This window comes from Carassius carassius, chromosome 10, assembly GCF_963082965.1.
Source record: "Carassius carassius chromosome 10, fCarCar2.1, whole genome shotgun sequence".
NCBI lineage: Eukaryota > Metazoa > Chordata > Actinopteri > Cypriniformes > Cyprinidae > Carassius > Carassius carassius.
In genome coordinates, this window is record NC_081764.1 from 15727305 (window position 1) to 16015662 (window position 288358).

The following is a 288358-nucleotide window of genomic DNA, read 5'->3' on the forward strand; positions in this document are numbered from 1 at the left end:
TTCTTCTATCACCATGTTGATTTAGGAGCTTTATAGTAGAAGGATAAGTAAGCCGCCTACTACAGAGACAATAATAAGTATTTGTGTAAGTGGATTAGAAACAAAATTGTTTTATCACTATTATACCTGTTGCATACTACTGTGAAAATGAGATCCTTTTACAAGATTATATTCAGTGCAAAATCCTTGTCAAAACAGTGTTTCAAGACCAGTTTCCTCACAGACTCATAACATCATATCACTCAACCAAATGCATTGATATACTTAGAAGAGTAACAGCGATCAGCAGTAGAGCTTTCTGAGCTGATTTTGATGATAGAGTCACATTTAATGTTGTATTGGGACTCACATGTGTCCATTAAGTCCCATGCTTTATGGGAAGACATAGGAACATTGGAGTTACATATGAGCAAGCTTCCAGCTAATGAATTATAATGGAGCATTAATGACTCTAAACTGTTATGTGGTTCCCTCATTGGTAGGTAATTTATAAAGTAAAACTGGCGCTTTAGTGGTGTACAACATTGGCCAAGCAGACATCACAGAATGGTTATAAGTGTCTCATCACTAAGTGGAAAATGCAGTAATCATTGCCAAGCCATGAGAAACACAGGACATGGATTATTTTAGTGATGCAAAACTCAGTTTTCTTTTAAAGGGAAGCTGAGGGAAACCTGTGTTTTAGCACAGTATTAAGCATCCTTTAGATTTCAGTATAAAAACGTAATGAATCAGCAGTAGAGCAAATGTGTTGATTTCTCTGCATGCCTTTTACTTTCATGGTTTACACAATTCTCTGCTGAGCACAACCTCTAAAGGTAACCCAGTCCCAGAGAGGACTTTCAAAAACAACTCGCTTCCCTAAAGACAAACAAACAGTGGAGCAGAGGCCTGTTGACCCAGCAGCATAACACTCTGTGTGTGGGTAGATTATACACACCAGGTCAGACATATACACACCTGCAGTGCCTCTGTTCTCACAAAAACACAATAAAGATCTGGTGCCAGGGTTGACAAATAAAATAATCAGTGTCTTTGAGGATATTTGTAGTGAAATTATGAATTTGGGGTTATTTGGATTTGTTCTCTTATTTGGACAAAATTTATATTTGTATTCAGCAAGGACACAAACAGTTGATCAAAAGTGACATTATTATTAACATTTTAAAGACATTTATAACATTAAAAAAAGCTATTTCAAATAAATGCCATTCTTTTGAACATTCAGTTCATCACAGAATAAAAAAAAGTATTATATATATATATATATATATATACATTGATACCAGATATATACCATATATATATATATATATATATATTGCTTATAATAGTGCTTATTAATGCTCTTGCCTGCCAAAATAAACTAATCGAAGCATAAAACAGGTAACTATATCATATACATATGACTTTGACCACATGACCGTGTTACAAGGTAAATTCTTTTAAAATCTTAAATAATTTAACATTTTTAATAGTGAACTATGAATAATATATATTTAAATAAAGCACTTGACCAGAAAAGTGTGCATCTAATAATACTTAACTTGATTAACTTTAAAGACTTGTCAAGATCTGCAGAAATATGCCCTTTTCATTTTAAACTGATGTACTATATGTCATACTTATGCTTCAGGAATGCTGTAAACCAGTGTGGGTTTTGTCTTAACATGTATCTCTGCACATGAAAGGAGTTAAGACATGTCAACACACAAGAGGTCCTCAGGGACTGAGCCTTTGTGTGGACGCAACTGTCACGATGAAAGATTCTCTCCCAAGATTTAAACATCACAGCAACCTATGAAGGCAGAATTAAATGTAAGGAAATGTTTGCTATTTTTACACATAGTCCAATTAGAATGCACTCATGGAGAATAAAGTGTGCAGTGCCGCTATTTCCAGTGATCGGGTCAGATGCCACCCTGCCCAGCTTCCCAGAATGCTTCCTGTTCACATTAATTCATCTTCAAGACTGACTGACCTCACCTCATACAAACCAGAAATTACATCTACTGAAGTATCAAAGGCCTGCATTGCTTAATGACCTTTACTTGAACCATGGACAAATAAAGCCAAACTCTCTGAGCTTCAGGTGCCGGCAACACTGTATGGCGCATCTCTATTTGATGTCTGCTAAACTTAAGTATGGGAATAGAGAAGGGTCACCTGTCTGTGATAAGACTGACTGTCTAACTTCCGAAACACTTGATAGCAACTGTAGCAGGACGTCCTGGGGCAGAAGCAAATAGTAACCTTGCCAGCTTTCTATTTAAAGGGCTCTGACAACATCTAGTGGTGAGATGTATAATATCCCTCATTCTGCCATATGATGTGATGCCATTGAACTATGAAAACTGTGAAATCTGATACATCAGTGAGATGTGGAAAAGGCCATTAGGATCCATTAACCTCAACACAACCCCCTAAACACCACTCAACCAGGAAGTTGCTCCTCTCAGCACATCGCCAGCACTTTTTTGCTCTGGTTAACAAAAGGGAGTTCAGCTGAGTTTACTTTGCTGACCAGAGCACCTTTTTCTCCCTAATTGTCTTGTCTTGCTTAATTTATTACCATTGTGATGTGACCACTGAAGTAAAATCTCAAACGCGGTCAAGAAGTGCAATAATCAGTTTTATGGGCTTTCCGGAGCACAGTATGAAAGAGTTTACTGATTATTTATAATTATTTTTGTGTTATATTGAATTTAAATGTATTTATATGTACTTACTATTTTTAAATATATATGTGTGTGTTGTATAATCTATGTATGTAAAGTGAGAGTATAGACATTTAGTTACCAAAAAAATCTATTTTCGATAAGAAACAAAAAAATTCTTTTTTTTAATAAATGTTATTTTCTATTATTTTCTTCTTTTTTTCAATTCATCAAAGGATCTTGAAAGAAATATATTACACTTTATATAAAAACATAAAGCAGCACAACTGTTTTCAACATTTATGAAAAAAAAATGTTTCTTGAGCACCAAATCAGGCTGATTTTAGATTTTATTTTAGATTTGTTTTAAAAAAAAAATACATGACCATTCAGTTGGATTTTGTTTAATTATTTATTGATTTTTTTTATGAATAAAACTGAAAAATAAATAAATAAATAAATAAATAAGCAAATTCAAATAATAAGTAGAACAACTATTATTAACATTGATAATAATAATATTAGATGTTTCCTGAGCACCAAATCATTTCTGAAGGATCATGTGACACTGAAGACTGGAGTAACAGATGCTGAAAATTCAGCTTTGACATCATAAGAATAAATCACATTTAAAAATATATTAAAATAAAACTGTTATCTTAAATTGCAATAATCCATCCATCCATCCATCTTCTTCCGCTTATCCGGGGCCGGGTCGCGGGGGCAGCAGTCTAAGCAGAGAACCCCAGACTTCCCTCTCCCTAGACACTTCCTCCAGCTCTTCTGGGGGGACACCGAGGCGTTCCCAGGCCAGCCGGGAGACATAGTCTCTCCAGCGTGTCCTAGGTCTTCCCCGGGGTCTCCTCCCAGTGGGACGCGCCCGGAACACCTTCCCGGGAAGGCGTCCAGGAGGCATCCGGAACAGATGCCCGAGCCACCTCAGCTGACCCCTCTCGATGTGGAGGAGCAGCGGCTCTACTCTGAGCTCCTCCCGGGTGACTGAGCTTCTCACCCTATCTCTAAGGGATCGCCCAGCCACCCTGCGGAGAAAGCTCATTTCGGCCGCCTGTATCCGGGATCTTGTCCTTTCGATCATTACCCAAAGCTCATGACCATAGGTGAGAGTAGGAACGTAGATTGACCGGTCTTCACCACGACAAACCGGTATATCGACCGCATTACTGCAGAAGCTGCACCGATCCGTCTGTCAATCTCCCGTTCCATCCTTCCCTCACTCGTGAACAAGACCCCAAGATACTTAAACTCCTCCACTTGAGGCAGGAACTCTCCACCAACCTGAAGTGGGCAAGCCACCCTTTTCCGACTGATTGCAATAATATTTAACATTATTATTATTTTGGTTTTGGTCATACACACACACACACACACACGTTTGTTTTTGTGAAAAGTGGGGACATCCCATAGGCGTAATGGTTTTTATACTGTACAAACTGTATATTCTATGGCCCTACACCAACCCTACACCTAACCCTAACCCTCACATGAAATTTTGTGCATTTTTACTTTCTCAAAATAAAAAAAACTCATTCTTTATGGTTTATAAGCGTTTTGAAAAATGGGGACATGGGTTATATCCTCATAAGTCACCCTCTCCTTGTAATACCTGTGTCATTCCCATGTCATTATACAGAGTTGTGTCCTGATATGTCACAAAAACAAGAGCACACATACACACTCTCACACACACACACACACACACACACACATATACATACACACAGTAATAATTGCCTTAAGAATCATGTCATTCTCAAAATCAATGTCATCTTTGTTCTCATAGAACATTTAATGTGTAGGGGAAGTCCACTGATCATATATATAGATCAGTGGGGAAGTACAAATGCATGAAACATCAGAACTATATTAATAATTCATATACCAAATGGTGTCCACAGCTGTGCCACTACCATAATCTGACATAAATACTGAAAGGTTTGCTTTAACTATTCATTCAGTTCTATAAAATGACATGCAAAATTTACATTGTGTGTTACTGATACATGTTAACATAATACATAACAGAATAGCCTACCTTTGCGTAAAACACAAAGCTGATACAGAAACTAAAATTAAAAGTCAATTACACTTTAATCTAATCACCAAAATGTGATGGATTGTGCTGATGGTCAAAAGGCCATTTACAATAAGAAAACAACTAATTGACCCATTCCAAATGTTCCATTTCAACTTAAGAAACTGAATAAAGGTGTACTTATGCAATATATAAATGTTTATGTCATTACAGATATAAGTAGTGTAAATTTAGTCTCCATTTGAATTGTTATGTAGGCTAATAGATTTTTAGCATAACGATACCTCTTCAGTTAAGTACCTTGCCTATACAATGTAAATTAAGAGTTGGAAGAAACCGAAGTTACTTGCTGCCATCTAGTGGACACTTTTATAAAAGGCATTGGGTATTTCCTGGATACTTGAAACTAAAATGATTTTCCAAATCCATGAAGTGCTCTATCCCTAATTATGTGACAGAAACCGTGTGATCATAAATAAAATGAGATGTAATAATATCTTAAGATATCATAATAAAATAATATAATAGTTACAGAACACTGATTAACAAACCATTGAGGCACATTTGGAAAATGTTTTGTAATACTGCTGCTCTGAAGAAGCACTGAAACTTGTCCAGATACTATTTTTAGTGGAACTGTACATGCCAAATATAGTCTATGTAGATTAGTTTTCATAATAATATATGAAGACATTTTTAAGGCTGAGATGTTTTGCAGCAATGCAGATTTAGATTTTGTAATGTCAGTTATTTTTGGCTATATAAATTAATTTCTGTGTAAGGTGCTATTGCATAGAATAATCTTAATGAGACAAGTTATTAAGCCAATCAAATTGTTCCAACCGGGAAAAAATAAACAGTATAAATAAGTTAACAAAATAATAATAATGTTATAAAATAGCATACAAGAACCGCTTTAATCCTGGACAAAAACTTACCATGCAGCACCAGTATATCACAGGAAATTGTTAGCCTACTGCTGTTAAATACAAATGCAACCTTCAAACAGTGTAAAGGACTTCTTTTGCCATTTCTTTTGCCATTTTGTTAATTCCTTTCTTTGATGAAAGTGGTGGTTAACAGGTTGTGAGAAGTAGTAACCTATGGTGATAATTTAGCAGACACTACACGTTGGCTAAAAAAACGCATTGAAAAAGCATTCCTTCTTGGTCATTTTTATTTTAGCGTAATTCGTGTAGATAGCCTAACTACTGATAAAAACAACATATGAATCAAATAGATTATAATTATATTTAAACATAATAGGCTAATATATTATTATAAAAATATAAATACATATAAAAAGATAATATATCCATATTTCTATTGTTAATAACATATTTATATTATGAAAGAGAAAATAAAAAATAAAATAAAATAAAAAAACCCTGAAAGCAATGTAGCAGCAGGCGCAACTTCGACATAATAGTCGCTAAACTTGTATTAGTAACCCATATACTCTCATTATTGCAGAAGGACTCAGTTCCACCATGACATGGTAAGCGAAAATCTCGATTATGTGAAATGGCGGCAAGAGGAGGAGGCGAGGACGGAAACATGATACAGTACAGAGAAGCTGTATGAGTGAGACAAAAACCAGGAACGGATTTCATATATCAGTCGGAATCACCTAGACTGCAAGAGCCACAAACGACTAAACCGCTCCATTATCATCAAGTGTGCGTGCTACACTGCAGCTCAAACAGTCGAGTGGAAACATGCTGTGAGCCCGTGTGCCAGTCCTGACAGCAAGGCTGATATTACATTCATTTATTTATCTAGAATGTCACTCTCTCAGACGTTGCATTAGATAACATTTTTTAACCTTTAAATGTAAACCAAAATATTTAAATAATATTATTTAAATATAAACGAACTACTAGATGTTATAATAACTGTGGAAACAGGTCTTCAATTTGTGAAAAGGGTCAACAACTAGGATATGCAGTGTGCAGGAGCTCAGGACAATCTGCTTGAACTAACCTGCTTAAACCAAAAAAAAGGAATGCATTGCATTGCCATTATACATGTTCTTGCAAGTAATTTGTGAAGAAATGTACTGCATTTATTACCTCTGTCGAAAAATTGGACTTTTTAGTGAATGATCAACTATGCCCGAATACAAATATACTTTAGTTTAGGCTACCTCTCAGAGTTTGGCTTAGTATGTTATTTACAGTAGGTATCTTCAGATTTGCACTATAAATGTATCCCCATGGCTACTACATACACCATGTTGCCATTTTCCTTTAACTTGTGTGTTTTTTGGTCATTAAACACAAATTTAACAATGCTAGTGTTATAATACTTACAGTTCAAAATGTCTCACAGCTCTATGTCTTTAGTTTCTAGTGCATCATCTGAATATCTTATAAGTTTTTGGACATCCTTATAAGGTTGCTATCACAACAATATAGTCTGGCTGACCCATTTGTTCAGAGTGCAAGTCTATGAGTCTTAAATATTACTGTGCCCTCACTGTTTTTCATTCTTTTCTAGCTCTGATTATGCTGGTCCTCAAAATAAATACTTTTTCTCAAGTTAATTTTACCACTGGGGCCTTGACTGTTCCCAGCGGTCCCTCCTCCCTTCCACTCTTGAAATGGTTCCTGACCATACATGGTCTTAGTTGAAGAAAGCAGCAGGCCAAGAGAGCAGAAGTGATCTGCCACTCAAACAAGCCTGTGTGTGAAAGGGAGGACCCTGTAACACAGACTCAGTAGTGCTGGCCATGTTACTCCTCCACCACAAAAATGTACACTGTAACAGTGCAGAGCTAAACATGGGTGAGGAACTAACAACTAAGAAGCAGAAACTTTGGCTAGACTTTGTTTCACTCAGCTTGTAACAACTTGAATTGACATTCAGTTAAAGACACCAATAGGTGTTTCTGGGTGTGGAAGTTGAAGTACTCTTTCTGTTACAGGTGCCAATGAGTCATGTTGTATCACAAGGTTCATAAACAATTCTAAACTCTCTTTCTATAACACGTCAGCGAGGTGGGCTGAGGTGAGTCTATGACATTTACATGAATTACAGGTATTTATCAGCGATAATTTAATATAGCCTGGGTATAAAATTGTGATCATGCTGGTTCACACATGTACGAACTGATTCTTCAAATATTGGATGATATCTAGGCATTTTAAAAACAGAAAAAAGTGTAAATCCGAGCGTAAGGATCCATAGCAATTAAAAAGAACTGTGTCTGATTCATACATGTTTTTTATGACATTTGTTTGTAGTGGGGGATAATATGACATAATTCCTGTTATGTTATGTTAATGAATTGAGAGACAGCCTTACATTCTACACAGACACTGCATGGTATTTAACACCCCTGACTCTTAAAGACTCCATGAAATTGCTTTACGAAAAAAGCAGCAACCAGTGTTTGTGTATTTTTTGAAACGTTTTATATATATATATATATATATATATATATAGTTTGTTTTATAGTGTATGATAATTTTAGCGGTTAACATAGTGTGTGACAGAAGTGGAACATATTTCTGCTTTCACATTCATATGCACCCCCCACCCCACTCAAAAAAAGGAATTTACAGTTTGCAAGTTTCAGTTTTGTCCTTTCATAGTGAAATTAAATTCCACCAAATACCCACAACAGATTAGTAGTTATATGAAGAAATGCTGAATAAAATTATTAGTTTACATATTACAGAAAAAAAATTGTCTGAAAACTTGAAATTTAACATCAAATTTAAATTCTTTAAATTTAAAAAAAATAATAATTCATCTTAAACATTTAAAGGGGCATGTCATGGCCTCATGGTTAGAGAGTTGGCCTTGTTACCCAAAGGTCACGGGTTCAAGTCTTGGTACTGGCAGGAATTATAGGTGGGGGCAATGTATGACCAGTGCTCTCTTCAGTACCACGACTGAGGTGAGACCCTTGAGCAAGGCACTGAACCCCCAACTGCTCCACATGGCTGCCCATTGCTCTGGGTGTGTATTCACTACTTACAGTACTGTTGTGTGTGTGCACTGGGATGGGTTAAATGTAGATCACATATTCAGAGAATGGGACACCCTACTTGGCTACAGGTAACTTCACTTTAAAAATCATAAGCATTTCAACTTTAAGAAACCAAATCAAGATGTTGGCTCTGACTGTGTATTGTGTTATGTCTTATTGCCTTATAATGTAAACTGAATAACCATGAACAACCACAAATATAACACTAATACTGATAAAATGATTCTTATCAACCCACTTCCTGTTTTTCTGTCTATTGCAGCACTTTCTCTGTCTCTTTTGATCTCTCCAGCTATTCCTCGTGGATTTTCTCAGTCCCATACGACTGATTTAATATGGCTTGTATCATCCCAGCATCCCTGATTCTCTGTCTATTTGAGTAAAATTAAAGGGATAGTTCATCCAAAAATTAAAATTCCGAGATCATTTTGTCACTCACCCATTTTAAACCATTAAGATTTTATTTCTGTTTAAGAAAAAGGAGAAATTTAACAGAAAGTTGATACTGGTCTTTTTCATACAAGGAGTGAATGGTTATCAGAGACTATCAAACTCTGAAAAGAACAATACAAGTTGTATTTTTCATTTTTATAGCATGGCAGCCTTTAGTCACCATTCACATTCACAAAGTAAACCAACAACGTGAAGGTGAGTAAATGATAAGAAACTTTATTTTTGAGTGAATGATTCCTTAAATGATGAGCAAAATGTCAAATGGTTAACTGACAAGATTTCTCTATACAGTAGCATCCTACAAGTAAAACACCCCTGAGTCAGAAAGCCTACTCATTCTTGACATTACTCATGCTCTGAAAATTTTTTACGCATTTTCTGAGAGAGCACCAGTTCAACAAAAGAAGCACGATAGTATACGGGACAAAAGATTGTCACAGCAACACTGCATGCACTTTCCTTGATAAATCACAGTAGATCTGATTGACACCAACAATACGGCAGATTAAATATTTTTCCTCTTGCCATCAATAAGACATTCTTATGCAGAGTCATCACTTTATCTTTTTCATTATATGACAAAACTAACCAAAAAATCATTCAGTATGTTTTAAATACCTATAAACACTGATTACCTTTCACAATAAAGTCTTTACTTATAATTAATAAATAATAAAATTAAATAATTTACTAATAAAATAATTATTTATTTCTGATGGTTAGTTAATGGCCAAAAAAAAAAAAAAAAATTCCAAGGGGGTGTTTATGGGCTTGCATGTACTCACTGCATTAATCATTTTATTGGGTGCATTGCAGAAGTAAGTAATAATTCAGCAGAGCAGCTGAGGTCATCAACATTTTTTTTAAAAGGTGAAACCACTCTAACTTGCTTTCTAATCAGCCAAATACCTCAGGTGTTATCATTTACTTCACAATTCTCACTCCTTTCTCATGACTTTCAGCCTCGCCCCACTCATCACATACCCCCATCGCCCCCAAAAGCCAGGGGGTACTCACAAGAAAGCACTCTACACCCCACACCCCACTCCCCCCTCAGGGCGGAGCCATTCACGGGGGCCATGGCGTACCTGGGGGTAAGCACAGACAAGGCAAGAGAAAAGGAGATGGAAGGATGAGGAGAGACAGGGATGAAAGAGAGAACAGATGAAAAGAAAAGAAAAAAAAATTATTGGTTCGGTTCCCGGACACACTGCTGCTTTGTTAACAAGCAGATAGCTTTTTGGTATAGCTGAACCATGACATGCAGGGGGCCAAGGCTGTTGATGGCCTTGCAGCCCAACAACAGCATTGTGAATCTGGTTTGGGTATGAGAAGCTAATGCGAGCCAAAATAGGGGAACACCATTATGGATGCACCCAAGGGGTAATGACAGCAGACCGATGAGGAATGAGTAGCTATAATCTAGTCAAGAGATAATTCAAAACCTGAATGATTGTGGCCTATGAATGCAGCAAAATGAAGCTACATACAGATGGTGAAATAAAGATAATGCTGAAGAGCAGAAAGAGAGCCACTTATCACTTATGCCTTTTAGTGCAGAAATTTGATTAACATTCATTTATAACCTAAAATCCACCTTAATAAGTACATCAATAGGATCTAAGACTTGAAATTTCTAAATAACATCCATCATGAAATACATGTATCATTTAAGGTGTCAAGACATTAGAAAACAACATTGAAATCCACATCCCATTTATTACAGCAGCAAATCATCAGAAGCCACATTAGCTGGAAAACATCTCAGTTAAGTATGTAACCCTTGATCCCTGAAGGAGGGAACTGAGACGTAACATCAACACTGGCATTAGGGTTCTCATTTGGGAGCCCCAATCACTTCTGAACATTGCAAGAAATGGCCATTGACAACTGGAATTTGCAGGCAAAGCCACTCCCTGTACATATGGGTATATAAGATGGCGGCAAGCATCCATTCATTTGGGTTTGTGCTGAGGAGCCGAGAAAGCTTCCCAGCATTCAGCATAGTTCACGGTTGAGGCACGAGGGCAAAGTTTGCTCCTTCTGGTAATGAGGGTTACATATGTAACTGAGACATCAGTCATGTTTTAAGTTGACACTGACGTAAGGGGTCCCTATGGAAAGCACCGCAATTAGAACTGTGTTATAAGAATTGAAAGTGAAAATGCTGACGAGCAAGCGTGCCAGGACAGACAAGATCCTTGTAAAATTCATTCTTGTATGGCACTCCTACCTCACTGAAGAATCTATTAGAACATATAACACAGGCCCATCCAATCTCATATGACCCCATTAAAATTCTTTTGTTCTGACTGAGACTTTGTTCTGGCTAAAGATGTCTGTCTGCACAGTCACACGTTCAACAGAGGTGAAGCATGGAACGTGTAGAAATTCCCCTACAGAAATCCACTGATAGATATGTAAAAGCTCAAACTGAGACAACGCCCCCCTTTAAAGACAAATCTGCACAAGAATAATGTTCAGTTTAACATGGACTTTAGAACTTGGGGTATGTGGATAATGACAAACTTCAACTTTGAACAAAACATTTATCAGAATGAGCTTTATTAGTTTACTCTCTCCATCCAGAAACAAATGAGCTCAATATTTTCAGATTGACAGAGGGCCTGATATCATACCTACCTGTTCTGTACAGTATGTGTTGGTAGGTACAGATATAAACCCTGGCAAATGAGAAGGAGAGATAAAAATGGTGAGGAAGATTAAAGAGAAATGGCAGAAAATGGGAAAATTTTACAGGGAGAAGGGAAAAAGAGGGAGGGTGCAGAGAGGGCAAGTGCAAACAGTGAATAAATATTCATGTTCACAGACAGAAAGGTTGCTCTGTGCAATATTTCCAGCCCTTTGCAATGTGAGTGCAGATACCAATGCAGAACAGAGAGGGGAGGAATGAGAACACTTACAAGCCTGAAGAATAATTCCACTGATCAGGAGGTCCTCAGAAAAATCTACCTGCAAATTGAAATTTTGTTTGTTCAAGTGTCACAAACGAGCAACTCTTAAATATTGAATCTTTCCAGTCTGCACTTATTGTAGGGTACAAAGATTGTGGGGTACAAAGTCAGTAGAACCAGAAGGTGAAAATCTGAACCACATCTGCTGCCGTTGTGCATGAGTTGCTTGACAGAAGAACTTGATTTTAAATATTTTTGTCCTCACCAATTGAGAGATATATCTTCTATATTTACCCTGCCTAAAGTATTTAGGGCTTTAGAAACTAGTCAGTGTCCCTGTGGCATTTTCCAGACATATTCAGCACTATGTCAAATGGCTTTGTAACAATGTAAGACTGATCACACACACTTGGTACTGTTTTGCGGCAGACTGGATCATTCTTCTGTCAACAGCAATGTAAGATTTACAGACATGCACAGACCGTTCCTGCAGATACTGTCCAAATTTTTTCACACTGATTACAAATGATCAGAAACAACAGCAACAAAAATCTTCTAAGAATTCATGTTCTTTTGCCATCAATTAATGTCATATTTTTTCTTTCGCTTTTGAAACCTTGCATGAATTACCAAATTGCAAAGGGAACAACATTGTATCTTTTTATTTCAAAACAAGACGATATATTATTCATAACAAAATTACATGTAAAATTAAATTAAATATTTTTCCCAAAAATTATGTATTTTTATGCATCTCCAATATGTCCACTTTTGCACTAAAAGGTTTGCAAAAGATGTCAAATGTATAAAGTCGGAGCAATAAAATAGTAGATTAAAAATACTTGGATACGACCAGTGTTATTTTATTATTATTTATATAGTAGTATATATTAATATTTTAAATTAACCGAAAAAATAGAACATTGAATTATTATTATTATTATTATTTTAATTTGAGTATAAGTAATTTGGTTATGTGATTATAACTTTTTTTCAATTTTATTTTTAAAAATTATATTTTTATTTCAGTTTTAGTAATTCTAGTAACTTCTACGTACAGTTATTTATTTCAGTTGACAAAGTAACATTCAAGTTTTTCAAGTTTTCATCTAATATATATTTTATTTTATTTATTATTATTTTATTATTTACTTTATTTCAAATACTAAAAACAATTTTAAATAGCCCTATTTTTAGTTACAGTAACAACAGGCTAAGGCTGACATCATAGGTAACATGACAATGCCAGCATAGATGTATTATCTGCAGATTGTATTCCTACAAAATTATGGATTTTATATTAAAGCCTTTTTATGAGTACACTTTTTGGTGCCTGATTAAATCATAAAACTGCTATTACAGTGTATTAATCAATAACCATGAAAATGTTCTTTAATGTACTTTAAATACATATCACATAAAAAGACACCTCATACATAAAAAATAATATTCAAAAGTGTGATTGAGAAAAGCCAGTGGAAAGGCTGAACGAGTGAGTTCTGCTGATAACTGTGGGCACGTTAGAGCTGATGCTAAAGGAGAGCCGCACCTCCTCCAGACAGCATGATTAATGATCACACTGATGTGAACCTCTGAATATGACAAGCTGCTTAAATTAAACCAATTCTCATGGGAAAAAAGTTTAGAGACAAGCACAACAGACAAGACCTGACCTAAAAACTCTTGTATCCACTGAAAAATATTTACTGTCACCATCCCGTATACGGGACACCTAAGTTTACTTCACTAAATATATATTTAACCTATTTATTTTGTTACAAATTATGTAGGAACAGTTATGAATTAATTTATGACAAGAGTGCAACAAGAGTCTATTGCAAATCTACATCATAACAGGAGTTCTGACCTTTGTCACAAAAAGTATTATTTTTTTGTTGCCTTTTTCCCTATCTCATGTTTTAGTAATCATAATAATTCATATACCATTTGGAAGCTTAAAATCTCAACATTTATCCTATGAAAACCATTTTGAAATTGGACATTGTGTTACCATAAAAATGGTATTTCAAAATCTTTTAGCGGTCTCCTCCCGCTTAGCAGGAGTGTCATATTACAACATATATTACGGTCTTTTAGAATAAAAACGTTTTATAATCTTGACAAAATACATATTGTTGGAAAGGACTGAGTCTCAAGATTCCATATATGGTAATTTTGTGATAGACCTAATATTGAGAGAAAAATTGATAGATATGTGACAGAAATGCATAAAAGAAATTCAATGGAGTTTAGGTGGCATCCGATGACTGTTTTTGGTATAACGCCTAAACAAAACTGCATATGTCCCTAAGTACCTAATTTTTTTAATATCAACTTGAAATTTGGAAAACAGCTTATGTAGACATAAGGCACTATAACAATTTTGTATTTTTAACTGTTTTTTTTATATTTATTTTATATATAATGAAAGAAAAATAATACAATAAATTTTCTTTACAGTAAATGTAAACTTCTATAACTTGTTAATACTTAAATTTTCTTAAATAATTTAACTTCTGTAATAATCTGCTAATCGTCTTCTTTAGAAACAGATCAACCTTAGGTCTGTATTCAAAAGAGTTAATGAATTACATTTACATTTATATTTACATTTACATTTATGCATTTAGCAGACGCTTTTATCCAAAGCGACTTACAGTGCATTCAGGATATACATTAGTATTATAATTTTTTATAACAGGATTATAATTATTTAAGTTTGGATCGTGTAGATATATAGATATCTATAGATGCACCAAATGGTTGTGTGGATGAAAATATGTGTAGTTGTAAGGAAAGTATGAGACCAATTTTGAAAGAATGACTAGTGGTCTAACAAGTGTGATTGGTTTAGATTTTTGTACTTAGAGTTTTTATACACCTTACTTGTGAAAATAGAACCAAAGTAAAAAAAAAAAAAAAAATAAATAATAATAAATTAAAAAAAAATTGAAAAAAAAAATGTGATGTGTAGTGTTGAAAACAAAACCCTCCCTTAGGTACAATGAAGGGGCCATCAGGGTGAAAGGGAGAAATGGGCTGGAAATGAAGTGACAGGGTAAACAACATACTGGCTCTGCAGCAGGTCACCTGAGTTCTACTTCCTCACCCCCGCCACAGGAAGACAGACCACATAAAAACAGGAAACTCCACTGCTCTAATACATCAAACAAGTAGACTGTGCATAGATAAAGTCTTTAAAATAGTCTTGCCAAACTGAAGGCAGATGGAGGACTTTTTGTGTACAGAGGGTTATAAGTGATACATTTGAAAGTCATATTTATAAATTATAATATATATAAACTGGAATTAAAAAGGTTTTATTTTTAAGTTTATTTTTAGAACGCTGTGTCAAGAGTGAGATGATGCAAAAAAACACTGTCAAACATCTAGTACAGTGGTTCTCAATTCCAGTCCTCGCGTACCACCGCTCTGCATATTTGGTCTCTCTTGGTTAACACACCTGATTGAGATAACCAGCTCATCAGAAGAGAGCTCCATGGATGAACTGTGTGCCGATTGACACGGTCCCTACACAGTGTTCATTGCTCCCTACTCCTTGAGCACGGGAAATTCACTGAAGTCTAGTTCACTTGGGAACATTCATTCACGGATTTGTGATACAACAGCCTGCAAACAAGTCCTTGCGGGGCCCATGCTGGCTTTTTGCAGGCACAGTGGGCTAGGACCAGCCCACACCAAACCTAAACAGGCACAATGTGGGCTTGTCCAGGAGAGGCCGACAGCTTTGGGCTCACCGCAGGCTCTCTGTGAGCAGCCTACACTATGGGACTGCCCACATTAATCTAGTGATGACCCAGTGTGGGCCAGACATGAGCCTGTTAATAAGAATTTTGTGGGCAGTTTTCTTCCTTACCACTAGGGAGGCTAGATGGTTTTAGGTTTCCTTAAGTAAAGCCATGTGGTGGAGAGAGTTAACAATAGCAAGCAGCAGTAGCCAGCAAGGCTCACCTGAAAACATCGTGCTGTGTCTTGGTTGGGAAATAAAGGACTCTTTATTGGTGAGGTAACCACATCATGGTCCAGTTTGAATACGGATTTAAAGGGATAGTTCAACCAAAAATTTAAATTTTATGATTATCTGCTTACTCCCAGGGCATCCAAGATGTAGGTGACTTTGTTTCTTCAGCAGAACACAAACCAAGATTTTTAGCTCAAACTGTTGCAGTCTATCAGTCTTATAATGTAAGTTGATGGGAATCATGGCTAAAACATACAATAATTTTTTTTTAAACCCTTCCCAAAACCAAATTAAACCCTTTTTTTATGTTTTAACTGTGAGTCCCATCCACTTGCATTATAAAACTGACAGACTGCAATGGTTTGAGCTAAAAATCTTGCCTTGTGTTCTATGGAAGAAACAGTCACCTACATTTTGGATGCCTTGGGGGTAAGCAGAAATACATCAGTTTTTACTTTTTTGGGGTGAACTATCTCTTTAAAGTTATTTTCTACATGAGACCATAGTATGGACAATTTTTTAACTTTTCCTAGTTAGGAAGAGTCTGTTGTTTCAGAGCTGTGATGTGTTTCCATTACAAGTGGTTGGATTATTCATTTGCTATCAGCCAACAGGACATTGTTTGGACATTGATGTACAAGACTTTCACGTGACAAACTTACATTGCTTTGTTTGTTTTCTTTAATTTTTTTTTCTAGTTTTGTGTATTTGGATTTTCAGCTATACAGGGTTGCCAACTCTCACGCATCTGACGTGATACTCATGCTTTCAGCTTCGATCTCACGCTGAAGTCCAAGCGTGAGTGTCACGCCATATGCGTGAGAGTTGGCAACCCTGGCTATATGTAGCTGCATTTCCATGAATTGGATGTTTTCTCATTTGCATTTAATAGATCCATTTATTTGAAATCCCTTTGACTACAGTATGTTTTTTGACAAAATAGACATTAGTTATGTGGTGACTGCATCCATTTCAGATGTGTGTAACTGTTTTTCCCAACGACTTAAGTTATAGTATCTGAAAAGTATTTAAAGTGAAACCGATGTATTGTTGTAGATCGGTCTGCCCAACCCTGTTCCTGAAGATCGGCCTTCCTTCAGAGTTCAGCTCCAAACCTGATCAAACACAGCTGAATCAACTAATTAGGATCTGAAGGAGCACTTGATAATTGCAGACAGGTGTGTTTGATCAGGGTTGGAACTGAACTCTGCAGGAAGGTAGATCTCCAGGACCAGGACCCCTGTTGTAGATTAATAGTGTGGGCTAAGTGAGGGCTGCCTGTGCAGTGCCAGCACTTAGGGGCCAACGTTTTGCCAATGAGCAAAATCTCAGAGGCCCTGCACTGGCAGACTGATTGGGGCCCTTGGGCTAGCCCTAAGTGGGCCTGTAAAGGGCCAGTGCAGGCTTATTTGCAGGACATGGCCTGGAGCATCTTCACACACAGACTAAACATGCTAGACATTTTTGATCAGTTGCACTTTGTCTTTTTTAGACATGTTTGTATTAGTATGTAGCCTTATGTATGCACAAAACATCCTGCATTTACTAGTGTGAGAAAGGAAAATTTTACTGCAAAACCGAAAACAGACCTTTAGCACTTAGTCATTTTTCCTACACAAGTGTCAAAGATAACTAGCAATATGGTCAACAACATTACATACATGGAAACAAATACTTACAATTGAGATCAGATTCATCAAATAAGGGTTGTTTCGGTTTCGTTTTTTTTCTTTCTATTTTGTAAGTTTGGATTTCCTTCATGCACTGGTCTAAGCTGGACCCAGCGGTGTTCATTATCAGCTTCATTATCAAACTGAAGGGCATCAGATGATGTGCGCAGACTGTTTTACACATGATTTATGTCAGACTAGGACACAATTCCCCAATGTCACTTAGCACTTTAAAGACTACAGAGAAGGAGAGGGGGAAGGTTAGTTTATGTGCTTGGTAAAATATTGTCATAAAGCACTCCTGACTCTTCATGCGCTCCCACATGACTCACTTTACAGATGTGATTTTTGTTGAACTCTAACAGGAGCTGAACAAATCAGGATGAAAAATGACAGACAGTGGATCTAGAGTAACTGGCACTCAAAATACAAATAAATCTCAACTGTATCAGAGAACAAGGCTCACTGGTGAGTACACACAATAAAGAAGGAGGGAGGAGTAAAGTGAGAGTAAAAGGGGGAAGGGTGAAAAGGAAAAAAAAGAAAGAAAAGGGAGGGGAGAAGGAAGCTGGATGGAGCTGTTATGGGGGCCCTTGTTCACATTTATCACCCATGATGAAGATGGGTGAGGGGCCTTTGCAGTTCCCAACACCTCTGCCATGGGGGACCCTACACACACCTTTAATGAGCCAAGAGACGCCGAACAAGCCTGAGCTGTCCGAAAGAAACAGCAAACACACATACACTTTCAGGGTATGCCAGTCAATACCATAAAATTATCATAATTCAGTTTGTGGTGTGATGCAAGTGCAATTAGTAGTAAGATGCATTTAAAAAAAAGAGGGATCAAAATGGAATGCAAATTGTGTCGATGCGTTCATTCAGACACGGGAATTAGTTAACCCAGAGCGCCATCTTTAGATTAAATATGTCGTTCAGACTTCTTCATTTGTCCTTGAAAGCCATGACTTACTCAAAGACACCAAACACATAAATACATGTTCTAATGAGAAGGATTTTTTTTATAAAGGCGAAAGATAGTCTGTGCTTAAAGATAGTGAGGAAAATCATTAAAATGTTGAATGAAAAAAAGAAGAAAAAAAAGGTGCTTGATGTCGCAGATCCAAAGGCAGAATCGTACAGTATTGCATAAAACAGCAGCAGAACAAAGGAATAAGCATCACGAATGGAAATGGGACATTGTAGCTCTGTTGCCTGTTGGCTCCAGACATCACACAGAAATAGCTGCTGTGCCAGTAGGTGTGGTGCCATGGCAACTGGGGCTAAGGTTTGATGTCACAATGACTTACCATAGCAACCAGTCCAGACTGCCTGTCACAGCATGAGGTCAGTGTTGCCATGGAGACACACCGACTGAGCAATGGGCTTGCATCTTTTTTTGCGCATGTGTTAGTGTGAGGAAGGGAGGGTGCAAACAAGCCATGTTAAAAAAAAATGCACCACCGCAGCCAGCTCATTCCCTCTATTAACATTCAGCTTACTCACGTGGGCGTTACATGTTTGTTGTTATTGGACTTTGAAGACTGGAGCTTTGGGGAGGGCTGTGTTTGTGTTTAACTCACAGACACCTGACCTTCAGTCCACCTTTATGAAGGAGTATGGGGCACAAACAGAGCTTTTCACTATAGAGGGACATTGTGAAGGGGCGCATTAAGGATGAATACAAGCTTTAAAGCCTGAAGCGACATGCATGTGGCGTCACGCTTCACCCAGCAGTATGTTATGAAAACGACAGAAGCTCAAGCGTTTGTAGTTTTATTTAGCAGACAATCTCAACAGTTGAATGCTATGTGAGACCGTGTAGGGCGGTATTGGGTGTTGAGTGCCACCTAGTGGGGCCCTTTAGCAAGTCTGAAATCCCCACACGCACACAATGGGCTTAATATGATCTAATTATACTGAGACGGCACAGAGCCATATAAGAGCTTTAACACAACCCCTGATTATCTAATGAAACATGCAGGCAGTCAGCGACTTCTCAGTTTTCATCTGCTTATCATGTGTACTTGCAAAAATCTTTTTCTGAGGTCAGGTAAAACTGTGTATGAAAATTAAAAAGATATAATAAAAACCTTTATTTCTTTATAATAAATTGTCTTTTAAACAAAAAGAGCAGTGTTCGTTAACATTTAGAGAACTGGCATATATAATGCCAATAAGTATTATATAACATCGTTTCATGTAATAAATCAATGCTTCACACACAATTAAATTGAATCACTTATTTTAGAATTCATACACACCAGATCCTGACATAAATATAAATAATAGGAAAATTATTTGTTTATAAAGGGATTTAAACAAATGAACAGGGCTGCAGTTTTTTGGTCTAGTTTTTCTGTCATTATTAATGGAATCTTTGTGCCCGCAACACCCTAGCAATTATATAATAATTACTTCAATAAAGCTAAATTGCAGTGCTCAAACCCACTGCACTTTGATCAGGCTGCATTTATTGACACTCTAATCTGTCCCAATGTCTTGGATTACGTAGACATCCTCATCCTACTGCGTCCCGCTAAATAAGGTCTTAAATGTTTCACACTATGTGCATTCACCCAATAATTCACCACACGGATCCAGGCTATATTCTTCTGGAGAAATTATACAGATCATCTGAACACCTGGAACCTTATTTTTAGGCACTTTAATATGTAATCATCAAACACACCTCCATAGTGTAGCAACAATTTCCATCCGGCCACTGTGTGGCTGCTTTTATGTCGTTTTTGTCATGATTCCTTTCTGATATTACCTACTGAAAACTGTGTTGGTACCTGCATTTTTCTTTTAAGCCAAATTGAATGCATTAATCTTAGCTTTATCATTTTTAAATGTGCACAATGTATGTATTTTATAGTTCAATCTAATTATAGGTTTGAATATAAAGTTTTGAGTTTCAGATGTGTCTTAGACAAACTACTTAACAAGACAGGCATATTTCAGCTGTTCTTAAGAGATCCAGCAACTGTGAAGGCAAAAAAAATGTCTTGATAACCAGCAAATCCTGGAGTCAAATTTTATTGACGAACCGGGACACTACACCATTAGATATTTAATGAGTCTTCCCCGGACTGACATATAAATTTGTGATTCAATCAGAAAATGCCATCTCAAAGGACACGCATACAGTTACTTGTAATAGAACTTTTGAGAATGAGAGTGCCTTCTGAATGGGTTACTTCTTTCCGAGAGACAAACTGCAATGCAAAAAGAAGATTGTGTCAACATCAACTATATTTTTACACAATGTAATTAAGCCAGACTTCTCTTTTTGAGAAGTCATGAATATTTAAGGTATAAAACGATACGGTTCTTACTTGTTAAAAGAGTCGTCCTGTAGATTCAGAACCAAACTATCTGCGCTCAGGTAAACCTTGTTCTGTGAAGCCGCCACCTGGAAAACAACCTTCATCTGGTTAGGGCTTTAAGAAAGGTCATTAAAACATTCAGCTTTTTCCAATAAGACTTGAATAAATGTTAAGCCAAAAAATGTAATAAAAAAGCCATCCAAGACCAGCTGAACCTTGGCAGAACTGCTAGTGAACATCAAATATTTACATGGCTGAAAAACACACCTTTTCCCAAAGTGTACCGTTTACATCAGGAAAACTCATAAAAGTGACAAATAAATAAAACGGAGTGAATAATGACACCAAGTACCGTTTTGGCAATGCTCTGCGCTGCTCTGATTCTTCTGAGTTTAAGATATCCAGGGTTTTTTGTGACGGCCTCCCCTAACTGTGAATTAGATCAGACCAAACCAAAAATAAATTTCTCACAGAATATTTTTCTAAAAAAGACACACGAATAATATTTCTATCATAAAATAATACTGGAATACAATACAATACAATAATATAACATAAAAGTAAAGTAAATCATTTTAGATAAGAGGATCATACCATTTTGGCCGCCTGGGCCTCTCCTTCAGCCTGGATGATTTTATGCCTCTGTTCCTGTTTTGCTTTCTCCACATAGAAGTAAGCTCTTTGCGCCTCCTGCTGGGCTGGAAGACCATAAGCACGTTTTATTAGTTATTAAGAGCACATATGTTATGCTACAACACACAAGAACCTAATTTTACCTACCAACTTGTTTGGCCTCCACAGCTGCTGTGTACTCCTTGCTGAAGCTCAACTCAGTGATAGCCACATCATCGAGAATAATATTGAAGTCCTTAGCACGTTCAAAGAGCTCCCGTCGGATGAGTAGAGAGACCTGTATGAAATCAGTGGCAAAGAAAGATTAAGAATATAATCATTTTGACAATGTAATTTGGAGATTTTCTTCCTTTGAACATGGAATCCTGGAAATTAGGTTCATTTGAAGAATGTGTGGAAGACTTTTAAAACTGAGTAACAGATTGTGAAAAAATACAAACCTGGGCTCTTTGCGTAATTAGTTGGGACGCATTAAATTTGGCAACCACGCTCTTCAGAACTTCATTTACAATAGATGGCAGCACACGCTCATCGTAGTCCTTCCCCAGCTGTTGGTATAAGACAGGAAGGTTGGAAGCCACAGGTCGTGACAGCACACGCAATCCGATGTTCACCATCTGCAGGTCTGACCACATTACATCGCCATGTGAGAAAATGACAACTAAAGACTTACAGATTTAAATGAACTATAATCAAGGTTAACAAATTAGGACTATGTCGAAATGGAAGTAAACAAAGCATGATCATGACAATGAAATAGAATTCAGAAAGTTACCTTTGCTTCCTGTTAAGGATGATATTTTTCTTGGTTTGGCTCTGATATCATATATGATTGGATACTGAAACCATGGTATCCTAGAAGAACAATGTTGGTTTCATTTTTTTGTTTAATTTTTTTAAAGTTACAGCATTCCTTTTTTATTATGGTGAGATTAAACATGCTTTCACACAGAACAAGTATATAAGACTTCAACAAGTCATTAAAAATGACCTGAAGTGAAGACCCTCAGAGAGGACTGTGTCCATCTGCATCCCTCCAATTCTATTAAAGACAATTGCTCGCTGACCACCCTCCACTAAAGACAAGAAAATTAGGGTTAGTGATGACATTACTAGTCCTCTTTGTTTAATAATAATGTCAAAAAAGTGTATAGCACAGATAGACTACTGTTCAAAAGTTTAACATTCAAAAACATTTTATCCAGAAATCTCTAATGCTCACCAAGGCTGCATTTACAGGATCAAAAAAAAAAAAAAAAAAAAAAAAAACGGGGATATTGAGAGGCATTATTACAATTTAAAATACGTTTTCTTTTTATGTAATTTATTCCTGTAAAGGCAAAGCTGAATTTTAGCAGCCGGTATTATTATAATTAAATAATGATTTATTTTTATTCTAATTAAAGTTTAAAAAAAGTTGTGCAGCTAAATATATGATTAAAACCATTTCTTTTTTCAGGATTCTTTGATAAATTACAAAAGAACAGCATTTATTTAAAATAAATCTTTTGTAACATTGTAAATGTCTTAACCATCACTTTTAATTGATTTAATGCATCCTTGCTGAATAAAAGTATGAATTTCTTTCAAAAACTAAATCTTGATCCCAAGCTGAATAGTAGTGCCCTGAATAGTTCCTTGCACTAGACATCGGAGCTCTACTTCTAATACTTTTTTTCTTAATGTAAAACTGCATGTACCTGTATATGTGGCCTCTTTGACTCCATAAGCGAGTGCACCGGCTCCAAATAATAACTTCAGTCCGAGTCCAGCACCCTTTGAGCCAGAGGACATGCGTCCAGCGAGATCTCTCAGGTTCTGGAGCAACCTCTGCAAGATTACAAAATGACAATTTTCACTTTTAGTGGAAATTACACCAACAATATGACCGTTACATCAATAGTATAATCTTTACAGTTGCCCTGTTCATGTGTTAATAATAACCACTGTCTGGGAAATGACGTTATTCGCTGACATTCTGATACAGATCATGTTAGAGCAGGTACTGTGATAAACAAATTAGGCAACATTTTAGGAAAAACATTACATTTTATGTGAGTCTACAGATGTATCACGCTAACTTGAGACCTAACGTTACAAGAATGTGTTACAGGTGATATTTAACATCAAAGGCCCAACAAGCTTTAAGAGCAGACCGTGTTCTCAGATTTTTCTACCTCCCATAAAAACAGTAGGTAGTACAATTCGACAACGAAAAATTCTACCTGTAAACTTATAATTTATTAACTTCTACACCTACCACAAACCTAAACCTACCCTTACAGCAATTCAAATACAGTAATTATGTGTTATAGCTTCTGTCATGAAAACAAATTCCTCGTATGTGTAAACATACCGGGCAATAAAGCTAATTCTGATTCGGATTATATTTGCGGTTGTAGCTAGAAGGGATACAGCTACAGGAAACAACAATAAATACATTTTCCTACCTATTAGATTGTGTTTTATTAAAGTCTACACCTAGCCCAACCCTAAACCTACCCTTACAGTAATGCAGATACATTAAATATTGTTGTTCAGCGGGAGAAAAAGGACGCAATATTAATGTGTGCTGCATGCGCAGTAACCCCAGTTAGGACAATCTGACGCTAGGATAAAATGTCAGGACACCTGGTATCAGGACAGTACAGGAATTCAAAGGCAAAGCATGCTATTCAAAAATGATTAATAATATTTAAATTCCTACTAAAACGTCTACATTTTGTATAGCTCTCTGTTGAGGGGTCTGACAGCACGTTTTATCTTAAAATGTGCTTTAGTCTATGAGCAGACCAGGGTTACAGATCATGCGCTGTGTAACATTCTTTTTCTATTCCAATTTCTGTTGCCAAACTGATTATGACTGCTTATTAATGAGCATTTTTAATTCTAATGTAACAAATAACATTTTTTAAGAATTAAGATACTCACGTTAGGCTCTTTATTCGCCATGCTTGCAGCAGCTTCCCAAGGTCGTCACGAACAACTTCCGCTCCAACCGGAAGAATCTTCTGGGTAATGTAGTACTCTGTTATTTCCACGTTTTGGACATTACTATATTGAGAACGCCCAATCTTTATAGTCATTATACGCTAGGTCATATCCAAGACTATATATTAAAATTAAACCGTCGAACTATATACTATAGATTAGAACTGTAGACTATATTAAAACAAATTTGATGTGACAACCATTAAGAGATTTTAACTGAAGAAAGATATGTGCCCATAGTTTATTCAATGGGTTTAATACATAGAGCGAATACGCAGTTTTAAAACCTCTGTGCTTTTTTTGATTTGTTATTTGTCCACTTATTTTATGTCATGTAAAAGCTGCCATATTTCTGTACATGCAATGTGTGACATAAACATTGGACAAAAATATCAAATATGAAATCAACTCAATCCGCTGAAAAATACTTAAGGGAGAAATGCAAGAGACAAAATATTAATATTTTAATCCATTTTTACATAATGTATTTTAAAACAAAGCCTATCTTACGGTTTAACTAAAAAAAAAGACCATGAATAAACACACAGACTGGGAGAAAACATTTTAAAAACAGTTGATAAGGAAGCAGTGTACATTGCAGGATTGAATTACAGAAAAAGAAAAATATACAAACAGGTAATTTACACAACCAGGTGGTCATGAGCATGATAGCTCTTATGTACAAGTCATTATCTGCCATAAAACTGGTGTGACCATTTGTTTGTTGAAACTGGGTTTTACTGAAATGTTCCCTTTAAAGCGCCTCAGAAGAAATACTCAGTACGCAGAGTGTCTAAAGTGATGGGTCCATCCTCTGAAGTGACAGTAAAAAAAAAAATGTCTCCGTCTCAGACGTAGAAGAGTCGTACCCGGGATGTGCTGACATGAACGTCGTCATCATAAAACTTGGTCTCTATAACAACATTACCACTACAAGAGAAGAAATTTGATCCATGATTAATCCAGCTTTTATGGATAACCAATAGGTAGAAAGAAGAAGATCTTACGTTAAGACATTTGCAGGCATCATCTGTGACTCAGGTGCAGCTTCTATCAAAGACTGCCATGTGTTTGTAGAATTAGGAATCACAAAGCCAAACTCAAAAAACCACTCTGAAAAAAAATACAAGGTACATGTGTAAGCATTTTGTGATTTAAATAGTCCTTACACACTTTAACTATGCCAAGCTAATAAGATGAACACATATTCACTAACAAGCTTTCAAATGTCTTTTATAAGTTATATAGTTAATCGTGTCTCAAAGAGCATTGTTTGTGCACACACATTTAATATTAGGCATAGTATATATGTATAAATGTTCAAATGTTTCACAAGTTACCTGTACCTGTGGATGTAATGAATGAATGCTATTCAATTATGATCACGTTTATATTTGACAAATTTTAGCTTAGTTAAAATGTTTTTTTTTTTTTTTTTAAACCTCTGAAGCTAATATGAGAATGTATGGTTAGTATTCAGTGTTGATGTCTTTGTCCAAATTTACTTAAGTAATAAATGTGGTGTACTAATCATTTTTACCAATACAGTTTTACGACATTCAGTTCTAATAGGATTTCAAATGGATAAATTGATTTAAAATTGATAATGTCCTTTATTGATAATGGTTAATGAATAAAGTCATTTGTATGGAGCCCTTGCTCGAGAAAACATCTCTGTTTTAAATTTACATTTATCCATTTAGCTGACTCTTTTATCCAAAGCGACTTACAATTGCTATATATGTCAGAGTTTGCACGCCTCTGGAGCAACTAGGGGTTAAGCGTCTTGCTCAGGGACACATTGGTGTCTCACAGTGGATTCGAACCCGGGTCTCCCACACCAAAGACGTGTGTCTTATCCACTGCGCCAACACCACCCCATCATTTTAAAGATATTTCAGAACCAAACATTTTATAAAAGGGAGCTCTAATTTTGCTTCCATCATCATTGCTATTTCTTATCACAAAAGTGAAATGTGCATGTAATAATTAGAACAACCTTCTAGGCACTGGCCTTTAAAGAAAACTTTTTGCTCCAGTCGGAATTTTTCCAGTTTTTCTACGGAAGAGAAATTCAGCTCTCTGGAGACAGCTTTACATTTCAGGATCTTCTTTGGAACCCGGGCTAGAAAACCAAAACAGATCTGTTAGTTACCAGACATGGCACATTCTGTACTAAATTCAAAACTCAAGACTGATCTTGACCTCTCACTGACATCACTAAAAGGAGCAGTGAGGTAGTGGACATAAGAGAAGACTTGGCGTAGCTTAATCGAGTCAATAGTTTAAATCTTTAATGCAAGGTAATGCTGAGAACCACAAACCTTCATGTTCTACCCCAGGAAGGGAGAGATCTTCATTTCCCTGCCAGAGAACCTTCCCTGTCTCTGCATCTCTAAGATTCATCCAGTTTCTGAAGACAAGTTAAGGCATGCTGAACGGACTGACAATGAAAATGTCTTCTGAAATCAGGGCCAACTTTCCAGGAAATGACATTTGACAAGACGATAAGCTCAAACAATGTCAACAGAAGATAATACTTTTCCAAATCAATAATTGGAGTTTTGTGTTAGGCTCATTGAGCCTCAGGTAACAGTTCACATAAACATCATCAATTACCTCATGCAATTTCAAACCTAAATAACTTTTTCACTAAAAGAGATGTTCAGCAGCCATCAAACTCCAAAAAGAACAAACAAGCACTATAAAAGCAGTCCATAAGACATTTGCACTGTATTCCAAATCTTCTAAAGCCATATAATACAGTAGATGTGTGAGGAACACACTTTAAGTTTAAAATCACTAAATATCTTGCTCGGAACATAAAGGTAGTATTTTTCAAAACACGTGATGGGTGAACTATTCCTTGAAATGATGTTTAAATTCGAGAGTTTCTATCTAATTATTACACTGAGCAGCAATTTGTTATAAATCTCAAATGCAAACATAACCAGCAAAGCTAATGGAAATAGACCACATTTGAAGTCTAAAAACAGCCTGATCTGTCTGCTAAAGAATGGTTTGTGACAGTGTCCTGTACTCTGTGTCAATGACATCTGACCTCTTCATCTTCAGACCACCTGTATGAGCCTTTCAGGCTGCTAAAGCACACTTAGACAAGGCTGCAAGTTTCCTTACAAGTGCACAGCACAGGCCCTAGTTACCAACCTACGAGACCTCAGTCAGGGCTGCATAAGTGTGCTACATGTATCACTAATCCTAATCTACCTTTCAGGCATTAATAGTGACACATAAATGCTCCTTAACAGATGCAAATCCCTAAATCATTCCTGTAGGAATAAAAAGGGCTCATCATAAAGGTCCTTCATCAAAAAAGTAAATATCACTGACACTGTAGCCATAATAAGATGATTTATTTATATAAATTATATAAATTATATCAATGTATTATTTTGATTGTATATTCTTATTTATTATTTAGTTCTTCTCTCATGGAGACTCAGTTTTATATGGAACTATTCTGAAGCATTAAAATACTTGAAATGAATCCCAAGACACAAATAACCAGAAGCATGACCCAGGATCATTCTCAGTCAATATATATATAACTTTTTTTCCCCTTTTACAAAATGACCAAACTGAACCGAATTAAATTATTCAATGTTAACTTTGCTGAAGAGATCCCATATCTTCATGCACAATGTATACACTACAAAAATAACTACATTTTAGATGTTTCCCACTCATGTTAATGTGCTTAAACTTTCAATTAAGCAAATTCCAGACTTATTTCCAATCAATTTTATATGCTTCATGATATCCTGTGATACTAGATATTATTTAGGGTGATACTAAAAATGAGTAACTACTCCCTTAAAGTGTCAGGCTCCATATCTGATGAACCAGGCGACTGCATTAGAGATTATCGGTGACAGATGTCTGTGGGATCTCACCTGCTGGGCACACAGAGAGAGTCGCAGGGGAGAGACCCTTTAACTCACAAACACTGTCGAGGTAATTAGTCCCTTCGGCACCAATGTTTTCACGGAAGCCACATTCATTTTTAAAAGTCATCCATTGTTGCATACTGTTGCCATTTCCAGTCTGTTGTTACTGGTGCAAAAGAACTACAGTAACTGTGTAGTTTAATACTACTACTAATAATTTTAAAAAATCAAACGCATCACATTTTGCCTTATTTAAAAGGCTGGAGGTAAAGCCTATGTTAGTTCTAACGATTTACCAAAAAATACACACACAGTACTGTATTCCTGGAAGAGGAACAGAAAACTAGCTTTGAAAGACATGGCGAGCACACAAAATTCACACACCTTCAAAATCTCTAAATGTTTCTAGCAAACATAGTTTGGCACACAATACAATATCTGTCTTTTTCGTCATTTAAGTCAGTGTTTTTTTTGTTTTAGTCACTCAAGGGTATGGTGCTGTGCACACAGTAGTAACCTCTGGGGCACACTGGGATTAAAAAATAAAAAAATAAATAACCCGGCCAAATAAGATAAAGCCTGTAAATAAAATTGCACTGACCAGCCTTTGAAAATCCATTTGTGCTGCGTAACTACATTGTACCAGATTCATGCTGCTATAAAGAGCTGTGCTATACTAAGATGACACAAATTTAGTGAAAAACAAAATCCTGAGGCTCTAAAATTATGTTCAGGTCCAATGCAATAATAGACATTATGAAAAAAAGCCTGTTTCTAAATAGTTAGTTTTATCTATGGCATATCAGCCCATGCTCCAGTTTACTCTGAACAACTACAGTACAAAGTTTAAATATTCTACCTAAAACAAAACCTCAATGTTTTATCCATAAACTCTACCATAGACTACCGTTCAAAAGTTTGGGGCTGTTTTTGAAAGACGTATCTTCTGCTCAACAAGGCTGCATTTATTTAAACAAAAATATAGTAAAAACAGTAATGTTGTGAAATATTATTATAAATAAATTTATTTCTGTGATGGCAAAGCTGAATTTTGAGCAGCCATTACTCCAGTCTTCAGTATCACGTGATCCTTCAGAGATCTTTCTAATATGCTGATTTGGTGCTAAAGAACAGTTATACTGCTTAATAAATAAATAAATAAATAAATAAAATTATATATTTTTGTAGAAAGCAAAATACATTTCTTTGGGATTCTTTGAAAAACTGTGAGTTAAAAATAGTTTTTTTTTTGAGAAATGTAATACTTTGCTTTGTAATTTGTATCTCTACTGAATAAAAGTATTAACTTATTTAGAAATAATAATAATAATAATAATAATAATAATAATAACTTCATGACCCCAAACTTTTTTGAACAATAGTGTAAATCCTAAATATTTCCTTACAGACTTTCAACACCATCATTCACAAACCTTTCATTAAAAGACAAACATTTACATACAGTAAGTTTTAATCATTTTCCACAGCTTTGCCTTTAAAGAAGTTGGATGTGAGGAGCATAAGGCAGCAAATCCCTGTCCTTTTTAAATCAAGGATTTAAGAATTACCAGCCTGTAAGACAAACCCTTGCTTTCCCAGAGAAGGTCACACAGGGTAGACCCATGTCTACCTGAAGAAATATTTTTAAAACAATGTACATCAGGACTTACAAGGCAATCCAAATGTTCCAGACTTGACCATTTTCACCCCATCAAAGGGTTCTGGTGCTAGTGTGATTATTCTTGTCAGATTTACAGAGCCTATTATAGAAACACTAGCCAATGTTATATAATCGTGATGGCAGGCACAAACTGTGTGAGGAGATTTCACCTGTCTAATGTACCTGATCCCAAGAATCAGATGCCTGATAGTCACATAGTATCCCGAAGCCCATGTGAACATTAGCCAAACTTTCATCTGAAGGAAAGAACAACATCCCACAGTTAGTTACTGATGCTGATATGCTCAAATAAATGTAAAACTTAGTGTGAATTTTACCTGAAAGTGTCTAGAATCTAATATGCACCACCAAACTGCTTTGAAATGACTTACTTCAATATACTTAACTGCACTAGTCAATTACAATTCATATGCCAGTAACTCATTAATCAAGGTGTGCACATTAAAACATGCATATGTATACAATTTATAGAATAACACAGACTTAATCTGGATTAGAGAAATTACACCATCTATTCGTTCACATACTTACGTTACATAGCAAATAAACTTTTCATATATACCGCAAAAACTTAAGAAAACCAGTTTAAAAACTCAACTGGATGTTTAAAAGTGTTAATACATCAAAAATTTGTTTACTGACAGTCTGCCACCACAGACGCAAAAATAGCCTGTATTTTGTTTGTTGAAATACAAAGCATCATAATTCGATCATAATAACCTAAAAAGCATAACATAATATGAAACTAGTTCACCTCCCACTTTGTCCTGCTAACGTTAACTGTAACCAGCATCTCATACAGCATCAATTAATACTGAAGTCCTGGTTTCATAACCGTTTAATTACTTTAATTATTAATCAATCAATCAATCAATCCAGATCTACACCTGAATAAATACGCAAAGTTGTGTGAGTTTGAGGTTTGTAGTTAGCAGGCTAATCTGTCCCATCATCACTTAAGGATACAGTTTAAACCCCTTCAGAATCTCCTTCGCTCTGTCTTCATCCGAAGACATCTTTTCCCTCGATCTTCAGCTTCAGCAGATGAATACAGACGAATTAATACGTTCCGTCGAGGAATAACTAATATATATTGGACAAAACAGCTTGTAAACTACACAAAATCCACCTCGAAAGGCTTTTAGTTAGAGTTATATCCAGCTTTAATCTAAACGGGTACACTTGATCCGCTCACAACCTACTGTAAATAGATTTTTGTGGGAGACTGACAGCTGGTTCGACCAATCATTTTACGAGTTTTCGAAGGCCTGGATTAAATGCACTAATCAGAGCGGAGATGCAAGAGCCAGGGCGGGGTTCGGTTGCGTAGGGACGCGTCACCGATGGCAACCCCTCAAACGTCCTTCGAACGCGGCAGAACGGAAGCGCGTGTGTGACAAAAAGTTATCTGTACTATAATGTGCTATGGAATAAATAAGGCGCTTTAGGTGGAACTTACAGATGATAACATATAAAAACTGTTCAGATTAATAACGCTCATTTTATGGATAGTGGACTACGTGAGGCCAGTGTACGTTCAGATTGTTCTCTTTTATGTCAAACATTTTGAATTTATGCGGCTAGTTCCGACAAAAAGATTCTGGAGCACATAGACTAATAAACCCTTCAATGAATTATCCATTTCTGTATGTACTCCATTTTATACTTTAGCATATATTTTAAAACAAAATATATATTCTCTACAATTTATAAGACAGGCTCATCTTAATATGAACTGCGTGCTTGTAATGTTGTGCAAAGCAGGGCAGAGATGTAGGCCTATACTGTATATCATCATCATCATTGTTGTTGTTGTAAAACATATGCCATATATCAACAGAGCCAAGCTGTGTTAATAGCAGAATTTGCAAAGGAGTTTCTCTTCACAACACATGTAGTCTATAAAAGCAGTTAGCAGTTTACTATATAATGAAAGCTCTGTGCAAATTATATGTCTAAAAGAAGCACTGTGGCTAAACAAAAACCAGCACAGGAAATAATGATGGCTATATCTACGCAATTTATGAACAAGTCTTAAAATGCTCTCCCTGTGACTGAAGAGAGTGGTCATGTAAAACCTTAGAGATCTGTACATAATGTAGGCTACTCGACGTCTCTGCTGTTCTCAGTATTACACTACACTACAAGCACTTTATATTATATTATATTGTATTATATTATATTATGTTATATTATATTATGCAGAGAGGACCTGTAATGGCTAAGTGTGACCAGGGGATGGTGCGGTAACATAAGCAATGTTCAGTGCAATAGTTTGCGGTATCCTTCATCAAACAGCTCTGCTATTTCAGATATATCACAGTCAAGAGTGAAAGGATGAGAAACTGGGAGAAGAGTTTATATTAACAGTAAGTTTTATGTTTCTGCAGTGGTCTGCAAAATCCCATGCTATCCATCAAATAAATTGCTGCCTCTGCTTCTCCCAACAATGTGAAATATACTTATGCATGGTTGTAATTTTTTTCCCCTTACAAATACTAAATTTGACTGCATCTTTCAGTCAGACTGCTTGACCACAAATAACTGTACACTGCATTTAAAAGAAAAGATCTATGCATGATCTTAGACTTGCAAACTGGTACAAATATTACACAAACACTATGAAGTTTACAAGTCCTGGATTCAAAGGTAAAACAAACAAACTACAACAACTAAATGTAATGGTAAAAAAATCTTGTTAAATGAATCAGGAAAACTCCTCAAATTAGACATTCTGCCAGAAAGTTTATTAGTTTTCAAGCAGCTGAACTTTACATGGAGGCCAAATGTACTCTACTGAAATTCTGTCAAGTGTCAAATGTTGTTCTGGTCAGTGTCAGTTGAATCGAGAATGGATATCATATGAACGACAGAAGCAGAGATCCTCTACGCCACAAACTCATCACTTCAAATTACTCTTCCAGAGAGGAGACAAACGTCTCCTGAGCTGTTCAATTAATAATTACACCTTTCACCTCCTCTTTAATGCATGATTAGGCCTCATATCAAAGGTGGTGTGATTAGAATTGCACCCAAAAATTTAGACATACCTGAGATATACCCCATAGCTACATTTTTTAACAGTTCTCCAACTGAAAAGGCCCTGGAGGAGCACATCATCCTCTATACACTTAATATAAAAACAAGCAGGGCATGTTTTGCTACACATTTACAATGACTACTGATCTATTTTTAAGCAATACATTTAAGAACCTTTAAGAATTACATTCAGTAAATGTCATAATCTTCTGTTTTCAGTAAATACGTTTCATGTTATTCCAGTTCTTTGAACTGAGAGTTGTTTTTGTGGTTTTTATCATGACAGTTCAGAGCACTGAGGACATGACATAAAAGACAGTGCTGAATCCAGCCTCACACATGTAATGCTGTTTTATGATGTCAGAGCTGCAGCTGTTCAGATTTATTATTATTATTTTTTTTGAAAAACAACGTAAAGGTAGACAAAAGACAAAATTCACATTACCAGTTCCCAGGAAACTGTAAAATTTTGCACCCTGTTATTCAGTGTGGCAATCTCTTTAACATTATATCACGTCAAAAAATGTATGTTGGGATATTTTTAGTCATGCAAGATTGAAGAGAATCTATCTTTCTGCAACTACCTAGCAACCACCCAGGACACCCTAGCAACAGCCTAGCTCCCATTTAGAACACCATAGCAACCACCCAGAACTTTCTAGCAATTGCATAGCAACACCCTCGTAACCACCCAGAACATACTGAAAATGTCCAAGTAACTACAAAGCAATGCCCTAGCAACTGTCAAGCAACCATTCAGAATGCCCTAGTAACTTCATAGCAACACTCTAACATCTGCCTAGTAACCACCCTGAACACCCTAGCAACTTCCTAGCAAGCACCTAATAAACATCTACCCTAATAACCCAGCGTCCACCCAGAAGAACCTCTAGCAATGCCCTCTCAACCACAAAAAACACCCTAACAACCACCCCGAAACCCCAGTTAAACAAAACTGCTCTGCTCTTTGACTGCTATAACTGGATTTCAGATAAACACCAAAGAAATATGGAGATTTTAATGAGAAATCAGCCATCAATTGCACTCAGGCCAAACGTTTGCCTTTTTGCTGTTCACCCCATGAAATAATTTAATCTTTGACCGAATGGAGGATAAAGACTATTCACACTGTTTGAGTCAATACTATAGCTGAACAACTCACACAGCCAGTTTGAGACCGTTGTGACTTCGAATCCTGAGCAGAAGGTCTGGGTCTGACTTGAACAATTAAAAGATTTTTCTTGTATGAATTTTTTGCACACAACTTAAATCAATTTGATTTATCGCTGACAAAATGACCAAAGTATCCAACATCATTTAAACTTCTCTCTTCCAGGGATAAAGGATGCTTGAATGAGCTCTAATGTTAACTGGAAATGGAGCTGAACAGGAAATATAGTGTTTGAAAAGGGCTTGCAGTGGCTAAATGGGAGAGCATATAAAAAAGCAGGAAATTAGGTAAAGCTCATTAAAAGTGAGTGTTGCAGCTGGAAGATAAACAGACTGTGACTTCTCTATTAGACAGTTCGTTACCTGGAGTTATCGAGCAGCAAAGACCAATCATATTGCATGCAACTATAGTCTAAAGAGAAGATAGATTAGTGTCCACAGAGACTTGTGAAACAGAGAAACTATTAAAGCTTTTAAACATATACACACTTTCAGCATATCACATTATTTACCCACATTTTGATCATGACATTTAGCTAGTTTGAAGCATTTCATCTGATCTGTGAAACTCTGAAATGTTATTTGCTGATATACATTTGGATCTGACCACTGTGATAACAGTTAAACTGATAAAACTCCCATTTGTCAGGCAGCTAACCGTTACTAATCAGAACAGAAAGCTTTTTCATCAAAACAGGTACATTGATTTTTCATCAGAACTATTTTTGTCCTCTTTTCCCGTGCAAGTCTATCCACTGGAACAGTTATAATTATTGTCTTGTTTCCAGTAGCTCAGACGACATTAGCTGATTCTGCAAGTGGAAAGAAATTCTTAGTTCAGTTTTCACTTAACATTACAGTAACATTGAGTCCTCAAGCAAACTGCTCTTAAATCCTTTCAATGTTCTGCCTTTCTTCACTTGTAGCGTTTTTCTTTAAAAACAAAAAGTCAACAAAAATTAAAACAAAAATTAAACATAACAAATATTTCCTCGCTTTACTGCCATTGGCTAATTTACTGACACAATAATTAGGTTTTGAATCATGAAATAAATGTTACATTTTCTGTGTATGTATATTACATATTAAAGTGGAAGTTTAAAAAGTGACACGCAATAGAGTTGTGAATGATGTCCCATAAAACCAGACTTACAGTTAACAATGTTAAGAAATGCTAAGAAAAATAAGATAAAGCAAATGAGAAAAACTGTAATATCAGCCATTTACTGGCCAAAAAAATCAGCTTAGATATTAGCAAAATTATTAATATCAGTGCACCCATAGCAATAACAGTGTGTCAGGCTTTGCCTTTAAGTTTTAACAGCCTTTAAAAGTGACAGATAAATCGACTGTAGATGCTGTTACAGTCAGAAATCAATGGGATTTTAAGGGTATTTGATGACAGGAAATTGTTATGCAGACCTTTTAGAAAAGAAAAAGTATACCGAGTCAGAACAATTTGAAAGACAGGGTCGAATGCATGAAATGTAGCTTGAATGCTCCAAGTTTGAGTTAGTGTTAGAAATTGTAGTCTGGAAATGATAAATGTTAGGTTACTTTTATCATGCAAGTATAATAAGTCTGTGTGTTTTGTTTCACGAAGGGGATGGCTTTAAAAATCCAAAGAACCCAGTGATCCACATTTAGCGTCCGCTTCTGATGTTAGCTCTTAAAGGAGAGAGAGAAGTCTCAATAGGCCTCCAGGAAGTTGTCAAAATGGAAACACATTTCTGTATGAGAGATGACTAGAATATAAATAGATAATGTGAACACATTCCATTGTTGAACATTCATTGTTTTATCATAATGCAACATTTTTCCATAAGAAAACCACTAATGCAAATATAGTGTTCTTAATGGTTGTGTGTACCTACATTTTCTGTGGAAGTGTTGTATGAAAAAAGCATCTGAAAATCTGCTTTACCAGCAAAAATCCAATGCTTTATGTTCAAATTCCGGCAGCTGCTGGTCCTCTATCCGATCCTGGTGGGAAATAACAGAAACAGATGCGTGGGCCTGGTGTGAATTACAGATATAGCTCTGGATCACATCAACAGCATTTAGACGTTTTTGTTTGTGTGTGTTTCACATCCTCTAAGCCTTGCAATATAATCACCCAGATTGCTTTTGAAGCCTTTATACTTCAAATGCAGCCATGGTTATTTATCAGCAGTGAATGAGAATTATGGCTCTGAACATTACTTTGACAGCCTAAGAACAGAGAGCACTGCTTGCCAGACAGCCTCACATCTGGGTTAATTTGATCATACATACGATCAAGGACAGTATTTCCTTGTCAAAGCTATTGTTAAATACGGGTGAACCGGCCATTTAGAAATGAGTGCTGGAGGGTTTTCAAACACATTCTTATTAAAAGGTCAGCAGAGCCAGGACTGAGCTTGAAGAACTGCTGTATTTAACATATGTCTTCAGACTCTCGGCAGTAGCTTTGATAAAGGTCACTGAAAAGCTTCTTTGAAAATGTAATGGGCAAAGGATGAAGAGGAAGTTGGTTGAGTTTAATGATTTTTCATACATCACAGTCACATACACACACAAATACTTTTGCTACTTGCTCGGTTTTACGAAATTAAAATGAGTTATTGTAATACATTTGGTCCCAACTTAATTACATTGGCAATTATTAAACAGGGGAGTTTAATGTTTTGTTGAATTGGGGTTTATAAAGGCCAGTTCATACTGCACTGACAGATGCAGACCAGTGCTGACAGTCACCAGATTACAGTTGACTACTCCATTTTTCGGACATTCCAAGAACCGACAAATACAGATTCAACATGTTCAATCGGCAAAAACAAGTGCTGGCCAAAGCCACAAAGGTAACAGGTACACCAGATGAATGTGTCTTTTGCCGTTTGTCTGTGTCTGTTGATGCAGTGTGAATTGGCCTTTATAAACCCCAATTCAACAAAACATTAAACTCTCCTGTTTAATAATTGCCAATGTAATTAGCTATTTAACAGCAAGAGATTAATTTCACAAATCAATTTTAATTGGGGTTTTTACTGAATTTTGTTACAGTACACTAAAAATGCTTCTTTCTTTCATCAGCATTGAGTAGTTTTTGTGTTACTCAGTGGCTGTTCAAATGCACCCCAATAACGGGTATTTAGCCCCTGGAATGTGAATTTCACCAGGGAAACCCTGCCATTTTTTTATTTTCTTTCTTTGAAAGTCTTTAAATCACCATCATTGAGTATTTATTTTGTTTTGAGCAAATGGTAAAAACAAAAACTACAATTCTGGTAGTTTTCCATTCACTGCTTTAGAAGTTTACCCAACTATGACGACCTGCTGAGTAACCTGGAAATTTGAAAAGGGTCCATTGGGCGGGTTTTACTGTTAAAACCTAGCAACCCTGCTCTGTGCTGGCTTTTCATCCTCTTCAGGAGGGAGCCGCCAAATAACGGTTTGCATTTGTTTTACTTCATCTTCATCTATAAAATCGTACTGTATTGTAACTATTTATTTTATGCCACGCAACATACAGGGTCACATCATTCTTCTCGAGTGGTAGAAATGTCTGATGCACTGCATAAAATAATTTTATTTCTAAAATACTTAATCTCTTTACTTTGGATGTTAAAATTTGTTCTCAGAGGTGTGCTCTGTTTGTTCATGGGCTGGTTTTGGAGCCAGTCACAGCTATGAGTGAAACTCAGGGTGATGGTCTGTGATTCACAGTTCTCCCCCTGAAAACGAGCCCAGCCCCGGCATGAGATCCATGCGGTGGTGTTAGCGCAGTGGATAAGACACATGCCTTTGGTGTGAGAGACCTGGGTTCAAATCCACTGTGAGACACCAATGTGTCCCTGAGCAAGACACTTAACCCTTATTTGCTCCAGAGGCGTGTGACCTCTGATATAAAGTGAAGTGAAAGTGACATTCAGCCAAGTATGGTGACCCATACTCAGAATTTGTGCTCTGCATTTAACCCATCCGAAGTGCACACACACAGAGCAGTGAACACACACACACCCGGAGCAGTGGGCAGCCATTTATGCTGCGGCGCCCCAGGGAGCAGTTGGGGGTTCAATGCCTTGCTCAAGGGCACCTAAGTCGTGGTATTGAAGGTGGAGAGAGAACTGTACATGCACTCCCCCTACCCACAATTCCTGCTGGCCCGGGACTCACAACCTTTCGATTGGGAGTCCGACTCTCTAACCATTAGGCCACGACTTCCCTCAAATATATATATATATATATAGCAATTGTAAGTTGCTTTAGATAAAAGCGTCAGCTAAATGAATTAATGTAAATGTAGATCCAGCACCATAACGGTGGAAACGGGATAACAGAGACCGGTTGATGATTGCTTGTGCATGTTTATATTTACTTCTAAAATGTTAGTTAAACAAGTTCAAAGTAGGTTTCCACTATACAAGGTATTCAAGATGAGGGGTTTTAGTGTAGTCTAGTTTAAAACATCAATTTGATCATTCCAACTGATTAAAGAGTTCATCCAAACATGAAAATTGTGTCATCATTATTTCACTTGCATGTTTTTTTTTTCTTCAGTTGAACATAAAAAATGAGAAATGTCTCAGTATTATTTTGATGAAAGTCAGTGGTAACCAAAACTGTTTGTTTATCAGCATACCTCAAAATATCTTTTATTTATGGTCAACAGAAAAAAGGAACAACATGAGGATTAAAAAAGGATGACATCAGATTTTTGGGAGAACTATCATGTGGGATCATTAAATCCTTTTGGAAGTATCACACTGAAATTAATTATAACACAGCAACCTTTGTCATTCTCACCACAGCAATAGCATGAAATCATGCAATCATGTAGAACAACCCTGGAATATGAAGAGATTTTCTCATCACTGGTCCGAATGGGATAATGCAATCCATTTCTGAGTGTTTTACATCCATTATGTACCATATGAAGATCAATTTTCACAGTTACATTTGAAATGCAGAGGTAAATGGAAATAATTTTCACTGACAGTCTTTCAGAGAAAAATTCTCTCAAGATGAAACACATTAAACATGCCGTCCAAAAAGTGCAGTTTCTTTATTTTTGCAGGCTTTTACCACTTTCTACAAATTATGGGGTGAATTTATTCAAAAGTAGTGCCATTTTTGCATGTGGTATTTCAGTGCAGTCTTTTTCACGAACCTCCCACAATCCAGCTTAAGCAGGTGCTGATGAATGCACTAAAATATTGATTTGCACAATTATTTAGTGAATTAGGTGCTAAACAACCCAGACAACTATTAAGAGGGTGGAATTCATCCTCTGTATATTGAACAAGAATGCCTTAAAGGGACACTCCCATTGGATGATCTATCTTTAGGGAGTGTTATTCACGGATTTACATTATAATGAGTACCACACTATTGCTCATCTCTAATAAATCTGTTAATATTTTGTGAGGAGCTCCCTGATTTCTGCTTCATTACAGTTTTCGCATCTTTTTCCGTTGTGAACATTGATCTGCCTTCAAAACACCCGGTAAAAAAGGCGCATTATAATGTGCCTCGTCACTGTGACACCCTTTACAGGATTGGCCTGGCTTTTGTTCACACAGGGCTTGTTCCAAGACTGATTCGAGCAATGTTACTAGGTCCCCATTCTGAGACCATTCCCGGGATCAATCTCGGAACATGTTTTGAGAAGGCACTCTGGAATTTTTCTGGAATCAACGAGCAGTGTGAATAGGGCTATTTTCAGTGCAATGGCATGCTTTAAGAGTCATTTACTAAATTGTTACATTATCATTAATCTTTATCCCAGCCAGCAAAAATGCTTGATAAAGGTGCAATCACATGAAGTATGTATAATTTCCTGAAATTGAACAATAATGGAAGTAGTGCTCATTCACTTCAAAGCGTAGGTTATCATTACCTCTCATAATGTGCACAGAGCATTTTTTACTAGAACATATGCTCATACTATGACTATTTAAACACAGCAACTTCGTATAATTGTTTTACAGTTTGACTTAAGATAAAATGTATTGGACCGATTTTAAATTCTATGATCATAGAATGATCATATCATTTCTACAAAGGAATCTAATTATTATTTTATTGTAAAAATGGACAAATTATTTTCCACTTAATACTGAACGCACTGCAGTGAACTCTAAGAAACTGACTCTCTGTGTCATTTGTTAGACTGGTGATACATTCCTGTCATGACAGCAAGAAGAATAATTACAGGTACAATGAGTCACTTTGGAGAACTGCTTGAGCCTCAAGCACATCCACTTGTCTTTTGAGTGGCAGGAGAACATGCTGCAATCTAGATTAAGTAAATGAGAACTGAAGATAACAAATCAATCTTCAACATTCCTGATCCAATACTGTGTAATTCATCAAAAATGTGGCCGCAGCAAAAATGCTAATTTAATTTGAGAAAACAATCATGTTGATTCTTCTCCGCTCATGTAGTGAAACGGGTATCAATTTTAGGTGTAAATAACCTCCCAAAAGTTTTGTAGAATTGTTGATGCTGTGAAATCAGTCTTGAGAGAGATGGGAACAGCAGCAGGGAACAATGACTCACTCCTGCTGAGGTAAAAACTGCAGGAATTGCATGTTAATAAAGGGCCCAATGAGACTTTTCCTTTCACACTCTTCGGCGGCAAACGAGAGTGAACTTCAGGAGGAAGATGCGTTGTCATTAACCCTTTCTGATACTGAAGTTAGTGCTCTGCTGGGTTCTACCCAGAAAGAGCAGGAGATGTCTAAGAGTGGCGAAGAAGCTGAGGCTGAGCCTTCTCAATCCTCCTGCCCTGCATATGGGGAGCTGTTAGAAGCCACGGCAAAATTAGACTTGCCATGGAAGCGTGCCAGAAAGGTAACGTCGCGAGGTCACCTCGATGAGCGTTATTTGTCTGACCATAGCCCTCCAGCCCAGGTGAGCCTTCCATTCTTGCCTGACTTACATGCGGAAGTCGAAAAGGAATGGAAGAGGCCGTTTTCCTCTCGCATCCATCGGTTTCAGCATACGAGTTATGCTAATATCGAAGGCATGCACGAAAATGAGAGGCTATGAGAGGATGCCCCCTGAAGAAGAGACGCTGGCTAGCTATCTCTCTGTGGGGGAAACGTCCTCTCTTAAATCTCCCTCTTTGCCATCTAAGCCCCTCCAGGATTCATCCCGCTTAAATGGTAAATCATACGCAGCAGCAGGTCAGGCTGTGGCTTCGTTGCATACAATGGCAGTGCTTAAGGCTTACCAGACTGACCTGCTGAAGGACCTGGATACAGGCGAGGGCCTTTCAGCTTACCAGGTAGCCAAACTGCGCCGCACCACAGACCTCTCTCTCCGGGCTACCAAGCAGGCCGCCTCCGCCATGGGTAGGTCTATGGCGGCCATGGTGGTAACAGAGAGACATCTGTGGGTGAACCTGGCAGACATCGGGAGGGAAGAAAGGGCGTTGAACCGTCCCAGGGGCGACTCCCGGTGAAATGGTAGAGTTGGTACTTAGTGTTTGCCATGATTCTGGCCTGCACTCCCCTCAGCATGGCGGCGTGGGTATACTGTTCCCCATAGTGTCCCCTCAGAGGACTCAGTTTGAAGTTCCCTTGACAGGGAACGTCTCAGGTTACGAATGTAACCATGGTTCAGACGCAAGCTTCATGAAGAAGATAAGTGACAGGTCCTACAGGCGCGTATTTATAGTCGCGCTGGTAGTGACGTCAGAGGCTGTCGCTGGCTAACACGTTGGCGTTTTTCAAAGTATGCTTCAGACACGGGTCACGACGAGGTGTTCCCCGTAGTGTCCCCTCAGAGGACGCAGTGTCTCGTTCCATCTCAGGGAACCATGGTTACATTCGTAACCTGAGACGTTATATCTTATAAGTTATTTTGTCTAATAATGTATTAATAAAAAATATATTTTTCTTATACGAGTTGTTTATGTCTCAAATCATTTGTGGGAAAAAAATCTTTGTTTTTATGCACAGCACAATACTGTTGACAGAAAAATGCCATAATAGAATGCCATAATGTAACTACTTTCAATTTGCTAGTGATGTGTAAAATGAATTTGGGAATGGTGACCCATACACGGAACTAATGCTCTGAATTTATCCAGAGCAGTGGGCAGCCGTTTTATGCTGCGGTGCCCAGGGAGCAGTTGGGGGTTCGCAGCCTTGCTCGTGCGCACCTAAGTCGTGGTATTTAAGGTGGGAGAGTGTGCTGTACATTCACTCCCCCCATCTACAATCCCTTTGAGTTATGAGTCTGACTCTCTAACCATTAGGCCACGACTTCCCCCAGAGGCACAGGTACTCCCTCAGAGGAAGCAGAGGGAACAGGTGCTCCTTTTGGGGCCCTGGCATGAAGCTGTGGTCCTGGTCCTTCCTCAGGGGACACAGAGAGCACAGGTGCTTCCTCAGGAGACACAGAGAGCACTGGTGCTTCCTCAGGGGACACAGAGAGCACAGGTGCTTCCTCAGGAGACACAGAGAGCACTGGTGCTTCCTCAGGGGACACAGAGAGCACAGGTGCTTCCTTAGGGGACACAGAGAGCACAGGTGCTTCCTCAGGGAAGCAGAGGAAACAGGTGCTCATTTTGGGGACCTGGCAGGAGGTGGTGGTCCTGGTCCCTTTGGAGGTGTTAAGGGGAAAGGTGTTAAAACCCTTGTCAGATACTGCCTCATATTTTTAAGGATCACTAATTTTCTTCTCAGTGCGGTCCTGGCTGGAGAAGGTGCTTCCTCGGATGTTGCAGAACAAACAGGTGCTCCCCTCAGGGGACCTGTCCGGAGCAGGTTCTTGAGGCATACAGCTGGCACAGGTGCTCCCTCCACTATTCCCCACCACTGACCTGAAGGGAGATGCTCACACTCACCTTTTCTAGATGATGAGTGGAAACAATCTCCATTACCGCCCACCATCACCTCATTATGCTCATTAGGGGGGATGAAGGGTTCTGTAGGCATGGCTGACATGCTCAGATTCTTGGATAAGGGATGGTGGTAAGACAGGTTATCCAAAACTTTGAATGGTTGTGTGTAACAGTGAACTGTTCTAATCTGTGAAACTCTGTAAGAGAAAGAAAGAGGGATGAGGTCAGTTGAGTAAACACATGAAAGCCTAAAAGCTGGTAACTTCAGTTTACTAATCTTCATTCAGTCATGTAGGCATTTAGGTCATAAATGTTTAAAAACAAGTACATCCTATTCCCTATTATAAACTATTCCATTCTATATTCAGTGCCATCAAGCTTTGACAGATGGAAGGGGCAAATGTTTATTTGCATTGAGATGTAAAGACTCATTACTACTCTTACTAATTATTAAGAGAGAACAAATTAATTGGTTTAAGTCTTTGTAGTATTGTGCAATGTTTCCCTGTGATTCTTTTTGTTATTTGATATTTCCATGCAAAGGAGCTCCTTAATTTAACTTGAATTTAATATCCAACTTTTCGGCTAGTAGACTTTCTCAAAATACAACAATACCTTGACAAAGGCTACTAGCCAATACATTGGATAATAAATAGCCTATGCTTAAGTTAGTGTGCAGTTGTTCTCTTTTAATTACGAATAATAAAACAAACACTAATGCAGCGTTCCAGGCAGGTTTTTGAGCCCGTAAGTCACGACTTCAAACCACGACTCATGACTTTGTAGCGTTCCAGGCAAGTCATGGCAAACTTCTTGAGCACAAAGAATTGTAGTTATATTATTAATTTTATTGCAACGTTATATTGTCATAAAATAATTTTTTCAACGTGGACCACTTGCATAAACCCTGCATCCATAGGCGATTTTATCAGTAGGGGCTGCCATTGTTGTTTCGCGTGCTGTGTGACGTCAGAGCTCGGAACTGGGAGTACATCGATCTAGTACGAGTTCACGGATGGGAAGTCAAGGGTTTGACTGGTGTTCCAGTGCACTTTCACTGGTAGAAGGTTGGAAAAACATGGGTTACGGGTTGCCTGGAATGTGGTATTAAACTACAAGCATTATTATACATAATTATATAAATAAATTATAAAAAATGAAAGAGCCATGAGATAAATTCAGATATCTTTAGATTTACATTTGAAAGTGACATCCTATGAAATGCAATTTGTCTAAATATAATATGTTGAATATAAGTCCACACTTCCACCACATATATTATGATCACATAGCTTACAGTATGATAGTAAACATGTTTAGAGGGCTATTACTGATTTCTCGTTCAAACAGATAGAGGGAGTGATTTCTTTTGAAAGTCAGTTGCCCTTTTTGACAAATGTGTGTTATAACTTTTTTCATCAAACCCTAACTTGGATGTGATCTGACAGGTTAAGCTATACTCAATTACCAGAGATTTGCTAAATTTCACGGATATGCTCTGCTTTCTTGCAATTTAATTGTATTTCATCAATGCTATTTTTCCAAAGTGCTACAGAGGCAAATGATTAGGTACAGTTGTGAATGTGTTTCTTAGTCTGTACACATTCAGTGCCTGTTGAGGCTGCATTGAATGTATCCAAAGAAGAATGTTAACCCAGGGTTTACAAATGTACATTTAAAAATCTTAAATGCTGTCTGTATGAACAGTGAAATAATATGTCCAGGATTAAGTTTACAGGTTTCAATTGGACCTGGGTCAACAAATTCAATCCTGAAAAGCCCATTACTCAGCATTTTTTGCCAAATGTCTGGATTATTTATTGGACACTTAAGAGAAATGAACATGGGATGTGCTTTAGAGGAAGCACAAAGGCAGTTATAAACCTGTGGAAGAAGAAGGGCTCTCTGCCCTTAAAAATGGATCTCAAGAAGATATGCAGGGTTCAACCTCTCAAGGCATTACACAACAGTTTATGCAATGCAGCTTGCAATTTCTCATCACTCTTCAGCAGGTACAGAACTCATGCAAGATTAAATACAGCCTGTAGTTTGGCAAAAGTCTCATCCCAAATGAATATTGTACTTAGGCTGAATTTTGAACTTAGGGGTCAACATCTGGTCAGAGCTTATGCTGCGTAGGGTTGCTGAGATTGCGTTTTCTTTCTTTCTTTTTTTTTTTTTTTTTGCACAGGCTGTTGGATATTTTATGCTCATTAAACTTGATGTTAAGTTTGAGGTCCCACATATTAGTTAATATTAGTTATTCGTTATTTAAAATCTGAACTGCTATTTCCCCTGGAATTCTTCTGCATATTTTCCTCTGACCTATTTAAGGCCTACTAGACACCTGCTATTTAAGATTTTGCATCTATTGTACCATAAAACAAGACATTCACTATTTTTTTAAGCCGATTAATGTCCAGTAAGTAACGTTGAATATATTTATAGTTGGAGAAATAAGAAAAAGTTAGTAAAATAAAATAAACAACTCAAACTACTAAGAGTATTTTTACTTATTATTAAGAATGTTATCATTTGAAAATGAATACAATACTTAAATTCACAGATAATCTCATAAAATTTGGAAAAGTCAACCAAGGGCCAGGATGTTTCTTTCTAAGTTCAGATACTGATGAAGAATTGTAGTATAATGTATTATAAAAATATAACTGTGTGCTTTGAAAACATTATATTAAAATCACAGCTAGGTCTATTATTATATTTCTTCTCTTTTGACTGGTCGGACAAATTTTTCTTGGCTTGTATATGAAAACGAATGTATATTATGAATGTGATGCTGTTAAAACATTCTCTCACCTGTGACAGAAATGTAGAGTACATAGATGACTGATTCCCCAATGCAAACTCTTCTATTTTTTTTTCTCCAAATGTCCAAAAATTATTCAGCATCACTTCATCATTGTATTATTTATTATTATTATTAACTCATTACTAGCACATTTAAGTAATAAAACAGTAACTGTTTGTAATATTGTTAAGCTTTAACTGGTTGACATTTATCATGTTCATACTTTTCATTTATGTCAAATTGCAATTAAGATGAAGAGTCAACACTGCAGATCATATCCACCTTGATTAAAGGAAATGTGGGGTGCGACCCTGTCTGTCCCCCAGGCAATTCTTTAAAATCCCCATCAGTCTCTAAATATGCTGTTCTGCATGACCACACCAGCCCATTCTTAGCTGAGCTGAACTATTCATTGCTTTACCTCTGAAACGATAAAACATACCAGAGCTTTGCCAGCAAAGTAATGGCAGGTGTTGACCTCAATGCATTTTTACTACCAGAGCACTAACCACACATTCACTGATATCTTTTAAAATCAAAGGTTAAACATTACAACTATCTGTCTAAGTTCAGATGAACAAAAACTGCAACATGATTCATCTATATGAATATAATTCATAAAAAAAGCAACAAGAATCTTGAAGTGACAGTGAAGTATTAACATTGGAATAAAGACACCTGAAGTGCTTATTTGGCTCACCTTCAACTGATGCCACTTTTTTACATGCTAACACCATGTACATTTTTTCAACTTTGCCAAAATGCAAAATAATGGAAGCCTATTTCCACCTGAAAGTAATACAACTTTTAATTGTGATATGCTAAGATAAGTTTAATAAAGAAAAACGTTGGCGCATTGCTATTTTGAGGCAACTGAAATAGACTGCTGCTTTGACCAACAAAAACCTGGTCTAAAGTAAAATGTAGCAATATATATATTTGTTATCTAAAGAGCGCATTAGTAATATGAACCTAAAGGTGGGTGAACAACACACATACACTCTGTTTATTACACACACAGAGGGCCACTCTCCTGCAGAGTTTAGCTCCAACCCTGGAAAAAATACCTGAAGACCTTGATTAGCTGGTTCAGGTGTGTTTGATTAGGGTTGCACTTTAACCTTGCACATGAGCCGATACGTTTACTCTCTGGAGAAGTGTATATGACAATTTTTACTAGTAAGAATTTAATTGTAGAGATCTTTAATTGAATTGTTACTAGCTAAAATGCAGAGGTGGGTAGAGTACCCAAAAACTGTACTCAAGTAAAAGTAAAAGAACTTCTAGAAATATTTACTCAAGTAAAAGTAAAAGTACTAGTCTTGAATAGTTACTTGAGTAAGAGTAAAAGAGTATCGGATAAAAAATCTACTCAAGTAGTTAGTTACTAGTTACTTTGGGTCATATATACTGAGCTTATTTTTATTTAGATATATAGATAAAATGTATGTAATGTATGTGTGTGTGTGTATAAATGTATATATTTCATCAGCCTTTACTCCAATTTATGTAATTTATTATAAAAGCTTGTCTGTTTACTTAAGTAACAGATATAGGTGTCATGCCATAACATATTTTTAATACGACTGACTTTATATTAAATGTGAATTTAACATTGAAAGTTAATGTGATATAAATATTGCTACTAAACTTTCATTTTCAGAAAGAGAGCAAATAACATTTACATTATTAAAGATAATTTTCACTGACAGTCTAGATTTCAATCACTCTCAGAAACTCCCATTAAAATCACTGAAACTGTTAACACTGTGAAATCAATGTCGTATTTACAGATTCGTACACACATCTGCACTTTGTTGTTTCTGACGAGAGAATTCGCCAGAAAGATGTTCCTTTGAACAGAATTGACTTAAAAGAATGAATCATTCGCGAATGAGCATCGCTCATTGCCCAGAAAAAAGTAGACGGCGCGTTTGGAATAAACTGAAGCATTTATAACATTTATTGCATTAAGATAAAGTAACGAGAGCAGCGTCACCCACAGTAACGAAGTAAAAGTACAGATTTTCCCCCCAAAATTTACTCAAGTAAGAGTATAAAGTACCCATCTTTAAATATACTCCGAAAAGTATTAGTTACCCCAAAAAATTACTCAAGTAAATGTAACGAAGTAAATGTAACTCGTTACTACCCACCTCTGCTAAAATGCAATTACGATGAGTAATGCTGGGAATATTTTAAGCTAAAATGTTACTAGTTAAAATGCAATTACGATGAGTAATGCTGAGAATATTTTAAGCTAAAACGACATAACTGTTCATTCTTTGCTCTTGCAAATTCCACCATGTAAATAGCGAATCTGCTATGATGCAAGTGCAACTGGCTTTTAAAGGGAATGGGAGATGTGACTATAATTGATCTATTGCACGTTACGGCCAAAACACACCCATTACTCATTAAGAGAATAGGGACAACGCTTTTAGACCATGCTCTGACCATTTTTCCCATTGTTAAACTAGCAGAAGTGGATATGGACTAAGTGAACTTGTGGCATGCGCTTGAGACCATGTGCTTAGATCATTAAAATAGGGCCCAAAAGTCACAACTGCAAAATATTATGTCATAATTGTAAGAATTAAGTCGTTATTATGAGAAATTTAGTTGGAATTGAAAAATATAAAGTCACATTGTAGGAGCGCAATGACCGTTTCTTAACTATTATATTATTGTTCCATAGGAAACATAGGATTTAGGGCTCTCCTCTTTATTTCATTTTTTAAATGTTTAGATTTCTTCATCTGCCTCTAGTGTTTATTCTTGTAGAATACGCTTGGAAAAATGTACAGAATAAAAAAATTGTGAACAAAGAAATAACACTGGTTCTAGAGAATTATTTTCAATCAAAGTATAAAGCAATTTCCTATGAAGGCCACGTTTGTTTGTTTGTGTCCTGTACTGTGCTATTTTAAGTTCAGTGTTGTCAGGTATAATAATTCATGTACATCCTTGCTGCACTTTGAGATGAAATATTCCGGGGTTGAGTGAAGGAGGTCATTCTTTTTACACCACTAAAGTGACACACAATGCTTTGACAGCACACCTGTGCAAATGTATTTATTTTACTCCTGCTTTCATTTCCTGCTGACATACCAGGTTTTGCATGCAGACATTTTATGGCATTTGTGCTGATAGTGAGTTATAGTGGGATGAAAAAGTAAAGGTGCCACTTTCAAATGGAGAATAAGCCTCTTATTTGCTTAACGTTTCAGTGTTACTTTGTTAGTCCTACTTAAAAATGGTTCCAGTTCAATTTTAACTGTGTACTTCAGCAAAATACATATATAAGTTATTTCAAAGGCATTTAAACTACTGACCAAAGGCATGCCTGGAAATTGAGAAGTTATGATAAAACTGAAAAACAGGTTTTTCTGGAGTAAGCAAAATTATAAACAATGCAAAACGTGCTTTTGGACCCTTAACATATTTGCCTAGACATGAACATTTTAGAGAAAAGAAAGCCTAACATGATTCTTATGTATTTAGCATAAGTTGTTTTCATTTATATGTGATATATACTCTAACAACAGTTATTAACTGAATACATGAATGATAATTGACATTGAACATAAATAAATACATGCTTACTTCCTAAAAGTGTGTTGACAGTCTGTGTCGGGGCTGGACTGGTGTTAAAATTGGGCCCAGGACAAATCCAGCCCTTCCGACCACTGAGTTTAGCTGGGTTATAGGGCCTTAAATAATGGAGTAAATAAATGACTAAATAAAACAGTACAGAAACATTTAATGTTTAACATTTAACATTTATCTCTATATATTACTGAATTCACTGCAAATGCTACAATAATACTAATTTTGCATAGAAATGGACTTTACAGTAAATAAATTGTTTTGAGCTAGAATGCAGAAAAATATAGTTTTAAGTTTAAAAATTTTAAGTTGTTCTTTGCCAAGGTAACTGTTTTAACCTTAGGCCATGAACTTAATCCAAAAGCCATGAGTTTTAGCCGAGGTGAACGGATGAGAGCTGAGAAGTGTATTGGCATAAAAAGACAGTGAAGCAGTCTCCACGACACATTATAAACTCAGGGATGACCCCGCCGAGCAGTATTACTATAAGTGGCAATATAAATGTAAATGGGATCTTCAACTTAGAGACTGCTGTTAAAGATGGGAAACAATTACTCAATCCCATTACATGTGGCAATAAATAACACACAACATAGTTGCCAATATGATTAGTTCAGATTTATGGGTTCTATTATTACATTTAATATCAATGAAATGCTTTGCATATTGATGTGATTATTGTTTTGTATACATAATTTGATCTCCCGACTGAACAGAATTTTTATTATGCACAATAATCTTGAGCCTGCTTCTCCAAATATAATTATAAGTCTTTAGAGAAGGGTCTATTGACAGTGGGTTTATAACCAACTCTTTCTGTTTCCATATTATGGATATTGCTTTTTGATGAATTACAACACTAAAAGTTCAATACAGTCACAGAGAACAGTACCAACCGCAAAAATATTTGAATGCAACCTAAAATTAAATAATTATTTCTATATTAAAAATTCAAAAGGCATTTACAGCACATTAAGCTATTTATATATAATTGTGCGAGCTTCATCCAAGCATCTTTGTGTTGTGTGTACACATTTGTATGAAAACTAGTACACCAGCTGCACAAGAGGCAGAAAAGAAAGACACTGTGTGTTTGAGCTGAGAAAGGAGTATTTTCTGTGCTTACATTATAACTGCCTTAAGAATTAGTATTTGAAAACCTCAAAAATGTAATTTGGTTATTCATAATAAATAGTTAATGTGTGCATAAATGCTTTCTGGCACTTTAGACTCCTTCAGAGAGAGCTGACTTGAAGGAGCATCATATGACACGTACCTCAAATGCTCTCTAGCAGCAGAGAGTGTCTAATACTTGCCTTTTGAGAAATGCAAAGAAGTCTCAGAACAAGAGCCTGAAGATTATTTGTGAACAAACTCTTAGATGAAAATCTAAAGAGATAATGATTAAATTATTTAACCTACATTTAGTAAAAATGGAGTCTGTTCCAGAAAACACAACTTCAAACATTTTGTAGCACTGCAGAGGGATGCAAAATTGCTGTGCCTTCCTTTTTAAGGCTGTAAAACACATTTCTCTGCATATACTGTATCATCAAAGTTCCACTTATTATATAATGGTTAAGACAACAGAGGTACTATCTGCCAGATATGGACTTCTTTTGGGTAATGTTGAGGGGAACCATGAAAAGAAAAATAGCTCTGGTCACAGTTATTTCAGTTTTCCATTTCAGTGCTGTGTCAGTGGTCATTTGTTCTAACTGCATAGTGGCATTGCAAAGATCAGAACTGTGTATCACTGTGTGGTCAAACCTGGGCTTGATGGAATCAATCCTATACATGAGTTGACATCTCTCACAAGAGCTGCTTTCATAGCTGTACAGCTAAAACTGATGGAGTCTAATGAGGTCAGAGGAGTGAAATAACTTAATTACGTTTTATGTTACACTACCATTCAAATGTTTTTTAAAGAAGTTTCTTATGCTCATCAATGCTGCATTTATTTAATAAAAATAAATAAATAAAATAAAACAGTAATATTGTGAAATATTATTACAATTTAAAATAATGGTTTTCTATTTTATTATATTATAAAATATACCATATTCCTGTGATGATGAAGGTGAATTTTAATCAGCTATTATTTTAGTCTTCATTGTCACATTATCCTACAGAAATAATTCTAATGTGCTTATTTATATTATCAATATTATGTTAAAGCTGCAGTCCATAACTTTTTTTTGGTTAAAAATGATCCAAAATCAATATTTGAGCAAGGGAAATTCACAGGAAATTCGAGCATGCCGCTGCGTCATTATATCATGTCTGTAAACAAAAAGAAGCTGTCCCGGCTAGTAGGCTATATCGCACGTGAGGATGCTACATGTGGCGGATCGTTTATAGTTTTTTCTCACAGCAGCAGGAATAATTAAATGTATTATTTTGATGGTGGGGAAAGGATTATTTGTTTATGAAACATGTCAAGTCAAGTCACCTTTATTTATATGGCGCTTTTAACAAAATAGATTGTAACAAAGCAACTGAACAGCATTAAATAAGAAAATATTGTGTCAATAATGCAAAAACGCAGTTCATCATTGAATTCAATGATGTCATCATCCAGCTCAGTTCAGTTTAAATAGTATCTGTGCAATCAAATCAACAAAATCACCGGAAATAAAGTGTCCCCAACTAAGCAAGCCAGAGACGACAGCAGCAAGGAACCAAATCTCCATAGGTGACAGGATGGAGAAACCAGGCTCAGCGATGGAGAAACCAGCGCTCCGTGCATATGGTTAGTTGCAGGTTTTCAAACAGAGATTGCGACAAAGAGGCAAAACTTACAGACTGCAGCTTTAAATTGTGCTGCTTATATACACCTGTGATACTTTTTTCAGGATTCTTTGATGAATAGAAATACAACAGAAATCTTTTGTGACAATATATGTCTTCACTGTCACTTTTTATCAATTTAATATATACTTGATGAATAAAAGTATAAATTGATTTCTTGAAAAAAAAAAAACTTTTGAACGATAATGTACACAAGATTACAAAACATTGTTACAAAAGATTTATATTCTACAAATTGTATTTTTCAAATAATAATTTTATTTTATTTATTTTTTCCTTGTTGAGGATTACAGAATTTAAGGTAGACACTTTGCACTGAAAAATATAATAGTTACTCTAGGGCTTTTAAATCTATTGCTTAAAACCACCAAATGAAGGCAATCAAAATACAACCAGTTGAATCTCTGAGTTATTCTGCAACACCAAGTAAAACCCTCCGCTTGTTCTTAACTTTCCCATTAAAGGGTTCAGAGAGGTCACCTGGAATGGTGACTGATAAGGACTAGAGCAGGGATGTCAAACTCAATTACTGGAAGGCAGGAACCCTGTAGAGTTTAGTTCCAACACATACCATGTAGTTTTCAAATAAGCCTGAACGACATGATTAGTTGGATCAGATGTGTTTAATTAGGGTTGTATCTAAACTTTGCAGAGCTCTGATCCTCCAGGAATTTGCTGTTTGACACCCCTGCACTAGAGAGTTAACAGGCCAACACTTGACCATAATTAGCATGAAGCAGATGCTCATTCACCCCAGTGCAGCATGCTAATTTATGGATTGTGCAATAAAGGATCAACTGGTTGTTTAATATTTCCAATTATGCTCCAATTATGCAATTATGAGTCACTGAAAGAGAAGAATGAGAAACCATCTGCTCACAGAGTACAGTAATGCAGACAGTACATGAGATCATGCAAATTAGGAAGACTTCAATATTTCACTGCTTATTTAATTTGTGGAGGGGTTACCTGGCAGTGCAGGACCCTTCAGTAATGCATGAACACTGCAAAATGACCAAATATTCTTTCAGAGTGAAAAGATATGAAAAGCCCTAAACCACATACAGTACATTAAAGTGTAAGTTCATCGCAAAATGAAAATTCTGTCATTATTTACTCATATATTATTTAAATTCTCAGGACATTCAGAACTTTAATGTTTTGCATTTGCCTGAAAGCTTTTGCAGCTTTATTAGCTTGCTCTTGTTAATTTCTGAGATCTTCTAAATATTAAAAGACTCCTTATGAAACTATAAAGCTCAGTATATTGACATGTTCTAAAAATAGGACAGTTGGGGCAATAGAAACATATTGTATCAACTGTACCTGCAGTATAATCCTGTTGTATCAGATGCTCTCAAGGCCTAGATATTTGGCATGAACTGAATCTGTATTTAAAAAAGTTAGAGAATAAGAGTAAATAAATAAGAGTAACCCGATTAATGAGTATGTTAATGGGTGAGTTTGTTTTGTTTTCACAGTTGTGCAATGAGCTGGGTTTTAATTGTTTGTTAAATATTTTGTTAAATATTTGTTAAATATATTGTTGTTAAATATTTTGGAGATCAAATATTCCTGATATGTCCTTAATTGTAATTGTTCATTGATTTACTGATGAACTTTGCGATATTTAACTCTTATTCTGCTATAGAATAGCAAATGATCAGATGTACATAATAAACAAGTAGACTGGTATATTTTGAGTAGCGCTGACAATTTTATTTTTTAGAATTTAAGGTTTGATAACTTCATCAATTTCTGTATATTTAATTTGCTACTTGCTGAAGGGCACAGGTGTAATGACCCTGGTTTGTAGTCTTCTGTTCGATCGCCACCAGAGTTTGCCTTTGCTTTGCATTGACTCTTGCACCACACAGACTGTCACAGATCACACTGGACTACAGTTCCCACAATGCATCTCACTGATTACATGCACATCTGAGGCCAATACACATGCTCTACAAAAGGCTCTCTCTCTTGCTCATCTGGGCCGAGTGTTGTTAGCGTTTAGCGCTTGAGAGCGTTAGCTACTTTGCAGAGCCATTTACCTTTCTGAGTTTCATTCTGTTTCCTAGCTTTAGTTCTATCATTCTAGATCCTGACTTAGTTCTTAGTTCCTAGTCTTAGTTCTACTATTCTAGTTATCTTGTCTAAGCTTTAGTTTAATCATTCTAGTTTCATCCCGTGCCTCGACCTTCTGCCTGTCTTAGTTTTACCTCCTTAGTTTTGACCCTATTAGAGATTGTCTGCCCCTTGATTGATCGATCATCACCCATGGATGGCTCCATTGGACTACCCAATTGGATATTGCTCGCATATTGCAGATACACGCCTTCCTATGCATCACTCTTTGTCTTGTATCCTCTGTTCCTGTTTTCCAGTGACTGATCTTAGCTCGTATTACCATGTGGTCTAATAAAGCGTTGCATTTGGATCCGCACGTTTCCTGTTCTGTTGGCTCCGTGACAGAACACTCGGCCCAACAAGGATCCAGCGACTATTCCAAAGAACTTTGGCCTTTTGACACAGCGATTCAGTTATTAGCTTTTAAACGGGGAACACGATCACTTGAGGGTTACATTGAGGAATATTTGGCTTTGGCTAATGGCACGGAATTACCAGACTTTATGCTGATAGACTTTTTCTGTGATGGCCTTAACCAGCCTTTAAAGTCAAGAATTATTCATGAGAGTCCTCGTTCGTCACTGAGTAATTTTTTAGATGATGTTTTGTGGACCGTTGGTTCGTTCACTGTCGGTGTCGCAGAGGAACGCAATCCTACTCCCACTCGTGTAATTGTGACTGTATTAGATCAGGCTCACAAGATGTTGGACACAATAGCACCCCTTTGTGTCACAGCCCATCCAGAATCAAGTCAAGACACAGCTGAACGTACAGCTTCACATCACCTTACAATTGATTATCCAGAGTCCGGGCAAGTCCCATGTCTAACTGAATCTATTCACGTCATGTCCACTACTCCTGAGTCTTGTGCTATTACTGTCATCAAACCACAACTCTTCCCTGTCCCATCGAAGGAATCTGTCTTCAGGGGCCAGAGGTTGGCATCCAGCGTGGACGATCCACTGCTGATGTCAGCACGCAATGCTGGAATTCCCAAGTCAATCTAGTCCTCCTGATCATGAACTTATAACCCTATCAACAGTGCTTCCCACTTGGGGGGTTGCTTTGTGTGTTTGGGCTGCATTTACGACCACAGAACTTGCTGAGGAAATGACACCTGTTGCAGTTTCTCCAGAGGTGGAAGCATGCGCTGCAGAATCTCTCAATCCGTGGGTAGCGTCCAGCACTGAACTCCCTCTGTCTCCTGCCGTCACTACTGTAGAACCTCCAGAGGTAGCGGCTATCACTGAGGTGTCAGGGATGTCATCCATTGAAAATTCATCCTGCCCTAAACCTGTCAAGGAGTCATTTTCTGAACTTCCAGTCGGCTCTGTCATGATCCTCAAGGTTGAGCCTGAACTTTCTATCGATCCGGTCACTGTCATCGGGACTAGTTACGAACGATCTGCCTTCCCAATTCATATTAATGAAACCGTCTTTGTGATGCCTGTCCCAGCCCTTGAGGCTGTGTATGCTGTGTCTGCTTCCTCTTTAGTTCCTCTGTCATCCTGGGGGTCTTTGGACTCATCTGCCCTGATCTGGTGGTCTTCAGCTCCGCCGTGGGTGCCTTCAGACTCCTCTGCCCTGATCTGGTGGTCTTCAGCTCCACCGTGGGGGTATTCGAACGCATCTGCCCTGATCTGGTGGTCTTCAGCTCCGCCGTGGGGATCTTCAGACGCATCTTCCCTGATCTGGTGGTCTTCAGCTCCGCCGTGGGGGTCTTCGGAAACATCTGCCCTGATCTGGTGGTCTTCAGCTCCACCGTGGGGGTCTTCGGATGCATCTGCCCTGATCTGGTGGTCTTCAGCTCCGCCGTGGAGGTCTTCGGACGCATCTGCCCTGATCTGGTGGTCTTCAGCCCCTGGTTTCCTGCTCTGCTGGTCCTGTTTCAGGTCCTTGTTGCTGCACTGCCTCATGGACCTGGCCCTCCGTCCCGCCCCCAGTTCTGCCTCCGCTCCACCACCCTCCTGGATCCTGTACTGCGGGGAGTGTCTGGAAGCCGCTCTTTGGGGAGGGGCTTTGTAATGACCCTGGTTTGTAGTCTTCTGTTCGATCGCCACCAGAGTTTGCCTTTGCTTTGCATTGACTCTTGCACCACACAGACTGTCACAGATCACACTGGACTACAGTTCCCACAATGCATCTCACTGATTACATGCACATCTGAGGCCAATACACATGCTCTACAAAAGGCTCTCTCTCTTGCTCCTCTGGGCCGAGTGTTGTTAGCGTTTAGCACTTGAGAGCGTTAGCTACTTTGCAGAGCCATTTACCTTTCTGAGTTTCATTCTGTTTCCTAGCTTTAGTTCTATCATTCTAGATCCTGACTTAGTTCTTAGTTCTACTATTCTAGTTATCTTGTCTAAGCTTTAGTTTAATCATTCTAGTTTCATCCCGTGCCTCGACCTTCTGCCTGTCTTAGGGTCAAAACTAAGGAGGTAAAACTATTAGAGATTGTCTGCCCCTTGATTGATCGATCATCACCCATGGATGGCTCCATTGGACTACCCAATTGGATATTGCTCTCATATTGTAGATACACGCCTTCCTATGCATCACTCTTCGTCTTGTATCCTCTGTTCCTGTTTTCCAGTGACTGATCTTAGCTCGTATTACCATGTGGTCTAATAAAGCGTTGCATTTGGATCCGCACGTTTCCTGTTCTGTTGGCTCCGTAACAACAGGTAAATAAATATGACATTTATTATAATGGGTTTGTGTGAAAATTGTTTTAAGTTCACTTAAATTTAAAATCTAATAAATGTTAAAATGTGTATCTCTTAATTACTGTAAGTTGAATAGCTATGGTCAATTGTTAAATATTGGGAGGAAAACTATTTTCCTGAAGACATCAGTAGTACTGGGATTAGTGAAACTCATGACTTCAGTCATAAAAAAATGTTAAACAAGTTTTAAAAATATACTGCCTTTATGTTGTTTCTCCATTAATTTTAAGATTGAATGTGAAATTATTGCAATATAAAAGTATATTTAAAAACGTTAATGTTAGGTGGGGTTAATCGCGATTAATTGTGATTTTAATTTCAGAAAAAAAAATACAATTTTTTTTTTTTTTTTCTATCGATTGACCGCAGCAATTTCAAAACATTTTAAAATCTTAAATTAGGCTACTTTAGAGCATTAAAGATAAGTGTTTCAACTGTATGCGACATGGGTACAGCTGGAACAAAAGTATTAATTTTTATGAACTAACTTTTGTGTGGTTTTTATTCACTAGTTTGAGTGGTAATGTAAAACAAAAAACGAAAACAATTACAAATGTTTTCAGTCTTATTGTCTTTAATGATACAGAAGTCTTAGGAGTTACAGCAAACTGCCCTCAACTTTTGTTTTTGTCCACTCACTTTGTATTGTTCATCTCTATAGTGAGTGAGTTCCATTGTGTTTTGTTGTATTTATTTAAAAATAACAATACTTTGTTATAAACTATTTCATAATTCAGGCCAATAGTAAAGCAATCTCAAAATTAGGACCTAGTTGAGTTCAAGTGATCATTTAAACTCAAATTGCAAAAATTAATCAAATGTGTTTTTTTTTTTTTTTTGTCTGTTGAGGCCATAATCCAAAAAACAAATCTGCCAAATGTGAGGGGGAACTATGCTATTAGTGCATATAAGTATTATTTTATCAGTATTACTGGATGTTTATTTAGATAATTGTTCGGTGAATCTTGCCAGCCACACATTGTGCAGTCTTTTCCAGATAATGGCAGACCACAGCCATTACTGCAATACTGCAGAAGGCAATAATGTAGCTTCAGTTGGTCAGTTCTCAGGGCCTGATCTACACCAAACAAACAGTCTCTTCGTCAAGGGTATCACATGCCTTTACACTGCGTCACAGTGAGAAAGATGCAATACTTTTGGGAATGCCAAAGCCATGAAAATAAAGGGTAAGGCACTGTCACAGAAACAGTCCAAGATTAAGAGGCAGTCAGACCCGAAGGCTTTGCACAGTTCAAGTGCATAACGATATTTTCTCTCACTTTTGTGTCAATTGTAGATGTTATAACTGAGCCACCTTCTGACCCTCTCTACCTCATCACTAATGAGAACATTCTCTTATTATTTCTGCCGCAAGTCTATGGCGTTGTTGTGTAAAATACTGAACATCTGCATTCAGGCAATAAAACTGAAGCTGATGGAGTAACACTTGAACAAATCTTGTCTTAATTTACATGGACAGCACACAGCTGTTCAGGACAGCTTAGTGTGTGATAATTTAACATGTCCTGATTTTACATCTCCTCACAGGAGGTCAGTTGAATTGAATCACATTGCTTCCACTCCTTATCTGTTTGTTGGAAATGCCTTAAATGTTTGCTCAAAAATACTTTTGTTATCATTTAGTGTACTATACTTGCACTTATGTTATCACAAACTGGAAATGTGAAAATCTTGAATAATGTACTGGTTGCTTTTTTTTAACATGCAGTTACCATGAACGAGGACAAGCTTCAAAAACACCATACAAGAATCATAAAAGTGGTTCATATGACATATGCACATTGCCACAGTTCGTCTGGATTTCTTCATGTTATTCCAGACAGACTGATGATGATGGTGAGATCAGATCTGTGTGGAGCACTGGCTGCTGTCAGACTCTTTGTGCTAACAAAAATCTCACTGGATTATTACAATTAATGGCAAAAAATTATGTTTGGAAATGTAAACTGATATTTACTGCTGACACACTACAGCAAAAGATAGAAATAACTGACTTAAAACCTTTTTATGTTTATTTTATGTATATTTTATTAGAATTTGTATTGTATTCTGGTTTGTTTTTCACCAAAAAAATAAAAATGAAATTTTTATTTTTATAAATATATTTTATTTTTATTTTTTTGGTGAAAAACAAACCAGAATACAATACAAATTCTAATGGATTCTTATGGATTCAAACGTATTCTTAAAGGGATAGTTAGAACCAAACAGATGAAGGTAGTCGTGGACTTCCATTTAATTTTTTCCATACTTTTACCAAGATTCTTCTTCTTCTTCTTCCTCTTCAAAAAAATGTTTTCTTTGTTCTCAATAGAAGAAAGAAACACTTACAACTTGAGGGTGAGTAAATGACGGGTGAACTATCCCTTTAACTCTATGATCTGATCATTAATTCAGTGAGTGAATTGAACTTCAGAACTAGATCAGTCAAATCGATGAATAAATCATTCAAACCAGCGTTGCAAATTAGATGATTTGTTAAAAAGAACCTATTTAATAATAAAACATTCCTGTTGCTCTGAGAGAGCTAAGGCAGAAATCAAGAAGATTTTCTGTGAATTATGAAATCTTAGCTTGTTTCCTTTTTATGGTTTCAGAAGACTTTGGATACAACAGACAAGGGAAAATTTTATGATAGTTTTATGGTACATTTCTGTCATTCTAGAGCTTGATTACCAGTTTTCAATCATATTCATTATATGGAAAAGAGCAACTAGGGTTTTCATTCTTCTAAAATCTCATGTTGAATTGTAGGGAAGAAAGATTATATTCTTTTTAGAAAATTAAACTATTCTTTTGAGCAAGAATGAACATATATCTGTAAATTGTGCTAGAAAAAAAGGAATGCATCACAAATTTTCAGTTCTTTACTGTATATTTCTCATGCAGCCATTGTTAGTAGAAAAATACATTCTATTACTGTTGTATGCTTGTTCTTTATTTCAATTGTGACCATGCACTATGTTTGATTAAGATTATTGCAGAGGTCATGAACATAATGTTATGCTAGCTGTCCACCAGCAAACCTCACTGAGGTTTGAAACCCCCGAAGCCTAATGCAATTACCAGAATTATTAATATGCAACAGATATACAATTCCACGCTGAATTGATACAGGTCTGTAAAAGAGACTGGACAAGATAAAGCAATGATTAGCTGATGATTTCTGTGGACAAGATGCTAAGTGATCATGCCTTTATAAGGAGGAGTTGGGAATGGAGCAAGGTTAGCGCATGGCTGTGCGACAATCAGAATAAGGCAAGTGTGAGAACAGATGAACTTGTATATCTTATTTAATTGTAGTGAGAGGAGTTATAATCAGCTGAGTGTCAGCTAAAATTGGCTGTCACACTATGGTCTGCCTGAACTATGCTTGAGCTCCATTCCTTACTCAAACTACAGGTGGGTTTTTTGTTAAATGATCCAAAATCATCAAAATTAAAAGTGGCAAAGACTTAAGCTACTTTAGTCTGTGTGCATTTCATTTATTTAATACATGAGTTTTACAATTTGAGCTGAATTACTGAAATGAACTTTTCCTCAACATTATAATTTATTGAGAAGCACCTGTACATTTCAGTCAGGCACTCTTATTGATTCCAATTTGCAAGTCAAAGTGTGATCGGGGGAAAATTGTTGGGTAATCAGCGCTTGGCAATCTTTATCTTTGAACTACTCAACGACGCATCAAAGAGGCTTGCTGACATGTTGCTGATGTCACCAAACGAATATCTAGCATGCTATATATAGCCTAAATCACACTACACAACTTGAAAGGTCAACAGATCACTGTGCTGTTCAGACTACATGACTTGCTGTGGTGTTTACCATGTTGAGTCATTGGATGTTGGAAGGAGTTGTTGGCAGCTTGTGTAGTGTGTGACCCTGCAGATCATTTACATAGTGTCATGTAGTGTGAACACCGCAATGTCTTCAAGACTTTCAATGACTTGCACTGCGATCTGCCGACATTTTAAGTTGTGTAGTGTGAATTAGGCTTAAGGCAAGTGAGAGTACAGATGAACATGTATAGCTTATTTAATTGTAGTGGGAGGAGTTACAATCAGTTGAGCATCAGCTAATGATGGCTATCAAGCCGTGTTCTGCCTGAAATATGCTAAGTCCAAAAAACAAAAGATGTCTCTTCTTGAGAACTGAAACTTTTAAATCGCTCCTTTTTTTTGGATTCGCTGAATCTCACTGGAAGATGGTGGAGATAAAGGTTTGGCCCAAGAAAGCAGCTGATCTCCTGTTTTAAAAATCAGGAGATCATGTCCTGTCGCTTCAGTTTACGTGTGGCCCTAGAGAATGGCTATTTTTTTTTTGTCACAATGTTCTGAAAGGTTCCCATGGGCCAATTCGTCTGCCTCTCCTAAAAACAGCTCTGCTTTTGTTGACATAACCTCTATCTTCGGCAACAAACACCTCATCAGAGGCAAAAACCACACAAATGATTTCCCGGAAGTAACTTTTGACAGGACTTTGAAACAAACCGGTAACTAATTTGCTGAAGCATCAGCTCAGTGAAAAGCTTTGTCTCTTGAGGCCTCACCATTGCTTTGTTGCCACCACACTGAAACGGTCTACATCAAACTCTCTGAAATTACATTTGGCAACACACTTCACTTTTAATTTTAGAAACTAGCCACTTGTACTGTCTTGCATTATTCAGTACTATTTGTGATATACTTCATGTAATGGACTACTGTAATCTACTGTAATATCTTACTTTAAGATCCCTTTCAACTCAGCGGTGGGTTTTTGTTCCTCAGCGGCGGTAATAGGGCCTACACTCTTACAAGAGATTGAACCTTTAGGGTTCAAAAAAGAACCTTTAAGTGCAAAAATGAACTTCTAGCTATCAAAAAGGTTCAAAGTTGAACTTAAAGGTTCTATAATGATCCACTGGTTATTTGGCAGTTATTTTAAGAACCTTTGTTGTGGTAAAAGGTTCATATTAGAACCTAGCATATTTAAGGTTCTTTCATGAACCTTTTCTAAGATGTACTGTAAATAAAAAGTGAAAAGTGAAGTGACATTCAGCCAAGTATGGTGACCCATACTCAGAATTTGTGCTCTGCATTTAACCCATCCGAAGTGCACACACACAGAGCAGTGAACACACACACACACTGTGAACACACACCCGGAGCAGTGGGCAGCCATTTATGCTGCGGCGCCCGGGGAGCAGTTGGGGGTTCGATGCCTTGCTCAAGGGCACCTAAGTCGTATTGAGGGAAATGGAGGAGGGTAAAGACTAGACAGTAAAGTTAGAACACAATTTGCTTAACTGTTACATTAGTAAATTATTTATTTACACACTCAGAATTAATGAATTTACTCTTATTCAATTACTAATTGGGATGTCAGATGCAGTTGTGGCAACATTGTTGATACAATGTGTTTCGTCTGTACTCATGACCACCTCACATATCTCTAAATTGCACAATAATCTTTAGTGCACCATGTTGTTGTCCATTTTTAGAACATAAATTAAAAATCACAAAAAAACAAAGTTCAGTTTTATGTTCATAAATGAACCAGAAGCTATTCTGTGTTAAACGGAGAGAGTGAAGTGAAATTCTTACACTAAAAATTAACTTTATGTTCAATAGGCTGTCTTCATATTGTACAGCCGTACATCCTTTAAATTTTCCCCATACCACATTCAACCTTCAAATCTCAGATAGCCTACTAATTCAGCTCAGAACTGTGAAAAAAGTGAATTATTTTAAATGAATCTGGTTGGCAAAACACCTTTTAGACATGATCAGGTTGGGCACATGTTTATATCATTGAGGAACACCATTATGTCATTCTGTAACACTCCTTCAAATGTGAAGCATATCTATATTTGTTGTGTAAGGTTTCGTCAGCAAGATTATTTTTCTTTCTTTCTTTCTTTCTATCTATCTATCTATCTATCTATCTATCTATCTATCTATCTATCTATCTATCTATCTATCTTATTAGTAATTGTTTTATTATTACTATTATTATTTTTATATTGTTATAAATATATATTAATTATAAATATAATTTTATGACTCCTGTTGTTTTAACAGATACTGAAATTGATGGACACACTTTAATGAACCTAACTAAGACCATGAAAGCTTAAATATTCCCAAAAAATGAAGGATTAAGTTAAATTTATAAGATTACAAGGAAACCTAAACACTGAGATGTGTTTAAAAATATGTGGATACCTTTCATAATTATTATTTACTATTATAATTATTAATGGGATGTACGGAAGAGCTAAGTGACTTTGACATTTTCTTATATTTATGCATTTGGTTGTTATTACAAAGCAACTTTATTGCATTCCCATTTTTAATGGGATGCTCAGTTAGGTGTGATGGTCAGGTCAGGTGTCCACATATGTTTAGCTGAACTATATTGTTATCTTTGCAAATCATTGAGCTGTTTTTACCATACTAACATGCACCTTTTTTGTAGGACTTCCTACTGATATTCCACCTGGTTCAATCTCAATACAACATATTGCTTGTTTGTAGCAAAAAATAAAAAAATAAAAATAATTTAGACCAGAGATTTTTTCTTTGACAGGACAAAGCAAACAAGATCAAAAACAATTTAAGGTCTGTTTGATTAAATGCACATATACATGGTAATTTCCATGCAGTAAGTTTATAATTTTAGAGAATGATGAGGGTAAAAATGTTTTTCTCTATTTTCAGGTATGCAACAGGTGAACACAAGTTGTCTTCAGCCCTTGTTACCAAATACCAGTTCTTGAGAGAAAAGACTGGCGGAGGATGTGCTTAAAAAGCAAATTCAAAAAAGAAACATCACCTTTGATTAATGTTGAAGAAAAAATTAAGAAAACAGATAATTTTACCAGGAGTCCATCAAAAATATCGCAATCATTGTAGAGGTAGGTTTGCTAAAAATAAAGTGACACTTCAAGACTTACATTTCTATTATCCTGTGAGAATGTTTCATGTATATGTTTATTTATTTATTTTGCAGATGGAGGATCTATCTGGTCAAGATTTGTATCAAAAAAGCTCAAGGTCAGTTGGGGTAGGAGTCACAGACAGAGTCTGGAGGCACAAACAGTGATCAACAAGAGCCAAAGAAGAGCAGCTGGGGGAGATACTGAGCTGGATGAAGAACAAATCTGTGTTGATTTGGCACACAAAGGTAATAAATCACTAATTTGCATGAACAGTAAAGCTAAGAATCACAATGATCAGAAACATAGTATCCCATATTCAATTCAACAAATTTTCAATTAAAGGTCTCAATGATTGCTGCTGTCGTGTGGTTTCCACTTCTATTAAAGCAGAGTCTGAGATCTCTTTATGTCATCAGTGAGGTGAGGGTATTTGTATTGATAATATCTTAACTTATAATTTGTTATATTATTATTATATATATTATATATATAATAAATTTCACGTTAACTACTAAATATCTGATGCAGAAAAGCTAGTTCATGCTTTCATGACCTCTAGACTGGACTATTGTAATGCACTTCTAGGTGGTTGTCCTGCTTCGTCAATAAACAAGCTACAGGTAATCCAAAATGCAGCAGCTAGAGTCCTTACCAGGTCAAGAAAATATGATCATATTACCCCAATTTTACAGTGTCTGCACTGGCTACCTATTAAGTTCCGTATCAGTTACAAATTATCATTACTTACCTATAAGGCCCTAAATGGTTTAGCTCCTGCGTACCTAACTAGCCTTCTACCACGCTACAACCCATCACGCACCCTAAGGTCACAAAACGCTGGACTTTTGGTAGTTCCTAGGATAGCAAAGTCCACTAAAGGAGGTAGAGCTTTTTCACATTTGGCTCCCAAACTCTGGAATAGCCTTCCTGATAATGTTCGGGGTTCAGACACACTCTCTCTGTTTAAATCTAGATTAAAAACGCATCTCTTTCGCCAAGCATACGAATAATGTATCTCTTAAATTGTGAGTGTAGTTGCATCTGCATTTTTATTCTTTAGCTTGGGTTAAACTAATTTTACTTTGTTGGATCAGCAGCTATGCTAATGATGTCTCTATTTTGTTTCTATGTTTTGCCACGGGATTTACATCCCGTGGTAACTAGGATTTACACAAGCTCCAGTCTGGATCCAGAACACCTGAGAAGAGATGATGCTGACCCTCAGAGGACCCCAGATGATGCTAACCTTGAATCAACAAACAGAACTAACAATTATTGCTACATGTGTGACTGCATCATATAATTACTATTAATTAATAATATTGATAGTTCATCATCTAGCTGACTACGTCTTGTATTATTATTATTATTATTTTTATTTTTCTAAAATCCTGTCAAACGTGCACAAACTACTAGCTACTACTAAATATTGTAGAAACATAATTTTCTGTAAAGTTGCTTTGTAACGATTTGTATTGTAAAAAGCGCTATACAAATAAACTTGAATTGAATTGAATTAAATATTGTTATAGTATAACATTATTTTCTCCTTGTTTAGGAACCAGATACACAAAAACCCTGTGCTGTTTATAAAGGGACATGTCTTGGATGCAGTCTCTTTAAGAAATAACGATAGAAGTGGAGGAGGAGGTCTGTGAAGTAGACAATGTGAACACAGCTCTACACTTCAACTTCAACACTGACATTTACTGAAAACTGTTTAATGTATCATAATGCCAAAACCAATATGCCACCCACAATGGCCAATTATTATTATTTTTTTATTAAATTAATGCCTATGTACATAAATGCATGATATTTATTGTTGTTTATGTACAGGTATGTGTTTTTTAGTTTGTCTGTAATACATATTTATGGATGATTGTTGTTTATTTATTAATTTTGCTTGCTCTTTTCTTAAAAAGTTTTCTTACCTCTTGAAGCAGGCATACAAATGTGTCACCCCGGAAAATGTATTGCTGGTTGCTAAGGTCTAATCATGACTTATTGCCTGTCTAGTTTTGTCTTTCTATCACAGCAACATGTACAGGCTTGTCTCAGTCCTCAGGGTCAGCAAAGAAGCATTCGGTTATCAGAATGGAGCAAAGATGGGACACCTGTGTGTTTCTGTTTTTCTTCAATTACTGAAATGTGTAGAAACAGAGTGGTTGATGATCTTGTTTTCCAACCAACATGAGAAATATAAAAGAATATGTATATATATAAAAAAAATCATGTGGTGCAACTCCTCAAAGACATTTAAAATATTTATGAATAAATTATATTTTATAATGATATAACAAAAACAAAAGCCCTTAAAGTATTAATTAATTTATTTTTAAATTATGTGTAATCAAGGTGGTAGGAAAATATGTTAATAGCCTACATTCTACTTGTTTGTTACACCACATGACATATGTAGAGTTATTAAATTAAACTTCTCTTACAACACTTTTAGTCTTTACTTTTATAAAATCAACATGACACTTTTTAAAGTGCCCACTGATCTAGGTGTGTGTTCATGGTGTGTGTATGTGTGTGTGTGTGTGTGTGTGTGTGTGTGTGTGTTTGTGTATGTGTTCACTACTCACTGCTGCGTGTGTGCACTTGGATGGGATAAATTCAGAGCCCAAATTCAGAGTATGGGACACCATACTGTACACGTCACATGACTTACTTATTTTCCTTGTTGTATTGTCGTTAAATCTGTAGTTGAACATGTAGTTCGATGATTTTTTTTTACTGACATTACAGGTGTTTTGAGGACATTTGTCATAATGATATTAAACTGCCAGAGTATATAAATATGTGACTTTTTCAAAATGTGAATCTATCGACTTCAAGCAGTGAAGCTGCGTAATGAGGCCTTTGGCCCTCATTTTTATTGAGTTGCTTAATGAGGCTAAACATGGCGGAGGTGTTGGACCATAATGGGAACGGATGCTGCTCTGTCTGGAAGAGGAGGAGGCTGTTATTATAATTGATAGCCCTTGCTGCTCACTCCCATTTCAAAGTTCATTAGCAGCACTGCACTCATCACATCAAGCTTTTGCAAGGTGCTTCATGGTTCTCTCAAATGCAAGAGAGATTTATGGACCCAAGATGGATTATCTGGGCTTTAAAAATACACTAGGAAATTAGATTATGGGCTCTAAACCCCTCAAGATCTACAGTTCCCTCTCAGTCCAACTTTCATTTTTGTCTTACTTTCTTTGCTTTCAAATGAAGTAAAGATGTCATTTACCCCCAGAGAAATATAAAAATACTTCAAACACATGAAATGGAGCAGAAAGATGATAATCTTTATTTATTTATTTAAAACGGTGACATTGTTAACATTGCTTTGTCAGATGTGAAAGCTTCAAGCAAATCATGGCGGGGATATACGTTAACTCTTTTTTATGTGTACACGCTACTGAATGTGCTGAGGTGTGAGGTGTTATAGACAGCAGACAGCTAATTATGGCTCAGTCAGTGTGCTGGTGGGGAGGCCACAGGGCCAATTCTGATTGACAGTAGAAGAAGCTCATTGTGTCTGATATATAGGCTATACATAGAGTCACTGTTGTATGGAGTATCCTGGTCTCTATTTAAAGGAAAAGTTCACTCAAAAACTGCATTACCTCTGATGCTTTTTCAAACCTGTGTAACTCGCTTTCCTTTCATCTGCAGAACACAAAAAGTATATTTTGTGGACTATTTCAAGAATTTTTGTCCATAGCTGTAAAAATTGTATTGGTTAACATAAAGTTCCTTTATTATTTAAGGAGAATTTCAAATAATGTTACAGTAAAATTCTGTTAAATGTATAGTTTTGGGAATTGAAAAGGAAGTCAACTTATAATTTACAGTGAAAAATTATAAATGGACTTGTGTTGTCCCAGTGTGACATTTCACATTTTATGGTTTTGGTTTTATAATAATTATGATTATTTTTATTTTTTTTGTTATCAGTTACAACAGGGTTTTATTTTACAACTTATGTTTTTAAATTATGTTGATTGTATAATTTTAGTGTCATGATAATGTTTTGTATGTGTGCACTTTCAGAATATTACTGTATTATGTATTCAAAACCTCCTGGAAAATTTGTATTCATGAGTTGGGAAGTCATATAATTATCATGTTCGTTAAGATAATTTTGAAGCAAAAATGATGACGTACCATATTTTACATAAAATTCATATCACGTGTGTTTTTGCGCAACATTAGTATTAACTTCCACTTGTAGAAAAGCTATGATTAACTTGGTAAAAAGTAAAAATATCTGTATTTTTACTTTTATTTAACTGTAAATTTAGGTTAATTCCATAAAACCCAAAATGTTGCTACTATATTTTACAGTAAAGATCTGATAACCAGATCTGGTATGGAATGACATGAGGAAATATTGATGGAACTTCCTTTTGTGGGTAAATTATCCCTTTAACATTTGTAACTATAGTTTAACATTCAAAAAGAAACTGTGAAATATTAATGGCTCCAGCTTCCTTGTCTTAATGTTTAAAGACTGTTGAAAGCCGGAAGAGGGATCTTACAAGATTCCACACAATACATAAAGCAATAACAAGCTCTAAAAGCAAGACCTGCTGTTGCACTTGTCATAACTATTCATTTAAAGCATTAATGCTGAATGAAATTAGCTTTCAGACATGGTCTGGCAGGCAGTATTCATTACAATGATAGATATTCTGAGCATCCTCTTTTCACTTAGTTACGTAAATTTCGATTAAGGGAATATTTGTATTGGGTTGATGCTTTCTCTCTTTGTTTTTACGATCGATAATCCAGCAGGATCATCAGTCTTATGTTACATAGACAATACTACATGATTGGAAACAGGAAAAAAGATCACTCAAATTTAACATGCAAATGCAGTGAACAATCGTTTATGATTCAGTATTGTAATAATAGACAATAATAAATCATGCCGTTCTTTTAATGACTACAGGATGTCTAAGAAATCCCTCCAGCATACTGAGTTACAACACGACTGACAATTACTGCAGTCTAATCTGTTTATCCTTTTGCAAAGAGCTATTGTTTTAAAATGATCTTCAGTGACATATTGTTGAAATTTACGAGAGAACTGAATGCCATGGAAATTTTGTTCCTGAAGCATCTGAATGCATTTTTAGAAACATTATCTATCAACAGTGTGTTTTATAGTTTTATATTACTTCTATATACATTATATCACTCAAGAGAGTGTTTGTACATCACATTCATCTTTTACCTCATATTTATGACAAAATCCCAACAAACTGTTTTTGAAAAAGGTTGGAATCACTGCTTTACCTTGAATACTTTGTCATGAATGTCAGTCAATGTAGCTACCAAGATTATTGCAGCAATAAATGTTCAAAAATCCTCTCTTGTATTTTTCGGAAAAAATGTGAGAGAAAAAAATCTAAGCAAAGTTCAAGTATTTGTCAGAAAACAGTGGGGTGAGTAATGTCAGTTCAGTTTAGCACAAGTGCTTTACTTAGATAATTGAGTTTGAGCAAAAATAACTTTTTATTTGCAATTTTCATCTTTCATCAAAATGACAGAATGCTGAAAGAATCATATCGTAGGCTGTATTGAGATGCATGCATATCTTTTATATTATTACAGTTGTCACCAATGCATAAATAAATTAAAAAAAAATCACATTTACTCAGATTGCCAATCATTTTCTTTCAGAAAAGAAGGTACACAACTGTCACTGGGGTGATATCCTTTCAAGTAGTCATAATATGCACATTTAGGTAGCTACTAATATGTACCTTTAAGGTACTAATATGTACCATATAGCGGTAAATAAGGTACAAAAGAGTACCCCAGTTTTTGTACCCTATAGTACTGCCCCAGTAACAGCTTTGTACCTTTTTTCCTGAGAGTGATCATAAAAGATGTCGCATCCGTGTATTCTGTTTTTGTTTTCCACAGCTCACCCCGACCCAGTGATGTCACTGGATACAGTCACTTTTTCCATTGGTCCTGGTCTTTTTGCAAGCCTGGAGTGTCACTGAGTGACATCAGTGTTCCCATCCAGGCCTGGGAACCCTTACTTAGAACTTAACCCCTCTCAGCCATGCACTATAGATCTGTCACTCATAAACAAGCAGCAGGCCACATAAACACAGATAGCAAATACAGGTAGGTAGGACTCTCACATGGGATAAATTGTAATGCTGTTGTCTTGATAGAAAACAATGAATACCTTTTAGACAGCTGTATTCATGGGCAGAATACTAACCCAACCCATGAACCCTCCCAACAGATTCAGTTACTTGTCAACAGTATAATATGGCAGTGCATGTAAAGGTGATATCACACATCAGATGGAAGGGAATGGACAAAAATAGAGCAGAGACTTAAATTTTTTAAATAATGGTCATATTTGTCATACTCAGAGTATTGTAAAAATCTTACTGCAGACACATTATTTGAATAAATGAAGACATCTATTCTTGCCTTCTCTTATAAATATTTCATTAATCTAATCACCATTCTTTCTGAACTGAATAGAGGGCATATTTTTCATTGCTAATAAAACACTACATTTTGAGAACTGTTTCATTCAAAATTTTATAGAATAGACTTCTGTTTATAGAATAAGTACCCTTTCAAACCATGAAGTTCCTTTTAATGCCAGTATTTTTAGAAATCAGGATGTATCTTTATGTTAATATCTTTACATAATTTTAATTTTTATCTTTACTTTGGTAAATTTTTAGTGTAAATTTTAAATGACTACGAATTTTAAATGATTAAGAAACATTATTTTTATTATTAAAGTCAGGTGGTGCCAAAGTTAGAACTAATGAAGAATGAAATGCTTGAATATGGCCTCTTTCAGTCATATCTTCCATTCAATTAAAATGTATTAAAATCTTTGGGAAAGTACACTTTACAATAAGGTTCCAGTAGTTAGCGTTAGGTAATGTATCCACTAACATGAACAAGCAATGAACAATACATTTATTACAGTATTTATTAATGTTAGTTAATGAAAATACAGTCATTCATTGATAGTTCATGTCAGTTCACAGTGCATGTTAACTAAAGTAGTTAACTAATGTTAACTAATGAACATTATTGTAAAGTGTTCACAATACAACTAATAAGAAGATTAATATTATATAGGCTAATTATATAAGATTAATTTTATATATATAATGCATTTCATTGATCGAAAGTGACAGTAAAGACTTACATTTACGTTTTGTTTATGTTTAAATATTAAATTAATAAGGTATTTGATTATTAAAACATTTTCAAATATTCATTTTTTCCATATTATATGCATTTTATTATGTGCAATTATTTATGTGCTATTAATTTTGTGATGTCAATAATTTTATATTGCATGCTTTCTTTCTTTAGTGAAGTCAGCAATATTTTTTTTTTCCGTTTCGAGAAAAAATAATAATAATAATCCATGCTTTTAATAAGCATGTCTTCTGCTATGTTACCTTATCATACCTCTGGTAACCAGTGTTGGGGAGTAACTAGTTACATGTAACGGCGTTACGTAATTTAATTACAAAATTATTGTAACTGTAATTAGTTACAGTTACTACGAAAAGATGAGTAATTAAATTACAGTTACTTATGAAATTTTTAACGATTACAAAGGGGATTACATTTGAATATTTACACACATCCACATACAGATTTAACTTATTTCTTTCCCAAATTGCACTGACTATTCTGAGACATACCGCCCTAATCATTTCCGGGATGCGGAAACACAGTCGTAGAATCCAGTCATAAAAACGGAATGCCTAACGCGGACGGAATATGCCACATTTTGGATGACTAAATCAAAAGTAGGTCAGTACACTTGAATCAAAACATGACATCGACTAGTGTCTGTGAATATTAAGCCCCAAAAATGCAATATATGACTCCTGCACGTTCTGCCTGTCTGTGGAAATCAGGCGCGGACTGGACACCGGGAGAACCGGGACACTTCCCGGTGGCCTGGCAGCCGATTTTGCCCCACTATTTAATATCATTATTGTATAATTGCCTGCCGAATGTACTAAAGCGATCATTTGCGAATCCGCCATTTGATAATTAAATCTCTAATAAATCATGAAGTGTTAGTCATGACGCGCGCGCTCTCCGCACCTCCGCCAAACGGTTTGGATCAGAGTAATCAATGCGAGAGAGAGAGAGAGAGAGAGAGAGAGAGAGAGAGAGAGAGAGAGAGAGAGAGAGAGAGAGAGAGAGAGAGAGAGAGAAAGAGAGAGAGAGAGAGAGTGGACTGCTGGAGCAGAGAAGCAGAACTCCTGTTCAGGGTTTCAGGTCAGTTTCATCTGTAAAGATGCTTTTTTGTCTTTGTTTTATTTATTTATTTAATCAAGCAGCAGCACGTTGCTCACCAGTCATCACTCAAAATACTATATAAAGGACATCATTATTATCTGTTGTAATGCTACAGTAGGAATTTATCTGAAAAAAATCAAATTTTTTTATAGGTTTAGGGGGAGCTACGACAGACAACAACACAACCCTTACGAAAATTAACATTTTAATATTTAACTATAAATCCAGAGAAAATGGTTACTATTGTTTAAATGTGGTAACCAAAAATGTAAAATTATTTTACAAATGTATTTATTTAAAAATAAATACAAATCCATTTGCAAAAAAACAAAAACATAACAAGGTTATTTTAATTTTATATAGGCTAATAAAAGCAAGGTTAACTTTTGTAAGGGGAAAAACATGACTCGTGTACAGTATTAGGATTTTTCTATAAAGATATTGTAGTATTGTAGAGTATTGTATTGTAAAGTATAGTTTTGTTTTGTTCAATCTTGAGTATTAAAGTCATGAGAGAGATGGATAACAGGACAAAATAAAGAGACTGAAGAGAAAAATGGAAGTGAAGGTGCAGTTCAGGAGATAACTTTTAATTATTTTGCATGTCCCCAAATTAAAGATTTAAACCTTTTTTATGTCAGGTACATACAAAAAAATAGTTTTGTCCATGAATTTGTTTGTATGAGTTTGAATTTTCCAGTCTGAATTTTTTCCCCAGTCCGCCCCTCCAGTAAATTAATGGCAAAGACATGGTTTCATTTACTACACATAGGCCTACTGAAGCTCGCAGTGTTTTCAACCTCTGCTGCCTCAATATAGGAGTACACGAGCACATAAACATAATTTCTAGAACTGCTCTGTGTCACTTCATGTGCATTTTACTTATTTTGAGAAAACTATCATCATATACAAAGAGACAGCAGTTAAAAAAAAACACCAATGTTTCAGGAGTTTATTACACAGAATACGTCACATGCTTATTAGATAAATGTATTTAAGTTGATGTATATGCTTTTATTTATTATTCTTTAATTTTCACAAATTTAGAAAAGTAATCAAAATGTACTCAAAAGTAATTAGTTACATTACTTTAATAAAGTAATTGAAAAAGTTACACTACTATTACATTTTAAACAGGGTAACTTGTAATCTGTAACCTATTACATTTCCAAAGTAACCTTCCCAACACTGCTGGTAACTGACTATTATGTAACAAAATAGATTCAAGTGGCGCCTCTCTGCTCCTAAGCTCAGAAGAACAACACACCAAGAGGAGGACCTATACATTTTCTTGATTTAGTAAGTTAGTTGCTAGCTTAACATTAAAACGATGGGAACACCTGGAGCCTGAGCATCTGCGCGTGCAGCGACGCTCCTGTGAATGACGGAACCGACTCCGCCTAAAATCCGCTGGGCTGGGGAGAGGAGGGGACGAACAGTCTACAAGACGATAGAGAGAGCGCGTGTGTCTGATAAAGGAGGGATGAATTGCTGAAGAATCAGACCAACTACGATAAAAGCCACTGAGATTATGACGTAGGCAGCATCCTCGAGCATTCAACGCATCTATCGCGCTCCTCAGAAACTTAGTGAAGAGACTCGCCGGCGCGCCCGAAAAAACCTCCTCCTCCTCCTGAAACCTCCTCCTCACCTTTTAAAGTGCATCGGTGACGAAAGCCATCGCGTTCGCGTAAATCCAGCACTTAATGCACGAGACAGCTCGAGTGTGTCGGCTTCCCTAAACTGGACTCAAATTCAAAAGCAGTTTTCCAGTACTTTCAGAACACTATCGCACGCATGAACAGTAGAAGTGTCATCATATTTCTTGCTTTCATCTAACTGTGATCCATAGTCTGGGATATTTTTATTCTTCACTAAATATGTACCAGGGGCATTTGCAGGTAAGACTCTGTTCAAATAATACTTTTATTTACATTTATAATGGCTGTTATTTGTATTGTTTTAGTTTAGCACTAAAATTACTGGATTGCATTGGAAGCATGTTAGGTGCAATTGTAAAGTGATCAGTGCATTCAAATCATTTGCCAAAGCTTTATGAGTTAAGTTTGTCCTCCTTTTGAAGACTATATTGCTTGCTGTTGATGTTTGTTGTGTACATGAATTTTAACTTCCATGATATAATATGCCAGATAGGCTCTGAAATGGTAAGTTATGCTATATTAAGAAATTGCAAGTTTATGTAAGAAATGTTTAACTAGTCATGTTCATCTACTGTTAATGATTCAGATGCTAGTTGGACAATTAAAAAAAGTAAAAATAAGATGTCTGCAAAAAAAAAAGAAAAAAAAAAGAAAAGCAAGTTTACAGTTATAGAACACTGGCATATTAACATTGCTTGTCTTTCTGCTGGATTTACAGCTAAAAAAATTTTTGTTGCACGCTTTGTTGTAATATCACCAATAGTAAATTACCCAACATTTTTTTGTATCACCTGGGGAATAAAAAACAGGCCTACACAGTTTAACTTGAAGACACAATCCATAAATCAAGTTTTGTCCAAAAAAAATTAAACACACCTGGGTCTTTTGAACATCTCTTTTGACTAAAGCAATAGACAATAGAGTTTGGTTACTATTTTATGAAGTTATCTTAATTACGTAACTGCTAATTTAAAGGAGGCAGTGCTTTGTGTACCAAGTCTTACAACTTCCAAGTAATTTACCAGCTGAATATTTTATGACTTCTTTTACAGCTTCTTAGGAAACCAGATTAGATTTTTAATCTACGGTCTCTGCAGATGTGGCTTCAATTACCTTCATAGTGATTGGCTTCATTTGTATTACATTTACCTTAATTCTTAAGACTGACCACAGAGTTTCATACATAGACATCTATAAGTACTCATCTTTGCACCTATATAAAGTATACACATCATATATGTAAAATGATGTGCAACACTGAATGATTATAATGTTTATGTTGTGTTATTAATGTTCAAGGAGACAATGAGAAAATTAATGTGTTTTCAGCACAAAGGTAATCGGACACTTGACAAGAGTCTCATATGGTCCTATTCATAACTGTTCTCATCATGTTAGAGGCTTTTATTTCAGGCTTTGGGGGAGTTAGAGAGAGTAAGATATCAGATTTTCTCTGTCAGGTAGGGAGGTAATTTAAGAGGAAATGTTCTCTCTGTGCAAAGCAGATGTTTTATCTGTCCTTCACTGGGCTCTTTGCAGCCACCCCCCCCCCCCCTAAACAAACACTTATCTTGACCGTGACGGGCGGCTCATTCTCCCTTGAAGCCTTCTTCGAGTATTTGCTGTTTACTGTTTCGCTCCATCATTGGTGTAAAAATTAGTATTGTTTTCTGCACTAGAGTCTCAATTTTTGTTAAAGGCAAACAGTTCACATTTGCACATTATGTATGAATATACATAACTGCATTGCCATGAAGAGTGCAAATCAAATGATATGTTTTCTAAGCAATAATACATTGACACTTAAGTATACAAGAGAAATTGAAAATGATCACATCAGCCATTAACAGATGAATGTGCTTTGCTGGTTCTCGACTTTAAAAAAGAAAACTTGGATTTCAAAGTTTGTGAATAGCTTTGCTGTATTAAACATCAGCATCTTACCACACTAGGGGGCATTGGAAATCAATATTTCCCACTGATCATTTTCATAGACCAAATTTCTTATTTAGGGGTAGAGTAAAAGTTCTGCTATTTCATCTTTAAAAGCACAATAGGATTTGGTAATAATATATGAAGAAGAAAAACGTACTTGGTTACTAAACGTAACCTCGGTTCTCTCTAGAAGAGCGAACGAGTACTGCGTCTTAGCTAAGACGCTACGGGAAAAGTCTCTTTTCACGAAATACTGAAGCAAAAAATTATCCTTAATTTTGTATTTTTGTAAAGCGCATTTGCAGCAGTACACAGCCATAGACGAGACGGCTCGTTCGCTCATTGGCTTGTTCTGCGGCAACTGCACAGCCTATCGAGCGCGGGCTGATGCAACATCAGACCAATAAGGGCGCTTCGCACCCTTCTTGCCACTTCCCGCCGAAACGGGTGTGGCCCAACCTATAAAAGGAGCTCGAAAAGGCTGACTCACCTGATTTATTTCATCGCCGAAGCGAACCAGAGTGAATCGTGCGCACGGCAGAGAACGCAGTACTCGTTCGCTCTTCTAGAGAGAACCGAGGTTACGTTTAGTAACCGAGTACGTTCTCTTACGAGAGCTCTCTCCTACTACGTCTTAGCTAAGACGCTACGGGAACCCAATGCAAAACGCTGTGCGCGCAGGGATCACACACCAATAAACCTGAAGCAACGCCCAGGATTTACAGTGCACAGTAACCTGAGGGACTCACCGAGAGCGCGTGCAAATCACCCACACGCTTCACCGAAGCGAGAGCCAACAAGAATACTGTCTTGAACGACAGATGCTGAAGGCTAACCGATTGGATAGGCTCAAAAAGGGGGACCCTTCATGGCCTCCAAAACCGCCGCGAGGTCCCACATAGGTACTGACGGAGGTCTGGGAGGATTCAGCCTCCTAGCTCCTCTGAGGAACCGGATGACCAAATCATTCCTTCCTATTGACTGACCGAGCGCTGTTTCAGAAAACGCTGCGATGGCCGCCACATAAACTTTGAGCGTAGATGGGGCTCTGCCCTTATCCAACAGCTCCTGTAGGAAGGAGAGAACCTCCGTCACCTCACAACTAAGGGGTGAATATCCTCGAGCTGTGCACCAGCTGGAGAACACGACCACTTCGAGGCATACAGACCGTTGATCGCCCACACATGGAGGGACCACAACTCCGGTTGAGGGTGCCAAATCGAGCCCCTGGCCTGCGAGAGGAGGTCCCTCCTCAACGGTACTGGCCACAGGGGCGACATCTGCTAACTGCATCAAATCTGGGAACCATGGTTGGTTCCTCAAAAGAGGTGCTACAAGCAGTATTGAACATCTCATTTCTCTCACCCGTTCTATCACCTGCGGAAGGAGGGAGACGGGAGGGAAAGCATAAAGCGGGCAGCACGGCCATTCCCGTGACAGCGCACTTTCGTTCTTGGAAAAAAACGCAGGGCAGTGAGCATTTTCGTGGGAAGCGAAGAGGTCCACCTCCGCCCTGCCAAATCTCTCCCACAACAGCCGGACTGTTTGCGGGTGTAGAGACCATTCGCCTGTAGGAACATTGCCTCTGGACAGCCTGTCTGGACCCAGATTCTGTAGCCCAGGCACATGCACTGCCCTCAGCGAATGCATGTCGCGCTGAGCCCAAACCAGGAGGCGTTCCGCTAGCCTGTACAGGTTTCAGGACCCGAGACCGCCCTGGCGATTTATGTAGAACACCACAGACATGTTGCCCGAACGGACTAAGACGTGGTGATCCTTGATTTGGGGACAAAAGCGAATCAGCGCGTTCTCCACTGCCAGCATTTCCAGACAGTTGATATGATGGAGCTTTTCCTGTTCTGACCATAGGCCAAAGGACGGTCTGCCCTCGAGCAGCGCTCCCCATCCTGAAGTGGAGGCGTCCGTCGACACCATCTTCACATTCGGGGAAGTCCCCAGGCTTACACCTGATCGGTACCAACCGTTCGCTGTTCAAGGTGCCAGAGCTGTGACACAGCTCTGATTGACCTTGAGATGCAGCCGGCCAGACGCCCACGCTCTGCGCGGCACCCGCGTCTTCAGCCAGAACTGCAGGGGGCGCATGCGGAGCAGGCCCAGCTGCAGAGCCGGAGATGCTGAGGTCATGAGGCCCAGCATCTTCTGACAGTGTTTGAGCGACACGGTCGCGCCGCAGTGGAAAGAACTCGCTGCGCGCTGAATGCCCATCACGCGCTGTGGTGACAGCCGCGCCGTCATGGAACACGAGTTCAGAACTATACCCAGAAACAGAATCGTCTGACTGGGGTTCAGCGAACTCTTCACCCAATTGACACTGAGGCCGAGCTTCTCGAGGTGATCGAGTAAAACGGCCCTGTGGTCCACGAGCTCCGCTCGTGATCGGGCCAGAACCAGCCAGTCGTCCAAATAATCCAGCACTCGCATGTCTCTGAGTCTGAGAGGAGCGAGCGCTGCATCCATGCACCTCGTAAACATACGAGGAGCCACGGAGGACTGTAAACTGGTATGCCTGGCCCTCGAAGGCGAATCTCAAATATCGCCTGTGGTTTGACGCTATCTGTATTTGAAAATACACGTCCCTCAGATCTATTGACATGAACCAGTCCCCTCTGCGAATCTGCGTGAGGAGTTTCCTGGTCGTAAGCATTTTGAAAACTGCATTTCATCAATGCCTTGTTCAGCTGTCTTAGATCCAGTATGGGCCTGAGACCCCATCTCTCTTGGGCACCAGAAAGTATCTGCTGTACAGCCCCCCCTCGCTTTGAGCTTGAGACACAGGCTCTACAGCTCCTTTGCTCAACAGTTTTGATATTTCGGCCCGAAGTATGTGTGCTACTTCTGTTTTGACCGTAGTTTCGACGCGTGCTGAAAAGTGCGGAGGGCGTCGAAAAAACTGTAGCGAGTAGCCTCTCTTTATAATGCCTAGCACCCTATCCGAAACCCCTGGAAGCGCTGACCATGCATCTGCATGAATGGCTAAGGGCTGGATGCGAAGCGCGCTCTGTTGACCGGGCAACGGCGGCGCTCGGGTGTGCTGCGCATTTGAGGCGGGGAGCGCGCTGATAACAGCGTGCAGATCGCTCCTCCTCGACCCAGTCCCGGCGCTTAACCGACTGGGGGAAGGCTGAGCAGGTCCCGTGGGACTCGATATGTCTGCGAGTAACTGTGGGCTGCATATGTGCACATTTACCACTTTCAACTCGCTGTCTGCCTGTGCAGAGCGTACGTGCACGGGCCTCGTTTTTACAGAAGCCACGCGCCGTATGTGACATAGTGTATGTGGGCACTGGGGAGTGGGCACGTTTACTATGCGGCGCGCTCGACCGATCTGTGTCGATCTTATGTGCGTAGCGTCTTAGCTAAGACGCAGTACGAGAAAGCTCTCGTAAGATAACAAAAACAAAAAAAAACATCAACATTAAATTAAGAATTTAAAATTTGGCCAAGTTATAGCACCTTATGGAATGTTGCCAAAAACTTTTTACTTTCATATTACTTTAATGAGCAGAAGAATCTTTTACATATTTAGAATTAAAAGGGGAGGTCTAATGCTATTTCATGCATTCTGACTTATTTACACTTTTAAAGAGTTGGATTCTAATGCTGAACATGGCCAAAGTAAAAAAAAAAAAAAGAGTCGGACGTTTGACAGAGTGTTTCTGTGCCAAATACATTCCTTCAGGGTTTGTATAATTTTCATAAAGTTTTTTTCGAGTATGGCCCTGTATGATGTCATAAAGGGAGAAATTCCTTGTATGTGCATTTCTCCCGGAACATGTAAACCAGAGCGAAAGCAAGAGTACACCCATCATTATGCTTCATTCCGGTTACAGAAGTCATCGGCAGTGCTGCATAGGACTTGCTCGAGAAGGATTTTACGTTTTACATTTTGACCACAAAATCAACTATGTTACCTAAAGAAGTGTGTTTTTGGTTGTAAAGGAAATATAACCTTGTTCAGCTTCCCAAAGAACCCAGCAGAAAGGGAACAGTGGATGCAGCTTTGGAAGTTTGTAAGGAGTTGTGGAACTGGAAGTGTGTTTGTTTATTCAAAAGCTTTAAGTTATTGCGACTTTTTAGCCCCGCCCACGGCACGCCTGTTTTCAGAGAGAAGAGGTACAGCTGTATCTGTTTTTTTATAAATCTGACAAAACTAAAAACTCTTCAGAGACTTGAAGGATACAATATTACTCTATAGGTTCACTCTATAGATTAACATGATTGGCAGAAACTGTATGTTATGTCCCCTTTAATGGAGTGTCTCTATACCTCAGTTCAGGCTCCACTAGACACTTTTGGTCCAAAACCTGACATGTCTCTTTCTCATCTCATTTTCACAAAAGCTTTGTTAGCCCATGTGTCCAATTCCCTACAGGATGAAACCCCTGTTATAGAATCCAATTAAAAATCACTGGTGTCACAGTTCAATATTCTATTAGCGTATCTCAGTTCTTATTTCTGTAAATCAATTTAATGCTAACATAAATGGTGGTATACAACCATACTACCATGAAATTAACCAAAAATCAGGTTAATTATATTTATTATTATAATACTGGAGACACTGAGACACTTCAGTGTTTGCACTACTCTGTTAGTCTGTGTTTGCACTGCTCCAGACTGTCAGTATACATCCTGCTTTGGCTTCATTTGTAAATATTTTGCTAGCGAAGCAAAATTAGATTATAATTGGCCAAAATGTGTGTAATATGTAAGTTACTCAGTTTTGGCTTGTTTATGTAACTTTTGAAAAGGACTGAATTGTATCAACTGTATACAAGCAATACCATACTTCCATTCATGTCCAAGTGCAAGGCCATGCTGATTTTCTAAAAAAAACGGGTGTGATGCTGTGATTTAGAGGTCTTCACGGGTCCAAAAATTCGTGCCCGAACCCGAAAGAGACCCGTAATGTACTACACTGAACCGACCCGGACCCGTCTAATATTTCAAAAGCTGGACACGACCCAGAAATGCCTACCTGGACCCGACCCAGACCCGTCTATTATTTGAAAGCTGGACCCGAACCCGTCGGGAAGACACAGACCCGACTGGACCCGATTGTCACATATTCCACCTTAAATTGCTATTAAAAGTTAATAAACATGTTGCGAAAAAAAACGTACTCGGTTACTAAACGTAACCTCGGTTCTCTCTAGAAGAGCGAACGAGTACTGCGTCTTAGCTAAGACGCTACGGGAAAAGTCTCTTTTCACGAAATACTGAAGCAAAAAATTATCCTTAATTTTGTATTTTTGTAAAGCGCATTTGCAGCAGTACACAGCCATAGGCGAGACGGCTCGTTCGCTCATTGGCTTGTTCTGCGGCAACTGCACAGCCTATCGAGCGCAGGCTGATGCAACATCAGACCAATAAGGGCGCTTTGCGCCCTTCTTGCCACTTCCCGCCGAAACGGGTGTGGCCCAACCTATAAAAGGAGCTCGAAAAGGCTGACTCACCTGATTTATTTCATCGCCGAAGCGAACCAGAGTGAATCGTACGCACGGCAGAGAACGCAGTACTCGTTCGCTCTTCTAGAGAGAACCGAGGTTACGTTTAGTAACCGACTACGTTCTCTTATGAGAGCTCTCTCGTACTGCGTCTTAGCTAAGACGCTACGGGAAACCAATGTAAAACGCCGTGCGCGCAGGGATCACACACCAATAAACCTGAAGCAACGCCCAGGATTTACAGTGCACAGTCACCTGAGGGACTCACAGAGAGTCTAGGACAGAAAAGGGAAAAAGCCCTCCGTCCTATATCTAGCAGCATCCGTAGATGCGGCAATATGACATCACACAGCCGAGGCAAGGCCTGACCAATGTGGCAATGCGGGTCTTACGCAATACTGCCCATATAACAGTCGGCAGCGCATAGCGCTCATGAACTCAGAATTCCCGTCGGGGCCCTGATTCGACTATACCGACAACAGCCTTGCTTGCAAGGCGGGGACCTCCAGGTTATAGAACCTGATAAATGTAGACGGCGAGGCCCAACCTGCCGCCATACATATATCCTGCAAGGAGATCCTAGTAGACCACGCCCACGACGAGACGACGCCTCTTGTGGAGTGTGCTCTGACGCCCAACGGGCACTGAAGGCCCCTGGAAGCGTAAGCTAACGCTATGGCGTCAACTATCCATCTGGATAGAGTCTGTCTCGAAACAGCCATTCCCTTGGAACGACTACCGAACGAGACAAACAGCTGCTCCGTCTGCCGAAAGGCAGCAGAGCGAGACACATAAGCTCTTAAAACCCTGACAGGGCAAAGAAGACTCGAGTCTCCATCCTCCCCTGACACCGGCAGGGCAGACAGGGCAATAACCTGAGCCCGAAACGGTGTGTTGAGGGATTTCGGCACATAACCGTGCCTAGGTTTGAGTATGACCCTTGAGTCATTGGACCCAAACTCCAAGCACGACTGGCTCACCGAGAGCGCGTGCAAATCACCCACACGCTTCACAGAAGCGAGAGCCAACAAGAATACTGTCTTGAACGACAGAGGCTGAAGGCTAACCGATTGGATAGGCTCAAAAGGGGGACCCTTCAAGGCCTCCAAAACCGCCGCGAGGTCCCACATAGGGACTTACGGAGGTCTAGGAGGATTCAGCCTCCTAGCTCCTCTGAGGAACCAGATGACTAAATCGTTCCTTCCTATTGACTGACCGGACGCCGTTTTAGAAAACGCCGCGATGGCCGCCACATAAACTTTGAGCGTGGATGGGGCTCTGCCCTTATCCAACAGCTCCTGTAGGAAGGAGAGGACCTCCGTCACCTCACAACTAAGGGGTGAATAACCTCGAGCTGTGCACCAGCTGGAGAACACCGACCACTTCGAGGCATACAGACGTCGTGTCGACGGAGCTCTAGCCTGAGTGATGGTATTTAGCACTCCCACTGCGAGATCAGCGGGTAACCGTTGAGCGCCCACACATGGAGGGACCACAACTCCGGTTTAGGGTGCCAAATCGAGCCCCTGGCCTGTGTGCTGGGCTGTGCTTACATGTGGAGATGGGCACTGGGTAGTGGGCATCGTCACTGCATTTATAGCACCATCGGCCGTGGCCGGACGAGCGTGCACGGGTTTCGTTTTTACAGAAACCACATGACGCGTGTGACATAGTAATTGCGGGCACTGAGGGGTGGGCATGCTTACTATGCAGTGTGTGCGACCGACCTGAGTCAACATTATGGGCGCAGGCCCTGTGTGCAGGGCTGTGCTTACATGTGGAGATGGGCACTGATGAGTGGGCATCGTCACAACATTTATAGCACCATCGGCCATGGCCAGAACACCAGAAAAATCACTCTTTTTGTGAAACATCTGGGTAACCGTGATAACGGCTTTTGTGTGCAGGCAAGCGGGCACTCGTGCAGGCTTGCGCATTGCAGAAGACACTGAGGCAGTCACAACTCTTGGAACTGCAACAGCGGCGCGCTTGGGTGAGAGCTCTGCCGCAGCGGAACTCGAACACGGGCGCTTTCCCAGCAGTGCTAGGATGCTTTCGGGGCTTCTGGCTTCACCGCAATCCTCTGCCGCGGCTCCCGCGGCGCGGGGCGACGGCTTGAAGAGCGAGAACGGGGTCCCGAGCTGCGTTGCTGATGCTGTCGCGATGACGCAGCAGGAGGCGGTGGGCGTGACTGAGAGCTCTGTGGGGCCGGTCTAGAGCGGCTAGCTGCAGAACTGGAGCGCTTCGGCAAGAAGTGCTTGAACGCCTGCGAAGCTTTCTGGTCTTCGGCGAATCTCTCCACAAACTCGTTGACGGAAGATCCGAAGAGGCCGGCAGGAGTTAGCGGCCCGTCAAGGAACGCAGCGCGCTCAGACTCCTTAATGTCAGAAAGCTTCAGCCACAAATGCCTCTCAGCCACCGTAGCAGAAGCCATAACCCGTCCCATGGCCTGTGCAGCGGACTTAGTAGCGTGGAGGGAGAGATCCGAAGCACTCCTCAGATCCGCGAGACAGATCGCTTCAGGTCCCATCTCATCCAGCTTGCGGAGAAGATCGCCCTGGAAAATCTGTAGCGTAGCCATGGTGTGTAGCGCAGACGCAGCTTGCCCAGCAGCAGAGAATATCCGTGCGAGCAGCGATGACGTCATGCGGCAGGCTTTGGATTGCAACGCCGCCTTAGTCCGCCGTCCAGCAGAGGGCGGGCAAAGGTGCGCTGCTATAGCCTGTTCCACCGGCGGAAGTGACAGGTAGCCTCTGTTCTTAGCACCGTCCAGTGTGGAGAATGCTGGCGAAACAGATGAGCGGATTCTCGCCGAGAATGGAGCGTCCCAAGCTTTCGCCACTTCTTCGTGAAGCTCAGGAAGAAAAGGGGCGTGCTTTGAGCTTGAGGAAGAGCGCTCATCCGGAAGATAGCTACCATCCAGCCGGGAACGTGAAGGGGGCGCTGGTGCAGACCACTCGAGGCCGAGGCTCGCCGCGGCCAGCGAGAGTACACGCATCAGCTCCTTATCGATATCCCCCCGTCTGCTGGGCCTCTGAGCAGCAGGCGCGAGATCCACGGAGCTCGCCCAACCCTCACTGCCCGAAGCAAGCAGAGAGCACGTGTCTTCTTCCTCCGACGCGGGCCTGAGATCCACTTCCTCAGATGACGCGTCGGCAAGCAGCGGACGCTGAGCATCGGGAAGCGATGCAGGGGAGGTCGGCGAAGCGGAGGGAACCGGCGAGCTCGGCCGAGCTGGAGGCGGTTCTGGTAGGCGCTGCGAGCGGCGCTTCTTACGGCGCTGTGGCGCAGCGGATGCAGAGTCCTCAGAGTCACCATAGGCATTAACTCGCAATGAGGGCATCCGCCGTCAGCGAGCGCGAGCGCTGCATGGTCCTCACCCAGACAGGAGACGCAGATGACGTGACGATCTCCTTCACTGAGCGGGGCTCTGCACGAGCCACACGAGGGCATCTTTAAAAAGACGCAGCTCTTTTGTGAATGTGCGTCGCAGGGCGAACACACACACAGGATATAACAGAACAAGGATGTAAAGGATATGGGCGCCGGATAGCGCAGCAGGAACGGCAGTGGAAGGCGGCGATGCCAGCGGCTTCAGGATGGCTCGTCCTGCTGATATGCTCTTCCAGACGGCGCTTGCTTCCTCGTGATCCAGCGATGCGTGAGCTTCGCTAAAGAGATGAAAAATCAGGTGAGTCAGCCTTTTCGAGCTCCTTTTATAGGTTGGGCCACACCCGTTTCGGCGGGAAGTGGCAAGAAGGGCGCGAAGCGCCCTTATTGGTCTGATGTTGCATCAGCCTGCGCTCGATAGGCTGTGCAGTTGCCGCAGAACAAGCCAATGAGCGAACGAGCCGTCTCGCCTATGGCTGTGTACTGCTGCAAATGCGCTTTACAAAAATACAAAATTAAGGATAATTTTTTGCTTCAGTATTTCGTGAAAAGAGACTTTTCCCGTAGCGTCTTAGCTAAGACGCAGTACGAGAGAGCTCTCGTAAGAGAACCTATCTTACCTAATTTAAGGAGCCTTAGTCTCTCGTCCTTGTACCTGGCTGCCTCTGATGCATTACAATCCTCAGACAAGAAAGTTATCCATGTTATGCTGCTCGTTATTTCAAGTCCAAGCTTAATCCACTCATTATTTCAGCTTCAAAGTTCCACTTGATGTCACGGTGACGGGTGACAAATGCAACTGTGCACATGTAAATTCTGACTCGAGTTAACTCGCATAATAACCTCAACTGTTCGCCCTTTTGAACTATAATAACCAGAGGCGGACAGAGTACACAGTTTCATTACTTGAGTAAAAGTACAGATACCCCTTGCAAAATTTTACTCAAGAACAAGTAAAAGTACTACAGTCAGATGTCTACTTAAGTAAAAGTACTGAAGTACTTGTTTTTAAAAGTACTTGAGTGTCAAGAGTACAAGAGTACATTTTCTAAATATTGCATTACTACTGCCACAGTGCTTACATTTATGTACAGAAACGTCCTAGATGGAGTATGAAAAATGTTAATGTTAATACCTTGGAGAATGTAAAAGGAATCGAAAGTAAAATCAAGTCATTTTCATCTTTTTACCATGTTGCTTTATTTAACATTTCTCACTTGCCCACAAGGCAATAGCACAATGGTAACGCTCTGACAAACCTCTGCTAGAGTTTTAATGTTTTTTTTGCACCAACATTTAAACCTGACTGTGTTAAACACACCGCATACTCAAGAACATCAAAGAAAATGCTCAGCTTACATTAATGTGTAATATCAGAAAAGAAAATTCAGCTAACAATTGTGTGTACATGTGAGTTTCTCTGTTTATTCATTAATCAAATCAATAAACCTAAACCAGCAAAGAAAGCAATATAACAATGTTCTGACACACCTCTGAACCTGACCGTTTTATACACGCAGCATAGAAGAGAAAATAATAATGATTATTTTAATAATGAATGAGAAAATCAGCTAATCAGCTGTGTTTAGGTCAGTGTACAAAGAAAGGAAAAATTTAATTCAGCTCATTTGAGTGACAGTATTAAGCTCCTTTCTCTCACATTGACATACAGACAAAGGCAGGAGAAAATACATTCAGCTGAATAACACCATTCTCACACACACAATCTATGTGTGACAACTCTGTGTGTGTGTGTACTGTACTTCAATTCAATCAAATGTCATGATGAAGTCTTTGGCGGAAAGCTGAAGGTGATTGCTGATATGCTTTCCCAATCAGAGGCGCCTGCACTATCCAATCACGTTTGATAGGGTTTCCGAGATTTTTATTCTTTCCATTTTTTTCGTTGCACAATTTTATTTGCGGATAGGTGTTTTCGTCCACACGGATCTGCCGTTCTGGAAGAGTGAAACCGATGTTTTGAAACCGGGTCCCAGAGTGGATAAATTTGAATACGCCGCATTTGCGTATTCGTCTGGACGGCGAATCCGTACATTTTCTGAAAATATGACGTCATCAGCCCACGTCTCGTCCCTAGTCAAACACCACTACATCACGTAACAGCAACAAAAACATGAACAAACACTGAACGATTGTATTTTTTATTAACTAACATTAACACGGATGAATAAATGTATTGTTCCATGTTCGTTTGTGTACGACGCGCAAGGTTTATGAGCAAGTCCATGTCTTCTTCTCTGTTTTAAGAGTGTTTCTGTGACAGAATTACAGTGCCACATGCTGGTCTGGCATGTATACTAGATCGTTTTGCGGTTTCATGTGGACGCGGATATTTCTTGAGACGAGGGAAAAAAAGATCGGACTGGGGTAAACTCCGTCTCCGTGTGGACGGGGCCAAAGAAGTAACGGATACTTATGGTTATGGATAGAAATGTAGCGGACTAAAGAGTACAATTTGCCTCTCAAATGTACTTGAGTAAAGTCATGAATAATCCCCAAAAATGATACTCGAGTAAAGTACAGATCCCTCAAAATTTTACTTAAGTACTGTACTCAAGTAAATGTACTCCGTTACTGTCTGGCTCTGCCCGGGACCCGAAGTAATAGATTCGGACCCGAACCGGACCCAGCTGATCATTTAAAATATAGACCCGGAACCGTACGGTTCCCGAGTTGGGTCCCGGGTCGACGGGTCTCGGGTGCACTGTGAAGACCTCTACTGTGATTTACAACTATAAAAGAAAGGCAAGGTGAGGTAAAATACTTCACTCATAGTCATATGTACTGCTGGCTAACAATTGGCCATTACCTTCAACAGAGCATTTGCTGGGTTATCAGCCTTTTTTCAAATATAAAATTATATTAATTATATAAATGTGACATTAACTTCCCATTTTCTAAATAGCCTGCCTAATGGGTACCTCATAGAGCTGCTGTGCTGTGTATAATTCCTTGGTTTGGGATTATGTGCAGCCTTGTGAATGGAGTCTATCTGTTTTCCCACAGGTGTGCAAATTCAGTCCTGTCAGGTGTTTTCCTACCATGTTGCTTTGATAGGCTGATAGGCATGTGGTTTGTTGGCTTTTTCATGTTGTATCCCTGGATTTGACAGTGATGGTGCTTCTGCCAAGGAGTTGAACAGCAGTTCATCTTGGGCTCTCGCATTTGGAGCCGGGATCTGAAAGAGACAGCGAGACATGCTTGTGTGACACCTCTGTGAGTGTGAAATATGCAGGCCCAGACTGCAGCATGCTGAGACTAGGGGTCTCTCAGAGACCCTACAATTGTGACAACTATTGATTTATGTGAGAGGATCTCAGTTTGACCTTTCAGGGCCTTTCCTAATCGAAGAGCCCGAGAAGTATAAAAGACAGTTTTAGAGAGTCTCCATCCTCGGAATATTAATGTAATAAGGTTAATCCGTGGGCTAATGAAGGTTAAATAAACGGTATTACAAGCAGCGCTGCTAAACGCGTGATAAAATTACAAGCAAATTATTATATTGCCCTGCTGATAACAGCATTCTTTAAATCTATATAACATAGGGTTACCATACATGTTGTTTTTCCTGGACATGTCCTGGCCAAGATTTCAAAATTATCCAGGTTTTGGCTTTGTTTTCCTGTTTTCATACTTGCTGAAGGTAATGATCAAAAAATAGTTTGACCAATAACATGCATGGATTGTAAATAATCGACCAAATGTGGTACGTGAGAAGGTGAGAACAGTCAGATCGATGCAAATACGTATACATATTAGGTGTGTTCAGCTTGCTTAGACCATTGTATATAAAAATGCACAGTGCAGACAAAGCCAAAACCTGGATATTTTAAGCAATATAGAAATCCTGGCCGAGACGTGCCCATGAAAAAGCACGTGAGGTCACTTCCTTTCTCTGTGGAACATAAAAGAAAATATTTTGAGAAATGTCTCTGTTGTTTTTTTTTGTCCATACAGTGGAAGTTAAAGGTCTCTAGAACAGTTTGGTTACAAACATTCTTCAAAATATCTTCTTTTATATTCCACGGAAGAAAGAAATTTAAATAGATTTGGATAATTTTCATTTTAGTCTAAATGTCAAAAGACAATTGAAAAGAGATGAAATCTGTTCACCCCAAAATGAAAATTATCTCATTTACTCACCCTAATGTCAGGCTAATGTTGAAGGGATTGCTTACTTCTGCATAACATGAAATAATATATTTTAAAGACTTTTCAGCTTTGTGTGGTCAATCATGTTTGTGTCACCATATTTTATTTAATTTGTGCATGTGTGCTTTGGTTTGGTTTGATTTTGAAATTTCTCTGTTCATTTTTTTTTTTAAATGACAGTGTGGCTTACAAGACTTGCAATATAGCAGTGAAGTTGTATGGAGTATTTCCACGCAACCTTTTTGTCTATACTATGGATTTCCCTACGGGTCCAAAATTTCCAAGTTCCAAAAAGACAAACTTTTTTTTCGTTCACTGTCCATTTTGCACACTGCATTTTACTGAAGTAGAGTGGGTACCTATATTACCCAAAGACTTAAATGTTAATGAAACATGTTTACATTGCTCAGCTGGTACAGCATGGTACATATAATGCCAAGATTAATGGGTTCAGTTTCCACTGAACATGCATACTGTTAAAAAATGTATAGATTGAGTGCAGTGTGACTTTGTACAATAGCGTCTGCCAAATGCATAAATGTAATGCCATAGACTAGAGGTTGTTTGACACCTTGTTTGTTATGACTTCCATAATGCTTTAATGCAGTATTTTAGCTTACCAAATCAATTTTTCTAGCTGTTGAGAGTGCATATGTCTCTCAGTATCTGTCACAATAATACTAAAATCCTGTTGATAAAGTCCAGAAGAAGGACAGTGTTATAGAGACGGACATGTGGCAGCCTTTCAAATAAAATCAATAGACCATCTTTCTCAATCAAGGTGTGCTTCTTGACGGGGTATTTTACATCACCGATGAAGAGGATCTCGCTGCTACCATTTGATTTGAGTTTTGCATCTCTGGCTCAACCCTAAATTCCTGAAGAAACAAAAAGACAAGGGACTATTTTGAACTTTCCCTGTTAGAGCTGATTAGGCTGAGTGTGTCATGTCTCTCATGGACACTTATCTGAAAGGACAAAACTCAAGGCCGACAGGGAAAACAATTTAGCAGGAGATTCTTGGGAAGAAAAGAGTCAGGAGAAACAGACAAGAAAAAGCAGAATAAGTGATAGTGTTTGCTTTTCAACTGGAGTATTATGTGAGCAGCTTTTGTTGAATCTTTATCTCATTTTAATGTGTGATGGTCCATCTGACTCTGTCACTTCTGTAAAGGCAGTTCATAAATTATGAGGGTCTTACATGAGCGATGTTCACAAAAGCTGTTACGTAATGCATAATTAGAGGATAATTAATATATAATATATTGGAAATGTTCAAATTTTATGGGTAGAGGGAAAGTTGCAAGGCCAGTGAAAGACTTTCATCATTAAGAAGCTTCTTCTTGTACTCTGTGTACAGCGGAAGCTTTATAAATATTGGAAAAACATGAACCCAGAGTAAATTGTTGTGTTTGTGTGTGTGTTTTCGTGAGGATTCAAAGAAAGCATCTGATTATGGTGTTATTGTTTCATGATCATGAATTTAAATATGATGGTATGCATTATAAACTGAGCCAAACAAGGTCACGATTGAGGGAATAGGGAATTTGCACATCCTATCCCATAATTCACAGGAATCTCAGCAGAAGCTTGGGAAGAGGAATTATAGTAAAATGAGCAGGTCAGTTAGGAACAATTCCTTTGAGCTTCAAATCCAAACTTATTGCAAGAAGTAGGGCAGTTACCACCGTCCCTGCATGGTGCCTCATCCATCTCTAAGTGCAGTCTATAGATACAATCCCTCTGCCTTCATCAGGGTCCATGGTGGACTCATCAGCTATAGGTGTTATATGAGGCTAGTCATCAGAGAAGACAGGATGTGCTTTGGCACTCGAAAATTTGGACAGACATACAGTACATAGACCCACATCTAATCTCTTTGAAGTGGTACCAATATTAGTAGGGGTGTAGCAGCCATTGTAACTGGGCGAACATGACCCCAACCACTTTAATTTATTTAGTTTTGTCTTGTGTGTTTTTGTTTTGTTTTGTTTTTTTCTTCTTCTAATTTTCTAAGTTTCTAATATCCACAGCAACCCATCCTAAAGACAAAGAGAAAGCAATTTTAAAATGCAAGTATTGCACTTTCCAGTAAACAATTATGATTATGAACAATTATGAAGCAGTAAACATCTTATACAAATTAGGTGATGAACAAATATACAATAATGATTCATATTTCCCCCTTCATCTATCCCCTCTTTTTGCATGCTTGCTCTCTCTCTCTCTCTCTCTCTACCATTGCTAATTAGCTGAACCAAACCATTCTGGAAATTAGTCCACAGACATCAGAGGGAAAAACAGAGACTGCTCTGATTTTTCAAATTAATGTTTAAGGCTTTATGTGACACAAAATTGTCTCCAAACTCTATTACATAATATTTGGGGGAAGCAATAGCATCTGAGAGAATCTCGATACATCAAGATAATTGCTGTAGAAGAAGGTGAGCGTAATTGCATAAAGTGAGACCAGCATAACTGAGAGTGTGGATGCAGTCAGATTTTTGATGTTTGAAGATTTATGGTAGAGATGTGAATTTTATTCATCACACAGCAGGCAGTCTTCAGCTGTAATCGAATCAAAACCCTGACTTAATTTCAGATACTTAAACCTTTACAGTATGCTGCTAGTACATAGTAGCTTAAAAGGCACATTTTGTAGCACACTGGACACATTAAAGGGATAGTTCACCCAAAAATTATGAAACAGTTACTCACCCACATGTCTTTCTAACCTTGTATGACTTTCATTCTTCCTTGGGGCACAAAAGGAGATATTCTATTCAGCAGATGTTCAGCTGCTCTCTTCCATACAGTAGAACTGGATGGGGACCAATGGCTGCCAAGCTTTAAAAAACAAAACAAATGTACACCATGCATTTCAAGCCTTCTGAAGCCATAGTTGTATGTGAAGAACAAACTGAAATTTAAGTTATTAGCTGAAAATAATGCCTTAAAAATCTGCCATTGTCACCATCCCCTCTGATTTTGTGGAAAAGCTGTTTTCTATTATACAGTAAGTAATATAATACTTTCAGCTCCATTTAACACATTTTAGTGTGTCTGAATGCAAAACCGGTTTTGTTCCACTAAGTCAAAGACAATTTTTTTAAATTAAAGTACAAAAATAAAGACTAATTTAGACTTTTGGTGTGAATGAAACCGCTTTTTGGACACAGTGTTTTTAGTATATGCATTGTAAGCTGACACTTCATGTTAAATAGAGCAGAGAACAAGGGATTAGACCTTTAATAATTATGCATATTAACCCCAATATGCCAACCAAAACATTGTTGCACTACCATTACAGGGGGCACAGTATAGAGAGCAACAGCAACACTGGCAGGCAGTTTGGGGTTTACCTCAGTAGAGGGCTTTTTCAAGAGACTCAAGAATACATCAGCAGGGGCAGTGCCTCCAGCACAGCTGTGACCCAAACCCTTGCCTAGTCCCATCTGTTCCACACAAGCTCATGTGCTGGGGTCAAGTGGTGCTGGCATGATGAATTCCCCACTCAGGAATAGAGGAGATCATGCTGCATGCAGTAGAAAAGTTCAAAGGACATCATCCTATCCATCCTTTACAGACTTCTTCATGAAAAATGGAAGATGTGACCATGTTTGACAGGAGTGTAATGCAAACAGGAAGGACATATATAGGGATAGGAGAGAGTTCATGGTGTAGGTGTATGATGTAGTAGGCTGACGAGATTGCAAAACAGGAAAACAACATTTGTAACATGGCACACTACACTTGGCTGAAGTGTTGAAACCTAAGCTCTCTCCATAAACCCAGTTAACTGCCTACAGATGAACCGTTTTAGGCATCATATGCGCCTATCATAATGCAAAGTCTATTCCAAAAGTTAGGCATCTTAATTATTCTGCTGCCTTAGTTACTTTGTTGTAGTCAAAAACAGCATTGCATGTATCTTTCATTATGGAGAAGCAAATCCCATGATGTATTATGACATGCTCAGAATTGATTTGACCATTTATAAGTCTTGAGGGTTAATTAAGATTTTAATGTTTTTGAAAGATAAATAATATTTAAATATAAGTGTAATAATTTTATCCAGTATTTATGTGAGATATTGTGTGTTTACCATAACCTTAGCGACATGCTAACATAATACTGAAATCAACTGGAAGTCGAGTTTTTCATGAAATTTGTAGAAATTGTTTAACTTTTTTTTTTATTAATTCTGCTTGTTATTCAAGGAACAAAAATGCATTGATCTGAGAAAATTAATCACAAATTCCACATTAATAAAATTTCACATTAATAAAAAAAAAATCCACATTAATCCCTCCCAGACAGTCTTCATAGGGAGGGTAACCATACAAACAAACAAACAAACAAACAAACTATGGGGACTGCTGAGAGCATGGCCGCCATGATTTAGAGCTCTGTAAATAGCAGCACATGTTTCTATTTTGGTCTGATAAAACAGCCCACCTTTTGGTCACCTCAGATGAGCTTATCCTCTTAAATCATTCATGATCCTCCAATACTTCAAGTCCAAGTACAGGCAGCTATAGCTGTGTTTGCACCAATCACTTATTGAATGGTAATCTTTCACAAACAGATCACTGACGTATGTGAGAAAGAGCAAAAGGAGCTGTATTACAAACACTGACACGAGAAGTTGTACTACATGCACATTTCCACCAGGTGTTCAGTGATACAATGTGTGAATGTGACTGTGTTTGTCTGTGTAGGCTGGACTGACCCCTAACCACACAATCTGGCTCTATTATCATGGGGCTCGACTAGTCAAGACACAGATGGCTCTCTGAGGTAGTGGCTGTGTGGTGTGTGAGGACTTTCTCTATGGAATTCCTTCTGCTGAAACAGCAGACTCACTTCTTTCTGAAGCATGTACTTCCAACGCATTAACACAAATAAACGCCATCATAAATCTAACTGCAGATGCCACAACACTCATTTCCATGCAATTATATTTAGCTTGGGGGGTTGATATAAATATAGCCTATTATTATGCCCCCTGTCAATCACATTTGTGACCCTGAACCACAAAACCATTCTTAAGTTGCTGGTGTATATTTTTAGCAATAGCCAAAAAACATTGTACAGGTCAAAATCATTAGAATATTAAGAAAAGATCATGTTGCATGAAGATATTTTGTACATTTCCTACAGTAAATATATCAAAACATAATTTTTTATTATTAATGTACATTGCTAAGAATTCATTTAGACAACTTCAAAGGCGATTTTCTCAATATTTAGATTTATATGCACCCTCAGATTCCAGATTTTCAAATAGTTGTATCTTGGCCAAATATTGTCTGATCATAATAAACCATGCATCATCGGAAAGCTTATTAATTCAGCTCAACTTAAGACTTTTGTGGTCCAGGGTCACATATATAAAAATGTTATACTGATTTTAAAATCTAACTCTAAATATCTAATAATGCTCATCAATACTAACAGGTTTATTCTTAATTTGATGACCCAGTGGTCTAGACTTAAACATATCTACTCTATCATAATTGCTTAGTTACCCATTGATTTGCTTTGAAAGCATTTATGGTAAGCTCTTACTGTATGTCATAAACATTTCCAGGCAAAGCTAAAGGGCTACAAAAACACAAACGAAAAAGAAGAAGAAGCCGAAGACAATTATTATTTTTCAATCAATTTAAAAGGTCATGTTTTAGTGTCACAACCAGTTTGCATTACTCTACAGTGCATCTGTAGAAATAGCTCCTTATACAGAGAGCAGTTGAGCATGGCAGATAATTCCTTTGGTGGCAGGGGGCTGTTTGTCAGCAAATAGAGTAAAGTGGATTCTTGCTGCCAGTGAGGAACCAGTACGTTATTGTTTGCTTAGTGGAACAAATTGAGTGGTAACAGATCGCCTACAATCCTACGGGAAAATGTTCGAATAAATTTGATCTAAAATAATTAGGGCAGAGGCTATTTACTCAAAGTCATAAAGTGAGACAGATGGTATTTGCACCCGGTGTTTATACAATGTATGTTTTTTTTCTAGTAACACATAATATTATAAATTAGTCTAACATTTACTTTTTAAAGTATTTAGCAGTAATATCTGTTACAATTTATGTCTGTGTGATATTCCACTGTTCAGAAATTACACTTTATTTTTATTTTATTTTAAAGAAATTTATACTTTTATTCAGCAAGGATACATTTAATCAAACTTGATGATAAATATATTATAATTTTACAATTTTGAACTTTGTACTCATCCAAGAATCCTGAAACAAATGATCATCATTTCCACATAAGAAAGAAATTTAGTTAAATTAAGCACTAACTGTTTTTAACTGTGTTAATAATACCTGTTTTCTGGATAACCAAAGTCAGCGACGTAGAATGATTTCTGAAGGATCATGAGACAATGAAGACTGAAGTAATGGCTGCTTAAAATTCAGCTTTGCGTCTCATGTACAAATTACATTTTGAAAATATATTGTAGTAATGTAATAGTTATAAGAAATAGATATATTATTTTATTGTATAATATTACACAATATTGCATATGTATAATTTATGTACTATTTCAATATTTACATAGGGTTCAGGTATATTAGTAGTGTAAATAATTTATAAACTGGATAATTACATATACTGTACCCTGCAAAAAAAAAAAAAAAAAAAAACCTTCAAGATCTCCAGCATCCAGACTACATTTAATAATAGTTCACCATCACACTGTGTTGCCAGTGCTGCAACGAACACAAAATCACTGCCATCAATGACAAAAAATGAATTGCAGATTTTATTTGACAATGGTTTACATTCATAAACCAGCCTCATGAATTCTGATGTCACATACATTTTAATATCACACACATCCCTTGCAGGCTGAACTGACTGTTTATATTTTTAACCCAAATTATCTCTGCCTATCATAGTATACCAGTCCAACTAGCAAACCTTCAAGCAGTGGACTATGTCAATTAAATCCCATCCTCAGGCACAGATCCTATCCAGTGTAGTCTCCCAAGGGAAAGGTCAGTCGTGACCTGGGCCCTGGCACAAAAATGCTGATGAATGAGATGATAGAAAAACAGCTGTGTCCTAAGTGATGTACAGTATTCGATTTAGTCTTCACATTGATAATACTTAGCATATTCTTGTATTTCTTCATTTATCTAAATTATCTAGAATGTTTTGCTATTGTTTGAAACATCTGTGGTATTTTTCTAGTTCATTGTTACTGTCGACTAAATTGAGGCTGGTAAAATAGTGCCAACTGACAACCCAGAAACATTCCAGGAGCTTTACAAGCAAGGCTGTGTGACTGAAAAAAAGAAATAAAAACATTTGGTTTTTGCAGTTTCAAGACAACCTGCAAGTTGCAAAAAAAAGTATTGTACCTTTAAAATGCTTTCTGATGTTCTCGACCACATATTGTATTGATAATAAATAAAACCTCTGGTGATGAACTCTCTCTGTAATTGCTACTTGAGGGGAAATACGTTTATGCCCAATCATTTTCCAACTTCATTCACTAGAGTTCTGAATCGCCTGTGTTACATGCGTGACCTGCCGTGTTGTTTTAGGAAACAAGGATGGATAGCCTGATTACCCGTATCTCTCTGTGGCTTGTGCAATCAGGACCATGGTACTTGTCTAATCTCACACAGAGCCCTTGTGCTCCATTGCAGCCATGAAGACAAGGCTAACAAAATGGCCCTTCGCAATGAAGTCCTCAGCAGTGTTCCAGTGATTAGTTTATGCAGATTGACATTTACATGGTCGTGGCAGAGCTTGCGTCTACGCTCTCTGTCAAAAAAGCACTTGAGTGAAAACACAGCCTCGTAGCTCTAGCATCTATCATTTCTTCAGCCACAAAATGTATGCCCTTCTTCCCAACCTCCAGAGACTGATTGCCACCAGCACTTCATGATTTTTTTTTCTCTCACTCAAGAATATTGAGTGATGGAAAAGGAACAAGAAAGAAAAAGAGAGAATTATGGAGTACTTTTTCATTTTTTTGTGTATTATGCACACCTGAAAGCAGGTTTGTAACTCCATACCTTGAGATCAATAGGTGGCAGGGGGCCAACGGCCGGTCTCAGTCTGTCTCGGCTGTTGGGTGGGGGGGGTTGGGGGGGGGGGGGTTTGGGGACGCCGTGGGCTTCCAGTCCAAGGGGCCTTCAGTAAGTACAAATATCACATTACTGAGATGCCCCTGCAACACAATCCCTGAGTACCACATATTGATCCAAGCTGTTGGGCTTACGCACTAAACTAAACACTTTCATGGCTTTCTGGCACACAAGAGCTCTTGTTTCCAATCACTGTGCTATATATAGAACAATGGTGTGGTCTCTATAGTAGGCCTTATTTGGCCCATGCATGCTCCCGGCAGTCCTGCATGGGTATGTAATGGATGTAATTTAACATTGTTAAATTATTTACATTAAAACGTGCAAGGGCTGAGATTTCTGTAGATTTACACAGGCTCTAAGTCACAGAATTTCATTAATAAGTTTAGAGGATGATAAACAAAACACCCACAGATAAACAAAAACCATGATTATGGTGGCTTTTAAAGTGCCCTGCCTTTTCTGTTTTTGCCCTTTTGATATTTTACAGATGGTTTAATGATGCAAAAGAGAAATAGAATGGGAACAAATTGTTTCAATTTGCACACACCATCCACCAGGGTCGTTCACCATTCAGAAATTAATTACAGATTCTCAATCACTTTAGCTCAATTCTCGAATGAAATATTTTTTTTTTTAACTCAAAGCAGTAAGTTCAGATGTATGAACAATCAGATTCTTGTTCAAATTAGGTTAAAATTTCTTATTGATTTCAGCAAATCACATGTGTTTTTGCAAGTGTGCAAAAGAATAAGTACAAATGTCTATTTTCACAATAACTAAATGCCAATGGCTTGTTGATCAAAACTGATGAGTTGATTCTCAGTGATAACTGTCAAACAACATTCTTTCATCATGTGAGCCATCACATGTAAAATGATCCATTCAGTTATCAAAATCTGTCAGACGTGTGTTTATTCCATAAATATCTGATGTGGAATGGTTGTAATGCCTGTTATGTTAGCAGCTGGTTTGCCAGTAGCATTGCAAATGGGTGAAACATTTCTGAAAACTTCCCAGAATTTTTAAAAACTTTCCAGGTTTTTTTTAAAATTTACAGAAGCTTTTGGAAGGTTTAAAACAATTACTGGAAATTTTCCGCCCCTTTGAAACCCTACTTGCCATTGTAATGAGATAGGAATCACAATTTTGCTAATCAACCAAGTTTGGAAGCATATATATGGAGTTTGCCCAGCACAATCACTACTGTACCCCTTATAGTGAACGAGGAACGTCACAACCCTAAACAGAAGGAGCTACGGCATTGCTGTATAAATACATTTGTATTTGTACAGCACATTTATCTCTAGATATTTGTTACATGTAAACTGAAAATTCACAGTTGCTTTTTGTGGAAGAGCGATATGAAGATATGTAAGAATGTGTGGTGGTGTTGGTGGTGGTGAGGAAGACAACAGAGAGTGTAAAAATTAATAAGCAAGGCTCTTCCAAATAAGTTTTACCTAATGCTGAAATGTGTATCTAAAATGCTCAGTGTGATACAAAACTGACATTCTTGTATAGAACAGAAACATTAGAAAAATGTTTATATAACAAATATGAAATTACATTTGCATATAAATCGAAATTAAATTTGCATATGACAAATATTTCCATGGTGATAATATGTCTAAACATTTTGATCAGTGTGGCGCACATGATGACGAAAACACTGGCCAAGTCACTGACACCAGAGGCAAACCAAAATGAAGTGGGGGCCCCAGACAAAATTAATAGATGAGGCACTTCTAAAGGATCATTTTATTAATATATAAACATAAATTGTTAATTTTTTAAAACAAGGTGCTTATTCTTTAACAAAATATCAATCTTCATGTTTATGGCAGAAGATACAATACTGTACAGTATAATTTAGAAGACACAGTACAATCTTTGTATTTACAGTAATGGATTGGTGCTTACGAGCCTTAGCTACAGCAAAGTGCTGATAGCCTCTCTTGGTTCATTGTTGACCTGAGGAATGTTTTATTCAGTTTTGTTAGTTGACAACTAATTATGTTAACTCAACTAATTTAATATGGAAGAGCTAAATAAATAATGTCAGCTAAGTAAATGTAATGTAATATTTATTTATTTTGATTTGTGGGCTCCCCACTGGCAGCAAAACACAATACACAGGGATCCAAACTAATCATGGATGACAAAGATGAGTAGATAGATAGATAGATAGATAGATAGATAGATAGATAGATAGATAGATAGATAGATAGATAGATAGATAGATAGATAGATAGATAGATAGATAGATAGATAGATAGATAGATAGATAGATAGATAAATAAATAACATGAAGGTGAGTAAATGATGCCTTTTTTGTAGTTGTTGTTTTTTTTTGTTCATCTTGTCTGTGTCATACCTGATAAAAGTGAATTACAATTAGGAAATCATGACAATTAATAAAAAAACATCCAGGTCAAGAGTCCAGATTTCACCGTGCTCCTGGTGCATTGCCGAGCATGCGAAATGGGTTCAATGAGTCTGTGTGGTGGCACTCTGCAGGCAGAGAGTTGACATCGTCATGTGCAGCTGTGAATTCAAAGCAATCTGACGTGGTGTCCATGAAAACAGAGGCGATAAAGTCAACACCAGTACCTGACCCCTCTCGGAATAACATGTGAATGGTTTCTGTTCTCCTAATCTGCTTTCCAGATGTGTGGTTTAGAGCTGCCATATCAGGACAAAGCTGCACTACTGCCAGCCGAGGCCAAGTGATTCAGCAGGGGTTGTGACTAGAAAGCACCCAGCTGCTTAATGCCTGTGTCTCAGGCGAAGCATAACACCCAATCAAAGCTGTCTTCCCATTAGAAATGTGGAAGAGCTCTGGCCACTTTGTTACAGATGTCAGAGGGGATTATGATGGGATTGAGGCCAACATGTTTGTGATGGCATGTAGTGACTTTAGTATGGATTCTAATCCTGACCATATTTCACATTTAACAGGCAATATATATTCACGAAACATGGAAGTTACTATATACAGGATCTGGAAGGTGCATGAATATAGGTACAGATGTTTGTTTTTCTATCATGGTGGGGACCTTCCTTTAACTTAAATCTGTTGTTTTTATACTGAGCTAATTATATTTTTCTATAACCAAGTCTTGAACATTTACAGGAACATTTTTGCATTTTACGTTCAGATTTAGTTTATTTACACTGTAAAAAAAATTAATTAAAAATCTGTGACATTTACGGTACAATACTGGCAGCTGTGGTGTCAGAACTTCACAGTTAAAAATATGGTACCAACATTTTAGGTTCTACATACTTAACTTAAACTCACAATAAAATACTGTATTTCATTAACTGATTTAATGTTCTAATTTTAATAAACAATAATATTGAAGTACTAATATATGTTTTGAACTATTGTAATGCACTGATAACCACCAAAAACTGGTGGTGATGAGAAAGTCATGATGAATCAAAGCTCACCACTAACAGCCCTTCACAAGCTGAAAAGGGATACACACATATACTGTACATATATATGATCATATACATATATAGGTGCACAGTGTCATTCACACAAACAGTAAACCCCAAAATGGTGACACACATGATACTGAAATAATGCAATAAACATTCATTTAACAAAATTAGATGTAAGATAAAACCCTAATGTACACAACTGATAAGAAAAAAACTAAGAAGAAAAAAAAAGAATGAAGTGATACGCAGGGAATTCTGTGTGTCAATTTACAGTTATTCACTGCAAATTCAACAATGACTGTTCCCTTTCAGTCGGTCACTCTCGACCAATTCGATAGACCAATCTACTTCGAGTGTAAACTAAATGAGCCAATGCACATTGGCATGCAATTATTGCATCCAGCTGCCGCTGATCACTCCGTTAGTATAAGAGTGCAGCAGGTGCAATGCATACCAGCTTTTCGCTTCGGAGCCGAGCGTTAGTATCGCTCTGCTCAACTGTGTCTGCTGTGAACTACGAGTTCAGCACGCTCTCGGAAGCTTCGTGTGTTGGCGAGACGGCGCTTCAGCGGCGGTCGTTCCTGTGTCGAGTGGATTGCACACTTCAGGCTGCACTACCCCTGTCGTGTTGCAAACGGCCAATTCCCCTGTGCGCCTCAGCACTAAAAGAGCATTTCCTAAAGAGCAAATTTCTCTAAAAGAGCTTCACAGGTTCGTCACCACAGGATCGTCCTTATAAGGATGCCGTTTCACCCGTGCGTTTCTGGGTGCGGTCGTTACCTGGCAACGGGTGATGGTCACGATCACTGCCTCACGTGTCTGGGCGTCGAGCACGCTGAGGTGGCTTTCGTGGATGAGTCATGTTCTCACTGCGGGAATATGACCATCTCGGAGCTGCGAACCAGGCTCCGCTACCTTCAAGGGGGCGGAGTCCCGCTGCCGCGGCCGCGATCTGGAGCTCGTTCTGGCGGCCGACAGACGAGAACCACTTCCGGCAGTAGCGCGGATGGTTTGAGGGTCACAGTGGTGGCAAACCCCGCAGGGAACCAACCCTCTGGGGACCACCACTCCTCTTGCACCTCCGATCCAGTGGAGCAACCCACGAAATGCACTGGGCCCTCTACAGCGAGCGTACCAGTGGTATCCAGTGGGCCTCCCCCCGACCGGATGTCGATCTCAGCATCGGAGGGAGAGCTGTCGGACGAAGATTCGGCTGCGCTGCCGCCCTCTGGGATGGCTTGCGGGGAAGCTGCTTCCGCCTTACACGCCATGGCGTTACTGCAGGTGCACCAGGCTAAGGCACTGAAGGACCTGCACGAGGGTGGTCATGACCCAGAAGTTCTAAAGGAACTCCGAACCGCCACTGACCTCGCGCTCCGAGCGACGAAGGTCACCGCGAGTTCGCTGGGTCGTGCGATGTCCACATTAGTGGTCCAGGAGCGCCATCTCTGGCTGGGTCTGGCAGACATGAGGGACACCGACAAGGTCCGGTTTCTCAATGCCCCTGTGTCCCAGACCGGCCTCTTTGGCGACGCAGTCGAGACCTTGGCCCAGCAAGTCTCGGCTGCCCAGAAGCAGACTGAGGCGATCCGACACATCCTGCCCTGGCGGGCAGCTGCTGCCTCTACCCGCCGCCGGCCGCAGTGCCCTAGCCTGCTCGTCGCCGAGGGCAGCCCCCTGCATCCGCCCCCGCTCACGCGCCGCATCTGCAGCAGCCTCCAAGTGGTGCCGTGGAGCTGGGCGCAGGCAGGCTGCCCCTCCCGTCCTGGCCCCCGTCAAACTTGGCGGTGAGCAGAAGAGCAAGAGGCCCCGGGACGGGTGACCCAGAGAGAGGTAGCTGCTTTCTGGGGGATTGTGAAGGCACCTCTCCCACCCCTGGAGGAGGGCCAGGCGGAGAATCTGGAAATCTCGACAGGAGAGCAGTTTTCTCCCTCTCTGGGTCCCAGGAGGGCATGGAGAGTTGCGGAAGGCCAAGCTCCGGACCTCACTCATCCTCCTCCTTCGCCAGATGGCAGCAGCGGGCGGTTCGAGAGCGTCAACAAAGGCCCTACTCACACACCCTCTGCCAACCCGTGGAACCAGGTGAGCCCTTCACCCCACACTCGCACCACACTCCGGCCTGCTCACAAGCTGCCCGAGTTAGGTCCCTGTGTTCCACCTCGCTGCCCCACTGCGGGTACGGCTGTGGTTCCGCTGGTCCCGCTTGTACAGTTTTTAAGCGCCTGGTCAGCACTACCCAGCCCGTCTCGCTGGCTTCTGCGAACCATCAGCCTCGGCTATGCGATTCAGATCGCCCGGCATCCCCCCAAGCTCTGTGGTGTCCGCTCCACTACAGTGAAAGCGTCCAATGCCCCTGTCCTGCGGGAAGGGATGGCAGTCCTACTGGCGAAGGACGCGATAGAGCCGGCCCCTCCAGCCGATATGAGGATGGGGTTTTACAGCCCGTACTTCATTGTACCCAAGAAAGGCAGTGGGTTACGACCGATCTAGGATCTGCGAGTTTTGAATCGGGCCCTCCATCGGCTACCATTCAAAATGTTGACACAGAAACGCATTTTCGGGTGCGTCCGTCCCCAAGATTGGTTTGCAGTGATCGACCTGAAGGACGTGTACTTTCATTTGTCCAGCCTTCCGCGCCACAGACCTTTTCTGCGGTTTGCGTTCGAAGGACTGGCATATCAGTACAAGGGTCTGCCCTGCAGGCTGTCCCGGTCTCCCCGTGTCTTTACGAAAGTCACGGAGGCAGCTCTCGTTCCTCTCAGAGAGCAGGGTGTTCGCATTCTCGACTACTTAGACGATTGGCTGATACTAACACAGCCTAGAGATCAGTTGTGCGAGCACAGGGATGTGGTGCTCCGGCACCTGAGCCGGCACTCACCGGGTCCAAGTTACACCGGCCTGTCGCCAAACCCTCACTCCGTGGTCAGATCTTGCATTTCTCCGGGCAGGGGTGCCCCTAGAGCAGATCTCCAGGCATGCTGTGGTTTACACGGATGCCTCCACCACCGACTGGGGGGCCACGTACAACGGGCATGCAGTCTCAGGGGTTTGGACGGGCCCGCAGCTGCAGTGGCACATCAATTGCCTAGAGTTGCTAGCTCACAAGAGACCTTTGAGACGGTTCAAGGCAAGGTGTACTGCTAGCAACTCTGCTACGCAAGTATGCGTTTCCCCCAGTGAGCCTTCTCGCGCAGACACTGTGCAAAGTCCGGGAGGACAAGGAGCAAGTCTTGCTAGTAGCGCCGTATTGGCCCATGTGGACCTAGTTCCCCGAACTAGTGCTCCTTGCGACAGCCCCTCCTTGGCCAATTCCTCTGATGAAGGATCTACTGACTCAGAGATGGGGCACCATTTGGCACCCGTGTCCAGACCTTTGGAAACTCCATGTCTGGTCCCTGGACGGGACGCGGAGGTTCTTGGTGACCTACCCCAAGAGGTAGTGAACACCATCACTTCGGCGAGAGCACCGTCTACGAGACACGCTTACGCCTTGAAGTGGAACCTGTTCGTTGAGTGGTGTTCTTCTCGCCGAGAAGACCCCCGAAGATGCCCGATTGCGGTCGTGCTATCCTTTCTGCAGCAAGGGTTGGAGCGAAGGCTGTCTCCCTCCACCCTCAAAGTCCAGGTTGCTGCTATTGCTGCGTACCATGACCCCGTGAATGGGAAGTCTCTGGGTAAGCATGACCTCATCATCAGGTTCCTTAGAGGGGCCAGGAGGTTAAATCGTTCCTGGCCCCCCTGTATACCCTCTTGGGACCTGTCTCTAGTGCTTAAATCACTACAGCAGGGCCCATTCGAGCCTTTGCATTCAGTTGAGCTAAAGTTTCTTTCATTGAAAACTCTGCTCCTGCTTGCACTTGCCTCCATCAAGAGGGTAGGGGACCTGCATGCATTTTCGGTCGACGATTCGTGCCTACAGTTCGGGCCGACTGACTCCCAGGTAATCCTGAGGCCCGCCTGGCTACGTGCCCAAGGTTCCCACTACACCCTTCAAAGACCAAGTGGTGAACCTGCAAGCGCTGCCCCTGGAGAAGGCAGACCCAGGCCTGGCTTTGCTTTGTCCCGTCCGAGCATTAAGTTGCTACGTAGATCGGACACAAAGCTTCAGGACCTCAGACCAGCTCTTTGTCTGTTACGGAGGCCGGCAGAAGGGGAGTGCCGTCTCTAAGCAGAGGATGGCCCACTGGATTGTGGATGCCATAACCCTGGCTTATCAGGCTCAGGATGTGCCCTGCCCGTTCAGGTTGCGAGCTCACTCAACTAGAAGTGTTGCATCCTCCTGGGCGCTGGCTCGTGGCGCCTCGCTGACAGATATTTGTAGAGCTGCGGGCTGGGCGACCCCTAACACGTTCGCTAGGTTCTATAGCCTTCATGTAGAGCCGGTATCCTCCTGTGTTCTCACCTCAAATGGGTAGGGGCACTGAGAGGCCCCGGTTAGTGTAGGCTTGCTTAAACCGCTCCAGAGTGTCCGTATTGTAGACCCTGTTGAGATCCTCCATCACCCTAAGCAGCTGGACGCAGCGGAACGTCCGGCGCCAGACCTTCATGATGAATCTGTGAGAACGATGGAAGGGTGGGTTCCATATTGAGACCTAAGCGGTACTCATATGTGTATAGTCCACGGTATAGCCTTAGAGCCTGTGTTTCCCCGGCAGACTTCTGCCTTCCCAGGAGGGTTTTAATCACCTCAAATTTCTCCTTATACTCCTAAATGGATGCTACATGTGTATTTGCCTCCGAGACCTCCTTCGGGAAGGATGGGGCTTCCGCAGCGTCCCGGCTCCAAGCGGACCGGGTACGTTTTCCCACTGTTATCCAATCTCACCCAGTGAGGTAGTGCTTTGACAACGGTGAGTGGAGCTACTTGTTCTGAGCCCCGGCCTACACCTAATAGGGGCGCAGGCGGCTCGCACAGGGCACTGGAAGGGGCAGCACCCATGGCGCTTTGATAGGGAACCCATATTCGTCGGTCACCAACGTGGCGTCGAGAGTGACCGACTGAAAGGGAACGTCTCGGTTACGTATGGTAACCCTCGTTCCCTGAAGGAGGGAACGGACACACCACGTCCCATCGCCATGGTTGCTGTACCGCCGCTGAGCTGCCGGGTCCCCGGCTCGGCTCCTTAGCGAAAAACTGGTATGCATTGCACCTGCTGCCCTCTTATACTCACGCAGTGATCAGCGGCAGCTGGATGCAATAATTGCATGCCAATGTGCATTGGCTCGTTTAGTTTACACTCGAAGTAGATTGGTCTATCGAAGCGATATCCCATATTCGTCGGTCACCGACGTGGCGTCTCACCATACGTAACCGAGACGTTTCTTTTACACTTCCTCAAACTGTCATTTTATCAGTATTTTACTGTAGAATTTCATTAAATGTAATACCAGTAATTCACCATATATAGTATGGAAACTTACTGATAACCAATTAACAGGTTTTTACTGTAGCATTTTACTGTAGCCATGTACTGTATGTACGTATATTTACCATTGGCTGGTCCCCACAGTAGTCTCCTACAATAGTACAATAGTACTATCCATATGTAATGTAAGCAAAACCAGACACACAAACATGTTGGGTGTTCATGTTTCATGGGGACATTCACTGTACAAACTGTATTTTCTGTCCCCTTGCCCTAATCCTACTCCTAAACCTACCCCTCACACAAATATTTTTAAAGCTATTATAGATCTGCTATTCAAAAAACTTAATTTGGTATGATTTATAAGATGTTTTCCTCATGGGGACCAAGCATGTCCCCACAAGGACAAAGATTTTGGATATTGTCATCTTTGTGGGGCCATTTTGTCACTATAATGTAGGGTTTATTAGAACCACACACACAAAGAGAGAAATACACAAAACACTCTTTGTCAAATGTGAACAAATCAATGTACTTGTTCTATTCCTCACAATGCCAGTAGCAACAAATTAATTTATACATCCAAAAACATCTTGGTAATTATCTATGTATGTGTACTACCATGCTCCATTTTACATTTTGCAAAGCTTACTATTATTCACACCCTGTAAAGTAAAAATGTGTAGTTGTTATGTTAAGGGTTTATTTTTCCACCAGATCTCTCAGTATTTTGCTGCTGCAGAGCAAGCATGAACTCTGACAGTAGATAACAGATATAGACAGGTGGAGCTGGTGGAGGTGAAATAGTTATTAATTCATTTATTCATTCATTCATTCATCTTCTTCTTCTTAAAAATATAAATTCAAATCAGTTCAATATGTGCTTTATTGGCATGACATGTTGTTGCAATGTATTGTCAAAGCATAGTGTTAACACTGAATCTATAACAGATATATATGCAACAAAAACATGCATGTAATACATTTTATATCTATATAAAAATATTCTAAAATACATAATATATTATATCTATAATATATTGTATTATTACATAAATTATATAAATAAAAAACACGTCTTTCTTTTCTGTTACTAATTGCTGTTGTTTTATTTTAAAGTGCTAATATTTGAGAAGGTGATTTTTTAAGCCAATCACTGTAAATTACCATGTGAGTGATCACTCTGTATTAGACATCACTGCAGCAGGAAAAATATAAATTAATTTCACACTGTTAAGAACCCTCTTAAAATTGGACATTTATGAAATAATAATGATATTTTTGTGATTTATATGTTACTTATGCAATAAAAATTCAGAGCTACTTTTGAATGGCTCTCAGTGGAGAAACATTTTTCCTACATAATGGTGTAATCTACCAGCAGGGGCAAAATGCAGAGGGATAACCAACCAAAACTTCCACGTTGAACCCATTTAAGCTGATTTGCTTTCCTGTTGCACACGATAGGTGATGATTAGAGGGTAATCAACCAATCATAGTGTTCTGTAGGCACTAACTCCCTTCACACTATTTTGGTTGTATCGCACCCTCTTTAACACTAACTCCATGCTTTAGGACCTCAATGAGAAAATTGCACCAAGCTGAAGAGATGCAAAAACAGACTTTCCTGTGCCATTGTATTATGAGTTCACAGACACATTGTATTATGAGTTCACAGCTCTGTTCAAACATGATACATTTTACATAGTGTCATGTGGTTTTGTCATGCTATTCATAATTTTTAAGTCAAAGGAAATGTTTTAAGACCTATTTCTATACAGTGCCAGTTGGCAATTGCAGGAAAGTCAAATGCTGTTTTTGTCATATGTCGTTCACTGCTTAGGCTGATCTTGATGGGATTTTAAAGTGTTCACTGAATCATATGTCTTTAAAGGTGAGATAACAGGGTTTGTTTAGATGCATTGGAGTACTATACTTGCAAAATACCCTGTAACAAATCAAATCATATTTATAGCTGTCAAGCAATGTAAGGATACACAGCAGAAAAACACATCCATGTCTGTAGATTTGAGGTCATCTATAGTCCTAAATGTTAACAATATTCACTTTTAGCAGATATACATGTTTAAATTTTAAGTATTAAAGAATCATGGCATTTGCAGCTGACTAGAAGGTAGCTTGGGTCATAGCAAGTAAAGCCTATATTGTTTATTTTTTTCTTCTTTTTTCAGAAATTTCCCCAACTTGCATGTTAAAACAGGAAGAAAAACCCTACATGCGTAATGTGTAATTTCTTCAGATCTTTGATGGGCCATTCAGACAGAACATATTTTTGCTTTGAAAAATGTGAGGCTTGAGCAGTTGGAATTGGGGAAATAACAGGTCTTGAAGTGTTTTTTTTTTTTTTTTTTTTTTTTTAACTTATTTTAACTTTAGCATTACAATTTTAGAATGTTGGTTTATGCGTGTGACATTGTAAAAGATCACCACAATGCCGAAACCTGTCTGTCTAGCATGTGTTTACATGGAAAAACTTTGGAAAAGTAATGCAGTGGAATGGAAAAATGTGATCTGTGTGAAACAAACTTAAAGCTTTATAATCTTTGTTCATTTCCTGTCAACAATCCCTCTTCAGCTAACTTATGTATCTACAAGCATAGATTTATTACTCTACAAATGAACAACTCTGTTGCCCATCACATGGGTAACCCAGACAATACAGCACAGTGCTGACCTGTTTTGTTTACACTAGAGATCTTTAGCAGTCATCTATTATAGTATGTTGGATTGCAGTAATGACCTCATCAGCATCGTGCCATGTGCTACATTCTCTTGCGTTTCTGCCAACTATGCCACACTGTATTTTTTTCTTCATTAAAGTTCCTCTATCATGCATCCACATAGCAATTTGTGCATAAGTGCCACCTGACTGCCAGAGAGTGTATTTGCACTTTTATTCAACTTGTCTGCTGTTTTTCATGCATTGGTCTGAAAAGTAGGGAGCCCCGCACATGACACGCAGGAAAAAATATAAGGCCAAATCATGTGCACGATTTACTAATTCGTTCCCTCAATGTACTAAAACGTGCACACGATTACTATAGGGTTCCCTCGATTTACTATTGCTTTCACTCGATTTATAAATTGTGCGCACGATTTACTAATTCATTCCCTCAATTTACTAAAACGTGCACACGATTACTATAGCGTTCCCTCGATTTACTATTGCGTTCACTCGATTTATAAATTGTGCGCACGATTTACTAATTTGTTCCCTCGATTTGCTAAATCGTGCGCACGATTTAGCAAATCGAGTGAACACAATAGTAAATCGAGGGAATGCAATAGTAATCGTGTGCACGTTTTAGTAAATTGAGGGAATGAATTAGTAAATCGTGCGCACAATTTATTTATTTTTTCTTGCATGTCATGTGCGGGGCTCCGTAGAAAAGACAAAATCGCATGCAAATTTCTGAATTTTTCTACAAACCATTCCTGTTTAAATATATGAAAATAAGCATAATTAACAAAGTTTATACCAATATTGCAATATTTTCATACTTCACTGTATTAAATAAAGTATTTTTAATGAGCAATTTTTCACACTTCCCCTGACATCATGAATTTCTCATCTTCTTTGTGAAGGATAAATGTCTTACGGCCTTACAATTTGGCTAAAATCTTAGTAGGCAGCATAATGAAGCTGTCAACCTTTTAGAATATGCTTGAAATCCTATCTCCATAGGTGCCTCACTAGATTTTTTATGCTTTTTAAGTAACTATAAATTAACTAATAAGCAATCCTTAAAAATTTTTTTATATATATATTCAATATTTGTATATGGTCTAAAGCAAAAGAGTTGTACAAATTCTGAAAATCTTTTAGAGCTCTTTCTATTTAAGTTTTCATAATCTCTTATGAAAATAAAAAATTACACATTAATGAATAAATCTGTATATATATAAACTATTTAATTTTTATTGAGATTTTTATTAATGTAAGCTATACTACCTGACCTTTAAATCAAACCATACTCATCGTTTTATGGCATAATTTACTGCTTTATTTAATCAGAAACACAATCTTAATGTTATTTCAATTATGTATTTTACTTTCATTTTATTACAAGTAGGCAAACAGCTCCCTCTAAGTAAATAAAAGGCGCTTCCGGATGGACATTAGGACCTGGGGGAGGCTGTTGCTGCTACTGCTGCAGACGCTAGTAACTGTTGACTCTATTGCACACAGGATGCGTCATACTTTCATTCTCAGATTAAATACTCAAAACAGTGAATCTAATAATCATTCAGGAAAATGCTTGCTTTAAGAATGACCACACTGCTGACATGATCTTATCGCTATCACACCGTGAGCACTACATGTGAGTTACTCATCTTATCAGCATATCGGCATAATTTTTATATATTAATATTGTGAATCTCTAGTATTCTCTGAAGTAATACAAAATGACCTCAACCCTCCCACACCAGAGTTAAAAAGAGTAATTCCAAATCTGGCCCAATTTGTTCGACCTTTAGTCATGTAATGTTTAGAACCAGATGTGTAGAACATCTACCAGCAGGGGCTGATAAGGACCAAACCTTGACCCCTTTGTTTCATCTAAAAATCACTGTTAGCTTTGTACCCATATCCAGGTCGAGAGATATGCATGATGTAATTCTACAAAGCTTGGTTTCTGTTCAGAAGAATATCAGTTTCTTAGCATGAGATTATTGTTATAAAAATACTCTCAATGAAAGAGTCAAACAGAAAAGTTTTTTTGGTTACTGTGCACTCTGTCACTACTCTGCCTTTGTTAAATTCAGGGAGACCCCATAAATACACTGGCCATCTGTTAATGTCAAAGACTGTAAGCTTGCAGAAAGGAGAAAGGCTTTGCTCATCTGTCTTGCTAATGTGCAAGTGGATGCAATGACTTCAACCCCTCCCGCACCAGAGTTAGAAAGAATAATGCCATGCCCCTTATGTGAATTTTATTTTCAACACCACACCTGCCTAGCTGATGGCCCCCAGAGATGAGATTGTGGTTTAATGGCACACTATTTCTTCTGTTCTGCATCCAATGAGAGCAGAGCAGTTGCTGGCAATGTGCTGACGCTAACACTGTTAACCATGGGATGGTGAGACCCAGTTTCTCTTTGTTGTAAACTGGAGGATGCTTCTGTCATGACATTGGGAGTCCAGCATTCTGTAATGTGCTGAGCAAGGCAGAGATATTCAGGTTAGACTATGAATATTAAATGAAGTGTGTAATTTCTGCACAACTAGCATCACCAAACAAAGTAGCAAGAAAAGTTTTTAAACAGGTTTCCTGAATACTCCCCCCGACTTCTATTGGTCAGACAAACAGATAGTGCACCCCAAAGTGTTGCCACTAGTAATGTTAGATCTGTTGGAATGTAAGGAAAGCCAAAAGTGGCCATGCTTCTTTGTCTCGTTTTGTGACTTCATAACAAATTTTTTTTTAAGCATGCTGATCAAAAGAGCAGGTCATTTTTATTTTTTAACAGAATTAATACTTTTACTCAGCAATTATGTATTAAATTGATCAGTAAAACCTTCCATAAAGAATAGTACACAATTTTTAAGCAGCACAACTGATTTCAACATTGATAATAACATTGATAAAGAAATGTTTGTTGAGCAACAAATCAACAGATTAGATTGATTTCTGAAGGATCATGTGACACTGAAAACTGGAATAATGGCTGCTGATATTTAGCTTTGCCATCAAATAAATATATTACATAAAATATAGAAGTTATTTAAATTGTAATAATATTTTAAAGAATATTAAACATTTTTACTGTATTTTTCAACAAAAATTAAGCCTTGTTGTTCATAAGATACTTTTTTTATTATACTTACTAACTCCAAATGTTTGAACAGTAATGTATATATGTGCATTATAGATGAGCATCTTTTTTTTTTTGATAAGTGTCTCACTTAACCTACAGTGTCTATCAAAAGACAACTTCCAGATAAGTGTGTGACATTTGAGAAGGAAGCTGCGACATTGTGTCTATTGAGATTCTAAACCTGGTCAATTTTATTGCCAGCTCGTTGGTTAAATGGTTTCTGATTAAATGGTTTACGATTTATTTATTTATTTGTTCCTTGTGAGAAAATTAAGTGGAGATCAAGGGAAAAATTAATTTTGACCACACCACAGCACAGTTATTATTATTAGGGATGTCCCGATCAGATCCACAAAATCAGTATCATGCAGATACTGGCCCAGAACGCTAGATCGGAGATCGGAGGGGAGAAAAAAATATATATTCCGATACCTATCCAACACAAACCATGGGAAAATATAGCTTAAACCATTACCTAAAAGCTTGAATATTAGCATTTCCCTTGCTGCGACATCCAGTTAAGCACGCAGCCTGTCACGTGATAACAGTAGTAGACAATTATAGTCGCATGAGTATGAGAGTTAGCTAACTTACAAAATAGCCAAGTCAGTGGTGTGGAAGTATTTTAACCTTAAAGAGGAAAAAATGGTCGAATGAGCCATTTTCCGTTTGAGCCCCTGGCCCTTTGAGGTCCGACGCTAAAGTGCTCTTGTTGTCGTGGACAATAAAAATGTCCCTATGATCTGCTTTTGAAGAAAGCCCTACTGGTTTTTTAAATGTTTCATTTGTGTGCTGTTCTGACATGTAGTGTTTATGTTTAGCAGAAGAAGAAAACTCATTCAGGTTTAAAACTATTTTTTTGTGGGTACATGAAGATACAAAAAACAAAACACTAACCTATTTTAATTTTGGCATGAATTATTCCTTTAATGTTAATAAAACACCAAACACAAAGAGGAAAATCAGTCAATACTCTTGACTGAAAAACTTTTAAACTGTTGCTTCAATAGGATCAATGTATATTGTGTTTAATTTTTACTTGTTCATATATTTTTTTGAATGCTCCTGCTAAATATTTTTGTACCTGCAAAAGACTGTTTATTTTTATTATTGTATTATGTGTATTTGTAATGTGTTTCTTTGTTCTATTTCTTTTTCTATTTTTTTTTATAAGATAAAATAATGACAATGTTCTTCCACTTTGACCTAAATATCTGCCATATTTTTCATATTTTGTTACCTTAATGTAACAAGCTTTGTCTTTTTTATAGGGATATTAGTTTGGCTATAATGCTCACACAGCTTGCAAAATAGAAAAACCAACATGACAAACAATCATGATAAAATCATGATATTTCAAAAAAAAAATTTTTTGTCATTTTGTCATTTTTGCCATAACACCCACCCGAAGAAACAAATACACCCTACTCATCCCCCCAACCATGCTGCTGTTTAAATTGTTTTAACTTTAAACCTGTTGGTAGCTTTAAGTATGAATTACCTGTATTTTTATTTATTTATTTATATTTATTTATTTTTGTAGTATTTGAATAAAGGGTGGCAGTCTTTCTTAAACAACTGTTGTTGTGGACTATATACTGGAGAAGTATTTGTTCTCCATTTGAGTAAGATGTTTTTAGGTGGCTAACTGAGCGAAGTGCTTCCATTTATTTTATTATTATTATTATAGGTTTCTCATGAAAGGGATGATTCATGAACATCATCAGAAAGACCTGGAAGACCTGATTTGTTGTCTTGCAGTGATACATGAGAAACAATATCAAAACTGGAATGATTCATTGATCTCTACGTTGCTGGAAAGGGAACATAACACTCGTAAGCTAATTTGGCGCCATCACACCCTAGAATGGCCTAACTTGCTCTTTCTACAGAGAACAGACATAAAAAAGATGAGAGAGGATGGAGGTCTGAACAGATGGGAAAGGATATAGACGGACATAGAATGACAAGCTTAGCATGAAGATCTGTGAATGGAAATTGGGGTGAGGATGCATGAATCATGTCGCTCAGGGACACATTCTTTATACATGTTTACACATTGATAGACCTGCAGTTCATACAGTATATATCCAGTTTCCTTTTCACTAAAGCTTTATTTGTGATTTAAATGCCTCTCACAAGCCTTTCACTAGTTCCTTTCTTTTGTTGGAACTGCATTGAAAATAATAAAAAAACACATTTAATGCTTTCTGAAATCAGCTGCTTGGGATTTATTTAAAAAAAAAATAGAGAAAAAAACAAGTATTAACAGTTTACAAAAATCACAGGAGAAAGCAACAACCCTCTGCAATATATATATATATATATATATTAGGGCTTGCATAGACTAGTCGAGTAGTCGAGTGATCGACTACTTCAACCACTAGTCTGCGCTGTCGGAAAAAATCGACTAGTCGAGCATGCATTAACCATAATGCGTACAAAGAGTTTGCAAGTACGACATGAATTTTAGGATTACAATATTGCGTGTAGCTGTTACATTCTATGTTGCATGTAAAATTAAAATATGTAATGTCGCGGGCTGAAGAATCACACGGCAGGCTGTGATGAATTGTTAAAGCCCCGGAGGGTGTGTTTATCAATGACAGTGATCGTGAAGGTGCCAGTAGTGTCCGGTGCTCGTCCTCTGTGCTGCGTGATCCTGTTTGCCGGCCGGCTGAGTGCAAGGGGAATCGGTGTCCGGTGCTCAGGTGGCGGGCTGGTCGGTCATTCGCTTTCTGGAGAGATAAGAGACACAACATTAGCTGGCGTTGCTTTGGAGAGCTTTTTCACCCGTGTCCTCTCGGGTGCAGCTTTTGTAGTCCTCGTCTGAGTCATTTCAGCTGGGACCGATCAGCCCGCGGGGATTGAGTGCAGGTGGATCTCCTCCGTTGCCAGGGCGACGCTGATAGGTGCCCGGGACACGGCTCACACCCCCCCCCCCCTAAGCGTCGTCCTGGTCCCTCGGGCGAGTGGGGAAGTTGGGGCTGGGGGGGAAGTCATACCTGACAGACCTGCGAAAGCTGTCCACAGGCGGGAGAGTCCATCTGCACTGGCGTTGGCGGTTCCAGCTCGATGTCGCACGTCAAAGTGGAAGTCCTGGAGCGCTAGGAACCACCGTGTTACCCGGGCATTGGTATCCTTAGTCCGGGCCATCCATTGCAAAGGAGCGTGATCAGTGATGAGGGTGAACTTCCTTCCCAGGAGATAATATTTCAGCTCCAGGACGGCCCACTTGACGGCCAACGCCTCCTTCTCCACCGCTGCGTACCGCTGTTCTGTTGTGGACAGCTTTCGGCTGATGTAGACCACCGGGTGTTCCTCACCGTCTCGTATTTGGGATAACACGGCTCCCAACCCGGTGTCGGATGCGTCCGTCTGCAACAAGAAGGGACAGTTAAAGTTAGGGGTGCGTAATACCGGTTTGGACGTGAGCGCCGCTTTTATCCCCTTGAACGCCTCCTCTTCCGGGGGTCCCCATCTCACTCTCTCCGGCTGTCCCTTCTTGGTGAGGTCTGACAGGGTGGTCGCTAGGGAGGAGAAGTTAGGTATAAAGCACCTATAGTACCCCGCCAATCCCAAAAAGGCCCGTACCTGCTTCTTGGAGGTGGGCCTCGGGGCCGAGAGGATGGCGGCTACTTTTCCTTCCTGTGGGCGGACCAGACCCCGGCCCACCCGGAAACCGAGGTACTTTGCTTCAGGTAGGGCCAGGTGACATTTCTTGGGATTGGCGCTGAGCCCAGCCCGCCGCAGTTCGAGAAGCACCCTCCGGAGCCGCTCCAGGTGGTCCTCCCAGGTCTCCGAGTGGATGACGACATCATCGATGTAGGCCGCGGCATAAGTCTGATGGGGTCTCAGCACGATGTCCATCATCCGTTGGAATGTTGCTGGAGCCCCGTGCAGCCCGAAGGGGAGACCCGGTACTGCCAGTGGCCACTGGGGGTGGAGAAGGCGGTCCAGCAGCTCGTCCAGCAGCTCGTCGACCCAGGGCATCGGGTATCCATCGAACTCGGAGACCTCGTTAAGGCGGTGGAAGTCGTTACAGAACCGTTGGGTGCCGTCCGGTTTTGGGACCATGATGATGGGACTGGACCACGGACTGCGGGAGGGCTCGATGATCCCCAACTTCAGCATCTCCTGTACCTCCCTTTCGACTGCGTGTCGCCGGGCCTCCGGGATTCGGTAGGGCCGCTGTCGCACGACGGTTCCTGGAGGTGTGCGTACGTCATGCTGAAGTACGTGGGTCCGCCCGGGATGTGGGGAGAACACATCGGAGAATTAACCGACCAGATGTTGGAGCTCCGTCCTCTGGGCGGCCGACAGTTGGGGGCTGATGTCAACAACCACGGGAGAGACGGCGGCGAGTGCGGCGACCTGAGACCTCGTTCCCTCCCAGCGTTTCAGGAGATTAATGTGGTACAGTTGACTTTCCTTCCTTCGTCCAGGCTGGCGTACTCTGTAGGTCACGGGCCCCACTTTCTCCGTAACGATATATGGGCCTTGCCATTTCGCGAGGAATTTACAAGCTGCCGTGGGGACGAGAACCAACACGTAGTCACCTGGCTGGAACTCCCGTGGTTGAGCCGCCCGGTCGTATCGTCGACGTTGGGCTTCCTGGGCTGCTGTCAGGTGTTCCCGGATGAGGGGCATGACGCGGTCGATCCTTTCCCTCATTTCCCTCACGTGCTCGATCGTGGTCCGATGGGCGGTCAGCTGCTGCTCCCAGGCCTCCTTGGCGACATCGAGCAGGCCACGGGGCTGCCGCCCGAACAACAGCTCGAAAGGTGTGAATCCTGTGGAGGCCTGGGGGACTTCCCGGATGCCGAAGAGGACGTACGGCAGCATTTGGTCCCAGTCCCGTCGGTCGTCCGCAGCCACGCAGGCTCCTCCTGTACGCCGGGAACCGCCGACCTGCTGACTGCGCGCTGGGTGCCCTCTGGCGTGCGTCGCTCCTGGTACACCCTCCGGGGAAACGGCGGTGCTCGCTCCCCAGCCTCTCGTCACAACGTTGCCTCCGCTAGCTCGACTGCCTCGACGAGTTCTCCTACGGTCCCCGGGTTCCTCATTCCAGCTGCCTGTCGAAGGGGCTGTGGTAGGGCATGCAGATACCGGTCCACGACGACGCGTTCGGCCACTTGGGCAGCGCTGGGGTCCCCGGTGAGCAACCAGTGGTGGGCGAGGTGGGTGGGCGAGGTGGTTGGGTTCGGCGGCTTGGGCACGGGCTGGCAACCGGCTGTTATACTCCCATGTACGGAATAGTTGGGCCGCAGCGATGGGAGACAGCCCCACACAGGCCAGGATTTCCTTCCGTAGTTCGTCGTACGATTCTCTTTGGCTCGCTGACATGGAGAAATAGGCCTGCTGGGGTTCCCCTGTCAGCAGCGGGGCCAGTATCCAGTAACCCCCCCAATATTCAAACCCATCAGTTACAACCCCCCCAATATTTCAACATGAAAATCACAGTAGATCAAATGAAAAATATAATATGAAAAAATAGAATTCATTTATTTTGTAAAAATAATTTTGTTCCTAATCAAATATGAGTATGTCATAATAAATCAGATAAAAAATACTCCCCCTCCATTGAACCGATTGGTAACGCCCAACCAATGAGTCGCACTTTCACCAAAACAAGCGAGTGGTGTTTGAATGGGAGAGTACACGGTTAATGTTAACGCCAAAAATGAAGAGAAGCGCTGCACAGCGGACTATATTTAACTGCTGGTCAGAGAGGGATGCAAAAAAATTAAAGCATGTACTGAGAATGAGGTATGAGAATATTGTGTAATAGTTAGTACACACCACATATATTTTTATCTAGCTAATCCTTTGCAATGTATTTAGCTATAACTATCAGTATAACAAGTTACCAAAGCAGCTGTCTGTTTTGCTAGTATATTTTTCAATAGTGTCTGTCATTATCAACGACAAAAGTATTCCCATCTGTGTTTGTTTTCTTACTAAATCAATCTGACTTTTGAACGAATTGGATGAATTAACGATTTAAGTGGCTAACTCATTAAAACAGTGAAACACTGAAACACGGTTTCAACACTTAATTTCTTTCTTTTGATAATCTCTACTATGTTAGAATTTTATGAATGATGATTATACACAAATTTAATAACGTAATGAGGTGTATAATCTCTTAACATGTTTTTATAACAGATTCGAGGTAAATATAGCTGCAGGGTAGAAAAGTCAGCAGAGGGAGAGGAGGAGCAGGTGATCAGGTAACAAGATGCCATTGATTAATCAATAAAATAAAATGGGAAACAGTATAGAAAAACAGCAGCTTTGTAAAGTTAGGCTATACATTAATGCCTTTAATGTTTTAAAGATGTGTTTCCCTTTAAAAAAAATTAAAATGCATTAAGGTGGAATTGAAAATCTTAAAATAAATATCTAAATGTTGTCTCTTTCATATTTGTATATGTTGAATTTGTAATCAGTTAAAGCATGTTGCCAGATAGATAGATAGATAGATAGATAGATAGATAGATAGATAGATAGATAGATAGATAGATAGATAGATAGATAGATAGATAGATAGATAGATAGATAGATAGATAGATAGATAGATAGATAGATAGGAAGAAATAAATTATCCAATAACAATACACATAAATGTTTTTGTTTTTTAAATAACTGGCAGCATACAACGTTCAACCCCCCCAATGTTCAAACCAAATCTATGCCCTTGTATATATATATATATAATAAATATATATATATATATATATGTTTTACATTGGACTAGGAAGCAACCATCCACAATGCCCTAGCGACCATTCGCCCTGAGCTGTAGGTTATGATTGTGGTGATTTTGCATGGTAAAGCACCACTCACATTTTCCTCATAAAATGTAAAAACGTATTGTATGCTGAATGTAATTGATAGAGGTTTCCCTAACCGCTAGAAATGATTACACTGCAAAATCCCATTTCTAATAACAGAATCCCTTCCCAGTTATTTAAGTGTTGTCAGCAGCAAGAAAACATCTGTGTAAGCTGTTCTTGCTCAGTGCCAGCCAATATCAGTCGTCAAATCCAGAGACTAGAATAACAGTAGCTTGGAAGCTTTTGGCTGCCTGTTCCTCCAAACAGTACACACACACACACACACACACACACACACACACAAACACAAACACTCTTTCTTTTAATATTTAGAGGTGAGACACAAAAACTAACATTTGACTCTGAGGGTTCATTCAACAATAATGTGATGAATGAAAGTGCCAAGCTTTCGTGCACAGGTTTCTCATAAATACTTAATGACAGATTGTTTGATATTTGGCATATTAGATCATCTTTGTATACTGAATTTTTAAATGTTGATTAAATCTTTGTTCAAATGTACAGAAGGCATATTTAAAAACATATGTGGCTTATAATTCAATGCTTTCATTGCATTGTCTTTAAATTCAGTTTTAGGATTCAGATTCTTCAGTTAAGGATTTCACTTTTCGATTGCAATTTTTATGTTATACAAAGATGTTTATAGTCATAACTGTTTACAGACACTGAAAGCGTTAACGTAAAATGTGTTAATCTATGGCTTTCTAAATGGTCAGATTATATTTAATAAGAATATAAATACAAAGTTTTAATTTAGCAGATGATATTCTTAGTGATTTAGGGTAGTTTCAGTCCTCCTGGCAAATCTAAGGTTATGTGCATTCACACATTTATTCCTGTCATGTTGTGGACTAACCATTAACTAAATATGTTTTTTTTTGTCTCCTAGCTTAAATTTAACACATGCCCTTAAACCTAACCTTTACACATTTTTTTTTTTTTTTTTTGCATTTTAGACTTCATTAAGATGTTTATTATGTTTAATTAAGCTGTTTTCCTCATGGGGACCATTGGTTGAAATAACCAAAGGTGATTTCAGGTTTTACTGTCCTGGTGGGGACACTTGATCCCCATAAGCAAAACTGACCTATAAACACAAACAAACACACAAATATCCAATTACCGGTAAATGTTAGTGACGAAACAAGTAGTGTTTAAAGAATATGAATCTTATTGTATAATTTTTGACCTACATACCGATTTTATCATTTTGCCATTAAGCATGGACAAAAGTGTAATATAAATTACTCCTTGTGCTGATATCATATTCTGATTGCAAAGAAAAAAAATTGTTAGCAACTAATCTGCCCTAAACACTGAAAGTATAAATTCAAATGAAAACAATCTTTCATTCATATCCTTGATGTAAAGTGAGAACTGTCAGGTCTGTTCAAGAAATGTATGTAATTTACACCATCAAGAGTAACAAGACACTGATCCAAGCATCCAAGCATAAAAGCTTCCAAGCATCAACAGCATGATCATCCCGGCCACTCCCTAATTCTATAGCTTCACACCTTTACGAACCAGAAAAAATTTGTCTCGTGGGACATAGTTTACATGAAATGTTCTGACCTCGGGTCGCACATATGCGGGAAGCTGTCCTATCCAGAAGTGCTCTTATCCTTAGAGACCAAAGCAGATTTGTCCTAAGACAATATTAGTGACGCACCACAAAGGAGCAGCCTCCCAAAAGCCAGAGGAGAAAGTTAGGACACCCATTAATTGGAGATCTTAAGACTTGGGCTGGCTAAATTATGGCGATAAAAAGCTTTGGTGCTGGAGAACAAAGGATTTGGAAACAACAGACTGTGCAGGGCATTCACAAAGTCCCAAAATACATTCTGAAGGGTGATCACCAGAAACAGGTCATGCATATATAGTGTCGGCTCATTACCAGCTTTCCGCCCAGTCATTATATTCTCATTAAACACTCAACAACAAATCATAAGATGATGATCAGGTCACACTGCAGAAAGATGTGGTCCTTTTGACTTGTTAGGGACTTATACATTTAGACAAGAAGTGTGTGGCTTTCATAGCTATATATAGTATTTATTTAAGGGGTCAATTACAGGTTTTCTGTGATGTATATTCTCATTTACCATCAATACCATCTTTTTTGCCTTGCTGCCATTTTTGCATGCTGAGGCATGAACCAATTATTTCTCATAAATAGATTGGTTCCCTTCCGCATGTTGTTTATCATTCTGGGTTGGTTAATTTTTTTTGTCCATGTAATATTTTCAATGCTCTCATTTCATTTTTTGATAAGATGGCACATGAAGCCACCCTACAACTATCAACAAGGGTAATTAAAAAGGGTAGTCTTATATCCCCATACACAAATCAAATCACAGAGATTAAACTACTAAATTACTTCATAAGGAGTCTCAAGGGCAACACTGATGTCGCTAAAAGTTGTACGATTCCGTCGAAAACTGACCCGTGTAGGAAAGGATAACGTTGGATGTCAACTAATTTATTAAGATCAGGGCTGGGTAACTTCGGTCCTGGAGGGCCACTGTCCTGCAGAGTTTAGCTCTAACCCTCATCGAACTTTCCTAAACGAGCTAATCAATGTCTTCAAGGTCACTAGAAAGCTATAGGCAGTAGCCTGATTTTTAATTAGTGGTCCAGGACCGAAGTTGATAATTTGATAGCATGTAATGCATGATGTAATATTTTACTAAGGGAATATTATTTGTAAAACTTAAAATTGAAATACTGTTATGATTTTTTTGCAGAATGTACAATATAAAATTGTAATATATAAATTATAATAATTTAAATAATTATTATTAAAAAAAAGTCTTTTTTTTTTAAAGGAATTATTAAATCAAAATTCTATACATTTTTAGTTTGGGCCATGTCAAGTCTTAGTTGCTTATTACTTAAATCATTTAGAAAGGTAAGGCAGAAAATTTTAATTCTGCTCCCAGTTAACAAGATTTTAATTGGCTTGCTGTATTCATCTAAACTCTACCTTCAGATATTGAAGGTGCTTTAGTAAACCTGAAAGTGCACTGCAGGGGCTCTTCGAGTTTATATCATTACCATTTAACATGTCACAGAAGAACAAAAGAAAATGAGGAAGAAAGCTTTTATACAAAAACCTGACCTTTAAATTGTTCGTCCTTGGTTTTGTGAGTGGCAATGGTGTCTGCACTGCAGTAGCGTGTAGCTCATTATCTAGATTACTTGTCTCGTACAATAAAATATAGTCCAAAGAGACTCCTGGAATTGACAATGATTCCACATAACAATGGTTTGGTGAGTCAGATGTATGAAGATGGCTTTAGGCGCAAAACCAGTTGAAACAACACTTTACCGACCACAACCAGCATCAGTGCAAGGACATCTGTATGACTGCTGATTGCAGGGAACTCTGTCTCTTCCTCCAGCAAGGAAACTCAATGTGAACTGGAATGTCTGATGGTCAGATCTTGAATGTTTGACAACAAAATTTGTTCAGCATGTTTGCATTAAATTGAATAGATCTGTTCAAATCTGAAATGCATTTCTATATACACATATATAATATGGCTGTCACAACCATTTTTTGTTTTACAGTGTACAGTTGTACACTCAACACCCCATCGGTGAGGCCAAAATACCTGTACTATACATCCTGTGTATAATTTGCATTTAAACAAAAAACAATAAATATTGTGAATGAAAAACATTAATCGGTAATCGATTTAAAGTAATAATTGAATGAATCGAGATTTCTATAGCGATTCAATGCTTTCAAAATATATACACATTAAATTACTACAAGCACAAATTAATGGAGGCCCTGAACAGCGTTTGTGAATCATGCCTCTTATCTCTCCTTCACACGCTCCACTATTACCGCCTGAGACTGTCACAGGATTGCGCTCGCACTCCGTTCATCTCTGATGCAGCTGATGTGTGATCTGTCCTTAGGACTCGTGGCCAGTAATACTAAAGGGAAGTAGTTTTTCAGTGGCTCTCTGCATCAGGGGCACTGCCAGGAATTTTGGGCCCCATGACAAAAAAATCTAATTGGGCCCCCTCTGTGCAGCTGTTGTCACCACATCTCTAGGACCTAACTGTCTCATCAAAAGCGTTACATAACTCTAATCAAAGGCTGTCTTGCTGCTTGTAGTTAAGTACTAGTACTAGCACAATATTTACTGCTGGTGATTTGTAAATGCAAGTCTGCAACACTATTTAACATTTGTTACCTTAAAAAAATGTTTCCAAAATATAAGGCACGTATGCCTCCCTGGAATGATGCTAAGACATTAACACAGTGGTAGCTAATTTATAGTTTTCAAATTAAAATAATCATTAATTCTTCTCTCTTTAGACCAAATCAAGTAAGCTTATGAGAAATCTGAATCAAGGAATACATTTGGAAAATCTTGAATAAATTATGACAATTTTCATTTTTGGGTGAACTATCCATTTAACAGAAGTGAAAAAGTAGCAACTTATAAAAAATATTTTAACAAATATTTTATGTATATATATATATATATGTGTGTGTGTGTGTGTGTGTGTATTAGGGATGGGACGATAACCGGTTTTATTGATAACCGTGATAAAATGTGCTGAAGGTTAGTAATATCGTTTAAAAATGAATTATCATTAAAACCGTGTTTGATTATCGCAGTTTTAATAACTCACTATTAAATCATGTCCAGCCAGCAACAGTCTGACGCAAGCGCAGCGCACAATGTTTTTTTTGTTTTTTTTCGAGAAGGAATGGCGAAAGTCAGTGACTTTTCTATGCTTTTCTATGCTTCTACACTTTTCATTGTAAGGAAGGAAATGCCACAGAATTTAATCTTTCTTTAAATTAAGTGCATAGAGTTGCTTGTTTTATTAGTTGTTTGTTGATTATTAAATATAAAACTTGCTGAAATGTTTTCAGTGTGAGCATCAACTATTTTTGAACACTTTCATCTCGTTTCAACAAAACCGTGATAATATTGATAATCGTGATCATTTTAGTCACTATAATCGTGATATTAAATTTTCATACCGTCCCATCCCTAGTGTGTATATATAGTTTTTTTTTTAAAGAAGCACAATAAGATAAATACAATATACAAATTAAACTCATTTTTCAGATACTGTAGGTTTACATTTATTTATACGTTAAACTTTTTTTTCACTTTTTTTTTTTATTTAACGTCTTTTGTTGGTTAAAATTAATGACAAATAGGTATTTAATTTGGAATGCTGTCCCTTTAAGACGGAAAGCATGCATGAAATACTGACACATGGCTAGTTTTCACCCACCTGTTCACGTTCACTTAATCCATAACCTACTGTATTTACGAGAGATACTCTACAAAATAAACATTTGTACTGTTGTGTGTGTATTAGAGCGCTGAGAACTGATCGCGCGCTGTATGTCAGAACTGAGGAAATGGAGCGCGCGCATGAGAGAGAGCACTTTTATCAGCGTGATTTCGCCTTCACTAACTTTAAGTTAATAACAACGAATTGTGACTCCCGGGAAAAACGGGTCGTCTGGTCACCTCATCCCTGCCCCATCCCTGGTGCTGAGGCCATTGTTTCAGATCGCTAGTTCGCATTTTGCAGCTGTTATACTGACTAGATATGCAAACGGCCCTTATTCGATCGCAATCCAATGACGGGGACGCACATTTTGAAGGACAATAGCCTATAGGATGTATTTTGAATGTCCAATAGTTCTCAAATAACATTATAGTCCAGTCTCGTCTAGTTAACGAAAACGCGGCATTAATTTCGTCATAATTTCATCATCAGATATTATTTTTAGCTCATCAACTCTTGTCTTAGTCACATAAAAAACGTTTCTTAAAGAATATTTTTCCTCGTTGTCTTCGTTAACGAAATTAACACTGCTAGCGTGCCGTGCATTGACTGCAACAAACTCATAGACTGTAAAAAATATGGACAAAGCGTCTGTGACGTCACCCATAGACTTTCTGAAAAACGGGTTTGAAGCCGTTTATGGGGGGTATGGGCTGCGCCATCTTGGAAAATCTTGGGAAATCCTAACCCCGCCCACCTTCTGACGCAGCGCGCTTCACTCAGCTCATAACCTTTGCCTATTTATGAAAAAACAAAATATAAAACACAAACCTGCCTCTTTTCATTTTAAATATAATATAAAAATATTAAACATCTTATGGTCAAGGCAATATGTGCATTTGTACTAAACAACAGATTTTGCAGTAAACAACATTACAGATCATCTTCGTTGTATTAAAATTTAAAATGACAAAACTCAACCCAGTCTCTTTTTGTTAAATTTCAGTTTTATCAATATTAGCCATTATAAAAGTATAAGTAAAAGGTATAAGAAGCTATACAAATAAAGCAAACAATTCAGTTAAACATACAAAGTCAGCGCTCTAGTCTAACTTTTAACTCTAATAAGTTAAATAGCTTATAAAGTTATGAAACTTCCCCTCAGCCAAAACGATTGCCCAGGGAAAAAATTATAGATTTACGAGACCAGAAATCGCCCATTAGATATACACAAGATGAATTATATCTCATGTTTAACCACTACAGAGACGCCAGAGTCCGCTGCATTGGCGGCAAACTTTAGAAGGTCTAGCCGAGGAAAGACTGCTTCAGGCGGGGTACATGAACGCCGAGCGCTCGGTCATCGCTGGATCAACTGGATAAAATTTTCATAAATCTTTAAATAAACCACAGATTTGAGCTTTAAACAACTACATTCTCGCCTGAAAACCTCTTAAAACTACATTTCATGATACAGAAACAGTAGTATTATATGTCAACTGTATTAAAAAATGGCGCTTCTTGTTGTCATTCTCCGTGGCGCTGCCTTGTCAGCTGTCAATCAAGCTGTCACTCAAAGTTAACCACACCCTTATTGTCATATATTTTATATCTAAATACGATCTAAACTAACGAGTTAGAAAAAAAATCACCCCCCTCACAGTTGTCAGGCACTCGGAAGCTATCGAAAAATACAATAAAAGTCCATGGGACCAACTTGTAAAAACATGAATTTATGCTGTGAAAACGGGGCTATGGACATTTGCTCCCTTTTGGGACCTTCCCCTGGCAGATTTTCGATGTATTGCAGTTTTTCGCACTTCCGGGTAGGCTTCATTTTTCAGATCAGAATGTTGCCGCTTGAACAAACTAAACACAGTCACTGATGAGTGCGCTAAGGCAGGACCAAACCATTTCATGCAGATACAGGGGGGTGGTCGGTCAATATGGATGTTTTATTTTTTGGTCAATGGTGATATTTAACTTTTATTGCCAAAATAAGTAAAATCAAAGACATCATTCATTTTATTATTATTTGAAATATACTCAATGATGTTTTATATAGTGTATAATATAATAAAAATTTTAAATTAGTTTTTACCTATTTGTTGGGCCCCCTGTCAGTCAGGGGCCCTTGGAATTGTCCTAACCCCCCCCCCCCCCCCCCCCCATAGACCCCTTAAAAAAATTATTATAATTATGACAATATATACTGTACATACATAAAATGATTGTATTTGACATTTCTGTCACTTCTGATATGAAGTTATGACCCTAATGTTAGCCTATGCATAATACTCTTAAAGCTCTTTTTTTTTTAAATCTTGGCTTACATACATTTTTACATATGCCATGTCACGCCATATCATAATTAAACTAGCATCTAACAATGGACAAAAATTTTGTTGGTGTTGTTTTTTTTTTTTTTTTTTACCTATGGTTCTCTAACCAAAAAGGTTGCCATATTTTGGCCCCTGATTAAGCACTTAAAGAATTTAGGGGAAGCATTTAAATAATCTTGTGAATGCACTTAAAGAATGCAGAATCGAATCAAAGATAATGAAATAAGCTTTTACTTAGATTGATCAGTGTCTAATGTAATCAATGATACTTTTCAACCACCATCTCTGAAACTTTCCAGGTGTACTAATCTATATCTCTGCATGAATTGATCAGAAATTATCCCAGATTAGCAGAAGAATGTATTCCATCTCTGTTTAGTCCCTGAAATGCTCTAGATCGGCAGCCGAAAGTACTCCCAGCACAGGGAGAAAATTAAAATCATTAAATGAGCGGTCCGCTGCATATTGAGGGAATAATTCTATGTGCAGCATGACTTACTGTTGCAGCTGCAAATTGGCATAAATGATCACACTGAAGAACTGTTTATATTTATAAAACATGGCATGCAATCTCTCACAGCACTTCACTATAATACCCTTTGTTAGAGCCAGCTGTGACAGTAGAACACTGTGGATTGGCTTGTTGAAGTCAGTATTAGGAATGTAGTGGGTAATATAAATACACGAGAAGCACCTCTGATAGTATCAAGGCAGTTTTAACTCTGTAAGGAGATTGGAACCTCTGCTGATACATCTGTCATGAACATTTAACGGTGGCAGGTATGTGTGATGTCTGGCTGTGACTCAGATCCAGGAACTTTGAGCTGCTCTGAGGAGAAACGCCTTAAGAATGGTTTTCGACAGTTATGGTGTGGTCATGCATGTTGTGGTGCCTCTCTGTTTCTTATCTAATAGGGATCTTGAAATTTTTCATACTATGCAATACCTTTTGGTGTCCCAACCATATACAGTAGATATAACTCAATGTTTAAATAAGAAAATCATATTTGTTTTCTTTTATCACAATATCACAAACAAGTAAATAAAAAAAACATGTTTTTGAGAAATATTGTTTTGAGTTTTCATATATCTTAAATTTTAAATAAACAGAAAAAATACCTTAAAACTATTTTCACTGCTGGTAAATTTCACAAAAACAGCAAGACATTGAATTAAACATGAAAATGCTAAGCAGAAAGACTGAAATAGTATTTTCTTATAAAACATATTTCTATAATCTTTGTTTTACTTACAACTTTGATTTTTTTTTTTTTTTTTTTTTTTTTTTTACAGTGTATTAGCATTTGATGCAACTTGATCAAAGTGATGCAAAGTGTTCCTGTAGCTCAATTGGTAGAGCATTGCGTTATCAACCGCAAGGTTGGGGTTCGGTTCCCTGGGAACACATGATAGGTAAAAATTGATAGCCTGAATGCACTGCAAGTCGCTTTGGATAAAAGTGTCAGCTAAATGCAAAAATTCCATTTTAATTTATATTTTACTTGATGAATTCTGTGAATTCTGTGAAACGCAGGCGCCACCTCGACATCACTACATCACCTACTCTAATTCTAGCGACCGCGCCATCTGCTCCTCAGATTTCCTGCTGGAGAAATCTTGTCGGCAGCGAGAGAAGCTTGTCAGCAAACGCAGCATCTCGTTTCCTATTCAGCAAACATGGGTTACACGAGTAACCCGAGACATTCTATTTCATATATTCACTTAACGCTGAATAGCTATGATGTACAAGAAACAATATACCACACCCGCCAAGCTAAATGCTGCCATATCTGGCCCAATGCAAAATACACCAGGGTAACCTCAAATGGCTGGTTCAAGCGGAAGAATCTGAGAACCAAACCCTTATTGGAAGGATTTGCACCATTAGAGTGGTCCACATGGGTGAAGCCTCTTGTCCTCAACAGAAGCAAGAGGAGGAAGGCAGAAGGAGTGAAGTATAACCACCTGGGAACGAAATGACGTGGACAAGACCTTGGGGACATAGTCGGGTCTGGTCCATAGGAATACCTTAACAAGGCCTGGAGCAATGCATGACTCGCTAACAGAGAGAGCAAATCTCATATGTGTTTGATAGAATCCAACGTCAACAGGAACTTCACCTTAAGGGTCAGAATTTATTCAGGAGCTGACTCCAAAGGCTCAAATGGCAACTCAAAAAAGCACTCCAGGACATGTAGGACTTTCCGATGAGAGCCAAAGTAGTCCTAAAAAGCTTAGTTGGGAGGGGAGCACAGGACTTCCATGAGGGGGCTGTAGACAGTGACAAGGCTGTGGCCAGCATGTCCTCAATCACCAGAATAGGGGCATAACCCTGCTCTACTAAACCAGCTTTGGTGGAGTTGGTGAAGTCAGGGACCGCCATGCTAGTAAGCATGCAGAGAAAGACTGTTTCCAGAATCTGGAGATTTTGTGATGCAGATCACTGAAAAACGGCAGCTTTCTTCATGCAGGACAAGAATTAGGGCTGCTCAAAAAGCACTTGTCAAGCTTAGAGGACTGGGACTTACATGGTTCATTCAGCCTGCCAATCAGTATTAAGCTTTTCGGTAACATGTGTTAACACGTCCACTAGCTCAGTATAGGCCGCTGAAGGCTGCACCTCCTGGCCGCTAGATGGGAGAATGTGAATTGAAGTGAGGCCAGTTTGCTCAAACTCTATAGCCTTGAGCTCCACATCCGAACGCTAGGCCTCGGATTCACGGAGGGTCTCAGCAGCCTCCGGAGCAGTACAACAGTGGAAAGCGGATGACCCCTTCTCAAACACCACAAGTCTAAAATGTGATTATTTTAAAGGAGGGTGATTCTTTTCTTAACCCAATTTTAAAGTTACAGAATTTAGAAGGTCCAGCATAACAGTGGCCCTAATAGCTAGTTCAGTTGTATTCCAGAGACCAGGAGGGAGGTGGAGCGGCGGAGGACTAGGGGGAGGGACGGAAGGCCAGGTAAAATGGGGAAAACAGAGACAAGAGGACCAGGTAGAATGGGGAAACAGAGACAAGACGACCAGGTAAAATGATAAAACAGAGACGAGACGACCAGGTAAAATGGGAAAACAGAGACAAGAGAAGTGCAACACAAAACAAGGAGTCCAGGAGGATGGTGGACCGCCGGAGGATCAGGGGGAAGGATGGAGGGCAAGGTCCTTAGAGGGAAACAGAACGAAAGACACAGACTAGAAACCCAGGAGGGAGGTGGACCGGCGGAGGATCAGGGGGAGGGACGGAGGGCCAAGTCCATAGGAGGAAACAGAAAGAAAGACACAGACAGAACAACAACAAAAAAAAACACAAAAACACAAGTCCAAGAAGTACATCACGTGACGCCCACCAGGGCATAGCAGAAGACCACCATAACCATGTGGTCAGGACGGACGCCCCCCAGGGCGGAGCAGAAGACCACCACAACCGTGTTGTCAGGGCGGAAGCCCCCCAGGGCGGAACAGAAGACCACCACAACCGTGTGGCCGTCCCAACAGGAGGACAAGTCTGGTTGGGCAAGTCTAAAACATAGAACATGAACATGTTAAGGGTAGCCTCCGTGGCCACAACAGGAACAGTCGGGTGCTCAGAGAGTTCGACTGAGACATGACGAGTCTCTGGAAGTTCCGCAGAGGCAAGGAGAGACTCTGGTAGTTCAGCAGAGATGTGGAATGGTTCTGGTAGTTCATCAGAGACGTGGAGAGGCTCAGATAGTTCGGCAGAGACGTGGGGAGGCTCTGGTAGTTCATCAGAGACGTGGAGAGGCTCTGATAGTTCCACAGAGAAGTGACGAGACTCTGGTAATCCCATGGTGTTTATACTGGATTCCAGAAGATCGGTGCTGACTTGACTCTGCTCATGAAGATTATTGGTGACTTGCATTTGTTCATGAAGATCATTGGTGACTTGTATTTGTTCATGAAGATCAGTGGTGACTTGCCTTTGTTCATGAAGATCACTGGTGACTTGATTCTGTCCTTGAAGATCACCAGTGACTTGAATCTGTCCTTAAAGATCACCAGTGACTTGACTCTGTCCTTGAAGATCACCAGTGACTTGATTCTGTCCTTGAAGATCACCAGTGACTTGACTCTGTCCTTGAAGATCACCAGTAACTTGACTCTGTCCTTGAAGTTCAACGGTGACTAGCCTTGATTCAGGAAGGTCCACGGTAACTAGCCCTGACTCCGGAAGGTCAATGGTGACTAGTCCTGACTCTGGAAGGTCAACGGTGACTAGCCCTGATTCTGGAAGGTCAAAGGTGACTAACCCTGACTCTGGAAGGTCCATGGTGACTAACCCTGACTCTGGAGGGTCCACGAGCACCTGACTCGACTCTGGAGGGTCCACGAGTCCCTGACTCAACTCTGGAAGGTCAACAGGAACTAACCCTGACTCTGAAAGGTCAACAGTGACTGACCCTGTGTCTGGAAAGTCGATGGTGACTAGCCCTGACTCTGGAAGGTCGACGGTGACTAACCCTGACTCTGGAGGGTCCACGAGCACCTGACTCGACTCTGGAGGGTCCACGAGCATCCGACTCGACTTAGGAGGGTCAACCGGAACCTGACTCAACTCTGGAAACTCAACGGGCACCTGACTTGACTCTGGAAGGTCAACAGGAACTAGCCCTGACTCTGGAAGGTCGACGGTGACTAACCCTGACTCTGGAAGGTCGACGGTGATTAACCCTGACTCTGGAAGGTTGACGGTGACTAACCCTGACTCTGGAGGGTCCATGAGCACCTGACTCGACTCTGGAGGGTCAACCGGAACCTGACTCAACTCTGAAAAGTCAACGGGCACCTGACTCGACTCTGGAAGGTCAACAGGAATCTGACTTGATTCTGGATGGTCCACTGGAACCTGACTCAACTCTGGAGGGTCAACCGGAACCTGACTCAACTCTGGAAATTCAACGGGCACCTGACTCGACTCTGGAAGGTCAACAGGAACTAGCCCTGACTCTGGAAGGTCAACGGTGACTAACCCTGACTCTAGAAGGTCGACTGTGATTAACCCTGACTCTGGAAGGTCAACGGTGACTAACCCTGACTCTGGAAGGTCCGTGAGCACCTGACTCGACTCTGGAGGGTCCACGAGCACCTGACTTGACTCTGGAGGGTCAACCGGAACCTGACTCAACTCTGGAAAGTCAACGGGCACCTGACTCTACTCTGGAAGGTCAACAGGAATCTGACTTGATTCTGGAGGATCAACTGGAACGTGACTCGACTCTGGAAAGTCAACGGGCACCTGACTCGACTCTGGAAGGTCAACAGGAATCTGACTTGATTCTGGAGGATCTACTGGAACGTGACTCGACTCTGGATGGTCAACAGGAACCTGACTCGACTCTGGATGGTCCACTGGAACCTGACTCAACTCTGGAGGGTCAACTGGAACCTGACTCAACTCTGGAAATTCAACGGGCACCTGACTCGACTCTGGAAGGTCAACAGGAACTAGCCCTGACTCTGGAAGGTCAACGGTGACTATCCCTGACTCTAGAAGGTCGACGGTGATTAACCCTGACTCTGGAAGGTCAACGGTGACTAACCCTGACTCTGGAAGGTCCATGAGCACCTGACTCGACTCTGGAGGGTCCACGAGCACCTGACTTGACTCTGGAGGGTCAACCGGAACCTGACTCAACTCTGGAAAGTCAACGGGCACCTGACTCAACTCTGGAAAGTCAACGGGCACCTGACTCAACTCTGGAAAGTCAACGGGCACCTGACTCTACTCTGGAAGGTCAACAGGAATCTGACTTGATTCTGGAGAATCAACTGGAACGTGACTCGACTCTGGATGGTCAACAGGAACCTGACTCGATTCTGGATGGTCCAGTGGAACCTGACTCAACTCTGGAGGGTCAACGGGAATATGACTCGACTCTGGAGGGCCAACCGGAACCTGACTCAACTCTGGAGGGTCAACGGGAATATGACTTGACTCTGGAAGGTCAACCGGCACCTGACTCAACTCTGGAGAATCAACGGGAACCTGACTCAACTCAGGAAAGCCCACTGTAGCTGCCATCCTCTGCAGTGGCTCCGGGCTGGCGGCCATCTTGTGCAGTGGCGCTGGGTTGGTGGCCATCTTTTACTGTGGTGATGGCTCAGGAGACGTAATGTGAACACTCCTGGGAATCTCTAGGATCTTTGACAGCATGGAGAAATAATACAAAAACGTCTCAGCGGCCATCTTGGGCATTGGCGCTAAGCTGGCGGCCAACTTGCACCATGGCGCTGGGCTGGTGACCACTTTGTGCTGTGGCGCTGTGCTGGCGTCCATCTTGCCTCGTGGCGCTGGGCTGACGGCCATCTTGTGCAGTGTCGCTGGACCTGCGGCCATCATGGGCAGTGGTGCTGGGCGACGGCCATTCTGCGCAGTGGCTCTGGGCTGGCGGCCATCTTGTGCTGTGCCGCTGGGCTGGCGTCCATCTTGCCTCGTGGCGCTGAGCTGGCGGCCATCTTTTGCTGTGGTGTTGGGCTGGCTTCCATCTTGCCTCGTGGTGCTGGGTTGGCGGCCATCCTGTGTAATGTTGCTGGGTCGGCGGCCATTCTGCGCAGCGGCGCTGGGCTGGCGGCCATCTTGTGCAGCGGCACTGGACTGGCGGCCATCTTGTGCAGCGGCGCTGGCTAGGCAGACTTGTGCCTCCTTTCCCCTCTCCGTCCACAATGGTGAGACGGCGGCTCCCATCCGAACTCAGGGTCGACGGGGGGACATATTGGAGAGTGATGCCGGACCTTTGATTGAATTGATGAAGAATTATATTTATTTTATTAATCATCATGGAAGAACACCTATTTTCTCTGAATGCTAAAAAATTCAGCTAAATCTTCAAAATGGAGACAAACAACATCAAGCAGCTTACAACATGGAAAACTTATTAAACATTATTTTATTTTTTTGTTTGTTGCAAAACTTGTGTTGGACTGATGAAATTCCTCCTGTTCTATAACTGTATTGCACTTCTTTGAATTGCAGTTCCATAAAATCCTCTTCCTCTCATTTGATTGCAACTCATGAATGTTAAACCACTTGAAATTATTTTCACACATCACAAACAGATTACTGCTGTCTTTCTAAATAATTATTTTTAAACTAATTAAGTGAAATATATTAATTAAACCCATGCATTGGTCCTCCAAGATAATTTGGACATGTGATGGTTTACAAACGAGTGAAAATGTTGTGACTCAATTTGGAAATGTGGCACATCGTACAGGAGATGTTAAAAAGGTGAGATTACTACTGTTAAATCAACTGAGTGTAATTAATTACTTGAGAAATCCCATTTGAGAAAGTATTACATTGTAGCAGTATACAATGTATTTTTACTCAAAGAATATATTAGTTCGGCACAGACACCAGCTGATACCAGGAACTTGTGAAATTAATTACACCATAAGATGAGGTAATTAAGCATTTTACTCACTATCAGTTTATTTCACCAACTGATTTGTGCCCCTGTCAACTCACCTTTAGTTTGTGTAAACTGTCAGCTGGATTGACTGTAATGAAAATGCAGGTCAATCGTGAAATTTAAAGTAATTTTTGTAGCAAGGATTATTTAAATTACCTTAAGTGACAGTAGATGTATAATGTTACAGTAGTTTTCTATTTCAAATAAATGCTTTCATTTTGAACTTATACTATTCATCAAAAATATCCTGGAGGAAAAAATTAAATATTAAGTTTCACAATTGTTTTCAGCATTGATAATAGTAAGAAAGGTTCTGAGCACCAAATCAGCATATCAGAATTATTTCTGAAGGATCATGTGACACTGAAGATTAAAGTAATGGCTACTAAACATTTAGCTCTGACATCACAGAAATAAATTAGAATTTAAAATATATAAAATAGACGTTATTTTAAATTTTCAATCTTAAAAAAATGCATGTTATTTTCTTTATTTTTATCTTTAATATCATTTATTATGTACTGGATACATGTTTAGGTTTGGTAAGATATTTTGAAAAATATCTTACCAAACCTAAACATGTATCCAGTACATGCAGATTGTTTTTCCAGATAATAATACAGGCAAGATTTTTTATTACAATGATATCACAGAGGCAATGACAGTGAGCATGTTTTATATTTGGAGGCTGTGAGACCCCAGACTTAAGTAAGGTAATACAATATTGTGATGGCCTGGATTTAAACCACACAATTCTTATATATATATTTATCTTTGCAGTTGATCAAATAAAATAAAATAGAATTGACATAGGAAAATGTGATGTCTTGATCAGTGTGATTTCTGTCCTTTTTCATTAACTAAAATTTATCCATGGCTCTAAATTTAGTTAAATGTATTGTTCATTCCGAATTTGTTGTTGTTCCCGTTATTGTGAAAATGTGTATTGTTTTGTTTCCTCTTGTTTTGTTTCATGGTGCTGGCCTCCTCCTATAAATTCAGTGTATGTTTTGTCTAGTGAGGTTGTTGCTTTTTGTATCCTGGTAAAGGTGGTGTGGAATGTTGTCCTCTGTCAGTTTGAGAGGATCATGCCCAATTATGTCCTTTGTGAATCTCCTGCGATGTAATCCACATGGAATACCATTTTTGGCCTTTTTCCTCTCTAATGAGGTTTGATCACTTTTATCGTGCATAAACAAGAATTAATAAATCTATCACAATTGAAGACCACTTTGCTCCCTGTTTTGTGGCTATGGACTAATTCTTTTGTTGTGATCTGCTCAGGCTCATGACGGATCTTTCACAAATATGTATACTGCATTACATTACAGAACAGTTGAAGTTTTTTAGAATACAATTTTTAAATACAAATTTTATCTATACTCACTTCTCATTAGTATTTTAGTATCTGTCTGATGCAATGTTAAAATTTTATGAGCTATTAAAATGACTTTGGGGTGTCTTAAGCCACAAACAAAACATTTAACTTTAGCAACGCTTACACTTTATATCAGTCTAGTAAGATGTAAACGTTTGTCTGCACACACAAGTGTTTTTGGTCTCCATTAATAGCATTATGTTCTCTGGAGAGATGTCTCTCAGGTCACGTACTCACAATGGCACTAGACCACTAAGACACAATCACAGGGTAGAGTGAATGAATTGAGCACTTCTCATTTTAAGAATGACGACATTGTGATTCAGAGAGAGAGATTACTTTTCTTATCTCTAATGGCAGAGCCATGCTAGATTAGACCATCAGGGAATACATTTTATCGAAAAAAGATGGCTGGAAAGTTTTAAGGTGTAAACTGTGTGAGGTTTTTTAATAAACAAGATTTTGCAAGGATGCAGAATTTCATATTTATAAAACTAATGCCAAAGTCACTATACCAGACTAGAATTTGAAATGTAGAGGTGCATGGTGTTTTATTTAAGGATGACTGTTCAAACTGCTAGTGGCTAGATCAGATACTTACTGCACAGCATGTGTGAGACTTTAGCAATGGATTCTTTGCCATTGATGATGTTTTATTGAGGGTGGTCCATATCTGTATTCGAATTTGGATGCAAAGCAGTAGAATAACAATTAATTATTCATTAGAATTAGTCATTTGAAATGTTTTATTACATCTTTAATTAATTTGTTGAAACCAACTTTAAATGTTGGCTTGACAAATCCTTCTTTGAATGTTTTGGGGGGAAAAGTTAAAAAAGCCTGCAAGGCCTTAAGCCGTAACCGATCGTAACCAAATCTGGATGTAGCACACACATATTTAGAATCTTTGCTGATTTTTCCCCCGTAAAATTTTAAACATGCACACACTACAAGATTTGTAAATCATGACACATCACACACTACAAGATATTCTCAAGATAATGTCGAAGGGAGTGCCTCACGGATTTCATGCAGCAGATCATCATTGACGTTTCAACAACTGTTTATATATGTTACCTAGCATGCTTAGCAGCTTTCTACACTCCTTATGGTTGTAGTATGCTTTCGACACATTATACAGACAGTCGTGCTATTGCAAAACTTCCACAAGCAGTATCCTCCATCTCCACTATCCAGCTGGCCCGTACAGCTGCTTGTTTTGAGGGGTACGCATTGGCTACTGTGATTCTGATTTCTACATTCTGATTTAAAATCCTAAAAATCAAACATGTTTGATTTGATCAGGGAGGCCCCGATTTGTGTGCAAGCAGATCAGGAGGTTCAAGATTTGATCTGTAAATGCTTCACATTGCAGACAAAAAAAATGACAAAATGTATTTCTATTTAGAATTGAATTAGTATTTGTCATTTTTAAGTAAAAAGCTAAATTTGTTACCTTTTTGTAATTTGACAGACTTTAGTAATGGATGTTTCGCTATTGATTCTGTTTGGTAACACTTTAGAATTGGTATTATTTGCTTATTAGCATGCATATTACTAGATTATTAGCCATGTATTAGTGCTAATTAAGAAAATATCAATGCCTTATTCTACTTGACCTTATTCTACATCCCTAATCCAACCTAATACCTAAACCTAACAACTACCTTACTAACTATTAATAAGCAGCAAATTAAGAATTTATTGAGAGAAATGTTGTAGTTAATAGTTAACAAGTGTTACTTATTCTAAAGTGTTACCTTTTTTTTTTTTTTAGAGTGGAGTTAGTATTTGTCATTTTTAAGTAAAAAAGCAAAATTGATCTAGACAAACTTTGAATGTTGGCTTGACAAAGCCTTGTTCTGAAAAAAAAGTATAAAAAGCCTTGAGGGAAACTTTATAGGCCTTATGGATAGAAAGAACAATATATGGATAGATACTTTTGTCCATACTTTTGGCTTTGTTATTAATATATTTTAGAGGTTAATGTAAGTTGTAAGTTAATGTAATTTCTCTGGACATTGCATTCACTCGAGCTTGCTTATTTAATTGAACCCATTATATAACTTTGCCTTGGAGTAATAATATGCCGTGTTCCCTGTTCATACTGGCCATACATCTCTGTCTCTGTAGCACAGATAAAAGCAGTTGACGACAACCGCCCTATCACTCACATGACTGAGGTGGCCTCATTGTGATATCACACTTCATCACGCAGAGTAAAACTGAGGATGATATGAGAAAGAATGCATTGATGTTCCATGCAGCTGTTTTCATGTGTTGCTTCAGGCAGTGTTTCATTTTGCTTTCAGTGTGATCATATCAATCTTATAGCATACAAATCATTGAGACTTCAAGCACCGTAGTAGGAATAATACTTGGAATATCTAAATATTCTGTGCTGACACAAGACATTGTTGATTTCACTGTTGTAGGGGAAAGACTCTAGGGCTGCAGATAAGACCGTTGCCATGGTCCTGAAGGAGATACCCAATAAGGCGTCCTCTGAAGGCAAGCCCCTCCTCACGATGACAAACAAGGTGGGCTACTACTGCAGCTATGCCTACTATGCCTAGAGTGAAACAGCACATCCGTTCTCGCTGCATGGTGATGATAACTAATGGAAAAACTTGTCTAACCTCCAACTAACAGCCTAACGAAAATTTAAATCACAGTGGGTCTCTGCCATCACAAATTTCTAACAGCACAACAGCTAACACAGGCTTTTTTATTTCATTCAGGGTTACTCTGTGGGGTAGAAAATTGATCAGGCAAGGCTTGACACAGGAAATAGAATGGGGACAATAGAAATGAGCATTTCAGATCAACACATAGGACACACATGGATTTAAATCTTAGCTTTATGTTAAGTTATGGTGCAGGATTTGTTGCCACGATCACAAAATATATCACATATTCAAGCTTTAAAAATATCAAAACTCTTTAACACATGCTTTTAAATTGTAATATACCTCATAAGAAGTTCAGTTAGATATATTTAATATTGCTTTACATATATTTTATTTAGAAATTCACAATATGAGTGCTATATCAGTTATCAGATGATTTATGAAATTTGTCACCAAAGTTATCATCACAGTTATTTTAATATCATTGTCATTGAGATAATGTTTTATATTAGTTTATATTTCTCATATTTTCTGATTTAATATATTTTTTTAAGTTAAAGGTTAAATAATTGTGTTGTGTTTTTTTTTCCTATTTTGAAATGTTTATCGTTTAATTTTATTTTAGGTTTAGTTTTAGTTATTTATTAAAGTAATTTAAAATAAAAAGGAAATTAGAAATACTTTCTTGGCAATGATAAATGTGTGTGTGTGTGTGTGTGTGTGTGTGTGTGTGTGTGTGTGTGTGTGTGTGTGTGTGTGTGTGTGTGTTTACATTTAGATTAACATTGCCATCATCAACACTCAATAAATCACAATCACAATACTCTTAAAATATTTAGTATTTTTCATTTGTAATTTATCAGACAAATTAACATGGTATTGTCTAATTGTCAATTTTACATGCATCAAACTATTGATATGATATGATAGCAAAACAAATTTATTGGAACTTTTCTTTTTCTTGGTTGATATTTGTCTAGGAAATCCTAATGTCACAGCTTTATAGCTCATCTTGTCATTGCCTGTGTGGTCTGTAGTTTGTTATGTGTTTTAATCTTTATAGTTGTGTTTATGTGTGTACATGTAGCACTATTATCTGCATAGTTTATGTCTGTGTGCTGTATTGATGCAAGACAGATTGTGAACTCAGTAATAATTGCATTACATTAAGCTTTTGAAGCGCTCAACTGGTTTCCACCCTTCCTTCACCAGTCACTAAATGACACATGATTCAAATATGCCTTTGCAAAGCATGTAGTGGTTAGTTTTGTAATCAGTCAACAATCAATAGACCGCTGACCTGAAGCAAACTGCACTCTGTTGCTTTGTCCATAATAGCGTAAAGGTTAGTTCATTTTCAAATCAGGTGAGATCGAACGTGGCATGTGAAGCACAGCATCATTCCTCTGTGCAAAGTCTTGTCAATACTAATGCCAGTGTTATCAAATGAATACTGTCCTACAACAATGTGGAACTTGTAACTGTAGTCTTGTAAAACAAGTAAAGGCCCAAACAATATGTTAGTTTCACTGGTAAAGTTTATTTGGGTGTCACTCAGTTATATTAGGGTATTTATAGATATTAGGATATTTATAAAAAGCCTGAATAATGTTCTATTGAGAAATGACTGCTTCTTAGTCTCTGTGTCCCTAAACAATTTAATACTGTGGATATTTAATCATCTGCTGTCACTTCAAGTAAATTGCTGAACTTAACGGATGAACTCTTTATCTGAAGAGAAAGATTTTATAATTAGCCAGGAATTCACTGCGTGAATGACATATAAGAAGCAGGTTTTTTAACTTAGTCATTGCTAGAAGTGTTCTTATTTGTACTTCTAATTTTTTTTAAGTATTTTATTAGTTTGTGTTGTGTAAACACTTGGTTCAAATATCTTATCAATTATGCTAATTTTACTGACCTCACACACAAGACAAAATAGGACAGGCTTTTACAGCTAACTGTACCTCTGAACATTTTTTTATAAATAATGCAGTTGTGTATGTTCATGCTGTTTTTTATAACACTAATAGTTGCCTCACATGAGCTTAAATCTCCCCCTTAAGGCTAAACTGGTTCCAGGTTCCCTTGACAACAATATATTTGAGTTGCCACCAGAAGCTAAACCCACATGACACAATTAGTTGAAGTTTTCCATGACATAATTCAGGATTTGCCCTCTGGCTCAAACACAAAGACAAAAATGAGGAGGTACAAAATGCTTGCGGTGTGATAAAGCGTAGCTGAGAACAACTGAAAAAAAAATCCTTTTCATATAGACAAAGGACTTTCTCAGTTGTTCATCACCATTATTTTTTTCATACATATGCAATCAGTAGGTTTACTCTGCTTTACAATTACTGTACAACTTTCTGTGTCTTGAAAGGGTAATCAGCATTCACATGTGGTTACTATAAATTCCTCTGGGTATCATGGGAAGATGGGACATCAGAAGCACAGTGAATCTCAGAATAGTACATTATGCACTACATGAATAATCAAATCCTTATTAAAGCCAAACTATGTGACCTTGATGTTCAAGTCTTGAGGGCAAAAAAAGACCACAAGCAACTCGCAATACTGTTTGTAAAATGTAGAACTATATCACATGTTCGATATTTTTATTGCCAAATGTACCTGCACCTATGCTTACATGCAACCTATAATTCCAAATAAAAATAAGAACAATTATTTTTAGATATGTCAACAAGGTAAAAATGCCAATAATCGCCCATTATAGCTTTCTCTGCTATTCTCTGAATGCGATGACAGATGCTGTGCACATGCACATACATTTTGTTTGAAATGTATAAAAGTGTAAGTGAGTAAAAATAAAAATTACAACTATTTTTTATAGAAAACTCAGTTTTCATCTCAGGTGAATTTTCTCAGATAACTTTTCACAAAAACAAATGAGGAAGTTATGCTTTTATAATAAGACTTACTGTATATAGGGGCAAATCCAGCTCACCCACGGTAATAAAACCTCCGGACGGAAGATGCTGTTACATCAACCAGCCTGACACTTCGAATGCTTAATAAGACTATATTTCTGCAAAGGTTTTTTTTTTTTTTTTTAAGAAAGATGCTAGGCAAAGACAACAGTCGGAAGACAGAGTACCATAATTTTCTTGACTTCCATCAAAAATGTGCAAGGTGTTGTAACAGCAGGAGTTCATCTTGGGTAAGGTAAGATCAGACATTCCAGCCAATGAAGGAATAAATCTCCTCCCTGACACCAGCAGAGCCAGTGTTGTCTGTGCAACCCAATTAAGACTGCTGGGTCAGCGTTCTGGCACAGACTCTCACAACAGGAATGTTCTCCCAAGTGCTCTGGCCAACATACACTGCTCGTGTTATTCATGAATATTCAGTATTTTATTTCAAAGCTTCTGTCAAGCTACTGTACGAGGAGATCACAAACCTTTGTACAGTTTGAAGGTAGAATATAAACCAGAAAAATGTCAAGCACAACTAGTTTTTCCTTAGAGAAGTATAATCCATTTTTTCATGAATTATTTTTTTTTTCTGTGTCCATCTCAAAATTAATTCCAGATGGAGTTTTGTCTCTATGGTTTTATTTAAGCCCCGGACAAATTAAAAAGACATTCAAGGGGAAATACAGAAGCCCTCAATTAAGCTAGTGTTGATAAGGTCAGAGCTTTTTTATCAATTTGCCTTAGATGATGAACATGCAACAGTTTGTTAATTTAAGCAGTTGTTGTTAAGGCCCTATGTAGGATATGTGAATGTGACATGAAGCATTCTGTTGACATAAGTATCTTAGCACTATTTGCAAGAAACAAATGTCAGCAACATGCAAACCAGGGGTGTTTAGCCTTTCATCCGACGTAACTCGCCGATTAACGACCATAGTACGATGCATAGTTATGAAAACGAACGACCTAGTCACAACTGTTTCCCGAGACCATGGTACCGATGTCGCAGATCCATGGTTCAAACCATAGACATATAAATACTTTTAGGTATTTATATGTCTATGGTTCAAACTACGTTGGTTTGAGCAGTCATTCTTCTTCTTCGATCTAATGGCTGACTTGAGTCATGAGCACATATCGCCACCTACAGTAATTTGGTTTTATTTTCTCTTTTCTTCGACTCGAATTACACTTTTGAAATGATGTTACGTAGGAGTCGAGTAATAACGAATCATTAATTTGTTCTGCAATACATTATACACACGCAGAGTTAAAAATGTGCTCTTTTCTGATCCCAATGTCAATAATTTCACAATTTCATATAAATACTATTTCTTATTTAATACTGATAGGCTATTAAACCACAATTGAAAAAAGATGGGTTTTGAAAAACTGTGATGTAGGCTACTGTTGTGGATTGCTTATTTTGCTACATTTGTCCTATTTATTTCTTCTTGCCATTCTGACGTGTTAATGAAAATGACAAGAAAACCCCAATTTTCAAAGCTTGAAATTGCAGTTCTTTTGGAGGAGGTGGAAAATAATAAAGTCCAGCTATTTTCAAAGCTAAAAAAAAATTGCATTACAAATGCTGACAAAAATAAAATCTGGGCAGAAATCATTTAAAAAATAAATGATGCTGGCTATGGATATGAACAAAGCCCATAAGAAGGCAGGAATAAGTGTGACAAAACGGAGGGCTGTGGCATGTAAGAGGGTAGCAAACAAGACTGATGGGGTATCAATACAGTTCCTCTTGTCCCTACAGAGGAAGAGAAAGTTTTGGCCATCCTGGGGCCTGTTGCAAAGGAAGGATCCTTGGAGATATAGATACATGTGCATCAACCAGGCCTTTGCCTTTAAAGTTCAGGCCTCCAACATCAGGCCCTCTCCAGTCTGGCCTTTCAACATCAGGCTTCACATCTTCAGAGGGCAATAAGAAGAATGCTTTAAATTCAGTTGTTAGCTACACTGCATTATTATGCTGTTGGACATTTATGGAGGTGGTGGGTGATGGCCTGATGGGTGGGTGATGGAAGCACACATGACTCTTTTGTGTGGGCCACTTCTGCAGTTTGCAGGTGGCTGAAGAGGGTGCATGGCTTTGGTGTTAGCTGGCTGCTGGGAGACATGTCCTCTTCGCCCATACGTCCTGTCACCTGTGCAGCATCCAGCCACCACTGCAGTTTAAACCATTTGTTTAATCTGACATAATTTCTGTTAAATATTTGGTTAATTTGCCGATTAAATGAAGACTTAAAAACATTTTCTCTCTCTCTCTCCATCTCTCTATATATATATATATGTATTCACACACACAAACACATTTGTAGAGAGTATTCTATATTCTAATTCTGTAAAAACAACAAAATCACTCACTTATTTATACATTTTTTGTTACTTTATTTAGGAGCATTCATTTAAAATTAATTAAATTAAAAATGTATTTACTAAAAAAAAAACTGTGATTTGAGTGTTAACATTGAAATATAAGTTTTACCAATATTGTTATATGAGAAATATGTATTTTGGCTATTGGAATGTTTTTAATAAGAAAACTTATTTGACAAACTTACAGTTTTTTTCCGCACAAACGAAACAATGGCTGCGTTATAATCGGCAAGATTAATGCTTTCAAAGGGCACTTCTAAGGGAGAATAATCGCGAGGGCCACACTGCTATATAGTTTCAAACTGAATTTGTAATAGTAATAAAAAGGCGAATTATGTAATAAACTTAAACCACAACTTTAAGTCTTTTAAATCACTCAAAGTGAATGGTGAAATCTTCTTAAGGAATAGGGCATAGGATCGATATCTCTGAATAAAACACAACCCAGGTGCGACGCAATCAACGACGTCGACACAGCAAACTAACGACGAACTATGCCTCTAACCACAGGTGGAGGTTGTCCAACGACACAAGTTTGGATTGTTCGTTTGAACTATGGTTTCGGGAAACACCGAATCGTTGAACTACATTGGAAACAACAGAACTTGCGACCATAGTTGGCTAACGATGCTTTTGGGAAACGCACCCACTGGGTCACATAGGAGATTCTCTTCTCACCCAGGGGAATTTGTAAAAATAGCTTCAAAGCATTAAGTACAGGTGACTTTGAAAGCAGCATATTTATATTTTCTTAAGTACAGTTGTGTAGAATAAATAAAGTTACGGACAATTTCACATAACAATACAACAATTTCATTTCTACAGCCTAATTTTTAACTGTAAGCTAGTCAAAATTTTGAGTAAGTAAAATGTATTATTTTATTCAGCAAGGCTGAATTTGATGTAAAGTGACAGTATTTAAAGTGCAAAAAAAAAAAAAAAACGTAAAAAATTTAAACAAAAAACATTATGCTATTTTAAACTTTCTGTTCATCAAAAAAATGATCAGTTTCAACCAAAAATGTAAGCATTAAGAACTATTTTCAAAAATAAATAAAAAAATAAAATCAGCATTTCTGATCTTTGAAGGATAATGTGATACTGAAAACTAGAGTAATGGCTGCTGAAAATACAGATTTGACATCAAATAAATTATATTTTAAAATATATTACAATAGAAAACAGTTATTTTAAATTCTAATTTTACATTTTAAAAACTGCATTTTTGAGAATTTTACTAGCCCCAAACTTTCGAATGGTACTGTACTTTTGCAAGCTAATTAGCAAACAGATGGAAACTAAATTAATATTTTCTGCTCATTAGCTATATCTATCCTGCTAAATTTGTTCACAGTGTGTTTAGCGACTTTTGACTTTCAGTGCACTTGATACAAGCATCACATTTACCCCCAGCATGTTGTTACTGGTGGATATGACCATGAACTTACAGCTTTTAAAAACACTGTTACCTTACAGACAGAAACCCAGGTTATCAAATTAATACCGGGCAAAAGAATATATTCACATATATTCACATACATCAGTTCTACAAAATGCTAATTCAGGTAGCCACTTATTCACACATAAGCAAGTGTTAGCTTGGTAGCAAGCTGCCTTCCAGTCACATAAGGAAATCTTTTTTCCAAGAGGGTGAAGATAAATGTTTGCCTCAACTGGTGTGATCAGCCTTTGTGTCTTAAATGATGTGAACAAAGAAGATTATCAAATCCAGTTAAATGACTAGCCTGTTTCTCAGGTCACTATAGTAATCTCCCTCTTTAGACATGGATTCATCAATAACATTTTACTACAGCACAGAAACATTTAACATCAATCCCGAAAGATTCTGATGCAAATCCTGTTTAGACACGAATACGCTAGCCTTCATTTTAGTATGTGCAATATGTAGGAAGAAATCAATTAATTTAACCACACTGAGGACACTGATTAAACATCAAGGAGCCCCTTAATGTTGCAAATGTATGTCTCTCTTCTGACTAAAGGATTAAGTTTTCAAAAAAGAGGTATTTATGGCTGAAAATGCAGATTTGCTGTAACCATGCACTGCCCACAAAAGTGCTCTCCTCTGATGAGACTGTGGCATGGCTGAGTGAACACTATGAGAACAACCAGATGATGATTGATGCGTTTTTTCCATTCTGTTAGACACAGGGCCACCTCTATGCCAGTCTTTTAAGAGAACATACACAGATTGTGTCACATAGTAGGCCTACACATACAGTAGTATACTAGTATATAAAGACAGCCTCACTCTTTGTCATAATTACATTCATACACAATTACTATATTCTCTGAAATGGAAAAACAAGCAGGCCACATGCTATTTCTGATTTTACTGGTCTGCTTTCCTTCTGTTTTAGTGAGAATGGGAGGGAGAAACATCCTCAGGTTAGAGACGTTTGCAAGATGGGGGCATGGTGAGAATTGTCATCTCAATTCTGTAAATAGGCAGCAAGGTGGTGACTATCAGTGTTCTAATCACACGCAGAGATGCTCCTGGCACAGTGGAGGCTGGCTGCAACTAAAACAATAGGAGAACAGGAGGCCAAGTGCATTAATGTAGATCTCATCACACTCTTCTGTTTGATTTTTTCAGCAGGTGAGTGAGCAACAAGAGAGCCGTCCCTTGCTGAGCCCTTCCATCGATGATTTCCTCTGCGAGACCAAGTGTGATGAAGCTGCCCGTCCAGTAACCTCCAACACAGCAGGTACAGTGACCTTCCCATGCTTCCTCAGCAATTCTGCTTCTGCATCTGCATCTGCTTCAGAACAATTGAAATTGTGTTCAATTGTGTAAATAATAATAATTTTTTCTTTTGGCACTGAAGTAGAATGTTAGAATGATTTCTGAAGACTGGAGAAATGATTGAGGAAAATTCAGCTTTGACATCACACAAATAAAATAAATTTTAAAATGTTTTTAAATAGAAACAGTTGTTTTGATTTGTAACAATATTTCACAATATTAATGTTTTACTGTATTTTCAATAAAAAAAAATGTGGGTGAGCATAAGAGATTTGTTTCAAAAGCACTTTAGATATCTTACCAACCCAAACCTTTGAATGATAGTAAGGAAAAAAAAAAAGATTTTGTTGTCCAGTCATTTTCAGCTATTGCCCAGCATGCATTCCTGTTAAAAAATGAATAGGACAAATTAAAAATTAAAAAGCACAATTTATGATACCATTGTTGTTCGATTTTTACAAATATATGTACTTGCATGACTGAAAATAACTGATGGCATTACCAAGATGGCTGCTGAGTTGAATGACTTTAAAGGGGACTTATTAAAAGGGACTTGTTTATTAACCTAAATAGGTGATTTTTTTATTCAGCCAAGACATTTACTTAACATAATTAAGTCAATTAAAAAGGGGTCGCCGTGATTTTGCCAAGTAAGACATGTTCCTGGATCAACATTACTGTCCAAACTGGTTGACTGGAATGTTGTTCCAGGATCAACAAGGATGTGGATCCAGGAACATGTTGTACTTGGTGAAATCACACTCATCTAAAAAGGCATGCACACTGTTGCCTTCACAAATCAAGCAAAATTCAACAATAAACTAAGGGCACTGTTCGGAGAAATGTGTAGTATTTTTGAGTAAACATTAACATTGCAAATATCAATATTGTCTGCTAACACCAAATATTGCTCATTGTTAAATTTCTACCTAATTAATTCCTCACAGAGGCCATCTGTAGTATATATATCTTCACCACTGGTTAGCAGAGCAGACAGACACATTACTAAATGAGGAAGTATATGGCCTCTTACTGCATGACAGCTGTATTACGTGAAATTCACACTGAGAAGCTGAGCAAATAAAACTGTATTTATTTGACTTACACCCTCACTTTTCTGAACCACAAAGCAATTAAGACAACCACTCCTACTCTCTATAGAGTATCTTGTTTACTTTCTGATTGTGGAAAAGCATATTCTGTTTACCAACAGATTATGATTGGAGGATCTTTCGATTGCTTGCTCTAAAGCAGCAATCTGTTAATTACTGTGCCTTTGAGCGAAATGCCTATTGAGATTCAGAAATCACCAGCCAGAACTTTCTGCAATCATAATGTCACAAAGTACTTACTTCAGAGTGTAAAATATTTTCAGTCTGTCAAACAAATAGTAAAAGTGTCAGTGTGGCGAGTGGGGCGGGGCCGAGGGACGTGGGAACAAGGAGGGAGGCCGGTCTCGAGTCCCACGTAGGAGATGGAAGTATATAAAACTGGAGCGACGACAGTGAAGGATGAGAGAGCACCAGGCCTGGGCTTTTAGTTGTGTTTTGGTTTTATTTTGTGCGCATCAGTCGTCCGTGAGGGGCTGGTGCGCTGTTTTGTGTTTATTTTGTCATTAAAGTCTTCGTTTGATTGACCGCCGGTTCCCGCCTCCTTCTTCCCGATGATTAGCAAGGTTTAAATCATTACAGTGGTGCCGAAGCCCGGGAGAAGGAGGGACGCGCTGCTGAAGATCCCTCGCCGCTGTGGGGAATCCGCGGTGCCACAGAGCAGGCGAGGAGGATGCCGCCATGGACGCTCGAAGCGGTGGACTGGAGCGAGTTGCAGGTGACGGGCTAGCTCGCTGCCGACCGCCCGCTATCTGGAAGGGCGGCTGCCGTCCGTGAGGGAGCGGAGGAGTCGGCGCCGTTCGCCAGAGAGCCGGAGCCTGCTGCCGTCCGCCTGAACGGGGAGGAGCAGGGAACGGGGGACTCCTGCCGGCTGCCCAAAACTGGTCGTCCGTGAGGGGCTGGTGCGCTGTTTTGTGTTTATTTTGTATTATTAAAATGTTGTTTGATTGTCCGCCGGTTCCCGCCTCCTTCTTCCCGATGATTAGGAAGTTTTGTAATTTATACAGTCAGTTATTAAACTATGTGTATTAGTGTATGCCTGATTTAAAAATGTGAAGCCAGAGTCAATTGCCAAGTTTACACTGCACTGAAGTGTTGCATTAAAAATATATTTTTTGTACCACTCTAAATATTTTTTGGCATGTTTATCAATATGATTGTATTAATATGAGTATGCTTAATTAGACTAAATTCTTAAGCTAAAATGAATGATTAAAAGAACACCAGTTTTTTTTTAAAGCAGTGTCTGTCTATAAAAGCAATTGAGCTGATTATATAAAAAGAAAGTATATTCAGGTCTTTAATGTGAAGTGCTGTGAGTTCAATTATTATTCTCTGGTAGATTCTCCTGAGTGAGATTTTGATAAATTTTTCATTTTAGTAATAAAAAAATCATGATTTGCTTTGGTTACTGAATCTTCAGACTATCATATTATCAAGGTGTCAGGACTCCTATGAAAACAGATTATGAGATTCAAAGCAAGACGTACGTTAAACAAAATACATGTTGTTGTTTTTTTTTACTTAAGCATATACAAACAGAGTACAAATTGGGGAAGTAATTGATTTCAATAATAATAATGTTAATAAGCCAACAGTGTGTAAGATCATGTAAACACCTAAATCTAGATTTATTTTTAGTCATTATACCAATTTCAGTACCACATTTACCAGCTTATTCTATGGTCAAATCTGCTTATTTTGACATCAAAACCAGAGACAAGTGGATGCTTTCAAAATGTCATGTTAACATAGCATTATTCTGTTTGCCAGGTTTTTATAATGAGTTTTTGATTATTTAATAAATATATATATATATATATATATATATATATATATTTATCATCATATATCATTAAAAAATAAACATCTTAAAGGTGGAAGAAAAATATATTATTATTTATTATTAAATAGCTCTGATGTTTGTGCCAGATTTCAGAAGGTGTTCTGTCCAGCCCATGCATCCTCAATTTTGGCATCTATATCCAATACTGACCTGCATGGACATTTTGTCTACCACCTGGTTATGAAGATGTCTGTTCTGCAAGGCAGAAAGGTAGCAGGAAGGGGGTAGAAGCTGTAGAATATGTCCAGAGCATCTGTTCTTACTGTTAATGTAAGGTGGGGGTGTTAACCATTTAAAAGTTTTATGCTTTGATCTCACCTAATCAGAAATGCTGACTACATACTCTCTGAATATTGAAGGAATACATATTTCTCAAAACTTCATCATCTGCAGCAGAACACTGTGTTCTGTAGAGGGTGTTCTTGATAAAGTGTGTGTGTGTGTGTGTGTGTGTGTATATACATTATATCAAACGCTCTTTGTTCTCTTGGAGAGGAACATGAAACATCAAAGATTATTTGACACTGGCCCCTGAGCTGTCAGAACTGCCTGCTGTCTTTTATTGCTGTGACCACGCAGGTAGATAAGTGCCTAGAGCAATAACTAGGCCAGGATGTGTTTTTATATGTTTTTCTTTCCTTTAAACTATGGACTTTTGGTTAATGTGCTAATTCAAAACTGTGCAAAAACTTGCTAGCTAATATCAATTTATTCACAGTATTTTACAAATGTTAATGTTTTAATCTGTTGAACACATAATGGGATGGATAAGGGATGAGAGGATGTTGATGTACTCTTAGGGGGCTTTCACACTAACATAGGGGTCTACTAAGTCTCGTGTAGCCAGACCTTCAGACTGATGGCTTAAGGTCTGGAATTCATGGCACCTTTCATTGGCCAAGGCCGGCCCATGAGGCCGTTTGACCGACATGTCAAACAACCAATCACAGTTTGTTTTGTATTCAGTGTCACGTGGAATCCTGTAGATTTCATCCAATCCGATAATGACTGAGACACTCCTGAAGTGTTTCCACATTTGTGTCCCATATGTGTCAGATGTTTAGCCAATGGTACATGGGCGTGAAGTCTGAGGCTGTGACTAGGGGTCTCCAAACTCAGTCCTGGAGGGCAGGTGTCCTGCAGAGTTCAGCTCCAACTTGCCTCAACACACCTGCCTGGAAGTTTCTAGTATTTCTAGACCTTGATTAACTGGTTCAGGTGTGTTTAATTGGGGTTGAAGCTGAACTATGCAGGACAGTGTCCCTCCAGGAGCAGGATTGGACACCCCTGCACTAGAACTTTTGGTGCACACCCATGTTTGTTTGATGTCAGAGTTCAGTTCATTTGGATAGTATGAATGTTGTTTTATGAACTACGGTGCACACCTTTGAACCTTACCCAAGTCTAAAAAGGCTGGACTGGGTTACGGTTCATGCAAACTCTGGTACAGATTGTTTCTGCTCTTAATACAGTCGTACTAAATGATGAAAGTAAGCCGCTGTTGATGACATATGAATTTCTGTTTTCGCACTCATTTTCCTGAGCCGTTCAAAACAGAGAGAATTTATATTTATATTTATATCTCATATCCACTCAGCTTCAAAAGAAATTGATGCCATAAACAAAATATGGTTTGAAACCAAAATTCACAGTGACCACAATCCAGTTTGGACAGGGGTAGAAGGGATAAATCAAACTCGTTTTTAGAGCAGGCAATCAAACAAGGTGTGAAAGCTGTATATTCGATCCCGCTATTTAGTCATTGAGCAAATGGCACCTGGGAGTTTCTTGACAATGAGGTACAATGTTGATTTTCAGAACCTTCAACCTCTCAGTTCCTCGGTGGGGAAAGACCTTCACTCAGTTTGCTGAGACCAAAATTTTTATATTTAATTTTTGATCTAGCTTGTATAGTAATCTATACTCTCAGAAATAAAGGTACAAAAGCTGTCACTGGAGCATTACATTTTCAAAAGGTACACGTTTGTATATAAAGGGTCCATTTTTGTACCTTAAAGGTACATATTGGTACTTAAAGTGTACATATTAGAACCTAATAGGAACAAAAGTGTACCTTTTGAAAAGGTACCACCCCAGTGACAGCTTTTGTACCTTTATTTCTGAGAGTGTAGCTACTTAAAACTTGGCATTGGCCAGGGGATGCATCCCACACTTTTAGAACAACTGAACTTTCTGGAGCAAGAAGACAAATAAAAGTGGATGATATTTATTTTCATTTTGCTTCCTATGTCCAGTACTGTCCTCCTCTCTGGACCTGCTAGATCTGAGTGAGCCTGGAGAGAAAAGACAAAGCAAAGACAGGAAGAGCCCTCTTTCTTCTAAGGGCACTCCGTACAGGAAGAAGGCCAATGAAACAGAGCTGATCCAAGTGGATGTTGATCAGAGTATAACCTGTTCCCGCACACCAGAAAAGATTTCATCTGACTCAGGTATTAAGTGTCAGACAAACTATAGGGCCATTATGCTAAGAAGCAATCTTGCAAATCAGTAAAGTGAAATCAGACGATTACACAAATTAAAATGCATTTTTCACATCATTAACTGAACAGGTTCAATAATGGATAGTACTTTTGAAAATAATAACGTTATGTAGTTACCCTCTTTAATATGTGCTTACTGCAAATTCCTGTGGTGTTGCTTGTGATAGACTTGCAGTATGATAATATATCTCTGTCAAACAACATGGCCTCATTTTGTTTACAGTAGCAGTTCCATCTTCTTTGGAAAAATGGGAAGAACTCAACCCACACCTGGAGCGAAATGGTAGCAGAAAGTGGAAACTTGAGAGAAGATGTTCATCAAAAAATTCTGGTGAATTTGTGTGGTAAGTCGCTGCTCTAAAAAACTAAACAAACAAAAAACTAGTATGAAAACACACTTTCTGGATATCCTAAAGATATGAATACCTTTGTTTTTTCACATCAATTTCTTATGATATAACCCCAGGTCTATGGATTGCAAGACTCAGCTAGACACTACCCCCAGGAATTCCCTAGAGGTCAATAATAAAGTAGAGGTGGAAGCCGTGGCAGCAACTCAAGTAGGTGCAGTGCTGAGCAACACTTATCACTCTTTTTATGAATCCTGATCATCTGTGCACATTTGTCAGTGGCTTTCACATGTTATTTCCCACTTGTCCCACTCGTTGTAGTTTTATGATATCACTATAAATCCATCCACTTGAATTGTGAATGGTTTTTTTTAGCCACTCAAATACATTGTGGAACATTGTGTGCTAACGTCTAGAATTCTTTATTTTCAGCTCAACAGGCTATATGTTAGTGGAAGACATGTAAGCCTCTCTGTGCACTCTTTGTATGAATTGCAGAATGGTCTATGCATTTGCACCATGGCAACAGCATCACCACCAAATTCAATACAAAAAAGACCAAGCATTTTGGCGAAATTAATGGCAACTAATGAACTGAAGTGACGTCCTCACGGCAGGTCACAGTTTGCAAAGGATTTTCAATTTATTGTGGTGCTACAGGGTACAAATGTTACACGCTTCTACCCTCAGTGAAGCATGCAGGTCTGTTGTATTGCTGTCTGTCATGATTAGATAATTATCAAACTAATTATTGACCAGTCACTGGTCAATGTAAACCCAATGTAAACCCAAGGTTGCTATTGGAAAAGCATAAATTAAATTACCCCAGATAGATTGTCCAAGTCAAGTCAAGTCAAGTCACCTTTATTTATATAGAGCTTTAAACAAAATACATTGCGTCAAAACAACTGAACAACATTCATTACGAAAACAGTGTGTCAATAATGCAAAATGACAGTTAAAGGCAGTTCATCATTGAATTCAGTGATGTCATCTTTGTTCAGTTTATAATATTTCACAATATTACTGTTCCCTTTCGAGGGAACTTCGAACTGCGTCCTCTAGGGGCGCTTTGGGGAACACCTCGTCGTGACCCTTGTCTGAAGCATACATTGATAAAACACCAACTTGTTGGCCGGCGACAGCCTCCGACGTCACTACCGGAGCGACTATAAATCAGCACTGGTAGAGCACGTCATTATCTTCTTCATCTGAAGCTTGCGTCCGAAGCATGGCAGGGAGCTAGAGGACGCAGTGTCTCGTTCCTTACTCAGGGAACTATTGTTACATACGTAACCTGAGACAGTTCCCTTTCGAGGGAACTTCGAACTGCGTCCTCTAGGGGGCGCTTTGGGGAACAGTATACCCACGCCGCCATGCTGAGGGGAGTGCAGGCCAGAATCATGGCGAGCACTAAGTACCAACTCTACCATTTCCATGGGAGTTGCCCCTGGGACGTTTAGACGGCTGTCTGTGACAGTACCCCTTAAGGCCAAAAGGCCTAAGCTACATACCCAATTTAATTGTTAGGGCCTCTGCCCAGGGTAGAGCTGAAGGCTTGGAATCAGGAAAGATTCCTTTAAAGGGATACGGCTAAGAACCAAGCATTTGTACCAAGTCTTGCCTGTCACACAGGGGCTACTGCTAGCTTACGCATAAGCTTGCTGAAAGAGCTGTCTCAACAGTTCTCTAGTACCAACACCCTGTTTAGATAGGTATCCGAGGATACATAGGTGGAGTGGCGCCCAAGATGAACGGGGCTTTTACCAACTCAAGAAAGGGCACGAAGCAACCGCGCGAAGCCCTCACCATATAAGATTTTAGAAAGAATGCAGAATACTAACGTGCGAACTTACCACAGTGTGGATTTCAGAAAGTGTGCAAAGACTTCACGTGCACACTTACCATAGCATGGATTTTCAAATACTGTTCTAAGGAGGGGCTCTCGTGGCACTCCGATAGAGCAGCTCATAGATGGAATAGTGTATCTCAAAACAGTATGATTAAGAGTCATCAACTCGATCTATGGAAACAATACTGGAGCGCTCTGGGGAAAAAACAGAGAACTCAGTCTCATACGAGAGGAGAACTCCGGGCTCAGAGTAGCGCGCTCATAGGCGATCCTTTTTTGGAAAAAGGGGAGCGCTGCTAAATTACCACGAGAATCACCCAAATAGCCCCTCATGTTGAGGGAGGTGATGCTTGAGGTGTATAAACAAATACACACTGGCTGAATGGAGCCCAAGGAACCAAGGTCTAATCATCTCAAGAAAGGGAACGAAGCAGAGCGCGTAACCCTTATCATACAAGATTTCAGAAAGTTTGCAGAGTCTTGCGTGCAAACTTACCACTTGTGGATTTTTAAAAAGTGCGCAAAGTGTTCACGTGCAGACTGACCACCATGTGGTTTTGAGAAAGTACACAAAGCTTAGCGTGTGTACTTAAAGGTTCCTAAGCATCGCAGAGGTGCTGAATCTCACGGGAGAGGCAAGCTCAATTTTACAAACCTCGGGCGAGGGGAGCATCACCTGAGGCAGCATATACAAGAAGACTTCTGTAACTGCCACCTCCACTTCCTGGTAGATGCGACAGCACCCCTAAGCGGCCAGGAGACCCCTCGGGGTGACCTGGCCAGACATCCATGAAATTCCCTGCAGTGCTGTGCCAGGCCTGATGATCAAGGAGGCTCCCTCAGAAACCTGTGATCTCAGCCGCCTAATACCGGAACATGAAGCCGGATGGCTGCTGCTGGCGAATGTTTAGTAAACACTGTAACTGAGCACTGCAAAGGAAACTCACAGAGTTTATTAGTAGACACGTAACCACCAGCAATTAAATACACATAAGTATATACAGAGAGGGTTACATTTACTCACCCACCCTCCTGCGCCGGAGCCCCGCTCAATGGGCGCCTCCTTTTAGTCTGGACCATCAGTCAGGTGGTTGCTATGAACATAGAACCATAAAAACATTATAGGTCCACCATAGGAGACTGTTATGCGAGAGGTTTCCACCTAACCTCAATCAGGTGGAGAGCTGGTGGTTACAGGGGAATTAGGAAGTGGAGGATAAAAGCAGAAGTTAACCCTCTGAAGTCGATTAGCGCATATACACGTTATGAGGCTATTTTCTCCTGATAACCTCTTAGACTCCAGAGGGTTAAAAATCCCCAAAGGGAACAAGTAGATACCTCGGTATCACTCCGATTCGGATGAGAACGCTGCCTCGTCTAGATCATACCCCTTAGGTTCTGCTTACCTCCTCGTGACCGACGATTCCTCTAACCCCTGCCCGCAGGTGGGGGAGGAGCGCGAGTTGCGACACTAGCCTTCTGTGCCCATCTTTGATCCTCAGATCGAGACAGGCCAGGACCCCTATGTTGTTCGGGCTCAGACCTGGACCTTCGTGGAACGAAGGATCTGAAAGCAGCAGAGCGCGTCTTCGTCTTCCTGAACTTCTCAAATCGCCATCTCAACGGAAATACCGAAAAGTTCAGAAGGCAAAACCTGAGCATCGAGCAGAAAGCATTTTCTTTCCTCCCGATGTCTGCCATGTTCATCCACAAATGTCTCTCCGCTGCCACCATGGTTGCCATAGTCCTGCCCTTGGCGGAGGCGGCCTGCTTGGTAGCATAGAGAGATCTGTGGTGCGGCGCAGCTCAGCTACCAGATCAGAAAAAGGCCCCTGCCTCTATCCAGGTGTCTTAGCAGATCAGTCTGATATGCTTGAAGCACCAGCATTGTGCTGTAATAAAGCCACAGCCTGACCTGCTACTGCGTATGCCTTGCCCTTTAAGCGAGATGATTTTCTGAAGGGGCTTAGATGGCAAGGAGGGAGATTAAGAGAGGATGTTTCCCCTGCAGAAAGAAAAAAATTTCACAGAAAAAAATTATTTATAAATTATTTATAAAATTTTTAGCTCTTTCTACAGGGAGCATTCCCTCCTAGCCGCTTTTGCGCATCACCTCGATGTCGGCAGATTACTTTCATGCCGAAACCGATGGATGCGAGAAGAAAACGGCATCTTTCATTTCTTTTTAATCTCTGTATGGAGATCATGCAGATCAAGGCTCACCTGAGCTGGAGGGCTATGGTCAAAAGGTAATTTTCGCTCAATAACCTCCAACAGCTCTACATACGCAGGGCAGGAGAATTGAGAAGGCTCAGCCTCAGCTTCTTCACCATCCTCAAATATCTCCTGCTTTTCCTGGGTAAAAACCCAGCAGAGCACTAACCTCAGTATCGGAAAGTGTTAAAGATACAACATCATCCTCCCGAGGCTCTCTCTCATCCGCCGCCCTTTTTTTTTTTTTTTTTTTTTTTTTTACGAGCGCGAAAGGGAAAGTCCCTCTTTAAACCATTCAGACAGATCCACCTTTATTCTCACGAGCTCATTTTCTTCCACACCTCAGAAGAGAGACGAACGAGAGCGGAGCTTTTTCCATTGAAAAAATGCTCACAATGCACGCAGATTGCCTCCTCAAAGACATCGCGTGCGTGCTCTTCACCCAAACAAATGACGCAAAGATCACGTGTGTCATCGGGTGTCAAATAACGCCGACACGGATGCACACATCGTCTAAACGCTTGCTAGTTGTCGCCATGATAAACAGAGAAAGATCCCCCTTACCGGTTCTTTCAGATGCACGCTTCAAACAAAACAGTCAGTGAAGATGAAGAAGATAATGACGTGCTCTCCCGGTGCTGATTTATAGTCGCGCCGGTAGTGATGTCTGAGGCTGTCGCCGACTAACAAGTTGGTGTTTTTTCAATGTATGCTTCAGACACGGGTCACGACGAGGTGTTCCCCAAAGCGCCCCCTAGAGGACGCAGTTCGAAGTTCCCTCGAAAGGGAACAGTAATATTGTGAAATATTATTGCAATTTAAAATAGTTGATTTCTGTTTTAATATATTTTAAAATGTAATTTATTTTTGTTATGGCAAAGCTAAATTTTCAGCAACCATTATTTCAGTCAACAGTATCACATGATCTCTCATTTTAATATGCTAACTTGGACCTCAGGAAACATTTCTTGTTATTATCAATGTTTTTTTTTCTTACATTTTCTTTTCATTTTCTTTCAGGATTCTTTGATGAATAGAAATAGGGAAAAATCATTTGAATTCAAGATTGATTTGATTTCAAGACTTTTTTGTAACAGTGTAGAAATCTTTAATGTCAAGTTTGATCTTTTTAATGCATCCTTGCTGAATAAAAGTATTAATAAAAAAATAATAAAAAATCTTACTGACCACAATGTTTTGAATTGTATAGTATTTATTAATTAAGAATTCATAATGTTTGTTTAAAAATACTTTTCACTTTGGAATTTTATAAAAAAATGATGAATGTTTCTTTATAGTTGACACTATTATAGCCTATATGATTGACCCTTACATACCTAAACCTTACATGCGAAGTACAGATACATTTGTCTTACATTTGCTAAAACTAGTCATGATGGAGCAATCAGCACATATGTGAGCTGCATGGTTCTAAAAACATCAAGCTCAAATTGTCTTTGGGCCATGAGTGGTGGTGGAAATGGAATGTGTTATGTTAAAGGTAATTGTTGCACTGACACAGGGTCTGACAGGGCACATTAAATGTAATTATACAGAGCTGTGCCAGCACAATGAAGCAAGACCAACTGTTCTTTTTGAGGCTTTCATTATAGCCTCCTGTATGAAATACATTTAACTTTGTAATTGATTGATATCCAATGAGGCAGGTGGCAAATACTTCATCAAATTGCTTTGATTCAGTCTGCCTGGAGAGGCTTTGTTATGCTAAGAATTGAATTGGGGAAACTGAAGACCTTAGAATTACCTAAGAACAAGATACAAAACTACATAACGAGGGTGAATTCTAAAGGGTAACTCTATGATTACATTATTCATTAAATTGACAAGCAACTTTAAAGTTTAAGGAGCACCAAAAACATGACATTATTATCAGTGAAAATGCAACGACTATGGCGATCAGTTTTGCATGTTAATTTAGTGAGATACATATTTTTTAAAACACAACTTGCACAATTAATTACGCCCCCTGGCCAGTACATTCATTTTGTAACAAGGAATTTCCCTACCACTGAACCAATTTAGCTATCCAGGATATAGATGTTTGTTTCATCACCAAAACAGATTTGGTGAAATTTAGCACTACATCACTTGCTCACCAATGGATCCTCTGCAGTGAATATATGCCATTAGAATGAGAGTTCGGTAGCACTTTATTTTACAGTCCTGTTCCTCATGTACATTCTATGTATTTATTATAATAATTATAATAACTATGTAATAACTAGGTACTAACCCTGAACCTACCCCTAATATACCTTTTCACTGAATAGGTATTTTAGCTAGGCGCAGCAGTTTGAATCTACTTGTTTATCACAAGCACACACCTTTCCACTTTAAAATAAAATAATTGATTAACTAGAGTTATGTGGATTACTTGTGGATTATTGTGATGCATTGATTAGCAGTTTGAACTCTTATTTTGACGACACCTGCAGAAGACCCGTTTGTGAGCAAGAGATGTACATGCAAAACTAAATTTCTCCAAATCTATTCCTATCAGGAAACAAACTCATCTACACCTTTTATGTAAATAGTATAGTAGTGTATAGCATCCATAGCCATCAGCAAATGTAAACAAAAGGTTCCTATTATTTGTTAAGGCCAGATGTCACCCCGTAAATTTGAAATCTATCAAGATGAAGCCTTTATGACTCTCAGAAAATAAAACCCTTGAGATCTTACTGTTGTGTTTTACTTTGCAGTAAGCTTGTTTTCTGTTGCGGTGTGGTTTACACACACAGCACTGTACTCAAAATGAATGGCTTTGCCGCATGTGAAGCATGTCTTCAGGTGTACATTGCTGAAAACGGTGCATATTTGACGATTCATTGCTGCGCAAAGGTCTCCTGCCATGCTATTTTCAGATTTTGCATACTGAGAAAAATGTGTGAGGGCAGCGCGCTGTGCGTGACAAGCCAGTCTTGAGCCATTTTGAGTGTGAGAACATAAGGTGTGGACAGCAGAACCTCAAAAGAGAGTGAAAGTGAGAAAGAAAGAAAGAAAGAAAGAAAGAAAGGGAAGGAAAGGAAAGAAAACAAGAAGCTGGCGTCTCTCCTTGCCTCTGGCATCAGGGGTTGGCAAGCACAGGGTCTTTTCTCCTGTCAGAGTGACAGAGAGATGGCTGACCACATTCTCTCTGACTCCTGCTCTGTGTGTGTGTGTGTGTGTGTGTGTGTCTGTCTGTCTCTGACAGGGCCGTTTGAGCAAGGACCAAAGGTGGGGTAGCACACTACTGTCCAGAAACCACTCTCTGGAGGAAGAGTTTGAAAGAGCTAAGGCAGCAGTGGAGGTAAGCCTAAAATCTCCTTTAAAATATCTGTAAGCATCAACAACTTGTAGTAAAAAAGTCTTGTAGTTAATGGGCAGTGTATTTAAACAAAGTCCAAAAAGCCAACTTTATTGACAGGCTTTTTTTTTTCTCACTAACTCCGCCCATCGTTACTCAGACATTTTTTTCTTTAGTATAAATAGCATATTAGTTTAATTCACATTTAAATAGCAACTGCCACTATTTGCTGACATTTATACTCATGCAAGCACTATCTACCACTATTTACATTTGATGCAAAAAGCCTTTTAATATCAACTTATTAACAGACCCAAATATGACATTTTCCACTGCAGAATTATAAGAAACAGATTTAATTTGGCTAAAACTGTGTGAACTGGAGCTGATCTGGCACTATACTCATATTAGCCAGATACATTATCCAGTTAATTAAAATGGCTTACTTGTATGTCTCTGAACAAAAATTCACATTTTGTAATCATAAACTCACCTTCATGCCTTTCCAAACCTGTATGACTTTCTTTCTTCTGTGGAACATAAAAGTTTTTTTTTTTTCTTTACAATGGAAGTCAATGGTTAGCAAAATGGTTTGATTACCAGCATATTTTAAAATATCTTCTTTTAAGTTCCACAGAAGAAAGAAACCTTATAGTTTTTTGGAACAACATGATGGTGAGTAAATGATAAATGATGACCGAATTGTAATTTAGGCGTGAACTATCCCCTTAAACTGAGTTGGAATAAAATGATTTATAACTTTAAAAAAAATCAACTTCAAGAAACAAATTTAGGTGTGCCCTCTGTTAAAGTTCATATTTTAATAAGCCCTCACCTTTGTGGAATTGGACGAGTTGGAAACTGCCTGCTGTCACGAATACAATGTGATGCTAATTAGCCTCCCTCAATAATTGATTGATTATAATGTCATCACCATTGCTCACGGAATAAGTTGAACCATATAATAACTTTCCATTGCTCAATGAGAGAAGAAAATAGGCCAGTCGTGCAGCATCAGGTGGCAGAGGAGAAGGTATTGTGCTTACAGAAACTAGATATGGGCTAATTCAGCTGGAGACCCTGCTATCCAACATCAGTTCCTCTGCTTCAGTGATCACAGCCGCTGATGCATTGGAAGAAATTACTCTAAGGCCTGCCAATCTGGGGAAAAAACATCTAGACACAATATCTCTCATTCAATCAAAAAGCTATTTTTATATAACACCTATATTCACATCAAATTTTTTTTAGCCGTTTGCTTGAATAAGAGTCTTTTCAAAATGTTTATATTTTTTATTACTATTTATTTTTAAATGTTCCGTCTTAAATGCACAAAATAGTAATCAAAACCTACAAATAAAAATGACGTGTTTCAACACACTGTGATAAGACTACTTAGTACTGTGTTAAAAGTTCTCACTGCTTAATAGTTTATGTTGCTCTGATGAGTGTCTGCTGTTGCACTTGTAAGAAGCCAGCTATTGTATTACATGCGTTACAGACGTAGAGTGCTAAGGGCAAAAACATGGGGGATCTGTAAGAACAGATGAATAATTGAGGAGAAAGAAGAAGAGAATATCTAAAAGTGAGAGCAGTCCTTATACAGTTTGAAGAACCACTCAATGCAGAATTTGTACTTTGCACAGAATCACTGGTTATGCTGCCTATTTGTAGCCCTCAAGACAGTGCCCATTGCAGCTATAGGAGACAGTATCTAGTTTGAAAGGGGCGGGACTTAGTGTACATTAAGTAGTGATTCTTAAAGCTGCAATGGAATCAAATGGAGGGTTGATCGATAGCACCATCCTTGAGTTTCGATCATTACAGGAACACTGGCCTGCACGCTGAGAGCTGCCTTTCTGCAACCAGCCCGCTATGAGTAACTGAATATATTTAATATGATTATAAGCTGAATGGAGTCCTATATTATCCAGAAACCTACTTTCTGTGACAGTGAGGCCAGTTTCCAATCATTTTCATTTGTTGATGTCCTGAATGAAGAAATACCTTGGAGCCTAAAATGAATTGAAATGGGGAATGGACTGGGCTGCTTACTGAGCAGTGAATAAAGATGCAAGATAGATGGAAAATAAATTTTTCGCCCCGCTGTCTTAGAGGAGGATGTTAGGATGCAGGAAACAGAATACAACTGAAATTATGCTGCTCTATTTAGAAACAAGCAGACAGCGAGAGGTGAACACTGGCTTTGGCTGTCTGTGCTGGTCACATATTACAGAGAGTAGTGTTTAAATGTAAGGATTTATGCTGTAAATAACTACCATGTGCCATACAAGAAACCTTTTGGGCAACTGAGACTTCTCACTTCAAAACAATTTATTTTACAACACATGAGCAAAACGATTACGCATACAGGCTTTAGATTTAAACTGGCTACTCAAAAGCCATCTTCTGATGGCTCATCTGGAGATGTCTCAGACGATGCAAAATGACAGGGATCGGTTTTAACAGCAGGACTTGACAGCTTGTCAATTCTTTTTTTATATGTTCGACAAACCAAACTCCCGGACATAAAGTTCCTGCTTTTGGGAGAAAAATGTTGTAGCTACTGAAGAAGCAGTACAGTAATGCAGTTACATGAACTTTCTGTCTTGTAAGCAGTATTTAGTTAAGTAAATATAATGAGTATTAATTTGTAAATATGAATTACATGCATATAATTTTTTTTATATTAATTATATTAATATTTATGTGTACACATTATTTATTGAGCATGTGATTTTTTTTATAATCTAACAAATGTATTTGATGAGCTTTCACTCTTAGATATACAGTATGGCAAAAAAAAAAAAAGTTCCATTTTTTAAAAGACACTTATGTTCTAATATATATATATATATATACACACACACACATATATATATATATATATATATACATATATATATATATATGTGTATATATATACGCAGTTTTGCTTCTAATGTCTGTTTTAATTTTTTTATTTTGTTTTTACTAGGAAATAACACAAAAATAATAATTATAATATATTATAATAATATTTTTCCAATGTAAAGCATGTCCCAATACTGTTTAGCTGCTAGGTTTTGGTGCACCGTCCAAATAGAAATGAAGGTCAGGGACTTGTGAACCAAAGTGCATCTATTTTAGCAACAAAGACCAATTTGAAAAGTTTTTCTCAACCCTAATGGAACAGCATGGCCTTGATCATGTGTCTCTTGTTTGAAAATGAGGAAGACTGAGCACTGACCCCCTTCGGAGCCTTGTAACTGTTAAGGCCTCTGCCATGGCCTGCTGCGCTCCTGACAACATTCAGCCTTTATTACGCTTATTGAGCTGTATCTCACAGTCTCTCAAGGGACGAACGATGCAGTTGAGGTAAAAGAATTTTAAAGGAAAGATGCCATTCTTGAATGACAGAAAATGTCAGGGGTGCTCAGGAATGATTTTTCTGAGCCCCTTAGACAGTAACAGCTTCAGGGGATGTCACAACACAGCATTTGTTATTTGTCATTGTCATATATCTTTTTCAGTGTTTCTGACATTTTTCAGCGAAGCAGGTATTTTTAGAAATAGTCCAGGTGCTTTGCACAAAATAGGTGACCAAAGTTGCTAAAAAAAATTGTTCACTTCCAATTTTTTCCAATTCCAATTTTAATTTCTCTGTGGAACACAAAAGGAGAATTTTGATCTGGTTCGCTTTTTTTCCTGCAGTTACATTGAATTGTGACTGGAGCTTTCAAAATGTTTTAAGATTGGTGAGGGTAAAACTTCAAAAGAACAGTTTATGAATCAGACCTCACTATTAATTTTATGAATTACTACTAATGATTTTCAGCGAAGAACAACTTAAATTTTGAGACTTAAAGGCACAATATGTACGTTTTGGCCACTAGAGGGCGCATATTCAAAACAAACAAAGAAACAAATGCGCAGTTTGATGACGTCGTGACTGAGTGTGGAATCATGGGAGTTGTTGTCTTCATCCCCACAGCCGATGCAACACGGGCCTCGACGGGACTCGGGCAGAAATCATGTTCATGGATAAGCTAATGATTTCTTTTTTATTTATCATACTAGATACATTTGAAAGTTCTGTTATAATGCTACTCTGTGCAGTCTTCACCGGTCTATTAAAACGTACAACATATTACAGCGACTTTGGTGTTTCCATGTTTTCTACAAAATAAAACGGGAAGTCGAAGCTGTATGACGTCATTGGCAGGCGACACAATGACACTATGGACATGGCCCGAGTCACTAGTTAAAATTGCTAATTTCTCTGGATTTAAACATTCTTCGAAACATTTGGGATAATTTAAGTACATAAGTCAGCAAAATACCTCAAACTGTTCTAGCTGGTTTTGGATATTTTAATAAAAGAAAATCTTAAACTGTGCCCTTAATGTTCCTCAAACAAATCTTTTTTGTTTTCTTTTTTGTAAACTTTTGTAATTTTATCATTTTTTTAACATTTCTAGGTTTCATTTATATCATTTAATTTGTTTTAGTCATTTCATTACCAAAATGTATCAATTTTAGTTTCATTTTAATCTTGAACATTTCTAAATTATTCATGTAATATTTATATTTTATTTTATTTCAGTTACCAAAAATGATTTTAATAGTTTTAGTTTTCAATAACAACCCAGCTTTTTTGTTTTGTTGTCATTTTGGAGTTGGATGGCCCCAGTCCTCATTTACATTCTTTATATTGAAAAAAGTGTAGTCTTCAAAAATCCAAATTTTTCTGTTCTACACAGGAAAGTAAGTTGAAACAACATGAGAGTGAGTGAAAATCTTTTTTAACAAATGTAATGTTGCTAAATTTAATGAAAAGAGGACCCTGTCATTTAGAAACATACAGAACAGTGGTGAAAAATATGCTAGATTCAGGAAAATGTCTTTGATGTGAACAATGTCCTTAACACAAATGTTCTGGCAATTAAAAAGTTCAGTCAAGCTGTTCAGTCTTCAACTCTGACCTTTATCTAGTTGGACTCTCTCTGTGCTGAGGTGTTGGGGGGAAGAGAGTGTGGTTCATCCAATTACCTTAACTGGTCACTTAGAGAAACTGCTGCCCATCATAAAACACGGAGGGCCATTTATCTCCTTAACAAAAGATGAGTCACTGAACAAAATAACATCTCATCAACTTTCAGTCACACAACATTCTTTGAAAACCCTCATCATAATACAATCTCTGAGGGAATCATGCCATAAAGGCTTTTGAAACACAGATCGAACAGTGCTTTTCAAAGGAATATGATCCATAATGAAGATACTGGAACTTGTGACCTGTATCGACTGGTAGGTGACTTCAACAAATGCTCCTGCTATTTCTGATTTTATAACACATGATGTGTGAGGATTTGAGTAACGGGCTTTTGAGGAAAGACAAATTAGTATTATTAACGTTTCAAAATTTTTAACCATTTTTACCTTCTGCATCAAATCAAAGTGTTTCAGTGCACTCAGTTCGCTGACTTATGCTAAACAAGTAATTTTTTTGATTAATCAAACCCTTAAATGAGATTTCCAATATGACTGAGAGCTGAATGATTGCTTGCATGGCTGTGTAAGTCTCCCCTTGCCATCAATATTCATGCACAGTGATTGATTATTCAGATTGCAGAGCACAGAGAGTTCAGAGGCATGTTGATACAGATTTGAGGCATTCATAAGAGTGGTGCACCTGGAGAAACTCTACTAAAGACTAAGATTTACCCAGAGCTTGATGTTGCGGAGGCAGAAAACACATGTTTGACCTGAAGTGCTCTTCTGGACACTGTGGAAAAAAAAGAACAAAACCAACAAAACTGAACCTAGCAAACTAAAACTGTAACAGCATGAACGTGAATGAAAGTTCTGTAAATTAATGAATTTGGCATTTTAGTATCTTTAACGTTTTTGGAGGTGGTGGAACAGCAGTCATCTGACAGACAGTTTTATATAAATCTATGCAATTGATCACCATGCTAGTTTCTGTCCATTAGGTTACTCAGATAATATAGATTTATATATATATCAATTTAAAAGGTTTATTCAGTAATATAAGAGGTCAACTCTACTGAACTGAATAAAATATGATTAGTTAAATAAAATAAAATAAAAAACTACAAAATTATCTATAAAACCTTAATAATAATGTATTAAAACATTTTTATATTTTAGGAGAACTTTTTTCATACATTATACATATAGTGCCAACATTGATTTCTTATTTTTATAAGCAATTTATTTTACAGCATAGTTATTTTTTCTGTCTCATTTCTCAAATCCCTTTCAGTCAGACACAGAGTTTTGGGATAAGATGCAGGCAGAGTGGGAGGAGCTTGCTCGCAGGAACTGGCTAACAGACAATGAGCAACCACAGATTCCCTTGAATGTGTCTCCTCATGAAAAGGTAAAGGAGAAAAATTCAAACTAATTATTTAAATATATATATTTAGAATTGTAATAATAATGATAATAATAATTATGTTGAATGATTATTTAAATGTTATTATTAATTATTATTTATTTTGTATAATTACTCATTTGTTATTATTGTTGTTGCTGTTGTTGTACAGTATGTAAAACCATGACTTATTTTTATTTTATATATTTATTTAGTTAGTTAGTTACATTTTACGGTGTACAAAATCTTCATGAATTTTTCACTACTTTGTTATGTCCATTATTTCTTCCTCAGGGATACTACTTCCACACAGATAACCCTTTTAAAGACTGGCCAAATGCATTTGAGGAGGGATTACGCAAGTCCAGAGAGGGAGAGCTGCCTAATGCCGTGCTTCTTCTGGAAGCTGCTGTGCTGCAGGACCCTCAGGATTCAGAGGTGAGTGAGTGGGCTTATAAAACAACAGTAAGCCAGGTACTTTCATCAAATCAACATCTGCACAGCTTGAAAACAGAAAAGCTATATGCTCTGCCAATCAGACTACCATCGCACCTTTCCTACATACAGTGATAAGCAGTAGGTATGTTCTTGCCTGCACTGAACATTTTACAGATCATAGCATGATTAGCCAAATTTTCAGTGAGAGCTCTGTATTAGACATTGTACTTGACAGTGACCGATGACAAGCTATTAACACTCATGTAACTGAGTAGGGTTCCCTTTTTTTCTCCAGACGATTTAATGATGTAATAGTTCAGTTATATCCCAGAGAGTATTATCCCTCTTCTCCTGGAATAACCCCACCTCTAAAGGATTGTTTTCCATAATAGCTCAATGTTAACAGATAATATTACAAAGCAAATGGCATTTCGGGGAGATTTTGCTTATGAAATATCATAGAGTATGTATGCTATACTCACTGTACATCATCAGTTAAGAGCGCAGACTCAACCAACCATGTTAAGATGTTCTATTATAAAGCTCATAATTACATTTTCTGTTGTATTAAAAAATGTGGTCAAAGTAAATTACTTAATAAGTTATACTTAAACCAATATCTTAAAATATTTGTCTAGCGATATTAGTACATCCAGTGATTCATCATCTTCAAGAAATGGCAACACAAATCCATTGAGTCCCTCACTAACATTGTATTCTATGTGTGAGCCACAGGCCTTTGAAAATCAATAATTTCCCCCCAAGTTAGCACTGTAGCTCCTGCACTCGCTAGAGTCGAGGTGATAACCCCAATGCTCATTGTTCAGTACCTATTTTCTTCTCAGGCTTGGCTGCTGCTGGGAACCACGCAAGCAGAGAATGAGAATGAGCAGGCAGCAATTGTCTCCCTCCAGAGGTAAGGAAGTATCCCTGCATGAATCATATGCAAATGATGGTTTTAGGGCTGTGCAAAAAATCGAATGCGATTTTCATGCCCATCTTGTCAGTAGGCACTCCTGTGATTAGTATTATATCTCCAGCACGTGTGTTCAGATCAGGATTGCCAGGTTTTCAAAACAAAACATGCCCAATTACTTCTCAAAACTAGCCCAATCGCGTTTCGTTCCGGGCGATAAAATACAAATTTTTTGGCAGGGTAAAATTTGCATTTTAGGGGCAAGACATCAAGTTATCTGTGATATTGAGGGGAGGGGCTCTGTACAATGATGACACCCGCGGACATGAAAAACAACCGCAGACTTGGCAACACTGGTTGGCCTTTACTACACAGAGCAGTAGTTCAAGGGACAATCTACACAAAATCAATTTAAAAAACGGAGGCGATTCTTTGTCGATTTTGAAAAAGATTTTGTGTAGCTTGTCGGTGGACTATATCTCCGTGTAGTAAATGCCGCTCAACCTGAACCAGTGTTGCCAAGTCTGTGGTTGTTTTTCATGTCGCGGGTTGAAACGACCCAATTGAGAGTGAGGAGTTGTCATCATAGCACAGAGTCCCTCCCCTCGATATCACAGTCTCCGCCATGTTGGCAGGACACCGGCGGCGAAACAGGATTGTTTACATGTGTTGTTAACTCAGTAGTAGAGGAGGTTTTTGCAATTCTGCACTGTTTTACCATGCCTGGAAGTTACTGCTGCGTTAAAAACTGCTCCAGTACCTCACACGATACATATGGAAAACATAGGAACAATGGAATACAGTTTTTTTTAGGTTACACCTAGTGCAAAACAGCGGTATTTAGAGAAGCTCTCAGGCATCCAAAATATCGACCCATACGAGCTCCCTGCAGTGGAATGGCACAGAGACCTGGACCATACTTCCACACACATATATGGACATCGTGAATTATCTAGTTTTTGGAGTAAGTTACTACACAATGCAGGAGTTTAAAAGCCACAAGTCTTTGGAAAGTTACGAGGCTTTCTGCTGTGGCTGGGTCCATCTACAAGCCCCCAGGTGGTGAAAACGTACTCGGTTACTAACGTAACCTCGGTTCTCTCTAAAAGAGGGAACGAGTACTGCGTCTTAGCTAAGACGCTACGGGAAAAGTCTCTTTTCACGAAATACTGAAGCAAAAAATTATCCTTAATTTTGAATTTTTGTAAAGCGCATTTGCAGCAGTACACAGCCATAGGCGAGACGGCTCACTCGCTCATTGGCTGCTTCTGCCGCAAGTGCACAGCATTAGAGCGCAGGCTGATGCCATATCAGACCAATAAGGCTTCGCGCCCTTCACGCCACTTCCCACCGAAACGGGTGTGGCCCAACCTTATAAAAGGAGCTCGAAAAGGCTGACTCACCTGATTTATTTCATCGCCGAAGCGAACCAGAGTGAATCGTACGCACGGCAGAGAACGCAGTACTCGTTCCCTCTTCTAGAGAGAACCGAGGTTACGTTAGTAACCGAGTACGTTCTCTTACGAGAGTTCTCTCGTACTGCGTCTTAGTTAAGACGCTACGGGAACCCAATGTAAAACGCCGTGCGCGCAGGGATCACACACCAATAAACCTGAAGCAACGCCCAGGATTTACAGTGCACAGTCACCCGAGGGACTCACAGAGAGCCCAGGACAGGAGAGGGGGGGAGCCCTCCGTCCCATATCTAGCAGCACCCGTAGATGCGGCAATACAATCATCACACAGTCGAGGCAAGGCCTGACCAATGTGGCAATGCGGGTCTTACGCAATACCGCCCATATAACAGTCGGCAGCGCATAACGCTCACGAACTCAGAATTCCCATCAGGGCCCTGATTCGGCTATACCGACAGCAGCCTTGCTTGCAAGGCGGGAACCTCCAGGTTATAGAACCTGATAAATGCAGACGGCGAGGCCCAACCTGCCACCATACATATATCCTGCAAGGAGATCCCAGTAGACCACGCCCACAATGAGGCGACACCCCTTGTGGAGTGTGCTCTGACGCCCAGTGGGCACTGAAGGCCCCTGGAAGCGTAAGCTAACGCTATGGCGTCAACTATCCATCTGGATAGAGTCTGTCTCGAAACAGCCATTCCCTTGGAACGTCCACTGAACGAGACAAACAGCTGCTCAGTCTGTCGAAAGACAGCGGAGCGAGACACATAAGCTCTTAAAACCCTAACAGGGCAAAGAAGACTCGAGTCCCCATCCTCTCCTGACACCGACAGGGCAGACAGGCAACCTGTCCTCCAACCAATACGCTCGTATAGGTCGTTTGTCCAAATCCCTGAAATACGACCCATCAGAGCGTATCCTACAATTGCACCCCTATCGGCAAAACGTTGTTTTCATATTAATGTTTTGTATTCTTTTATTTGCACTCTGGTTTGTGTTTCGTGTAGCTCAGTTGGTAGATTATTGCGCTGTACCTTGATATGTAATCATGCTATCATGGGTTCGATCCCAGGGAACGAACGTTTACGAAAATGTATATGCTCAATAAATCATAATTTAGCATGATTTCTGTGAGGGTTAGGTTTAGGGGTGGGGTTAGGTGTGGTCATTCGAACGAATAAGCAACCTAGTAAAATATGTAGGAAATACTGTGAGATCGGTGTAAAAAGCCCACACATTGCATTTAAATAAACGTGCGTTTTGATTGGTAATGTCGTGATACGTCATTTCATGACGACAGACGCAACGCGATACTTTCATTATTTTTACGCCCGCTAGATGGCGCTTAACTTTAAAACGTAAATATGGGTCGTAAAAAGGTGCTTGTACAAACGACCTATATGGTCGTTTTTTATTGGAGGACAGGCTCCAGACAGGGCAATCACCTGAGCCCGAAATGGCGTGTTGAGGGACTTCGGCACATAACCGTGCCTAGGTTTGAGTATGACCCTTGAGTCATTAGGCCCAAACTTCAAGCACGACAGGCTCACTGGCCACGGGGCAATGTCTGCTAACTGCATCAAATCTGGGAACCATGGTTGGTTCTTCCAAAAAGGTGCTACAAGCAGTATTGAACATCTCGTTTCTCTCACCCGTTCCATCACCTGCGGAAGGAGGGAGACGGGAGGGAAAGCATAAAGCGGGCAGCACGGCCATTTCCGTGACAGCGCGCTTTCGTTCTTGGAAAAGAACGCGGGGCATTGAGCGTTTTCGTGGGACGCGAGGAGGTCCACCTCCGCCCTGCCAAATCTCTCCCACAACAGCCGGACTGTACTGCACCATGGGCGTTACGCCTGTGGCATTTGAGGCGGGGAGCTGGCTGATCACAGCGGGCAGATCACTCGTCCTCGACCCCATCCCGGTGCTTAACCGATTGGGGGAGGGCTGAGCGGGTCCCATGGGACTCGTGATGTCTGCAAGTAACTGTGGGCTGCAATGCACATTTACCACTTTCGACTCACTGCCTGCCTGGGCAGAGCGTACGTGCACTGGTTTCGTTTTACAGAAACCACGCGCCGTGTGTGACATAGTAATTGTGGGCACTGAGGAGTGGGCACGTTTACTATGTGGCGTGCGTGACCGATCTGAGTCGATCTTATGTGCGCGAGCCCTGTGTGCAGGGCTGTGCTCACATGCGGAGATGGGCACTGAGGGGTGGGCATCGTCACTACATTTATAGCACCATCGGCCGTGGCCGGACAAACGTGCACGGGTTTTGTTTTTACAGAAACCACATGACGCGCGTGACATAGTGATTGTGGGCACTGAGGAGTGGGCACGTTTACTATGTAGTGCGCGCAATCGACTTGAGACGCTTTTATGAGCGCGAGCCCTGTGTGAAGGGCTGTGCTTACATGTGGAGATGGGCACTGAGCAGTGGGCATCGTCACTACATTTATAGCACCACCGGCCGTGGCCGGACGAACGCGCACGGGTTTTGTTTTTACAGAAACCACATGACGCGTGTAACGTGGTGATCGTGGGCACTGAGGAGTGGGCACGTTTACTATGTAGTGCGCGCGATCGACTTGAATCGCTTTTATGGGCGCGAGCCCTGTGTGAAGGGCTGTGCTTACATGTGGAGATGGGCACTGAGCAGTGGGCATCGTCACTACATTTATAGCACCATCGGCCGTGGCCGGGACACCAGAAATTACACCTTTTCAGGAAATATCTGGGTAGCCGTGATAACGGTTTCTGTGTGCAGGCAAGCGGGCAACTGTACAGGCTTGCGCATTGCAAAAGACGCTGAAACAGTCACAATCCCTGGAGCTGAAAACAGTGGCGCACTTAGGTGAGAGTTCGGCCGCGGCGACTCGTACACCGGCACTTTCCTAGGATGGCTTCGGGGCTCCCGGCCTCACCGTAATCCTCTGCCGCGGACCCCGCGGCGCGACAGCCGGTAGAGCGAGAACTGGGGTCTCGAGCTGCGTTGCTGAAGCTGTTGTGATAACGGCTTTTGTGTGCAGGCAAGCGGGCAACTGTGCAGGCTTGCGCATTGCAGAAGAGACAGTCACAATTCCTGGAACTGAAACAGCGGCGCGCTTGGGTGAGAGCTCGGCCACAGCGGAACTCGTACACCTGCGCTTCGATGAAGCAGCCATCGTGAGTAGTGCAGACGCAGCGTCATGCAGCAGGCTTTAGATGGCAACACCGCTTTTGTCCGCAGTCCAGCAGAGGGCGGGCAAAGGTGCGTCGCTATCGCCTGTTCCACCGGCGGAAGTGACTGGTAGTTCCTGTTTGTAGCATCATCCAGTGTGGAGAATGCTAGTGAGACAGACGAACGAGTTTGCGCTGAATATGGAGCGTTCCAAGCCTTTGCCACCTCTTCGTGAAGCTCAGGAAGAAATGAGGCGGGCTTTGAGAAGTACGCTCATCCGAAAGGAACATACCAAAAAAGACGCAAGCTCTTTTACGAGTGTGAGTCGCAGGGCGAACACACACACACGCATAAAGAACAGCTGGATATAACAGAATTGAAAGTAAATAGGCGCCGGACAGCGCAGCAGGAACGGCAGTGGAAGGCGGCGAAGGCCAGAAGCTTCAGAATGGCTCGTCCCGCTGATATGCCTCTCAGACGGCGCTTGCTTCCTCCGTGATCCAGTGATGCGTGAGCTTGGGCCACACCCGTTTCGGCGGGAAGTCGAAACTTATTGGTCTGATATGGCATCAGCCTGCGCTCGATAGGCTGTGCACTTGCCGCAGAAGCAGCCAATGAGCGAGCGAGCCGTCTCGCCTATGGCTGTGTACTGCTGCAAATGCGCTTTACAAAAATTCAAAATTAAGGATAATTTTTTGCTTCAGTATTTCGTGAAAAGAGACGCAGTACGAGAGAACTCTCGTAAGAGAACAGCGTTCTACTGGCCAATGTAAGTTTATTCACATGCGATTTAGCGTGTTGTAATTACGCATTGCATTTAGCAGACACTTCTTGACCAAAATGACAAAGTAACTTAAATAACTGCGACTGTTTCGTAAACACTAGATTGTAACGAGATGTTCAACGTACACAAACGTTTCCAACATGTTTTGATGTGCGTTAGGCTAAAGCGGTGTATGTTTAGTTATAATTTGATTTTAGCCCAATGACACATACTGTACCAGGTTTTTGTGTTGGGGCTGCAAAGTGGACAAACCAGTTCTGGGTTGGCTAGGGTAGTTAAATGTGTGATTGCAAGATGTAAATGTCCTGGTTAGATTAAAGCCATTAACAGCGTGAATGCAAGGTGACTTACATCGTAAACAATATAATTCCCAATGTCCATATGTGTGCATGGAGGTAAATGGTCCAGGACTCTGTGCCGCTGCAGGGAGCTCGTATGGGTCGATATTTTGGATGCCTGAGAGCTTCTCCAAATACCGCTGTTTTGCGCTTTGTGTGAGCTTGTTCCTGTAATGTCGCCTTATCTTTTTGCATTGCTTTACTTTCTTCCTTTTCTTTCTCGTATTCGTAGATCCGTCTCTGTTCCGCCGACATAATAAATGCGCAAAAATTAAAGAGCTCTGAAATGTTTAGTCGCAGCTATGTGAAGTTCTGAAGGCATTGTCCCTGGCAACTGATAGAGTGTCCTACCATCATGGCCAATCGGCTCAGACCCTTCCCAAATCAACCCAAATCGGCACGTGACTCCTCACTCTCAATACCAATAACGTGATGTTTAGCCCCTAAAATGCGAATTTTACCAAAGCAACCCTGCCAAAAACGCAATTCTTATCAGGGAACCTCCTGGAAACGCGATTGGGCTAGGTTTGGACTAGTTTTGAGAAGCAAGTGGGCAGGATTTGTTTTGAAAACCTGGCAACCCTGATCTGAATGCACGTGCTGGAGATGTACTTCTAATCACAGGAGTGCCTTTACTGATGAGATGCGCATGAAAATAATAATAAATAATAAACCTAAAATACTCACCATAAATGTCAAGTCAGATTAAGGTTAAAGGAGCAATTCACCCAAAAATGAAAATTTTATTAAAATGTACTCCAAGATGTAGATCAGAACAGAGTTGGAGAAATTCAGTATTACATCACTCGCTCACCAATGCATCCTCTTAAGTGAATGGGTGCCGTCAGATTGAGAGTCCAAACAGCTGATAAAACCATCACAATAATCCGCAAGTGATGCACACAATTCCAGTCCATCAATTAATGTCTTGTGAAGTGAAAATCTGTTTGTTTGTAATAAACAAATGCATCATTAAGCCGTTTTACCTTTAAATTGTCACTCCTTGCCAAAACGCAAATCCATAATAATAGCGCTTCCTCCAGTGAAATACACACCCTTTTAGTGGTCCTCTCACATAAAGGTCCACTAACATATTTGTTTATAACTATTTTGGACAGTTTGGGCTTATAAACTATGCTTTATCTGTGCATATTTTTCTCCTGATTCAGACGAGATGACTTTTTCACTGGTGAAAGCAATAGTATGGATAGAGGACTCACATTTTACCCAGAAGCAATGTGTTAATGATGGGTTTGTTTATAACAATCCAAATATTTCTTAAATCCTCATTCAGACCTAAAGAAGGCCTTGAATCTGAGATCTCCATGTGGTTATCTGTGACAACAAATGAGACAAAGCTCTCTGCTGTGCCCTCTCCTGCTTGAGATAAAGAGCTACTGTAATAACCCAGTGATCCAATTAAAACTGCATTTCATAAGCACAGAGGACTTTGGGAGATTACATTCATTTTGGATAGAACAGCCAGCCATAATCTCATACAATGTTCCTCTGAGCGACCAGGGTGAAAACTCCAATCTATGTGTGTTAATCACCAGTGACATTCAAAGCTGACACTCATGTATCCACATCACTTTTGAATAGAGTACTTTTATAATGTCTGTCTCTCTGATATTATTTAACATAATTTAAGATGTCATTTTAAAATGGTGTATCATCTGTGGTTGGACCACACAGTTGCTGTGCAAGATTAAAACTAGTAGAGCAGAAATCGAGTAGAACTACATTAAAACCGTTCAACACATACTTAAGTTAGGATGCAAAACTTTAAATGCATACTGGAATTTGCCTATAAGCAGTATTGAAGTAGTTTTTTAATACATAGTGTAAGAATGTGAATTGGGACACAGCCGGTATCTTATTTAGGCAGGGGATTGGGAGGGGGTGAGTATACTTTTACCTTAATCTGATTAGACCAGATCAGATTAGAAATGACATTTCTGAAGGATGAAGCAGATAAATCATCAGCAGTGCACACTGCTTTTGTTTTAATGGACAGCAAGAGAAAATCTTTTTACTGACTGTCATAAAGACAACCCAGTAAAAGGCTTTTAATTGGCATTGTTACATTTTTATTCTTTACATTACATTTTTATTCATTTATCATTTTAAATCATTTTTTTAATAATTTTTTATCATTTTATTCATTCATTCATTATCTTTTGATGCGCAAGTGTAGCCAATGTACAGTAATAAACAATATCCAGATCTCACCCTTGCCATGTTTTTTCTTAAGCTTGTTAAACAGGGAACACAACTTCCATCAGAAACTGGGCAAATGGTTTATCTTAGTTTTCTGCAATATATTTACATGGTCTCCATGCAGACACGAGATGACAAGTATTCAACCATGAATTAAAACCAGCACTAATCAGGAAGCATCTGCCTCTTATAATGATGGCAGACAGCTAATTAGTGTCCATCAAAAGCAGAGGTTCTTTAGATGCTTCCCTGTTGTATGTGTGTGCAGGTGTCTGGAGCTCCACCCCAACAACCTCCAGGCCCTCATGGCCCTGGCAGTGAGCCTGACCAACACGGGCATGAGGCAGGAAGCGGCCGAGGCACTGCTGAGCTGGTTAAGGCACAACCCCAAATACAAGCATCTTCTGAAGAGCCGCACACACCTGCAGAGCTCTCCTGGTTCACGGAGACCCTCCTTCACAACAGGCTGGTATGATTACAAATGAATGCAGTGCCATGTGTAGAATATACAGCAGTCTCAAAATGTGATATTTAAGTTAAAAAAAATAAAATAAAAATGAATGTCATTACTATAGAAAAAAACTATTTACACACAAATGGTTTGAACATAAACCATGCTAAGCTTTCAGAACTGACTTTATGTTTTGGCCATTTTTGCAGTTCCTTTTAACCAATAGGTAATTTTTTGTGGATGTAAGAGGTTTCCCTCACGTTCAAACAGGTTCTCTAATGCCTGGTTCACACGGGACGATTTTAAAATTGTCGGCCGATTTTCCAAACCTGAGAGACCCCACACACGGCGATAAAAAATCACGGGTCTAACAGTGTTGGTCGTACAGTGTGTGGTGTGCAGCCACACGGCAAAATCAACACATCACACACGAACCGATTTGACTCCCGAGCATTCCCAGGTCAGACGGGAAATCTCGCAAAATCCCTCGAGATCTAACGTGACTTCAGAGTAAACAATCATGGCAGACGAAGAGGATGCAGTGGCCATAGTTTGTACTTTGTTTGTAACCGAAAAAAAATATAAGAAAAAAAAGAAAAGGCGATTGTCAAAGAAGTGGAGACAAAGTTCTCCATCTCCGACGTCCACCGGACTTTCTGGTGCGCCATGCCGCCGGCTGTTTTGATTTTGTTTCCCGGTACTTCCTCGCCGCCTCGTCACCTCGCTTTCTGATTGGCTACACGCCACAGTCCACAGGCTGCGTGATCGTTTGTCCTCGGGGGACACCACACACGAGAAGAAATCGGGCCAAATAAATCCAACATGTTGGATATCCCCGATTTGAGATCGGAGCGGTCCCAACGTCCTTCCGAGCAGAGGAGAGCAGTCTTAACACACCACACACGGCAGGAATATCTGATCAGATTATTTTACGATAATCGGAGCATCCTTAAGATTGTCGGAAGGTGTCAATCGGGGCTAAAATCGGCCTAATTATCCTGCCGTGTGAACCAGCCTTAACAGAGTGAACACAGGCGTGATTCATGCTTTTGTCTTAATACTAAAAAATATTTATAAATATTGAATGTTTGTTGTATCATTTGAAACAGAGACAATTTTATATAATTTATTTTAATCATTTAAATAATAAAGTCAATATTTTATACTGTATATACACTGAACAAAATTATAAATGCAACCCTTTTGTTTTTGCCCCCATTTTTCATAAGCTGAATTTAAAGGTCTAAGACTTTTTCTATGTACACAAAATGCCTATATCTCTCAAATATTGTTCACAAATCTGTCTAAATCTGTGTTAGTGAGATAATCCATCCACCTCACAGGTGTGGCATATCAAGATGCTGATTAGACAGCATGATTATTACACAGGTGTGCCTTAGGCCGGCCACAATAAAAGGTTACATCTTTGAGTTCAGCTCTTGAAAAATGGGGGCAAAAACAAAAGTGTTGCGTTTATAATTTTGTTCAGTGTATATTAATTGTTTTAATGTATGTATAAGTTTTATGTGTTTAAAATAAGTCTCTTATGCTCACCAAGGTTGCATTTATTTGATAAAAAATACATTAATATTGTGAAATATTATTACAATTTTAAATAAAACAATTTAAAAATAACACTGAATAAATAAGTTAAAATAGCTCATTTTAATATAATTTGGCAAGGTTGAATTTAATATGCTGATTTGATGCTAATTATTATCAATTACTTATAGTGCTCAATTATTATTATTATTATTATTATTGTTTTTATATATACAGTATATATATATTTTTTATACCAACCCCCATTAACCCTTCCCCCAATTCCATCCCATTTCAATTCAAAAAGTTAAAAAGGTAACATATCATTCTAAAACATCAAACATATAGAAAAAAAGTCTACATCAAACTTCATTTTGTTTTTTTTATGTCCTGCAAACCTTTATTCTTGTACACAGAGACTTTTAACTTTTACTGTTGCCTCAAGAGGATGGTGGTCGTGTATTTTAAAGATTTTCTCAACTTAATTTTTTTGTGACTAAACGTACTGAACCCGTGTTAACACCCATTCCTACTTTTCTCATCATGTTTGCACTCCAAACCCTGCTAAATGGAATATTTTTGGTACCAAAAGCATAAATGTCTAGAGATCCCCTCTCTCTTTTTCTTAGCTATTAAATGACACATTTTGATGATGCTGGTAGGGACATCCCTGAAGGGCAATTCTTCTGAGTCTCTCAGCCCTCTCTATATTTATCTCCAGCCCCCTGCTGCCTGGGGTGAAGGAGCTGTACCTGGAAGCTGCCCAGCACAACTCGGACACTATCGACCCAGACCTGCAGACAGGGTTGGGAGTGTTGTATAACCTCAGCTCAGAGTTCAACAAAGCTGTGGAAGCCTTCAACACTGCGCTGTCAGTGCGGCCGGAGGTAAATCCTTCCTCAGTGTACTCGACTGACAAACTGGGGCTAAATCATACAGAAACGCTCCAAAAAGTAGATGGCAACGGAAAGAGAGAGAAAAAGTCACTGGGGCTTAACAAAAACTGTCTACAAAATCTTTGAAACAGTTCATTTGAAACTTGAGGGGAGCTTTACCATTCATGGGCGCTGACTCCAGAACCCTGTGGGTCACCTTGTCGACAATTGATGCTTGCTAAGCCAAGTTCTGTGCCCCTGTGTAGACTGCATTTACACTCAATCGAAAATCCTCCCCATCTGCTTGACTTGGTAATGTCAGCTTGCCTGCTGGGGGGCTCAGAGCGTGAATATGATGAAAGATAATGGCAATGTAGAAGTGAAACTCTGATACCAGGCTCCTTGTGACATTAGGAACTAGGAAACTTCTTTGTACCTCTGCTTTATTCAGTGTCACTGTACTTAAAGATCATATTTTATCCCAAAAAGAAAGAGAGCAGATCACATCTTAATGGTTTAATAATCTTTCAAGCGTAGAGCAATAATTGTTTTGATCCATGACACTGTGCCGTTGGTGTGTAAAGGACTACCTGCTGTGGAATCGGCTGGGGGCGACGCTGGCTAATGGAGATCGCAGCGAGGAGGCTGTGGAGGCCTATACCAGAGCCCTGGAGCTGCAGCCCGGCTTCATCCGCTCACGTTACAACCTCGGCATCAGCTGCATTAACATGGGCGCTCACAGGTTTGTGACAGAGAGTTGGCCTTGCCCTGAAAAATATGTAAAATATATCCCCCGACTTCTTGTTTGGATTCTTTGATCTTGAGGTTCTATCATAAGAAATGCAACATAATAAGCAAACATGTATTCCTTGATTTATGGGTGTTTCTTCAACTACTGCTATTTTGTGTCTCAGGGGTTGTTGTTTTTTTGTTTGTTATGAGGGTCACGCTAAATGGCTTCCAAATGTATTTGTGCTGCTTCTCAAATGTGTTTACATGTAGATTAATTTACTCTTGGCCCACACTCAGAATTTGAATCTTTAAAAGAAAAACTCTATTATAAAAATACTATTAATTACAATTTAATTCCGAAAATACTGTATGAGCCTGAAGTTTGAAAGTTACAGATGGATGGACGGATAGGGGGGTATTTTCTGAATGTCCACAGGGCAAAAAGAACCCACATTTGTAGAAACACCCTTTTTATGATTTATTCCAGGGAGGCAGCCAGTAATTTCCTGACAGCTCTTGGTCTGCAGAGGAAGAGCAGGAGTCGGCAGCTTTCGCACCAGGTCATGTCTGGAAACATTTGGGCGGCCCTGCGGATAGCACTGTCCATGCTGGACCAGCCGGAGCTCTTTCAAGCTGCTAACATAGGAGACCTGGACTTACTCATGAGAGCTTTTAATCTGGATATGTGAGCAGGGATACCCTTTAATCATGGCAAATATCCAAAGCCCTTAATGAGAAGAACCTTTGTTTCACAGAGCACCTTTACATTCCTTAAAACTGAGTGCTAAATGATACTATTTTAATAGATTTGCACATCAGTTTATGATTACCCTAAAGAGCACAATGCCAGGGGAAGATTGTACAAGTATGCCTTAGAGAAAATATCAGCTAGACCTGTAATGTAACAGTGGGGAATCGTTGGAATATTTGAGGACTTCACATTAGTGATTCGATTAGACATGTACTGTACTGCGTAGACTTCATGTATTGGTTCGATTGCACTTTTTATTTGAGAGGGTTGGGTTATTATAGATTTTGGTGGCACTTAGTTCAACCTGCTGCATCATCCCCTTTATTTCCTGGAGCTTGGAGACCAGATTAAAAAGCCTTACTTATCTTGCATGTAAAAGAAATAATGAAGATGTTGTCGATATGACATCAGATGAAAGCCATTCCTTGCCATACTTTGACCTCTTGATGTAGAAGTCTACGTTCCATCAAGGTCATTTTGTAAAACATACTACATCAATGAAATGTTACACTGATTATTTTACAAAATTCGATGCAGGTATTTAAGATATACTGCCCTTTTTGCCACAATTATCAGCCTGGATTTGACAGAAAAACTAGAAAGCTGCCCAACATATAAGCCAAACTATTTGTGAGCCTCACAGTTTTATACTCTAGTATTTTGTTACTCATTTTACTTGTTATGGTTCATCTCCAGCCTGCATGATGTTTTATTTTGCTCATCAGTGTGAACACGCAAGTGCTTAATGATGCATATGTGTTTCAAAAAAGTCCTACTTTTTAAAATGCTATGCAATCCTATAAATTTTTTCTTCATGCAGCTGGAAGCAGAAGAAAAGCCTAAAGCACCAGAAGGCTCTATTTGTGTTGTCCCTTTTTGTGTGAAAACTGGTAGGTAGAAGGTGGAAGATCTGGTAGTACCCTGTAGATGGTCTATTATACTTTACAGCAACGTCTACATTAATCCAGATACATTTAAAAATGTTTTTTTTTTCTTCTGTCTACACTGAGGTGGTGTTTTTGTGCTGTGAAAACAGAACGTTTTGAAGATGCTCTCAGAGTGGATAAAATTGAAATTATGTTTTTGTGTTGTAAGGTGAATTGTGAAAACAGATGTAATCGAAAATGAGACGTTTAGCCATGTGACACCTATTGTATTTATAGATACCTATGTTTTACACATAAGATGATTTAAAGGGGTACTTCTCTCAAAAATGAAAAATGTACTCAACCTCAAGTTGTTCCAAACATGGATGAGTTCCTTTCTTCTGTTTAGCACAAAAGAAGATATTTCAAATAATGTTGTTAACCAAACATTAGCTGGTAGCCATTGACTTGCACAGTATTTTTTCCTCTACTATGTAAGTCAATGGCTAACATGAACAGTTTTCCAGCATTTTCTGCCATTTCAGTGAGATGATAAACTATTGGAACATGCCTGAAAACACCAGAGTGTATGGACTGTTTTAAAATGAAAACACCATTTTCAAATGTATCTGGAAATGTTTCTTATTTTAAAGTCTCCCTGATCCAGCCAAGTTTTTATTCATAGCATCATGTCCTTTTATTATTCCCACCTAGTTTAAGAATTAATTTGTTAAAATAACTATATCAATGAAAAAGCATGCAAAGCCATTCAAGCACCCGTCAAGTGTTATTAATTTATTAATTGTAACAATATTTAATTACTGCTCTATGTATTTATTTTATTATTCTGTATCCGAAACTATTTGGAAAGTCCTGTATTTGCTCATCGATACAGTTAGAACAGGCTTGTGCTTTGTAGCCGTTATGTTAGATGCCTGTGGCCAAACCTTCCCTTTTCTAGAACTTTGTACAATCTCAGGTGATTGTCTAGATGAATTCATGCTCCAGAATTACTCCTGATGTACGATCGCATGCCGAATAGAATTATTTTTGAATGCTGTAGATTTATTTATATGCATGACCTTGACATGCCTATTTTAATCTATACACTTCATTTCTATGACTTACATATATCACTGGTATCTCAATATTTTGCATTTCAAAATATATATTGATCTAAAGAATTCAGCATATTAACTGTAAAATATCTACAAACATGCAGTTTTTGCAATGCAGTGAGTAATCTCAACAAGACCTTCTTTATAGTCACTTATATAACTATTGCAATAGCTAGATTTACTAAAGCCTTTAGAAATAGAGACTTAAATATACGTTATGCATCATTCAGAGCTGTGTTTCTGAATTTGTACATGCAGACTTTCTGAATGTTTGCCAGAGGCTTTATTAACTCTGGCCTGGTATTTAACAGATATAGATGCATAAACAAAAGTTATCTTTTAAAATAAAGTATTGGAATAGAGTTTGTTTGCCTTGTTGTTGCTGTTGTTAAAAAAATATTTCCATGAGCACATTTATCTGTTATTTTTTGGTTCCACGGTTGAAATCTTCTGTTTGCATTGCAATCTAGCAGAGATGGGACCAAGTCACACATCTGCAAGTCTCAAGTAAGTCTCAAGTCTTAACCTTCAAGTCTCAAGTAAGTCCCAAGTATTTTTTTCTTGGGCAAGTCAAGTCAAGTCAAGTCACAAGCTATGTCAAGTCAAGTCAAGTCAAGTCCTGTAGTAAGTCAAGTCAAGTCCAAGTCAAGTCACCTTAATATTGTTATTTTACCTGCAGAATCTGATCTTAATAAAGTTAAAAGACAAGATATAAGTAACTGTCAGTAAATTAAAATAATTTCGATTTGCATTGTAAATACTTATGTTCAGTAAAATACATCATGGAATCAAACAAAATTGTAACTTCATAAAATTATTAATTTTTCACTTCTGCCAACAGTGTTTGAAAGCTTTTACATTTTCAACATTGAGTCCATAAAACAAATAACAGCTAAACATCCAACAGACTCCTCTCTGAACACCTCTCTCTCTCTCTCTCAAACACAGTTTACATACAACATTAAACTTTGTTACATTTCTCCTATCTCTCTCTCTCTCTCTCTCTCTCTCTCTCTCTCTCACACACACACACACACACTCTTTCTCAAAGTATAGAATATGAATATGACGTTTTTTCAGTTGTTTCACACTTTTTTGTTATCTACAGTACAGACCGAAAGTTTGGACACACCTTCTCATTCAAAGAGTTTTCATTATTCTCATGACTATGAAAATTGTAGATTCACACTGAAGGCATCAAAACTATGAATGAACACATGTGGAATTATATATGGAATTATATACATAACAAAAAGTGTGAAACAACTGAAAATATGTCATATTGTAGGTTCTTCAAAGTAGCCACCTTTTGCTTTGATTACTGCTTTGCACACTCTTGGCATTCTCTTGATGAGCTTCAAGAGGTAGTCACCTGAAATGGTCTTCCAACAGTCTTGAAGGAGTTCCCCGAGAGATGCTTAGCACTTGTTGGCCCTTTTGCCTTCTGTCTGCGGTCCAGCTCACCCCTAAACCATCTCGATTGGGTTCATGTCCGGTGACTGTGGAGGCCAGGTCATCTGGCGCAGCACCCCATCACTCCTTCTTGGTCAAATAGCCCTTGATGCCTTCAGTGTGACTCTACAATTTTCAAAACTCTTTGAATGAGAAGGTGTGTCCAAACTTTTGGTCTGTACGGTATATATATATATATATATATATATATATATATATATATATATATATATATATATATATATATATATATATATATATATATGTGTGTGTGTGTGTGTGTGTGTGTGTGTGTGTGTGTGTGTGTGTGTGTGTGTGTGTATATATATATATATATATTATAAACTGTAATATGCACTTCTCATGATTAGGTAATCGCGGCAGCTGTAGTCTTATTCACATTTGTTTTTCTGATTAATTGTTTTGCTCTATGAGAAAGACAAGGTAACAAAATATTGGGGGCTTAAGCCCCCTTAGCCCAGCCCTAGCGCCGCCCCTGGAATGCGTTTTTTTGACGGCCTGCTAGGGGATCATTAGGGGCCGTTCACATATCTCGTCGTTTGCGCGCGCAAGTTCGTTATTTCCAATGTAGGCGCGCGGTATGCACGCTCAAAATGGAAGCAACGCTGTCGCGATGCGCACGCCCATCGAGTTAAAAACATGTGACAATAAGTAAACATTCAGCTTCATCCTTTCCCGTAACAACGTTGAAAGCTCAGCCAAGATGAAGGAACAGCTGATCATAGCTGTATATGGATTGCCATTTTGAAATAAATTTAGTAGCAGAGCTACTGCAAGTGATTTTTTGTGCTGCAAATCCATTTATCCTTTGCTGAAATTTCCGCGTCTCCATGGAGAGAGAGCGCGTCATGGTTGCTTAGCAACGGCAGACGCCCCAGGGGCGCAACTGCCCGAGTGCTTTGGAAAGAAGGAGAAAGCCTAGCGTTTTCCACGCATTTTTAGGCGCGAACTATTGAAGACAAAAGCGATGATCCTCGGTACCCCTCAGGCTGATGTTGATGTGATATCTGATCTAAGTGGGCGTGGTGTGCATAAGGTAGAGAGGGCATGACTGATGATAGTGTCCTGATCCAGTCATGACAACGCTATTCTTATGCGCTATTTTCAGCCTGCGCTCCAGCTGAGTAATCAACTTTATTTTTACAAATAATTTATATATTTTATATTCAAACAGAAATCATGATGTGATTAACACTCAAGTCATTCAAGTCATCGTGTCTCAAGTCAAGTCAAGTCCCGAGTCTTTAACTTCAAAGTCCGAGTCAAGTCTCAAGTATTTTATTTTTTGTCAAGTCAAGTCACAAGTCATAAAAATAGTCCAAGTCACCAAGTCACAAGTCCCCATGTCTGCAATCTAGCATCACCAAACATGAAAATGGCTCAGAAAAACAATTGTGGATTTTATTAAACAATCCAAACATCATGAGTCACAAGCATGTCTGAACAAATTTTCGAATGATGATTCCCACATTTGCCATATTTGTTTCTAAACAATATATGGATCAGAAAATCCATAAAAAAAAAATTATAACAAACAAGTGGGCAAGTTTGTATATTAACTACAGAATTGGCACACATTTTTTGCAAAAACAAAATCAACAATAAAAACGTATCACTTGACCTTCAGTTCCATGAAAAACAGAATCCACTAAAGATCAATAATATATTGCAAAATGTCAACCGACTAATTTTTAGTGCACATACTGAATTTTTTTTTTTTTTTAAATCAATGCATGTGTGAGAAAGGTGAAGTCAAAGCATCCACTTTCACACCCAATATCGAGACAAAAAGAACAGAAAGAAAAAAGATAGAAAGAGAAGCAGGAGGAAATGGGTATGTATATTCATTCAAAGTAAGAAAGTGAAGAAAAGAAAGATTGAGAAAACCTCGCATGGATAAGCCAAAGAAAGACAGACGCACAAGGTAAAGGGACAAAAGACACTGAACTTCCAACATAACAGGTAGTGCACAATAGAAATAAACATGACTGGGTACAATCTACAACAGAATGTGCAACATCCAGTTGAAATAAATTGAGATGAACAGGCCCCACCTCAGCCTGAGTGAGATTGTTGCAAAACAATGAATATTACATTTTCATTCAGCACAAACCTTCAGACTGAGGCTCACGGCATAACAAAACACCTTAAAAAATACTTGCCAAGAAAGCAATAATGACTTTTTAGGTTATGACTTTACCTGATGACATGAATTTTTCAGCAGATAAATGATATGTCTAAAGATTAGAAATCGGTAAAGGATGTTGGAGGCGGAGCCAAGTTTGTCAGATATGTCATAAAGCTTGAGATTTGGTAACATCGAACATCAATACATACATGTATCTGAGATAGTTCTATGTATGACACTGCATATAATGCTGCTCTTTATGCAGTATGTCATCCCATATTGCTTGGGTACGTGATAAAATAGTTTAACATTCTTTAAGACTGGAAATCAATGAAACAGACCCATTTCAAATGCATCCCAGTCTTTAAACTGCTAAAGATATGATCAAAATAAAGCACTTAAACATTGCATGAATATGTGATATCGTTGCATTTTCTGATCAGCTATCACAGACTGACTGAAAGCTAACGTAAAGATGTATGTGATAATATTGTACAAATGAAATATTCTTAAAGCCAACAGGAATATTTTCTTGAATACGAAAAAAAAAAAAAAAAAAAAGTACAAGTTCACTTCTGCCTAAAGGTATGGAAACTGAACAAAATTGTGCTGCTAGGCAGAATACGCCTCCATTAAAGGAATAGTTCATCCAAAAATGAAAATTGACTCATTCTCAGGCCAGATGTAGATGAGTTCGTTTTTTTCATCGTAACAGAGTTATAGAGATATTTAGGATTACATTACTTTCTCACCAGTGGATCCTCTGCAGTGAATGGGTGCCGTCAGAATGAGAGTCCAAACAGCTGATAAAAGGATTACACATGTCTCCAGTCCATCAATTAACATCTTATGAAGTGCATGTTTCGTACATACATGCAGCTTTTTTTATTTCACAAGATGTTAACTGATGGACTGGAGTTGTGTGGATTACTTATGAATTTATTGTGATGCTGTTATTTGGTGTTTGGACTCTCATTCTGATGGCGCCCATTCACTGCAAGTGAGCAAGTGTTGTAAATGCAATTTTTCTCCAAATAGGTTTTGATGAAAAAACCAATTCACCAACATCTTGGATGGCCTGAGGTTGAGTCCATTTTTAGCAGATTTTCATTTTTTGGGTGAATTATTGCTTTTAATAATAAGTCGATGGTGCCACATTTTATATATAAAGCAAACTAAGACCTACCAAACAAGAACCATAGTCAAATTTTCCAATAAACATGCCTGCTAAAACTTTTTTTTCCCTGCGTGGGCATGATTAAAAAAAAAAAAAGTTTTGTCAAATAATCATGTTATGTTTTGGAGCTTGAACAAAATCCACTAAGCATGATGTCTATTTGAAATCCATTCTGACAGATTTTTTTGTTGAAGTTGAACTACTGTAAAACCCAAAGGAATTGCAGTGAGTACATTCTGCTGAGACGGCAGTAAAAACATTTGTAAATGCAGGCACACATTCTATTTTAAAAAGAAGTATTTCTTGAAAATACTGGCACAGGAGCTTAAAGTATTCAAAGAGAAATATATAACAATTTGAGAATATATTAGGAAAATAATCTGCATACCTTAAATTGCACACACCCCACTGTACCTATAAAGCAGACACAAGACGAACATATAAACAAAACTCAGACGGACGACACACATTATTTTCCCTGCTGGACCGTTCCTGTGGTATGAGCGTCTGAGTGGTTCTTGGCAGGGACTGAGAGGTCCTCTCTCCATCTCACAGATGTAAATGCTTCCCTAGTTTCCAGCAGTGTCAGTGGTGCCCCACACACCTCTCTGGCCTAGCGGCTGTGCGTAAGGATGTGAAGGTCCGGATCTAGCAGCTTGACAGGCGACGGTAAAAGTACATGTAGCCCAAGTCTTTAGGGGGCCTCTCTGACAAACATACTTTGTGATCATTGTAAATCAGCCATCTAGGGAAGTAAAAAAAGACATCCGAGTTTGAGTTATATTTACATATATACGCACATTTACATTTATAGTTATTATTAATTAATTAAAAAATCACCCTTAATAATTACATTTTCAAATAAAACAAGTCAAATTCATTCTTTATTTTTTTGTAATAAATCTAATTTTAAATGCTTTTGTCTTTTAAACATTTATAAATGGTTACAAATTATGACTGTATACATTCGTACTTTATTTTTAGAATTATTTCTCTAATAATTAAATGTATAATTTTTATTTTACATTTATAATTTTCATTTTCAATATATTTTTATTTAATTTTGTCATTTGAAACATTTATACATTTGAATGTATTTATAAAATACATCAAATAATATATGAAAAATATATGAAAAAATTTAGAATTCTCATTTTTAACTGCTAATTTTTATAAATTTTATTATAATATATATATATATATATATATATATATATATATACACGTTGCTCTTGTAAGAATTTTCTCTGGGCTCGCTCAGAGAGTATGCCTGCGATTAAAACGTGTTCAGTGCAATCGCGAATCTCTCCTCTTCGCTTAAAGTAAGCGGGTATGTGCTTAGACTGTGTCCCGTGGGTTCGCGCATGGCCAAGTACTCTTCTCTTCGATTTCTTTCTCTTTGCTCTTGGCATAAACGCTGTGAAAATGGCAACAACCAATCAGAAATAGGCTTCAACGACTGACCAATGAAAACGCGACATCGTACATGGAATCTTATTGGTTGAAATTGAACTGCACATAGAACAAATGGAACATTACATTTACATTTATTAATTTAGCAGACGCTTTTATCCAAAGCGACTTACAAATGAGGACAGTGGAAGCAATCAAAAACAACAAAAAGAGCAATGAAATATAAGTGCTATAACCAGTCTCAGTTAGGTTAACACAGTACACGAAGCATGGGCTTTTAAATAATATAATAAATTAAAAGAAAACAGATAGATTAAAAAAAAAGAATAGAGCAAGCTGTGTTAGAGGTATTTACTCACACACACAGACACACACATATATATATATATATATACATACATATACAAATATATATATATATATATATATATAATCACACACACACACACACACATATATATATATATATATATATATATAAACCAAAAGGTGGCAAAAGGTACTTTTGAACCTAGAATAAACCTAGAATAAATCATATTTTCAGTTTTTTCACACTTTTTTGTTATGTATATAATAACATATATAATTCCACATGTGTTAATTCATAGTTTTGATGCCTTCAGTGTGAATCTACAATTTTCATAGTCATGAAAATAAAGAAAACTCTTTGAATGAGAAGGTGTGTCCAAACTTTTGGTCTGTACTGTATATATATATATATATATATATATATATATATATATATATATATATATATAAATTATATTTTCTTTACAATTTATATGTAAAATAGTTACAACCAATTTTTTTTTCATCATTGAAACAGTTATAAATGTTTCAAAACATATTATACTTCTTCACTTTCTTATAATTCCATTTTTTATGTATTTTTATTATTATATATTATCGTTTGTTGTTGGCGAGCACAAAACATTGATTCTTCAGATACTCTCTGCAATCAGTCTGATTAAAACACATCCAAAAAATGAAAATGTGTAAATAACCAACGCACATTATAATCAGCATACCTGCCCTCTTTTTTTATATGGCACACATAATGACCAGACATTGTGGATGATCCCATGTGACTGATGAAAGCAAACAGTTCGTAACCTTTGAGAAAGAAAAAAAACAACAACATCAGCAATGGAATATCAATCCAGCAATGTATGCAGACAGTGTTATCCTCAGTATGTGTTGACAGCTGTTTGTTCAACTCAGTATTCGGTAAGCACTTACGCCCGGGTCCGTCTCTGACACGGGGGCTGGACAGGTCCTGATCTGGAGACAGCGAGGAGTCGCTGTGGGCATTGGCGTTTGAGAAGCTGTTATTGTTCAGCTCTGTGTCTGTTGTGTCTGACATAGCCTCACTCTCGTCCTCACAGTCTGGGTGTGTGAATATCCAGTCAAGAGCTCGCTCTAAGTTGTTGTTCTGTAGTCAGACGAGAAGCAGATAACAGACTAAATGTGACCTCATGATATTGTAACTCATTGTTCGTTCATTGTAATTCATTGACAAAATGCTCTAATCACTTGACAACAGGAGCGTTAGATACACTGACCGATTTATTTTAGGTTACTAACAACCTGACTGGACAAAAAAACATGCTTTAATTCCACAAGAAAACTCTATACACCAAAATTATATCCTCAGGCAAAGAGCCATTTTTAAATTGCTCAGACCAGTCGAAAGTTCTTGATTTAACTGAGGTCATTCTAGCGTGGTCAAAAGACTCATTTAGGCATAGGCACTAATCTGAAATAGCGCCGTGATTCACCTCAAATGTCCGCGTTGAAAGCAAATGTGGCCTGACGCCCTCATCTTTTCCTGGACAAATGTGAACTACGTAGGTTGAAGACGTCCACTTGTGACTGCGCTATTATTGGCTGCTTGAGAGGCTATTTTTACACAGCACAACCACAAAGTCTAAAACACAAAATGAAATACTCAAGAAGAAGCTGGTCCTACTATAAAGGATTATGTTTCAATACTTTACAAGAGCTTCACTTGACAAGAATATCTGAAAGGTTAGACTAAACATAAGAGGTGTAAAATTCATTAAAGTTAAACTAAAATGTAAAATTATTAAAGAGGAAATTCTGGATCAACTAATGCAACTATATTAAAAATGTTTATCAAAGAAGTTTTGTGTTCACTTAGTGCATGGATCTGACTTTAATATTTAAAAATAAGTTTTAATATATTTTAAAATGTAATTTATTTCTGTGATGGCAAAGCTACATTCAGCAGCTCATACTCCATTCTTCGATGTCGCACGATCCTTCAGAATTTTTTGTTTTTGTGGACACATTTTTCAGGATTGTATGATCAACAGAAAGTTCAAAAGAGTATTATTTATTTGAAATAGAAATCTTTCAAAACGTTATAAATGTCTTTCATTTCATCAATTTAAAATGTGGAACTAGTCTCAAGATCATTTTTAGTGGATGTGTGAAGTCAATGCCATTCATACATTTTTCATTGTCCAAATTCTTTTTCAGGCTACTGTACATAAAGCATATGAGGCAGGACACTCACTGTGGCTTTGAGAGCCTGGATTGTGTGATGTCTGGGGAAGCCCATGGAGGTGAGGATGGAGATGCTCTCTTCTGGAGGTTGGTTGCCCAGCGCACTGATAGTAGGGAAGCTGGGGCCAGGAAGGTCTGGTTCCATGTAAGTGGGTATTGCCAGAGGCTCTGCAAAATCTAGAGTTGGTTTTACAAGATACATAAGAGATAAGTCTTTTATTACACATATATAGTGTTTTTACATTTGAAATATCACAACACAGATAGTGGATGGATGTTTATTATGCTCTACTATACATCCAGAATATCTCAGAAAGAACACCAGATTCAGCCTAGTGTGTGGATTTATTCACCAAATGTGCAGAGAGGGTGAAAATATCTGAGTTTACACAGATAAACCGGAAATTCAAATGAACACGAGCCATGTAATCCATTCACTGTAGTCTGCAACTAATCCTTTAATGTTCAAGATCAAATGATGTGCTCCCACACACACACACACACACACACACACAAACACACTGTATGACACCACCATCTCTGAGTGATAGCAACTATAAACTGACCAGACTCAGTCTCACATGAACAACAGTCTTGATATTTAATAACATCCTACATTCCTTGTCTTGAAAACTGCTACTATATATAAAATAAGTATACAAAATTAAGCAAGAATGTAATTAATTATTAAATATCAATTAAATTAAATATGTATTAAGAAAAGCTATAGTACTATGCAAATATCTAATCAAAGAGAAATGTATCTTTTAAGTTTTTTTTTAGAACTTGATTATCTATTTTATAATCCCATTTTGACTAATTTTTTAATTTTTTTTTTAACTTTTTAATTTGCAATTGAATTTGCATTTTCATTTTATTCAGCAACCATGCATTAAATTAATAATAAAAATCATTTATTAATAAATGCTGTTCTTTTGAACTTTACATTCATCAAATAAGCCTAAAATAATAAATAAAAAAGTTCCAGTTACCAAAAAAAAATAATAATAATTTAAGCAGAACACCTGTTTTCAACATTGATAATAATAGGAAATATTTATTGAGCATGAAATCAACATATTGTAATGATTAGGTTTGTCATCATCGCAGTAATAAAGCAAAGTAAAAAAAAAAATTAGAACAGGTATTTTTAAATTGTAATATTTCCTTGTATTTACTGGTTTTACTGTAGCCTGGGTCCCAGCCAGAACCCCGCCCACAACATTTTTTGGACAGGAAGAATATGCCTAGAATATGAATATGCCTAGAATGTGAGTATGACGAAGTCAGGCTAGTTTTATTGTATTCATAATCAGATAAATATAAATATGTAAATATACTTGTATGAATCAGTCAAGGGAAACAAAATATATAATATTAGGTATGAATTGCCAGTTTATTAATTAAAGAAAAACTTAAATTATATATGAAAATATCACATACACACACACACACACACATATATATATATGGCAGAGCACATCAAAATATCTTTACTTTTTAATATAAAAAGTTAAGATTTCTTCTTTTCTTAGACTAGGCATATATCACCCCCAAAGCACTGAAGAATTATGGTAAGACTAAAAAAATCTCTGTATATTGCACACTATATTAATAACCACTGTCAGTAGCGTCTATATAGGAACTGGCCCAGCTGTAGCTGTGGAGCAGACGTAAGCCACACGAGTCCTGGAGATGCAAAGCTAATGGGGTTTGGACCGCTTGAGACTCTGCTTGTGTGCAAGTAGTCTGTTTGTGATCTCAGGTGGCTGCTTAACTGGGGCAGGAAAGTGAGGAGAACATAATTCCCTGTTCACAGGTGACGCTCAATTGTGAGGACTGTGTTTGCTAGCCACAAGTGCAATGATAAACAAGGATGACTAGCAATCGACTTGAAATACAACCTTGTGTAAACTTGAAACTACTCAACTAGAACGTTTTTTTTAAGTCCAATAATATAAAGCACCTTAGATCTAAAAACCATTAGGATTAATCACTTTGGCATGAATCTTTCCCCATCATTGAAAATACGCAACTCTTTACGTCACATGAATTTATCTCATACCCTAGCTAAGTGACATGCTCCAAACATAAAATATTCCCCTATGGCTGGAGCCCAGATAATGAGCCTCATGAAGCACACCAGATTTTTGTGATTTATTTATCTCGAACGCAACATAGGTGACAGTTAAAAATATATGTTTGCATTAACCAAACAGTATGTATTGTATATTATCACAAGTCATACTGTAGGTCTGTCCTGTGACAGAAACTAGACTATTTAGGCAGATGCTTCACATGGACATGGATATGACCCAGATTACAGGTGAGGGTAAATATGTTAAGGATACTACATGTTTTTTCCAACCACAATGTTTTGCAAAGGACTGATTTCCCAGATACTGAATCATTAAGTTTCAAAAGACATTCTGAAATCAAATACTCAAACTATGAAGGCGAAGAATTTGTTCCATTAAACTTTTGCTGTTGGTTATGTTTTTACAAAGTAAAAGTGTCATTCATTTTCTTCATAGGAAAACTTATTTTTAATGATATCATAAAAACTTTTAAAAACAGACCTATTGCAAACACAGATGTGGTTAATCAATGGTATATGCTTTTGTTGAAGCCATCAGTTTGCATTGTTCCAAATTATGTTTTAAATAATCTTATTTAACATCAGCAGAAAACTACATTGTTTTACATCCCTGGTGGAAAACTGCATTACCCATGCCATGATGCTTTAAAGAAAATTGCTCCAATCAGAAAGGCACAGCTCCACACCCATGTGGTTGAATATATATGTTTAGAGAGAGAGAGAGAGAGAGAGAGAGAGAGAGAGAGAGAGAGAGAGAGAGATCAAAATATATTGATTCTATATATATGATCAATAACTTTAAATTGACAGTTTAATATTTTTCCGCATTCGTTAATGGGATTGTAGTTCTTTCATTAAAACAGGTACACAGTACACAGATAGTAAGTAAAGCACTATTGTCTTTTTGTCCGATTTTCAAATATTTTTTGCTCTAAATAAAAGTTTGTAATGTTGTGATTCACCTTTTAGTTGGTTGGTTGGTTTGATTAATGCTTTTTATTGCTTTAACGGGACTTTTAATATATCCCTATGGGAAAAACAATTGGAAATTTCAGCCCATTTATGCCAATTTTGCATATTGTTGCACCTACACACATATCCAGTGTTTGAATTTAAAGACTTCTGCATTAAAAATAAATTCTGATACAATTTTGCATCACCGTTTAATTTCCCATGAGGCATAAAGCAAAACCAGCTGAGTAAATATTGTTGTGAAACCGTGCTTGAGTTTTTGAAAGAATGTCTACTGTATAGCTAATATGAAAATGACAGTAAGTTTGTCTGAGTTAAATGTCTACAGTAAAATTGTTCCTTTAGAGGCAGCCTGTAATTAGGCGACAGTATCTTCTGCTCAGTTAGACTTTCCCTCACACTTCAACTCCAGCAAAACGGCTACAACCTTTTAGCCAGTGGAGCACTTGAGTGTTTTCCATTGATTACTAGACTATGTGACCAGAGCTATTAGAACAAATAAAATCTCATACATTTAATACAGTATCAGCTGCCATTTGTAGACCATAAGTAATAGATATATTTAGCTATTTGTATATGGAACATTTCATAATGTTACATAATATAAATTTTTAAATATTAGATATAATAACCGATATTACTATTAATATGGAATAAGCAAAGGACACAAAGGATATGCCTTTGTTGAAAATGTGTCAGTTCAGTCGAGATATGAGGATCTACCTGGCTCTTCCATGTGTGCTATTATCCAGTTAAAGGCCATCTCTGCCCCCATATTCCCAGTGTAGTACACTGCCTTCCGACAGGCTTCCAGAGGGAACCCCATCTCTGCCAGCTGCATCACGGATGATTCATCTAATTCTGGAGCTGAGGAACAGGTAAAGAGAATAGTGGCTTTAAATCAACATCGGCAGCCCGTAACTAACAATAAATACACAAGAGAAACGAATGGACCATTTTGAGAGACTTTTAATATTGATCATCAAATAAGTAATTTTGTAGTGCATAAACACAATTGTAAATATATCAGAGAGGTACTTACATTCCAAAGAGTTGTTTGTTGTACTGTCTGAATACAAAAACCAGACAAATTAAAGCAAAAGGGGATGCTTAATATGCAATTGTGCAAGCAAACTAATTTTTATTATATTGCATTATATATTTAAAAAAATTCAAACAATGGCAAAAAAAAAAAATTATGATTATAATATTTTTTAGTGTTTAAAGAAGTTTCTTAAGCTCACCAAGGCTGCATTTATTTGCTCAAAATCATTAAATAGTAAAACAGTAATAATGTGAAATATACATTTAAAATAACTCTTTCCAATTTATTATGGCAATGTTGATTTGGTGCTCAAGAATCATTTCTTACTATTATCAATGCTGAAAACAGTTGTGCTGGTTATTTTTGTGGAAACCATGATACATGTCTTCAGGATTCAGAAGATTATATTTGAAATAGAATAGAATTGGAATTATTATTATTATTATTTTTGATTTTTTTTTGGTAACAATGTAAAACTATTTACCTTTGGTTCATTTAATGCATCCTTGCTGAACAAACAAATTTCTATCAAAAAAAAAAAAAAAAAGTCTAGTCCAAATCTTCTCACCTCTGGTATTTTCAGGAATGACAATGGGAGGTGTAAGGTCAGGCAGTTCTGCTTCTCCAGCCTGTAGCCCTGTGGCCCGGAGGCGATTCAAGTCCAGGAAATCAGGTACATCTACAGAAACATCTGTAGCACATTTAAAAAAAAAGATTTTGAAGGAAATTATATATTACAAAAAGACATACTGTACACTGATGCACTCAGAATAGACTCTGGGCATTATTCCTTTCCAAAAACCTTGCCAACATTTTACTGACCACAGAACCGAAAATGTCTAATGTTAAAAGACAGTGTTAGAGTACCCTCTGCTGGACAAGGGAAAACATTCTGCTCAAACATAACACCTTGCAAACTGATAGTGTTTTGAAGCAAGCAATCATGATGCATTGCTCAACATGAAAAACATGTGGTGGTCTGAATTGCACAAGAGAGCATGTGATGCAGACACAGATGACAAACAACAACATGACGTATCAATAAATCTGTTTTGACAGGAGCTGGATGTACAGAGGATCAAAAAACCTTTCATTAATATGAAGTTAATAAGGGATGATCCAACATTTTGTACATGCTTTGAATGCTTTTGTCAGCAACGTGTTAAATTATCTATAGAAATGTGAAATCAAATACACAATGTCAAACTAAAAGCACTTCAAATTACACACCTAACTTTTTGGGCACCCAATCAACCCCAAATGTGAACTTCTTTATTTGCACGACCATGTACTCTGGGAAAGATGCGAAACGAGAAGTCCTGAAGAGAGAGAAAGGTATAATCTTTTAGAGCAGGAGTTTATACATATATTGAGATTCATATACATTTAAAGGGGTTTATCTATATACTGCTATTCAAAAGTTCTAACATTAATAATATTAAAATATTAAATAGATATTAAAATGATTTCTGAAGGATCATGTGAAGACTGGAGTAATGACTGACGAAAATTCAGCTTGGCATCACAAGAATAAATTATATTTTAAAGTATATTACAATATAATTTTTTATTTAATTGCAATAACATTTCACAACATCACAGTTTTTTGGTCAAATAAATACAGCCTTGATGAGCATAAGATACTGTTTTTTAAAACTATATTAATCTCACTGATCCCAAACTTTTGAATGGCAGTGTGTGAGTATCCGTGATGCGTGGGTCAATGTATAAACAACTAACCCAATGTATTTTCAACTAACCCACCTGCTACTCGGACCGCAAAAAAAGTAATTTTACCCGACCCCGCTTCCTGACCCACATTTTTTGAAGTGCGTCTCCCCTTTATATTAATTGTATTACTTAAATAGGCTATAGCCTACAGGATAATAAGCGTTATGACCATACACATAAGGCTTGCCACAAAGAAATTGTTAAAGTAATGATTATGAATGTGTCTAAATTAGCAAGGAGACATTTAATTGTTTACAAATAAACTGGTGTTTTCTGTGTCGCAGCGGACTCGCCGTGACCGCCAGAGAGAAATGCACATTTATTTTGCCTATTTATTTTGGTTTGAATATTATAGTTTAAAAGTAGACATTTCAAGCTTTCTGTAATATATCGCCTATATTTCTTTTTAAACCCACCGACTAAAAGATTAAGACACTACCTGACCCAAAATATCATCCAAAGTTTCTACAGCTTTTTTCTTAGCTATTTCAGAATCTGGAAAAATGACTGGGGCAAACTTGTCACTGCAGTCAGTAGAGGAATATGAATGTGTGTGATGTACGGCATGAGAAATGCTCGTCACTTCTGCTGCCCAAACTTTGTCAGCCTGTGGGTCATTTGGTTTATTGAAAAACGATTGCACTGATTTGCATGTTTCTTGATGATGTGCTTTTTTTCTGTGGTACTCACATGCACCATGTCGCTTCACGTCTTATTCTCCTCCATGTCCCACAGAAAAACTGCTTTTGCATAAAATACAAAAAGCTTTCTCTGCTTCACCATCTACAGGTCTTAACCAAGAGTATGTTGCGGTCCATTCGCTATTAAAAGTGCATCTTCTCTTTTTCGTGGCCACACTGGCCATGACTGCTTAACCTGACCGAGCAGCACACGCGCTCTCCAATTTGAGACTAATGTTGAGGAGGCATTCGTGCACCAGTCAACAGTTTGATTGACTTACAACTAACGCTTTTATTTCTCTCCTCTGAACTTTTGGACATAAGTTAACACTACGCCTATGGACGTATCCGTGTATTTATTAGGCAGGGTCGAATGAAAAAGCGGGACAGATGCTCAATTTGCGTGAGGCGGGACAAAGGGTAAAATTGCTGTACAGTACAACGTAAAGCAGGACAGGTTGTCACTCTATTCGCGCCAGTTATTCAGCCAATAAAGTATAGGCCTATGTATTTCAAAATTGTGTCTAGTACTATATAAATTACAAAGGTTAAATTGGCATCTTTATTTCAAACGACCCGACCAACCGCGACCCGAATATCATTAAAAATATTTTTGGATGACTCGTAACCACGGGTAACCGCCGGTGACCGCAGGCACCCGCTCATTTTGGATCAACCTGCACATCACTGGTGAGTATGTATGCATGTATGTACGTATATATATATATATACACACACACACACACACACACAATAAAAAGTAATGAAAAATATTATAATTAAATATATATATATATTAAATACCATGAAATTATTATTGTGGATTTAAACCCCATGATATTCTTCTAAATTTTGGAGAATGTGTTACAAGTTCTTCAAAGGTCTCAAAACCAGAACCTTGCTTACTTGACTCCAGCCGACTTGGCTTGCAGTGCAGAGCTCCAGAAGTCTGGAACATTCTCAGGCTCAGTGAAGGCTTGCAGACAGGCAGTGAAGGGGATTCGGGCTCTCACTGGCTCTGGAGGAGGCCGCATGTTCTCCTCAGCTTCCTTTCGCTTACTCTCATATGCTATCAACTCCTCTGCAATTAAAACACCATTAGGTCTACCTGCACGTTAGATTAACTGAAAAGAGCTAATATAATATTAAATGCAATAAAACAGTATCACCTGACTACATTAACTTTCATCAGTTTTTAGAGGCAGATCATGTAGAAATACCTCTTTAAATGCAAGAAAAAAACACATTTCAACATTTTATAGTGCAGGTGCAATGTTTAACTCAGCAGTATAAGGTATTACCTCTGTTGCTGGCAGCCTCTAAGGGTACAGGAAGCTGCATAAGGTAGTCCACTCGCTGTGTGTACCGCACCTTCTGTGTCTGACAGCACATCACTCGCTCCTCAACTAAGAAGCGGAACACATCGCTGGGGTTTTCTGAGCCTGAATTGTTCCTCTGGAAATGGCAAAACACAAGTTCTCCTCTGTTAGAGCCATGGGACAGTGGGTATGGGTAACACTGCACATTATAAGAGCTGATTTGCTGGTGGAAAAACAGGTTTTGATCCAAACTTTCCTATCTACTTTTCCGGGCCATTAAAAGCAAAAGCCTATAAAAAGTTTTGTTGAAGCACTAAGAACCTTCAAAGACAGATGCTCTACAGAACAATAAGTCACACCGGTTTGGAATGCCATACAGATGAGCAAATAATGGCAAGATTTTCATTTTTGGGTGGACTATCCTTTTAAAAAGCAAAATTATGACTTAAAAATATAATTAATATTTCTACAAAACAAATGGTAAACAAATCATCTTTCTATTCAAATTTGGGAATGTTTAGGGACAGTACAGAATTACTCCATAATTAAGATCAACAAGGTCATCATACGGCAGTTTCGCTATTCTGAGGCCATACAGAAATATACCAGCCCTCCTCGATGAAGTCTGAGATACCAGAGACCACTGGGCAGAGAACAAACCTGCTGAGGATGTAGAAACACACTGTAAGGTCCCTTCACTGTTCACAGGCCTTATGCTATTTCACACAGGGCACAGCTGAGGGCAGCTACAAATAAACCAGTCAACATTTCTGAGTACTGAACATTTCAAAGAACTAAAGCTCTGTCTTGGTTTTATGAGGTTGACCTCGCTTGGTTTATATGCACTGTCATGAGTCATGACCAAGCAAATATCAACAAAGATTAGGTCTTGAACAGTTCATCGCAAATCAAACAACTGTATAAATATATCAAGTTCGTAAAGCTTCACGGGAAATCTAAGCTGACTTTGTAATTTTCAAAATTCTATCCCAACTGTGAATGATTCTCTCTATTTTGTGGACAGATCTCTATTGCTATCTCTTTTGAGAATGAGTTGTTCTATTATGAACTATTCATCTAAATTATAAAAAATGTCACTAGTAGGCGTTCCTACTTAACCTCTATATTACCTGCACTACCATTGGTTTGGCTTGTTACATCACATTACTTACTCTATCTAATACAATACTATCTAAACTAATACAATTCAGCATTGGTATTTCAAATAAATGTTATTGTTTTTCTACTTTCTATTCATCAGATAAATCCCAGTTTCCACAAAAATATCAAGCAGCTCATCTGTTTTCAACATTGCTAATAATATGAAATCTTTCTTGAGCACCAAATCAGCCTATCTGAATGATTTCTGAAGTATCATGTTATACTGGAAACTAGTACTGACTGCTGAAAATTCTGCTTGCCATCACCGGAATGAATTACATTTTATAATATAAGAAAACAGTTATTTTAAATTGTAACAACGTTTGACAATATTACTGTATTTTTAATCAAATAAATGCAGCCTTGGTCAGCAAAAGAGACTTCTTTCAAAAACTACATCAGTGTATTTACAGAAAGCTGAATTCTGCTCTACTTTGTCACATTACCATTGATCAGTGTTGCTTATGTCACAGGAAACTGGCGATTCTGATTCCAAAAGCAAATCGCTTTCAGTGTGAATACTCCTTACAAACTTCTGAATTGACTTTCTATTTCAGCTGATCTCACCAAGCACTTATATTTTCCAATCCACCTCTCCAGTCACCTGTCATATAGAAGCCATTTTACACGATCCAATCAATTCAAAAATATGTCTCATTGTAGCAGAAAAGGCAATTCTATTGGGAATTCTTAATTATACGGGAATTCTATTTCTTGTTGACATAGTCTAACAGTGCAGCTTCACTGTTGTTTGTTTTTAAGTCACGGAGGTGTCAGGGAAGGCAATGACTTTCATTCTGGACATAGACCAAGTGGGGAGGGTAACAGGAAGCATTATCAGCCCTGTGTAACCAATAGGGGTATCTAATTTTAACTCAGTTGAGAAAGTCACTTTAACTATGCGTCTGCCAGCAGAGGGTTAGAGAGCCTGCTGACACGACTCAAGGTCTACAAACACGTCTGGGGAAATTCCAGCCAAACCCTAGAAACCCTTGATTCTCTGAAATCTTGTTATTTATTTTTTTAATGGGATAGTTCACCTAAAAATGAAAATTCTTAAGTAACATGACGTGGTTATTTAGAATTTTCATATTTTTGTGTGAACTATTTCTTTCAGACATGAAATCATGACAGTCAAGGAAATACTGCACCCCCCCCCCCCCCCCCCCCAAAAAAAAAAAAAACAAGAAGCATATGAAAGAGAAACACATTCGTACCTCCACCAGGTTAATTAAGTGCAGAAAGAATTCATGAGCATCTTGTTGCCGGTTTGAGGAGAACTCCGGATGTCCTTTACTGACCAGCGCTTTGAACATCTTAGGTGAAATCCCTCTTTGCTGCTGCTACCGAGAGAAAACAACATGATACATCTAGGCTCAGGGTCACCAAAGGCACTTTAAAATGTCATCAGAAAACCTATTAAGTTGGATTGCAGCATGACATTCTTAAACACTCTTGAAAGGCCACAAACCTGAACTTTAAAGGAAAATGGCAAGCAGCATTTTTTTGTTTCATAAAAAAATACATAACATTAAGCCCATTCTTTGAACAAGAAATTATTTATATTATTTTGGAACCATATTTACAATTCCGTAGAAATTCAGCGGACCTCCAAATTATAATATTTTAGTCATTTATAATATGTTTAAGGTGCTGTTAAAGTGAAACAATAATAATCTGGGGCCGTTGACGATCTTTGACAGCAAAGGGGTTAAATAAAAAACACACAAAAACAATGCAGGACACCGAAAATTTTATTAATTTAGCTTAAGAATATGACAACTTTTAAAATGAAATTGATTATTTCATATCTGATATTGTGGCTCCTCTCAAACAATCAAATAAGCCAAACAAGCACACCAAAGGTACATTCATGTCTGCAAATCCATTGATAGTTGCCACACTGTGTTGCTGCGCATTTGCATAAAATTAAACTCTGCTTAACTCTGTAGTATGATCTTGTTTGTTGTTGCCACCTCAATTTGCCAATGAATGACTCCAGATATTGCAAAAATTGTCAGTACCTTAAGGTTGTTTAAAATAAGTCTGAAATAAGTAACTAGTAGGCACCATGGCTAATGGTCTGACAACTAAGGAAAAACAGCATCTTGTAAGCGTAAACAGAGTTATGTGGACCTAATCAAGCCAAATATCAACAAGATAGACCAAGTCAAATACCTTGTATTCTTCTTTCATCACCTGTTCAATAAGTTCTGATTTAACTGGAGGTTTTGAGTACTGGCCTGAGAGAAGTCCATGACCGAGTTTTGCCCTTAAAAGGTAGGAAAACACACATTCCAATTTAGAACACGTAAAAATTACACAATTTAGTAAAGATGTGTTTAAGTGTTGCCATATTATACTTAAATTAATTATCAACCAATGCAACTGTCATGCGACCAGTAGTAAAGATATGTATAATATTACATTGCAATTATTTAAGAATTAAAAAACAAGATAAATTCAACATGATAATCATATTCCATGACGAAAACACCTACATTTGTGTGCTGAAATCCTGAGTTGGGTCTAGGGGTGAGTAGTCAAATATTCTCTGTAGGTTCCCAACATACCTGCAGAATAAATATTGGAAAGAACAGCAATCATTTCTTACTGTCGCACCTGCATATTGAATTTACCAAGTAAAGACCCTGGCTAGATGCTTTAAATCTGGCACTGAAATAGAATAATTTCATACAAAGGAAAACAATAGCAATCAAACTGTTAGAAGGCAAAGTTTAAAGGAACAATTCTCCCGAAAATGTTCTCACCCTCATGCCATCCAACATGTAGAAGAGTTTGTTTCTTTATTGGAACAGATTTTGAGAAATGTAGCATTTCATCACTTGCTCACCAATGGATCCTCTACAGTAAATAGATGCCATTAGAATGAGTGTGCAAACAGCTGATAAAAGCACGACTCCAGTTGTTACACTTACATCTTGTGAAGTGAAAAGCTGCATGTTTGTAAAAAAACAAATCCAACATTAATTAAGTCTTTTTATCATTAAACCATCCCATTTGGCCAAAATACAAGTCCATAATTCATAATAACGCTTCCTCCGATGAACATGTCCAACCCAAAATCCACTGATGTATTTGTTTAGAACAGTTTTGGACTGCTTTTGATTGTAAATGGTGCTTGATCTGTTCCGTGCATTTGTCTCTCCTGATGCAGAAGATTAATTTCACTGTAGAAATTAGCATTACTGAAAGTGATATTATAATATCTAATATTATGGAGGACTCAGGCACCCGTTCACTGCAGAGGATCCATTGGTGATCAAATGATGTAATACTAAATTTCACCAAATCTGTTCTGATGAAGAATCAAACTCATCTTGGCTGGCCATAAATGTCATTTCTACAGTGTGATAGCACTCAAACTCAGCTTCTTTCTTAATACACAGACTCAAAGACTACGGCAGGAGAATGTGGACAAGTATGAAGAATGTAATGGGCCGTTAAGGATTTTAAGGTACTTACGCTCTCTGGAACTCTGGAATACTGAAAAGCACTTGCATAGTGGTGCTCAGGTAGCAGCTGTTGCCCAGGTTTTTGATGCCTGTGTATCCCGAGCCATAGACAGGCTTTAGCTTTACACTGGACTCCTGAATCCCTTCCCAGTCACTCACACGTGGCTGCACGTGGTTGTCTGTATGATGGCCATTCTCTGTCTGTGAGGAATGGACATAAACATTTGAGGAGACTGGACGAATGCAGTGCTGCTTGTTTTTGCTTAATTATTTAACTATTTATTTAAAACAGGGGTTTTCAAACTTTTTGATGGCCGGACCCCCTAATACTGTATAACAACTCTCTGCCTACAATAAAAAGGGATCTAGACCCATTTATACCATGAAAATAAATAATAATAATAATAATAATAATAAATATATATATTGTTTTTCTCTGCATAGTCAAATAGTAAAAAGGTATACTTTTATTTTGAAAATCTGGAAAACTTTGTATTATATGGAGAAATATATACATAAAATATGGAAATTATAAACAGAAAAACATACTTTTGGCATTTGCAGCATATCTATTCCAAAGTGTAACAAATGTTCTGATATGTCAGGGTCAAGCACCGCTTCTTCTTCATCGAAAGAATAAATATCTGCAATAAAACATCCATAAAACCTTCTATAAACAATAGAAACATTTAGTTTTTTGTCTAAATAAAGTTTGAGTCTGAATTTTTAGTGTATGTTATACATGTGCACCAAACATATTCCATGAAAGTCTGTGTGACATATATAAACCTGTGACTGAGAGGCACTAACCTGCTCCGTCTGGGGTGATTGTGTTGAGTTTAACTGCAAGAGGGAAGTTGGTTTCTTTGTAGTGCTCAAGGGCATGTCCGTTCCCTCCACTCCCATCAAAGAACCACTTCCCACAGAGGACAGAGCCATCCGTCAGGTTTAGCCACAAGTTCTCTCTCATTTCACACTTGGCGCACTTCCAGCCACTAATAGGACATAAAACATATTAAAGACAGGCAGGAGAGGAACTCCTCATATTTCAGTTCAGTTATGAGGCTATGTTACTCTATAATCCACTGACTATAAACTGTAATCTTATTTTGTAGACAAAGACAGAGACCATTTCCAAAATATCAATATATAGGCTAGACCAATCAATTGGCCCATATTTTTGCCATTTTTAGATTATCTGCCGCATGGCTAAACAAACCCCCCTTCAGTGTTGTTGTTAACTAAAACTAATTGTTTTTAGCACCTGAAATGAAGCTGAACTATAATACAAATATAAATATTAGATAAAAAACTTAAAAAACAAAGAAAATGTTGGAATAAGTCGGTTTTAAGTTGAAGCACTAAAATTACTGAAATTACTGATAATAAATCAAAAGCTAAATAGAAAATTGAAAATAAAAAAGCTAATTTAAAATATGAATAAATGTAGCAACAACCTTAGCAATGTAAAATGCACATTTTCTCTATTAAAGTTTAGGGTTTTATAGTTTTAGGGTAAATATGGTAAACAACTTTTAATTTCATAAACTTTTGTATAAATTAAACTACAATTTTTATATGCCACATTATATTAGCCTTCAGACACCCTTCTCTCTAGATATCAGCATCAGTATAATTATTTAAAGGGCTTTTTTTTCATTTAAAACTGCCTAAACTGTTAAAGCTCCCTTTCACAGTTCAATAGCAAGAAGTAGAGATTACACAATACCAATCAGATTCAAATCTCATTTAATTCCCATGTAATTTCAATTAGAATCCTTTAGCATTGATTCCAAATTATATATATATATATATATATGAAATGCTTCCTTTAAGAATTATTTAGGAATATTTGATTTGGTCAATCACTAATCTTTAATGTGGTAAACCAACAGCATGCATTGCCTCATATATGTCAAGACATTCTACTTGGTGTATTATTAAGAAGTTATCCTTAACATATTCAAGCACTTATTCAAACATCACTAGCTTGTTTTGATATTAATCCACCAGGCAGAGAAAGCAGACATATCAGATTCAAGGGTGACCTGAAGCAAGCACCAGTAGTTTCTAAAATGCTAGTCCATGTGACTCTGGTCTCCCATGTGACCAACCTGGGAGGAATTCGAACCCCATTCTCCTGCTGTCTAAGGCTTCTGGCATGTCTAGATACTTGGATCTCCTCTTCCCATGAATCAGCCTCCTGCTTTTTGTATGGAGATGAAGCATTGAGGACGGCATCACAGGCTATTGAAACCTGAAAGTTAAAGGGACCTGTGAACATTAAATTGCTTAATTTGATATTGCACCTAATGAGTGCTTAAGAAACCACTGCAAGCTGGAAAGTGGTGCGGACTATTACTAATTAGATTTAAAAGCCTTGAAGCTCCTGGGCAGGTAATATAATGAATGCATTAATAAATATTAGTGCAGCAGCAGTAAATAAGCACACCATGCAATTGACAAGCACAAAAATGTGTTTCGTTGTGTGCTACTGTTTGTGTTGTATGAATAACTGAAGTACAACATAAACTGTAACAAATTAACCTTTTTTCATCATGTGTACTAATCAGAGCATGTGAGCGAAGCGTTCTCCGCTCTATGGATGTGGACATCTATGGGCATTCTTCTTAATTTTATTAAATATATTAATCTAATCTTAGCAAACATATCTAAAATGCAAAAACTGAAAAAGTGTATTTGATTTTCGTTCACTTCATTTCTGTGACAATAGCTGCAGTTGTTGTGCAATAGAACATTCAAAACCAGCTCATTAAAACACTAATGCACACACACACATGAGATGAAATATGTGTAGATCTTTACAAAATACACCTGGATTATAAAGCCTGTGAAAAGCACACACAAGATAAAATGTACTTAAAGAACTCTTGGATTATGATCTGGTTTGAGCGAGCGGCGCTGAGCGATATTGAGTGAGCTGAGCAGAATCTTCAGAAAGGAAATATTACCATTTCGCTCCACTCACATGCTCTGATACTAATACTAAATAAACAAGGATTGAGATATCTGTTTGTTCACTACTGTTAAAAATTATGGTGCAGGCAAGTTATTTTAATTCTTTTGATAAAAGTTTCTTATGCTCACAAAGGCTGCATTTTTATTATTATTTTTTTTTTTTTTACCAAAAATAGAGTAAAAACTAATATTGTGAAATACTGTCACAATTTACAATAACAATTTCTTTAAATATGTTATACAATATACAATATTTTCTATTTCTACATGGCAAAGCTGAATTTTCAGCAGTCATTACTCTAGTCTTTACTGTCACGTGATTATACTAATATGCTGATTTGCTGCTCAAGAAACCTTTTTATCATTATCAGTGTTGTTCTGCTTAATCATATTGAAAAATTTTGATTCTTGACTAACAAGAATTTACATTTTAAAATTAAAATACATTTTTATTTGAAAAATGAATTTTAATTTATAAACAACGTAAAAGACTTTACTATAACTTTTGATCAATTGAATGTCACGCTGTCTGGTCTCTGTTTCCCTGAGTCTCCACTAGTGGTCTCACTTCCCCATAGGCACCTCACCGCAGGCACTACAATTCCCACAAAGCCTTGTCCCTTCATCACAGTAATTGCACTCCTGTTAATTGCACTCAGGTGTCTTCACTTGATAGTCATTACCCTGCCTATATTAACTGGTCTTTTTCTGTTTGTTTTCATGGAGTCCTTTCATTCTGTCACCCAGTTTCCTCGCCTTCCGAGTTTCATCGTCTTCCGAGCTTCCTGTTCCCGTTCCTGTTCCTTCCCTGTTTGTTTATTGTTGGATGGATTTATGGTTTTGACCCCTGCTTGTTGGATGCTGATTTTGGCGGATGGTATGGGATACAATGATGCGGCCCTAAAGGACATTTTCAACACCGGTCTGGATGAACCGGTGCCTCGAAGGGAAATGGACCAGTTGGATGCTTTTAATTTCTGGGAGTTTGTGTTCTACCTACAACATCGGTCTCCGTGGAATACCCCAGCCACACCTGTTTCTCCCGGTGGGATGGCCGATTCTAGACCGGGGTCTACAAACAGGAGGACCACCAACCCAGCGCCACTGCCCAAGATGGCCGCCGTCCCAGCGCCACTGCCCAAGATGGCCGCCGGCCCAGCGCCACTGCACAAGATGACAGCCACAGTTGACCCTCCAGAGTCGAGTCAGGTCACCGTTGACCTTCCAGAGTCAGGGCTGGTCACCGTTGACCTTCCAGAGTCAGGGCTGGTAACCGTTGACCTCCCAGAGTCAGGGCTGGTCACCGTTGACCTTCCAGAGTCAGGGCTAGTCACCGTTGACCTTCCAGAGTCAGGGCTAGTCGCCGGTGATGTTCATGGGCAAAGTCAAGTCACCGGTGTTCTTCATGGGCAAGGGCAAGTCACCAATGATATTCATGAGCAGAGTCAAGTCACCATTGATCTTCCTGAATCCAGTCTAAACACCACGGAATTACCAGAGCCTCCCCACGCCTCTGCTGAACTACCAGAGCCTCTCCACGCCTCTGCTGAACTACCAGAGCCTCTCCACGTCTCTGCTGAACTACCAGAGCCTCTCCTTGTCTCTGCAGAACTTCCAGAGCCTTGTCACGTCTCAGCCGAACTCTCTGAGCGCTCGACTGATCCTGTCGTGGCCAGGGAGGCCACCCTTAACTTGTTCATGTTCTCTGTTTCAGACTTGCCTAACCAGACTTGCTCTCCTGTGTCATCGATCCCACTGTGGTGGTCTTCTGCACCGCCCGGGTGGGCTTCTGTCTCGACCGCACAGATGTGGTGGGCTTCTGTCTCGACCGCACGGATGTGGTGGTCTTCTGCGCCACCCTGGTGGGCTTCTGTCTCGACCGCACGGATGTGGTGGTCTTCTGCGCCGCCCGGGTGGGCTTCTGTCTCGACCGCATGACTCCAATTCCACCTTGCTCCTCTCTGGATTCCTGCCCTGTCGGTTCGGCCCTGGTCCACTGAACGTTATGTTCCTTCCTGGACTTGTGTTTTGTTGTTTTTGTTTTTTGCTCTTCTTCTTCTCTCTGTTTCCCTCTATGTACCTGGCCCTCCTTCCCTCCCCCTGATCCTCCGCTGGTCCACCTCCCTCCTGGGCTCCTTGTTTTTGTTTTTTGCACTTCTTGTCTCTTCCGAGTTTCCTCGTCTTCTGAGCTTCACGTTCCTGTTCCTTCCCTGTTTGTTTATTGTTGGATGGATTTATGGTTTTGACCCCTGCTTGTTGGATGCTGATTTGGATTACCCATTAAATACCACACTGCATTTGGATCTCTCGTCTCCTGCGTTTCTCTGGGTTCCGATCATAACACTGAATGTGTTCTTGCTGAGAAAAAGTACTAATTTCTTTCAACTGAAAAAATCTTATAGCTATTAACTTTTGAATGGTAGTTTATATTTTGAGATATTCACAAACAGCCCTGTGGATATTTGTGGTAAATTTTTAGTAAATTCTGTGTAAAATTCTGTGCACCTAATTTTCTTTTTCTTTTTTTGTCTATCAATAAGAAATTGTATGGTAAAATACAATGGATCAATATTATAACAGCCATCAGCCAAATTGCTCTCTCTGTATCTTTGTTTACTCCTTTATCACTCTTAATATTTTCACAAATACTGATTAAAAACACAAGACATGCTGTGTATTCAGGAAGCAATTACTGATAATGTTTGCTTTAAACCAAAAACTATTATAAGAATTAGATCTAATAAGAAATAAACTTATAGTACAAAATAAAAACTAATATTACTCCTACACGACATGGCATCACTTCACACAATGAGAAGCATATACAGTGAGTTTATAAAGTATAAGGTCATCTGCAGATGGAATAAAATGTAATGACGTGATGTTTGACAAACAAGCACTGAAACTGAAAAGACAGATCAGGCCTTTGGCATGCAGAGCACACAGGGCACATGAGCACACACTCACCAGTGCGGGCAACTCCTCAATATTTGGTAAAGGGATCTCAAAGTGGTCTGGAAATATGACAAGCTTTGCCTCATCTTCATACTCATAATCAACTCCATTAAAATCACGGTTAAGCTCTAAATCTTCAGGAAAGAAAGCAGAGAGAGATATTTTTAATCGAGAGCTGATGGGATGACTGCACTCAAAACAAGTGCTTAAAATGTCCCTCCCAAAAAATAATTAATAAACACATGATGAAAATGTACAAAATGTACACAATCAAAAATAAGTTTGCTATTTTCATATTTATCTTTAATGGTGCTTTTCCACTGCATGGTACGGCAAGGTACGGTTCACTTTTGGGGGGTTCCACTGAGTACAGAAACAGAAACTGGTACCTGGTACTTTTTTTTAGTACCACTTCGGTTGAGGTTGAACCGTACCGTTACCAAAATGTGACGTGTAAACTCTGCTGATCACTGATTGGCTGGAGAGAATATTCACTACCTACATCACTGAGCTTCCGACACAAACACAACAGAACTGCTAGATTTAAATCAGTACAGCCAACGAAGAAGTGAACGCAACTGTTTTGAACGAGCGCACCTTTTTTAACAACCCAAAAATGGCCGTTGTATTTTCTGTTGAGGAAGTATAGACGTTCCTCTCGTTGATAGCAGAGGAGCGACGCAGAAAATGAAAAAGTTGCAGCAGTAGAGGCGCGCAACTAATAATAATGACATGTGAATAACCCCGCCCTCTCTAAAGCGATACTAAACTGCAGTGGAAATGCAAACCGAGCCGTGCTGTAATGTACTGAGCCGTGCCGAGCCGAGTCGTACCATGCAGTGGAAAAGCACCATTAGTATGTTTTGATTAAACATTTTCTTGAGCTCCCTTGATTAAACCACAAACATTACAATTTGAGACAAGAATGTATATCAATATCTATAAAAAGTGGTTTAGTCTTTTTCCGGTTTTTAACAACCTTTAAAATGGCTTATTTACACTTAAATAGTCCTGCAATGCAAATTTTTCTAATTATCTCTGTAGTCTCGCAATCAAAATGAGGTTATAAAAACAGCAACTTTATTACTATAAAAGAATAATAAATTAATTTAATTAGTTTGAGGTTTTTTTCTGCATGATAACATGACTATGAAAACTGACGGACTAAAGAAAGCATTTGATCGCATATGTTTGCAGTCTAAGCCACTCCGTAATAGAACAGTCTGAGTTGCCTAAATTACATATTTGGGAAAGCATTGTGTGTTTACAAAATGACTGGCATCCTTTCTGACGTATTGTCCTCAAACAGAGAAGGAGGCATGTATATTGATTGGATGTCTGAGAATAAGGGTCCGCCGGTCTCCCACCTGCTACGTCACACCTCCATTGGCAGAAGTGTGTCAGCTTGGGGGATTGATAGGGCACAGCAGCTGACAGGCACAGTCGGCCACTGTAAACCAACCCTCTATAGCTGATGATTAGGCCAGGGCAAGCATGTGGCACTTTAGATTTAGAACGGTTACTAACTGCATATACAAATAAATTAGCTAATTTTAGTCCCAGGCCAGTAATGACTGAGACTGCTAGACATATAAATATATGGCTAATTTAAAAGGGTTTGAGGTAGAAGTTTCAGTCTGGGATTTATTTATTTTTTTACTTTAAAACAGACTTACCTAAAAATACTTTTCCGTTTCTTCTTCTTGGTATGGCACCCCCTGCAGCACCTGTGGCTTTCTGTAATTAACATCAGGAAACAACAAGGGTCATAAAACTGTAAAGTGCTTTGTACTCAAATATTTACGTGGTTTTAGTATGTGATGTGGATATTTTCAATATTTATAAGCAGCGCTGTCAGTATTCTGATTGTATGTTTGTTGTAATAATGCCACATGTAACATTACATTTGTGAAAGTATATATACTGAACAACAAATATTACTGAATCATGCTGCAAATATGGATAAAATCCAACTGATGTGCATATGGAAGCTTGACAGATGTGAATGAGTGTTCTGTACAAAGTGCATAATGGCAAAATCAGTTGATTGGAGAGTAAAGAGGACTACTGAATAGATAATGATGACACATTTCTTATGTTATCCCAAGTATAAACAGCCAACACAAAAGCTACAGGAACTGTAAATAGCAGCATTTAACCAGCACATTCACATTCACTTGGAACGAACAAAAAACCGTTATATAATTAGGGTCCTTTTCTAAATGACCAAAAAATCAGTCATGATTAGACAAATGTATAGGAGCAGGCTGGGATTCAATAGAACTGCTAAGACAGTACCTTAACATCTGAAGACTTCAAATCTGTCATATTGAATTCAGTACATACAGGTGCATCTCAATGAATTAGAATGTCGTGGAAAATTTCATTTATTTCAGTAATTCAACTAAAATTGTGAAACATGTATTAAATAAATTAAATGCACACAGACTGAAGTAGTTTAAGTATTTGGTTCTTTTATTTGTGAAGATTTTGGCTTACATTTAACAAAAACCCACCAATTCCCTATCTCAACAATTTAGAATAAGGTGACATCCCAATCATCTAATCAAGTCAAAACACCTGCAAAGGTTTTCCTTTTCCTTATTGACAATCATTGACAACATTCACAAGGAGGGTAAACCACAAACATTCATTGTCAAAGAAGCTGGCTGTTCACAGAGTGCTGTATCCAAGCATGTTAACAGAATGTTGAATGGAAGGAAAAAGTGTGGAAGAAAAAGATGCACAACCAATCGAGAGAACCGCAGAAATCGATTCAAGAATTTTAGAGAACTTCACAAGGACAGGACTGAGGCTGGGGTCATGGCATACAGACGTGTAAAGGAATTTGGCTACAGTTGTCGTATTCCTCTTGTTAAGCCACTCCTGAACCACAGACAACATCAGAGGAGTCTTGCTAAGGAGAAGAAGAACTGGACTGTTGCCCAGTGGTCCAAAGTCCTCTTTTCAGATGAGAGCAAGTTTTGTATTTCATTTGGAAACCAAGGTCCTAGAGTCTGGAGGAAGGGTGGAGAAGCTCATAGCCCAAGTTGCTTGAAGTCCAGTGTTAAGTTTCCACAGTCTGTGATGATTGGGGGTGCAATGTCATCTGCTGGTGTTGGTCCATTGTGTTTTTTGAAAACCAAAGTCACTGCACCCGTTTACCAAGAAATTTTGGAGCACTTCATGCTTCCTTCTGCTGACCAGCTTTTTTAAGATGCTGATTTCATTTTCCAGCAGGATTTAGCACCTGCCCACACTGCCAAAAGCACCAAAAGTTGGTTAAATGACCATGGTATTGGTGTGCTTGACTGGCCAGCAAACTCACCACACCTGAACCCCATGGAGAATCTATCTACTTCAGTCTGTGTGCATTGAATTTATTTAATACATGAGTTTCACAATTTGAGTTGAATTACTTAAATAAATGAACTTTTCCACAACATTCTTATTTATTGAGATGCACCTGTGATTAAAAACAATATAAATCGGTGTTAAATAATGCAGTACAGCTCATTTATGTTTATCTACCATGCTGTCTAGTTATCTCAGAAAACAATTGAAATGTCACTCAGTTTGTGAAAAAGCTCAGAAATTTTTTTTACCGTAAATATCCAGATATCCTTTTATTGTGCTTTTTCTTGCTGACATTTCCCAATAGGGTTAGTTCAGAAGACACATGCTGGGCTCATCACTTATAGGCCAAAATGTCAAAGCACCCTCTGAACTACCTAATTCTTTTATTTTGTGCAAAAGAAGTGCCACATCACAAGATTAAAACCATAACATTCAAAGATGCTTTCAAAAAAAATAAAATAAATAACAAGTCATAGCTCTGGACAATCACCTCTACATTTTTCTAAATCCAACAGACCTCCTGCTATGTAATCTTCATGAACTGCGGAAATTTAGCTATAGCCAATATCTAAAACTTGAAGAAAAAGCAGGCAAAAGCCATCTGACTCACAAAGAAGAGTGAAAATCACACCTCTCTGGACCTTTTAATGAATCATTTCAATAGTCTTAGCTGCTTTCTAAATCCAACAGGCATCAATGTTTGCTACATTTTTCCACATTTTTAGAGGTAAAAATAAAAGTTCAAGTTCAAGTTGAGCTTTATTGTCATTCCGCTACATGTGTGGACATACAGTGGAACGAAATGTCATGCTTTACAGGATCACTGTGCTACATAAATACAGACATACAACAATGAAGTTAAACAGTATAAGCCTATACGCAACTAGCCTCAAAAGAGGACAAATTAAAAGGATGTGACCTCAATAAGCTACAAACTCTGGATGCAACAACTCATTAATCAAATCAGTTATGATAATAATTGATAACTAATTTGATTAGCAATTAATTTTGTTTGTGCACTATGCTCAGAAAACAAATTCTAAAATTAAATTCAACATGTAACACAAGTAACTGTATTTTTTATGAGATTATTAATGGAATAATATAATGGAATATAACTCAATATGTTAAGATGATTGAATGTGTGTTCCTCTTACCTCATACCAGGTTTAGTCTTTGTTTTTGTTTTTCTTTATTATGATTTTTTAATTTAGTTATTGTAACTACTTTCAAAAAGAAAAACAAACGGTTTAATTTTTTGCATATAAAGTTTAATTGCCTACATAGATACAATCAGTATATTTGTTTTCATTGCCTACAAATTTCACATTGTTTAGATGACACGTTTGTTGGGAAACGTGAAAGAACAATTTTGTAAATAATGTATTTAAATAAAAAAATTTAAATACTGAATCTTTTTTCCATCCAATTAATCAACAATGTAACTGTCAAACTAATCAATAGTCAATATACTAACAAAAGCTCAAAGAAAGCTCCACAGATCCACACACGTCATTCAATATTAGGGCAATATTAGGGTATCGATTCACAAGCTCTCAAGTCGATTCGATTTCGATTCTCGATTCGATTCTCGATTATGATTCTCGATTCGATTTTCGATTATGATTCTCGGTTCGATTTTCTATTCTCGATTCAACTCAATGAATATAGATATAATACAAATACTATATTTATTTAAAAAAAATTAAGAGCCACAAACCTGTATATTAAACTCTTATATTAGGTACACTTGGGTACGTTAAAACAGAACCCATCTCTAATTTTCAAATGCATACAATTATGTTAAATAAATACAATAGAATTTTGATGCAAGATGAAAAATGTATGCTAAAAAAAAAAAGTCAGAACAGTCGCATTCCTTGATCAAACAGGATCAAGTGATTTCATTTTTAAGATAAAATAATCATTCAAAAAAAAATTATTCATGGCCTTTGAGAACCGATTTTGAATCGACCACATTTTAAAAAACGATTAGTCGAAAAATAGATTTTTTTTACCCAGCCCTATTCAATATCCACATCCTCCACCCCTTGCATGTTTAATAAGTATTATTGCTCATTTGAAAATGCTTTGCAATACATGTTTAGTATTGTTGGCCTTATTTAGCAACTTATAATACTTAAAGCTATTCTACAGATTTCCTCTTAAAGTCAGCGCAATGCATTCCACAGATTCTGACTTAACCGAATAAGACACTGGCCTCAAAAAAAAGTTTACTCGTTAATAATATTGTTAATTGGCACCTTACGTTTATGTCAATGCTTTTGTTATGTTACTGGATGCACTGTATCTTTTTGCACTCAAAAAATGAAGTCAAGAGTGTCAATTTGCAAATGAAGTTAATTCCAGTGAGCAGACAAAAGTTCTTCATCAAGACATTGATAGGAACAAGTGCTGCATTACAGTACATTACACCAATGATCATTAAATATTACTTTGTCTCTTTTGCTTTATTTGTGTTGTTGGATACCATTCTATAACACAATAGCTATGCACTGGTTCCTAAAGTTTAGAGTGTAGAATGAAACATATGTTTACTTTTTCCATTTGCAAAGAATTCAATCCAACAATAAACTCTTCTTACCTCTTTCACGTGTCGTTTTAAGTGCATGTACACACTCTGTCCAGTTTTATGGTAATGTCTCTCCACATGTTCCCTTCCGAAACCCAGGAATGAGTTTATACACACATACAGACCTCCTTCTGATTCCTAAAAAAAAATGATGAAACAAAAGATTACAGCTAAGACAGATGTTGCCAAGTAATTTTATACTTCACGTTAAATGTATTAAGTTACACTTACAAAACAAATGTGAACAAAACTGCTATTAGAGAGTGTTCAAGTCATACACATCATCAATATACAAACATACACATGAAAAGAGGAAACACTTTAATGAACATAATCGAAAACACCTGCATCGAACAGTCAAGGGCTTTACTGAATTTTACTGCAAAGTATCTGCTCTCTGTTATTAGAAATAAAATGATTAGACATAAAAGTAAAATTATAAATAAACAAAGTCGCATTTAAATTACTACAGTAATGGTGCTCTTTTTTGTTGCTGCAGATGTTTTCAGGCATTTATTGCCATAACATGGCTTTTTGGATATATGATAGGGGAGAGCAGGGGCGAAAGTACCATTTTTCAGAAAAACATCATTTTAAAAGATAATGTTGTAGACAGAGATATATTTCTGCTGTGGCCAGTAACTCATAAGTCTGGTCTATCAATACCAGGTGGTATTTTGTAGAAATGTAGAAAGGCTTCAGTATAATTTCAATTTGAACATAAGTTGCACATTGTTACTTTTGACCCCATCGGTTGGGACGAAAGTAACACAACAATATAAGCTAGATTTATTTTCTGTTACTCTTATTTTTATTAAGTATACCTGACTATGACCTTGTAAATATGTAACTGCAAACATATTCTGTCTTTTATTTTTGTAAAAAAAATTATTAAATTACATATTTATATTTATATTTTTATTTTAAATTTAAGTTTCATCAAATGTCTCAAAACCCGACTGTACAAACCTTATTTTTTTATTTTTTTATTTCAGTGTATTTTTATAAAACATTTTTTCAACAGAATGAACAATATAATAATTAAATTACATTGGCATAATATAAATTCTAAACATAATGTAACAGTAGGCCTATTCATGTTTCCATCCAGTTGTTTTTATGCATAAATTCAAAATGTGCATTAAAACATCTGGAAACACTGCAAATTCATAGCTGTAGGTGTAAAAGCTAAGGTATGGCTAAAACCTAAATATAACTAAGGTAAATGCGAGGTAGGAGCTGCCCAGATGTTCCTCTATGTCCAGAAACGCTCTCTCATAAACATCTGGATAAAACCAGACCACTGTTTGTCTATCTGACCCTCACTCATACATATTCTTTTGGTATAATATGACATAAACATTTTAATAAATGATGCAAGAGACAGAAATTCACAGAATAGCATGTACCGGAACAAAATAAATACTTCTTGTCACTGTAGCGGGACAAAAGTAACAACTGTTACTTTCGTCCCGACAGGAACTCCTGGCATTTAAACCTGATTTACTTTTATACTAAAAAACTTTGATAATGCAAACTTTAGGATGTGTTAAAGCACTAAATAACCTGTAGATTGATCATTACTGTGACACATGAAACAAAATAAACAACACAACTAATTAAAAAAAATTACCGCTTCAATAATTTACTTTTTGTACTCGAAAACAGTTTTACCGACCTAACTGCGGGAAATGATGAGGAAATCACGTGATATTTCTCAGCTCCATCAAGGATTGAATGCTGAATATACCGTCATAGCTGGGAATGCAAATGCAGTAATAGGCTCTGAGAAAATCGCTTTGTTACTTTCGTCCCGCGTTACTTTCGCCCCGGTTCTCCCCTATATATGTTTGGTTATTAAGATTATTCATATTTTTATTTACATTTATAATGGCATTTATAAATGTTTATGTACAGTAGGTAACACTCAGTGATTGTTTTTGTTCTGACATGTTGGTGTTATATCTTTCATTTGGATAAGTAATCAAAGCTGTATAAAAAATTATTTAAAAAAACATGTCTGTCTTCATTTCAACAAAATGTGATTATTTTAAAGGGGGATGATTCTTTACTATACACACTCTAAGATATCAAGTTTGTTTTCAGTAGTGTTTTGTTCCTTTTAAAGTGAAAAATTCATATAAAGCAATAAGAGAAATTCTTTTAAATAGTCTTGTAATCTGGATCAAAACACTAAGTTGCTGGGCCGGTGTGTGTAAGTCAGGGTGTTGAGGGCCCACCAGACTGAAAAACCTGTCACTAGCTCCTGGTGACACACGAGCTTGAACAGATAGTGTGTAAAAATAACCTGTCTTTTAGTCTGATGTGTCGAACTCCAAACAGCTGAGTCACCTATAAAACTTTTAGAGCTGTTAGCTAGTTTGTCACTTTTCCCACATTTATATAAACATTGCCACCAATTCTCACCGAAATATATGGTATTCTATATTATTTGTGGTCAGAGCTTGTACACTTGAGTAGGCCTATGCATAACAGCCCACATTGACCTGTTTTCTTTTTATAGCTCATAGCTGCTTAATGCTTATTAGTGTACATTTAGGAAATCGTTTTCAAATACATCAATCTACACAGTCGTTTGTCTTGATGTCAGGCAAATATCATAAAGTACAGTATGATCTCAACAAGTAGCTATCACACTACTAGATTGCCAGTGTTGATGAGAGGATGACGAACGCCAAAGAATGTGGGATATAATGACTGCTTTGATACGACTTTAAACACAGGACAGAAATTCTGTGTAATAAAGCGTTCAGACTGGCAGTGTTTATGCTGCCATAACATCTGGAGCTCGTATAGCGCCATTTGAAGTAGGGAAACCAGGTCCCACTGTACGGTGTAAACACCCGTGTGATATTGATTTATTTCTGAAGGCTGTCGCCTAAGTTGAGCTGGAGAATTGTGGCCGAGGATCCCACATCTCTCTTTACGCGCTATACGCAGCTTTTCACGTGTCAGAGGGACGCCAGTTGTTGTTTATTGTTCATGCATGAAGTATTTGACATAATACTCACAGGTGAGTCGTAGGAAAAAGCGCATTCGCTCTTGAAAACCCTGTCTCCTGTCCTCGGTACTCTAATGGTGGGCATGTACGGGACCAGTAGCTCTCCCAAATCTGTAGCCATCTTCACATTACTGCTGCTCGCACCACTATGAGCCTCGCTGGAGCAGCGTGTCAGGCAGAAGATGAGATGGGGTTATTTTTACCTCAGACAGACCCGACATTCCTCATGGAACGAGGGATATGACGACGAAAACATTGGAACATTGAGGGATGGAGGGTGGGGGGTTTAGGGGAGGGAGACAATGGGTCCTTGTAGAAACAGATCAGATCTACAGTACGCTCAATGAGTTTGATGTGTTTATTATAACGGCAGTAGCGCCCTTTTGTCTGCATAGTGTTCGGTAGCCCACAGAGCAACTTAACGTTATCTTTTTTTATTTTACCTTTTAACTAGCAAATTATTATTATTATTTTTTAAATATTATATGTGTTGTCTTTTATTGTTGTTATCATTTTTTGTTATGCAAAAAATTTATGTTCTATTGATACTATAAAACAGGTTTCATCTTTAACCTGTTATTTTAAGTTTTCACGTTATGTACTTGATTATTTTTTTTAAAAGTACTATACAAAAAATGTTTATAATTATTTATTATGTAAACTTTTAATTTACATTATTTGCCAGTTTATTACACTGAACAAAATTATAATCGCAAAACTTTTGTTTTTGCCCCCATTTTTCATGAGCTGAACTCAAAGATCTAAGACTTTTTCTATGTACACAAAATGCCTATTTCTCTCAAATATTGTACATAAATCTGTCTAAATCTGTGTTAGTGAGCACTTCTCCTTTGGTGAGATAATCCATCCACCTCACAGGTGTGGCATATCAAGATTCTGCTTAGACAGCATGATTATTGCACAGGTGTGCCTGTGGCTGGCCACAATAAAAGGCCACTCTAAAATGTGCAGTTTTACTGTATTGCGGGGTCAGTATCTTGTGTTACCACCATTTGCCTCACGCAGTGCAATGCATCTCCTTTGCATAGAGTTAATCAGGTCATTGATTGTGCCCTGTGGAATGTTGGTCCACTGTGTTGCATTTATAAATTTGTTCAATGTATATATGCAATGAATCATTTATTCTACACTAACCTTAAAAACTAATAACTTTACTTTTAATAATAATAATTTAATAATAATAATTCTGTTCTAAATTTTAATTTTTTATTTTAATTGTATTAATTGAAACAAAATATATTGAAACTCATGTTTTAGACTGACATATTGAAATACAATAGACTGGTATACAGTAGTTCGGCTGTTTGCTTGGAAAAATAATAAACTGATATTTTATTTTATTCACAGTTGTGAAACTATCTTTTCTTTTCATTTACATCTGCTTCTGACATAGTACTTTAACACTTTACTATTACTATTATTACAGTTACTGGAAATTTCTGATTCTAGTTTGACTTGATTACAAAAATACAAATATTTTTTATAATAATAAAGGTATATCTAGGTTTTGATTCCAAATGTTTTGGTGGTATTTGCTATCTTGCAAAAAAATCCTACATGACTTTATTTGGTTGATCTTATGTAATTATAAAGAATGAAGACAGTAGCTTTCAAACTTCTATACACATAAAAGCATCATAAAAGTAGTTAGTATGTGCTGTATTCTGAATCTTCTTAACCCATTCAATAAATTTGTCTGTCTAATTTCTGTCTGAAATTAATAAATGATGAAATAATTTTCACAAGGATAAATAAGAGCAGTGACTTATTTATAATAATTAGTTTATTGGTGCTAGAGGCAAAAGAAAAGGGTAAAAAAGAAAAGATATTTTTTATTAATAAAAATACATTATACATTGTATAATGTCTGAATATTTTGGACTGGTATGCATGACCACTCCTAGTTATCTGGGGATGACTTGGGGCTGTGGTCGATAAGATTCTTATCAAGTGTCTGAATCTGAAACCAGGGTCCATCTCCTTTTTCTCTCATGTGTCGGCGAACTTCAAGTTGTAGTTGTCTACAAGAAAAATAGGTGATAAATTAGAGATTATCTATTAGCCTACATAAAAACTACATAAAGACTGATGATAAATTGTATTCCAACTTAAACAATTCCTTTATTATTTTTTACCCTAGAGATATTTTCGCTTTTCATCTAATCTCCTAGTACATGTTTTTTTAATGATATTGTTTATTAATGATTTTAATAACAATAATTTCTTTACTTGAAGACACCTCGCACTCAAAATGAACCTACACATGGTGCAGATAGCTTTAGCGTGCAGAATTTTGAAAGGTCGTAATACAGACTGTTTAAAACCAAGTCATCTAAACCTCTAGTTCAGGTTGCCTTGAATTGTTTTTGCACTAATTAGTTTGTCCACAATGTCAAAAAAGAAAAGAAAAAGACTCAAAATAAGTAAACAGCAGTGTTGACAAGCTCTTGTGTGAGGGGGTTATGAGATATCCACTACTCTAGTTTAATGAGTATAAAGGCAGTGATATCGGTCATGACTTCTGGCGAGATATAGTGCAGACACTGGATGAAGATGATTATCAAATGGAGTATAGCTTGAAAGGCTGCACATTCTGCTGTATGCATACACTGAGCCACTTCAGCCAGTAACACTTCAACAGACAAAAACACACACAATTATGTCAAAATGCACCATTTTGGCAAGTGACTTAAATGAGTTACAAAGTCCTAAATGACTGTCAAGAGTTGGGAGAAAATCAGACGCGTGTCAGATCCATGTCATGTGCATTAGGTTTTAAAGAGGCAGTGCTGCTTTTAAAATGAAATATGATGAAACCTGTCATTGATTTAAATCAGAGAACATAAGAAAACGAGAAAATCACTGGACTGCTCTAGTCGCTGTTTAACTTTTGTAGCTTGAATAAAGATTTGTTTATATAGTTTATGCATATTCAATTTATAGTTTGTGAAGATTGTTTTAAGTTCACTTAAATTAAAAGTTGTTATATTTTTCAGAGCCTATTAAATGTTAAAAAAAAATGGCTCTCAATTACAGGTGCATCTCAATAAATTTGAATGTTGTGGAAAAGTTCATTTATTTCAGTAATTCAAGTAAAATTGTGAAACTAGTGTATTAAATAAATTCAATGCACACAGACTGAAGTAATTTAAGTCTTTGGGTCTTTTAATTGTGATTTTGGCTTACATTTAGCAAAACCCCACCAATTCACTATCTCAGCGAATTAGAATAGGGTGACATGCCAATCAGCTAATCAAGTCAAAACACCTGCAAAGGTTTCCTGAGCCTTCAAAACAGTCTCTCAGTTTGGTTCACTAGGCTACACAATCATGGGTAAGACTGCTGAACTGACAGTTGTCCAGAAGACAATCATTTACACTCTTCACAAGGAGGGTAAGCCACAAACATACATTGTCAAAGAAGCTGGCTGTTCACAGAGTGCTGTATCCAAGCACGTTAACAGAATGTTGAGTGGAAGGATAAAGTGTGGAAGAAAAAGATGCACAACCAACCGAGAGAACCGCAGCCTTAAATCGATTCAAGAATTTGAGTGAACTTCACAAGGAACGGACTGAGGCTGGGGTCAAGGCATACAGACGTGTCAATTTGGCTACAGTTGTTGTATTCCTCTTGTTAAGCCACTCCTGAACCACAGACAACGTCAGAGGCGTCTTACCTGGGCTAAGGAGAAGAAGAACTGGACTGTTGCCCAGTGGTCCAAAGTCCTCTTTTCAGATGAGAGCAAGTTTTGTATTTGGAAACCAAGGTCCTAGAGTCTGGAGGAAGAGTGGAGAAGCTCATAGCCCAAGTTGCTTGAAGTCGAGTGTTAAGTTTCCACAGTCTGTGATGCTCTGGGGTGCAATGTCATCTGCTGGTGTTGGTCCATTGTGTTTTTTGAAAACCAAAGTCAGTGCACCCATTTACCAAGAAATTTTGGAGCACTTCATGCTTCCTTCTGCTGACCAGTTTTTTGAAGATACTGATTTCATTTTCCAGCAGGATTTAGCACCTGCCCACACTGCCAAAAGCACCAAAAGTTGGTTAAATGACCATGGTGTTGGTGTGCTTGATTGGCCAGCAAACTCCCCAGACCTGAACCCCATAGAGAACCTATGGGCTATTGTCAAGAGGAAAATGAGAAACAAGAGACCAAACAATGCAGATGAGCTGAAGGCCACTGTCAAAGAAACCTGGGCTTCCACCTCAGCAGTGCCACAAACTGATCACCTCCATGCAACGCTGAATTGAGGCAGTAATTAAAGCAAAAGGAGCCCCTACCAAGTATTGAATACATGAACAGTAAATTTACTTACTTTGTAGAAGGCCAACAATTCACAATTTTTTTTTTTTTTTGGTTTTATAAAGTATTCTAATTTGTTGAGATAGTGAATTGGTGGGTTTTTGTTACATGTGAAATAAAATAAATCACAAAATTAAAAGAACCAAAGACTTAAACTACTTCAGTCTGTTTGCACTGAATTATTTTAATAAACGAGTTTCACAATTTGAGTTGAATTACTGAAATAAATGAACTTTTCCATGATATTCTAATTCATTGAGATCAACATTCTTCAAAATATCTTCATTTGTCTTTAGCAGAATGAAGAAATTAATTAAGGTCTGGAACAACTTCAGGGTGAGTAAAATGACAATTTTAATTTTTGTGTGAACTATTACTTTAAATCACTTAAGGCATTAAATTAAAATTAACTAACAATGACCAATCCTTTGTTACAGTTTGTAGTAATCTATGTTCATATTAGCTAGTTAGTAAATTAGTTAAATACAGCCATTCATGGTTAGTTAATGTTAGCTCAGGTCCATTAGATAATATTAACGGATGCAACTTTTGATTTTAATAATGTATTAGTAAATAATAGCCATAACGAAGATTAATAAATGCATCAGATGTATTTTTCATTGTTAGCTCATGTTAGGCAAGGAATATTTCACCCAAAAATGAAAATCTGATAAATTTACCTCAAGCCATTCAAGATCTGATGGAACCCATTAACTGCAGAGGATCCATTGGTGAACAAGTGATGCAATGTAACTAAAGTACATTTTGGATGGCCTGAGGATGAGTGTATTTTCAGCAAATTTTCATTTTGGGGTGAACTATTCCTTTTAATGTGAACAAATGAAATTTTATTGTCAAGTTTTGCCATATATTTAAGAAAATATAACCCTAATTAAATGGAAATAACTACATGTCATTTCTCATTGAATTTAAGTAGTGGAATAATAAGACATTTTACCTCATTTCAGCCTTCTCTGCCTCAATGTGGATAAGTGCCATCATTTTCTCATAGTCCTTCACTGGGCTGTCATAAAAGGTACGAGCAATCCAACGGGTGATGGGATGCTAAGATATTATGAAGACAACCAATGAAAGGAAAGACAAAAAGCATCATGACAGCAGCTACACAATTTTAAAAAATGTATAAGATTAACAATAGTCAATTTTCTTCTGGCATATAGTGTGTATTTAATGTTTTATTCACTTAAATATCAGAATACCTTGTAGTACTCCCAGTGCTCTGGTTCATAGCCTTCTGGTATCTCAGCAAACTCAGATTCTCCTGTTTAGTGAAATGCAGACATGAATCAAGTTTTTATGGCAGGTACACAAGTTATAAGAAGCACAACTATCAGGTACAATAGAAACTTACCTATGAAGATATTAACAAATGTTACAAGCACTGCCATAGGGATACCAGTCAGAATAATGTAATATTTCTAGTGTAATGATGTGAGAGTGAAGAGAAAGATCAGAATTTTTTTTTTTAATATCATTTGAAAAGAATGAGAAGTATAAATAATATGCAACTAAAGCAAAGTATTAAAACAAGCTTTACCAGCAGGTGAAGAAATCTTCTGTCATAGAAGTCAGTGGGCTTGATGATAAACATCCTTTTGCCATGGCTCCCATGGCGGACAACAACTGTAAAAGAAAGGTTAAAGGTTAAAAGTAGGGCCAAAATATTGTGCTTGACTGAAGTGTTAAATTTACTGCTTGCACAACAACAAGACACTCAAAAAATATTCTGAATCACAAACTGCATGTATGAAATTCAAACTATATGAACATGAAAAAACGGCCATGCAAAATATTTCAATATTTACATAAGTATACAAACAACAACTGTATGTGATAGCTACAGGACGGTTATAGAGGTGATTGTTGTAGAGGCCAGTTTTACACTTGACATGCTAAACAAGCAAAGCAAGGTCACTGCTAAAAAAATATTCCTTCTAAACGGTCATATAGTTTGGTTTAGTAACAATAAATATCGTTTACCTTGTTTTGAACGTGCAACCGTCCGGGAGAGAAGATTTGAAGATTGACACGTTCTTTTCAGCGGGTTTAATCTGACTGTAAAAGCAGCCGCCGAACGCAAAAGGCTCATGCCCACCATGACTGTTGAGGGAGCGCGTGAACAAGGCCTGCTCTGATTGGCTCATCTGACGCAGAGTGAAGCCGTGCTCTCCATTGATATTTAGGGCAAAATAAAGCTGCCTAAATTAATAAACTATTTACAATATTTTGCATATTTTAAATAAATAAATAAAACATTGGATTTTTTTACAAGCTATTTACATGAACAGTTATATTAGACATATAAGAAACATTGTTAATAGGTGGACATAACGGTAGTTCTCCATTACTTGAAGAGAAAGCATGAGAATATAGAATAGAATAGAATAGAATAGAATAGAATAGAATAGAATAGAACACAGAATGAATGAATTAATATAGAAAACGTGCAAAATGAAAACAGATAAAGTCTTGAATGCATGATATTAGTTATATAATTAGATAATTTACAGTCATTTACATTTCAGTCTGCTGTACTACTCTAATCATTTTATTCCTTACACATATTAAAAGTATTGATAATAATATAAAGAGGCTTAAATTATCAGTCTAAAAAGATAAAATCATCAAATATATATACACAATCATTTGGAAAGTAGCAAAATAACTGATGGATCATGAAATAATTGTAAAAAAATAAAAAAATAAAAAAAATAAACACTCGAAAAAAGGTGCACAAAGTTACACGCAAAGATCGTTTTAATGTAAATAGCAGATTTTATTTGATAACATTTTATTGTCCATTTATATGTGTGCAAAAAGTTTCAAATTGGAGAAATGTCTTGTTGTTAATGTATAGTACTCTCCGACAGGTGGCGCTGCACGCTTGCTTCCGTGAATTGTTAAGATGGCTGCGGCCGTTACTAGCATAGCTGCCTGATTGCTGCTTGTCTGCAGACAATTTCAACATGTCGTCACAGTCTCTTCACACACACACACACACACACAATATGCGACTCAAGCCTTCTCTTAACTTAATTCTTGTCAACGAAGGTATTTTTTTTCTCGCTGATTATATGTAGGGCTTAAATGTCAGTGCATCCTGATAGTGTCTTTACCTTAATAAAAGAAGCATGATTTAATATATCACCTATTCATTTTATTTACATAATTTTAACATAAATTGTTTTCATATTTGTCGTACTTTAGACGGATGTATGACTCGTGGTGGTTCAGAAGTTCCGTGAATAACCGAGCTCTCCACACTTCATGCGTCAGAAGTGGACCTAACAGAACTGGGGTGAACAAACAGTTAAATCAGGTACGTTACCAACCATGTTAAATACGATTTTGCCTGAGTTTTTATTGTTCACTGTTGCTATAAATTTTAGTTTTTGTTTCAAAACCTTGAATGACAGCATTATATTCAGTGTCCAAATACTCTGACAAGATAAGAAGCCTGCTAGGTTTTGAGATACAGTCAGTAATCTACCATCATCAGTTGATAATAATACACTGTGTTATTAATTAATTATCCTGATTTTTGGAACCTCATAGGTGCTCCATGGACTGCCAGACAGCTTAGAGTGAAAAGTAAGACTTACACAAACTTTGGTAAATTAGTAGTTTTTACAGTTTGAAGACTATTAAATCAAAAAGGAAATAAGTTTTAACCCACATTCCTATTTTTATTTTTCAGGTGTTTCCTTGAAGGAAAAGAACATGTTACTCACTTTAGAACAGGAGGCAAAACGACAGCGCCTTGCAATGCCCAGTCCAGAGCGCCTCAAAAAAGTATGAAATGTGTTTCAATTTCATTCAGTCTACCGCTTAAATTTGGGGTCAGTAGAGAAATTAATGTTTTTATTCAGCAAATATGTGTTAAATTGATCAAAAGTGACAGTAAAGAATTCCACGTTAGAAAATTCTACCAATAATAATAAACACTGCTCTTATAAGCTTTTTATTCATACAAGAATTCTGAAGAAGAAAAAAACATATATGATGGTTTCCATTAATAAATTAACTAACACAACTGATAATAATAAGAAATGTTTGTTGAGCAGGAATCAGGATCATGTGACACTGAAGACAGGAGTAATGTCTGCTCATACTTCAGCTTTGCCATCACCAGAATACATTTCATTTTTAACTTTAATGGAAAAACAATTGTTTTAAATTGTAATATTTGATAAAAGTACTATTAAACTATATTTTTGATCCAAGTATTCAATGATAATTGAATTTGATTAAATATTTTACCACTGTTCTGAAGGGACATGTTTACACTGCCTGCATAGTTTTATCTGCTGTATTGTTTGACTCATGATTGTCTCAAGGAAATGACAGCTTGAGAAATTTAAATACATGGTGAATCTGTGGCTGTTCTGTGCATGTGACATTTTTCAGGTGTACCTGGATGAATGAATAAAAATTCTGAATTCTTTTAACAGGTTGAAAGGTCAATGAAGCGTCTTGACACAGTTGTGAAAGAGCGTGAGGATTCTCTGCGCTTGCTCCAGACAGGACAAGAGAGGGGGGCAGACCGGGCGAATGGTGCAGGAATGTTTTTGGCAAAATCTTCTGGTAAACAAACCAAATGAGTAAATGCTTGGCAGATTGTTCTCCTGTACACATAAAGTTTGTGTTTGTGTAATGTAACTTCTGAATTCCAGATACAAAAGGCGGCGATTCTTTGAACCATCACATGTTGCCCCTTACACAAGGCAAGTCTTGAATTTTACAAGTCAGCAGAAACATGTTTCCCCATTAAAATTACCTGGAAATGTGATTTTTATATTTAAGATTTTATGTTCGCTCACAAACCTTTGTTGCATCTGAATTCAATTTCTCGTGTGGACACAAAGGCTTTGAATTATTTTTCCCCTCCATGTGCCTCCTTATAATAGTTATTTACATGATTTATTCAACCGTCTGATAGATGTTGATGCTAACAGATGTTACATTATGAAAAATGACATTTCCTAGATACACTGTAACGTTATTTCTGCTGTTCTGAATTTTAGGTTGGGCCTTGAAAAATACCTGAGGAGCAAAATACGGAACGAAAAAAGAGAAAAGAGAAACAAAAAAAGGACTTGCAACAATGTTTCCAAAAAAGTCTGCACTTGCATCAGATCACTGGAAAGACTTTTCACATTTAATATCCTCTTTTCAACACACAGTATGTTTTTTTTCTCCAAAGGTTTTGGATTTTGGGTTATGAATAAATTTAAGGGACACATTTAAATATAGGTTTTCCCCAATGTGCAAGTCTGAATTAACAAGTTGAAATGTACTAAAGATTAGAGCAGAAGTTTAAACACAAATGTAATACATCAGCAATTTTACCTCTTCAAGTAATATGAGAGAAATTTAGAAAAGTTAACAAAAAAACTATTTATTCCCAAAACAGTCGATCAATTGTTAAAAGCATAAACACTTTATTTCCTGTGCTGCATTTAAGAAATGGCAAAGTGGCGTAAATCAAAAACAATTTCACCTGTTCTAAGCACTGATACAATTGAAGGACATAATTTCCATGTACCAAAACACAACCTGGTCACTGTTGCTTTGTTAATTATACAGGTGGTCAGAAACATTTGTTGTCAAATGGGATTTATGAAAATACTGAGTGGAGTAGAAAAGAGTGCAACCATGTCACCAGTCAGACTGTTTAAAATATGGTTTGTTTGCACTAAAAATAACAGTAAGTGTCCTTGTTAGTTCCTGAGTCCACTAAGAAGGCTTTTTCTACTAGGTGGTGGTTGATGGTGTTGTTGTTTTTTTCTTTTCTTCTTCTTTCCTCTCCTTTTGAAGGCACCCAGGTGTTGATGGAACTGATTAAGGGCACTTTCTATCAACACACTGTTTCCCACCTTCCTCATATTCCTGTTTTGAAATCCACATTTGCTGAAAAGTTCCCTACAAGTAACAAAAACAGAGCCATAATTAGTATATATTGTGATGTTGCTAGACTGAAATGAAGGGAATATGCTATGGTGAACATTTAAATGGTGGTTTTATTTAAAAAAAGAAAAATAAATTGTAAGTGTAAATTCTATACATCTAATATCATAAATAACCGAGTGACAGTAACTGGGCGTAAATGCTGGCTGACACTCCCGACATAGCAGGTGCCTGTACTGCACACTAGTGGAATAGAATAGATAAAATGGAAAAAGGATGACAACAATGCAGTGTCGCTACTTCTGCCACACAAAATCATTTCAGAGGACATGACGGGTAGAAATGAAACTGCACCTGAAAGAAGTCAGTTCTTTTGGATTCTGTAAAAAAGATGGTGTGTTAAATACCCCAGTCTAAAAGTGCCAATTAACAGTTCTCACAACGGGTTATGGTAACAGTTACAAAACAGTTCCTCTGCCTCCCTAAACTCACTTTTTGAGTGGGATTCATCGATCAAAAGGGATAAACACATTTATTACGCATTTGATGGATAGCATTAGTTTTTGGTCAAATCTCTATCGATATTGCAATAATATTGTTGGCGTGGAATTTTTTTGCCACAACGATTGTGTAGTTCGAATCTGATCCCGTGATAGGCGTAATGAACACTACTCACCAGAGACGCGAGGATAGAGCCCCCAATCCAGGCGCTAAATCTGCGCTCCACAGTTGTGTTGTTGGCTATCAATTTCAAACGCATACTCTGCAGAGGACAAAAAACAATTCATGTTATCATAAACCAACAAAACACTTCAAGAGACCCACCCGACACTCGAAAATAACAAAATAAAATGTGCCACTCACTGGTGGTGTCTTCTGCGAGAGTTCTCTGTTAAGTCTGTCTGTAAAGCCTTGGATGAGAGTGTTTCCTCCTGTAACTACCACACTGCCATACAGACCCTGTTTTAAAAAGAAAAAAAAATGTGGGAAGAGATGCAGGACATGGAAATGTAGACGTATAGCAGTGTTTTAAAATCTTACTGGTCGAATGTCTATGTCACACATGCCAACACTGGTGGTCACAACATGGCTGACTCCCAGCATGGTATTCCCTGACAGACCCTGTGAAAATGTTAAGATACCGTAAGAAAAAAAAAAACTAGCATTTCATAAAGACACTTGGACAACGTAAGAAGGATATTTCTTGCCTTAGCGTTTGAAGGATCAAAAAGACCCTCTGGGATCTTAAGTCTTTCAGCTCCGAAATCACAGTTGTACCCATTAGGCAGCTCATAATGAACGGTGGGCATCTGGGCAGCTACTCTGTATAAGACAAATTGTGACAGTGTGGCGTTTTTCTTTTCTATTAAGATCATAAGCATTGCATATACCCAAAAAGTCAATTGATAAATTTTAGTAGCCATTACTCTACACAAACATAGTTTCTCAGAAATCATTCTAATTTGTGGATTTGGTGCTCAAGAACATTTGTGCTGCTTAGTATTTTTAAGTAAACCAGCATACATTTCTTTCAGAATCCTTTGATTTGAGTTTAATTTAATTTTATTGGTCACATTACAAATGTCTTTACTGTTTGGAACAGAGTTCCTATGAAAGCGGATCTGCTTCTAAAAGAATACTGGCATGGAAACTGAGAGGAAAAAAAACAGCTGAAAATATAGTTCATAGAATTAGATTCCCAAGAACAAAAGGTGTTCTATAAAACTCTATATTCTAGTATATTCTTAGTTCCAGGGGGAAGTGCAACTCAAACTCATGCTTATCTGAATTCCCCAGAGTTACCCCAGCAAAATAACAGAATGAATGCTGCTGACATAATCGAAGACTAATTAAAATCCGCAATTAGTAGAGATGAGTGGTATATAACGTTTGTATGATTTTTCAATATATTTTTTATAAGCAATATGGTATGAGACAATACCGTTTTTATCGATATACAGAAGTGGACAAAGTGAGCTGCTGCGGGGACAGTGCATAATCCAATATGTTCTAAAAATGAGACATGCTTTATATTAAAGGGCTAGAAGACATAATTAACTTGGAAGTTTAAAGCGGCTTGCCTCCTCAGACATTGACAGACTCATGTACTGCTGACAGAGTCACTATTTGCATGGTTTTCCTCAGTGCATAATTTACATTTCACTGGTATATTCTCCAACTGTAAACATTAGAAAGTCAAGGTAATATTTCCATTTTGCTCTCAGGAGCCTTCACGCAGACTCTCTGCAGAAGTTTTGTGTGGCGCCAAACAGATGGAGTGCAATAATTGTGAATATTAAACCTACGAGTGAGTGTATTTTCTAATAGCAGTATGCAGTAATGGGGTCATCAAAAATAAAATGCAATTAAACAGTGCTCGTGTTCCTTTACTGTAATTTTTAGTTTACTGAATTGAACTTCTGCTTTAAAAATCTTTTTTAATGTAATATTGGAATGTTATTTAAAATATATATAAAAAATATATATGTATTTTTAAATCCAAATAGAAAATGTAGAGAATACAGAGATATATTTTAGCCAAAAAAATACAGAGATATGATTTTTGGCCTTATCGGAGGCCGGATATGATTTTTGGCCTTAAATATTTTCCCATGTACATGGTCACATTACTCTTTGCATTATACTTGGAACAACTCACTCAATATATTACAAGAAAATGAGGATATTAAGAAGATTAATATTAGAGAAAATTAAGTATCTTGTTAAACAGTATTTTGATGTACTAATGGCAACCTATTGATTTTTTTATCTAAACTGATCATATCATCAAACTGGTCATATCAAACTGACAGGGTAAAAATAAAGATAAACCCAGTTGCTTTCATATTTATTAAAAACATTTTTTAAGGAAGATATAGCAAGATGGAACTTATTTCCCTTCTTCAGTTTCAGTTCAAAGATCAAATCCTTTAAAATGAAAAAGACTGATATCTATTTCAGACCCTACTGATAGCGATTAACCAAAATCTATTTAATGAATGTACAGTGGGTATAGAAAAGTCACCCTCTTTAAAATAATCACATTTTGTTGCTTTGCAGCCTGAAATGAAGACGTACAGTTTTTGTTTTATCCAGCTGTATTAACTCAGTGCAACTTATAACATCCAGGTGAAAGATACAATGCATGATACTGACAAGATATACGTCAGTATTTTGTTGAACCACCTTTTGCTTTTATTACAGCCTTTAGTCGGTTGGGTTTGTCTCTAATTTTGCACATCTAGACTTTGCAATATTTGCCCACTCTTCTTTGCAGAACTTCTCAAGTTCAGTTAAAGTTGATGGTGAGCATTTGTGGACTGGAGTCTTCAAGTCATTTCACAGATTTTTAATGGGGTTTAAGTCTAGGCTCTGACTGGGCCATGCAATGACATTCACATTTTTCTCCTTCAACTACTGTGCGCTCAGTTTAGCTGTGTGCTTTGGGTCACTGTCATATTGGAAGGTAAACCTTCTTCCCATAGACAATTGTCTGGCTGAGGGTGATGAAATATTGTATCTGCCCTACAGAAAACATTTGAAGAAGTTACTTTGCCTGATATGTGAGCTGGGTGCATTTAAAGGCCTCAATGCCAAACTGACTGACTGTGTAGGCCTCATGGTTTAATTGACTGCAATATAATTGGAGAATACAGAAGGAAGTATCAGGGATGGGTGATGCCACAGGATGAGATTATAGGAAATAGATAATAAGAAAATAAATAAAAAGGAAATAGATAATGTGTGTGAAACTCATTAAAATCCTAAAATGTATATGCCTTTTCAACCTTGGGCACCAAGAAAGTAATAGATAAGAGAATGTATCTTCTGGAAAACAGATTAGCTAAGCAATTGTGGAAAGTACTGGGAAAGATGCATCAAAGAATGGTCTGTATACTCATTGGACAGTGACAAATAACAAAACTGTACCAAGATAAGAGTCTGGACAGTGAAAGATTCAGCTGCTCTGCAGGCATCTCAACTTTGTTGTCTTCTTGCAATAAAGTCTCATTTTGACTTCTGGAACTCTGCCTCCTGAGCATTATTTTACAAGACAGAGAAGACTTTTCTTTACAACAAAGGCAGCAGATTTTCCTCAAGAATTTGAAGGTATTTCGCGTTATTTGGATGGTGAGCTGTATTGGATTTCCACCAAACATACTCTGCCTCAGAATAATCAAGGTGCGTTTTGGCAAAGCTCAGATATGACTGCATGTGGCCTTTCTTGAGGAGTGGCTTTTTTATCCTAACATGTTGGTGTTATATCTTTCACTTGTATGTTATAAGTTCCACTGAGTAAATACTTCTGGATAAAACAAAAACTGTCTGTCTTCAATTCAGCCTGCAAAGCAACAAAATGTGATTATTTTAAAGGGGGTGATGCTTTTCAATACCCACTGTGTTTACGGCTAGGTGAAAAACCTAGGGTTCATCTCAAAATGTTGTAGTTAGCCAAAGAAGGTGGGGGGGGGGGGTGTTCTACCCTTTTCTAAGAGATTATTATTAGCAGCACAGATGAGAGTCATGATATGTTGGTGTAATCCATTTTATGAGACCCAGTGGGAAAAAAAAAGAGGAGAAAATATCCTCCACTCCCAAACAGGCAACCCTAGCTCATAGCAACTTACAATATAAATATTACTGATAACCCAAGGGCAAAATAAGCAAATCTATTACAAAAATATAAATTAGATGGAAATATGGTGCTTTTCAAATGGTGTTTAAATGACTCAGATCTTATGACAAATAGATCAGATACTAGATTTAGAAACTGGACAACTAGAGGAATAACAGTTCTATGTAATATATTAGGAGACAACCCAGATTTGAAACACACAGAAATGTTACTTGGGACTTCTACTGGTACCTACAGATACAAGAACAAATTCTCTAGTAGATTAATTTAGAAAAGGATATAAGTCAGATATTGATAGAATTATCGCATGTATATATAAAACTTTTTTTTTTTAATTCGGAAAATTCAGCATTCAACTTATTTTCTTAAAACAAGCTTGGAGAAGGAAGGAGGAATAACTACTGTATATCTGAGGAAGAAAGGAAAATGAATCAATGTAAGTGCACCAGTTCACAGAAATTGATCAAACTTAGCTGTAAAGAATTTAGTGACACTGCTATTTGCTGGAAAAACTGTGGGAACCTAAATATTTTCAGGGACTGTACAGCTAACATAGATTTTTGGATACACAATGCTCTGCGAGACATTTGTAAATGTGCAATGAACCCCAGAAAGTAAGACCTTTAAATATTTACCTCAAGAATTGAGAAAAACAGATACTAATGAATGAATATACTGTTGGTGGCTACTAAAATGACCCTCACCAAGAAATGGTTTGTCACAGGAAAGTCCTACTATAAATACATTGATGGAAATTATAATGGATATGTACTAATTGGAAAGAAAACAGCATTTGTTAACCAAGAACTGGAACAGTTCACATTAAAATGGGAAAAATAGCAGGTTAACTAAGAAACATCCGACAGAAACAATTTTATTTTTTACAAGCTAATGTTCACTCCCCATGTACTTTTTTTATTTTTTTTATGCGCATATTCTGATGAATACTACTCTCAGGTCTATGGTAAACATCAATGTATGACACACACAACATCTGAAATCTAAATGTAAATATAAATCAAAATTTACCCAATGTTGAAATTTAGTGTGTCACATTTGATTCATTTAATGTGTGCTTGCTGAATAAAAGTATTGATTTCAAACATAAAAAAAAAAAAATTAACCAAAACTTTTGAACAGTAGAACATGAAAATAAATGAACTTACTGTTCATCATAGGATGAATCTGACACCTGTAGCACAGAGGCTTGGAAATCTTGTATGACAGTCTGAAATGACAGGTAGTAACATTTATTATATAATACGTGTTATGAATGCACTTCAGCTGGTTCAGTAACTCTCCTCTATGCTCACTTACATTACACATATAGTTATGCCATGAACGGGTAACTTGAGGTAGTTTCTCTTTCTTCTTCCAACTTGCTGGAGTTCCTTCACGAACTGTATCCTTTCATGACAAAACACTGACATTAACTTTTCTTTGAACATTTCATCTATTCCCCACCGCCTCAGAAATGTAATGAGCATCCCAGCCTCCAAACAGACAATAATATGACTGAAAAGAATGAACCTGAGCATTCCTCACCTTCGATGCAATCACATACGGGGGCACGATTTCAACACCTAACTCTTGAAATAGTTCTCTACACTGCATACTCATGAAGTCACCAGCAAGAGGAGACTTTACAATGCCTGAAAGATCATAAAACATACATTATAGAAACATCAACAACATAAAAATATTTTATTACATTATTTATTATTCATAGATTAGAAAAAATAAATAAATATGTAAATAGACTAAGTAATTAAATGTAAATTATGTATTGTACTACATAATTATACACAATTCAACTTCAGCATTACAATATCTCCTATATAAAATCCTTCAGTTTTCTACTTGATAGAATTTTTTTTCTAAGTACCTTTGGTTTTACAAAGTGTTTTGAATTACCTTGTTGTAGGACATAACCATCATGCACTGGAATAGCAGTTGTGTGTGTCGATCCACTATCTAGCACTAAACCTGTGGACCGTCCATTAGCAAACCTGGAACGCTGAGTAAAGGATTTAACACTTCATGTATTTTCCTACTGTCTCATACGATGCTTTAAAATGGATATACTGCCCAAATTTGCCTTTTAAATCGATTACAGTCATTCTTTTTGACTGGATATGCATTCACCACCAATGAAGAAATTAAAAATGAGTTGTTCTCAATCTTTTTGACTCCAAGGCCCCCATTGTCCACAACAATAATCAGGCCCCATGACCTCTCCAGCTGTTTGCAGTTTACTCGATAAGGATTTTTAAATATATTTTTATTCAATTTTCTCCCAGTACATTTTTTAGAGCTTGAAAAATGTATATTCACCATAAAAAAGCCATGGATTTTCTTTAAATTAAAGACAATTATAATGTCTTTTCCAGGTCTAGAAATAACACTTACATACATCCAGATGGTCTTTAAAACGGTCTTTTTTTTAAATCCTTTTAAGTAATCTTAAGGCCCTCTTATAAAAAAGAAAAACTGTTCTAAATGCAACTCATTTCACAAAGATCTGAAACTTTAGTCAGCCAATTGAAATAAAGGATACGCAGACAGGACAGCTGATTTACACAGGAAGAAAGCAGGAATGTTGTAATGCTCAAACATTAGCTCCGTCAGCTTCTCTCTCTTTGCTCGTGTGTTCCACTGCAAGATGAAGAAAACAAGGTCACAGAGTCAAGCTGAAGAATCCCAGCAGATGGCACATATATCATTTAATCTTTAAGATTGGATTTATAACCCGAAAATCAACATACCGAGGCCTCTGACATCAGGACTGGATGCAGACTGGGCTCTGATTTGAAGTGCATTTTGTAGGTGTGATCTAAAATGGCTTGGAAACTGTCCCAGTCCTCAACTTCACAACAAAAGAAAATGCGTGTTAAAGCAGGAATACACACACACACACACACACACAAATGACTCCCATTTAAGTACATTTACGAAAGTGATTTTATATAGATTGCTAACATATTACACATATATAAACATATTACACATAAATGCAAGTGTCTACTTTAATGTTTCAAATAAACTTTGTATAAACAAAATAAATTGTCAAAAAATGCATGGAATAATAATGTTCCGTTGTAGTTCAGCATAACATAAATCAAACCAAAAAAATTAAGCAATACTTATTCTGACCTGTACTTACCTAAAACAATAAGAAAATGTTACCATACTTAAAGTTATTATATAATAATATCGTTGCTGACAAATGGGTAAGACCTAGTGGTTTAAAGGACAGTGGCGAAGCCGAAGATCCATAAAGATTTAAAATGACAATTAATTGGTTTTGGGGGGGCTGCACAAATAGTCTTTTACTGACATCTAATAATTCTGGTTTTACTGGAAATTTAATAATTCTGGTTTTGCTATATGAACTCCTGTTACACTGAATAGCAATTTAGTGTGTGTCTTCTGTAAATCGTGGTGAAAAAGTATGATAGCCATTATTTTTGCTCAGAAAAAAAAAATTTAACCGGACACATTTTAATGTACAGAATAAATAAGCTGTAAAATAAAATAAAAGCTGTATTAAACTTTTGATGACTTTGACCCATATAAAAACACTTACTCATGCCGTTTTTGAGAGGTGACATAACCTCCATGTTTTCTCTCGGGACCCTGAGCTGGTTAGTGTCGATGTAATAGGTGGTGCCGCTCTTTCCCTTCTCTCCATCCGTCTCCATCGGTGTACTACCATCCTCCCGGTCCAGAGTCACACCGGTCACAGTAGGAAAATCAGCCTAGAAACCACAAAATAACATGCTTCATTTTTTTTTTTCAGATTGATCACCATATATGGTGATATATTCATCCAACTGCTCACACCTTGGGACAGTCCTCTCCTGCATAACCAGCTCTCACTGAGTATGAGCCCATGTCAAAGACGAGAGCTCCAACTTCATCTGTGAAGAAACAATTCAACGTCCAAAAAGAAACAGATGAGGATACAACTAAAACACACACACACACACACACACACACACATACATACATACATACATACATACATACATACATACATACATATATATATATATATACACACACACACACAGTCTACAAACTCGTATAACGTTGATCAAAAATATCTAAGTCTATTACTTTACGTAAATCGTCCAGCAAATTGTATTTTTATTAACTACGCACGCAATATTTTATTTTTATTAACTGCGTGCTCAATATTCTGCTGTATGCTGCATTCTACAAAGCATAAAAATCTGAAACGTTGACTTCGGACTCATTTTCACTGAATTAAAGCAGAAATAATCATGTCATGCTAGTTTGATGGCTAGCGAGCTCATAAACGTGGCGAACTCATTCATTTGATTCTCCCTCCAAAATCGCCCTTACCTCCGCCATACACTCCGCCACTCATTTTTGCGGGTGGTCAATACTGAGGGAAGACAGCTGTTTGATTTCTTATTTTAAAAGCGGGGATATAAGATAAGAGCAGTACGATTTGTATTTTCACTATCACAACAAAGGAAGCGAATCAAACATCTTTTTCTAGGGGGGATTGTGTTGGGCTCTGGTTGAGGTGCTTTAAGCAGCGCCACCAGTCGGCATGGAGGATAAAAAATGAAACGCATAAAAAGTACTGAGGAATACTGAGGAATTATATTTGAATGTATGGGAAAAGGATCAAGCCAGAAAAAGTAATTATGCAATTAATCTTTTTTTTTATTAAAGTCTATGAGTCAAGTTCATCCAGCTTCAGCAAAGAACTACTTGAAATGTATTGCTGAGGTGTGGTGACTAATGAAAGGTCTCTTCAGATGGATGAAGACTGACCATAATTGTGTCCAAATACAGTTTAAACTGAAATTGATGTCATTGGCTATAAAAATTCATCCTGAAACATAATTTGATCAGCTCATTTAAGTTGAAAGTAAAATGATGATATGTTAGAAAAAAGTATTTTGAACAATTGAAAATCTTAATGAAACTCTGTACAAAGTTTGCCTTTAATCAGAGTACAATTATTCTGTTTCAATAGTACTCATGTAGAGTACAAAACAACCCAAAATAATATTCATAAGTATAGTACTATTAATTTTGTTTGCCCCTGCAGATTTCCAGTGAAATGTACCTGAATTATCAGCACATTACTACTTTGCTTTACTTGCTTTTTATTTGATGTAATCTTAGATCCTTGAAATGAAAACATTCTGTATTCAAAATAAATCAAAATATAAAAACAAACAACTCTGCTTCCATACATACTTTATATTTACTTTCATCAATTATATTTCTACTAAATATTAAGTTTTTAAGCAATATACCTTCTACTTTAATTTAATGTTTATTGTTAACTCAGCACAGGTAGTAATACAAAAATGTGTTACATTGCTGACAATAGATAAAACAAGATTATAAACATAAATTTATGTTCCTTCATGGTTAAAACTCTTACAACTGCTCCCATTTATCATGACATTTTGTATATTTGTACCCCAGACAATGATTCATCTAATTTTGAAGAAAAAATGTACACAAAGTTACTCATTTCCCTATTGTGAAAGATTCCCTCTGATATGTAAAATGGATTTGAACAGCATTTTTGATTCATGAGTAAAATAAAGTCTGTGGTTAGCATTAGTCATGTTTTCCAAGCTGCTTTCTGTCCCCAGATTCAGATCTCAGGATGGCAGCTCTCCGTTAAAAACTCACCTTTTTTTCCTCCATTCCTGGTTTTGGGGAGCTGTTATTATTTACAGTTCAATTATCTGTTTACTATTCTATCTTTACATAAATAAAAAAAAGACCTTATACGTGTACAGAAACTCACAAGGTGAATCAGTTTTTATGAATAGTTTAAGGAAATAGTTTAGGGAGGTGTTCATTTGCATCACCTTGAATGTGCTCAAAAGAATTCTTCTTGTCTGCAAAGAAATTTTCAGAGGTCCAATCCAGAGGTCCAATGAAGTTTAACTGTTGACTTGAGTAGGCCTATAGAACTGAATGTTGTAGATCTATGAACACATCATACTTCTCATTTGCACAAACACTCATAGAATTACCCTTCATGTACCACATGGTCTTTTACATGAACTTTCATTGCTCCACGCTACGGTACATGTTAAACTAACATGTACAACTAACTCCAAAGACTGAATGATTCAAATGTAAACAGTATTCACTTTTATTAAGTTGAAAAATATAGCAAAACAAACACACAGAGGCAGCTCTCTGAATGACAAAAGATGTGCAATACATTCGCCCTTTGTTTTTTTACAGCCTGCATACTTAAGGGCCCATAATGAACTGAGATGTCTGTGTCCTCAGTCATGGGCAGCTGTTATCTGTCTGTGGAGAAAACGTCTTAAGCCAACAATAAATATTTAAACAGGGAAAAATATAATGATCTGCATAGATATAAGCCTATGACTCACATAGTTCTTCTGTCAATGCAAACACGGTTGCTACAGGAAAACTTTCTCACCTTCAGTATATGTCTTTGCAAAGAGGAGGTGTTTTGCATGAGGAAGTCAAGTGGTCAACAGTGTTGGGAAGGTTACTTTGGAAATGTAATAGGTTACAGATTACAAGTTACCCTGTTTAAAATGTAATAGTAGTGCAACTTTTTCAATTACTTTATTAAAGTAATGTAACTTATTACTTTTGAGTACTTTTTGATTACTTTTCTAAATTTGTGAAAATTAAAGAATAATAAATAAAAGCGTATACATCAACTTAAATACAGTTATCTAATAAGCATGTGACGTATTCTGTGTAATAAACTCCTGAAACATTGGTGTTTTTTTTAAACTGCTGTCTCTGTATATGATGATAGTTTTCTCAAAATAAGTAAAATGCACATGAAGTGACACAGAGCAGTTCTAGAAATTGTTTATGTGCTCGTGTACTCCTATATTGAGGCAGCAGAGGTTGAAAACACTGCGAGCTTCAGTAGGCCTATGTGTAGTAAATGAAACTATGTCTTTGCCATTAATTTACAGGAGGGGCGGACTGGGAAAAAAATTAAGACTGGAAAATTCAAACTCATACAAACAAATTCATGGACAAAACAATTTTTTGTATGGACCTGACATAAAAAAGGCTTAAATCTTTAATTTGGGGACATGCAAAATAATTAAAAGTTCTCTCCTGAACTGCACCTTCACTTCCATTTTTCTCTTCAGTCTCTTTATTTTGCCCTGTTATCCATCTCTCTCATGACTTTAATACTCAAGATTGAACAAAACTATACTTTACAATACAATACTCTACAATACTACAATATCTTTATAGAAAAATCCTAATACTGTACACGAGTCATGTTTTTCCCTTACAAAAAATTACCATGCTTTTTTTTTTTTTTTTTTTTTTGCAAATGGATTTGTATTTATTTTTAAATAAATACATTTGTAAAATAATTGTACATTTTTGGTTATCACAGTTAAACAATAGTAACCATTTTCTCTGGATTTATAGTTAAATATTAAAATGTTAATTTTCGTAAGGGTTGTGTTGCTGTCTGTCGTAGCTCCCCCTAAACCGGAATTTTTTTTCAGCTAAATTACTACTGTAACATTACAACAGATAATAATGATGTCCTTTATATAGTATTTTGAGTGATGACTGATGAGCAACGTGCTGCTGCTTGATTAAATTAATGAAAAAAACAAAGACAAAAAAAGCATCTTTACAGATGAAACTGACCTGGAACCCTGAACAGGAGTTCTGCTTCTCTGCTCCAGCAGTCCACTCTATTCTCTCTATTCTCTCTCTCTCTATTCTCTCTATTCTCTCTCTCTCTCTCTCTCTCTCTCTCTCTCTCTCTCTGTCTCTCTCTCTCTCTCTCTCTCTCTCTCTCGCATTGATTACTCTGAGTCTGATCCAAACCGTTTGGCGGAGGCGCGGAGAGTGCGCGAGTCATGACTAACAATTCATGACTGATTAGAGATTTAATTATCAAATGGCGGATTCGCAAATGATCGCTTTAGTACATTCGGCAGGCAATTATACAATAATGATATTAAATAGTGGGGCAAAATCGGCTGCCAGGCCACCAGGAATTGTCCCGGTTCTCCCGGTGTCCAGTCCGCGCCTGATTTCCACAGACACGCAGAATGTGCAAGTCATATATTGCATTTTTGGGGCTTAATATTCACAGACACTAGTCCATGTCATGTTTTGATTCAAGTGTACTGACCTGCTTTTGATTTAGTCATCCAAAATGTGGCATATTCCGTCCGCGTTAGGCATTCCGTTTTTATGACTGGATTCTACGAACCAGACTGTATTTCCGCATTCCGGAAATTATTAGGGCGTATGTCTCAGAATAGTCAGTGCAATTTGGGAAAGAAATCAGTTAAATCTGTATGTGGATGTGTGTAAATATTCAAATGTAATCCCCTTTGTAATCGTAAAAAATTTCATAAGTAACTGTAATTTAATTACTCATTTTTTCTTAGTAACTGTAACTAATTAGAGTTACAATAATTTTGTAATTAAATTACGTAACGCCGTTACATGTAACTAGTTACTCCCCAACACTGGTGGTCAACAAGGATTGAGAACATTGTAGCAGTTTCAGTTTTAGACAGTAGCAGTTTCAGTTTTAGACAGGAAACATAATTAAATGTGGAAGATGTCAGAATTGATCAATTTCTGCCAAGCATGTTTTCAAGATATCCAGATTTTACACAGGCAAAATGACTAGCCACAAGTAGGCTGCACATATAGAACTATTTCACAAGTACACACAAGTTAACATGCAGTTTTCTGTTTTACATAAAAGCTGACATTATTTTTTTAAGAGTGGTTTTGATATTTCTATGCAGTTTACCACAACACCAATAGATTAATGCTTGAAAGTGAATTATGTTTGGAAAAGAAGCTGAATAGGTGCACCTGGCACCTGTCCTGTATGCTTATTTGCATGTGTTGTACTTCCATGAGGCCTTATTTGCATGATGATCTGGAAGCTGAGTATACAGTCCATGCTATAAAAGTATTAAGACTCTATATGACTGTGATCATTTTACATCTATTGGTGAACTAAGGTATTAAAAAAAAAAAACACTTTCAAAAAGTTAAATATCTTTAAGGGGGCCATGAATTGCATTTTAAAATTATTTTATAATGTTCTCTGAGGTTCAATATAGTGTGATTTAAAAATGAAAAACACTACATAATTTTATATATGATTTATCAATGTTTATTTTATAACCTGTGGTACTTTTTGGGGGGATGGATTTTTTAATTATTAAAAAGTTATTTAAAAAATGCAAATAATGAAATCTTTTATGACAATAAAAGTCAATTCAAGTCAAGTCACCTTTATTTATATTGCGCTTTAAACAAAAAAGATTGCATCAAAGCAACTGAACAACTTTATTTAGGAAAACAGTGTGTCAATAACTCAAATTGACAGTTAAAGGCAGTTCATCATTGAATTCAATGATGTCATCATCTCAGTTCAGTTTAAATGGTGTATTCATTTGCAATCAAGTCAACGATATCACTGTAAATAAATTATCACCAACTAAGCAAGCCAGAGGCAACAGTGACAAGGAACCAAAACTCCATCGGTGACAGAATGGAGAAAAAAACCTTGGGAGAAACCAGGCTCAGTTGGGGGGCCAGTTCTTGTCTGACCAGACGAAACCAGTAGTTCAATTCCAGGCTGCAGCAAAGTCAGATTGTGCAGAAGAATCATCTGTTTACTGTGGTCTTGTCCCGTTGGTCATCTGAGACGAGGTCTTTACAGGGGATCTGTATCTGGGGCTCTAGTTGTCCTGGTCTCCGCTGTCTTTCAGGGCTGTAGAGGTCCTTTCTAGGTGCTGATCCACCATCTGGTCTGGATACAGACTGGATCTGGTGGCTACGGTGACCTCGGAATAAGAGAAAAACAGATTAATATTAGCGTAGATGCCATTCTTCTAATGATGTAGCAAGTACATCGGGTGGTATGGGAAGTGTTCCTGGTTCTGGTTTACCTAATTAATGCAGCCTAAATATCCTTTAACTGATTTGGATATTAGAAGCATATCAATATGTTATGTGTAAGCCAGGTTAAAGAGATGGGTCTTTAATCTAGATTTAAACTGGAAGAGTGTGTCTGCCTCCCGAACAATGTTAAGTAGGTTATTCCAGAGATTAGGCACTAAATAGGAAAAGGATCTGCTGCCCACATTTGATTTTGATATGTATTATCAAATTGCCTGAGTTTTGAGAACGCAGTGGACGTGGAGGATTATATTGTAACAAGAGCTTGTTCAAATTCTGAGGTGCTAAACCATTTAGGGCTTTATAAATAATAAGCAAGATTTTAAAATCTATACGATGTTTGATAGGAAGCCAGTGCAGTGTTGACAGGCCCGGGCTAATATGTGTTCTAGGTTATTACATGCAGAGTTTTTAGGTCCTTCAATTAACACCTCTGGGTTTTTTTTCAGAATTTAGCAGTAAGAAATTACCCCTCATCCAGTTTTTTATATTGACTATGCATTCCATTAGTTTTTCAAATTGGTATGTTTCGCCAGGCTATGAAGAAATATAGGGCTGAGTATCATAGGCATAACAGTGAAAGCTAATGATGATTTCCTGATGATATCTCCCAAGGGTAACATGTAAAGCGTGAAGAGTAACGGCCCTAGTACTGAGCCTTGAGGTACTCTATACTGCATTTGTGATCGATATGATACCTCTTCATTTACTGCTACGAATTGATGGCATCATATAAGAAGTATTTAAACCATGCTAATGCTCTTCCATTAATGCCAACAAAGTGTTATAGTCTATGCAAAATAATATTGTGGTCAATAGTGTCGAACGCAGGACTAAGATCTAATAGCACTAATAGAGAGATACAAAAAGTCTAACACTTTTCATCAATTTAAAGCATGCTTGTTTAATATCACATTTTTTTCTGTATTTTTGATCAAATAAATGCAGGCTTGATAAGCATAAGTGTCACACACCTGGACTCATTTTGTGTGTTTTTGCCCCTGTGACCCAGTTTCTGTCTTCCGTGTCTGGTTTGATTAGTTTCCAGGTGTGTCTCTTCATTTCCCCATGTGTTCCATGTCCCTGTTAATTTAGTCATGCCATCCACCTGTGTTTCCCCAATTATCCCTTCTACTTAAGCCTTGTCCTTTCAGTTCTGTTTTGTCAGGTCTACTCGTCAACTAGTCTACTTGTTACTTGTCAACTTGTCTTCTTGTTATTTGTCAACTTGTCTACTTAACACTTGCCACCTGTTATTTACTACTTACCTTGTTTATGTTTGATTTAATAAATCCTTGTTTCGTTTATCCCTCGGCTTCGTGTTCCTTCCAGCAGCGTAAGCCGTGACAGAAGACCCGACCTGAAAAAGTTAAAAAAACTGCGTGTTTTGTTTTCCGTTTTTTCACAGTCTTTTTTCTTTCCGTAGTGTGCCATGGATCCCCTCTATCGCCCCGAATACCTCCTCCTCCTGCTGGAGCAGGAGGGACTGTCTCTCGAGGACCATACCAGACGGTTTCTCTGGCTAGCTAATGCCACCAGCTACCCGGACCACGCTGTCGCCCGAAGATGGTCCTCGGGAGGATTTCGCCGCCTTTATAGAGTGGAATCTGGTGAGAAATGGGTCACCTCTCACGGTCGGCCCAATGGAGGATCTCGCCAGGTCCACTCTGGACCCAGAGCCCAGCCTACAATCTCCCCACGGAACGAGGCATGAGCCCGAGCCCACCGATGACAGAGAGCAACCCGTCAGAACAGGTGCGAGAGCCGGCGACACTGCCCACCACGAGGGAGCAAAATGTGGAGCGCCAAATGGGTCAAAATAAGGGGGTTTCCAATGCACCTATGCCAGATCCTCCTTTAAGCCCAGGACGGGCGCCTGATCCTCTGTTAAGCCCAGGAAGGGCTCCTGTTCCCCCGTTAAGCCCAGGACGGGCTCCTGATCCTCCTTTAAGCCCAGGACGGGCTCCTGATCCTCCTTTAAGCCCAGGACGGGCTCCTGATCCTCCGTTAAGCCCAGGACGAGCTCCTGTTCCCCCGTTAAGCCCAGGACGGGCTCCTGTTCCCCCGTTAAGCCCAGGACGGGCTCCTGTTCCCCCGTTAAGCCCAGGACGGGCTCCTGTTCCCCCGTTAAGCCCAGGACGGGCTCCTGTTCCCCCGTTAAGCCCAGGACGGGCTCCTGTTCCCCCGTTAAGCCCAGGACGGGCTCCTGTTCCCCCGTTAAGCCCAGGACGGGCTCCTGATCCTCCGTTAAGCCCAGGACGGGCTCCTGATCCTCCGTTAAGCCCAGGAAGGGCTCCTGATCTTCCGTTAAGCCCATGACGGGCTCCTGATTCCTCTGTTAAGCCCAGGAAGGGCTCCTGATTCCCCGTTAAGCCCAGGACGGGCTCCTGTTCCCCTGTTAAGCCCAGGACGGGCTCCTGATCCTCCTTTAAGCCCAGGACGGGCTCCTGATTCCCCGTTAAGCCCAGGACGGGCTCCTGATCCTCCTGTAAGCCCAGGACGGGCTCCTGATCCTCCTGTAAGCCCAGGACGGGCTCCTGATCCCCCGTTAAGCCCAGGAAGGGCTCCTGATCCCCCGTTAAGCCCAGGACGGGCTCCTGATCCCCCGTTAAGCCCAGGACGGGCTCCTGATCCCCCGTTAAGCCCAGGACGGGCTCCTGATCCCCCGTTAAGCCCAGGACGGGCTCCTGATCCCCCGTTAAGCCCAGGACGGGCTCCTGATCCCCCGTTAAGCCCAGGACGGGCTCCTGATCCCCCGTTAAGCCCAGGACGGGCTCCTGATCCCTCCGTCCCTCCGGCTCCGTCAGGCTCCTTCATCCCCTCGGCTACACCTCAGTCCTCGGTCACTCTGGCCTCACCGCGGCCTTCCGGATCCACATCGCCGCGTCAGTCACCAGAGCCATCAGTTCCGCCTAGGACCTCCGGCTCCTCCCCGTCACCCTGGCTCTTCGGCTCTCCGCCTCGGGCTCCTCCTCCACTTGCTCCGTTGCCGTGGGTCGAGTCCCTGGAGTCGGTGACCATTCCTCCTCCATGGCTCCTTCCTCCGTCGGCCCCACCTTGGGCCGTTATGGCTGTGGCCTGGGTCCTGCTGGGTACCTCCTGCTTCAGATCCTTCCTGGCTCCTCCCTCCGTCATCTCCTCCCTGGCTCCTCCCTCCGTCATCTCCTCCCTGGCTCCTTCCTCTGTGGTCCCTGTCTGCTGGCCTCCCTTTGTTTCTACGGTGCGAGGACGCACCTACCGGGAGGGGGGAGTACTGTCACACACCTGGACTCATTTTGTGTGTTTTTGCCCCTGTGACCCAGTTTCTGTCTTCCGTGTCTGGTTTGATTAGTTTCCAGGTGTGTCTCTTCATTTCCCCATGTGTTCCATGTCCCTGTTAATTTAGTCATGCCATCTACGTGTTTCCCCAATTATCCCTTCTACTTAAGCCTTGTCCTTTCAGTTCTGTTTTGTCGGGTCTACTCGTCAACTAGTCTACTTGTTACTTGTCTACTTAACACTTGCCACCTGTTATTTACTACTTACCTTGTTTATGTTTGATTTAATAAATCCTTGTTTCGTTTATCCCTCGGCTTCGTGTTCCTTCCAGCAGTGTAAGCCGTGACAATAGGAGACTTCTTTCAAAAACATTGAAAGCAGTTATTTGTACAAACTTTTGGCAGGTGCTATATAGCCTAAATATTAATAATAGAGGCAATCTCTTTTGTGTTTGTTGAGAATGTTATCATAGGCGTGATGTTATTATTATTATTTTGCTGCAGTAATTTGTTAAGTAACTTATTTTTTCCTAGCTGGGTATGGGCAGGATTTCCCCCTCCCATTTAATCAATATTGAAGAGAAGTGATTTTTCATATGACATTTCCTTTACTTGTATACTAAAATATTAATAATTATTAACATCTATAAGTAGGTAATATCTACCACAGTTAGCGTATAAACACAAGAAGCTATTTTGTTTCAACTGTACCCATGTTGGGTACAGTTGAATTAATTACTAAAATAAATTATAAATAATAATAAAATCTATGTGAATCTATGCGTTTTTGTAATATCCATATCCAAATATCCAAAATCAAAATGTAATAATCACTTTAATATAGCTTGCACCAACAGTTGTACAAGCAGCTCGACTCAAATACGACTTAAATTATAAACCACAAAGTTAACTAAATGATTCACTCCACTGTGTTGAGCAGAGCGCTTATCTGTTGTCTTCACATGCTGTCAGAAACTTCCTATTTCTGACTTATAAAGTCACATCATTTACACATCAATGTAATGTCATGAGCCGCAGGGTTTAATTTAGTTATGTATGTGTATGGTTTTTTTTTTTGACTATCAAAGCCATGATTCCCTCACACATACATTACAACCCGAATTCCGGAAAAGTTGGGACGTTTTTTAAATTTTAATAAAATGAAAACTAAAAGACTTTCAAATCACATGAGCCAATATTTTATTCACAATAGAACATAGATAACATAGCAAATGTTTAAACTGAGAAAGTTTACAATTTTATGCACAGAATGAGCTCATTTCAATTTTGATTTCTGCTACAGGTCTCAAAATAGTTGGGACGGGGCATGTTTACCATGGTGTAGCATCTCCTTTTCTTTTCAAAACAGTTTGAAGACGTCTGGGCATTGAGGCTATGAGTTGCTGGAGTTTTGCTGTTGGAATTTGGTCCCATTCTTGCCTTATATAGGTTTCCAGCTGCTGAAGAGTTCGTGGTCGTCTTTGACGTATTTTTCGTATAATGATGTGCCAAATGTTCTCTATAGGTGAAAGATCTGGACTGCAGGCAGGCCAGGTTAGCACCCGGACTCTTCTACGACGAAGCCATGCTGTTGTTATAGCTGCAGTATGTGGTTTTGCATTGTCCTGCTGAAATAAACAAGGCCTTCCCTGAAATAGACGTTGTTTGGAGGGAAGCATATGTTGCTCTAAAACCTTTATATACCTTTCAGCATTCACAGAGCCTTCCAAAACATGCAAGCTGCCCATACCGTATGCACTTATGCACCCCCATACCATCAGAGATGCTGGCTTTTGAACTGAACGCTGATAACATGCTGGAAGGTCTCCCTCCTCTTTAGCCCGGAGGACACGGCGTCCGTGATTTCCAACAAGAATGTCAAATTTGGACTCGTCTGACCATAAAACACTATTCCACTTTGAAATAGTCCATTTTAAATGAGCCTTGGCCCACAGGACACGACGGCGCTTCTGGACCATGTTCACATATGGCTTCCTTTTTGCATGATAGAGCTTTAGTTGGCATCTGCTGATGGCACAGCGGATTGTGTTTACCGACAGTGGTTTCTGAAAGTATTCCTGGGCCCATTTAGTAATGTCATTGACACAATCATGCCGATGAGTGATGCAGTGTCGTCTGAGAGCCCGAAGACCACGGGCATCCAATAAAGGTCTCCGGCCTTGTCCCTTACGCACAGAGATTTCTCCAGTTTCTCTGAATCTTTTGATGATGTTATGCACTGTAGATGATGAGATTTGCAAAGCCTTTGCAATTTGACATTGAGGAACATTGTTTTTAAAGTTTTCCACAATTTTTTTACGCAGTCTTTCACAGATTGGAGAGCCTCTGCCCATCTTTACTTCTGAGAGACTCTGCTTCTCTAAGACAAAGCTTTTATAGCTAATCATGTTACAGACCTGATATCAATTAACTTAATTAATCACTAGATGTTCTCCCAGCTGAATCTTTTCAAAACTGCTTGCTTTTTTAGCCATTTGTTGCCCCCGTGCCAACTTTTTTGAGACCTGTAGCAGGCATAAAATTTTAAATGAGCTAATTAAGTGGATAAAAGTGTAAAATTTCTCAGTTTAAACATTTGCTACGTTATCTATGTTCTATTGTGAATAAAATATTGGCTCATGTGATTTGAAATTCCTTTAGTTTTCATTTAATTAAAATTTAAAAAACGTCCCAACTTTTCCGGAATTCGGGTTGTATATGACTGACAGACTACAAAGGTTTGAGTTAAAAATCTTGGTTTGTTTTCTACTGAAGAAACAAAGTCACCTACATCTTGGATGCCCTGGGGATAAGCAGATTAATATAACATTTTCATTTTTAGGTGAACTATCCCTTTAAATAAAGTTTGAACACAGCTAAATTTTTCAGAACAGATCACACACAAACAGCTAACAGCAATTAGTTGGGTGACAGTTGTTGTCAGCTTGTGTGTGACCCCCTGTTGCAGATCATTTACATAGTGTGAACACCACAATGACTTCAAGACAGACGGCAAGTCATATAGATTGCATTTGAAGGTTTCAGCTTATTGGATAACATTTAGAGGTCCTCAGACATGACACTGTAAAAACTCTTATCAAAGCGCAGAACACTTGGTACACTTGGAAATGAAATAGACAGGGTTACAGAGCACTCTCTGGCACAATCCAAATTGACAGGGCAGATAATAAATCCAGTGCTTGTTTAGGCCAAATTTATTATTTTTATTATTATTATTATTATTTGTATACTGTTTCTTGACCAGTTTATTACATGTATTGAAATGACTCTTGCGTGTCAACAGACAACTAAAGGGTTCCTTCACCCAAAAATGAAAATCTGTCATCGTTTACTCACCCTTGTGTGTGTGTAAACCTCTTTCAGTCTTTCTTCTGTGGAACACAAAAGAATATATTATGAAAAATGGTGGCAACTAAACACTAAATGGTTTTGGTGACTATTAAGATCCATCGTTTGGACAAAAAAAAACAATCATTTCAGAGAAAAAGTTATATGGGGTGACATGAGGCTCAGTAAATGATGTTATCCCCTGGGGATAAGCAGATTAACATAAAAGTTTAATTTTTAGGTGAACTTTCCCTTTAAATAAAGTTTGAACACAACAAATGGAGCTAATTTTTTCAGAACAGATCACCACGCAAACAGCTAACATCAATTAGTTGGGTGACAGTTGTTGTCAGCTTGTGTATGACCCCCTGTTGCAGATCATTTACATAGTGTGAACACCACAATGACTTCAAGACAGACGGCAAGTCATATAGTCTGAACAGCACAGCAATCTGCCGACGTTTAAAGTTGTGTAATATGAACATAGACTGTATGAGTGTGAACTTGGTATAAATGGAGGATGCTGAAATGTACATAAACAATAGATGAACAAAGGGTGCTTATAAATCTTTATGCACATTGTTAGCGTGTACCGGCGATGAAGGTGTAAAATTGGTGACGTTTCCAATACACTCCAATTCTTCTTCTTATTATTATTTTTTAAATGAGTTCTTTTATAGAGTTAAGGCCCGTTCACACCAAGCACGATAACTATAAAGATAACGATAAAGATATAGTTCTAAAAATCATTCTCAATATTAAAGAATAGCAGAGTCCCCACTACAACTATAACGATAAAGGCATAGAGAAAAGGTATCGTTGGAATCATTTTCAGAACGATTTTTTCCAGCTGATGAACGATATAAACATTGACATCCAATCAGAATCCATCCTGCTGTAACGAGCTCGACGATTTAAAGCGGCAGACGCACGTGCGCTCAGAATAAACAGACGATATCGTTCGCTGATGTGGACGCTAATATCGTTATCTTTATAGTTATCTTTATAGTTATCATTCATGGTGTGAACGGGGCTTTAGGCTCCACCCAGTTTTAGAACATACATCATATAACAAACATTAAATATTAATACAAAACAAAACAAACAATAAAAGAAAAAAGTATATAAACAAAACAACTACACTAATATAGAGGTAAGCAAAGGTCATATTACACCACATAAACAGGAAAGTACCCACACAGCTACACTAACTGATGTTATTTTGCCACTTGGCATTTAGATTGTGAGTGTGGATAAGGGTGGAATTTGTTCATGCATGGACATGCACATTAGCAGTCCTTCTAAAACAAAAGTCCATCTGTGACACACATCATTAAATATTTAATAAATAATTCATACTGTATTTACCATTACACTAGACTATGCTGTTAACACATGTTAACACTGTTTTACACTGTATCTGAAATATTAGTGTGTATGCTTGTATTGTTGCTTTTTTACTTTTGTGTTTATTCTTTATAATAATAATAATACGTTATTTTACGTTAAATAAAATAAATGTAATGTATACATTCAACTATGAAGTAAGCATATCATTATTGTTGGTAAAATGCTGTTTTATGGGAGTATAATAACAACAACAATAACAAAAATTAAAAGTATTAGAATAAATGTATTATTGTGACAATACTACTACTAATAATAATTTAGGTTAAATTCAAATACAATTTAAAAGTTTATTATTCGTTGTCATGTAATGACAACATTCTACATCTAACACAATAATGCCTTTTTAGAAGTCTTTATGTCATGTGAGTGAGCATCATTTTAAGGATGCTTTTCAAAAGTACTACATTTTTTGCACTCTTGCAGCGGGTGCCCTGAACTGTAGTTTCTCTCGCATCCGCTGGATGTCTCTCGTGAGTTAACTCGTGAGCGCTGTTTATATGAGCGCGCACAGGACGCGCGCACGGCCAGAGAAACAGCAGCAGGATGGCGAGCAAGGACACAACACAGAGTTCCCCACATCCAGCACGAACAAAATCACTATGCGTTGGACTTCTGCGCCTTTTATTTATTTCATTTATTCACATGGCAGAGGCGAACAACCAAGGTAACCTCCTGAAGCGTGTTTTGTGTTTTTAAGCTGGTTTTCGTGAGTCTGTATGGCTTGTATACATACCGCGGCTTCACTGCAAGCTAAAAACTGTTAGCTTCGAGCCTTAGCGCTTCAGCGAACAAAATAAACATTTAGTCAAGCCTTATCCACAATAATGAAGTCACAGTCCAGGCTAGGTTCAGTTATATGACATGTGACTGCTCATATACTGTTTTTATTTTCTTGACGTAAATCTGCTGGATAATATTGCTCAGTCATTAGTTTAGTTGAGTATTGGAGCTAACAGGCTTAGTCATATTACATTAGCTAACACACTGAACCTGGCTGAAGTTTCTTCCACTCTCAAAAAACAAACAAACAAACAAAAGAGTATTGCTCTTTAAAACTCAAACTCATCCAAGATAGGTTTTACCTATAATATAACACTTAATGATTATGTTCAGTCCCCATTGGTGGCGGCTATTTCATGTCTTGGGACTATTTTGGCTAATAAATGCGGGTTTGGCACGAAGTTTTACCCTATAGAAATAACGTTCATAATGTTTCAGACGCCAAAACGTCATATTAAAGCAATGTCGGTTGGGTAAACGAGTGAAAGGTTGAAAGTTATAGTGTTAATGTGAGAGTTTTGTTTCTGAGGCCCAGTCAGTCAGTGACATGTCAACTGACTCGGAGAGGGAGGAGCTGGTGACTGCTGCAAGTTCATGCAAGTTTTTACTATATTTCAAGCACAGTTAAATACAGTACGTCCCTGGCAGTAATTTGTTGTTAAGTAGTGTATTATGTAGTTGTCAGATTGCATTTGAAGGTTTCAGCTTATTGGATAACATTTAGAGGTCCTCAGACATGACACTGTAAAAACTCTTATCAAAGCGCAGAACACTTGGTACACTTGGAAATGAAATAGACAGGGTTACAGAGCACTCTCTGGCACAATCCAAATTGACAGGGCAGATAGTAAATCCAGTGCTTGTTTAGGCCAAATTTATTATTTTTATTATTATTATTATTATTATTTGTATACTGTTTCTTGACCAGTTTATTGCATGTATTGAAATGACTCTTGCGTGTCAACAGACAACTAAAGGGTTCCTTCACCCAAAAATTAAAATCTGTCATCGTTTACTCACCCTTGTGTGTGTGTAAACCTCTTTCAGCCTTTCTTCTGTGGAACACAAAAGAATATATTATGAAAAATGGTGGCAACTAAACACTAAATGGTTTTGGTGACTATTAAGATCCATCGTTTGGACAAAAAAAACAATCATTTCAGAAAAATAGTTATATGGGGTGACATGAGGCTCAGTAAATGATGACATTTTTAATTTTGGGTGAAATGTCCCTTGCTTATCAGTAGTTAGTGGTCTAGTTGACCAATATGGGCTTTACTGTAACCAATGGCAGTAACCATAGATCATTTTGACTCACAGTATTACACATTTTGTCAAAATTGAGTTACAATTGAGTTAGTTATAATCGTTCTCTTGGGCTGTGATGTGTTCTGTAATAGGTTTTTCCTCAACTATGCACAGTGGGAAACTTTATAAAATTAGTAAAAAAACAACAACTTTTAAGCCATTTTTGCTGAGTTTTAGTGTTGGCATAGCGTTTTAGCTTTATAAGGAAGAATTGTCCATTGACAACTTACGACAAGATTGTCAGGAGATTTTGTAACACTGGGAGGAACACGATGACATCCAATGACTCATTACTTGTGTTGTGTAGGTTGTCACATAAGTTAGGGATAGCAAAAGCACAACATGCTTTAAATGCTTGAAAGCTGTAGATCATTGAAGGTGTGTGATCTTTGCCCTTCAGAGACAGCGTGTTTTTCTCCATAATCCCTGGATTACTCTGCCTCTTTTGCTTGGACAGTGGGTAAATCCAAAGGTGATTTTAGGTCTTAGATGTGTGTTTGCCTTGTAGTGAGTTTTTTTAGGTTGGTTGTTGTCAGAAATGGATGTTGGTAAAATCAAAAATCTAAAGATTAATTTCGGTTGAATGAGATCCATTATTTTTATATGATGAAGTCAGTTATACAGATTAGCAGTTGTAAATTCAGTGTTTTATTGTGATTGAGAATTTTTCATTTTTTTTTTGTCTTTGCCAGATGACACAGAAATAAGTCTATTTCTCACTTCTTTCTCTTCGGAAGTTTTAAATGAACCTAATAGCTACAAAGAGACCCAGGGAACTAGACTAAACTTTTCCACTGGTGGCACTTGCGCTACTAATTTTTTCAGTTACTGGCGCAAAACATGATTTGGTCGCACAAATTATTTAAAGTAAGCCGCTCTGGATAAAAATGAACAATAATGAAACTGTATTGCATACAGATGTGCTTTTTATTTTACTTGCCATCTTTTAAACCACATTCCCTCTTGTTTTATTTCTTACACACAGTGCATTGCTACCTTAACCCAGGGCCGCAGCTGGGGTTAGAGGGGCCCTGGTGCAGGTTGTACAGTGGGCCCTGTTTGAAATGGTTTAATTTGTACTGTATGTTCATTCTATTTATTTATTTGTGCTATTTACACAGTTTACGTCTTTAAGTTTGTTTTTGTTCATTTAAAATAGCACTGCATAGTCTTCACTGTAAAATAAAATATACAGTCAAACCAAAATGTATTCAGACACCTTCAACATTTCTCACATTATCACATTTTATTTGTTATAGTTTATAAATTGGTAATAAAATATGACAAGAACTCCGAGTTAAACTGTGTCAGAACAAATTCATCTTGATAATGTCAGATAACTTTGATAGAAAGATATGTAATGGAATTAGGGCTGTAGCTATCGAATATTTTAGTAATCGAGTATTCTACCCAAAATTCCATCGATTAATCGAGTAATCGGATAAAATGTGTTTTTGCTTAATTAAAGTGCAATATTAATTATGCAAGAGAAAAATAAGACTCCTGGGTCTTGTGACGGTCACCGGAGGGACCGCACGTTCAACATGAACGTTAATACGCACACATACGCACAAACACACACCGAGACTGTTTGGTGATACAAGAGTTTATTGTAATTATTGATCAGAGAGTGAATGAAATACCTGTAAAATATGTGTATTGTTCCCGTGTAGCGTTTGTCCCGTGATTTTTAGAGTCCTGGTTAGAAACAATGGCAGGAATTATTGGTTCCGCTTAGGGTGGAAATCTACCATGTATTAATTGAGCGTGGGGGTTTCAGGGGCAACGTGGCCGAGTTGTTGCTGTTATTTCCTGTTTAATGTGAATGAATTAATAACATCAAAGTAGATTTATTAAGTAGAACATCATGCCAATATGTTTCTTTCAGACTCTGTATATTTAAGGGAACATGTGTAAAGTGTTTTCTGTGAGTTTGTCCCTCCCCATGTGGTAATGGTGCTGGCCACCAGTATAAATGTGAATGTCTTTGTAATGGAAGGTAGTCTGTGTTTGTTTCTGCAGTGGAGAGTGTGGCCTGAGGGTTGCAGGTATTTTATTCACTCTCTGATCAATAATAACAATAAACTCTTGTATCACCAAACAGTTTCGGTGTGTGTTTGTGTGTATTAACGTCCATGTTGAACACGCGGTCCCTCCGTGACCATCACAGGTCTCTTAAAATGAACAACTAAGTTTCCTTTTTTAGAAAAAAAAATATTTTTATTTTTTAAATGCATAGAATGCAATGCATACATCACAAATAAACATTTAATTAATACCCATTGTTTCTGTTTCTGTACTTGTACTGTGAACAATGACAAGTTGACAGATATATTAAGTGCATTTAAGTGCCATTCAGTTGGGGTTTTAAATAAAGCATTTTCTGAGATGCACATTAAACATTAAACACAAAACATTCATTTAATTTATCTTTTAATTATTGAAAATTAACTTAACTTTTTGGTAAACAAAGGGTATTTACTATTAAAAATAAAACATGGAAGAAATTTTGTGTGATTAAACCTTAAAAAAAAAAAGTTAGATTTTTAGTGGTAGGCTATGTACATTCTGCGGAACAATAGTCTTTAACCGGACTTTTATTTTGACGGGTTGACGTACCTTTACAGTTCTGTGTATGTGATGTGACGCTAGTTTACTCAAACCAAACGGTCAAATGCTCATGAAGTGACTGTCAGAGCAGTTCTGGAGATGTTGTTCATGTGTTCACATCCTTATTTAGTGAGACAGCAGACGCTGAAATTACCGGAGCGTCACGCGCGCTTCAGTGCGCTTCAGGAAGACGCGCTTCTGCTTCATTCATTAACAGAGACACGCAGAACATGCAGGATTCATATTTAAATAGACTGTTCCGGCTTAATATTTACAGATATTAATCCATATCGTGACTTGATGTAAGTCCAATGACCTATTTTTGATTAATTCATTCAAAATTTGGCAAATTCCGTGCCATTCCATGTTAAACTGTAAATTACGTTTTTATGACTGGATTCCGCGATTCCCTCCGCGTTTTCTGCATCGCGGAAATTATAGGGCCCTAGTTGTGGTATGCCAGCTCTATCTTGCAATGGACACATACCACGACGTTCTCTTTACATTTGCCCGCGCCCTCAAATCAAAACACGGCTGACTCCTTGCAGTATGCGATGTCTGAAGCAGCGCGTGTCTCCTTCCGCTTTGTGCGTGACGTAAACGTGTTGTGTCACATTAAAAAAATCATTGCGAAAGAACCTGACGTGAGATTTAAAATAAATTAAGAGGCTTCGAGGCAGAGGAATTTGCCTCGATCATTTTTTGTAATCGAGTTACTAGAGTTACTCAAGGAATCGTTTCAGCCCTAAATGGAGTCAACCAAAACTTCAGACAACGGTCAGTATGGCAATACTTACACAAATATCAATACTTAGTTGAACAGTTACCAAGCAAGCAATGCTTAATTTTGTTCAGTCTGTGGTGTGAAAAGGTTGAATTAGCAATTTAAGAAAGCAAAACATGGTCAGGTCCCTAATTAATTTTTTTTTTTATCAATTTCACTGGTAGTCTACAGTATGAAATATTTTTGGGTATAATATTTCACAGATCACTGTATTTTGCTATACTCGCTTACATAAATGAACTAGTGTCCTTCACCCACCAGTAAAACAATATAATCAATTATATCTGATTTTTGGATTGACTGTGGATAAATTCTTGTTAAAACTACAAAGTAATTCAGTCAAGAGCAGTGAGTGATTTACTTTCATTTTCATACATTAAAGACACCGACAGCAGACCTAGTAAATTAGACGCGGTCACTTTAAGAAAAATTTTTTCTCAACTCTTTACTTTCACTTAAGACATAACAACAGACTTTCGAACACACTTTCCAAGACGGGTATTTTGACATATTTTGTTTGTATTTGTTGTCGGTACAAAAGCAAGAAGACTTTGAGACGCGTCTCTGTGTGTGCCCTGAACACCAGAACACCGCGGTGCTGAATTGAGCTCTTTCGCTTTTCGATCTTTTTTTTCTGTTTGTTTAAACTGTGATCCACGTGTGCAACGAACACAGCGCGCGAGTAACCAGCTACTCAGTTCAGCTTTCCCGCATTTTGTGTTTGAATGCTTTAAACTCTTTTGAATGTTTGAATGTTTGACGTATTGAATGCTCAGAGCACGTTATAAAACGTATTCTTAAAATACACATTTCTGGTTTAATAAATGCTCATATTAAATCATAGCATTACACATAAGTAGGTACAAAAATAATCAGTGATACATTTGCGACCCCATAAAAATCATGGTCGCAATGGCATTTCAAAAGGTCGCATATGCGACCATTTTGGTCGCAGTGTAGTTCCCTGAGACCACACAGAGGCTTGAGCAGATGGGTTAGTGCTCTTTGTGAAGCACATGTGAGTTGTTAAGTGTTCTCACTCTTGCCTGGAAATAAATGCACCACTATTTAATTTACTGTGTCAACCCAGTTATTTACTGGAGGGACTCCAGAGGGACACAAATAGTGTTTTTTCCCCTCGTTTTTAAGCAGGAGTGTTTTTAACCCTTCGAGACCAGAATCGAGACAAGAATCCAGTTATCAATAGCCGCATTTCAACTGTCGGGCATGCTAGTGCGTGCCAGGGCCAGTAGGATATCCACGTCACTTCCGGTGCTTGATCGTGCCTCGTCGGTGCTTCCTCGGGGCCAATGGCCTGGGTTTTTTGGTCCGACGAAAACCTTGGGCCAGATTGGGCAAGCTGGGGCTAGAGGAGTGTTTATAAACAAAGGCAGAGTTTCTCCACGTCTGGAGAGCATCAGCACCGCGGATCATTTCATAAAGCTAACAGCTATAACACCAGCATACTTTTTTTTTTTAATAAGTAGAGCTAAAAACTCACATTTAGTCAGCAGCGAGTGTTTGAAATAACTTGATCCGATGTGGATTATAATTACCATACAAGGCAGGAATATTTATAAGTGATGCAAAAGACTGCACGCTAGGCATTAACATTACCATAGTAAACATGGTAAATGTGCCCGCTGGAGAAATCAGACGTCAGCCTCTTATTCTCTATCACAATTGTGTATTTATTTAGTAACATTTTATCTGTCATAAGTCTTGTCTCGAGAGTTTAGCTCCGCGTAGCCTATGTCATAAAAATATAATAGAGCTTTTATAAAAAAATAGAAATTATCATTCTTTCTAGGGATGCACCGGCCATAAATCGGAACCGGACGTTTTTTTGCTTAAAATATAAGATCGCCAATTGACCGGTTTTTGGTCTTTTTTTTGGCAAATTTTTCCGGAAGTGCGCCCGCGTGCACAGACTACATTGTAATCATTCCCTATCATGTAATTTGTGTGGAAGTATTTCGAAATCTGTGCGCAGAGCTACACGTCTGAGGCACAGATAGCAGGAAGCTTTTTTTTTTTTGGTAAAGTAGAACTTGCATACACGTTTAAAAAGCCAGAAGTAAACGTCAGTTCTATATAGGATGATTATTTTTATTTTACCTTAAAATTACATTGACTTAATTTGATTTAAAAATCACCTGCTGTAGCACACTGAAAAAGTGTTTCATTCATCCACTGAAAAATTGTAGGGTCATGATTCACATCTATATTTTTTAACTTGAGACAATAGTTATTTATTTTTCATTGGCTCAATTAAAAAAATATAGATGTGAATCATTACCCTAATTTTTTTATTTATTGGATGAATGAAACATTTAGCATTTTGCATTATTTGATTTAAAAATTTTGGAATAATGTATTTATATCGCATACTTTTTATTTAGTCTTACTGGTAAAGACCTTTTTTTTTTTTTTTATTAAAACCAAATTTAAAAAATAAAATACTGAATGCTGATTAAGAAACATCTTATTGAATGTGTGTTGATTGTGTTGTTTGGATTGTAGAACTATGCAGTTGTTGCCTTTAATTTCACATGGTTACAGTTAATGTTTTCATTTAATGTTTACATATTCTATGTAGTTTCAACCCAATTCAAAAACAAAAGCTATATGCTGATGTCTGCACTGTAAAACCGAACAGTGAAATTAATCAAATGAAATTAGTTAGTTGCACTCAAATAATAATAAAGGTTCATTGGACTTAATTTAAATAAGTTCTGTAAACTCCAAATTTTGTTGTAGTAAGGTGAACTTAAAATTATTGTGTTTTCTAGTTCACAGCATGTTTTTCATCAGAAAACAAGGAAAATAAATGTAGAAATTAAGTGTTATTTTGTGTGTTTTTACACAAGATTAACATTGAGGGACATAAGTTAGTACTTAAATGTTGTTGTATTAGAATTTACAAAGGTTTTTGTTATGTTGGTTTTGTAGTGTTACCGTTGTGGTAAAGAGTAGAGCCTGTGGTTAGGCTGAGGATGGACAGCAAAAGTCTAAATTTAAGTGAATTTCCCACATTATGTGTGTTGAAAAATAGATAAAATTTTGAGTGAATTACTCCCTAATTATAAGTTGAGAAATATCATCATTTAAGATAACATTGAAATATTTGAAGGCAACTGGAAATGTAATTTTTTTAATTTTATCTAAACTTAAAATATTTAAAAAAATCACTTAAATGTTTTTGTGTAATCTGAATATTTACAGTGTGTACCATCTATGTTTGAATTGAATATAGGCTACTTACTGTGCAGTTACTGCCGTTAATTTCAGATGGTTACAGTTATTGTTTTCAATAGCCAAAAGCCAGTTTGGCCTATTAAATACCAAATAAACATCTTGTTTATGCATACTTTCCTTCTTTCTTGTTTGTTGCTAAAAAAAAAAAAAAAAAAGGAAATCGGTATCGGAATCGGCCAGTTTGCTTGTAAAAAAAATCTGTATCGGAATTGGCCATGAAAAATCATGATCGGTGCATCTCTAATTCTTTCTAAATGTGATGTATATATTGTGATTTCAAATAAACAGAAACCGGAACAGAACTGTAAAGGTATTCACGGCAACCCGTCAAAATAAAAGTCTGATTTGTTTAGAAGTCTATTGTTCAGCAGAATGTACATAACCTACTGCTACTACTAAAATGAAACAAACATTATTTTTTGAAGGAATAATCACACAACATTTCCATGTTTTAATTGCTTAAAAAATTGCTTAATTTTCATTAATTAAAAGATAAATGAAATTAATATTTCATGTCTTGATTTCATAACCAGAAAAATTTAAATACACAACACAGAATTTTTAAGGGGAAAAATCATAAGGCTTCTTAAAAAAACAATAATGATAATAATAATAAATTGTTGTTTTATGCATTCAAATAATTAGACATGCTGAAACACAAATATTGTGAGAAAAAATAAAACATTTTATAGGTCCATAAACGTAATTTTTGTTAAACTTTTATTAAATTGATGTAAAAATGTATCTGTTTCATGTTTTTAATTAATTAGACTTGCTTTGTGCTTTTATGAAGAGAGCGCATCTGTGCACTTTTCAAGTAGCAGATCAAGAACTGGGTTGACCGGGTACATTTAAAAATCTGGTACCGTAACATTTGTATTTTTTTTCTACCTTGGTACTGAAGTCTTTTGACAACACTACACTGGGTGGATTTTTATCATTATAGGATGGATGTGCACACACACCTACAACAAACATTCATATTCAACCTTCAGCCAGCCCCCATTAGGCCTAAAAAAAAAAAAGTTTGATTCCGGTTGGTTGTCAGTTGAGGTCATTGGTCGGTAGGGATTTATATTTTTTTTAATTTATTTTTTTTTTTCTCCAGTGGCAGTTTTACACACACACACACACACGCGCGCTGATTTTAAATGTGTGTACCGGTACTTTTACGACAGTGATTCTGTATTCCCGTTTAAAGTCTGTTGTTGCCATAGACACGCAAAACGCACACACACACACAAAAAGCCTTCGCGGGAGTTTGACAGGCGATCTCATAGTAGATTAACATGGAGGATTTGAACTTGAAAAACGGAGTGTACATACATCTTCATGATCTAACTTACAGCGATCTGTTCGACACATTCAAGAGCCACAAAACGGTATTTATTGTTTACATTTCTTTAAAAAATGACCACATTTGAAAGGTGAAATAACCAAATGAGACTTTGTTTCATATTAAAAGTAAGCTGGTAATGTTAATGTCCTGTCTGTCAGCATGTTGTCAGTGCCCTCTCTGTTCCGCGATATATTGTTGACTCCCCCCACCCCCCCGTGTTTCTCTTAATGTTACGATTTCCAAACCTTAAGTTATAGCTCACTTTAGGAATTGACAGTTAAAGGGTTTTGATGCAATACTTAATGGTTTTTAACGGATTACTTAAGTGTAAAACAGCATTTAAAGGAAACTGTAATTTAATTAACGATGTGTGAAAGACCGTTCTTCCCCAGTCTCATAAAATAAATTTGGGTCGCACATAAATTGACAGGGTCGGTCGGAAACCGGAACCAAACAAATTTTTTTTTTAGGCCTTATCAAAAATATAACTTTTTTTTTAATTTTGCATCCGATGACCCCATTAATGTCTCGCTACTCAATAGTTTCTCATTTTTACTTACTGGTTGAACTCGTATCGTATTGTGACATGTGGTTCTGCAGTTACAGCAGTTATAGTAGCAGAATTTGTGTCCAGAGGTCAACACGCGTTGAAAGTTGAAAATCAAACTCTTTTTTTACTCTTTCTGAGATCTATCTGCTCAACAGATGCCTGAGCGATGAGAAGGGGAAATGGTTGATGCTTGATCGAGAGATGCTCAATTGCTGTTGCATAATTCTGTTCATTTGTGCAATAGCACATAGTGTTCTAGGTTTTCGAGGCCTAGATCTCACTCAGCCTTATGGTCTTCAGTTGTGCACAAAATGTTTAAACATACAAATGTTTTTGTGATTGGTTTGCTGGCTTTCCAGTGCTGCTTTCCAGTCTTTTCCGCTTGCTCCTTTCCAGTGCTGCTGTGATTGAGTAATATAGCAGTCAGTGTCTCATACGATGGCCTCAACTACAGTTGACAATGCATATGTCTTTGTTTGGCTAAAAGGAATCCATCAAAGGTTTGTGTACATGAGCATGAGTTAGTTTCCGGAGTAACATGATGTATTTGCTCATTCAGCAGCACCTGGCTCCCTCCCACTGGTTCTCTACAAAGCCACTGAAGGTTCTGACATGCATTCCATGCACTACAACATCCATGATTGTCTTTTGGCATTTAAAAACTACGTGTAGAAGCCACTTTTGTTGAAAAGAACACAAGTATTTGCTACATTTGTTTAGTATCACTTTGAATGATGTGGTGGTGTTGAAAAGTGTTGGACCAAGCATAGAATTTCATGAAATTTCACTATACAAGCTCTTCAGTTATAGGGATTTGTAATAAAAATATATCTGGTGTGTAAAGATGCTTTTAAACATCGAAGTTCCAGACTCTTTCTGGCAAGCATTACTTACACACTATGAAATCCTGTTTGAATCTGATATTCATTTAATAGATCTATTAGTTTAGCTCTTCTATGAACAGTAATTCTTTGTAAGTGCCTCTAAGCAAATGAAGAGAATGCAAGCGCAAATGCTGTAAAGCTTCTTTCTCAGTCATAGATCGTTTGGTAATGCAACCCTTGCCATCGCAGTATCTTGCCACAGATTTGACTGACAACTGCACAGCAATACATAGTCATTATTGAAGTATTCATAAATAAGAGTAGTTTATTCAGTGCATAAGGCAAACATTTATTATATTAAAACAATATTATTGCAATTTCTATAGAAATTTAGAAAAATACTGTCATCTTTAAGGCTTTTTTCTTTTCTTTTTTTGACCAATGGATCATGCTCAAAATTCAAATGTAGGGAGGCAGAGAGAGAGAGTTTATAACCATAACTGTGCAAAAACATACAAAAATAATTTACTTTTAATCTGCAGTTCCTGTAGACTAGGGCAGTGCGATTAATCGAATCGCAATCGAGATTTGAGATGTTGCGGTTTGCTTATCGCAAGGCCTATGATTTTTGCGGGAGAGAGAGAGAGTGATTATTGCATCTACAGGGTCAGATCAATAGTTAGGCAAATTAATAATAAAGAAAAATCTGGCTCCAAATTTAAAACGAGTGTAAATTCAGTCTAACTTCTTTGCTAATTTTACTTTGATGAAATGAAACATTCAGCACCACATTTCCACTTCTTTCCCAAGTTCTTAAAATCCCAAATACTTAAAAATTAATAATTCAGCCTGTGTAACCAATGTAATACTTTAATAATTGAAAGTAATGGACCTTTATATACACAAAATAAACCAATCTTTCCTGTGAAATTCAGTAATTAAGTTAATTCTTTAAAAGTAATAATACCATTATAATATTCCCTTGGTAAAAAGCAAACAAACAATAGAACCCCTCCCAAAACACTATAGAAAATCTTATGGGAATATTAATGGGAATTATATTGACTTTAATTGAAAATATAATGGTGTCTATATGGTATTTGTTGGATTCTATTGATGGGATGTAATCTGGCAGATGGGAAACAATAGAACAACAGTAATTCCTATTAGAATAATGCCAAAAACGCACTTCAAAGGTAATTTTTAATTGCTTTAATGGAAACCTAGACTTTGTGATGTTTTCCTATAGTTTTTTTTCATCAGGTATACTGTGCTGCACACAATTGACAATTTTGACAACAAAAAGCTGAAGCTTGACTTTGCAAAATTAAAAATCAAATCACTATCAAAAAAATTGCAATTAGATATTTTCCCCAAATCGCAGAGCCCTACTGTAGACTCAGTGTCTAAACACCCCATCTTTTTCACGGATTTCAAAATGTAAATTGATGGGCATTGGTCCAATTGACACTAGACTCAAGATTAAATGTTTATTGATGAGATGGACTCCGCACCTCTCTAAGATAATTAACTATGTAATGTGGAAAGTGATGTGTGTTTTTTGTACCTCTGAAAGTGTATACGAGGGAACATGACCGGCATCTATCACTATAAACTTCACTAGAGTTACAGAACTGCAGACTAATAATAGCACTTTGAGTAGACAGACATGAAGCTGAATATGAGAACTCAGGAGCTCTGGGAGGACTTGCCATTAGTCATCTTTTAATCTGTAAAAAAATCTGCTGCTTCTTAACGGGCTTCTGATGTTATATTTTAGTATAAGCACAAGAAAATTTTAATTTGCTGACAGTATGGATGTCCCTTCAGGCTTATCTGTTTTCTGTGCCCACTTGTGTATTGACTGTCATCAGTTGTTCTCTGTCAAACAATTGCTCTGTATCTCACTATGGGAATGCCCCCAGGCGTGATAGACTATGGAAGCACCAATTACACCATGGTGGACCAATAACAGCTAATGACAAGGAGCCCACCCCCTCCCTATATATACAGCTGTAGGTCTCTGTCTTGATCGGAGGTAAAGAGGGAGAAATGAAGATGACATAGAAATACAGTAAAGTAATGTTCTACCTGGAAGTATTTATTTAGTGATTGCTGCTAAAGTGTAATCTGTACGAAACATCGTTGTGTACGGAATATGGTTAGTCTATGTTACCCGAAAAATTCCCATATGAAAGACGACATCTTTGACAGGGGTAAAATGTTTCTTCATCTCCTTCAGCCATCCTACACACAGGTGACTCTGACTGCTCGCACCAACCGGAGGAGGAGGGGTCGTGTGACTCGTGATGGTCTGCTCTGCATACAACTGAGGGAGTCCTGCACTTTCAGTCTTTGACAAAATGCAAAAAACTGCGCATACCGCAGGAACGGTATAATGAAAATTGTTAGTGGTTCTGAAACAGTGACTTTTCCAAAATGTGGTATATCTTGAAACCAGTTATCGTCCCATGCCTAGATGTGTATAGCATGCATGGGTGTAGGATTAGGAGTACGGATGTAACGAGATATATATATATATATATATATATATATATATATATATATATATATATATATATATATATATATATATATATATATATATATATATATATATATAATCTGTCTTAAATCACAATGAGATTTAAGACAGATTATAAATTAAATGTGTCCTTTTGTTATTGCTAGGACAAATGCTGCATGTTTCTTTGTGAAATTGAAATATAACACTATAATAATATACTAATATAGCGTATTATTGCTTTTTTGTTGGTTTTGATTGCTTCTGTTGTCCTCATTTGTTAGTTGCTTTGGATAAAAGCATCTGCTAAATAACAATTTAAATATAATGTAAATATAAATAACAAAACTAAGTTAAACTTTTAAAACAAGACTCAAATAAAGTAAATAACACAAATAAAATAAATCTCTTCATATAAACGAAATAAGGCTTTGTCTGTGCTCTTTCCATTTAAAATGAGGGACAACCACTGCATTTTAATCATGATCCAAACAAATATGCTGCATACATGCAACATGAGCATCTCAATTTGATTGTTTAATTCCGAAATTTGAAGCAAAAACAGAATGGTTTGACTTCAGTTTTGTGAAACTATACATAAAAAATATCTGCATGAAACCAAAACATCAGACGTGCTGAATGAGATGCAGATTCCCTCTCTTCATATTACACTGTAAAAAATATCTACTTGTTTCTTCTTAAAATCATAAGTTAAGCAGCTGCCTCAATTTCAATTAAAAACCAAATGGATTAATGAATTGTTTTAACTCATTATTTTGAGTCTTGTTAAGCTGTGAATTGCCTTCTGTGAGTCAACATGACTATACAATTATTGTTGTTTCAACTTTGCTATGCAAGTTCAAAATAAAGTGAACTCAGTAATGAGCATTCTGTTAACTTATCCCCAATAGTGGGTTCAACTTAGTAATTTCAATTAAGTAATGTCTTTGAATTAGAGTATCAAGTTAAGATGATCTAAAAGAATGTCTTGTTTAACTAGTGGTGGGCCGTTATCGGTGTTAATGTGATGCGTTAACGTGAGACTCTTATTGGGCGATAAAAAAAATAACGCTGTTAATCTATTCTCAAAGTTGGGTTGGGAGCTGGGTCTATACTAAGCAAGCTATGATGACTTTCACCTTGATATTTTATATAACCGACTGGCTGAGGCCAGCCTAAAAAGATGCTCACGACAGTTGATGGGCCACTGCTGTGCATCGTCATGAAAGCTTATCTTTTTCACGTGTTTTTAAGCCTTACCGCTTGTCGATTTAAACATTAAAGCATCCAAAAACAAGACGTGGAAAAGCTGAACAGAGTAGCTGGATACTCGCGCGCTGTGTTCAGTATGCACAAGATCGAGAGAGAGCCGCATATCAGGGACAGCGACACTGAACCGAGCTCTCTTCTGCCAAGTTCTCCTCGAAGTCCCTCCTGCACCTGAACGAACAAATACAAATTGCAGTTTGAACAAACAAAAAGATGTGAAAGAGCCCAATTCAGTACTCGCGGTGTTCTGGTGTTCAGGGCTCACGCAGAGAAAGGCGTCTCAAAACACTTGAACATCGAATTTGCTGATTTTTGCTCTTGTGCCGACAAATACATACAAATGTGTCAAAATATCCACCTTGGAAATTATGCTCGAAAAAACTGTCAGTTATTTAAGCGAAAGTAAACAGTTGAGGAAAAAATGGGATGTGTATTATATTGGATGCGTTCATCGTCTCTTAAAGTGACCGCGCTTAATTTAGCTACTGCCTGCTGTAATGTTAATCCAAGAAAATGAAAATCACTCACTGCTCTTGACTGAATTACTTTGTAGTTTTAACAGACAAACCAAAAATTATTCAGACACCAGATATAATTTTTTTTATATATAGCAAAACTGTAATAATGTGAGAAATGTCTGAATAAATGTAGGTTTGATTGTATATTTCATTTTTACATTGAAGACTATCCAGTGCTATTTTACATTTTATTATTTGGTTTCTGTACCTTGACACCTACAAACTTGAAAAAAACTTGAACATTGTGTAAATAGCACAAATAAATAAAAATAAACTAACATACAAATTAAACAATTTTAAACAGGGCCCACTGGTACAACCTTCACTGGGTCCCCGCTGACCCCAGCTACGGCCCTGCTCACGCCTGTTTCACACATACTCCGTCTGCAGTGCGTATGCAGTGCGTATGCAGTGCGTATGCAGTCTGTGTGCGTTACGTATGTGGTGCAGAACGGACTCGATGTGCTTTCACACAGGACACGTTTGCGGTTCGCTACTCGGTACGTAAACGGTCGCTGCACTGCTGCAGACGCAACGCTCCTGGAACGCAACTGGAATCCGTTAACATGGGTGCGTAAAAAAATATGCAACGCATACGCACTGCAGACAGAGTATGTGTGAAACAGGCGTAAGGTTGTTTGCACCTTGTGCAATGTGGAATTAGTTTACAGCTTTTTCAAGCACTTCGTGATGCATTTTGGAAACAGGAGATGAGCCCCTTTTCTAATGCACCACCTAGCTTGATAAACCCCTTCTCAAAGACTTACTGTTTGTCAGTTTTATTTGGGTAACACATATTCTGAAGGCCTTCGGCAGAATTCGAATGAGCCATTTTAATGTAGATTCATCTAGATTAATCTAGATTAATTTCAAGATCACAGTGAGATTAATCTAGATTAAAAATTAATCTATGCCCACCACTAGTTTTAACTTAATTATAAAAAATGACAAATTTGAGTACAAAACTTTTTTTTTTAAATTAAAACCCATGTTAAGCCAATACAAGCTATACATAAACACTTCAATCATCTCAAACTTGCAATCAATACTTTTTTATACCAAACAGGTCACATAATAAGGCTAAGATAAATAGAAGGGTTGTGCACAATCATGAGGAAGACTGCTGATCTGACAGTTGTCCAGAAGACAATCATTGACACCCTTCACAAGGAGGGTAAGCCACAAACATTCATTGCCAAAGAAACTTGTTCACGCCAATCCGATTCGTCTTGTCTGATGGAAAAATGAGGCACCTGGCACAGCAAAAGTGCCAGTGTACATTGAACTCAATTTGAGTCAAATTTAACACTCTTGAAATGTATATATGACTCCCTCCGTTTTGGAAGTTAAAATAACACTTTCGAAAGTGTGAAATATGTACATTACTCAAATGTTTCAGGTTTTGGGAAATGTGTTAATACATTAAGGAAAGATTCATGAAATATTTAGGCTTATGTGTTTCTACACTATAATGTTCAGTTATCTAGTATATCTATATCAGTTATCATTTAAAATGTGAACAGTCGCCAATTACAATTAGTAGCAATTAGTTTAGAAAAGCAAACCCCAGCAGGGTGTAAAACGGTTTCTTACCAATACACCGATTTGAAATATTATTTGCGTTAAATTAATATTTTACATTATATCATTATTACGTATTTACACCGCCAGAGGGGGCTGTTTACACTAGCTGTCGGTAGTTCCCCGCACATGCGCAAAGAGCTGTCCTCCACTCAATTTAAAATGGAAAGTTCATTCAAGCACCTTGAATTTGTGATTCATTGAAGTAACTTATGAACCTAAATTGGAAGATTGAAAACTCAAACAATTGAGTTGAAATTTCAAAACACATTTTTCTATGTCTGATTTAATGACGTATATGAGTTATCATAACTTTTTGATCAGATCATTTTTTACAGTGTAGGCTTCATATTAAGGGCCTTTAAAAACTGTTTAGACAGTTTATAGTTACGTTTTGCATATTAGTTTAAGTGGCTCGGCCTGAAGACAGTAAGTTCCCCTCAAATGTAGATTCATATAAACTCCTACCCCTAGTTGAAACTCGACTTATTTTAGCATCTCAACCGATTTGAATTGGATCTCTATGATGGGAAAAGGCTCCCTTCTCCCAGCGAAACAACTGCTTTGCGCTGTGCTGGCATGTACGGTATTTTCCGCACTATAAGGCGCACCTTCAATGAATGGCCTATTTTAGAACTGTTTTCATATATAGGGCGCCCCGGATTATAAATCACATAGAATAGAAGATACTGCAGTCAAACGTTTGACTGGGTTTGCGTTATGCATCCACTAGATGGAGCTGTGCTAAAGGGAATGTCAACATTTTGACAGAGCGCCTTGATCCATATATAAGGCATTCCTGATTATAAAGCGCACTGTAGTTTTTTGAGAAAATTAAAGGCTTTTAAGTGCGCCTTATAGTGCGGAAAATACGGTATATCAGAAATAAAGTTGTCATGGGATAAATCCTTTTCTCATCACGTGTCCATCAAGGGTTACTCGTGTCTCAATGTGAGTGAGATGGTGGGGCTTGGGCTCTGTAACCCTTCCACTGTTGGAGCAGTCAGTGGCTCACCACCTGCATCCGAACAGGCGGATCACTCTCTCATCATTGATTCGCGAGCACCTCCCTTCCTTGGAAAATGGAACACTTTACCATTTCCATGTACCAGAAAATGTATAAGTCTTCGGCACTAGCGGTGAGGGCACTAAACTTCACTTCATTGTTGATAGCCTATCAAGCCAAATTAATGGAGGAGCTGGGTAATGTGCCGTTTTATGAAAGGAGTGAGGCGTTTGAGACCAATGTTGAAGCAGCTGGTCCCATCATGGGATTTGTATGTGGTCTTGAGTGCTTTAACTCGGACAAGTTTGTTTGTGTCGCGGTCGAGCTGATAAACTGTCTGTGCTGTGCAGCTGAAACGTAGCAGGGTTTAGTTTCACTTGCTGTGTAATGTTTCTCAAATGCAAAATAAATGGCAACGCGGTGATCACGCCAGTGCATCACAAAATGCGACCATTTATTCACAGTCTGGAGCTCTGAGTCCGTCCTTTGGAGAGACGTGGTGTAATTGGTGCTTCCATAGTCTGTCATGCCTGGAAGCGTTCCCATAATAAGATACCTTGCTCTATTCTCGGAGAACCGAGGTTATGCAAGTAGCCTAACATTTCCTGTTTGAAGTATTTTGATAAAGTGATGAAGCTACTAACATAAAAACATCAGAAATCAGATTGAGGTTAACTTCATGTTGACCACATCAGTTTCTGACTTTTCCATTTCTGTTTTGCTTGCTTTTTTGTCGTTTCCTGTCCTGAAAAGATACTGCTTTCAGGATACTGTGGCAACTATAGCTTCTCTTACACCGTAATGCATGAGACAGTGAAACAATACAATTCTTCAAAGTCCTTAATCAAGAAGTCACTTGAGAAAAATCCAGTCAGTTGAATGATCGCAAAATTACTCTAATGATTCCCTTTCTTTTCAGTTCTTTATGCTGCCTGATGGGCAATCGTGTCCAGATCTGATACACTCCCAGAGAGCCATGTTCTCACACTGAGAAATCAAATCATCAATGGCAATGGCATTGTTTGCTGATGTCCAAACCTCATGGCAATTTTGTCTGTCTGTCTGTCTGTCTACAGCTTTCATACAATCAGACAACATCCTGGAGGTACTACACTTTGGGGAAGGAGGCCTCTTGCAGGTATGTTTTTGTGAGTCTGTTAGCTGATATAATGAATCTTGCATATCCTTCTTTGTCTGGATACACAAAGCAACTGGTGTAATTTGATGTAATCTCATGAACAAACTGATGATCTTATGAGAAAGTTCTTCAATACCGCTTTTAAATGTTCTTGCTGAATCTGCGTGAGCAGTTATTGATTTAGCATCTTGGTATCTTTTGATCTGCATGATATCATTGCTTTTTGTTAGGGCTTTATGATTTATAGCATGCGATTGTCTTGCGAGTACTGTCAGTAAAGCCGGTTCTGTGATTAGCAGTAAATGTCCATCACCTGCTTTTAAATGGAGCGGCACTTACTACAGAGAGCCATAGTTCGCTGACAAGCTACGCAATATCGCGTTCATAACCGAATGTGATTCATCTGCGATTATGACGTGATATTGCGTAGCTTGTCAGCGAATTACGGCTCTGTATATTAAGTGCCGCTCCATTTGAAAGCAGGTGATGGACATTCGCTACTAATCACAGAACCAGCTTTACTGACGAGACGCATGACAATCGCATGCGATTAATCGTGCAGCCCTACTTTTTGTCTTGTCTAACTCTCTGTAGTGGTAAGAGTTATGAGACTTATGTAAGTGTAATTAGTTTATTTTTGGAAAATAAAAAGTTTGTTCTTCCCTTTCTGCAAGAACAGAATTATAGGAAACACAAAACAATTATTTAAATTAAATTTACCACTTTTTTTGATACTCCAGTTGTCTATAACTTAGTTTTATTCTAGGTTAATGAGGTTTACAAAAGCTTTAAAGGCTTTATCAATTTTACATTTTAATAAATCTTTGTGAAGGCTTCTTTCTTTTTCTAGTACTATTTGTGTCATTCTTTGCTGTACTATTAATGGTTAATTATTCTTTAAAATGTTGTGACAGCCTAAATGATGTATTCAAATTACTTTAATTGTCCAATAAACTACTTACAAATATTAAAAAATATCTGAGCCATTTTGAAAGCGTAGCTGTAATAGTCCCTTGAATGGAACTTTGAACACTATGATCTTACTGGTTTTATGTACATGTGAGTTTGGACTTTTGTGGAAATGTTAAGGTTTATCAATAGACTAGACTGTACTCCCAATCCAGTTGTTTCCTTCTTATTTTATCCCTACAGAAGTGAACCTCAGTGAGAACATCTCTAAGGTTATCTTTTTGAGAGTCTGATGCACACACTGTGTATACAAACAATAGCCCATCGAAATGGCAAGGTCCAGAAGATAGACTTCAACACTTTGCTAAAAATGTGTTTGATCTAGACCTTCTGTCATTATAACCTGCTCTTTATAGATATCCTGCATACTACAATGATGTACTACTTACTTTCAGAGTCTCATTTAATTTCTTTTCTTTTTACAGACAGAGTCTGATATTGATCTTAACTCATATCGTCAAAAAAGGTAAGGTTAAATTTCATACACCCAAAGATTTTCTGAATATTCCCACTACACTAGGAGATTTTTCCTGTGCTCAAGAAAAAAAAAAGAGCAAAAAACACAAGCGTCACAAGCTGTAATTTCATCAGACTTCATTCGGATGTCAAATGATTTACTCAGATTCAGATACTCTTGGTGGTCATTGGCATTCAGTAAATTGTTGCAAAGCAGAGTTAAGGGAATGAATGAATCAATGGATGAATGAACGGTGTGTCTTTGCTCTGGCATTTTAAGTACTTCAGCAGTGATTTTACTCTTTGGATCAGGGGTGAATTGGGTAATTATCTTCCATCCCAGTTAGCGCTTCTCATAGATAGCGAGTTAATGAAATTAAACAACACTGTCCTTTAAGTTTGTAACCAGAGGAACTGGTATAAAATAGCAATGAGTCAGAGTCAGAAAATATATTTTTCTCTTAAAACACCAGAGGAATATTGAGGAGTTATTTCAGACTTGTTTTGAACTAATTCCATTAAATCAACATTTTGTGTACTAGTTGGCCTAATCATTTGCTCAACCAATCAAAGCTTTCCAGCTTGAGGGATTGGCCAGCCTACTTATCTGTATATGCTTGCGGTGGCTGGATTTCATTGGCCAATTGTCTGTGTTGTGACTCGTCATCTCAGTTGCAGGAGAACACACCCTTAGTCAACACCATCAGCATGTCGCATACAGTTTAGTGTGCATGGCCAAGTGTAGCACAAGTGAGACAATGAGGAAGCAAGCAAATGCTGTTTGGCATATTTTTATTACAAAAATGAATAGCTTTGTAATCTAGTGCTAATAGACTAAGAGGGTTTCCTTTTTTGCTGATGGATGGACGGATTTTCTGTTGTGTTTTCAGATTTATTATCGAACTTTGTCTACTGATAGTGGTGTCTTTATTGCAGACCTTTATGTTTTTATTTTTATTTTAAAGCATGCCACGACACGTGCACAGTTGGGAAGTGGTTGACACTATTTCAGCTGTGTTAGGGACTTTGTTGCAGCTTTTTTTCTGTGGTTTGTGCCACCAGACCAGTTAGCCTAGTAAATGCCTTGAGACTTATTTTTATATTTGATCACAAGGCATTAACTATATTTTATCACACCCCACCAAAACAATGTATGACACATATTTTATGTCTCCTTAAAATGTCAAATTGATGTTGATCTGCTGGTGGCGTGGTTTTCACCATTTAGCTCTTTTCTAGTTCATTTTGACTAAACTGTGTAGCCAGAGGTCATGCTGACACTGTTTGATTCAGGCTTTAAAATCATCCACATTAGTTCATAACAGTGTTTGTGTTATCCTTTCGTAAGATGCAGTAGAGAGATTCGCAAGATTATTTCTCTTGAACACATTGCCGTGCAACCTGACATGCAACTTTGTTGTTAATCCACAAATATGCTGCGTGCCTTGCTTCAGAGTGACAATGTTTTTAGTCAAGTGGCGATTTGTCTGTCACTCTGACAATCAGGGTTTGAGAGCCATTGTAAGTTTTAGTAGTTTAACATAAGTTTTGCCTCATTTGCAGATGTTTGGGGCCTTATATAGGAGTCAAACTGTTTTAGAACACGTTACCCCTCTATGAAAAATATTAGTTATTGTAGTAGCTTGCCAGTAGAGAGAGTGATGAATACTTCTATTATAGAGTTGTACTCAGATTAGGGCTAGTTCAAGTGTTGAGTCTGTTGTCTAGTCTAGACAAAAAAATAATGGTAATATTTAACAGTAATTTATGTTGTTGTTGTTTAATTAACTTTAATTTAAAATTGTTGTTATTATTGATGATGATGATGATAATAATATGAATCAAAAATTAATAATAGTGAAAACAATCATCTTCAGATAATCAGATATCTTGGCTTATGCTTTCAACTATAGGGATCTCTTTTACATTACTATAAGGTTACAATTAAAAACAGAGCCTGAACTTAAATTCAATTACTATTTATTTATATATTAAAATCGGCACTCAAATAAAATAAAAATATTTTATGCAAAAATGTAACTTGCATATAATGCTGTTTTTTTTAAATTAATTTCTATATTATAAAAACTGTATTTGTTGAAATATATTAATTTACACAGTGCCTCTCATAACTCATTTCATAAACAATTCATTTAAACATTAAATAATTAAGACAATACTAGCAGGTAAAGTAAAATGTAATGATTATAGTCTATATTTTGTGGAATGCTCTTCTCTGCACTTAATTTCTCTAGTGAATTAATGAGCTGTGGACACTGATGGCTGCCTGAGGTAAATGAAATGCTACGTGACATTTTGTTTACAAGCTTTTTTTATTGCTGTCTTTCAAAGGTTGAAACACTGATTGAGCGATTACATGAGGCATGAGATGTTCATTCAGGTTTTTTGCGTTAAAACTAGTAGTAAAGAGGAGCTGAATCACGACGCTTTGTTGCACCAAAATTGTATTTATTGTTTGAATTTCCTGAAAAAAATATTTGAATATAATTTGAAAGATGAAACTTTTTCTAATTAAAAAGTAACGATTTATAAATCTGGAAATTTCCAATGAAGGTCCTCTCATGCAGTGGTTAAACCAGTGCTTTATGTGTTTGGTACATATGCGTACCGAACCGAAAGACCTGTACCGAGATTTTTCCTAATCTGAGTACAACTGTACAATAAAACTGTTCATGTGTATGTATGTATTATACTCCCATTAAAAACAACCGTACAATAAAACTGTTCTTGTGTATGTATGTATTATACTCCCATTAAAAACAACCAAGACCTCACGTCAAAGGTTTTTCAAAGCAGTTTCTTTTTGGTGAGTGGGTTATTTTAGCTTTCTGGTGTCTTTTCTTTCCATGATCTTTGAATTGAGAACAATCAACAGCAATTTGCGCTTCAGCTATTTTTGAAGTGAGTTTGCAACTACTTACTAAAAATATTTCCTACAAGACAAATGTATGCTTGTTGTTTTTTTCGAAACAATGACAATGCCTTAGGCCACATTAGTTGGTTACACCCTAAAATCACTGATATCGGACCATATAATTTATCATAGATTAATTATTTAGTCTGCAAACTGCAAAATTTTGCCAATATATGAGGAGAGTAGTGTTAAATTAAATGAAATATGGTACAATGGGGAGGGGGAATGGTATTATAGACTTCAAACTCTGAGAAAATGTATGTGTGAATGTGGTTTGGTGTTTGATCCAACTCTTTGTCAAACGTTGGCCCAGTGGAAGGATGTTTCAACTGAACTTTTAATGTTTGGTGTAAACCTGATGCTTCCTTGCAAGACAAAGCCTATTTGTTACTGTGTATGTGTAAGTTTGGGTGTATATTTCTATTTGCCTGAAGAAAAACAGAGAGGCATCATTTGATCTCTTTGACAGGACACAATATGGTGTGTTTTGGGGAGGGAAGAGAAAAAAAGCATATTGGCTTCCCCTCATTTACAGTGTATCGTCTTTCTCTTGCAGTGCGTCCTCTCAGCGGGGGAACAGCAGACCCATACGCTTTGAGCCTCCAATGCTGGACTTTCATGAACAGTAAGACCACCCTCACTGGGTGACGTTTAAAGCAGTGACAGCACTGTCCTACAGTTTAAAGTAATATTGAAACCTCTAAAACACATTTTTTCAATAATTAGTACGTAATGCAGGAATATTTATAACAAATCACTGTTTATATAAACTTATTTAACTGTGAATTTAATCTAAAAGTTTCCTGCTGGCTTACTATCACTATTCTAGTTTTAAAGAATGACCAATTTGTCAAAATGCCTCAACTAAATAAATAAAGTTCCTCAATAGTTATTATTGGAGCTATATATTAGGAGCTATATGTTATACACTGATTATAATATTGCCAGATGTAAGATGACCTATTCTAAGAAATGCTGGGTGGATTTCTACAGAATTTGTAAAAAAAATGGTGCACTTGAATGTAGTTGTGTTACACATACTAAAATACACAAAAGACCAAATAACACATGTGTCATTTAAAGAAGCTAAGGGCCAACAGCCATCCCTGCCTCATTAGTTGTATTCGTTTTATTAACTTACTCCCTGTGCAGCCAGCATGTCAGGTGGCCTCTGACTAGGGATGTTGCAGTGACGGATTTTTTCCACCGGTTAATCGACGTGTAAAAAAACCGGTAATCCAGGTGTCACCGGGGTTGCGTGTCGGGGATTTCGGGAGGCCGAAAATGCGGTCGTGCAGACGTGCACATGTCTCAATTTACTTTCACTTTAATTAGCGTCAATTCAGTAGCATTTGTTTGAATTAATCATGGGTTAATTTATTTTATTCTTAATAAAAATACACAAAACAATAAGACACTCGCTTGTATTACACACATCTTTATTGCAAAATGAATAATAACTTAACACACCATGCAAAAACTAAACAAAGCACTTATGAAACACCTTTAAAGTGCATTTATTAACAAAACGAACCATTGCACACATCGTGCAAGTATCAAACAAGACTCGTTAAATAATTATAAATATTCGTTAAATAAAGTGCCTGCCTTTTTCAGCAAAAAAAAAAAACACCGCACAACCATCGAATATGAAACGAACGAACATCAAAAACTTTGTTAAATAAGGTAGCCTACCCGAATAATCACTGGACACTTAAGTGCAAAAAAAAACTAATATAAAAATTAAACTCACGTTAAGCTGTTAAAAAAAAGAGGTAGGCCTATTAACTGCATACACCGTACAAAAAAATTATAAATAGGCTAAATGAGAAACAATAAACGAAAAACCTTCATTTTAAATTGCAACAGTTCGCTTTGAAACCAGATCTTCTGCCATCCTTTGCCAGTTAGCTCGCCTCACTCTCCTCAAATGATAAATGAAATCGGACACCTGCTGCTTTACTGCGGCGGTCGTTCCGCTTATGCTAAATTACGAAGGCACGTAGTCACTAACTGAATTAAGTGCTTTATCGCTATAGGCTAAAACTTCAACACGATGGGGATGGTGCCGGTGGTCAAGTGCTATGAACGGTAGGTGGGTTAAACACCGTGTATCACCGGTAACACCGACTATCGCAACAAGCCTACCTCTGACTCAATAAACATTTTACACAAGTGATCGTTCCAGTTTTCTATAAAGTTTTTTTTAATTTGTAATCCGGAAAAGAATTTGCTTTTTTACCCAAGCGTTCACTCAGGAATTTTTAATATGTTTTTATAATAGTGTTTTATTATTATTATTATTATTATTATTATTATTATTGTTATTTATGAATAAAATAAAGTCTGTGATTTACATTACTTGATGAAAATACTTGATAAACTATAAATGAAGAAAGGCAGCCAAATAAGGATGACCCCACTGTCAGACATTTGTTTCAAAGGGCCGTTTTGATTAAGTTATTCTTGAGAGCTTTGTTTTTGCTTCCATATGCCCTTCTTAGTTGTCATTTATGCATTTTGGAATGAACTGTCAGAGTGTGGAGTTGTAAAACAAGCTTTCGATATTGTCCTCCTGCCAGATAACTCCTCTTTGACTTCCTATGGAGTCGTTGCAGTCTCTCTCTCAGCAGCAGCAAGCAGTAGAGCCTCAGATAAATTAATATCTTGTACTTTAACTGCATACTGATAGCATGTTCAGTCAAAGTTTATTTATCTGATTATTTGACAGGTCGACTGAGAGAGAATCAGGTTTTTGACTCATTTTGATTTTGCTTCTAGTATGTACTTGCATATAGAGTGATACATGGGAACGAGCCACCTCAGATGCTGAATAGACTCATTTATTTTTAGTTAACTTAATTTTCATTTCAATTAACATTTACAGACACTTTTAAAGGTAAAGCTTTGATTTCAAAAACATGTCACACACCACTCTGTCCTTTTTCCTGGTTGCTAAATATTCTTTTGTCCATCCATAGGCCAGTTGGAATGCCAAAAATGGAAAAAGTTTACTTACATAATCCAAGTTCAGAAGAAATAAGTTTAATATCAATATCAGCAACAACATCACATTTTCATGCATCCTTTTTTCAGAATAGGGTAAGTATTTTTTTTTTAAGTATCATTTTTTAAATAAATGACATTTATTTATTACGTACATTACCATTTGTAAGTTTGCAGTCAGGATGATTTTCTAAAAGTTAATTATAAATTAATACTTTTATTGAGCAGAGGGACATTAAATTGTTCAAAATGACAGTACACTGATACAGAAAAAAAACTTATTTCAAATCAGGTCTGTTCTTTTGAACGGTCTACTGAACAAAAAGTATAACAGTTTCCAAAAACACATTAAGCAGCGCAACTGTATTCCACATTGATAATCAGAAATATTTTAGCGTGGAAATTAGCATATTAGAATGATTTATGAAACCTCATAAGATACTGAATTCTGAAGTGACTGTGCTGAATTCTTTCAGCATTTATTTCATATTTCACAATATTATTTTTATGGCGTTTTTGATCAAATAAAGCATCCCTCGTTAGCGTAAGAGTTTCATAAACATAAAAAAAATCTTGACCCCAAATTTTTGAATGTTAGTGTATTTATCACAGAAAGACCCAACTTTTGATCTACAAAGTACTGAGACAGCTTTGACTTCCTGTTCAAACTTGGCACAGAAGAACAGAAGTAATGTTCTTTTAGCTTGTGTGCCAGCTGCTGGATGTGTGTTTAATACCTCATCTTCTTGTTTGGCATGGAAGATGACATAAATGTCTGAGCTCACACCAAAGGTCATCTGATGAAGACCTCAGTGAGGACACCTCCTTGCTTTGTATATTTTTGATGTGTGGAGGGAGTTATTGACTTTCACCTTTACACACGTCAGTAAAACAGCAGGACATTGGCCTTACTGAAATGTCTCATTAAAGCTATTAGTGTGTGGGTTTTCACACTCTATTTGGTTATAAATGAAACGCATCCCACCTGTTCCTGACACCTGCATAAATCAGCTCCTCTCTGCCCTGGCTAATGGATTGTGGCTGACCAGACTCGACATCAGCCGTCTTAACTCTGTGTACTCTTGGGTACCCAAGGTTACAACCCAATTTAACACCCATTTAGGGTGATACATTTGAAATGGATTATGCTAAATACAACTTTAAACTGGATCCAAAATGGTTTCAGCATCATCCACATAAATTATGTTGGAGGTGGTTGAAAAGGCATTTGCGGCCAACCCTAAACATCACTTATATATTTAGATTAATATAAAATAAATATGTAAATAATGTGCCTATTATTTTAAATAATTGCTTATAGATTTTTTTTTTTTTACAAATGATAAGTTTATATTTTTATAATATATTTATATCATTATTTTTGCACTTGTAACAGACTGACAAAGTGAGCGATATGTATGGAGTGATGTGTGTAATCTTGCATAAATGTAGCATTTTCCATCATTTATTTACAGATAATTCCACCTGGAGGCAACACCTCGTTTGATGTGGTGTTTCTAGCTCGAGTAGTAGGGAATGTAGAAAATACTTTATTTATTAACACATCGCATCATGGAGTTTTTACATACCAGGTACATTTCATTCACTTAATCATGTTGTTCTGTGTTTGATGTACAACTTTTAATGCACTGATCCTAAAAGAACTGTTGTTTAATTTTAGGTGTTTGGTGTGGGCATCCCCAATCCCTATAGACTCAGGCCCTTTGTAGGGGCCAGAGTTCCAGTAAATAGCAGCTTTTCTCCACTCATAAGCATCTTCAACCCTTACAGTGAACCACTGCAGGTACACAAAACACCTCAGCTTAGCATAGTGCACCTATATCATATTTTCTTTTACCAGTGGGCCATTTTGGCTGTTTGTCTTAATACTTATGTCTGCATCACCTCATGCTTTTTTTTTTATGGTTTTAGGTTGTAGAGATGTACACCAGTGGGGGAGACCTACATTTAGAGCTGCCTACTGGACAGCAGGGTGGCACCAAAACATTATGGGTGAGCACTTTTTATTCACACGTCATTTATTGTAGAATTAATTATTTTCATGTCCTAAATTTGTGGTGTTCCGTAGGAGATTGCTCCATTCGAGACAAAGGGTGTGATGAGAGCTAGCTTCTCCTCTCGAGACGCTGACAACCACACAGCCTTTATCAGAATTAAAACAAATGCGTCCAACGAGGACGAATTTATCATTCTCCCTGTAGAGGTTGAAGTCACCACAGGTCAGTTGAAATAATTTTTTTTTTTTTTTTTTTTTTTTTTTTTTTTTTGAAGTCGTCTGATCTTCTGTACTTAAGCACTGATGTTTTGTGCATTTTCCCAGCACCTGGTATATACTCCTCCACAGAGATGCTGGACTTTGGTACGCTTCGATCGCAAGGTGTGCTTTTTCCCTATATTATTTGATGGTAGCTTGGTAGAACCACAAGCATACTGTGGAAAAAGTGACAAATATCTGTGTCCTTTCAACTTTACAGATCGACCAAAACAACTGAATTTGCATCTGTTAAATTCAGGAGCAAAAGATGTATCCATCATGGTAATTTGTAGGACTTATTTACATGGCTTGTTTGTATACTACCGTTCAAATGTTTAGGGTTCGTAAAATAAATTGTATTATGTATTTTGAAATGACTCTCTTATGCTCTCCAAGGCTGTATTTATTTGATATAATTTGAAAACTACAGCATAAATAATAATAATGTGAAATTATTTGCAGTTCAAAATAATTTTGAATAAATGCATCTTTGCTAAATAAAAGTAGTAATTTACTGGTCCCAGACTGGTCTAAAAATTTGGAATGGTAGTGTAAATCTGAAGATCTGACAAGGTTTTTGATCTAACCAGTGAATAAAATATCCTTTTTAATTCTCTTAATGTGTTTTGTAGAGTGTTAGGCCAACTCCGTCAAATGAAGCTGTCACAGTGGAGTTCAAGCAAATTACACTGAAAGCTGGAGAGAGTCGATATACCAAAGTTGCGAGTATTAGTTTTGATGGTAAGTACTGTTATTTTTGCATCACCTTTGACCTTACTCCTCATAGCTCTCTATTGATTCGATGATAATCCATGTAGTAAATCAGATTTGTATCAATAGGTCAAAAGTTTATGAAGTTTCTGTAATGTTGACATCAAAGCAATTCAAGTCTATTTACAGTGTTACCGATGTCTTTGATGCTTGATTTATTTTAGACATCAGTAGTCATTGTTTTACATGGAACAAGATGTTTGTTTACAGATACAGAAATGTTCATGGTGTTTGTTGGTTTATTACATTCCAGCTTCAAAAGCAAGAAGATCAGACCAGTTTTCTGGGAAAATAACAGTGAAGGCAAAAGAGAAAAGCTACTCAAAACTTGAAATTCCTTACCAAGCTGAAGTTCTAGAAGGGTAAGATTTCTTTAAGTTCAACAGCATATATTTAAATTTTTCTAACTATTTCACAGTGTACTCCTGCTCTCCGTTTCCAGGTACCTGGGCTTTGACCACACATCCACCCTGTTCCACATCAGAGACAGTCCTGTAGATCCAGTGGACAGGCCCATCTTCCTCACCAATACTTTCAACTTTGCCATACGCATCCACAATGTGTCACTTCCAGAAGAAGCCAAGACTATGTTCAATGTAAGCAGTTATTCTAGCTTTCTGGATGTGTGTATTCACATTTCTGTCAGCAGAAAATTAAAATATAGGTTTTTTTTGTTTTGCAGGTGCATAATTTCAGTACTCCAGTTCTTATCCCTCCCCATGAGTCCCGCTACATTTTCTCCCTTCTGTTTCGACCAGTACGACCCTCCATCCACATCGACAGCAACATTCTCCTCATCACTAATGCTTCTAAATTCCACCTGCCAGTCAGGGCCTACACAGGCTTCTTGGAGGTCTGTTAGTCCTACACAGCCTAAATGTGACAGACTTTCACTAATGTAACCCACTTATGAATTTCAGATGTTGTGAAATTTATACATGTAATTTTATAGATTAATTGGCCATGATTTGTCTTTGCTTTCTTATTTAACAGCCCGTTGTTCTTCCTCCCTGTCTTCGAGAGCAAATCCTAGACTTTGGTGTCCTTAGTGCTACAGATACCAGCAGTTTAGTTTTTGTGGTTATGAACAGCAACCCAATTGAGGTGCGAGGTCATCATGTTCAGTACAGTGTGACATGTCATTTGGATAAAAATAACAGTTCTGTTGAAGCTTTTAAGACATTACTGAAGCGAACAGTGATGTCGATATGGCTGTGTTTATAATTACATTATTGAGAATTTATAGAAATTATATACATTATAGAGATTTTTCTGTCCTTACAGTTGGAGATAAAGTCATGGTTGGTGACAGGAGACAGTCTGTCAATGGAGTTACTTAATACAGAAAGAGGGAACAGAAGTATAGCACTGAGCAGAACACAAGAGCTCCAGAACACGTCAGCTGCCCAATACAAAACCGTAAGAACCATCTTTACTATTACTGATACTTGTAAATGTATCATATCAGAGACATTTTCTATGTAATGGACAGCATTAAACAGGGCTTAACTAGTCTTTTTGCCAGAATATTTGCTAACAATAGTACTAGGTATCAAGTTCGATATTTGTTGGGCACTGACCGAATTGCCTTGATCGTATCGAGTATCAAAAAATTTATTTTCATTCGGTACCAAATTTTGATACCTAAGGGTTAATCTCATCACGGTCAGTGAGCCAGTAAGCGTGCAGCATGTGTTATGTGCCTAAATCATGTGCTGATGATTGGCTCTGGTTGAGGAATCCAGGAAAATGTGTGTTAAGGCGGGCATACACGGTGCGAATTTGGATGGTCGGAAGATCATATGTCCACGCACACGTCACGAGTGAGTTTATTTGAAAATCGTACGGTTGAGGTGATATACGACACGATTTTACGACCTGCCGATTTACGAAGCAATCGCACAAAGTTAATATAACTGCTCTCTCTCTCTCATAACTGCATATAAAATATTGATACGAGCCGTGACTGTTTCCTACACATAAAGGTTCTTTTTCAGCAACAGGAAACCGGGATGTCTGGTCACCCTAGTGTGTGTGTGTGTGTGTGTGTGTGTGTTTGTTATGGTGTATGGGTACACAAACGTCTATAATGACATGGGTATTACAACGTAAACATGGTTTATGAACACGCCTTCTGTGCCCTCGTAATGGCTTAAAAAATACTAAACAGTGTTTCATTGAAATTTTATACATGCATTTTTCCTTGATAAATAGAGGTAGGGTATGGGAATAGAATATAGGCTACAGTTTGTACAGTATAACAAACCGTTACGTCTGAGTCCCCGTAAACTACATGTGCGCATGTGTGTGAAAGAGAGCGCGCGCACCGCGAGAAAGTGAGAGATCATTAAAACGCATGGTACATACGCTGCTTGAAACCTCATACAGCGCTTGCTGTTCCATCCAGAGTTCAGTGAGTTTATCCTCTTGGTCAATAGTCCACATTCGCCGTGGCGCTGCTGTCTTCGTCTTTCTTCTTCTGTGGTATTCCTAGTTCGTGATTGGTCAACTTCAGATAGATCAACAAATCTGCTCATTCAACCGCACACGTCACGAATTCAAACCGATAGCTCACGAACTTTTTAAAACCGGTTTAAAATGATCGGGAGGTCTGGAAGTGCTCGTAAGCCACTCTGCTCAGCACGTATTTCCTCGCACATGATACGAGCCGCGACCATACGAGCATACACGATTTCCACACGAATGAAAAAAAAATCGCATTCACACTCGTACGACAGCAAAAATCGCACCGTGTACGCCTGCCTTTACGGGACCATTCATTCACACTGGAGCATCATGCTACATAAGACAATTTATAAAATGTATACTTTTACTCACTTAAAACCACCACCGAGTGTTTGTAATAACTTCCAGTTGTGATCTAATGAGGGTTTTGGTCATATAATGTTGCAGAAATTTGTTAATTGTAACCTTTTATATCAAGCTAATCGCTACACCTGCTTAGTATTTTTCATGTAAACACCCTGTATTGTTATAAAAATAGGCAGAAAATAATGTAAAGTCATAATTGAGTGTTTATTAGCTACATGTTTCATCCATGTAAATGTTTTGTTCGAAGCGTTCACGCTCAACGTCAGATACAGGGTGGGTTATGAACATGTTATATGATTGACATGAGCAGCAAATGAGCTCCTTGGAGTCAGAACAGGAATCGCGCAAGAGAAAACAAAGACAGACAGTGTTGGAAGCAGCTAATGCTCATCAGATCGCGTAAATCAGTAGAAAGTGAATAGAAATGATGATTTCGTTTAAGCTATGTGTTAAAATGAAAACACACTAGTGTAAACCTAGCCAATGGGACATTAGTCCTTGGGACATAATCCTTGAAGAGAGGGCTTGTCTGTCTCCTGAAAAAGTGGACATGCTCATTTTTTTGAAGAACTGCTGAGTGATTTAAAGATCTAAAGCATGCAGCAGTGATCCTCACATACTGACTTAAAACTGTTCATTTTGCACTTTTTTTGTTTGTTTAATGTGTAATGTAAAATGGATTTTCTAAGGTAACCAAAAAAGTATCGTTCAGGAACTGGTATCGAAGTCAAGGTGTTGTTATTTGTATCTTCATTTATGTCAGTGAAAATAATGCAGATATTAAAGATTAAAAACATAACTCATAATCCAAAGGGTCCATAGATGGCTATCTCAGTGTTCAGATTAACTCCAGACAGTCTCAGGACTTCTGGTGGAATCTTTGCATGTCCGTACTTGTAATAAAATTGCAGAAGTGTTGCAAGGTTTGTGGTTTTAGGTTACTGCAAGATTTTATTTTAGACATTTCTTAAAAACCCAAAGTAAGGCAATGTAAACTGAATGGGACAGTTCACATAAGTCTTTTGTATACTTGACAATAGAGTTACACTGGAGTATGTATGTATGTGTGTATGTATATTTATTTAGGAAAAGCAGGATGGCAACATACAGTAACTGTATGTGTAGGTGTTCATAACTCCATTTTGCTTGTCTGTTTTCTCTCAGGTCATTTTAGCCTCAGGCTACTATGCAGCATTTAAAGTCACTTTGGTAGCTAAAGCTCTAGAGGGAGTTTATGATGGAGCAGTACATATTACAACCGACTATGAGGTACGTGTTTCATCCAGAAAAGTGCTGCCTCTTTTCCCCAAAAATGGTGCTCGGGAAGGGGTGGGGGGTCTGTGAACCTTAAAATCAGTAACACCAGATATTGATAAAAATGTATATAAATGAGTATGTGTATATATGTAATTATAAAAGAATGACGTAAAAAAAACAAAAAAACATAATGTTCTCATTACAAATTAGTGACTGTCACAGATCGTTGTTTTTTGTTTTGTTTTTTACGTGTGTGTGTGTGTGTGTATATATATATATATATATATATAGGGATGCACGATCATGATTTTTATGGCCGATACCGATTTTTTTTACAAGCAAACTGTCCGATTCCGATACCGATTTCAGATTTTTATTTTTTTTTCCAACAAAAAACAAACAAAAAAGAAGGGAAGCATGCATGAACAAGATGTTTATTTGGTATTTAAAAGGCCAAAACTGTATTTTGGCTATTGAAAACAATAACTGTAACCATCTGAAATTAACGGCAGTAACTGCATAGTTCTACAATCCAAACAACACAATCAACACACATTCAATAAGATGTTTCTTAATCAGCATTCAGTATTTGTTTTAGTTTTTAAATTTGGTTTTAAATAAAAAAAAGCTTTACCAGTGAGACTAAATAAATGAATACTATATAAATAAATTATTCCAAAATGTTAAAATCAAATAATGTTGGTGCGAATAAAACAAAGATGCAAAGTGTTTCATTCGTCCAATTTAAAAAAAAATAGGGTAATGATTCACATCTATATTTTTTTTTATTTGAGCCAATGAAAAATAAATAGTTATTTGCTCAAGTTAAAAAATATAGATGTGAATCATTACCCTAAATTTTTTTCAGTGGATGAATGAAATACTTTTTTTCAGTGTGTTACAGCAGGTGATTTTTAAATAAAATTAAGTCTATTTATTTTTAAGGTAAAAGAAAAATTGGCTTTTCAAACGTGTTTGCAAGTTACACTTCAGTTTTGTCACAGTTTAGTCTGTTTCGTTTCTCATTCAACACGCGAGAAGTTGAGCTGAACATCCCTTCACTGTCTCCGCTTGTGGTGCAGGGCGCGTATGGAATTACATAGGCGTGGAAAGGAAAAGTGCGCTCACGCAGGGAAAGGCTCTGCAGGCTGCAGCCGGGTGCTTCTCTATTTGTGCGCCAGTTTACCAGCTGCTGTTTGCTTCCCGCTATCGGTGCCTCAGACATGAAGCTCTGCACTTCCAGTGCTGAACGGCTGCCCGTGTCCTGTGCACAGATTTCGAAATACTTCCACACAAATGACATGATAGCGAATGATTACAATGTAGTCTGTGCACGCGGGTGCACCTCTGGAAAAATAGTAAAAGTCCGGTTCCGATTTATGCCCGGTCAACCAGTGCATCCCTAATTTTTTAAATAAATGTGGCAACAATCAAGCAATGCTTTCTAAACCTTCAGTTTATCGGTCTATTTCATCTTCTGCCTATCTGCCTTTTTTTTGTCTTATTTCTTCAGATATTAACCATCCCTGTAAAGACTCTCATAGCAGTAGGAACATTAAGCTGTTCACCCAAACAAATAATTCTTCCCCCTTCATTCCCGGTAAGTTTTTTATTTTTTAAAAGTACCTGGTCATTGAGATTTCAAAGTAATGAAGACATCTATTGTAGATGTAATGTGAGCATGTGTGATTCATCCCTGCTTTTACCCGCAGGCACTGTTTGAACACCACACCCTGTGACCAATGCCATGTACTAACATGACCTGTATTGCAAAGCTCTATTTTAAAAGACCATTCATTAGGCTTAGGGCCATTTTAAAAATTATTTTAAACTTTTTTTTTTATGTAGGGAAAAGTAGTTCACCAAGGATTCAGCATCCAGAGTTCATTCTCACAGAAAGTAAGGCTTCAGCAAATTCGCTCTCTCACAGAGGACGTCCGCTTTTACTTCAAACGACTTCGCAGTAACAAAGTGGATTTGGAACCCAGACGAAAGTCCAAGGTGCCAGGCCCAATTACAACACTATAATGCTATACTATGCTATACTTTGCTATACTCCCTCACTTAAATTCACCTGCCCAAAGTTTGCTCAGTTTATTTTGTGTATAAGAACTTTGAATCAGATGTTTTTTTTTATCCTAAATTTTGTTTTGTTTTTTTACTCATTTTCTAGATTGCAAACATTTATTTTGATGCCAGCTTGCAGTGTGGTGATCACTGTTATGTGGGATTACCGTTTGTATTGAAATGTACGCTTTCTGTATCTTAATTTTTTTTCCTAAATTGCTTGTTGTTTTTGTATGTTTTCATTTAATTTCCCCCCTGTGTGTTTTTTTTCCCTGCAGCGGAGTCCAGGCCCCATGGTATAGTTATGCAGGAGGACATATGGGACGCTGATGTAGATCTACATCAGCGGCTCCTGAAAAGATGGCGTGAGCTCAAAGAGCAATCAGGCCTTGAGTGAGTCTGATACATCTTGCCTTAATCCAGATTTAGATTACCATACACTAAATGTATTATAGCTTTGATGTTATTCTCTTGTTTGTTTAGGATTGAAGCTTTCTTCGAAGTGGACACAGATCTGCAGAAGAATGTGCAGGCCAAAATTTTAGCGCAGCTCACATGGCCCTTGCTGATCAACTCATCACAACAGATTCATTTTCCTCTCACAAACACCAACAGCTCATCGGTGAGTGTATACAAACTGTAGGTCGACCAATTAATCAATAGTTGATTGCCGGAAATATTGGTTATTGGCAGAAATCCATGCCGATAGTTTTTCCGGGTTTCGTCCATTGCTTGAGCGGCTGAGAAGGTCCGCTGTAATTAGACCGTATGAGAACCTCTAGAGACAGAAATGAAAGAAATGTTTGTTTTTACACATGACACTGCGTGCTGCACAGAGTGGGACAATTCAGATGCAGATTTAAAACGGACTGGTAAAATGAAATGGTGTGTATACAGTATACTATACGGCATGTTTTCATATCATTACTACGCAATTAGTTTGACTAGATGTTGAATTAGTAGAGAAATATCAGCAATTTGCTTTCCAGGCAGAGAGGATGCGAACATTAGTATTACCTCAAATGGTTAAAACCGTGTGACCAAAACAAAGCAAGTCCGACCCAAATGTTTAATGTCACAATTGTTATCATCTATCTGAATTAGTTTTTAACCTAAATGGTCACATTAATGCCTTTTGTAAGTCAGCGAAGTTGCAGATTTAAAGCTATGACGTGAGAAAGCACATTGATGTTTTCATGTAGCCGACGGAAATCCTGCTGTGCATTCACACTGTTTTCCTTGAAATTACATTATTGTTGTCAGAAATCATTGTTAATGTACATAATGACTTCACCCTAGGCTGTAAAATGCATTATATCATTAATTTCAGGTTTTGTACAACCTTTTGATAGAGAAATTCAAGCACTTTTCAATGACTTTCAAGCATTTCACACAACTATTTCCAGCACTTTAAAGCTCTAAGATTATCCAGTTTGAATGTTATTTTTATTTTAATAGGATGAACAAAATATACCAAGTGATAAACACTTTTGTAAAAAATTTTAAAATACATCAAATCACCATTATAACAAGTAGACACCAGCAAAGGAGCACTTATTAGTTTATTAGTCATTCATTTCTACTTTTCACTATATTTAGAAATTATAAAATCACTATTATACAATATCAAATCATCAAGAAATCGGATTTTGTCAGAATTTCACACTTTTTGTGTATGAATTTGCTGCTAAATCACGCATAATCATTGAAGTTGGTCAGTTCCATATGCTAGAAAAATAATGGTACATTTAATAAGAGTGGAATATATAAATGTTCTGTATATAAAAAGTAGATTTTGCACCTGTTACTGTTGTTAATAAAAGTCAATTTTGTATGCATCTTAACACAAGCTTAGTGCTTTAATGTCAAATCTGTATAAACGAGAAACAACTGAAAAATAAACAAGAAATGAACATAAAATATTATTAGTAACTTTTTTAGTAGATTTATCAGTAAAATCCACTATCGGTCAACCCCCAATACACACGTCAGCTCAGTCTAAATCAACTATAGTATTTTCCCTCAAGTCAAATACGCTGACCTGATCTTGTGTCTTTGTAGGAAGAAGAAGTGATTCTAGAA

The 288358-nt window shown here is 37.9% G+C and overlaps 7 protein-coding genes, 2 long non-coding RNA genes and 1 pseudogene across 17 annotated transcripts in view; 5 read left to right on the forward strand and 5 right to left on the reverse strand.

Annotated features, from left to right (window-relative positions):
• Window positions 1-1923, forward strand: part of LOC132151865 (uncharacterized) — a 10127-nt gene extending 8204 nt beyond the window's left edge. The window contains exons 3-4 of the long non-coding RNA XR_009436450.1: window positions 1692-1818; window positions 1903-1923. This is a non-coding gene — a long non-coding RNA (uncharacterized LOC132151865). The remainder of the gene's footprint in view (window positions 1-1691; window positions 1819-1902) is intronic.
• An 18815-nt stretch (window positions 1924-20738) lies between these two features.
• On the reverse strand, window positions 20739-24737 carry phb2b (prohibitin 2b). Its single transcript, XM_059560342.1, has 10 exons — window positions 24624-24737; window positions 23393-23522; window positions 22684-22768; window positions 22468-22547; window positions 22133-22317; window positions 21840-21969; window positions 21654-21757; window positions 21412-21489; window positions 21069-21145; window positions 20739-20948 (listed from the first exon to the last, which is right to left on the reverse strand). Exons 1-10 carry the CDS (start codon window positions 24642-24644, stop codon window positions 20927-20929), a joined length of 912 nt encoding a protein of 303 aa, XP_059416325.1. The 5' UTR covers window positions 24645-24737; the 3' UTR covers window positions 20739-20926.
• A 398-nt stretch (window positions 24738-25135) lies between these two features.
• LOC132151867 (retinal rod rhodopsin-sensitive cGMP 3',5'-cyclic phosphodiesterase subunit delta-like) lies at window positions 25136-31488 on the reverse strand. Of its 2 annotated transcripts, none has more exons than XM_059560343.1 (5): window positions 31239-31482; window positions 27008-27096; window positions 26683-26808; window positions 25691-25796; window positions 25136-25613 (listed from the first exon to the last, which is right to left on the reverse strand). In XM_059560343.1, exons 1-5 carry the CDS (start codon window positions 31286-31288, stop codon window positions 25532-25534), a joined length of 453 nt encoding a protein of 150 aa, XP_059416326.1. In that variant the 5' UTR covers window positions 31289-31482; the 3' UTR covers window positions 25136-25531. The 2 variants fall into 2 exon arrangements, 1 of the variants encoding a protein (XP_059416326.1); XR_009436451.1 differs by having other exon boundaries at window positions 25568-25613; window positions 25691-25794; window positions 26680-26808; window positions 31239-31488.
• Window positions 31489-62220: 30732 nt separating this feature from the next.
• Window positions 62221-62930, forward strand: LOC132151304 (uncharacterized). The gene is made up of 2 exons (XR_009436369.1): window positions 62221-62435; window positions 62677-62930. It is a non-coding gene; the product is annotated as an uncharacterized LOC132151304 (long non-coding RNA).
• Window positions 62931-74161: 11231 nt separating this feature from the next.
• On the forward strand, window positions 74162-181601 carry LOC132151868 (PEX5-related protein-like). 4 transcript variants are annotated; one of them, XM_059560345.1, is made up of 15 exons: window positions 74162-74560; window positions 137781-137885; window positions 145923-146034; window positions 151283-151477; window positions 151752-151872; window positions 151995-152088; window positions 152311-152340; window positions 159159-159254; window positions 165520-165636; window positions 165925-166068; window positions 166914-166984; window positions 175173-175373; window positions 177619-177784; window positions 178357-178514; window positions 178992-181601. In XM_059560345.1, the coding sequence occupies exons 1-15, from the start codon at window positions 74540-74542 to the stop codon at window positions 179191-179193; spliced, it is 1833 nt and encodes a 610-aa protein (XP_059416328.1). In that variant the 5' UTR covers window positions 74162-74539; the 3' UTR covers window positions 179194-181601. The 4 variants fall into 4 exon arrangements, with proteins under 4 accessions (XP_059416328.1, XP_059416329.1, XP_059416330.1 ...); XM_059560346.1 differs by having other exon boundaries at window positions 151755-151872; XM_059560347.1 differs by lacking the exon at window positions 152311-152340.
• A 4559-nt stretch (window positions 181602-186160) lies between these two features.
• On the reverse strand, window positions 186161-217589 carry LOC132151869 (ubiquitin carboxyl-terminal hydrolase 13-like). Of its 4 annotated transcripts, none has more exons than XM_059560352.1 (21): window positions 217358-217589; window positions 214338-214463; window positions 210052-210112; window positions 208388-208509; window positions 204556-204698; window positions 203252-203436; window positions 202991-203085; window positions 202452-202642; window positions 201467-201538; window positions 201165-201237; window positions 200183-200305; window positions 197787-197940; window positions 197392-197566; window positions 195305-195393; window positions 194643-194765; window positions 194072-194098; window positions 193753-193896; window positions 189970-190136; window positions 188670-188862; window positions 188459-188543; window positions 186161-186762 (listed from the first exon to the last, which is right to left on the reverse strand). In XM_059560352.1, the coding sequence occupies exons 1-21, from the start codon at window positions 217466-217468 to the stop codon at window positions 186666-186668; spliced, it is 2556 nt and encodes an 851-aa protein (XP_059416335.1). In that variant the 5' UTR covers window positions 217469-217589; the 3' UTR covers window positions 186161-186665. The 4 variants fall into 4 exon arrangements, with proteins under 4 accessions (XP_059416335.1, XP_059416334.1, XP_059416333.1 ...); XM_059560351.1 differs by having other exon boundaries at window positions 200183-200308; XM_059560350.1 differs by having other exon boundaries at window positions 201144-201237.
• A 1594-nt stretch (window positions 217590-219183) lies between these two features.
• On the reverse strand, window positions 219184-223848 carry LOC132151870 (NADH dehydrogenase [ubiquinone] 1 beta subcomplex subunit 5, mitochondrial-like). Its single transcript, XM_059560353.1, has 6 exons — window positions 223670-223848; window positions 223227-223312; window positions 223041-223107; window positions 222889-222950; window positions 222627-222733; window positions 219184-219389 (listed from the first exon to the last, which is right to left on the reverse strand). The coding sequence occupies exons 1-6, from the start codon at window positions 223785-223787 to the stop codon at window positions 219269-219271; spliced, it is 561 nt and encodes a 186-aa protein (XP_059416336.1). The 5' UTR covers window positions 223788-223848; the 3' UTR covers window positions 219184-219268.
• Window positions 223849-224900: 1052 nt separating this feature from the next.
• LOC132152249 (large ribosomal subunit protein uL29m-like) lies at window positions 224901-227458 on the forward strand (annotated as a pseudogene).
• Window positions 227109-236772, reverse strand: LOC132151872 (actin-like protein 6A). The gene is made up of 14 exons (XM_059560354.1): window positions 236601-236772; window positions 236076-236152; window positions 235819-235990; window positions 234998-235098; window positions 234790-234887; window positions 234147-234241; window positions 233778-233884; window positions 233550-233639; window positions 233399-233460; window positions 228805-228919; window positions 228638-228718; window positions 228461-228556; window positions 228273-228359; window positions 227109-227611 (listed from the first exon to the last, which is right to left on the reverse strand). The coding sequence occupies exons 1-14, from the start codon at window positions 236623-236625 to the stop codon at window positions 227531-227533; spliced, it is 1287 nt and encodes a 428-aa protein (XP_059416337.1). The 5' UTR covers window positions 236626-236772; the 3' UTR covers window positions 227109-227530.
• Window positions 236773-250741: 13969 nt separating this feature from the next.
• The window catches only part of LOC132151873 (transmembrane protein 131-like), a 48374-nt gene continuing 10757 nt past the window's right edge, over window positions 250742-288358 (forward strand). For both annotated transcript variants that reach the window (XM_059560355.1, XM_059560356.1), the window contains exons 1-24: window positions 250742-250883; window positions 269647-269708; window positions 271103-271143; window positions 274625-274693; window positions 277050-277170; window positions 278550-278666; window positions 278756-278878; window positions 279007-279087; window positions 279164-279314; window positions 279416-279472; window positions 279570-279631; window positions 279982-280090; window positions 280374-280482; window positions 280563-280716; window positions 280803-280973; window positions 281114-281224; window positions 281405-281539; window positions 284117-284221; window positions 285723-285809; window positions 286058-286210; window positions 286383-286458; window positions 286555-286669; window positions 286760-286898; window positions 288338-288358. The exon at window positions 288338-288358 is cut by the window's right edge and continues 89 nt beyond it. In XM_059560355.1, coding sequence (XP_059416338.1) covers window positions 250763-250883; window positions 269647-269708; window positions 271103-271143; window positions 274625-274693; window positions 277050-277170; window positions 278550-278666; window positions 278756-278878; window positions 279007-279087; window positions 279164-279314; window positions 279416-279472; window positions 279570-279631; window positions 279982-280090; window positions 280374-280482; window positions 280563-280716; window positions 280803-280973; window positions 281114-281224; window positions 281405-281539; window positions 284117-284221; window positions 285723-285809; window positions 286058-286210; window positions 286383-286458; window positions 286555-286669; window positions 286760-286898; window positions 288338-288358 — 2490 coding nt within the window. In that variant the 5' untranslated portion in view covers window positions 250742-250762. The remainder of the gene's footprint in view (window positions 250884-269646; window positions 269709-271102; window positions 271144-274624; window positions 274694-277049; window positions 277171-278549; window positions 278667-278755; window positions 278879-279006; window positions 279088-279163; window positions 279315-279415; window positions 279473-279569; window positions 279632-279981; window positions 280091-280373; window positions 280483-280562; window positions 280717-280802; window positions 280974-281113; window positions 281225-281404; window positions 281540-284116; window positions 284222-285722; window positions 285810-286057; window positions 286211-286382; window positions 286459-286554; window positions 286670-286759; window positions 286899-288337) is intronic.

Excerpts from the sequence above, each read along its gene's own strand:
- LOC132151867 (XM_059560343.1), bottom strand. The coding sequence starts at position 31,288 with ATGTCTTCGGATGAAGACAGAGCGAAGGAGATTCTGAAGGGGTTTAAA. Across the intron at positions 27,097-31,238 it reads ATTCTGAAGGGGTTTAAACT|AAACTGGATGAATCTTAGAG; the intron begins GTATCCTTAAGT and ends ACTTGTCTTCAG. Across the intron at positions 25,614-25,690 it reads ATGCCTGCAAATGTCTTAAC|TGGTAATGTTGTTATAGAGA; the intron begins GTAAGATCTTCT and ends CTTCTCTTGTAG.
- LOC132151868 (XM_059560345.1), top strand. The coding sequence starts at position 74,540 with ATGTACCAGGGGCATTTGCAG. Across the intron at positions 146,035-151,282 it reads AGTAACCTCCAACACAGCAG|TACTGTCCTCCTCTCTGGAC; the intron begins GTACAGTGACCT and ends TCCTATGTCCAG. Across the intron at positions 151,478-151,751 it reads AAAGATTTCATCTGACTCAG|TAGCAGTTCCATCTTCTTTG; the intron begins GTATTAAGTGTC and ends TTTTGTTTACAG.
- LOC132151869 (XM_059560349.1), bottom strand. The coding sequence starts at position 217,468 with ATGGCTACAGATTTGGGAGAGCTACTGGTCCCGTACATGCCCACCATT. Across the intron at positions 195,394-197,391 it reads GCCAAGTCGGCTGGAGTCAA|GACTTCTCGTTTCGCATCTT; the intron begins GTAAGCAAGGTT and ends CTCTCTCTTCAG. Across the intron at positions 188,863-189,969 it reads TCCAGGCTCTCAAAGCCACA|AACAACAACTTAGAGCGAGC; the intron begins GTGAGTGTCCTG and ends GTCTGACTACAG.
- LOC132151870 (XM_059560353.1), bottom strand. The coding sequence starts at position 223,787 with ATGGTGGGCATGAGCCTTTTGCGTTCGGCGGCTGCTTTTACAGTCAGA. Across the intron at positions 222,951-223,040 it reads ATTTGTTAATATCTTCATAG|GAGAATCTGAGTTTGCTGAG; the intron begins GTAAGTTTCTAT and ends TTCACTAAACAG. Across the intron at positions 219,390-222,626 it reads GCAGAGAAGGCTGAAATGAG|ACAACTACAACTTGAAGTTC; the intron begins GTAAAATGTCTT and ends TTTTTCTTGTAG.
- phb2b (XM_059560342.1), bottom strand. The coding sequence starts at position 24,644 with ATGGCGAATAAAGAGCCTAAC. Across the intron at positions 23,523-24,623 it reads TGGCGAATAAAGAGCCTAAC|AGGTTGCTCCAGAACCTGAG; the intron begins GTGAGTATCTTA and ends GTAATCTTGCAG. Across the intron at positions 20,949-21,068 it reads CAGGACGACTCTTTTAACAA|TTTGTCTCTCGGAAAGAAGT; the intron begins GTAAGAACCGTA and ends TTTGCATTGCAG.
- LOC132151872 (XM_059560354.1), bottom strand. The coding sequence starts at position 236,625 with ATGAGTGGCGGAGTGTATGGCGGAG. Across the intron at positions 235,991-236,075 it reads CAGGAGAGGACTGTCCCAAG|GCTGATTTTCCTACTGTGAC; the intron begins GTGTGAGCAGTT and ends TGTGGTTTCTAG. Across the intron at positions 228,719-228,804 it reads TTGATCCTTCAAACGCTAAG|GGTCTGTCAGGGAATACCAT; the intron begins GCAAGAAATATC and ends ACATTTTCACAG.